This window comes from Trichosurus vulpecula, chromosome 6, assembly GCF_011100635.1.
Source record: "Trichosurus vulpecula isolate mTriVul1 chromosome 6, mTriVul1.pri, whole genome shotgun sequence".
Classification (NCBI taxonomy): domain Eukaryota; kingdom Metazoa; phylum Chordata; class Mammalia; order Diprotodontia; family Phalangeridae; genus Trichosurus; species Trichosurus vulpecula.
The window spans coordinates 80,090,118-80,378,475 of NC_050578.1; the positions used below are offsets into that span (position 1 = coordinate 80,090,118).

The following is a 288,358-nucleotide window of genomic DNA, read 5'->3' on the forward strand; positions in this document are numbered from 1 at the left end:
GAGGTTACAACCAAGGGTAACTTACTCAGCAAAATTAAATGTAATCCTGAATGAAAAAAAATGGATGCTTAATGAACTGAAAGACTTTCAGGTATTTGTGACAAAACCCCCAGAACTTAAGGGAAAATTTGACATATAACATCTAGGAGAAATATAAAGTAAACATTAAAGACAAATTTAAGGGACTCAATAAGGTCAAAGTGTTTATTTCTTATGTGTGAAAATATTATCAGTTCTTTTATGACTGTCATTTATAATTAGGTAGTTTGAAAGAAAGACCTGGGGTGAGCTAAATATGATGAGGTGACTAAGAAAATAAAACTGTAGAGAGAGATAAAAAAGAAGTAATTATCTCATATGAATGAGGTGAAAAAAGGAAAATTTGAAACAGAAGAAACTAATGGGGAGGGGTAAGTAGTGCTGGCACCTTACTCTCAGTGGAAGTGGGTTAAAGAGGGAACAATATATGCATCCAGAAAGTTATAAAAGTCTTTTAAATTCAGAAAGAAATAGGAGGAAAAGGGGGTAGGGTGGGAGGAGAGGATAAGAAGGGATTTTTAGAGTGGTGGGTAGGTTAATGAATGGGGGGCCAAGGTAGTGGGTACAAGTAAAGCAGAGGAGTGAGGAGAGATAGGGTGAATAGGATGAGAAGGATAGTGAGGAAAAATAGGGAGGAAAATACACAAGTAATTGTTGTTTAGAATGTGAATGGGATGAATTTACCCATAAAACATAAATGGATAGCAGATTAAAAATTGGAATTCAACAATATGTTCCTTTCAGGAAACATTATAAAATGAGAGTTATACACAAAAATAAAGTAAAGAGCAGGAGTAGAATTTATCATGTAAAAAAAGCAAGGATAGTAATCATGATCTCAGACAAAGTTAAAGTTAAAACAGATTTAATCAAAAATGAAAAATAGAGAAACCATACTATGTATCAATAATATTATTCAATATAACTTTAGACCATTTAAAATACCTAGATAGTATAGAATGCCTGAGTGTATACTTGTCAAAGCAGACACAGAAACTATATGAACATAAAAATAAAATGCTTTTTATGCAAATAAATTCAAATCTAGACAACTGAAGTAATATTTATTGTTCATAGGTAGGTAAAGCCAATAAAAATGTTTAAATGATAATTTTACCTAACTAATCTATTTATTCAATGTCATCCCAATTGAATTACTGTGTCTGAGATCATGACTACTATCCCTGTCACCTTGCCCTCCCATTCCTTAACCTAGAAAAACATGGAAAGGCCTATGAAAGAAGGTGCTAGCCACCTCCAGAAAAGCAGATGACAGGTGGAAATATGCACTGTATGGTCTTTCATATATGTGTATGAGTGTATATGTGCATGTTTATATATGCATACATGTATCTATATGCATATATGTATGTATGTACATGTATATATTTAATAAACACACATATATGTGTGTGTGTATACTTTATTGTAGCCTTCTTGGAGGAAGAAGGAAGGGGGCAAATAAAGTAAAAAGTGCACAGCAGAAAACAAAAGAAAACCAACAAGGAAGCAAAGAAAAGCCGGGCAGTTTGGAAAACAATGTGTACTATTTATTATATAGGTTTTCTTGAAATAGAAATTTATTTTTTTGAATTGAATCCTCTCCTATGGTTTGCTGTGTACATGGCAATGGTTTTTTTTTTCCTTTTCTCATTTTGTATTTAAGTTTAAAATTGAAAGAATAGTTTTTTTTTTAAAAAGTAGCTTGAAAGTATTCTGAGAAGGAAAGCCACCGGGTGAGGGGAGAGATAAGTATCAAGGAGAAAGTGATCAGTAGTATCAAATGCAACAGAAAGGTCATCAAGAAGGATGAGGACTGAGACAAAAACATTGGACACTGATCAGTAATGACTTTGGATTAAATAATAAAATAATTTTTGAGAAAAAAAATGAAAAAATAACAAAAAAATGACTTTGGAGAGAGTCATTTTAGTTGAGTGGTAAGGTCTGAAGCCATATTATAAGGGGATGAAAGTGAGTAGGAGGAAAGAAAGTGGAGACAACCCAGGCCAGGAAGCTTTTTCTAGGAATACGGCTACAAAGGGAGGAGAAATATAAGACTATAGCTTTTGTTTTAAGAACAACTCTGAGCAATTAAGTAATTTTAACTATTATAAATGCCAAAATTCCCTACAAAGGACATATGGAGGAAGGCTCTGTCTACATCCAGAGAAAGAAACGATAAATAGAAGTACATATAGAATGATTTTACATATTTTATACACACACACGTGCACACACATTGGTGTCAAATATCCATCTCTAGGGTGGGTAAAAGGAAGAAAAAAAGGAAAAAATAAATTTACATGATAACTTTATCATATATTTAAAAAGAATGGCAAGTCATACATAATAGATTTGCAGTTCCATGCACGATCATCTTTCTTATTATACAATATTATAGAAATGCTTGTTTTAGTTCATAAATTAAAAATAAATATGATTTTTCAAAAAGACAATATTTTGGGAAGATGGTACACTCAAGTGAAATTGGTTCCTTGGTGTAAAATGCAAGGTGTATACAAAAGACACAAATTTATATATGCTATGAATGAAGTTCCATCTCTGACTCTAATTGATTGTGTCCATGATCTCAGGCAATTCACTTAATTCTCTAGGTCTCACTTTTTCCATTTGTAAAATAGGAGGCGTGGATCAAGAGAAGTCAGGTCTCCTTCACAGATCTTAAAATCTAAAATTTAAGTTATAGTCTCTAAGTTAAGAAAATATTTATAGACAGATGCAAGATTTGTATGAACTGATGTAGAATGAAATAAGTAGAACCAAAAGAACAATGTACGCAGTAACTACCACAACATAAAGGAAAAAATATCATGGAAAGGAAATTGATTAATTATATCCAAAGTGATGGCATCGGTAAAACAAAACAATGAAAGCCTTAGTGAATGGATAAAATGGCAGAATATTGTATATATTGTCAGAAGCGGTCACTTTATTAGATGTTTTGGATTGTTATTAATTTTTATAAGGGAAATCCAATGGAAGTGGGGAAGAGGACAAAGTTCAAATGACTGTGATGTAAAGACAGAAGTAATGAATAAAATTTATTTTTAAAGGAAAAGAAAATCTTTAGTCTTAGAAGCAAGGACTGAGCAGAAGACCAAGAGTGGTACCACATGCCTGTAATCCCTGATACTTGGGAGGATAAGGGTAGAGAATTATGTGAGTTCAGAGGTTCTGAGCTTCAGTGAATTAAGTCAATTGGATGGCACCAATATGGTGAAACCCTGGGGGCAGGAGGTTCCCAAGCCACTTACGGAGGGTCAAACTGGCCCAGGTTGGAAATCAAGTGGATTAAAACTCTCCTTTCAAACAAAAATGGTGTCCTGCTTATGAGCAGCTGCTACACTTCCAGCCTGGGCTAATTAGGCCCAGGATCAGGGCCCTTAGGAAAGCATATTTCCAAAGTGAAACAAAATAAGATTGAGCAAAGGCACAATATATTAATGCATTGATATTTTTCCTTTCTCTCACTGTAGGCATTAGCTAGAGTTAGAAGGTAGCAAATGCATATTTAACATGTACACACTCATTTTGTACATCTATTTTATCTAACAGTACTAAAAACATAGTGCACATTCAATAAAGGTTTCCATTCATTTAAATGTATCCCCTCTTCTTTACTCATGCTTCCTCCCTCCACCCTATTTCCAGACTTTTTCATCTCTAGTCTATCTACTTAACTGGTCTTCTTGTTTCTAGTGTCTTTCCACTCTATCATTCTTCATATAGCTGCTACATCTCCTTAATTCACAGATTTTGTTGTTGTTTAGTCATTTTTCGGTAGTATCTGACTCTTTGTGACTCCTTTTGGGGTTTTCTTGCCAAAGATACTGGAGTGGCTTACCATTTCCTTCTCCAGCTCACTTTTATAGATGAGGAAACAGACAAACAGGGTGAAGTGACTTGCCCAGGGTCACACAACCAGGGAATGTTTAGGGCCGGATTTTACCCAACGTCTTCCTGATTCCAATCATGGCATTCAAAGCACTGCCCCTTAGTAACTTGTCCTGACAGTTCAATTGGACTACTGATAAATCTAAATTGGCCAATGAATTCTCTCTGCCTTCATAGCAATCTCTTGGCCCTTATCATTACCCTCTATTATCAGAATTGTGAGAGTTTTGTGTCTGAAGATTTCATTAGCGTTACTATCTCATAGGGACTGAGCTTATGCGAACCAAATGTTCTAGAACTAAGGCTTAGCAAGGCTAAAGGAAGGGCTTTGGGCCAGGGGATACCTAGCTCCTCAGAGAATTTAGCAAGGTTTTAAGTATCCCATTAACTTTTTCAACCATTCCTGATAACTGGGGGTGAAAGGTACAATGGATTTCCTTAGGAACTCCCCATAATGGAGTGATTTTTCCTAACAGGATTTCTGTTACTCCAGAGGCTGTGGCAGTATGAGAGAAGAACACTTTCACCCACAGGGAAAACATACAGACCATAACCAAAACATATGTATATGCAAGGGTAGGTAACAATTGATTGAAGTCCCATTCTTCCTGGGACAAATGTCACCTGTAGACAAATGTGACAGATGTCAAAGACAAAGGTTAATGTCAAAGACAAAGTGATTAAAGTCTCTGTAAAATCTTAGTCCTTACCATACTGCCTATTTAAGATCTATCTTTCCAAAATCTACGTCTGACTTTGATTAGTTTTCCTCTCTTCATGATAAATTCTAAGATGGACTGATCACTTCTGCCCAAGGTTCCCATTACATCCATCCTATTGATCTTTTTTTGTTGAGAATTAGTTGAAGAATAAATGGACTCTTGTTGGTTTACTTACTTTTTGAAGAGTGAAACTATCATTAAGGCAAAACAAGAAATTGCTGCTCTGGTTTATATGGAAACAGTTCCAGCATATGTCTGGCTAACTGAAATATCACACCGCTTTTAGATCACATCATGCTGGTCAAGCTTTGATATGTTTCCCAAATCACTTATCTATTTCTTCTTCCTGTTTAAGTGGTCTATAGTATAATCCAGTGACAATAGCACTGCTAGTTCTGCTTCTATTGATCATCACCCCAAGACCATTCTGTAAGCCTATGGTCTATTACATGGAAGGCTGGCCATTTTGATTAGGTTTCTTGGTAAAAACCAGTAGAGTCTACTGTTTCAATTACCACACCCCTAGAAATATGTGATCACATTCCTACCTTGAATCAAAGATGGTGGCTAGAAAGCAGGGTCTTGCTTAAGCTCTCCCCCAAATCCCTCCAAACACCTGAAAAAATGGCTCTGAACAAATTCTAGAGCTGTACAACCCACAAAATAGCAGAGGGAAACAGGTCTCCAGCCCAGGAGAGCCTGGATGGTCGCCAGGAAGGGTCTATCACATGGTGCTGGGAGTGGAGTGCATCCCAGCTTGGGCCAAGCCAGGACAGGCCAAACACCTAGAGTCAGCTGGCCGGAACCAGCCTTAGGGTTATGAATCATTGAGCTGAGGCAGTTACCAGACTTCTCAACCCACAAATGCCAAAGAGCAGGTTAGGGGGAAACTGCTGGATCGAGTTCAGACCTGTCTGGCCACCAGCCCTGGGGGTGATGGAGGTGGTGCAGCCTTGGAGGTGACAGCAGGAGGAAGCTCCTGAGACTGCTTCCTGAGCTCCAGTGTCAGCTGCTTCCCGAATCGCTGGCTCACACAATGGGAGGAATCTAGCAGCAGAGCAGAGCAGGAGTACAAAGGAGGCCTTGTGGGCACAAAGACAGCTTCTTTTGCTGTGCCCTGCTTGGATCTGCATTGCGGTTTTGGTTGGCAGTTCTTGGGGGAGGAGGAGCACTGCTGTGACAGAGCCTGGGGTGACAGTGGAGTAGAAGTAGCTCTGAAAACAGCAGTGCTTGGACCCTAAACAAAGTATTGTCTACTTTATAAGCAGTCATACCCTAACAAAAAGCTCAAGGGTCAAGTAGTTGACTGGGAACATGAACAGGCAGCGAAAATGAACTCAGACTCAAACTCAAACTCTAGATTCCTTTTTTGGTGACAAAGAAGATCAAAACCTACAGCCAGAAGAAGTCAACAAAGTCAAAGAACCTACATCAAAAGCCTCCAAAAAAATATGAATGGGTCTGAGGCCATGGAAGAGCTCAAAAAGGATTTGGAAAAACAAGTTAGAGAAGTAGAGGAAAAATTGGGAACTGAAATGAGAATGATGCAATAAAACCATGAAAAACAAGTCAACAACTTGCTTAAGGAGACCCAAAAAATACTGAAGAAAATAACACCTTAAAGAATATACTAGCTCAAACGTCAAAAGAGCTCCAAAAAGCCAATGAGGAGAAGAATGCCTTGAAAGGCAGAATTAGCCAATTGGAAAAGGAAGTCCAAAAGACCGCTGAAGAAAATACCACCTTAAAAATTAGATTGGGGCAAATGGAAGCTAGTGATTTTATGAGAAATCAAGATACTACAAAACAGAACCAAAGGAATGAAAAAATGAAAGACAATGTGAAATATCTCATTGGAAAAATCATCGACCTGGAGAATGGATCCAAGAGAGATAATTTAAAAATTATTGGACTACCTGAAAGCTATGATCAAAAAAAGAGCCTAGACATCATCTTTCAAGAAATTATCAAGTAAAACTGCCCTGATATTCTAGAACCAGAGGGTAAAATAGAAATTGAAGGAATCCACTAATCGCCTCTTGAAAAAGATCCCCAAAAGAAAACTCCTAGGAATATTGTCACCAAATTCCAGAGTTCCCAGGTCAAGGAGAAAATACTGCAAGCAGCCAGAAAGAAACAATTTGAATATTGTGGAAACACAATCAGAATAACATAAGATCTAGCAGTTTCACCATTAAGGGATAGCAGGGCTTGGAATATGATATTCTGGAGGTCAAAGGAGCTAGGATTAAAACCAAGAATCACCTACCCAGAAAAACTGAGTATAATGCTCCAAGGCAAAATATGGATTTTCAATAAAATAAAGGACTTTCAAGCTTTCTCAGTGAAAAGACCAGAGCTGAATAGAAAAATTGACTTTCAAACATAAGAATCAAGAGAAGCATGAAAAGATAAACAAGAAATAAAATTCATAAGGGACTTACTAAAGTTGAACTGTTTTGTTTACATTCCTACATGGAAAGATGATGTGTGTAATTCAAGAGACCTTTCTCAGTATTAGGGGAGTTGAAGGGAATATGGACAGAGGGCACAGGGTGAGTTGAATATGAAGGGATAATATCTAAAAAATGAAATAAATTTAAGGGGTGAGAGAGGAATATATTGAGAGAAGGAGAAAGGAAGAGATAGAACAAGGTAAATTGTCTCATGTAAAAATGGCAAGAAAAAGCAGTTCTGTTGGAAGGGAAGAGGGGGCAGGTGAGGGGGAATGAATGAATCTTACTCTTATCAGATTCAACTGGAGGAGGGAACAACACACATACTCAATTGGGTATCTTACTCCACAGAAAAATATGGGAAAGGGGATAAAAGGGGGGATGATAGAAGGGAGGGCAGATGGGGGAGGAGGTGATCAAAAGCAAATACTTTTAAAAAGGGGCAGGGTCAAGGGAGAAAATTGAACAAAGGGGGACAGGAAGGAAATATAGTTAGCCTTTCACAACATGAGCATTATGAAAGTATTTTATGTAATGATACATATGCAATCTATGTTGAATTCCTTGCCTTCCTAGGGAGGGTGAGTGGGAAGGGAAGAAGGGAGAGAATTTGGAACTCAGTTTTGAAAGCAGATGCTCAAAATAATTTTTTGCATGTAGCTGGGAAACAAGATATATAGGGAATGGGGCATAGAAATCTATCCTGCCCTACAAGAAATTAAGGGGAAAGGGGATGGGGTGAGGAGTGAGGTGACAGAAGGGAGGGATGACTGGGGAACAAGGCAATCAGAATATATGCAATCTTGGAATGGGGGGGAGGGTAGAAATGGGGAGAAAATTTGTAACTCAAAATCTTGTGGAAATCAATATTGAAAACTAAAATATTAAATAAAATGGTAAAATTAATTTTTTTAAAAAAGAGATTACAAAGAACCCTTTGCTGGCACTGGGTATCCTAAAGCTAATTAGCATCTCTATTATCCATCAGATGTTCTGTGTCCCATTTCTGTGGCAGAGAGGAGGACTATGGGTCAGTCACAAGGGATCAGGGGCCCTGGTCATTGTTTCAAGGCAAAGAAAACACTAATGCTTGAGTTTCCAGGAGACCACAGGCCCTTCCAAGGTAAAGGCTAGAGTGCAGACCAAGAGAGCAATGGTTATACCTCTCCCCAGATCACACTAACTTGAAAGCACTAAAGACATGCAGACTCCCAGAACTAGTCAAGAAATAGCCAGCAAAAAGAACAAACAAAAATAATTTGACCATAAAAAACTACTAGGGTGGCAGGGAGGACCAAAACATAAATCCAGAAGACAACAATGAGAAATCAAGTGCAAGCAAAGCTTGAAAGAAAAATATGCTAGTTGGACCAAAGCCCAAAAAGAATTCAGGGAACAGTTAAAGAAAGAGATGAGTGGTAGAGCAAAAATAGTGAATAGAAATGAGAGTGATGCAAGAAAATTATAAAAATAGAATTAACAGCTTGGTAAAGAGGCACAAAAAAGTGAAGAAAATAACACCTTAAAAACAAAACTCACCTAATGGCAAAACAGGAACAAAAATTCACTGAAGAAAAGAACAGCTTAAAAATCATAACTGGCCAAATGAAAAAAGAGGCACAAAATCTCACCGAAGAAAATCATTCCTTAAAAATTAGAATACAGCAAGTGGAAGCTAATGACTCCATGAGCCATTAAGAAAAACAAAACAAAACAAAACAAAGGCAAAGGAATGAAAAAAAAGAAGGAAATTTGAGATATCCCATTGGAAAAAGAAAATGTGATCAAAGAGAGATAATTTAAAAATTATTGGACTATCTGAAGCCATAATCAAAGAAAGAGGCTAGACATCATCCTTTAAGAAATTATCAAGAATTTTCTTGATATCTTAGATCCAGAGGGTAAAAGAGAAATTGAAAGAATCCACCTATACCTTCCTGAAAGAGTTCCCAAAATGAAAACTTCCAAGGATATTATAGCCAAATTCCAGAGCTCCCAGGTCAAAGACATAGTACTTCAAGTAGCAAGAAATAAACAATTCAATACTGTGGAGCCATAGTCAGGATCACACAAGATTTATCAGCTTCCACACTGAAGGAGGAGAGGTCTTGGACTATGATATTCCAGAAGGCAAAAGAACTAAGATTACAACCAAGAGTAACCTACTTAGAAAAACTAAATATAATCCTTCAAAGTTGGGGGCATGAGCATTTAAAGAAATAGAGGTTTTCAAGCATTCCCGATGAAAAGTCCAGAGGGTGAAGACAAAATTTGACATTCAAACATAAGATTAAAGAGAAATGTAAAAAGGTAAACATGAAAAAGTAATCATAAGGGTATCAATAAAGTTAAAGTGTTTACATTCCTATATGGAAAGATGATACATGTAAATCCTAAGAACTTTATCATTATTCAGATAGTTTAAAAGGTTTATATAGGTGGAAGCATGAATGAGAGTTGATTATGTTCAAATGATCTCCAAAAAAATGAAGGGATGAGGAAAAAGGATGCACTGGGAAAAGGGAAAAGGGAGAGGGAGAATGAAGCAAAATTTCTTGCAGAAAAGAGGTGTACAAGGAGAGCTTTTACAATGGAAAGAAATATGTGGTAAATTGGCAGGTGATGCCTGAACCTCACTCTCACTGGAATTGATTAAAAGAGGGAAAAATATATATGCACACTCAGTTGTGCATAGAAATATAACTTACAGGGCAGCTAGGTGGCACAGTGAGTAGAGCACCGGCCCTGGAGTCAGGAGGAACTGAGTTCAAATCTGACCTCAAGCACTTGACACACTTAGTAGCTGTGTGACCTTGGACAAGTCACATAACCCCTGCCTTCCCCCCTCCAAAAGAAAAGAAAAAAAATGTAACTTACCCAATGGTGAAATAGGCACATAATGGGATAAGAGAAAGGGATGGGCATGATGAAAAGGAATGCAGATTAAAGGAGGCAGTGGCTAGAAGAAAAATAGGCTTTTTAGGAGGGAAAGGATTAAAAAAAGAAGAAAGAAACAGAAGAAAATGAGATGGAGTGAAAAACACAGTAATCAAAACTGTAACTGGAATGGGATGAGGTCACACATAAGATGGAAGTGGATAGCAGAATTTATTAGAAACCAGAATATAAAAATATGTTTTTCACAATAAACACACTTGAAACAGAAAAACAAACAGACACTTAAAATAAAGGGCTGGAGAAGAATCTAATACATTTCAGCTAACGAATAAATAAACAAAAAAGCACAGTAGCAACTATGATTTGGGACAAAGCAAAAACAAAAATAGAACTAATTTAAAAAGATAATACGGGAAACTACTGCTAAAAGGTTCCATAAGACAATGAAGAAAAATAAAAAAAAATCAGGAAGTTTCTTTGATAAAGGTTTCATTTTTCAAATATATACTGAGTATATAACTAAGTCAAATTTATAAAAATAAGAGCCTTTCCTTAATTGATAAATGGGCAAAGGATATAAACTGTCCATTCACAGAAGAAGAAATCAAAGCTATATATAGTCATATTAAAATATTCTGAATAATTACTGGTTAGAGAAAGGCAAATTAAAACAATTCTGAGGTACCACCATATCAGCAATGACAAATGCTGGAGGGAATGAGGGAAAAATAGATATACTAATGAACTGTTGGTAGAATACTGAACTAGTCCAACCATTATGGAGAACAATTTGGAACTATGCCCCAAAACTGTGCATGCTATTTGACCCACTATTAGGCCTTTATCCCAAAGAGATCAAAGGAAAAGGAGATATATTTACAAAAATATTTATAGCAGCTCTTTTTGTGGTGGCAAACAACTGGAAACTGAGGGGATGCCCATCAATTGCAGAATGGCTTAATGAGTTGTGGCATATGATTGTGATAAAGTACTATTGTGCTGTGAGAAATGATGAGGGGGGTGGTTTCAGTAAAAAACAAAACAAAACATGACAAGATCTATATGAAATGAGGCAAAGTGAATTAAGAAGAACTGGGAGATCATTGTGCATAGAAATGTTGTAATGATAATCAACCATGAAAGACCTGGCTACTTTGATTCATGCAATGGTCCAAGACCGTTTTCAAGGACTCATAATAAAAAAAAAATTCTATCTACCTTCAGAGACAGAAATGATGCATTCTGAGTGCAAATTGAAGTATCATTTTCTCACTTTCTTTTTCTTTCATTAAAAATGTCTAATATGGAAATATGTTTTACATTATTTCACACATATAATTGTTATGCTATTACTTGCCTTCTCAGTGCATAGGGGAGTGGTGTGAGGGAAGAAGAGGATTTGAAACTCAAAACTTTAAAAGAAAAGAATGTTAAAAATAAATGAATCATAAAATTTTAAATATTAAAAATACTGAAACAATTGTGTTAAGTAAATTTCATGATTCAAAATAATTTGGTATATTGGTGCCCTTTTCTCATCCATTTTATTACTAGATAAAGTTTCTGTAATTTGAATTAATTTCATTAACCTCATATTCTTAAATTTTTCTCCTTTCAGGTTGTAGTAGCTCCTCAATTGCATTTCATTTTATGTAGTCAAGACTAATGGATGAAGGCCGGTTTCTGGTCAGGGGAGAGGGGATTGTTAATTAGTTGTTAACATATTGCCCTTGAAGGTGGTGGAGTCATAGAATCATAAATTCAGAGCTGGAAGTGACTAAAAACCATCTAGTCCAAGTCTCTCATTTTACAATAGAAGGGACTGAGTAGCCCAGGGGTGTGAAGTGTGCATAGTAATAGAAGTCTGGCAGGGCTGCAGGGGTGTGGGGAAATTTCATCCTAGTTGCTTTGATTCCAGAGCCAGTGATATCTTCTAATGTACTGTGTTATCTCCTTACTTTGGGATTATAGGATTTAGAGGAAGAAGGGACCTTGGATTATTGCCTAATCCAAACTCACCCACTTCTCTGAAGATTTTTATGGAATGGACAGATAGTTTTATTTCTAGAATGGGTTGAATGAAGTCTCACTTAACAGACAGAGGGATAGAGAGGCAGTAGCAGAAAGAATGACGGACTTGGGAATCAGAAGAAACCTGCACTGAGTCATTAGAAGCAATGACACATCCAGCAGAAGGGGGAAGAAGAGAGAGTGGAAGCTATAAAAGCAGATGCTTCTGGAAGGAGAACATAGTTGACAGGAAGCTTTCAGTAACTGTGCTAGGGAGGAAAATGGTTCTCTGCTGCTGTTTGCCTACTACCCTTTGGAACCTCTTAAAAGAGTGCCTGGTCGCTCTGGTGCCCCATTTCTGTTTTGAGTAGGAAAGGCAGAAGAGGAAAAAATAGATTCTTCAGCTTCTTTACTATAATCATAGGCTAAAAGCTGATTAGTGATGCAACATTTTGTTGGGTGAAGAACTGGCTGGGCTTATTTGCATTGAGTAGAAAGTCAACCTGAGGAGTTTGCTAGTTCTATTTTGCTAAGGCAAGATGCTACGACAAGACAGACAGCTGTTGAGTGAAGAGCTTGCTGGGTTTGTCTGCATTGCCCAGAGAGTTACCCTGAGTAGCTTTGAAGTTCTCTGGCTTAAGGCAACTGCTTGTCATTATGATAGCATGACATTTTGTCATAGCCCATTTAAAGGTGACTTTGCATAAAAAGGGCTTGTCACCATTTCACATATTTGAGAGCAAAAGCAAGGTCTTTCAACCAATGATATTCTGTATTTTACTGTGCCTCCTTTGGGAGTCAAACCTATTAGAAGGTCTCAGAAGAAGGGGGCCTGTCAGATCATGAGGAAGATCTGAGGACCACTTCATTAGAAAGGACTGTGAACCCTTTAATAAAGTGTCATTGGCTCAGAGATCTACCTCAGTGGTTTTTTTTTGTAGGTTGGGCAATTATAATCCCCACATTCTTCTTTTATTTGCTTTATGTTAAGAAATGGTAATGTAATTATTATTTGTGCTCTTATTTAGTTATTTAAAATGTATTTAATGTTTTATTTTTCAGAGTTATTGGTATAAAATATTGATAGTAACACTTTCGTGGTAGCAAAGTACTGGAAACAAAGTCGATGTCCACTGATTTAAGAATTGCAGAGGTCCATAAAGGACTTCCCCAACTCTGCAATCACATATACTCTCAATGCTGAATTGACAGTTGGGTTCTTTTCAGTGTCAGATGCAATAAAATATGTGAAGCAAATTTATATGTGTCTCCTCATTTGGTGTATAAATTGATTTCTATTAGAGTATCATTGATCAAACCTATTTATGGTCAAAGGACATGTATGATCTCGATGTTTTTTTCTACCAAATTTTCATATTTCTGACAAGGGCAACATTTCCATTCTCTCTAATTCATAAATTGGTCATAATCTTTAACTTCTCACTTCCCTTAGCCCACATATCCAATCAGTTGACAAGTTTTGATGTTATTGCCTCCCTAAATTTCTTGCATCAAACATCTTTTCCCTATTAACAGTTTCAGACTTCCATCACCCCTCAAATAGCCTATTGTAAAAGCCTTCCAAATGGTATCTTTCCTTAAGCTTTTTCCCGCTCCAGTCCATCCTACACACTGCTGCCAAATTTGTCTTAAGTGAAAGTCTGACCATATCACTCTCCTACTTAATAAATGCCAATGACTCCTTATTACTTTTGCATATAATAAAAAAATCCGGGTTTAGCTTTTAAGGCCTTTCATAACTTCACCCTGATCTATCTTTCCAGCTTCTTTGTGCTTTTCCTTTCTTCCCCAAACCCTGAGATGCAGCCAGACTGCCCTTCTTTCTGTTCCTTACACATGCTACTCCACCTCCTATTTCAGTGCCTTTGTCTGACTATCCTGCATGCCTGGAGTGCCCCCTTCTCTTATGCCTCAGAGAGTCCCTCTCTTCCTCAAGCATAAAGTATAAAGTATTCCTCGAGTGCCCTCTCTTCCAAACTAGCTTGTACTGATTCGCTTTATTTTCATTCTGTGCATACTTATATGTCTACGTGTTGTCTCCCCCATTAGATGCTTGAATATGATGAAATATTAACTGCACCAGAGGAAACAACGAATGTAAAGAATAAAAGGAGGCATGGGAAGACTTATATGAACTGATGCAGAGTGAAGAAAGCAGAACCAGGAGAAAACTAAAACAAAAAATAGTATAAAAACATACATCTTTGAAAGACAAGAACTCTGATCAGCACACAATCCATCTATGATTCCAAAGAACCAATGATAAGGAATTCTACCCACCACCTGACAGAGAGGTGATAGATTCAATATGTAGAATGAGGAATATATTTTGGACATGGCTAATGTTGGAATTTGTCTTACTTTATTATACATTTTTGCTACAAGTATTTTTTTTCTTTTTTTCTTATTCTGGGGGATGAGATGGAGACAAAAATAAATGCCTAGTAATTTAAAAAAAAACAATAATAATTAAAATAGAAGCTCCTTTTGAGTAGAAATTGTTTTGCCCTTGCATTGCACCTCTAATATCCAGCATAGTGCCTGGCATAGAATAGGTGCTTCATAAATACTTATTGGTTGATGGATTGGTCATTGATCAAGGATCTTATGTTGAGAGTAGCAACACTTAAGTTTGTGTTTATAGATGGTCCTCTTTCCCTTTTCCACCACTCTGACAACATCACCACAGGATGGGGAAGAAGTCATACAGAAATAGACATTTTCTTTCATTTCATGGGTAGCCATAGACAAAGAATTCATCATCCAAGCTAGGATAATGAACATCTTTGTACATAACCAGGCTGGCCTTCAGATAGAAGATAGTGCATTGAGAGAATCACCCTTGATACTTTTTAACATCACATATCCTGTGAGGACTGTGTTCTGGCTACATTGTGAACTCAGAATTCTTTCCCTTCCATAAGGAGACATCTGAGTAGACCATTGTTAAAGTTGGATAAATATTACCCAATGTAACATGGAAACTCATTTGTTTAATTTTCATCTGTTTATACTATTTCTTGTACCCAAGAGAAGCAGAAAAGGAAAAAAATCATTTAAAGTGATTCATTTCCTTTGATTTGTTTATGCTAGGCATGAATTCTGCCTTGTTGTGATTTTGGAAGTGGTGTTAATTCTACCCTGCAAACATTACAGTGTGGGTTTTATAAACAGTTGGTTTTCTCTTTAGAAAATAATCTTCCTGCTTACATCAATAGTACAACTTTTTTTCAAAGAATTGTAAATTTTGGCTTTTATTTTGGTCTGCAACATAACCAAGTTTGTAACTCTGACTGTAACTGTTCTGTAACTCAGAACATTTTTTTTCCTTACGTAAGTTTAAATTGGTTTTCAGTTATACATAGCAGCAACAAAATCAGCAATGACCATAGTTTTTAAGCAAAACAAAAATTTATACTCATCTCCAGGTGCTCAAGTCAACTGAAGGACATATGTTAATGTGTGCCGCATTCAAGATTAAAACTCAAGTCTTCTTGAGTCTGGCCAGTCTTCTATCCACTAAACCAGGGGTACTTAACCTAGAGTTCAGAGATCCATGGATATATTTTAGGGAGTCCATGAACTTGCTGTTTTTCTAAAATATTTTGATAACTTTATGTCAACAAAATTGGCTTCCTTTATAATCCCATATATTTTATTTTATTCATTTAAAACAATATTCTCAGAGACCGGCAAAGGGGTGTACCAGACTGCATATCTGTATATAAACACTTCTTTCAGCCCTAGACTAATTAATTACTTAATTTGCTTTTAAAAAGATTGTAGTTTTTGGGAGACTCTACATTAGGTTTTTCCTTCTCATTCCCCTTCCATGACGCTGCCTGTGCATGTAGGGGCTTAATCAATTATTATTAAATAAGTGAAATCATCATTTAACATTTATTAAGCACCTATATATAGATCAGAAGAAAGAATGAATGGATGAATTCGACTGCATATTTCTTCAAATAAAGCTATACTCATTTATAACAGCCAGCTCCATTCACACTGACCAAGTTGACATGTTAAAATGTAGCATCTTAGAAATGGTTGGAAAAAAAATAAATTTCTATTTGGAGGAGATCTTGGAGCTCAGCTAGTCTAATTCTCCCATTTTACAGAACAGCAAAGTTAATCCTACAATATTTGAATCCAGCTCTTTCTGCTTCACCAAATGCTAGTTTTCAACCCTCCTCCTAGGTTTTACAAGCTGGGACCAGTGAGGAAAAAAGTTAACAGTTCCTGGATGAAGAACAAAGGATTAGGGTTCTGTGGCCTTTTTTGACCTTTCCACTGTTTATGGCACTTGCATTTCTGACTTAAGATTGAGTTCACAAATTTCCCATGTCAAAGCTAGAGGAAACCTTAGTGATCAATCGAATAGAGGAGTCTCCAAATGTTTTTGAACACATTTATTAAGCACGTAATTCATGGTGCTTATGTATGTGTGTACATATATACATTTATGTGTGTAGATATAAATGCATATGAGTGTTTGTGTGTGAATAGACTTGTACTGAGATCAATGAAATATAGAGATTAGTATACATGTAACACACAGATATATATATGACACATGACCAAAAATATTTGTTGTAACTGTAACTCACTGGAAGGGCTTAATAAATATATGTTGATTGGTTAATATAGGTGAGAGATCAGAAATGTTTTGGGTCTTCTGGACTAAATTGGTCACCAAAGTTTCCTCCAGCTCTGACATGTGAAAATTGGTTAACTTGACCTTAACTGAGGGATGCAAATGCTGTAAGCAGAACCCACATACATATTATATATTTGTATGCACATGGTTATGAATTCAGTTTAATGAGTTTTAATGTCTTAGTTGAAAAAAATACCTTACAAAGATACATAGATCTAGAAAGAAGTGCAACATTGGCTATTTTCCAACTAACAATTATGTGAAGTTAGATTTTATTTAAAATCAGCTAGCTGGTTTCCATATTTCCCGATGTCAATCATTTATTCTTGCTGGCTAATAGGAAGGTCTTACATCTTTATATTAATAACAAATGCTTTCAAAATCCACTGAAACTTAGATAATTTTAAAAAAGGTTTTAAGAAATTTGGTTCCAAGTTTTTAAGTGTATAGGTGTGAAAGATTTTAACAAGTTTCACATTTACATAATATAGTACCACAAAATCATATAATGGTGAAAACATTTCTGAATATTCATTCTATAAATATTGTCTATTTATCATGAGTTTCTTTCAAAAAGTGGTTCCTTTTTTCAAAACAATGTGTATATATATATATACATATATATATATATATATATAGTTTTTACATTACAAACATTTACAGATTGCTCTCTTGTAAAAAAAGTAAAACATGGAAATAAAAATAATGACCTAGTGACTTCATCTTAAAGTGTGTGCAACAGTTTACATCTGTGTAACACTCTCCATTTTTCTATTTTTTAACAAAAATTTATTTTCTTTCCTTCCCATCACACACTTCATTGAAGAAGAAAAAAAACTTTTTTGTAGCAAAAATGTATAGCCGGACAAAACAAATCCCCTTGATGACTGTATTTTTAAAATATATGTTATTCCTCACCCTAAATCCATCACCTCTGGAATCATGGACGGTTGTTGTATTATTGAACATAGTTCTTACAGCTTTCAGAGTTGTTTGTCTTTACAATATTGTTTTTATTGTATAAATTGTTCTCCTGGTTCTTCTTACTTCTTTCTGTATCACTTCAGACAAGGTTTTTTTTTTTTCCCCATGCCTTTATCAAATTATTTATTTCTTCATTTCTTATAGGCGAGTAGTACTTTATCACAAATACCATACCTTATTCAGCCATTCCTCAGGTGATGGATATCCCCTTAGTTTCTATTTTTTTACTACCCCAAAAAGAACTGTTATAAATATATTTGTACACAAAGACCTTTTCTTCTTTCTTTGTTTTTTTGGCTACAGGCCTAGCAGTGGTATAGCTGGATCAGCGGACATATACCTTTTATATTTTGTGTATTATTCCAAATTGCTTTTCAGAATAGTTGTATTCATGCACAGGTCCACCAACATTGCCTCAATGCGCTTGTTTTCTCACAGCCCCTCCAACATTATCCTTTTTTTTTTGAAATCATTTTTGCCATTCTGATAGATGTGAGGTAGCATTTCAAGAGAAATAATGAGGAGAGGATTCTGGGGAGATGGTGGAGTAGGTCAGAAAATTCCAAGCTCTCCAGATTTCCTCCACAAATAAGACAAAATAGCACCTCAGGGTGAATGTAGACTAGCAAAAATAAACAAGAGTTAGGACAGAACAGTAGTTCTCCTGGGACAACTGGAAAAAACTCAAAGAAAGATCCCAGGACAGAAAGATCTCAGGACAAGTTCACCTGAGTGAAGTATAAACACCTTCAGGCTAGCTCCACTGAAATAGGAAGTGGCAAGCCCTGGAGGCAGCTGGGTTGAGAAGTAGCCTCAACCTTTGCCACAGGAATTTCCATTTCCCAGACATTGTTGGGAGTCAGGCATCTTAGTGGGGGAAGATTGAGGGAGCCTCTGCTGACAAGGGACACCAGTGCCAGCTGTGCTGCAGAGAAGCAGTCCTGGGCAAGAAGAAACCAGCACAGAGCTGGTGAGTACAAAAGCAGTGGGATAGGGATGCTGCTGGCTGTGGGCACTTACAGGAGAGCTGAGTTCTTGGTTTTAGTTCCAGGCCAGAGAGGAGAACTGAAGCCCCCAGAGTGTTTGCGGGGAGCAAGAACATTTCCAGCATATTGTGCTGGAGGGGGGCCTAGTTGTGGCTTAGTTGGGGAAAGGAGTGCAGAGTTTGGGCCCAGGATGAAGCTCAAAAAATAATAGCAAGAAAGACCTGAGGTCAGAGGCACCATTTCCCAGGATTGGAGGTGATTATAATAACAAGCTGGTAATTTTTTCTAAATGAGCAGACAAAAGAGAAAGAACCCAACCATAGACAGTTACTATGGGAATAGAAAAGACTGCAGTTCATCTTCAGAGGAGGGTACTAAAGTGAAAAAAACCTCTCTTACCTCAAAGAATAGTGTCAAATGGTCACCTGCCCAAAAAGAATTCATAGAAGAACTCAAAAAAAGATTTCACAAATCAAATAAGAGAGATTGAGGAAATTTTTTTTAAAAAGTAAGATTTTGGAAAGAAAGTTAACCAACTGGAAAAGGGGGATCCAGAATCTTAAGGAAGAAAATGACTTCTTCAAAATTAGAATTGGGTAAGGGGAAAGCAGAAAAGTTATAAGATACCAAAAAATAATAAAATACAATATAAAGAATGAAAAATAGAAGAAAATGTAAAACATTTTATAAGAAAAACAACTGGTCTGGAGAACAGATCAAGGAGAGAAAACATAAGAATAATTGGATTACCTGAAAGCTATGATAAAAAAAATCTTGATATAATAATGCAAGAAATAGCTAAAGAAGATTGTCCTGAAATGTTAGAACAACAAGGGAAAGTAGAAAGAGAAAAATAAAATACCAATCACCACCTGAAGAGATCATTGGAGGAAACCTACAGGAATATAGGTAAATTCCAAAGCCCCCAGGTTTAGGGAGAAAATATTACAAGCAACAAGAAAAAAAAACAATTCTAATATGGCAGAGCCACAATTAGAGTTACACAAGACCTAGCAGCAACTACACTGGTCTTGGAATACTATACACCAAAGAGCCAAAGAACTGGGGCTATGGACAAAAATACCATACCCAGCAAAGTTAAAGATAATCCTGAGTGGAAAAAAGATATTCAATAAATTAACAGACATGCAGGATTTTATTGTAAAAATATTAGAATTTAATGGAAAATTTGACATACAAGATATGCGAGAAATATAAGGTAAACCTCAAAGACTAATTACAAGGGAATCAATAAGGACAAATTGCTTATTTTTTATATATGGAAATGTAAACTGTATGTCTAGGATTGTCATTAGTAATTAGGTAGTTAGAAAGAAAGAGTGAAGTTGAGCTGAGTATGATGTGATTCTAAAAAAGCAAAATGATTTAGAAAAAGGTGAAGAGAGTAATTATCTCATACAAATGAAGTGTGGGAAGAAGAATTGATATATAAGAATTAGATGAGGCAGGAGTGCAGGTACTTCTGGAACCCTACTCTCATCGGGAATGAGTTAAAGAGGAAATAATGCATGTATCTAGAAGGGTATAAAAGTCTTCTACATTCAGAAGGAAATAAGATGGTAGGGGGATAGGGTGGAGGGAGAGGAAAAGAGATAGATAGGGAATAGGATAAGGGGAGTAGTATAGAAGAGTGTGTAGATGAATGGGAATGGGATAAAACAGGAACAACATATATATTTAGAAGAGTACAAAAATCTAAATTCAGAAAGAAATAAAAGGCTAAGCTGGAGGGAGAGGATAAGGGAGAGATTCTTGGAGGGGGGTAGATTGAGGAATAGGAGGGTAAATTAGCAGGTGAAGTAGAGGAGTGAGGAGGGATAGGAAAGGGTAAGAAGGATAGTGAGGAAAATAGGACAGAGAATAGTATACAAGTAATCATAGTTTAGAATGTGAGTTTACCCATGATGAATTTACCCATAACTGATAGCAGATTAAAATTTTGAATTCAGCAATATGTTGCTTTCAGGAAATGCTATAAAAATGAGGTTTCACAGAACACTTGGTAAATTACCAAGGATGATAAAAGATGAAAAGAGTCAATATTGAAGAAGTTGTGGAAAGTGAAGCATACTAATGCATTGCTGGTAGAGCTGTGAATTCATCCACCCATTCTGGAAAGCAAATTTAAACCATGTTAAGACAATGACTAAAATATTCACATCTTTTGATTCAGAGTCTCTATGGCTAGACATATAACTTAAGGAGGCTAGTGAAAGAAAGACCCTCATATCCATCATAATACCAATAGCATTCTGTGTGTAGTCACGAAGCACTGGATATAAAATCACACCCAAGATTGAGGAATGGCTAAACAGATTGTGGTACATGAATGTGATGGAATATTGCTGAACTAGAGGAAACAATGAATGTGAAAAATACAAGAAGGCATGGAAGAGTTATATGAACTGATGCAAAGTGAAGAAACAAGAGCTAGCAAAATGATATTCACATGACCACAATGTTAGTGGAAAAAATAACAACACAAACAAGATGAAAATTCCATATCTTTTCATTTCAGTGATGAAGACTCAATCAAAAGAAGAGATATGAAGTTACACCTTTTCCCTTCTTTGAAGAGGTAGCGGGACTGTGGACATGGAAACTCTATGTATACTGTTAAACTTATTCTGTTGGTTAATTTTACTGCATTGTTTTTTGTTTCCTCTTTCTTTTTTATTGTTTTAAATAAGGACTAGTTCTTTGTATAGAGGAAGAGAAAAACGAAGGTGTGTGTAAACAAAAGATGCCAATAAATTTTTTAATGATACCTTTACCTGGATGGGACAAATTACATATGTGCATGTTTTAATGTCTCCTGAGTAACACACTACAAATAGCTACTTCTCATTATCAGCAAATCTGGGATTCTTGTGTTTTGATAAAAGGAAAATGCAGAGCATCTCAAAATTCAATAATTCTTTTAAACACTTTTCCAGGAGACAATCAGCAAACATCTGTATGGAAAAAAATGTCATATGCAATCTTTGGAAGTTTGGAAATTTTTTTGGTTTGTATTGGTAGTATTTCCTAAATAAATACTTCATGGTGAAATATGAATACTTGATTCTAAACTGTAGTTTTTAAATATAGTCAATATCCTTTTTTTCAAATATACATCTTGTGTCCTCTCAACACAATTCAAAGGAACTCATCCTATTCTTTTGCTTCCCCTTCCTTAGATTATCTCCTTGATGATTCACTACTGTTTGTCTTAGGGGAAATCTTCCCCCATGGATGTCTACACATAGAAGGCAGTGAGCATATAGACAGCGTCACTCATACATGAACTGTATGCTTCTGATGACTAGAACCATCAGAACCCCTTCACACCTATCTTGGCTTTACTTTCTGCATAGGTGACAACTCAAAGGTAGTTCCAAATTTGGACCTCACACATTGTGTATGTAATATCACCATCTTCATTCATTAATATCTCCCATAGAAGGTCCTAGACTAATATCCAGTTTTACCTTGTTTAAACTATTAGGTCATTTTATTGACTCTATACCTTAAGCACATTATTAATGTGCAGTCCTGCTGACATCCCTACTTGAGATATTCCGATGTCCTCAATGTCTTTTGCATTATGATTAAAAACATTATAAAATCCTCATTCTCCTACTTTGGATCTACTCCCAGTATCAGTCACCACTTAATAACATTAACATTTACAAGGTGACTCCACGTTCTAAGCATCATCCTCCAAGATTTGCCAATTTTACTCTTTAAAGATTTGTTTTCATCAGTGAATTTTTTTTCCATTTTTTCTTTAACCTCTCTAATTTAGTTTTTTAAATCCTCTTTGAGCTCTTCCAGGAATGCTTTTTGGCCTTGAGACCAGTTCACATTCCCTTTTAAGATTTCAGTGTGGGTATAGTGTCCATGCTGTCCTCTTCTGAATTAGTATTTTGATCTTCCCTGTCTCCATAAAAAGAGTCAATAGTCCTTGGTTTCCTAGGGTTCTTCTTTATGTTGGTTAGATTTTTCCTGACTTTAAAGTGGATTTCTGCTTCTGGGGTTGAAGGGGCTCTGTCCCAGGCTTCTTGTTCTTGGAATTGCAGGTGCAGTATTGGCTTTGTGTGTTATGGCCTCTGGTTTTGTGAGGTGTGGGAGAGGGGGGGATTTGGCTGAAGGGGATTTGGCTGAAGGGATTTGGTCTCCTCTTCCCTTAGTGCCGTAGTACAGCCTTTTCTGCACTGAGGTCTGATGTCTGCCACTTCCCCTAGCTGTGCAAAGGCATGTCTGGGGTCCTGGTGTTGATGATTGCTGGTTCTGCCCTCCTAAAGTTCCGGAACTACCACTGTTCTGCTGAGGTGGGGCCTGCTGGGACACCTCTCTTCCTGCACTAGTCTCCTTCCATCACCACGACAAGGGCCCTCTCCCCAACTTCTCAAGCTAAAAGGCTACTGAAACCCCACTTCTGGCTCTTCTATTTCAATGTTTCTCCTGAAGCTGTATTATCTGGGTTAGGGAGGGAGGGAGGGACGAGAGCTAGTTTAGCTGGCCATTACGACTTCCGGAAGTTCAAGAAGGCGCATTTCAAACCATTAGAGTGCTGGTTGCAAGACTCTGGAGTAGTTATTCTCGCATCTTCAGGCCCTGTGCTGCTTCCTCCTGTAGCCCCAACAGACTCCCGTCCTGTGCTGGGAGGCCTGGAGATCAGCACCAGTTTCGTGTGCCCAGTGTTCTCCCAGCCTGGATCACTGGCTGATTTCTGCAGCTGCTTCAGCCTTGGTGTGGTCTGGTGCAGCTTCATGCTGGGCCTCTCCCAGTCTACAAATCTATCCTGTCAACCCTGAGAACTCTCCTGGCTTGGAAATTTGCCATACTCCATCTACTAGTGGCTTCCAATTCTCTCAAACATGCTCAGATTCACTTTTTTAGAGGTATCTGACAGAATTTGTGTGATAGCTCCTGTAAGAAGCTGTTTTCACATGGCCATCTTGGTTCCACCTATATCCATTCTCCGAGATGCATGATCTCAATTCATTATGCCAATATTTAGCCAATCACTAAAAAGCAATTCACTAACCAACTAAACAGTTTAGTGCAGTCATTCAAGTACATACAAAAACAGATATACAATAATAAAATTTATGTCATAGCTGAGGTTTTTCTATTAATAATTATTAATATTCATAAGCAATCAAATAGTATATAGAAGTAAGGTAAATGGAGTTAGGTTTGACAAAATTCAAAAACAAATAAATTCCCCAAACAATTAGAAATCTCAATGCAAAAGAAAAAAATAAAAATAATATGGTATTCATAATAAAAGATAATGAAGTATAAGTAATCCTCCTGGAAATTAGCCATTGGAGCCAGGCATGGTGGTAGATACTTCTAATTCCTTCTACTTGAGAATGGTGGCTTGCATGAGTTCAAAATGTTCTGAGATACAAGTGGGGCTAATGTCAATCAGACACCACACCAACTCCAATACCAATATGGTGATGGTGGTAGTGGTTTGGGGGTGTTGCTTATCAGGCTGATTAAGAAGGAGTAAACCATCCCACATCAGAAATTGAGCAGATCAAAGCTTCTCCAATGATCAGCCGTGGAATTGGGGCCAATAATTCCAGCCTGGGCAAGGTATATTTCTGACCTGGATGAGATAGTGACCCAGTCACACATGCATATACACAAAAGCTATTATTATACTTAATTCAGCTTTAAGTTCAAGCCATAAATATTATATGAATTACTTTTTTAAATTAAAAAAATCAAGATCAGAATTAAAATCCCTGTAGCTTTGGTATAATAAATTCTCGAACAGTTGAACAGTGTTATAAAGACAATACCACTCAAAAGAAGCAAAGAAAGAAATACAATTGAATGATATTAGATTTCCAATGTAGAGAAGTTTTTTTTTTTTTTTAAAAGATGGCCCTAGGCCAAGATTGCCATTTGTAACCTCTAGGTGTCACAACCACCATGAAAGTTAGACTCTTCACCTAGAAAACTGAATGGCTTGGGATTCCTTCTTCATGTTCTGATTTTGCCAGCTTACAATGTTAGAAAGAAATATAAGATGAATGAGTCATGGTACATGGCCCCATGGAGAGAGAATCTTTAAAAGTGGACTAAGGATTGAGATTCCAAGTTTAGACCCAGGAGGTCAAATGTCCTAGTCAGTGTCTTTTTGTATGATTAAAAGTATAATTTTTTTTTGTCATTCATACATATACTGTGAAGAAACTGAAGAAAATGTACATGCTTAGGTCATCCACAGATGTTTATGAGAAGTAAAATTAGTAGCAAGATAAATAAATGAGCTCAGAAATGGATGCCAGTCCTGCCCAACTTTAAACAGGGCAAAAGTGAAGGGAATAAGGTTGGTCAGTTCCTCCACATTCCCCATAATGCCCCTACTTCCACCAGCACTCCAACCATATAGGCAAGTGGATACAATGAGATGTGGTTGTATACCTTGCTATTTCCCTCACACCTCTCCCATCCTTGGCTTTTGATCCTTCACCCCATGAGACTGAGAAGAAGAAATACACCTCAACCCCTATCCTTTGGTGCTGCTATTACAAAAGTGTTTTCTGCCAGTTTTTTTTGTTTCTTCCATTTCCTCTCTTCACTGGCAGAGAATAGAGAAATAATTCCCCTTTCTCCCTCTCAGTCTCTTTTCTTTTTTGTTTCTTTCCTTGGGCCTCTCAAAATCCCATCCCTCAAAAAAACTCTACTAAAAATCCCATCAAAAATATGTGGGGTATATTTTCTTGGGTCAAGAGATGACCAAACCTAAAAATCCCACATGGGTCCAGACTACTCCTCTTACCTGCAGTGGAAGCCAAATCTTCATTTCCACCCCTAATCTTTGAAGAGGGTAATTATATACATTATTCTTCCTATAGCTTGTTTTATGAATTTAGGAATTGAAAAGATCTTGTAAGCTGGTGAAACCAAGCAAATGAATCTCTCAAATACTCAGCTACTCAAATAATTTTATGATTTCAAAGTTCTATCCCCCATCAATCAGCTCAAAAGAATTTATTAACTACACACTATGCATAGTCATCTGTTCAGCACTGGAGATGCAAAAACAGAAATTAAATAATCCCTCAAGTTAAGGACATAGGGGGTTGAGCCAAACATGAATTAATATGGAAAGAATATACCCAAAATGAATATGAGGTACTTTTGGGAGGAAAACACTAGCTGCTGTGGAGGCTAAAAAGGCTTCATTTGACATGTGATGCTTGAACTAAGTCTTGGATGACACAATCATGTACAAAAAGCAGGGGTTTCCTAACTAGCAGTTTTCTATGCCAGTGATCTGATTTTTTTTCTTATTTATTTATTTGTTCATCTATTTATTTATTTATTCATCTATCTATTTATTTATTATTTTTAGTTTTCAGTATTGATTTTTCAAGAGTTTGAATAACAAATTTTCTCCCCATTTCTACCCTCGCCCCACTCCAAGATGGCATATATTCTGGTTGCCCCATTCCCCAGTTAGCCCTCTCTTCTGTCACCCCACTCCCCCCCAATCCCCTTTTCCCTTACTTTCTTGTAGGGCAAGATAAATTTCTATGACCCATTGCCTGTATATCTTATTTCCTAGTTGCATACAAAAACTTTTTTTGAACATCTGTTTTTAAAACTTTGAGTTCCAAATTCTCTCCCATCTTCCCTCCCCACCTAAGAAGGCAAGCAATTCAACATAGGCCACATGCATTTCATTATGTAAAACCCTTCCACAATACTCATGTTGTGAAAGACTAACTATATTTGGCTCCTTCCTAACCTGTCCCCCTTTATTGAATTTTCTCCCTTGACCCTGTCCCCTTTTGAAAATGTTTCTTTTTGATTACCTCCACCCCAATCTTCCCTCACTTCTATCATCCCCCCTTTTTTATCTTCTTCTTCCTCCTTTTTTCCTGTGGGGTAAGCTACCCAATTGAGTATGTATGGTATCACCCTTTATTCAATTTTCTCCCTTGTCCCTTTTTGAAAGTGTTTGTTTTTGATTACCTCCTCCCCCTATCTGCCCTCCCTTCTATCATCCCCTCCTTTTTTATCTCATTCCTCCTTCTTTCCTGTGGGGTAAGATACACAATTCAGTGTGTATGTTATTCCTTCCTCAGGTCAACTCCAATGAAAGCAAGATTTATTCATTCCCCCTGACCTGCCCCTCTTACCTTCCGACAGAACTGCTTTTTCTTGCCACTTTTATGTGAGATAATTTACCCCATTCTATCTCTTCTTTTCTCCCTCTCTCAATATATTCCTCTCTCATCCCTTAATTTGATTTTATTTTTTTAGATACTGTCCCTTCGTATCAAACTCACCCTGTGCCCTCTGTGTGTGTGTATACATATATATGTATATATATATATATATATATATATATATATATATATATATGTATGTATGTATATTTCCTTCAGCTACCCTAATGCTGAGGTCTCATGAATTATACACATCATCTTTCCATGTAGGAATGTAAACAAAACAGTTCAACTTTAGTAAGTCCTTTATGATTTCTCTTTCTTGATTACCTTTTCATGCTTCTCTTGATTTTTGTGTTTGAGAGTCAAATTTTCTATTCAGCTCTGGTCTTTTCACTGAAAAAGCTTGAAAGTCCTCTATTTTATTGAAAATCCATATCTTGCCTTGGAGCATGATACTAAGTTTTGCTGGGTGTAGATGATTCTTGGTTTTAATCCTAGCTCCACTGACCTCTGGAATATCATATTCCAAGCCCTTTGATCCCTTAATGTGGAAGCTGCTAGAGCTTGTGTTATCCTGATTGTGTTTCCACAGTACTCAAATTGTTTCTTTGTGGCTACTTGCAGTATTTTCTCCTTGATCTGGGAGCTCTGGAATTTAGTGACAGTTTTCTTAGGAGTTTTCTTTTTGGGATCTTTTTCAGGAGGTGATCAGTGAATTCTTTCAATTTCTATTTTACCCTCTGGCTCTAGAATATCAGGGCAATTCTCCTTGATAATTTCTTGAAAGATGATATCTAGGCTCCTTTTATGATGATGGCTTTCAGGTAGTCCAATAATTTTTAAATTATCTCTCTGAATCTATTTTCTAGGTCAGTGTTTTTTCCAATGAGATATTTCACATTGTCTTCCATTTTTCATTCCTTTGGTTTTGTTTTATAATATCTTGATTTCTCATAAAGTCACTAGCTTCTACTTGCTCCAATCTAATTTTTAAGGTAGTATTTCCTTCAGTGGTCATTTGGACCTCCTTTTTCAGGTGGCTAATTCTGACTTTCAAGGCATTCTTCTCCTCATTGGCTTTTGGGAGCTCTTTTGCCATTTGAGTTAGTCTATTTTTAGGTGTTATTTTCTTCAGTATATTTTTGGGTCTCCTTTAGCCAGTCATTGACTTTTTTCGTGGTTTTCTCACATCATTCTCATTTCTCTTCCCAATTTTTCCTCTACTTCCTCTACTTTCCTCTACTTTCCTCCAGTTCATGTTTTTCTTGGACGCTTTTGATGTAGGCTCTTTGACTTTGTTGACTTGTTCTGGCTGTATGTTTTGGTCTTCTTTGTCACCAAAGAAAGATTCCAAAGTCTGAGTCTGAATATGAGTCTCTTTTTGCTGCCTGGCCAACTTACTTGACCCTTGTGTTTTTCATGGAGGGTATGACTGCTTGTAGAGTACAGAGTGCTTTGTCCCAAGCTCTAGGGGCTGCACTGTTGTTTTCAGAGCTATTTCTACACATCAAGGTCTGCCACACCAGCTCTACTCTTCCCCCAAGAACCACCATCCTGGATGGGACTCAGATCTAAGCTGGCTCTGCCCTCCCACTCAGATCAGCCACTTAATTCCTCCCACCAGGTGGGCCTGGGGCCAGAAGCAGCTGCAGCTGTAGTTCTGTAAGCAGTCTCAGAGCTGCATCACCTCCACTGCATCACCTCTACTGCCCCCAGAGTGGTGGCTGAAGTGCAAACGTTTTTCACTCTGTCCCAGCAGCTTTTCCCACTAACCTTCTCTGTTGTCTTTGGTGTTTGTGGGTTGAGAAGTCTGGTAACTGCCACAGCTCACTGACTCAGGGCGCTAGGGCCTGTTCCGCCTGGCTCCCAGTCTAGTTCGTGCAGGAGCAGCTCACACTGGGCTCTGCTTCACTCTGCTCCCAGTTCCATTCGATAGACCTTATCACGTGACCATCCAGGCTGTCCTGGGCTGGAGCCCTGCTTCCCTCTGCTATTTCGTGGGTTCTTTAGTTCTAGAATTTGTTCAGAGCCATTTTTAGAGGTGTTTGGAGGGACCTGGGGGAGAGCTCACACAAGTCCCTGCTTTCCAGCTGCCAACTTGGCTCCACCCCGATCTGATTTTTTTAAAGCATGAATAAAATCAATGAATAGATATTTAAAAAGAAGTGATAGAGTAGGAAAAATAACTATGAAATATCACTAAATCTCTGATACAGAAAAAAATATAATTAATTAACACAGATGTATGATTCCAAAAACCATCCTCCAACAGATAAGTGATTACAGAATGTGAATAGATTTCAAAAGATTTGCAAGCTTAAAAAAGTAATGAAAATAATAAAATATGGTAACTATTATATATATGCCATATATCATATACAGGATTACTGTACTTTAAGGTTTTCAAAGTACTCTATTTTCATTATCTCACTTGATCCTTACAACAAATCTATAAAATAAAATTAAAAAAAAAAAAACCTCTGACAGTCCCATTTTACAGACAAGGAAAGAGGTTGAAATAAAGTAAGTGACTTGCCTGAGGTTATACAGCTACTAAGTGTTTGAGGTGGAATTTGAGCTTGTCTTCTTGACTTGAGTCCAAGGATCTTCTTACTCACTGAGCCACCTAGCACATGAAACTATGCTCCATAATTGAAATACATTTTCTCTATAAAATTTTAAATGAAACAATTATTAAATAATTGTTAAGAAAAACCAATTAAGATTACTCCAGTTTTATCTCACTTCATGCAAATCGATAAAGGTGGAAAAAGATGGCTCCATCCTTTTTGTCTTTGAATCAATGTTAGAGGGTCTAAGGGAAGACAGATACTGTGATGTATTGCTTTTAGATTTATGAAGTTTTCCAATCATCCTGGATTTCAATTGGAGATTATACAAGAAAAGTGATTAAAATATACCACATCTTTTGACCCAGAAATCCCTCTATTGGTTATATACCCTGAGGAAATCAAAGACAGAAAAAGATTGCAATATATGAAATATTCACCATAGCTTTCTTTGTGGCATCAACAAACTGAATGAAGTAGGTGCTTATTGATTGAATCATAAATCCTTCTTTAAATATAACTGCCCACATTCACCACTCTCTTTTTTAACTACCTATTGTATACATAGTTTGCACCAATATAATTTAAAGCTTTATTTGGTGACACTTTATTATTTACAGTGACATTTTAATTGTTTCCTAGGTCTAGAATTTCCAAAAACTCAGTATGCAGTTTTAGAGTGGAAACTGCCTCTTATACATATTTAACATCATCCGTGATACCTCTCAAAGTACTAAAAGTATACTGAAAACATAACAAATACTTGTTGATTGGAGTTGGGAAAGTTAATAGACTTTCAAGGTTCTCTGAGATGAATGCTCTTTGGGTTGGGGTTATGGGTCCCTTAATCTAAAATACGTACTAAAATATTTCAGAATGAAAAGTAGTAAAATACCAAGTCAAAAAGTGGTAAGAAAGCTTCTTAGAAAATGCTGCTGGAAGATGGTAGGGATCAAAAATACAGATGAGATTTATCAAAGAGGGTAAAACGTTTGCTTTTCATGAAAAGAAGTTGAAATAGGAAGATATACTCCTTACATTACAGGCTCTTTATTTACTCTAGGCATTTTATGCTTATCAATATGGTAACTGCCACCAGATGGCAGTGATATCTCAGGTAGCCACACTACTAAGGTTGTTCCTTTAGGAGAAAAATTAGTTTTTATTATTTTTCTTAATGAGAGAGAGAGGGGAGGGAAAGTGGGAGGAAAGAAGGAAGAGGCCCTTATAACAAATAAGCATATTAAAAACTGTGTATTTTTTCTGTGCTTTGAGTACCCTTTCATCACAGGTCCTTTGCAGACTTGATAGGTTATTGTTTTTATCAGAGGTCTTAAGCCTTTTTCCTGGGTTTTTTTAGTGTTGTCATTGTATAATTTGATTTCTTGGTTCTGCTCACTTCATTCTGCATCAGTTCATATTCCCAGGATTCTCTGAGATATCCTTCATGATCATTTCTTAGAACAAAATAATATTCCATTACAATCATATACCATAATTTGTTTAGCTATCTCTATGTTGTCTTAGCATCATTGTCTTTTGTTTCTCTTCTACTAAATTTTCCTCCACTTGAGTTTTTCCCCATATTTGATTTCACTTCTTTAAAGAAATTCTCCATCATGGATTCCAGTTTTCCTAAACTGCTAATTGTGTTTTAAAATTCCATTTTGAATGGGATATTTTTATATTAAGTACTAATTATTAGATTCATTCCTAATTTTTCTTTTTATGAGCTTCCTTCATTTCTTTTTTATTTTTGAAGTTTCTTGTATTTTCATGATCAATGGAAGGATCTACAGGATTCTGCTTTTCAACTAACATGTTCTATCTTTCATCCAGTTTACTTTCCTTTGTATTATGTTTGCTAACTGGATTTGGCTTCTCTTTTCAATTTTGCTCACATTTCCTTCTGATTTTTAGGATCTTCTCTTTTGGCTTATCTCTTTGTTTCCTAAGTCTTTGCCCCTTGATTCAGCCTTTTTCACTCAGTCTCTGGACCCTTCCTCTTTACTGCTGCCAAAGTCCCCAGAAGCTAGGTAGGATGATGACTATCTTGGTCACTTGCAATGGATGATATGGGGTTTTCTGGCCTGAATCCCTACCCCAGGTAATGTCCAATTTTGAGATTGATCCCACCTGGGCTTCAGTCCTATTTTCTTCAAAAGCCCCTCCCTGCCTAGTTTCTCCCTTTATTTTTCTCCTTTTCTTCACATGTCTGGACAAGGTCAACATTTGCCTCTTGTTGCAGAATGGAGTAAGTATGGAGGTATATGGGAAGAGACACTGTAGCTAAGGGTGAGTTCATACCTTAGAGTCAGGCCTTGTACAAGCAAGACGGTAAGTTTGTTTTCCTACTTGGACTAATGGAAGCTGGGGAGTAGTATGCTGAGTGTGGGATCTCTAAACATTAAGAATTATCCAGTATTAATTCCTGATAGATTCTATCTTGGAGAGCTTCTGATCTTATGATGTTAATTCAGTTATTACCTTTCTCTTTCAGATGAATAATTCTTTTTAGGGGTAGAAGGATTATGAAGAAGTTTGGAGAAAGTTATTAATCTGTCATCTCGTTAGTCACATTACTCCAACCAAGCCCCATGTAACAAATTCACTTATGCACCAATAATTCCACTACATTGGGGTACTAATATCACAGGACACAATGGTGTTTTAACAATCTAGCTAGCAGATCTCTCCTCTCCTCCCCAGGTTCCTGTCTTCCCGTTAGCCACCGCCACGAGCAGAGAAATGGCGACCGCCGAAGTACTGAAGATTGGTAAGAAGCTCTATGAGGGCAAAACAAAAGAAGTCTATGAATTGTTGGATAGTCCTGGGAAAGTCCTCTTGCAATCTAAAGACCAGATTACAGCAGGCAATGCAGCTAGAAAAAATCACCTGGATGGAAAAGCTGCAATCTCAAACAAAATTACCAGCTGTGTTTTTGAGTTGTTACAGGAAGCAGGTATCAAAACTGCTTTCACCAAAAAATGTGGTGAGACAGCTTTTGTTGCACCTCGGTGTGAAATGATTCCAATTGAATGGGTATGTAGAAGAATTGCAACTGGTTCTTTTCTCAAAAGAAATCCTGGTGTCAAAGAAGGGTACAAGTTCTACCCACCTAAAGTGGAGTTGTTTTTCAAGGATGATGCCAACAATGATCCACAGTGGTCTGAAGAACAGGTTATTGCTGCAAAATGGTGTTTTGCTGGACTTAACATCGATCAGACTGAAGTGGATATCATGAGTCATTCCACACAGGCTATTTTTGAAATACTGGAAAAATCCTGGTTACCTCAGAACTGTACACTGGTTGACATGAAGATTGAATTTGGTGTTGATGTAACTACGAAAGAAATTGTCCTTGATGATGTTATTGATAATGATTCCTGGAGGCTCTGGCCATCTGGTGATAGAACCCAACAGAAAGACAAACAGTCATATCGGGACCTTAAGGAAGTGACTCCTGAAGGCCTCCAGATGGTGAAGAAAAACTTTGAATGGGTTGCAGAAAGAGTGGAGTTGCTTCATAAAGTAGAAAGTCCATGCAGAGTTGTGGTATTAATGGGCTCGACTTCTGACCTTGGTCATTGTGAAAAAATTAAGAAGGCTTGTGGAAACTATGGAATTCCCTGTGAGCTTCGAGTAACATCTGCCCATAAAGGACCAGATGAAACTCTAAAGATTAAAGCAGAGTGTGGAGGAGATGGTGTTCCTACTGTATTTGTGGCAGTGGCTGGCAGAAGCAATGGTTTGGGACCAGTAATGTCTGGTAACACTGCATATCCAGTAGTCAACTGTCCTCCCCTTACACCTGACTGGGGGGCTCAAGATGTATGGTCCTCACTTCGAATGCCCAGTGGTCTTGGCTGTTCAACTATACTTTCACCTGAGGGAGCAGCTCAATTTGCAGCCCAGATATTTGGATTAAATAACCATTTGGTATGGGCTAAACTTCGAGGAAATATATTAAACACATGGGTTTCCCTGAAGCAGGCAGATAAGAAAATCAGAGAATGCAGTTTATAAGAAGAATGCAGCGCATTTTTAAAAGTAGAAGACAAAAAGATTCTAATTTAGCTTCAAAAAGCATTACCAATCAGGCAAGAGAAAAGATCATTCTAAACAAATCATAGAAAAATACTAATAAAATTTCTTACTTGGTTTTATGTTCATAAAAAAAAAAACAATCTAGCTAGCAGCTTCTGTGGGGGCATAAGATCCACCCACAGTCAGCACCCAGGAGGCTGCCGGCATGCCAGGAAAGCACAGGTTCTTTTTATCTGCTTAACCAAGGAAAGCACGGTGAAGGGGGTGACAAGCTTACTTTAATCCAGCATTCAGTTAGTTCAGGGGAGCATACAGGCAGCATTCAGTTAGTTCAGGGGAAAAACAGCCAGTACCCTGAACTTTAGAACATTCATTTAGTTCGGGGGAAGAACAACCAGCACCCCAAACTTCACAACAAAATACAAACAAATTACAAATATCAACAGACAGACCCAATACAATTCATAGTTACCAACATCTAGGTTCAGCCCAGAACAAGGGCTGGCCCAGAGTCATGCTTGCCACTGCTCCCGCTGCTGCTGCAACTGAAAAGGGATCTTCAAGCTGTCTTCTCCCCTCTTATAGAGTTTTTGACATCGTCAAGCGCCACCTGAATGACCAGGGCCGATTGGTCCTTGAGTTGGCCCCTTCCCCTAGGACCCTGGGAGGTTCACATCCACACAGACCAGGTCAACACCCAACGGAGGCGGAGGCAGACCCAAACCCATGTGGTCCAAAAGCCTCTGCTGTCCCTGACATGCAAACCAGGCCCTCCCTGGGCCCCCAAGGGCCCAGCCCCTAGTAAGGCTCAATGAAATAAACGGAGTTATTCAAAGAAAACAAAGGCCATTTTGCTTGCTGACACAAATGGGCTGGATGAGAGAGTAGATATGATACTACAAGGAACAAAAATAGTAGGAAAAGCAAGAGTAGAAAAATATGCTTGGAAAAGGTTCATTCTGGAGGTGACGATTTTGAGAATGATGAAGAATTGATTCTTAAAATATGGAAAGTGTTAAAATGCTTATCGTAGAAGCTAGGTGGTTCAGTGGAGAGAGCATTGGGATAAACTCCAAATCAGGAAGACCTGAGTTCAAATCTAGCCCCAGATACTTACTAACTGTGTGACCCTAGGAAAGGCCTAACCTCTATGTGCCTCAGTTTTCTCATCTGTAAAATGAGGGTAACAATAGTACCTACCCTTGAAAGTCATTGTGAGGATTAAATGAGATTATATTTGAAAATCATTTTTCAAACCTTCACAGGTTGTATAAAAGGTTTGTTGCTGTTCATTCATTTCAGTCATGTCTGATTCTTCATGACCCCATTTGGGGTTTCTTTGGGAAAGATATTGGAGTGGTTTTCCATTTCCTTCTCCAGCTCATTTTCCAGATGAGGAAACCAAGGCAAACAAGGTTAAGTGACTTGCCCAGGGTCACACAGCTAGCAAATATCTGAGGCCAGATTTGAGCTCATCAGGATGAGTTTTCCTGACTCCAGACCTGGTGCTCTAACCACCATCTTACCTAGGTCTGCATATGAAAAGTAGCTATCATCCTTGTTGTCATTACCCCAAATTGTGATTGGATAGATCTCAGTAACCACTGTCCTAGAAGCCTACCTTCCCACTGCTACAAAATCTTTTTGAAAACAATTCATACGTATAGCAAGGATATACCTGGTGAAGTTTTTTTTTCAATTTATTTTATTTTTAATTTTTTGAATAAAATAAGCATTTTCATAACATTGCATAATAAAAAAGATTATTGTAGATAAAACTGCAAATCTACTGTGTACACCTTGCTATTCCTTTTAAATATACAACAAAGTTATCACATAAATTTCTTTTTTCCCCTTTTTTTCTTCCCTTCCCCCACCCCAACCTGGAGAAGAAGGTATGAGAAGGAAACAGCAGACTTTCCCAAATTACATTCTACAGTGGAACACATCTCTACAATAACACAATTTACTGGCCAGTATAAATACTATAAACTGCCACTATGCTCATGGTTTGCTCACTACTTTTAAAGATATTTGATTCAGTAAAGCAAAATTCAGTGCAACTCAACAAACACTTACAAAATGCCTACTGTGTGCTAGGCACTGGGAATTGGCATTGAGAATGGAGATGGAAACAAAACTGGCAACTCTTTGCCCTCAAAGGCCTTATACATCCACAGAAGTCAGTAAAGAGAAGAACATTTGGTTAGGGAGAGAACATGAGTAACTGGGAAAATCCAGAAAGGCCTTGCAGAAGAGGCAGTGTGTGAGCTGAGCTTTGAAGGAAGGCAACCATTTTGAGTGGTGAGGGAAAGGAAGGAAATCATCTTTTCCAGGCACAAGAAAACAGCCTCTGTAAAGGCACAGAGATAAAAGATAGAATGTCAAGTTCAGGCAAGCAGAGCCATTTTGACTGGAATGTAGACTGTGTAAAGGGTAGTTATGGGAAATGAGTCTGAAAGGATAGATTAGGATCAAATTGTTTAGGGTTTTAAATGCCAGACTCTGGAATTTGCCTTTTATCAGAGAGGCAGTAGGGGGCCTTCAAAAATCATTTTGGAATTGGGGAGAAAGGTAATGTGACCTGTGTATTAGTAGCATTAATTTGGCAGGTATATGTGGGATGGCTTGAATAAGGAAGACACTAGACATAGGGAGATGAATCAGGAGACTATTTGGAAGAAGGAGGTGATGAAGGCCTGGGAGAAGGAAACAGATGTTATGAAGGTTCTGGAGCAGGTCTAGAGATAGATTTCAGAGGAAACGGTTGTGAATTTGAGGGAGAAAAAAATACATCTTTATTTTTACTAATGTCTAACTGAAATGTAGCATTCCCTTTAGTTATGACTATAGTATTAGGATCCATAGGCTTCAACAGACTAATTAGTGGGGTCCATGACATTGAAAGGGCTAAGAAACTCTATTCTAGAGAAATCTGATCAGCTTTGGGAGGGGAAGAGGAAGGGGAAGGAAGAATCAAGGACAATGCTGTAACTTTAAGCCTGGGTGAGCAGAAAGATAGAGGTGCCCTCGACACAAATAGTGAAATTTGGGGCAAGGCTATAGGTTCAAATTCAAACTCAATCATCAAGTACCTATATAACCTTTCAAAGGCAGCTAGGTGGCACAGCGGACAGCATGATAGGCCTGGTGTCAAGGAAGACCTGAGTTCAAATTTGAACCTCAGAACCTTCCTATCTGTCTGACTCTGGGCAAGTAATTTAATTCTGTTTGCCTCAATTTCCTCATCTGTAAAATGAACTAGGGAAGGAATTGTCAAACCACTCCAGTACCTTCACCAAGAAAACCCAAATGAGGTCATGAAAAATGAGACATGACTGAAAAAGATGACTGAACAAGTAACTTTACAAAGCTGTTCTCTGAGTCTCAGTTTCCTTGTCTGTGAAATGGAGTCTGAATAGATGGATGACCTCCGAGCTCCTTTCCAAATATAAATTAATGATCCTATAAAATCCTGAAGAAATATTTGTATAGACATTAAGGGTGAAATTATTCAGTTCAGTTCAGTTCAGCTTTCCAAGCCTAGAGAGGATCCTTAAGCATCTGGCTTGTGTTCTAGTAACTCCGAGCACTGCTGTCTTCTAGAGAAGTCGCTACTCAAAATGCCAGCATAGTGCCACAGGAGCAGATAACCAATCTACAGGTCATGCAGCTAGCTGGCGCAGTGGAGAGGGAATCAGGCCTGGGGTCAGGTAGAGTCATCTTCCTGAGTTCAAATTTGGCCTCAGACACTTCCTAGCTGTGTGACCCTGGGCAAGTCATTTAACCTTGTTTCTTGATCTGTAAAATGAGCTGGAGAAAGAAATGGCAAACCATTTCTAGTATCTTTGCCCAGGAAATCCTAAATGGGATTACAAAGCATAGGACATGAATGAAATGACACAACAACAACCACCAACAACGTCATGCCTCGCAAATCCAACCTATTTCACTGATGGCAAATACGAAGGGGTTTTGTTTAGAATTCAAACTACCTATAAATTATATAGTGTTCACTTACCATAAGTAAGGAATAGAGGCAAAGAAATTAATCATCAGGGCGTGGGGGCAGCATTTCCTCATTAGGAAGTGGGCCAATTAGCCTAAAAGAATGTAGTGGTGGAAAAAAACCCAACACTGGACTCACAGGCTTTGAATTCAAATGTTGGTTCTGCCACTTGCTGTGTATATGTGCTAGGAATGTCATTCATTATCAACCTCAATTTTTTCATCTTCAAAATCAGGGACCTTGAAGAGATGTCCTATAAAGTCTCCTAAATTCTAAATATCTCATACTGTGAGGCTAGTAAATAACTTAACCTTCTCAGCCTCAGTTTCTTCATCTGTAAAATTAGGAGGTTGAATGGCTGCTAAGGTGCTGCCCAGTTCTAGATCCTACAGTTAGACAAGTCAATGGGCTGCTTTTTCCACAAAAAAAAAAATTAAAATCGCTGGCATTTAAATAGTACTTTAAGATTTAAAGTAACTTTATGCATATTATCACATCTGACCCTCATAATAACCACTTCTATTATTATTGTCCCCATTTTACAGACAAGGTAACTGAGGTTAAAAAGTTAAGGGATTTTGCAGTGTCACCCAAATAGGAAGGGTCAGATTGGCATTGGAACCCGGGTCCAGCCACACTCCCTCTCGATATTGAGATCAGCACTGTCTGGCTGAATCAAAGGGTACAGATCGCATTACCAGATCTTGCATAAGCCTGTCTTTCAGGCTGGGGTGAGATCAGAACCCTGTGAAAGTATGGAGATGACAGATGAAGTCTGAGTCATATTTGCATGCCAGCACCCATAGATTAGCTGTGCCAGCTTCTTTAGCCTACTCAGGATGTGAGAATGTTTAGTGGACATATTTGCTTAAGCCTCTGAAAGGAAAAACTATCACTCCAAGTCATTCATCAATTTTGTAGTATAATAGTGACCTCTACAGATGTTTCGTTGTTAGATTTAGACATCATTTATTCTAACCTCCTAAGTGAACAGATAAGAAAATAGGGAAGCAGAGAGTTCAGTGGGGTTCAGTTACATGGTTGCATGTAAGAACATGGTGAAGTGGACAGTGTGTTCAGCTAGCAGTCGGGACACCTAGCTTTGAATCCCAACAATGATATTTACTAGCTATGTGGCCATGGTCAAGTTACTTGATCTCTTGTGGTTTATGGGATGTTAAGAGAGGCCTAGCACCCTCTGGTGAGGAGGCTGCTGAGCCCTTTTCAGGGCTGCTCACCCACCTTTGGTGTCCAACCAGTCACCCCATTCTTAACTATGGCTCCAAGAAGCTGTAGCATGTGCAGTGGCCACACCCTAGTAAACTGTCTCAGCAGATGGGCTAAACCAGGTTGAGGGCAACCAACATGCCTCAAACCCATTGTTGAGCTAGGGGCTTGTCTGCCCCAAGCATGTGAAGACTTCCCTACAGTGGAATGGGCGGATGAGAACAATTTGTTTCAATGGCCCTAAAGGTGGCGGACACAGGCACTGTGGAGCACTTAGAGTTTGTTTAGACTTTGAAGATGTCAAGGTCATCCACTACATCCTGGGCCATCACCAGTTTTTCTTACTGTTGTCTTGCCATTGGATTTTGATGATTCTGGAAGAGAGAGTGAGGCTGATGACTTTGTGCAACTCTGCCTCACTTAAATCCAATTAACAAGCAAGTTAAGACATCACCCCATGATGTCACTGGTCCTCTTTGATAACAAACGACAAACAGTAAACAAACAGCAAATCTCTCTTTCCAATCCTATAAAATACTTTCCTGACAGGCTCGTGGAGGGGAAATTCTCTGTAAAACACCATGTCGATGTGAGTAATTATCATGGTTCTTCCAAGTGGCATAATGGTGTAAGTGTTCAAAATACAATCTGTCTCCTTTCTCCTACTTTGCTTCAATTTTCCTGGTACTTCACTATGGCCCCCCAACACTAACTAACTAGGCCAACAATCCCTACAATATCTAGAAAACAAATTCCTTTCAAATCCCATTATTTATGAATCTTGTGCAGCAAAAATGCAATAATCAATACTAATAATATGGTTTTAAAGCAGTCACCCCATAGCTGTAGCCTTCCAGCTCTGAGAGTAAAACCTATAGAATAAATCAAAATACATTTTTTTCAGTTTCTGTTAATAAAATAACAATTATTCCTCTCATTTTATGTTTCTCTGTGTCATTCAGTCAATATGCATTTATTAAGCTCCTGCTATGTACCAGGCACTGTGCCAAGCACTGGGGATACAAAAAGAGGTAAAAGTCCCTGATCTCAAGGACAGGCTAATGGGAGAGATAGCCACATGGAAACAACTATGGCCAACCAGCTAGAAATAGGATAAATTTCTACATCCAAGGCACTCCTTAATTCTCCTAGCTTTTAGGAAAGACGTCAATAAGCCAGAACAGCAGTTCTCAAACATTCTGGTCTCAGGATGTCTTTATATTCTTAAACATTTTTGAACCCCTTCTCCCAAGATTTTTTTTGTTTATATAGGTTATGGTTATTGATATTTATGTATTATAAATTAAAATACCTTAGTGTTATTATGAAAATAGTATTGACCTTGCAAATCTCCTTAAAAGATCTTGGGGACCATCAGGAGCTCCCACATCTCATTTTGAGAACTACTGAGCCAGAAAATATATACAGTGGGGCAACCAGGCAGGTGAAAAGCCCCTTACTCAGATTCCATCAGGATCAAAGGAAAATGGCAGTTTAGGTGGGAGAAGAGAAAAGTTACGTGGATGTGATAGCTGACTTCAAGTATTTACAGGACTGTCAGTGGGGTGGTGGATGGAATACTGGGCCTGGAGTCAGGAAGGCTCATCTTTCTGACTTCAACTCTGGCCTCTGATATGTACTAGCTGTATGATGCTGGGCAAGTCACTTCACCCTGTTTGCCTCAGTTTTTTCATCTGTCAAATGAGCTGGAAAAGGAAATGGCAAACCACTACAGTATCATTGTCAAGAAAACCCCAAATGAGTTCATGAAGAGTTGGACACAATTGAACACAGCAACATGGTAAAGAGGTATTAGACTTGTCCTGCCCCGATCAAACAACAACAACTTTATAAGTGTCTGCTGTGTGCCAGATGCTGTGGATTCAAAGACAAAAATGAAATCTTTCCTGCCTTCATTCTACTATGGGATCAATATGTACATGTAGAAGTGTAGCCTTCCTTCTGTGCTCAGTCTTCCAAGTCCCACTCTCACTATTGGGTCCCCAGAGGGTGGTGGATTACTCTTTCCCTCAAGATTCTAGAGGTAACTCTGATGGTCTGTCATTTCTAATATTGTCACTCATGAACTCCATTTTGACTCAAGATTAGTGCTATGTGACAATGAAAAACCTTCTTATTGGGTTTTGTTTTTACCAGTATTTTATTTTTTCTAATTACATGTAAAGATAAATTTTAACATTCATTTAAAAATTGTGAGTTTCAAGTTCTCTCTTCCTCCTTCACTCCCCCAAGACAGTAAAATATTTGATATGGCTTATATATGTTTAATCATGTAAAACATATTTCCATATTAGTCATGTTGTAAAAGAAGAAACAAACCAAAAAGAAAAAAAAACATGAAAAATAAAGTGACAATAGTATGCTTCAATCTTCATTCAGACTCCATCAGTTCTTTCTCTGGATGGGAATAGCACTTTTTGTCATGAAATCTTTGGAATTGTTTTGGTCACTGTATTGCTAAGAACAGCTAAGTCATTCATAGCTGATAATTGTACAATGTGGTTCTAACTGTGTACAATATTCTCCTTGTTCTGCTCATTTTACTTTGCATCAGTTCATACAAGTCTTTCCAGAATTTTCTGAAATCCTCCTGCTTGTCATTTTTTACAGCCTAATAGTATTCCACTACATTTATATGCCACAACTTGTACAGCTATTCCCCAACTGATGGTCTTTCCCTCATTAATTGGCTTTCATTATGAGATAGACTTGATTAAGCTCAGGCCTTTACTAGTTTAAGTTTGAAGTTACAACAAAATGAGACACTTACAGATCACTCAACAGTTAATACAAGGAGATTTACTGAGTCATACATGGCAGGTGAAATGTATTCAGGAAAGGTGTTCATGGAGAATACTACCAGTTGATTCAGCCGAACAAGGTTCCTCCACCTCTGAATTACCTATTGTGGTCTTCCAGTCAAACCTCAGAGTTAAACTGAAGTCCTTTTGACTGTTTTTCTCAGGCAACTTAGGAGGCAGTCAATAAACATTTATTAAGTGCCTATCATGTATCAGACATTTTGCTAAGTGCTAGGAATAAAAAAGAGCAAAATATAGTCCCTCCTCTCAAGGAGCTTACAGTCTAATAGGGGAGATGACAAGTAAACAAATATGTATGAACAAGCTATATACAGGGAAATTGGAAGGAAAAAGACTTTCTGAAAAAGAAAGGATTTTAGATGTGGCTTAAAGGAAGACTTAAACTACTTGAGCTCTTCATCCCTAAGCTAATTTGGCCCAAAAATAGTCTCAGTGCCTTTTTAAGGGGAAAAAAGTAGCAAAATGTGCTTGAGGAAAGGGGTTAAGACATTGCGCATATTACAGCTTTGGAACTGGAAGGATTGATGACATGAGACAAAGAGTCAGGACTGAATAGACATATATATTTTAAGGAGAAAATCTCTTATTTTCTTCTCTAGAGGCTTTCAAGTCTCCTATGAAGTATCAGGTGGGGAAAAAAGGAAGACTAGTCTCCCCCAACCCTCTCTCAGCTGCCATCTGTCCCTTTGGTGAAAGGATTGTTATAATCTGCCCACCATCAGGCAAGTTAGGCTAGTTTTTACTTTAAAAGTATTGCAACTGTTTTTTAGACTAGATTGGCTCAGGGGACCAAAGGCTCAGTGTCTTGGTACAACTTCCTGGTCATTTGAACATGAAAAAAAACAATACAACTTGCGCTAGAAAATCTCTGAGGCTTGGCTGGAAGAACACAAGGGACAACAGAAGCAGGGGGACTCAACTTGGGATGTTCTCAACATGTACTCTTGCTTAATATCCTTCTGTGACTAAATAAGTATCTTCTTGTTAACTGATGAATGATGTATGAACATCTCATTTCATTATGATATCAAACATAAACTACCATGGGCTTGGTCTGAGTCAGGTCTCTGAGCACATGCTGCCTTTTTCTTTTGTGTTTATTAATGAGTACCAAGAGACAGAATTGACCAAATTATTATCTATGGCCTTCAAAAATTCCAGACGAGTCATCGGAATTCCCCTCAGCAACTGAGTTAGGAGCAGAGATCCACACGAGTCAGCAGAAGCAGGAGCTGAGTCTGGTGAGGAGTCAACCCAGCTGAACAAGGGAGTGACTAGTAATGTTACAACCAGAAGCAAAACTAAAGGGATTCCTCAAAGGGAGAAAAGTACTCTTGGGAGCCAAGGGTCATGAGGTACTTTTTGGCTCTACATGAGTGCCTCACTATCTTTGGATTTCAAGCCCACTCTCTCCAGGGACCTTGTGTGTGGGCAGAGGGGAGAGTACACTTCAGGTTTGGGAGAATGTTTTTCACCAACTACTTTAAACATGATTCCACCCTCCTCGAGGATTTTATATATGGAATAGGACTGTGTGATCCAATCTGTGGGGTGTTTTGTAACTTCTTATTTTACCTTCTTACTAAATTTCCATTTGCTAATTGATGTCACCTGGTCAATTGATAGTGGGGACCATAATGAATGGGGGCTCACAAATAATAGCATTAGAAGCCACAACTCCTCTGGGTTATTCTTATAATCATGAAGAGGGACCCGACTTGCCAGTGAATTGAGATTGGGAGATGAACCTAGAGAAGATAATACATAATATATAAAATATATTAAAAATAAGAAGCAGAAATAGAAGCAGTAAGTCAAAGTTACAACCATTATGTCGATAGAAGGAAATTTTTCCTAATAATTAGAGGCTTCCAAAAGTGGAATGGGCTGCTTCTAGTAGAATTCCCTTCTCTGGAGGGCTTTAAGAAAAGCCTAAGGTGACAACTTAGAGATGATTATCGATCATGAATGAGTTAGACTAGATAACATCAAATCTTTATTCTGTCATTCATCTTTTGCTTTCTGAAATCTTTTTAGAGACATTTTAAAAATTCTTTAATCAAATCTCAAAGGCAGGTGACATTTTCCCTCACTCTCTGTCAATATAGAAGACCCAGACAGAACTCAAAAATCCAGAGAATTTATTCTTCTCCCTCTCTCAGTCTTTAGATCTTAAGGGGTAAGACTTTGGGAGGTAAAAGATTCAGACCTTACAAAACAAGTTCCCTAAAGTTAAGGTCTGATCATTTTACCCCCAAAGTTTTACCCCCTAAGCTCTAATAACTTATCCAATAATAATAATAATCTAACTTGTCTAATAATCACTAAGATTTTGGGGACAGCCTGTATTTGATCTGAGGGGTAATAGGGAGTCACTGGGATTTATTAAGTGGAGAGGCAATGTAAAGTGGTCACGCTTTAATTTTAGGGAACTCATTTTGTGGGCTGTATAGAGGATGTATTGGAGTGGGGAGAGACTTGAGGCAAGGAGACCAATTAGGAGCTATTTTTAATAATCCAGGCAATAAACAATGAGTGTTTGAACTACAGTTTTAGCTGGATGAGGAGAGAGAAGAGAATAGACGAAGGAGATCAAGTTGGGATAGTAACAACAATGTCTGCCAATCATTTAGATTTATACATTAAGTAAGAGTGAGGAGCTGAGGAAAACACCAAGGTTTTGAACCTGATTGACTCAAAGGACGATGATACCCTTAACAGAAACATGGAAGTTCATAAAAATTTTGAATTTTTTCGGGAGGTGAGGGGAGGCTGAGATAACAACATTTATATTGAACATATTGAATTTGAGTTACCTAGAGGACATTCACTTCCAAATGTTCAATACACAATTAGTAATGAAGGACTGTTGCTCAGGGTATGACGGCTGGATATATAGATCTGGAAGTCACAGGCATAGAGATGATTATTGAACGTATGGGAACTGTTAAAGTCATCAAGTGAGTGAATGAATAGGAGACATGGAAGAAGGCCCAAGACAGGCCCTTGAGATATGCTCACAATTAAGGGTCATGGCAAGGATGATAATTCAGTGAAGAAAGGCTGAGAATTGTTCAGACAAGTATGAGAAGAACCAGAAGACAGCAGTGTTACAAAAACCCAAGAAGGAGGAAGCACTCAGGAGAGGGTGGTCAGCGATCTCAAATGCTGCAGAGAAGTCAAGAAGGATTAGAACTGAGAGGAGACTATCAGATTTTCAAATTAAGTATGGAATGTCCCAAAAGTTTTAGTGCAATCTGAAACTATTAGAATTCCTAATTGCATTAAGACTTTTGGGACATCCTATGTAAATTCTTCAGTTGGTGGTTTACAACCTCTTCCGATATTACATGTTTTATAGTACATATGTATTAAGCATTCCTCCTCTCTACACATGCTATGTTCAAGCTACACTGGCCTTCTTGCTTTTCCTCACACACAACAGTCTATCTCCCATCTCTGTGTCTTTAGCGTGGCTATTCCCTCATACTTGTGATGTATGTCCACCTCTTGGAGTAGATGGTTTCCTTCAAGACTCAGCTCAAAGATTCCTTTCTTCATGAGGCCTTTCCAGGTCCCCCCGGTTACCAGCACTTAACGTCTTCCCCTACAAGGGGGGATACCTTGTATTTATTTTGTATGTGTTACATATCCACCTGTATGCAGGGGTAGGCTATAGCCAGCATGGATTGACTCACTGTTCATTTTTAGAACTCAGAAATCAAAGCAAAAAACTATATATAGCAAAAACTATAAATCAAGGTTGGATTTACTGTTTTGTTGATTCTAGACTTTGTTATTCTAGACTTAACAAACTTCATGTTAACATTAACATTTTAATTAACATGAAAGTTAATGTTAAAAACAAGGTTAAATTTTTTAAATGCCTTATATCCACTCTTTTCGATGAACAAGTTGTTAAAATGTTTACCAGCACATCCTTGCTTCTGTGTGCTCTTGCCTGATTGAATGTAAGTGCCTTGATGATAGTCATTCTTTGTTAGACTTTGTCCTTGTGTTCTCAGAAACTGCCACTGTCCTAGGCATTTAGTAAGTAATTAATAAACAGTTGCTGGTTGACCGGTTTTGTTGTCAAATGGTATGATGGTTTCTGCTCATTGTCATTATTTTGATACCTTTTCATTCCATGTAATTTGGAGATTATTTGTATTTAATATGGTGGCACTTATTAACACCCTTAAATTGTTATTATTATTTTTAATTGTCATAGTTATCTCATTCATATCTTTTCAATGGGGTGAAGGTAGAAACAGTCTGAGGAGAAATCACTTTCCTGTTACTATTCTCCTGTATTTATTGTGCCACAGACTATTGCTCAGATATATAAAATGATGGCTTTTTAGTTAATTGTGTGCTGGGATGCAAGCTTATCTTCTTGAGACTCCCTGAAAGCATCTTAGGGACAATTCTAGTAGCAGGCACAACAAAAGAGATTATTTGCACCTTTTCATGTTCCACATGGTTTTAATTTCTTCTGTTACGTCTCTAATATTTTGAAAACTTTTTGCTGATTTTATTTGGAAATGATGAATATTCTGTAGGTGACATTATTTTAAAATTATGTCCTTAACTTTTTTTAAACCATGCTATGTGCAGGCAGTTCTGTGTATAATGATGCCCTGGATGAATTAAGGGTTTGTGTTTGAGGTATGGAGATCTTTTTTAATCTGTTACTTTCTAAAAGACAGTGAGATTCTGCTGGTTAATTCTAGTCTCGCTGTGTCCTTCTAGGCAGATGCTGAATTTTTGAAGTTGTATTTTTTTTTGGGAAGGTAGGTTTTTTTTGGCAGTATTCTACTCCTTTCTGTCCGTAAGCTTCAATTAATGGTCCCAGTATCTTTAAGAGTCTTAGGGTCACAAGATGGCTTCAGTGTCCACTTACCTATATTCTGGCAAGAAACACAGAATAGAAGAGTCTGCCAGAGTCCTAGGCTCGAACTCACTTAATTAAGCTCCCCAAGTCTAGTTGCTACATGAGAACAGTTACATGATGCTAAGATGGAGGGAAGGGAATCAGCCCCACTCCCACCCCTTCAGCAAGAGGATCACTTACTCACTTGTTCTGCTGGCAGAAAGAGAGAGAGGGGGACTGAGGGTGGGTCACTCCCATTTTAAAGGTCCATTGAGTCATCTGCTCTTCCTGTTCAGTGGCCAATAAGGGGGTTGCTTCATCACCCCCAAAGTGCCCAAGTCATTAAGCTCTGAGTCACGGCAAGCTGCCAGGGGCTTTGTTATTCCAGCACAGAGCTAGCATCTAAGGTCAGCTGGAGGCAGCTAGGACAACTTTGTACATGTCATCACACTTAAAATCCCCAATAAGTCATTTGGTCATTCCAGTCATGTCTAACTCTTCATGACCCCATTTGGATTTTTCTTGGCAAAGATACTGGAGTGGTTTATCGTTTCTTTTTCCAGCTTATTTTTACAAATGAGGGAACTGAGGCAAACAGGGTGAAATGGCTTGCCCAGGGTCACACAGCTAGTAGGTGTCTGAGGCCAGATTTGAACTCAGATCTCTCTGACTCCTGACCTTGTGCTCTATCCAATTGATTGGGAGTGCATATTTTGGGACTTGTAGGTGAGAGTCCTTTTGACTAAAAGCAGTATGAAGCCCTTGCCTACAAGTAGTGAGATATATTTCTGATTTTATTATGAAGTAGTACTGGTACATAACAAAATGTGTATTTAGTCCCGAGATAGCCAGGTAGCTCAATGGTGTTGGCTGTTGTGTTTGCCCTTCATTTTCTATGAGGACCGTGGCATCAGGGAAATGATGACTTGACTTGCAGTTGACTTTGATTTGAGTGAGGGAGGGCTGTGCAAGGTCACCAGCAAGGCCAGATGACTAGAGTTCAAATTTGGCCTCAGACACTTTACTAGATGTGTGAACCTTAACAAGTCCCTAAACTTTTGTCTGACTCATTTCCTCATCTGTAAAATGGGAATGATAATAACACTTAGATCCTATGATTGCTGTGCGGATCAAAAGAGGTAATATATTTGAGACTTCAGACACTTTCTGTTGGGCCTTCCCGGGTCTTGTCTTGAGACTGACTGGAGTCCCCCTGTTTGTGCCTGCCCTTTTTCTCTCAATATGGGCCATACTTTGGGATTCAAGGAGGTTATAATCATTATTAATAATATCAACATCATTGTTGTTAAATGAGATGTCATTTAACATGATGATAGCTTGTGAGCAGCAAAGCCAAAACTAGAACCCAGATCATCTGACTCTTTCAGTAACATAAAAGACTGTGTAAATTAGTGGATGGAGATTAGCCCTGAAGCCAAGAAGAACCAGGTTCAAGGCCAAGCTCTGGCACGCAAAGGCTGTATGACCCTGCCTAATTCATTTCCCCTTCCAGTGATCCAGGCAGTTCTCTATCACTATTACTAGCAGAGGAGGTACCCAACTATGATGGTAGAGGGAGTTCCTTACATCAATAAAACCACATATCTAGTTCATATCCTATAAGTAATTTCTTTCTGCTGTCTCCTCACTTCTCCTCAATCCCCCAGGGCTCCTTGCTCCCCAACTGACCGATCACCAGTCTCTTACTTTGTTCCAATTCAATGAACATCTTTGAAGCAGCTATGTCCAAGGTATCAGATAATAGGCTGTGAATACAAAGGCAAAAACCACGAGTCTCTTCTTCCTTCAAGGACTTTACTGTCTAATAGAGTTGAGGACAAAATTACAGTTTAAAGTTAAGAATTTTAGCCTCTTAGCTTGTTGTCCATGAATGTGACTCTTTTCTATATATTGAGAACTACTCTCATTTTCTATTTCTTTTCATGTAGCTGATAGAGTGCTAGTAAACAAATACCATCCATGTGTTGCACTGAGGCCTGTGTGTCTGTCTAAACTTTGTGGCATTAGGAATTGGGCGTCATGAGAAACTTCCATCTGTTGCTGAGGAGAAGAAAAGTGAAAGAAGAGTCAGTAAAAGAGGAGAGCCTAGGAAGGAAGAAAGCAAAGATTTGTTAAGCTCTATATATGTTCCAGATAGGTGCTATTCTCTTTATAAATATCTCATTTAATACTCACAACAACTTTGAGAAGTAAATGCTGTTATTATCCATGTTCTACAGATGAGAAAATTGAGGCAGACAGATTTGGTCACCCAGCTAATAAGTGTCTGAAGTCAGATTTGAACTTAGGTCTTCCTTTCTCCAGGATTGGTGCTCTATCTACTACACCACCTACCTGCCACCTAATTGGGGAAGGAATGGTTCTCCTTTATTAGTAAGGAGGGGGAATTTTTCCCTGTCTCACTCCCATCAGCCAGCCATCCTCATCTCCTCATGCCCAGATGCTGGTCTATTTCGGCTGCGCTGTTCCTTGGATCGGCCCAACCCATTTTCTTCCAGTCCTCCCTTAGGTACTGGCTTGGGATCCACCTTGAAACTGGCATGCAGCCCAACAAAGTTTACAGACATGAAGCCTTTTTTCACTTTTAGATTTCTATGTTTATATTAAAAGAAGGAAAGGAAAAATTGCCTCTCTTTTGGGGAGCTATGAGGTAGGATTCAATTTGCTCATGTTTCTGTCAAAGTTCTTGATACATCTATTGTTATCCTTGGTTTCAAATTATATTATTGCTCCAAGTTTTTGGAGGCAGGACACAGTCACTTTGTGGATCCTTCAATGTGGTTTTAAGGAATCTAGTATAACTAGAAGTGTCTCTGATTCCCTGAGATATAAGACCTAGATCTCCATAAAGATATCCTAAGTCTGTCTTTACTCTCGTCTTTACTGAATTTCAGTCTGGTTGGTTTTGTTCCAAGGTACATGGAAAAATCCAGAGAAGGCATACTTAACCAGCCTCATTTGCTCTCCCTACCACACACTCACATTCCTCAGGTTTATGAGATGCACCTTTGGAAGGCAGTGGGTGTTTCCCAGAACAAGAAACATCCCATGGTTTTTGCAGAGGGAGTGAGGCTTTGGGTTGGCCATATTGGCCTCCTCACAATTTAGCTTTTTGTTCCTTATGAAATCAGGGGTAGGACTTGGGAATTTTAAGCAATATGTGGAGAGGTCAGTTGATTAACTAGGTTTGGAATGAAATAGGGATGATGTGCTCTGGAATGTACTAGTGAGTAGAGCTAGGGAAAAAAAAGTATGGGTGGATGTCTAGATCAGCCATGCTGCTCTGCCAGGACCTAGAGTGTCACATGTGGCCTCGAGGCTGCAGGTTCCCCACCCCTGCGAGATTCTATTATTCTGTGGAGCTGAGTAAAACTGATCTTTTATCTCTTCTAGCTTTGCAAATATTTAAAAATAGCTATCATATGTTTTCTTCTGAAGGATAAGCATCCTTGGTCCTTCCTCTAGATCCTAAAAGGCATGGTTTTGCATGCTCTCACTATACTGGTTGATCTTAGATGTGCTACATGCTTATTGATATGCTTGTGGGCAAAGGCAGATAGTAGTGAGACTATTAATTTCTGTATCCTCTATAGAATAACATAATATATTACTTTGTTTGAAGCCATATCATACGGTTGACTCCTGTTTGACTGCAGCCCACCCAGATCCGGTAGCAGTTTCACAGGAGCCCTGTGGATATCTTGTCTCCCCATGCTATACTCAAGTGTGTGATGTTTTTTCTAATCTAGGTGCAGGAATTTATGTTTACCCCTATTTTATCTTTGATAAGCCATTCAGATTTTCTCCTATATCACTTGAAAAAACAACAAACCAACAACAGGAAGGCAGCAGGACCAAGGCCACAGCCTTGTGAGGTTCCACTATAAACCTCCCTCTGGGTTAGGATGGCCCCACTTCCCACCACTCTTTGGTATCAATTCATTCAATTGGCATTGTAGCCAGCCACATAACTGTACCATCCTCAGTACACATAGGCATTCTAAGGGATTTTATTAAACTCCCCACTGAAATCCTGGCAGATTTCTGGCCAAAATGAGAAACAAGGTTCTTTGGGCATGGTTGTTTCTTCATGAATCCATCCTAGAAATGACTTCTGCCTCCCTTTTTAAATGCTCATTTAACAACACCTTTCATTGAAAATTCTAGAATTTTGATTATACTTGGTTTCAAACTCCCCAGCCTTTTGTCTGAAGAGTCTACTTTCGCCTCTGAAAATTTAGATAGATAGATAGATAGATAGATAGATAGATAGATACTTCATGACTTTCTGTATCTTCTTATTGGCTTGGTAATAGCTTCCCAGAGAGATACTATCATGCCTAAGACTTAGTATTTCCAAGTATTTTTGAGTACTAAATCTCACCTTTTTTTAAGCAATCAGGGTTAAGTGACTTGCCCAGGGTCACACAGCTAGGAAGGATCTGAGGCCAGATTTGAATCAGGTCCTCCTGATTCCAGAACTGGTGCTTTGTTCACTACGCCACCTAGCTGCTGATAGATAGATAGATAGATAGATAGATAGATAGATAGATAGATACATAGATACATACATACATACATACATACATAGATACATAGATACATACATAGATGGATAGATGGATAGATATATAGATAGAGATGGATTGATGTAGGTATAGATGGAGGTTTATATCTGTCTACAATCCTGCAGAATCTCTCCTGATCACTAGAATTTCTTAAAAGTCATCAATCGCTACTCATCTGTCATGTAGACAAGTTCTTTGAGTATTTTGGCTGAGTGTTTTGGAGGGGAAGACATGAACTCATTCAAGGTTATGGGGTCCTTCTCACTTATCTGAGGCTTCAAATCTTATCATCCCATCCACCCCAAGCTGTGATGCTGTTTCTCATCTCCAGCATACATAGTCCTTTTAGTTGTTTTTAACATTTTAGAGGTGGTGCTGATCTGGAATCAGAAAGACTTGAATTCAAATCCAGTTTCAGACACTTAACTAGCTGTGTGACCTTCAGCAAATCACTCAACCTCTGTCTGCTCCTCTGTCAGACAATAGCAGCACCTATCTCAGAGGCCTGTCGTGAGGATACCATAGTATTTGAAGCGCTCTTCAAACCTTAAGGCACACAATACAAATACTCATTTCCATTGAAGTAAAGCTTAAACCAAGTGCTTTAGCCTTTCTAACAATATTATTTCTAAGCTTAGCAACTCATTTGTATTTATCCTTAGTTACCATTTCTTACTTCCACCACACATGCTCCTTTAGCATCTGAATGACTTGATGAGGTAATTGTGTAACTGCACTGGGCTGGAAGAGATTGCAGTCAGAAAGACCTGAGTTCAAATCCCACCAGAGCAAATTACTAGTAGGGCAAGTGCCTTAATATCTCTCAGCCTTGGTTTCCTTATCTGTAAGAAAAAAAGATCATAGTAGCACCTCCATCCATCACAGAGTTGTTATGAGGATCAAATGAAATAACACGGACAGCGTTTGGCCAGTCTTACTATTATTGTTATTGTTTTCGTTGTTGTTGTCATTCTTCTGCCTCTTCTCCTCCTCCTCATCCTCCTTCTTGTTCAGTCATTTCAGTCATGTCTGACTCTTCATGACCCCATTTGGGAGTTTCTTGTCAAAGATACTGGAATGGTTTGTCATTGCCTTCTCCGGCTGATTTTATAGATAAGGAAACTGAGGCAAGCAGTGTCAAGTGACTTGACCTGGGTCACACAGCTAGTAAGTGTCTGAGACTGGATTTGAACTCAGATCTCCCTGACTCTAAACCCAACACTCTACTGTGCTACCTAGCTGCCATTATGATGACGATGATGGTGGTGATGATGATTGATGATGATATGAGATTCTCTGGTCCACCTCACATACTCTAAAGAGAAAAAAAACTTTGGCCTAAAAATAAAAAGTTATTTGCTTAAAGTCACTTGGAGAGTCAATGATAATCAACTTGAACCAAAGTCCTGATCTATTGACTTCTTTTAATGTTTTGTTGCTATATTTTTTTTCCAACTCAACATCTTTTATGTATCTATATAGTTAAGAAATGGTGAAGAAAGGTCCCATACATCATAAGCCAATGAAGAAATGACCTTGCTCACCCTGTCAGTCCAAATTTAAGGGCTAACTCTGGATCATAGACCTATTTAGACATGACTTATTTATTATACTTTTATATTATTATTATACTTTCTTATTGCTGCTACATTGCATGCTTCTTTTTTATCTTATTCACCCAGAGCATGGTATTTTTCCGGATTCCCTTGGAAAATTTCAGTTCAGTTCTGATCCACATCTGCTTCGACCAACATCACACATTTGCTAGCAGAAAGAGACTATGAATCGAGGGGACCAATGTGGTTGGGGAACAATATTTTAGGATCCATCTAGAGAAACAAAGGCTTTGCTCAATTCTTACTCCTTAAGACAGTGGTCACTGGCTTGAGACTCTTATTCCTTCTGAAGATCATTCACCTCCCTTAATAAGCATGTCAGTGATAGGGTAACTTGTTCATAATGTTTCTACAGACCTTTCATTTCTAGAAATAAGAGTTTGCACTTTGATTTCATGCCTGGGCCACTGGAGCCTCAATAACACTGGTTTTGTTTTAATAATAGTTCTCACATTCATTTCCGGTGCCATAAAAGTAGCTTATTTAAAGGGAGCAGGTCCACATTGTGGACAGACAAGAAGCCAAAAGGGGCTGATCCTACTTGCCAGTAGACAACAGGCCTCAGGACCAAGTATGGCTATAGTGCTTTTCCAAACTGTGGCCTAGCACAGGGCCTTCCACATAGTGGGGAAGTTCTGTGAAAATGTCTCTCTTCTCCCATCCATATTCCATGGAACTTTGGTATGACAGATTCTTTGAGCTAGAAGAGATTCCAGAAGCCATGTAGTCCAACCTATAGCTTAAACATGAATCTCCTCTACAGCAAAGAGTGTATTGTATTGAATTGATTGGCTCTTGCAGGAATGACTGCAGTAATCCACACTTGACATACCAGAATAAAAACACCAAGTGCTCTTGTATTGAGACCAATAAAACCAAAAAAAAAATTCAGGGAGGGTCAATTACTCTTGCATCCAAAACTCCCAAGATAGTCTTCATTAGTGCTGTCAAGTCTTGTCAAAATCAAGTTTTTCCATGTATTCCCATGTGTCCACGGGAACTCGGAGTGTAGGTTAGAATATCAAGTCCTTTATCTATTCTTCTTCTTTTTATTTTATTCACCCAGAGCATGGTATTTTGCTGAATTCCCTTGAAAAATTTCAGTTCAGTACTGATCCACATCTGCTTTGACCAATAATATCATGCCCACTTCTCACAGTGGCCTCATCTCTCCAGAGCAGACTTTATAAGGAGGTTTCAGTTTCATGCATCTAAAAGAAAGCATTGAACTCACTGTCAAGTCAACAACTGTAGATAATTACAGAACAAACTAAGACTGATAGAAATTAAGTTAGCAATATAACAAAATCTTATAACAATTGGATTTGAATGGCACAAACAATAGAGATCTTTTACATGCAGTTTCATGCACCTAAAACAAAGTCTTGAATTCAACACCAGTTCAACAACTAAAGATAATTCTAGAATGATGGAAGACTGATATAAATTCAGTTAGCAATATAACAGGGTCTTACATTATCCGATAGTGTATGTATTAAATAGGACAATAATGGTCTTTTACATAATTCTACGACATACATATGTGATGTAAGTATCAAACTTTATCCTTCCTTTCCTTTTACTTCCCTGACTGTGGTCGTCTCATCCACATCCATAAAAGTGAAACAAAACCAGCTCTGTCCTCTCTTCTACTTCTACATCTTCATGTGTGGGCACTGAGCCTGGACCTGTGACTTCATAGATGGAAGGAGCTCCCCAGATAAGGAAACTCTTACTACCCATGAATGTCTGTGCCTTCTTTGTAACTTACATTCTCAAGAATGTGGCTAGACCACTGAAAATTTAAGTGACTTGCCTGGGCTTAGAGAGCAGATATGTGTTAGAGGAAGGATTTATACCCAACTCTTCCTGGTTCCAAGACTAACTCTCTGCTATACCAGTAACAAAAAGAAAGGAATAACATGTGCCTGTGTGTGTGTTTAATGTCTACTAGGTATTGTGTCTATGCAACCTTAGTCAAATCACTTAACTGCCTTGGGCCTCAGTTTCGCCATCTGTAGAATGAGGTTTATATGGCCTCTGAAGTCCTTTCCTCTTATGATCCTATATGTTCTAGCATAGTGCTTGGGGGAGGAGAGTAGGAAGAGTCCTACCAATTTCTCTCACTCGACCCACCAAAAAATACACCCAACACCACCAGAACAGGGTCTTCTTCCAAGAGCTAGAAGGTACTAATCCAAGAAAGAAGACTTTAAAGTGGGGTGGGGGGTGGGGAGGAGAGATGAGGAAGGGAGGGTGTCAAGTAATCATAGATAGTAATAACTAACTTAACACTATCCTGATGACAGGATACTGACAAACTACCTTGTTTATGAGCTCTGACTTTTTGAAAGCTGTCTCCAGAATCCCAAAGTAGGTATCCCACCTTGGGCACTGCTACAAGTCTGTTAATTTTTACCTTTGATGGGACTAAGATAACATGGTAATAAAAGCTGGAATTTGTAGCTATACACTGCCACTGAGGATTCAATTCAAGGAATATTTACTAAATGCGAACTTTGTGCTGGGCAGTAAGGTAGATGTTGGTATGCATTTCCTACTCCTTTCCTTAGGATTCTTGGGGAAAAAGCAAAAACAAAGAAAAAGGTACCAGAACTGCTGTCATGAATGATCCTGCCAGATTTGTAGTCTGCATTTCAATACAATGCTGTCCATGCCACATTCCTTCTCGATCCGTACCTCTTTCTTACATAGCAGTAGATAAGTGCAAGGAAGAGACTTAATAGCAATCCGACACCAATTCCAACTGCAATATATTTTTCATAAGAATCCACAGCATATGAATTTAATGTTAAGTGCTCACATCTTTCTCCAGTATAACCTGTAGTGCATCTAAAATATATATATATTTAAAAATGTTAATGGTAGAGGTACAAAAGAAATTAAAGTTTCAGTGACTAATCAACAAATGCTTGAAATGCAAGAAAAATGCTGTAGAAAAGGAGAAAATCATCTAAATTAGGAAGGCAGGAATTATAGATAGGACATAATCCTCAGTCTGTCAAAGGTATCAAATTAGCTAAACAAGGTCATTGTTATTTTTCTCAAAACGATTTTTATCAAGGTCTCAAATATGATTCCTTTGATCAGAATGAAAACTCGGTGTCTAAATAAAAATCCAGTGTCTGGTCAGTAATTTGACTAGCAAAGGGAATTCTCAGCTGAGGAACCTGCCCTCATCAGTACAGATCTGCAACTTCTCTGAAACTAGTCTTAGAGAATGACCTGAATCATTGGAGAACTACCCAGTCCAACCTCCTCAGTTTACAGCTGAGGAAACTAAGGCCCAGAGAGAAGTGGCTTACTCAGGGTCACACACACCTTACATGAGTCTGAGGTGGGACATTGTACACCTCATAGAATCATAGATTTGGAGCTGGAAAAGACCTCAGAGGTCATTGAGTCCGACCTTCTTATTTGACAATTGAGGAAACTGAGGCCCAGAGAAGGGAGAGATGCCTTTGCTCAAAGCCACCCAAGTAATAAATGGCAGACCCAGATTTTAAATCCAAGTCCTTTGATGGCAAAGCCTAAGTACTATCCACTACACCAAATGTCCCTTCAGATAGAGAGATGAAAACTCAGAAAAAGAAGTAACTTTGTATTTGGACTCATAGAACATGGGCTCAAATCTGGCACTTAATATCTGTGAGACACTAGTGGAGTCATTTCTTTCCCCTCAATTTCACCTCCGTTTCCTAATTTGTAAAGTGAAGTGAGACTTAGTGACTTCTGAGGTTCCTTCTATCTCTTATCTACAATTCTACAATCCCATGAGCTTGCTTAAGCACAGAAACAAGACTAATAGCCAGCTAGGTCTTTTAATTTTCCTCCACTGCTTGTTTTACTATATCAAAGGCAGTTTAGGTCATAGTGTCTTCATCTCTACATTAATAACTATTGCCTGACTACCTTTTGAGAGCTCCCATTGATAGTGTAGTAGCTAGAGAGTTGGCTGTAGCAACATGAAGATCTGTATTTAAGTCCTAGCTTTGTGCCTAATGCTGTTTTCTCCCCCCTTTTGGCTTATATCCCTCCAAGCTAGCTCAATGCCTGGCACATAGCGGGCATTTAATAAATGTCTGTTGAATTGTACAATTGACTTGTGGCAAATCGCTTAAGCTCTTGGTAATTGATGCCAGACAACTCTCCAAGGCAGAAATTAGATATTAAATTGCTAATGTTTCCGCAGGAAAAAATCACAAGTCTGAGTCGTCTCCTCCGCATCCCTAACTCACAGGGGTAATTTGGAAATTGCAGGTTAGCTAAATGCTCTTGGTCATTGGGAAATCATACTGTAGAAATTAAATATAAATCAAATTCCTGATTTCTTCCAAAAAAGTCACTACAAGTCCTCTGCAGACCCTGTGTCTCTTTAAGTTGGTTTGAGTAGATTTGTTTGCCAGTTGATATGAGACCACCAGTTGAGCAAGATGTTATTATGGGGGGAGGTAAGAAGGGGAAGTATGGTTGAGGGTTGTGTTTATTTCCTTTACCTGCAGATGGCTTTTTTGAGCTCATGGTGGAATGCACAGATACCATTGATGCAGTAGCTATGATGGTCTGCAAGGCAAGGGTGAGAAAACTTCAGGGCTATGAGCCCTTCTGTGTATTCAGCTGAGAGAAGGAAACATGAACAATCTATTAGGGTTAAAAGGCCAGAGAGCCAAGGAAGCACCCTCCCTCCCCTTTTAGTTTCCTTTGGCTGCCTCAACTTTGGAACCACTGATCTTGCCACAAGTGTTGCTCAGAGGGTGGAGCTAATTGTATCCAGTCTAGTCTTTAAACAATTACAGGGAGGGATGGACTGATTTTTCTCTCAAGTTCAGAATTCATAATGAGGGGCACTTGAAGTGTATGTGCACAAACTCACCAAAAGATGGCAGCATTGATTCTATTCTCCTAGCACTAACAATTACCACTTTTCTAATCATTTTCTTTTAGGGAAGGGATGAAAATAAACATAATTACTGTTCTTTCTCTTTTCGTTTCCATATATTAAAATTCATCACTCACTATGATGTGAGATATTGAGTTCAATCCTCTCACCTTCTGAGAAAAGGACAATGTGTTCTATACCTACATCAGGAATTCCTCTAGGAGTTGCCTCAGGGGTGAGGACTAACATGCCTTCCTTCTCCTCTCCTTTCCCTTTTTTTCTTTAAACTCTCTCCCTCTCTCTCTCTCCCTCTCTCTCTCTCCCTCCCTCTCTCTCTCTCTCTCTCTCTCTCTCTCTCTCTCTCTCTCTCCCTCCCTCTCTCTCTCTGTCTCTGTCTCTCTCCCCACTCTCTTTCACACACGCGCTTGCGCGTGCGCACCCACACACATACACACACACACCACACACACATGCATACAAATGTAAGACATAACAATAGAAATTGGAGAAATAACTTCTTTTTTTCCATTGGATCCATTATTGTAACCTAAAGAACTAAAATTCATGAACTTATGTGACTATGAAAAGAAGCCCCCAAAAAGTTGGGACTCAAACTTCTACCTAGAATAAACAAGCATGTTGCAATGTATCAAATGCCAAGGCAAATAATGAAGTCCAGTTTTTTCTTTTGAGCCTGGGAGAACTATAACTTTGTATCCCCCAAGAAGGGATTATTTCTGTTCCTTTTGCAATATTTTCCAGCTAACTCCTGGATATGATGAAAAGGGGCCTTTTCTACTTGGGCATATTTGGCACAGTACTCCCAACACCAGCAGTTCACTTACATCATCCAAGGCAAAGCAGAAGGATTCAAATAATCAATGACTTGGTGAACCTACCCAGAAGAATTGTTATGGGAAAGAGCTCATCTCACAGTGACTCTGGGGTCTGAGAATCAGAGTTTCAAGTTTATCCTATCACTCACCACCTCTGTGACTTTTTGACAAATCACTTAACTTCTCTGGGCATCAGTTTCCCTCATGAGCAAAATGAGGGAGTTAGACTAGATGACCTCTAAGGCCCCCTCCAGCTCTGACTCTATAATCATATGTTATAGATCACCATAAATCATAGAGTCATTAGAAGATCTTTGCCTTGGTCCATGCCCCCTTTGAGGGCATAATACTCATTTAAGGACGGGAACCTTATAGTGTTTTCTCTAAGGAACCAAGATCCAGTTCTCTAAGGCTCCACGAGTCCTAAAAAACTCACTCAATATTACCTTGGGGTCCATTCGGTGAACATAAGTGACTTATTAATGAGCTCTTTTTGCAAACCAGTAACTAAGTTGTCTTGGCATATTATTATAAAAGTACATCTTAGTTATTATATGGATGAAGTTTTGCCTTTATTTTATTTTTGTTAGGTTTTTTAATGTTTGACATACTAAATGTGCTAGTAAAGTCTCAAATGTTGTCTCCTGAGGTGGGTGGGGGGGTTGAGAGGAACTGGATCTCAAAAACATAGGTTGTGTGATTGCTCACAGATGCTGATGGGTGTATGCTGAAAATTACCTTTAAAATACTTATCTGTAGTTTTGTGCAATCTGTGCTTCTAATCTAATCTTTTGATTTGATGCTTAAATTTGAGGAAATGAAAACTGTTCTTATAGAAAGAACATTAGGCTTAGAGTTCAAAGCCTGACTCACATTCTTGATCACTGTATGAAGAAGGCCAATTCACTTCATCACTCTGTACTGACTGGATGACTCTCCAGTGCCTTCCAGCGCCATTATTTTGGTAGCAACACAGACTCATCAAGAATAGTAGCTCAAAATTATACCTAGTTCTTGTCTAGGTAATTTGAGAAAGAAAAGGAGAAAATTAAAGAAATGAAGACGTCTCTAGAGCAAAGGTTCTCAAAATATAAGCAAAGAGATTCCACGACCATTTCAAAGGGTCTGCAGTATCAAAATTTGTATAATATTAGTAAGAAACTTTCATTTTGAAAACAGTAAATATCAATAGATGTAATCCATATAAGCAAAGCTCTTTAGGGCGTTCTCAATATTTTTCAGAGTCCAATAAATATGAAAGCTGCTTATCTAGAGAAAGAGCACATATTCAGAAGACAGATTTTTTTTCTTCCTTTTTAAAGGAAGCTAGGCAAAATATTGCCAACTTTTCCTTCACAGATGACACAAAGCATTGTGTTTAAAGAATGATCTGAGATAGGACTGCTACAAAAACATAGAACAGAGGCATGTTGCCGGTAATTTGAGAATTTTAGGTGAAAACCAACATCTGTTTAACCAGAATGGTCTTCATGAGGAAAGATAAAATGCTGCTGCCTACAAATATGGATTTCCTACAAAAATAAGTTACTAATGGTTCTTGTCATGTTTGGATGTTTAAAGGGGAAAAAAAAACCAAAAGCAAAAAGATAGATTAAAAATCAGTTTTTATGGTCTAAAACTATTGGTAGAGTCCATTAGGTGTTTATATTGGGCCATTTATGCATATATATATATATGCATGCACATGCATATATATATATATGTGTATATGCACACATGTTTAACTATGTGTATATATGATTCCATGTGTAATGCACATGTGTATACATAAGAACCCATATAGTTGTGTTTTATGAGTATATGTGTGCATATGCGTGTGTCCTGACATGAAGACATAATTTCATAGGTGGAGGGAGCTCGCAGGAAGGGAGCCAATAAATCAGAGTGATGATTTTTCTACTTCAATAGTATGAATACATATATTCTGAAAGCAAAGATTTAGAATGACCCTCCTCTCCTACTTGCCTGCCAAGCTATGAGGTCAGGATATGGTGTTTCCTTTCTGCTTGATAACATCACTAACCTTCAAAGCAGCATGGGGAATGTGGCTTGCGTGAGAACCATAAAAACTTTTGCTCAGGTCTTGGCAAGTAATGAGCGTTCCAAGTTCACCTCTGAGAGTTCAAACAGGTTTGAAAAAATGCTGATGCTCAGAAGCTGCCAGTAGTTATTGTAATCATAATTAAAAGAAACGCGGAAGGTTGGGTAGTTAGGGAACTCTGCAGACGCCAAGAGAACTTTCTGAAAATGAGGAGAAAGTGGATTCAGTTGCTGACTTTCTTCAGAGTTCCCTTGGCTGAAACATGCTTCGTTCCTTATTAAGCCAGTTACCAAAAATGCTAAAAACGGTTAAGGTCTTTGCTCACCAAGAGAAGACTTGGATACAACCAAGTTTTAAGGGAACTTCTGGGTTCAGATTCTCAGTAGGCAATCGCCGCCAGGTCAGTGATTTAAACTAAAATGTGGTCTTGGCTTTTTCTTTTCTTTCTTTTTTTTTTTAAACATTTCTTGCAACTCTTTGGTCTGAGCAGATTAGAACATTCCCACAAGACCATATCCTGCTAAGCTGCCTGTTGCAGGAGAGTAACCACAAATAATTGACTCTGCTTTCATCAGAATACAGCTTTCTTTAACAGTAATTAAACTATCACTTGAAATACAAATGTACCGAAGAAAATACCTTCTGTTTTGTTAACTGTCCAGTTACTTTGTTGGCTTGTAATTGGTGTAGATACAGTAACAGTTGTCTCTTTACTCAATGATACCATGGCTGTATTAGGAAGAAGAAAAAGGAAATAACCCAGCATGTTAATTTCCCAAATCCACTTATTTCATGTCTATGAAGCACATCTTGGAATTATTCCTATTTGGGGTTCTTTAGAGCTATCAGGAATTCATTTGTAATTGAAGCCAAAAGAATAAAGAAATTGAAATGGCCATATATTTCATTCTTTTATTTTTAACAATGTAAAACTATCGCTCTGGTGACTCACTTATTATGACTACAGGAAATAGAAGAAAAATATTATTTATTAAAAATAAACAGAGAGAAAGTGTGGTATGGTGGAAAGCCTACTCAATTTGAAGTTAGGTTCAAATTCAGCCATTTATAGTACCTAGGTGACTTTGGACAAATCACTGAACCTTTTATTTCTTCACTTTCCTCTTATGTAAAATGAAGGTATTAGAATAAATGAACTCTATCTCAGTTTCTTGCTCTAAATCTAGGCTCATTTATGATATACACACATGTATGTACACATAATACATACATATGGGCAATATACCTTTATGTACTTTACATTTATCTATAAGTAAAGGTATATATGTATGTATACACACATATATCTCTATATAGGCATACATAGATATAGGTATATAAATATGTATAATACATCTATAATATAAAATACACATATGCAGGTTTATATAGATATCTCTATATTCATATGAGTATATATTTCTGAATAGGCATACATACATACATTATATATATTATATATACACCTATGCATATATATATATATATATATTATATCAATTCAGCTAACTGAGCCTAGTTGTATTGGAATTAGTTAAAGGCATTAAATATACTGTAATTGTTTTAAAATAGAACCATCATAGGTTCCAAGAGAAAAGAGTTAAAAGATCTGAAAAACAACATTTATCAAATTTAAACTCAGTCCCAGTATCCCTGTCCTAATCTTTGTCACAAGCAAAAGTAATTGGAACCTAACTTCTTTTTAATGAAAAGAAATTTAATCCCATGCACATTTCAGACAAAGACTAAAGTAGAGAATGCCTACCATTGAGCAGAATGTACAATGGAATTCCAAGTGCCATCTCTTGCTGGTGATTAATAATCTCTTTCCCTTTTTCTTTCCCGACTGACAGGTTGTTCTGTTTATTGGCCTCCCTCTGTCTTTCTTGTTTTTATATTTCATGAAACGTCACCTGGCAATTCTTACCAATCAAAAAAATGTATGTCTGGCAACAACATAAGGCCTTCAGGCACTCAAGCATTATTGAGGAAACCAGCATTATCTAGCTGTGGGATCTAGTTTTCTTTTGAAACATTAGTTTCCTGTTGCCGGGGGGCATCATTGAGAATGTAAAACCATTTTAAAAAATTCTCCATTTTCAAGTGGAATGTAGCATCCTTTGAACCAATTGTTCATGTGGAAGAATACAAAATGAGGTCTTGCTGGTAAATATGGATTTCCTGCAAAGATAAGCTGGTTTGGAAACTGGAGAAGTAGAACAACTTACCCATTAAAATGTCTAAATGAAAAGATAGTAAATTACATTGAGACCCATTAACAACTAGGCACCCTATAGCTCATTCAAATATTTGGGGCAGCACTTGAATATTTGCTGAATTGAATGGAGCTATCCAAAATTGTCAGTGTATTAGGATAGAACAAACCAGAATTTCTTATTTTAATGATTTTTAGCCAATTTATTTTGACAAGGAGAGACTACTTTAAACTCTCTACTCTTCTGGTACAAATATACTCCTATACAAGCAAACTATTTTACCATATAGAGATTTCATAAATGCAGAAACATCTATCTTCGTATTAAAATTTTTCTCTATTGCTTTATGATATGTAAAACTCCTCTCTAGAAGCTTAATTACTCTTTTTTGGAAAAAACAGAACAGGATACTGGAATCAGAGGTTAATAGTGACTAAGTATGCATCACAAATATTGGCATTGAGAGAAGCAATGAATCACTAAAAGAAAAAGATCCCATTAAGACATAATTAATAGTAACATTAGGAGTTCTTGAGTCTGTGAACTTTTTAAAAAATATTTTGATAACTGTATTTCAATAGAATCAGCTTCCTTTATAATCTTCTTTATTTTATGAATTTTAAAGATGTTGTTCTCAGAAGTAGTTCATCAATTTCCCCAGACTGCCAAAGAAAAGTGAAAAAATCCAGATTTGGTGTTTGTTTCCAGAACTCTTCAAATTAACTACATCATTCAGAATATCATTGGTGTCAATCTGGCCAGAATGACTAAAAAATTACTTTTAGTATTCAAATTGCTGATTGAAAAACAAATCTGCCATGGTCTCTTATCATTTTAAGAACTCTCCATCAGTTTTCTTTTAATTCCATCCAATTCAGCAAATGTTTATTAATTAATAAGTATGTTTGTCTGAGTAAGCTATAGAATCCATCCTAAACCTAGGAATAGATTGGTAGTTACACAGTTAAGAGTAATTTTATTTACATTTAAAGATACAGTTGTAAAGTACAGAGCAATGATACAAGCTTATAGTTCTGGTTGTGATGAGTTCTGGCCTTCTATGTCTCTCTTCCCCTCCCCCCCCCCAAAGCTTTACTCCGGTTGGTTGCTTATGTACCTTGTAGAGGGTGAGGATCTTGCCAGGTCTGAGGAGGAAGTGAGAGCCCCCCTCCCCCAAGCTGGGTGCTTTTATATGAGTCCGATGGGTGCTGCCAAGTGCTGTCACCAGTGGAAAGTCTTCCATAATTCTTGAAACAATGAAACCTTTGTGCTCTGGCTGTCTATATGGCAGCGCTTATTATGTAGTAGTATCCATTGGTTCCCACATGCCTTGAAATGCTTTCTTTGCCACAAGATCTGCTCAAACCCAAGTAATGTGTATAGGACTGGCCATCATCTATCTCCTTCCACCTTTTGATTGGAGTTGTGAGTTCCAGTCGTCCCTAGCAATGCAAGACTCAGACCTCCAATCTAGGTTGAAATACAATGTACAAAGACCTGAGTTCAAATTCAGCCTCAGACACTTATTAGTTGTGTGATCCTGGGCAAATCATTTAACATCTATCTGACTCAGTTTTCTCAACTCTAAAATTGGGTGATAATAATACCTACCTTTCAAGGTGGTTGTAAGGATCAATTGAGATAATATTTGTAAAGCACTTAGTGATTGGCACATAGTAGATGCTTAACAAATGCTTGTTTCCTTCCTCTTTTCCTCCTCCCTCCCTCCCTTTTTCTTCCCTCCCTCCCTCTTTCTTTCCTTCCTTCCTTCTTTCCTTCCTTCTTTCCTTCCTTCCTTCCTTCCTTCCTTCCTTCCTTCCAGAGGCAACATTCTAAACAATATTTTAGCTTATTACAAAAATTACTACCACTGCTACAATGAAACCCTGGACCAAAACCTAAGATCTCCCACTCTTCCTCCTGGTCTTGGGGAAGAAACTCCAAGACTCCTTCCGCAGCTGCGTCTCTTTCCTGAAGGTATTCTTTCTTAAGGGAATGAAATTGCATGTTCTTTCTTATGTCTCCTAATCTTTTGTTTCCCTGAGCCTGGAATTTGGATTCCTCCCATCCCTGACTTTTACCCACAATCTGGACACTCCAATGCTTTTGGGCTAACCAATCCCAAGATTCCCCTATGAAATTCCCACCCCTCCCATCCCCAACTGCTGATACAACAACAGATTTATCTCTCTAGTGTAGTCAGGGTTGATGACACCCCCTACCACAACCACTCCCTCCTGATCTGAACTTGATCTGGGGGTGGTGTGACCAAACCATCCAACTGGCAAAGAAATTTTGAAATAGGGTGGTACCATGTGGGTAATTGGGGGGTGGGGTAGGGGGACAAGTTATCTCCTTTGCCTGGGGCACTGCCAGGTCCAATCCAGTGGCTCCCAGGGTGGCAACTGCTAGAATTAAAAAAAAAAGTAAGGTGGTTTATTGGAATTCTATCTCAGTGTACTTCTTCCTCTGCATTCTTCATTTCAGGTACTGCCCTTCAATAACCTTTGGATTAGTGTTCCTCTTTCTCAGGCTACTATCTGTGCTATAGGACAGACATTAGTACCATTCCCTTGGACGTAGGACTCTTAACAAGTTTCAGTTGCTGTTCTGGGCTAGGTCTAGCTCAGTCTAGTCCTATGACTCAGGCTCTGGATTGGAACATGAAGAAGCAATTGTGAAACACATAAAATCCAAATAAAATAATTATTTCACAATAAAAGATTTAAAAAGGATACCATCACATATTGAAATGAATGGTGCTCCCTTCTCCTTTCACACTCACCATGTTGACAATACTGAGTCAGAAAGACATTTTGTACAATAGTGGGAATTATAGCAGCTCTCCATAGAGTTTAGACTTTTAAAAAGTGTCAGGCAAGAAGGACTAACCAATTAAATCCTAAGGATGACTTCCTTGCCTCTTTAATGGGAAAGTGACCAACATAAAACGGATACTATAACCACAACAGCTGCCTAAAATGGACTTTTAGGAACTAAAGGATCATATACAGGCACCTACAAATTCCCAGAAGTGAAAACATAAGTAGGAAATTTGCTGTTTGGTTTGATCTCATTTTCAGTTTTTTTATCCCTATAATTGTGAACTCTGTACACTGATTCATCATAAGACATAAACCATTTGAATGTCTATTGTCCAGATTTGAAGATTTTTCTGTGAAAGTAAGATGAGGGTTATTACTGTAACAGCTAAGAGGCAGTGTTAGGTGGCATAATGGATGGAGTGCTGGACCTGGAGTTAAGAAGACCTGAGTTCACATCTGGTCTCAAATCCTAGCTGTATGACTTTGGGCAAGTCATTTAACTTCTGTTTGCTCTAGTTTCCTCGACTGTAAAATAGGGATTATAGTAGCTCTTTCGTCACCAGCGTTGTTATGAGGATCAAATAAAATGACATTTATAGCACAGTAGCCCAGCACATAGTAGGCGCTATATAAATGCTTATTCTCTTCCTCATTTCCTCTTCCTCAAGGGGCTCCATAGATAGAATGATGTACCTTAAGTCAGAAAGATATGTTCAAATCCAGCATTAGATACTTACTAACTTTGTGACTCTAGACAAATCACTTAATCTGTCTTCCTCAGTTTCCCTTATCTATAAAATAAGAGTAATAAAGCACCTGTCTCCCGGGGTTATTTTGAAAGGAAAAATGAAATAATATTTGTAAAGCACTTTGGAAGTTTTAAGGATTATATAAATACTAGATACTATTGAAATTGTTTTGTCACGCATCCAAACTCTGATTGTTTTCAATGATCTTACATTTAGGCCAATAGCATAAAAGGTAAGAAACTCTTTCTTTTTCAAAAGTAAGGTCATGAGATTTGCCATCACAATGCCACTTATTACCAGCTTTCCCATCAGTCCATATCCACATGGAACTGACTGTAAGTACTTGGAGAGGCTGAGCATCTCCTTTGCATGATGAGTTGTGGCTTCTGCATTACCTGGATTCAGACAAAGACTGAACCAAATTAAAGTTCCAAGGGGTTTCACCTCACATAACAAGTCCCATCACCTATGGCTTAAAGCAGGAGGAAAGTACTTCTTAAGTTACTTTAATACCAACAAGTTTATAGTTGTAGCATAAGACATGAAAATCATTGGAAAAATATACCTATTAAATTTATGTAAGGCCTTTTCTAAAAACCTCCAGCTCTTTTTCTCTCTTCTTCTTAGCTTAACATGTTCTGATACAAACATCAATTTTAAAAATAAAACTGTCACATGCCAAAATTGTAAACAGAAAGTGAAAATGTTAATACAAGTTTTTTTTAATTGGGTTCTACAGCTCCAGGGTTGAAAGTCTCATTGTTTAATAGCAATGCCTGTGGCCTGGGGTCCAATTAAGGTCTTTTCCTAGGAAGCTTCTGGGCCATCACTCTTCTTGATAGTAAGGGAGAGAGATCCTAGGCTTGAGAATCAAAATCTTAACACTTAAAACATCAATATTTTATAGTAACTGAAAACCCTACCCCAAAAGATCTGCTGATAGTCTGTTATTTCCTTAATCCCCCTATTTCTCAATATCATATGACTGGAAAATGTTCAACTAAGAGACTTTAGAATATACAGTTTGGTTTCCAATAACCCTCTTAATGGTCACAGGTTCTCTCACAACCAATAATATATAAGTAATAATAATGTTTATGAACTGAATTGCTTTCAAGCCATGCTTACAATTAAGAGCTAGAGAACTGCCAACTGCTCATATGGGGAGAAAGTAGAGGCTTTTGGCTTATGGTGGGTACCTTAGATCCTCTCTGTGGAAAGGTAAATTGTTCAGATAGATTGCTATTCAAATATACAAATTCAGAAGATCTATGCAGCCCTTCAGGACACAATTCAATCTGAAGCATTTAAAAATCTCCAAGTCAGTGTTTTACTTACTATAAACTGCATTTCTTGGGTTAAAAATTGATGAAGTCCTTCTTGGTCTTGTTTTATTTTTGTTTGTTTGCAAGATGATCATGTTTAAGTTACTTGCCCAGGGTCACACACACAGAGATCACATTTGAACTCAGGTCCTCCTGACTCCAGGGCTGGTGCTCGATCCACTGCACCACCTAACTGCCCCTCCATCGTATACTCTTGCAGAAGATGTGGTGGGTTTTTCCCCCTCTTCCAAAGGGTATAAGGTTCTAAGTTCCCATAGACACTCAGAATCTTTTGTACTTTTGCTAAAACCAAATTAAATCTTAAAACAGTGGAGTGTAAAGATTACACTGTGAACCCTGGAAGACTCCCCAAATACATGGTAGTGGTCTGGGTCTGGGGGGGGTGCTCTGACATAATAAAACAATAAACATTCTTCACTTTGTGGGGCAAGAGTGTGTTTAGGTAAATTTGTACACAATTCCATAGCATTTCTATTTACACATTGTATAAGAGTATATCCAGAGAAATTAACTCCATGAAAATATTTAGCATATAAAGTAGTAAAAATCATCTCCACAAATTTACGAGTCCATAAAATAAATCATGTCTGACTTTTTAAGTTATGAATCCAGTCTCTTCTCAGTGTCCAGTGCAATTTAAATATATCAAGATGGAGCAGGAGGTTGGGATCTGGGTGTGGGAAATGGATTCTTCTCCCTTATTTCCTCTCTTTTTCTACAGACGTGGTTATATTAGAATGCAGAGAAAAGACTCAATCCTGTTTGAGTCTAGAAGCTCTCTACTCAGAATCCCCACTTCTTCTTTCCACTGTTTCTCAGAAGAGAAATTGCCTCTTTTTTCCCCACTCATGGCTGAGCAGACCAAGAGATAAAAAGAATTCTGCCTAAATCAAGTGTTTTTAAACTTTTTGTGCTCCCAATTCCTCTAACAGCCTGTTGACGTCTATGGACCCCTTCACAGAATAATGTCTTCAAATGTGTGAAATGAAATACATCAGATTACAAGGGAAACATTGTATTACAATACAGTTATCAACATAGTTTTTTTAAATTCTCTTGGACCTCAGCTTAAGAACCTATGGCTAGATAATCAAACTCAGGATGCAAAAATAGACATTTCTTAAAAAAATAATTTGTTGAATTTATTCTATTACTTTTTAAAAAATAACATTTTGTTTTTCCCCAATTACATGTAAAAATAACTTTAACTTTTTTTAAAATTTTGAGATTCAAATTATATCCTTTCCTCCTCCCCTTCCTCCTGAGGAAGTAAGCAATCTGATGCGAGTTATACATGTGCCCTCATATAAAACATATTTCCATATTAGTCATTTTGTGGAAGAAAACTAGAACAAATAAAAGTGAAAGAAAGAAGGAAAGTGAAAAATGGTATGACTCAGTTTGTATTCAGACACCATCAGTTCCTTCTCTGGAGTCGGATAGCATGTTTTCATCATAAGTCCTTTGGGATTGTCCTGGATCATTATATTGCCAAGAATAACTAAGTCATTCACAGTTGTTCATCATACAATATTGCTGTTTTTCTGTACAATATTCTCTTGGTTCTGCTCACTTCACTCAGCATCAGTTCATATATGTCTTTCCAGGTTTTTCTGAAACCCAACTGTTTGTCATTTCTTATAGAACAATAGTATTCCATTACATTCATATACTACAACTTGTTCAGCCATTCCCCAATTGATGTGCATCCCTCCAATTTTCAAGTCTTTGCCACCAGAAAAAATCTGCTATAAATATTTTTGTACAAATAGGTCCTTCTCCCACCCACTACCCACTGCCTTTTAAAAAGTCTTTTTGAGATACAGACCTAGTAGTGATATTGCCAGATGAAAAAAATATGCATACTTTTATAGTCCTTTGGACATAGTTCCAAATTGCTCTCCAGAATGTTTGGAGCCTTTCACAACTCCACCAATAGTACATCAAAAACAAACAAACAAACAAACAAACCGAAACAGACATTGCTGACAATACACTCACTCTACATAAGGCAAGGCGAGGCAATAAGTGCTTGCTATATGCCTGGCACTATGCTAAGCCCTAGGAATCCAAATAAAGGGGGGAAGTAGCAATCATTTATTAAACACCCACTATGTGTCAGTCACTAGGCTGATTGTAAATATTATCTCCTTTGATCTTCTCAACAGCCTTGTGAAGTAGCTGCTATCACTTCCATTTTACAGTTGAGGAAACTGAGACATACAAAGGTTAAGTGACTTGATCAGGGCTCCAAGGGTCCTGGGTAAAATCCCAAGGGTAAGGGTCTAAGGCCAGATTTAAAATTAGGGCTGTGTTACCCAACTGGAAAGCTTTTCCCTTTTCTGTAAATCCTCTTATCTGCCCCTTCCTTCACACCCCTCCCCACCCTTTTTCTTCTCTATCTACCATGCCACCTGCTCAGGTTTGTTGGGTCACAAAATCTTCTCACACAAGTGGGACTTGCTCTACTCTGTTCACAGCCCTTTTGGTCCCAGAGGCCATGAGCTAGTACTAGGTCACCCCTGATAAGGTAGGTGGGTGGATATGTAAAGGAGAGGTAGATTCTTGTCCTCTCTATCTCCTTGCTTTAACCAGAAGCCATTTTTGCCACCATAATTGATGTACCAAAAATGTCAGGGGGCCTAAACCCCATGACATAAATGTTTTGCCTTACACAGGTACAAGTGCTTAACTTCTCTTAACAAAATAGAGTTGTCAAACACAAAATACATGCTGATGGTTCCAACGAGCAACCAACCTCCCTTTTCTCCCTTGTCTTTTTATCCACAGAGAACCACTCTGATTGGTAGCTTTTGCCTGAACATAGTGAGGAACCTGATAGGCTTGAGGAAACATGAAGACTCTCATACCACTTCAGGGCCCTGGAGACACAAAGACAAAACCAAAACCGTCTCCATCCTTGAGGGACTTGCACTATCATTAGCAGAGTATCCTTGGGGGAAACAACAGGATTACACACAAACAAGTAAAAAGAAGGTAGATTCAAAGTAAGGCAGGGAAATTTCAAAAGGGAGTAAGAACTCCCTTTTGAGGAAAGGGCCTAGAGGAATCAGGAAAGGCTTCATGGAGGAGGTGGCACTTCAGCTGCCCTTTGAAGAAAGTTAGGGGTTGATTTGACAGGTAGAGGTGAGGACTTGAGTTCCACACATGGGGCCCAGGTCACAAGTAAAAGCAAAGGAAGTAGGAGGTAGGATGTCACATAGGAGCTAGCAGGCCAGTTTAACTAGAATGAAGAGTTGGTGAGTAATATGAAATAAAACTGTAAAAGTAGGTAGAGGCCAGACTGTGGCTCCCATTGGGCCTTTCCTTTTTTGGTGATTTGTACAATCAGTTTTAATGGAACACAGTACCTTTCAACATAGGAATTTAAATTGCTCATATCTCCTGTCTACCTCTGGAACCTGTTCGAATGCAGATAGGTTATCACTGGCATCGTGAATAAACTTGTTAAACCCACTAACACTTGAGCAAGAACATGCTCCAGGAAGTTAAATTCATATAAAATGCTTGCTCATGTTAAGCATTTCTTTTTTTCTGTTAACATTTCCATATTTGGTCTCTGCTTTGTCAGTACATGAAGATCACTTCTAGGATATTTATTCCTGGCAAATACCTTGTTGAACTGTTAGGAAATGACTATAATTGATGAGTTTGAAGTAAAAAATCTTTTGCAAGCACTAAATAGAATCCCATATGCCCTGACAGGACCGGGAAGTAGATAGTGGGGGTTGACATAAGCATCTTCATTTTAAGTTGAAGTAACAGGCCACTTAACCTCTGTATGCCTTAGTTTCCTCAACTGTAAAATGGAAATGATAGAAGCTATTTCACAAAGTTGTTGAGAGGATCAAAGGAGATAATATTTATAATCAGCCTAGTGACTGACACATAGTAGGTGTTTAATAAATGGTTGCTACCTCCCCCCCTTTATTTGGATTCCCAGGGCTTAGCATAGTGCCAGGCATATCGCAAGCACTTAATGCCTTGCCTTACTTTACGTAGAGTGAGTGTGATGGCAGCAATCTCTGTTTTGGCTTTTTTTTTTTTTGATGAACTATTGGTGGGGTTGTGAAATGGTCCAAACATTCTGGAGGGCAATTTGGAACTATGTCTGAAGGACTATAAAAATATACATATTTTTTGATCCGGCAATATCACTACTACAGATCTAGATGCAAAACCCATATATCCCCAAATTCTATCCAGAAAAAAATATGCCATCAGATGAAATGTCTTCAGTTCAGAGATCACTTCATTAGTGGAGGCATTTGTAGCATTGACACAAATGAAAACCCCTTCACACACTAATAGGCAAATTTACTGAGATGCCATGGTAAATGATGATGGTAAGTATGATAACTAAAGAGCCTCTTTGAATTTGCTGAAGTTGGTCCTCGACTGAGAGAATCACAGTAAACTTCTGGACTTGTATGAAAAATCTTTGCAAGCTGGCCTCTAGGGGGTGCAAGGGATAGAGTACTGAATTTTAAATCGGGACAAGCTCAGTTCAAATGTCACCTAAATTGATTACTTAGCCACGCAACCTTGGGCAAGTAATTTAACTTTTCCCAACCTCATCAGGAAAAGGAGGATGATAATAGCATCTACCTGACAAAGTTGTTGGGAGGATCAAATGAGACTAATGTAAAGTGTTTTTGCTAATTTGAAGTGCTATATAAATGCTGGCTATTTTAATCACCATCATTATTGTTTTCAATATGTATTGACTCCAACATAGTGATGTCATTTTGGTCCTCTTTGAGAACGAAAGACAACAAGGAACTAACCATTGTTTCCAGCTTGGCAGAGTCTAAGCCCTACTATCACTGGTTTTGAGAGCCTAATCCATGCCATATTCAGAAGGTATACAATTCAAGGCACCACAAAACTCTAGAGTCTGTCTTGAACCAGACTAAAATTTAATTGGGAAATGTTCAACAAAATAAATAAAAATATAATATAACAGATAATGTTAGTTTGTAGTTTTCTAGATTAGTATGGGGCAGGCTGGGATCCATTTCTATCTGAATGGTGATTGGATGAAAGAACTAAGCATGAGGTAGCTAGGTGGTGCAGTGAGTAGAGCACCAGCCCTGGAGTCAGGAGGATCTGAGTTCAAATCCGGCCTTAGACACTTGACACATGTACTAGCTTGTGACCTTGGGCAAGTCACTTAACACCAATTGCCCTGCCAAAAATAAACAAACAAAAAAAAAAACAAACAGAAAGAACTAAGCATATTTATTTTGGGGAAGAAGAGACTAAGTGGGAAATGATAATTGTCTTCATACATGTAATGTCTGACCTCTGAGATCATGACCTGGAGCAATTCATAGAAATAGAAAAGAGGAAAATGGTGGGCCTGATATCGGGGGGTTTAAAAAAAGTCCTAGCAATTAGAGAGCTGTCCAAAAGGAAAAGGAGCATCCTGATCAATCATGTTACAGAAATCGCTAATATGTTTCCTTTTGGAAACGATGGTGATACTTTTGATGAGATGAAAGCATAGACTTCATTCAAAAAGCCAGGAGAAACCCAAATCTTCAAAAAGTGATCTTCTTCAATGGGGGTCCTTTAGCAGAGACTAGACAATCTTGTATACGACGTAATGATGGTAGTGATTCCTTTCCAGTACAAGGTGCCCTTCCCAACTGTAAAATTTTGTGATTTTAACAGCATTGAAAGGTTAGGAAGTCACAGTTAGAGAAGAATTTCTGAGTTCTGGGATAAGGCGGGTCAAGATTTAGGGAGATAAAACTTCGGTGTTGACCTTGACTTCTTACTCACCCACATACACAATCAATTGTCTAATCTTACTGTTTTTATATCCTCAGCATCCCTTTCTCTCCATTTACACAACTACTACTATAATTCAGGTCTTTATCACATGTTGCCTGAGGTATTACAGTGGCCTCCTAAGTGGTGTCACTACCTCAGTCTCTCTCCACTTCAATCCCTCCCCCACCCAGCTGCCAAAGAGATTTCCTAAAGTGCAAGTCTGACCATGTATCTCTTCAATAAACTCCATGGGCTATTGTAATATCAATTCAGTTGGGACATTTTTACTGTCTTAGAATGATAAATTGATTAAGTCTCTGATTGAACCTTACTAGGTATAAAGCCCCAGGCCCAAACCCCTAAATACTAGGTGCTAAGCCTATGTGGACTTAGCCCTCAGGGTCCTAAGGGGAGTTGCTAAGACCAGAGCCAATAATAGGAGCCTAAGCTCTGGTTGTTCAGATGACATTTGATGATATCCAAAGACTGTATAAAAAGAAAGGACAGAGCTATTCGCTTGGGAGCTCTCACTCTTGGAGGAGTGTTGATGTGGAGTCTCTGGGAAGCTGTAGTTAAGAGCCCTCCAGCTTGTGAACCCAGATGTTGATGCCTTCTTGGTAACTATGAATTGTATTTGGTCTATTTATAATGTATGTTTGTAATTTGTTTGTATTTGCTCTGAAGTTCAGAGTGCTGGCTTTTTCCCCTGCACTAAGTGAATGATATTTGTATATTGAATTGAAATAAGATTGTTAACCCCCTAACATTACTTTCCTTAGTAAAGCAGATCAAAAGAACCTGTGCTGGCAGCATTCTTGTTGTTGGGTTCGTGTTGGTCTTTCACCCCCACAATAGCTGCTAGCTGAATTGTTGCAACAGTTATTACCTCTAAGATCAAATATAAACTCCTTTATTTGGCATATAAATCCCCTCCCAACCTGGCCCCATTCTCCGCTTTAAGCTTTGTTACACATTGCTTTGTTTTATTTTGAACGTACTTTTCTGTGTGCCTGTCCTTGTTCCTAACCCAGTGTATTGAGATACATGAGAGTTGGTGAACTCAGCACTGCAGGAAGTGAGCAGGGAATCATTACTTCTGAGGGGAGCCAGGTTTCTATGAGTGCAAAGTGGAATGGATTTCAGAGGCAGAATTTTGAAAGAAAGGGAAGTTTGTTAATAATAGAACTGGGCTTCCAGAGAGCACGATGGAAGGGGAGAGGAGAGCAAAAGCAGGACCAAGGAGGGGTAGGGCTGAGACAGATAGGCATGAGAACCAGTAATAGGAGAAAGGCATTTTTGCTTAGGGACCCTGTGACTGAATCACAGGAATAAGAAGAGCATACTTAGAAACCTTAGGAACTATATCGTATAATAAATAGAGAGTTGGAGTCAAGAAGACTTTAGTTCAAATCCAGCCTCAGATACTTACTAGCTGTGTGTACTTGAACAAATCACTTAAATTGTGTTTCCTTTATTTTTTCATTTGTAACATGGGGATAACAATAGCCTCTACCTCGGAGGGTTGTTGTGAAAATCAAATGAGATAATATTTGTAAAGCACTTAGCGCAGTGCCTGTCACCATATAAATGCCGACTCTTAAGTACCATTCGATTGGGTCTGTCATCCACAAAGATTCTGAAAAATGATGGAGCATGACATCCATGTCTTCTCTTTCTTTTAAACTTCAGGGATGAAGAGAGCTAGCCATAGGATCTGGGATCATAAAAATTCTACAATCTGGGTGTCAGGGACCACTCTGAACTCCCATTTAGCATTAACCTGTTGCCTCATCTTGATCAGCAGGGGCGGGATGATGCAATCAGAAGGTATTGTGCACTTGTCTCCTCTCTGGGTCTGGTGGCTGAGGTCTTGCTCTTACATCATGTCCATGTGGTAGGCAGCCTTGTTTCTAACTCTCTGATCAGTCCTATCTTGTTACTTTTTTAGAAAATTACCTCTCTGGTGGCTGAGGTTCCTGGTCAGAAGAGTCTTCTATGAAAGTTATGGAAGATTGACTGAAAAAATGAACAGTCAGACATATTCAGAGTAGAACAGGCCTAAAGTGGGTATATAGTCTTCTCTGGGTCTTTCTTTACTTCATCTTATAGAAAGTTTTTCCATTAGAATATTTCTTCTAAAATACATTTTAACCAATATCTTAAAAAATAATATATGGAATATAGGTTCATAGATTTAGAGCTGGAAGAGACCTCCAAAGCCATTTGGAGGCACCGAACAAATATATACATTTTATGGATGAGAAAATTGAGTCCCACAGAAGTGAAGTGACTTACCAAAAATTCTACATCAGATTTCACAGGATTAGAACCATGGTCTTCTGACATGAGAGTTACACTGACTCCATAGGAGATTTCTTGATCAGTCCTACCTCGAATTTAGGGTGAGAAAAATAGGTCATAGGGACAAGATGTTCTTCATCCATTCATTCACTCACTAACTAAATAAGTGTTTGCTGTTGTTGTTCACTCTTTGTTCTTGAAGAGGACCAACGACATCAGGAGGGTGATGTCTTGACTTGTAAGTGAATTAGATTTAAGTGATGCAGAGCTGCGCAAAGTCATCAGCATCTCCTCCAGTCGTTGGAATCCAGGAGGCAAGACAACTGGCAATGGCCCCAATCAATATTTACTGAATTTCTCCAATGTACTCTTTGCTGCTCCTGGTGGTATGGGGGAAGCAAAAGAAGCCTAAGACATGGTGCTTAGTCTCAACTATCTTCAATGAATACTATTAAGCATCCACTAATACAAGGAGCAGGTGGCTAGATGGCACAACAGATAGAGTACGGAGCACAGTCAGGAAGACTTAACTTCCTGAGTTCAAATCAGACCTCAGACACTTACTGGCTGTGTGACCCTGGGCAAGTCACTTAACTCTGCTTCAGTTTCCTTATCTGTAAAATAAGAAGGAGAAGGAAATGACAAACCACTGCAGTATCTTTGCCAAGACAATCCCAAATGGGGTCACAAAGAGTCAGACATGACTGAAATAAGAAAATACAAGGAGCAGGATTAAGTATCAGACAAGATACAAAGGTTACATAAAGACAACCCTTATCTTTATGAAATTTATCCTCTAGTGAAGGACAGATCACGTGTATAGTAAAGCATTGGTGGCACCCACCATTTTTTCTTTTGTTCTGTGAAAGCTGGCACTCATTAATTTTCACTCAGTCTGTATTGGTAAATGAGGCATCAACCAGATTAACAATCTCCCTTCTTGGCCAACATAGGAAAAGCCAGATGACAAAGACTAGATTCTAGTCCCAAATAATTGCCTCCTTGAACACCTCAATTCATAGTGTCTGGTGACAAACACCCTATCAGTCATGCCTACAGCATTGGCATCCCAAATAGCCACTTTAGTCAATACAATTTAAATAAAATTTTAAGTGTCAAACTCATGTTAATTTCTTCCACCTCAAACAATTTACATCCTCTGCTGTGTGCTAGCTTGAAGGTCAAGTTTTGATAGGTCTAAAGTCTTTAATCCAGTGTTTCCTCAGGCTTTCATTTAGCATATATACATATACATATATATGTATATACATATGTACACACACATATATATACATACACACACATATATATATACATACACACACATACACACACACATACACACACACATACACACACATATATATGATCAAGGTGCATATGGTTAAGAAAACACATTGATTTTTTTTGATGTGTTGTAACTTTTCCCTCTTTCCTTGATTTTTTATTCAAGTCTGTAACTGTATTGTTCATCAGAAATATGTATGTGTGTCCCCATTTTTCCACATCTTCTCCAGCATTTATCATGAAATTGAGAAATATATATATACACATATATATGTATATATATAATATGTGTATACATACACACACACACACACATATATATATATATACACATAATATATATATACATATATACATATATACATATAATATATATATGTAGGAAAAAATAAAGCCCATCACAATCTGAATCCTTCTGACCTTTCCAATCTTATATTTCATTCCACATACTCTATGATGCAGCAATACTGGCATTTTTCTTGTTTCTTATATACATCCGCCATTTCCTGACCACCACCCCCCGCCCTTTCACTAGCTGTCCCTCATGCCTAGAATGCTTTTCCTCCTCACCTTTGCCTCCTTACTTCTCTGAAAGCTCTGCTCAAATCCTACCTTCTGCAAAAGGCCTAAATTCCACCTCACCCCAAACTGCAAATGATGGCCAGCTGAGATCACCTCTTATTTAGAATGTATTTATCCATCTATCTAACTATCATCTGTTTATCTATGTATCTGTCTGTCTCCATCCATCTGTCCATCCATCCATCCATCCATCCATCCATCCATCCATCCATCTCTGTTTCTTGTCCATACATACATATCTTTGTATATAGTTTTTAACATGTTGTCTTCTTCATTGAACTGAGAGCTTCATTGAACTGGATGCCAATGCTGTCAAAATCTGTTTTTGCTTTCCTTTGAATCCCCAGAGCTGGCACCTAGTAGGTACTTAATAAATATGTCCTGACAATGAACAAGGTTGTTCTTGTTGTTCAGTCATTTTTCTGTCATGTCTGACTCTCTGTGACTCTATTTTGGGATTTTCTTGGCAAAGATACTAAAGGGGTTTGCCATTTCCTTCTCCAGCTCATTTTACAGATAGGGAACTGAGATAAATGGGGTCAAGTGACTTACCCAGGGTCACACAGCTACCACCTGTCTGAGGCTGTATTTGAACTTATGAAGATGAGACTTCCTGATTCCAAGCCTGGTGCTCTATCTACTGGGCCACCTAGGTGCCCCTACTAAATAAGGACCAAGACTCTTATCAACTAATAAGTCATCATATATTCATATACAATGTAGACTAGCAGGCTTGGGTTCAAATTTCAGCTCTGATACTTTCAAATATTTGGACTTTAGGCAAGTCACATGTTTCTGGTACTCAGTTTCTTCATCTATAAAATGGATGTGATGCTATTTTATCATTCGGTTCACAGGGTTGTTGTGAAGAAATGCTTTGTAAACTTTAGAAATGTAGTTTTTATTATAATCATCTGCCTAACAGGGTTCAGGAAATACAAAACAGAAAGAGATCTAAGGCAGCTAACTAGGTTAGTCTTTGAGGCCAAAGTACCTTTCTCTCTTAGTATTGTGTTTGATACTTCATAGGTATTCGATAAATGTTTATTGACTGATTGAGTTTAACCTGTCCATTCTGACCATGGATCTGACCATTTCACCATGGTAACTGAGAGGCATAACTAGCAATTTGGGCATATCAAGGCAAACTTTGTGATCATAATGACGAAGCAGCAGCAAAAGTTGTGCCCTGAAATCAACAAGAGGTGGTATTGGTGGTGGTGCAGACCATAGGACATCTGTGGTCCTTCCTGGGAATGATGCCCCCTGGGAAAGCACAAGACAGGATGTGGAACTATCTGGTATCAATTTTGCTGCTTTCTACATTTGATAGTTGGCAACCTGGGACACTTTAAGACCGTGCTTGTCTCATCATAGTTTAATTGACTCCTCTTACTTGCCAAATTACTCATCTCTATCCTTGCTAATATTTTTGGTGCCCTCTCTTTATAAGAGTCCCTCCTTTTTGCCTTTCTATTCTCTTTCATGACTCTGAATTCCTTATATACACTTAATTCTTCTCTATTTTTCCCTCTGTCCTCCAACTAGATTGTAATCTCCTCGATGGTGGATCATGTCCTCCCACTGTACCTGGCACAATGAAGGGTATGGATTTGTTAATTTATTTATTCAAACATGTGTGTATCATTTCTTTAAATAAATGTTTATTGATTGAATAAATCAACTTCTTGGGGCAGCTAGATGGTACAGTGAGTAGAGCACCGGCCCTGGACTCAGGAAGACCTGAGTTCAAATCTGCCCTCAGACACTTGACACATGTACTAGCTGTGTGACCTTGGGCAAGTCACTTAACCCCAATTGCCCTGCCAAAAAAAAATCAACTTCTTTAAAAGAATGTTTTTAAAAAGAAATTTTAAATGTTTCTTTAAAAGAAATCCTTTTGTTTGACTGCTGCCTCTTACAGATACCAGTGAATTTCCTTCTTGCTTTTGCTACCAGACTCTTTGAACACTAAATTTTGTTCCATTCCTTCATGAACCCTCTGCAATATGACTCTCTCTCCCTCTTTCTCCCCACTGTGTGGTGAAACTATTCTCTCAAAAGTCAGTCTGATCTCTTTCTGGCTCTATTCGATCTTTCATCAATCTTCATCTTTCTGCAACAATTCACTGTGTTGGTCATAAACCTAGAACGAGCCAGTGCATGTTCACAGCAAACACTGCAAAATGGCTGAGAGAAATGTGGAGGAGAGAGATGTAGGCACCAGTAGACAGTTGCTTGAGGAAGCCACCAGGGGAGAAATTATGATGCATTGACCAAGGTAGATCAGCTAGGGTACACAAAGGGCTTGGGATGCCTGCTTGAGCCACATAGGCCAATGTTCACTTTGATTGCACTACCAGGGGCATTTATATTGGTTCCTGACTTGGGCTGTCCACGTTGGTAAGCTGAAGTCACCAAAGGGGAGGCATAACCTGGTCCCGACAGTACAGCCTTTGGTTCCAAACCTGATGACCCTTGGATAACTGAACTCTTAAAAAAAAGAAGCAGCATATGTGACATATGACAGAGAGGGAGGCTATCTCCTTTGAAGGGGAGGGTGGGGGAAAAAGGAAGCATTTATATAGTGCCTACTATGGTGCCAGGCATTGTGCTAAGTGCTTCACAAATAGTATCTCATTTGATCCTCATAACAGCCCCAAGAGGTTGATATTGTTATTATCCCCAGTTTACAGTTGGGGAAACTGAGGCAGATAGCTGTTAGTAAGTGTCTGAGGCTGAATTATGAACTCATGTTTTCCTGACTTCATGCCTAGTGCTCCATCCACTGGGCCACCCAGCTGCCCTTGATTTTGGGATGCTGTCCCAGTGACCTTGGAAGAGGGACGTGATGGTGGTAGGATCATTGTGGATGACAATTTAGGTCTGACTGAAGAAATGAGGATGTTTATACTGTAGGTGCAGGGGTCATATAATGGAGCACCACAAGGTGCAGTGTTGACAGACCGGAGGACCCTTAAGAAAGAAAACGTGCTCTTCTAAACCTCATTAGCAAAATCCCAATCGCCCCACTCTAGTGGAACCTCTCATTAATCATTCCTTGAATCTGGAAATTCTTCTCTTGTTTTCTGTGTTATCACATTATACTCATTCCCCTCCTTATTCTTCTAATCACCCCTTAACCATGTTCCCTTCTTTACTCTCTTTCTTCTTCAAATACCTAATATAAGAATTATTCAAGTCAGTCCTTAGCTTTTTCTATGCTAATACCTTCAGCACAATCATCCTCCCTCACACATGGAAGCAGTAACCCTGTGGATATAAACTGTTAGACCTACCATCTCTACACTTGACCTCTCATCCACTTCCCAGTCGTGTTGCTGTTCAGCCATTTCAGTCATGTCCAACTCTGTGTGACCTTATTTGGGGTTTTCTTGGCAAAGACACTGGAATGGTTTGCCATTTTCTTCTCCAGCTCATTTTACAGATGAGGAAAGTGAGACAAATAGGGTGAAGTGACTTGATACAGCTAGTAAGTGGGTAGGACCAGATTTGAACTCAGGAAGAGGAGTCTTTGTGACTCCAGGCCCAGCACTCTATCCACTGGACCACGTAAGCTCCTCCTCCACTTCCCAGTACCTATGACTACAGACAGGACTGATATTTTGTCATTCCTTCAAACAACACATTGCTGAACTGGACTCATCATTGAATTTTAGTGATCAAAGAGATATTAGAGATAACGTAATCTGAAACAACCCCAGAGTGGTGAAATTTCTTGCTGAAGCAAATATTAGTTCATTCTTTTTAATATTAGGGGAAGCTAGGTGATACAGTAGATAGAGATCTGGGCCTGGAGTCAGTAAGACTTGAGTTCAAGGCCCTAGACACTTATTAGCTATGTGTCCTTGGGCAAGCCTCAGTTTGACTCAGTTTCTTATTGGTAAGATGGGGATAATAATAGTGTCTACCTCCCAGGGTTGTTGGGAGGATTGAATGAGATAAGACTTGTAAAGCAATTAGTGTAGTGTCTGGCATATAAGAGGTAGCATAAGGTGATGAGGAGGTTTCTCTTTTATTCTTTATTTATTCTATTTATAGGAACACTACTATAGCCCGGGTTCTCACCTCAAGTCAAGATTTTGGCAGCCTCTTAACTGGGTTCCCTGCCTCTACTTTCATTTGCTCTAATCCATCTTGTAAAATGCTTCCTTCTTGTTTTCCTGGAACATCATTTTAATTATATCATTATTCTGCTCAAGACATAGTGAGTGGCTCCTTGAGTTGTCAATGGATTAAAGTTGAAACTGTCTGGCTTCCAGGGCCCTCTGTAATCCAACCACACCCTACCTATCCAATGCTATTTCTCAATAATGCCCATACATCCTCCAATCCAGTCCGTCAGGCTGGTTTTCTCACTGTCCTACAAACATGTCAAGTTCATTCTTGCCTCCACCCCCCCACCCCACCCCCCAGAATGCTCTCCTGCTCTTCATCTGAGATTATCCAAATCCTATCCATTCTTTAGAGCCCAGATCAAATCAGTTCATAGAGATGTGAGAATCAATCTCGCCCATGCAGAGGAGAAGAAAGGTTCCCTACGGGGCTACACTCTTCTAGCTTCTGTACATCCCTAGCCAGGGTAAAACTCACAATGGATTTGTTCTAAATTCTTTCTGGGTTATTGTCAGAAACTAGGTAAAATGACACCATAAGAGCAGTGACCAGCAGTATGGATTTGAGAAACAAATCTAAATACAACCAGAATGACCCAAGGATTGGTCAGTGACCTCCCTGCGAAATCACAAAATCTCATATTAGAAAGGAACCTCAGGAAGGGTCCAACCCACAATGAAACAAATTCCCTTTTACATACATTACGTGGAATAGCAGCAATAACACAGAATTTGGAGTTAAGAAAACCTGAGTTCAAATCCAGCCTCAGAAACTTCCTAGTCATGTGACCCGGGGCAAGTAGCTTAACTCTCTCTGCCTTTGCTTTCCCAGCTGTAAAATGGAATTAATAACAGTATCATCTATCTCTATGTTGTGAGGATCAAATGAGATAATATTTCTAATGCACTTGGCACAATACCTGGCACACAGTGGGTACTTGTTTTTTTTCCTCTTATTCCCTTCTCTTGGCACCTTGGCTTCCTCATCTAGAAAAGCAAGTCTAATTAGATTACCTCTAAAATCACGGTTGATGATACAAACATCATCATTATTTGATTTAAAGACCTCCAGTGAGGAGTGAGTTACCCGTTGAGGCAACTTATTCCATGTTTAGACAGGTGGAGAGGAGGGGTGAAGGGGCAGGGTATAACAGACAGAGGAAGCCCAAGCTACTGCAGCTACAATTTTGAAGGTGTGAAGGGATCAGTTTTTATAATATTTAAAATGCAAAATGATACTAAATGATAAGTGAGAGCTGATAGCCATTCCTGGTCCCCATCCCAAAAAAGTGATCAAGAAAATATCAATAATAACTGACTCATATTCCCTTTTTCCATTTCTAGAAAATCTTTAATTAGTTACACACATTTTGACAGCATCTCCTCTCCAATGGAGGCATGAGAAGGGAACAGTCAGGCTTTCATGAATGATACTCCGAAGAAGACCACATCTTGATAGTTACACGAGAAACAGAAAACAAGATCTTATTATGTTGACTGTTCCTATAAAAGAAAGCATCCGATTCAGTAGAGCAAAACTCTCCCTTGAAGGCTATCTGAGGACTAGGTGTCTCCCATGCACATGGTGAAATATTCAAGATTCCTTTAAGGACATGGCTGTGAATATTCTCAGAAACCTGTCACCTGCTTGTAAGTCCTTTTATTATTTCAGCAACCTGTAGCTTAATCTTTTTAATGAACCAGTGTTATCTACAAGGCAAGAGCAATCACTGCTTTTTTCTTAAAGTAAAATTAAAAGAATAATCCATTAGCAGAGAATGCACAAGATTTTGTGAGCTGCCAAATTGAGAATCATTCCATACATGAAAAATAAATATAATGTAGAAATAAACAGCTTTGTAGTAAAATATAGAGGTTTTGACTCTTGGCTGATAAATAAACCACATGACATCAATCTTATTTTCGTGCCAGGTAGCAGGAGTTGTCTAGTAAATGACCTTCTTGGCTGCCAGAAGGGTATTCCTCAGAAGCATGGCCACAGTCATAGGTCCCACACCACCTGGAACTGGAGTGATAAACTTCGCTTTCTTCTTAACTTCTGATAAAAGAAACAGAGGACAGAACATATGTTATCGTGACACATTATTCAGATCATACTCCATGTCAATATAATAAATGATCCATCAAAGAATGTGGACATCAATACATTGTATATATATATATGTATATATATATATATATATATATATATATATATATATATATATATATGTGTGTGTGTGTGTGTACTTCTGCATGAAACCCCTCTCTGTGTTGAGAGATACAAGAGGGAGGGAGGGAGGGAGGGAGGAGGAGGAGAGGAGAGAGAGAGAGAGAGAGAGAGAGAGAGAGAGAGAGAGAGAGAGAGAGGGAGGGAGAGAGAGAGAGGAGGAGGAGAAGAAGAAGAAGAAGAAGAAGAAGAAGAAGAAGAAGAAGAAGAAGAAGAAGAAGAAGAAGAAGAAGAAGAAGAAGAAGAAGAAGAAGAAGAAGAAGAAGAAGAAGAAGAAGAAGAAGAAGAAGAAGGAAGAGGAGGACGTGGAGGAGAAGGACGAGGAGGAGGAGGAGGAGGGGGAGGAGGAGGTTCAAAGTTACTCTTTGTCCTTCCCCATAGTAATCCCTTGTGTCAAGTAAACACTTGCTCATAATAAAATAAAAATTGGGTTTTTTTAATCTGGAGATAAAACCCATTATAAAGACACAGATAGCAGAACAGGCAAGATTTTAAAGAGACCAAGAAACTCCCAAGGGTAAGTGATTCCAGTTCAGCAGGCAGAGATGAGGCAGAGGAGAGGGGGAAGGGAAGATAGGACTAATGCACCAGGATTTCAGCATGGCACCAAATTGCGGGCAAGAAGATCACTTCCTGAATTATATTTAATTGGGGAAGCTGACTGTTGATGCTAGAGCTCCCCCAAGAACCCCAGGGCTCCAGAGTTCCCTGGCTTCTCCTATAGGAGCGCCACCATCCTTCCATTTACTCAAGTTGGAAACTGCTCAGTCATTCTGTTCTTTTCACACACTCACGCCACACATACAATCAGTTACCAAATCTCAGTGTTTCTATCTCTATAATATCTCTCATATATGTCACCTTTTAATTTAAACAGCCACCACCCTAAGTTCAGTCCCATCTCTCTCTCTCATCTGAATTCTCTCCTATCTCCAAGGCTTTGTTCTCTCTGTTCCCAGTGTTTGGAATGCACCTGTTTCTCATCTCCATTTCTTAAAACCTGATTTTCTTTCAGGACACAGCTCAAATATGATCACCTCCAGCATGAAGTCTTTCCTGATTCCCACTACTGCTAGTACCTCCACCTATCTGATTACCTTGGTTTTCTTTTGTATGTATTTTTATAAACCTATGTTTATAATAGTAGCCTCCTTCTTGAGACTACTTTTTTCTGATCTTTATATCTCTAGCACCTTGCATATGGTTGTTGTTTAGGGATTTTCCAGTTGTATTTGACTCTTTGTGACCCATTTGGGGTTTTCTTGATAAAGATACTGGTTTGCCATTTCCTTCTCCAGCTCATTTTACAGATGGAGAAATTGAGGCAAACAGGGTTAAGTGACTAGCCCAGGGTCACACAGCTAGTAAGTGTCTGAGGCCAGATTTGAACTTGTGAAAATGAATTCAAATGAGACTCCAGGCTTGGCACTCTATCCACTGCTCCACCCAGTTGCCTTGCAATGGTAGGCACTTAATATATATTTGATTGATTTCAGCCTGAAGGAGTAGTTGCTGTAAAGTATTTATAGAAGCCCCCCAGAACATGTCTACATTTAACTTTCTATCAATGCACCAATTTATGAGGAAAACTTAGCAAAAGTCTGAAACTTTGCCTCCATATTTCCCATTGATTTTTAAATTAATATTTTCCCCATAACAAACACCTTTCAGCAAATCCCCCTGAACCCTCCTCCTGCAACCACAAAGTGGATTTTCTGATGTTAATTTGTTGTTAACAACAAAGGATACCATTGAGTTTCCAGCCTTAAAAAGATGGAAGGAAAAATAATTAAGACTGTATCATTGTCACTCAAGGAAGTAAAATGTTACCAAGGACTACACTAACCTCGGAATTTTCTTCTTCCAAAATTAGGGAAGGATTCTTGGAGGAAGAGTGATTAGACAGAATGCGGAGGGAGAGGAAAGCATCAGAGGAAAGCACTGAGAATAAAAATATCGCCTCTAGAATCAAAGTATTTAAGTTAAAATCCCAGTTTTCAACTTGGTCATTGTATGATGTTGGGAAAATCATTTTGACTCTCTCTGATTTTGTCAAATGACAAATGGAAGAGATCATCCCTAAAGTAGCTTCTGGCTCTAAATCAATATGATGATATGTAGAAGAGTGAAAAAGTGACCCCTAAACCAAGTTAATTTCCCTAAAGTGTCAGGAGGTACCTCTAACAACAAAATAAAGAAACAAAGGCAATGATGAGATTTAAAATATCACATCAGAACCAAAATGCTTTTTGTATTCCCATGCTGTCTAGGAGTCCTTTCTCACTCATCAAAAGGCAGGTTGGTGAAGTGGAAACAGCACAGAATTCAGAGGGACATGAATTCAAATCCAGGATTTAACATGCACTACCTGTGTGCCCTTGGAGATATCATTTAGTCTCTCTTGGCTAACTTCCCCATTTTGAAAAATGAGTCATAGAGTGGTGGTGTATAGTCAAAATGGCGAATAAAAGCACTCTTTTTTCCTTAGCTCTCCCAATACAACCACTCCACAATAACCTAGAAAATACTCCAGACCAAATTCTGATGGGAAAAGTTAAGGAAAAGTCAGTTTTCCATCCCAGGGCAGCTTGGGCAGATGAACAGGCTTATGCAGATAATGTAGTGGGAGTTGACCAGGAGCATATCATGGCAGCAGGTGGAAGCAGCACTTGGCTGTGGTGGCAGCAGAATTGGGTAGCAGCCCAGAGACCAAGGACAGTAAAGGAACTAAACACTCAGGCAGAAAAAGATGCCAGGGGACTCCTGTCCTAGCACTAGGCATAGGAAAGTATGCCATTTATGAACTCTGTTGCCCATTACCCAGTTCTATGTCATAGTTTCATGGCCAAGAGGAATAGTCTCAGACATGATGGCACAGGGGCCCTACCTGCATAAGCAGAAAGAAAAAAGTTCTAGAACTATAGCTATGTGGCTCTGAGTCCAAGAATGAAATAAAACTCAGTTCTAACTTTTAATCCCTCACATAGGTCTACAGTGGAATAAACCAAATCAGGGAACCAAAACCCAGGAGCAACTGGCAGTTCAGTTGCTCTGAATTTTCTGCACTTCTCTGTAGGCTGTGATTAAGTCCAACAGTAGTCTAGAGAAGCTCAACCATGCATAAGTCAAAAGCCCCAAACCAGGTTAGAAATTTGTAGAACATAGACCAGGTAGGCAGTGAACAGGTCTCTTCCCAGATCACATTACTTTGGAATGACCAAAAATTTACAGGGCCCCAGATGGAGTTGTGAAAGCAGAAGAATAACAAAAAGACAGAAGCTCAGGCCAGACATTCCCCAAAGGTGAGTAGAACACAATTCTGATATAAAGTTCAAAGTCAAGAAATAGGCTGGAAAAATGAGAACAAGAATGGCTCTTACCATAAAAACTCCTCTGGAGGAGGGGAAGTTCAAGACACCAATACAGAGGAACATAATTACTTGAAAATACCAAAAAGCAAAGCTTCCAAGAAAATAGCTTAGACAGAAGCCAAAAAGAACCCCTAAGAGATTAAAGAACAAAACATTGAGAAAATAAATGAGAACAATGCAAGAAAATTGTGAAAGAAGAATTAACAGCTTGGTCAAATCAGTACAAAAAATGATTAAGAAAATAAAATTGCAGTTGCCTAGTGGAAACTAATGACTCCGTGAGACATCAAGAAACAATAAAACAAACTCAAAAGACTGAAAGAAAGAAAGAAAATGTGAAATATCTCATAGAAAAAAGTGACATGGAAAACTGATCAAGGAGAGATAGTTTAAGAATCATTGGACTACCTGAAAGACATGAATAAAAAAAATCTAGACATCATATTTCAAGAAATTATGAAGCAAAACTGCTCAGATATATAAGCACCAAAGGGCAGACCCAGCAACATCACTACTGTAACCTAATCCCAAAAAAGATCAAAGAAAAAGAAAAAGCACCCAAATGTATATTAAAAAATTTTTACAGCTCTTTTTTATGTTGGCCAAGAATTGGAAAATGGAGCCATCAACTGGGGAATGGATGAAAAAGTCATGGCATTTGAAAGTGACGGAATAATATTGTACTGTTAGAAATGATGCAGAGTGTAAAACCTATGTTGAATTGCTTGCCTTCTCAAAGACTAAGGAGGGGAGGGACAGAGAGAATTTGGAATTCAAAATTTTTGAAATGGATGTTAAAAAATTATTTTACATGAAATTGAGGAAAAATAAAATATTAAATTAAAAAAAGAAAAATAAATATATAAAATATTTAAATAATAATATGATACAGGGGATGGTTTCAGAAAGAGCTGGGAAGACTTACATGAACTGATAGACCTCTAAGGCGAGTACTGATGGACTTAGCATACAGATGGAAGCTTATTTTTTTAATCTCTTTTTCTTTCTTTGGCTAATGTTAAAATTTGTCTTGCATGACTTTATATATGTGATGAATTCTGTATTTCTTGCCTTCTCAATGGGCAGGGGAGCAGATGGGGAGAGGGATACAATCTGGAATGGGAAATAGAATAAAATTGAATTTTAAAAAATCATAACCCTGAATGACAATGGAATAAACTCAGTAATAAAACAGAAGATTGCAGAATGGATTAGAAAGAAGAGTTAGAACTATGTTGCTTAAAAGTAATATTCTTAAAATGTAAAGATTCACTTTGGACAACAGTAACAAAAAACAACCCAGAATACTGAAGGGGTTAGACTAGATAACGTCTAAAGTTCCTTCCAGCTCTAGATCTATCATATTTTTCCCTTCTATTATGACCTCTACTTAGTGTTTCACAGCTAGTCTAATCACATAGCACTCTTCTTCATGTCAGGACAGATCAATGATCATTACTTCAGAAAGTTTGAGTTGTAGCCATATAATGGCTACCCAGACATGCTGGTGAGTTAAACAAGGCATCTGAGAAAGCAAGATTGTGTGACAATAAACTGGAGCTGCACTTATGAATATAAAGAGAGTTAAACATTAGAAAAAAATCATAAATAAAACAAATTGTATGAATAACAAAATGAAAGACAGTAACAAGGAGAGGCAAAGTAAATTATATTTCTCATTAGACTCACTGCCTCTCATTCATCCAGTATTTATCATTTTCCTTGGCAATGTACTTTCTTTCCAAATGCAACCAATTTGAAAATCATCTAAGTAAGCAGAGATTTTCACAGATGAAATTTAAACATTTGCCTAGTGTGTGATTTAATGAGCTCAGTCAATATTAGTAAATGCTTTTGAATTTGTCAAAGGGGCTCCAGCATAGGTGGTGATAATGCCAGTAACTCATCATATAACTTAAATCAATGAAAAAGAAAGTACAAGATAATATCAAGACAACAAATGTTTATTAAACACTTAAGTGTGCCAGGTACTGTGCTCAACATTTGGGATACAAAGATAGGCAAAAACATAGTCTCAGTTCTCAAGCAATCTAATGGGGAAGACAACCTGAAATCAACAAAATGAAACAAATCACACACAGGAAAAATTGGAGATAATTAACAGAGGAAACACATTAGAATTAAGGGAGACCAGGAGAAGCTTCTTGTAAAAAGTAGGATTTTAGTTGGAACTTCAAGGAAGCAGGTAGGTAGAGATGAGGAGGCAAAGAATTCCAGGCACAGGAGACAGCCAATGAAAATGTATAGCGTCATCTTGTGTAAGGAAGGGAAAGGAGGTCAATGTCACTGAATCATAGAGTACATGGAGGCGTGTAAAGTCTAATAAGTGTAGACATGTAAGGAAATAAGGGTACAAGTTTTAAAGACTTTTGAATGCCAAACAAAGGGCTTTATATTTAATCCTGGAGGTGATAGGGAGCCACTGAAGTTTATTTGTGGGGGAAGGAGAGAAAGAAAGAAAGAAAGAAAGAAAGAAAGAAAGAAAGAAAGAAAGAAAGAAAGAAAGAAAAAAAGGAAAGGAGGAAGGAAGGAAGAAAGAAAGGAAGGAAGGAAGGAAGAAAGAAAGAAAGAAGAGGAAGGAAGGAAGAAAGAAAGGAAGGAAGGAAGGAAGAAAGAAAGAAAGAAAGAAAAAAAGGAAGAAAGGAAGAAAGAAAGAAAGAAAGAAAGAAAGGGAGGAAGGAAGGAAGGAAGGAAGGAAGGAAGGAAGGAAGGAAGGAAGGAAGGAAGAAGGAAGAAGGAAGGAAGGAAGGAAGGAAGGAAGTAAAGAAAGAAGGAAGGAAAGAGAAAGAAAGAAAGAGAGACAGAGAGAGAGAGAGAGAGAGAGAGAGAGAGAGAGAGAAAGAGAGAGAGAAAGCAAGAAAGCAAGCAAGCAAGCAGTAAAGAAAGAAAGAAAGACAGAAAGGAAAGATATGACTTATCTTATAAAAATATGGTAATAATATAATTCATTTGGGGCACTATCAGTGGAGAAAGGGGCACTTGGCACTACCAGATCTCAAACTATACTACCGAATGTTAAAGACTAAAAAAAAAAAAAAGTAAAGCATAATTTACATATAAACGAGAACAATCATGTAATGTGTGATAATCCCATGAATACAAATAAATGGGGATGGGACCTTGTCTTTGACTGGAACTACTGCTACTATTTCAGTGTTGTTCTAACAAATGTGTTTATAAAATACCAGCGCTAACTCTGAACTGTGATTAATCAAGTGAGAAAACTGATTTCACTTCAGGCTGCTACTAAGGAAAACAACAGACACTTTCTCTTCCTCAATACAGTAACTTCACAAATATTCCATTGTGAGAATTCATTTTTATTGGCCAGTCTTTCCCTGAGGGTAGACTGAGGCTTCTACCTGCTTGGGTTTAGGCATAGCATGTCATTTTTCTAAGGATCAACTGAAGTACAACGAGTTTCATGATTACTAGGCTGGCCATTTGGTCAGGATTTTTGGGGGGAGAGGGAGGGATGACAGCCCATATGTAATGAACCCATTGGTCTCCATTACCCAATAAATAAAGAAGTTCAAAATACCTGAGTCATTTTGTTGGAATGAAACCAGTGGTAACAGCCCAAAGGCCTTTTCCTAGCATTAGGGAATTTGAATATTAGCTAGATACCATTTTCCCAGAAGTCTTCTCCTCAAAACCTGACACCTTCTCCACTCCACCCACCCATCATGAATCAGCACCCATCTCCAGGTCCAGGTTCCTCATTCCATCCCTCCAGTGCCTGGTCCTGCTTACTTCAGATAAGTACTCTATAAAAACCCACCAGACTTTACTGATTTTGTTGCCCAATCTATCTAGGGCCTCCAGCAAAGTGCTAAATTCCACCAAAGATCCAAGTAATCCTCACCTGCTTCCATCATCCCCTCTGCCTCCCATTCCTTACTATACACATATCTCCTGGATATAGCTGGTTTACTATATTTTTTTCTGTACTCCATGTCTCCTTGTACTGAACCATTGATAAACCAATTTACTGCCCATGAATTGAGATGCCATGAAACAAAGAAAATATTAAATGTCCTTCAGTACAGAGTGGCCCCCTTTTACTTTTGAAAGTAACAAGAGAGCAAGGGAAAGTTGGCAGAGGATGCTAAGAATCATACAGAGTGCCAATAAACTTTAGCTGGGCTATTTGTAATCAAAATCTCAGCTCCTTATCCAATGACTAATTCATGAACATATTGATGGAAGAAGTGAATCATATTAATCTTGACATTTTTGCCATAAGCTAAATCAAAAGAAAGAAGCAAATTTCAGCTAAATCACAGATTCTCCTTGGAGAGCCAAAGAGAGGAGTTAGGAAAGTGTTTTATGGGAACTCTCAAAGGCAATAAGAAAGATTATTTTGTGAGATTTTGGTCATTACACACTAACTAATAATACTTACAAAAAGACCACCATTAAATAATTGTAGTTTAATACTAATATCAATGTCTGAGGATGAAGAAGTTGAGAAATTCAATGAAGAACTTGATAAGATCCAATATATATTATGATAGTAACTGACTTCACTGGCAAAGGTGGGGGAAATTGAGAATTGTGAGAAATATACATAAAAGTATGATTCAGGAAGAAGTGATGAAAGAAACCAAAGACTTGTAAATAATACAAAAGCCTCATACCTTTATATAATTAACAATTTTCTAGGAAAAGAATTTGTAGGATTTGGATATAGTTAGCACCAAATAACATTACAAGAAAATGAGAGATTATATTTTAACAGACAAGAAAAGATTTGATATTGGTGTGGGATTTATCATTTCCTCTCTCTACAGCCAATTGGCTTATCAAAGCTAAGATTAGAATAAATTTTCAAGTCAAGTGATGAAGATGATGGTGAAAAAAGGATTTGTACACAATTAAAACACCTAAATTTTAAACTATTTAAATGAGTAATCAAAAGCGGAAAATGGATAGCAGAAAGGACATTGATACCAATTATAACAACTGTATGTAGATGTTTATCCATAGTGAATGAATTGTAATAACAAGGAGACCAAAAGAGCCCCAAAAGTACCTTAGTTAGCAAATATGGAACCTAATTTCCAAAGATAGAGAGATAGCTTCCAAGGGCAATACTCCATTAGAAAATAAACTCATTTGTAAAATCTAACAAAGAAGGATGATAGGCATATGTGAAGAGTACCACCTTATAATGCAGACTGAAGCAGTAGAGGATAAAACTACTTTAAAGACAACTCAGCAAAGACACTCAATTAACCAAGGTATTTAAGGATGAAAACAGATGGAAGAATATTTTCTGGGCTGAACCAGATTCAGGCTGGACTCATGGTAGTTTAGGCTTGATATTAGAACAAAATGGGACATCAATTAACAATGAATGGAGCACATTTTTTTTTACCATTTTGCACTTGACTGAAAAGATATAGAGGACATAGATCCCACTGTCCTTATTGTTAGCTGATGACGAAAAATAATGCAAGTCAGTTGAGGAAAATATTTTCTCATAGGATCTTTTTTAAATGAGGTGTCTCTAATCCATTTGTCAAAATCATTCAAGATGACTTAAAAGATAGAACAACAGAAATTAACTGTTCAGTGATCTTTTTTACTCCTTTTTTTAAGAGGGGGGAAGGCAGGGCAATTGGAGTTAAGTGACTTGCCCAAGGTCACACAGCTAGTAAGTGTGACAAGTGTCTGAGGCTGGATTTGAACTCAGGTCCTCCTGACTCTAGGAACAAGCCCTAGTGCCCTGAATCAGTGAGCTGTGGCAGCTACTAGACTTCTCAACCCACAAACACCAAAGACAACAGAGAAGGTTAGTGGGAAAAACTTCGGGGGACAGAGTGAAAGGAGTTTGAGGTTTAGCCACTGCCCAGGGGGCAGCGGAGGAGGCGCAGCTACACAACTACAGTTGCTTCCAGCCCCAGGCCCACCTGCTGGGAGGAATTAAGTGGCTGACCTGAGCCGGAGTGCAGAGCCAGCTTAGATCTGAGTCCTGGGGGCAGAGCCAAGATGGCGGCTGAAAAGCAGGGACTAGTGTGAGCTCCCCGCCAAGTCCCTCCAAAAACCCATAAAAAATAGCTCTGAACCAATTCTAGAACTGCAGAACCCACAAAACAGCAGAGGGAAGCAGGGCTCCAGCCCAGGACAGCCTGGATGGTCTCTGCGTGTGGTCTATCCCACACCGAGCTGGGAGCAGAGTGGAGCAGAGCCCAGTGTGAGTGGTGCAGACCAACCAGACCAGGAGCCAGGCAGAGCATACCCTAGCACCCTGAATCAGTGAGCTGCAGCGGTTATCAGACTTCTCAAACCACAAACACCAAAGACAACAGAGAAGGTTAGTGGGAAAAGCTGCGGGAGTGGAAGGAGTTTGTGGTTTGGCTATGGCCCCAGGGGCAGCAGAGGTAGGGCAGCTACAGAAGGACAGCTGCAGTTGCTTCCAGCCCCAGGCCCACCTGGTGGGAGGAATTAAGTGGCGGATCAGAGCAGGAGTGCACAGCCTGCTGAAGATCTAAGCCCAGTCCAGGTTGGGGGTTCTTGGGGAAGCAGGAGTGCAGGTGTGGCAGAGCTGGCGCATCCCCCCAAGCGTGGAACATAGAACTCTTTAGTCTACAAGCAGTCATACCCCGCTGAAAAACTCAAGGGTCAAGTTAGTTGGTTGGGAATGTGGCCAGGCAGCGAAAATGCACCCAGATTCAGTCTCAGACTCTGGAATCCTTCTTTGGTGACAAAGAAGACCAAAACATACAGCCTAAAGAAGTCAACAAAGTGCAAGAGCCTACACCAAAAGCCTCCAAGAAAAACATGAACTGGTCTCAGGACACGGAAGAGCTCAAAAATGATTTGGAAAAGCAAGTTAGAGAAGTAGAGGAAAAATTAGCAAGAGAAATGAGAAGGATGTGAGAAAACCATGAAAAACAAGTCAATGACTTCCTAAAGGAGACCCAAAAAATGCTGAAAAATACACTGAAGAAAGCATACCTTAAAAAATAGACTAACTCAAATGGTAAAAGAGCACCAAAAAGCCAATGAGGAGAAGAGTGCCTTGAAAGGCAGAATTAGCCAAATGGAAAAGGAGGTCCAAAAGAGCACTGGAGAAAATAATACCTTAAAAATTAGATTGGAGCAAGTGGAAGCTAGTGACTTTATGAGAAATCAAGATATTATAAAACAGAACCAAAGGAATGAAAAAATGGAAGACAATGTGAACTATCTCATTGGAAAAACCACTGACCTGGAAAATGGATCCAGGAGAGATAATTTAAAAATTATTGGACTACCTGAAAGCCATGATCAAAAAAAGAGCTTAGATACCATCTTTCAAGACATTATCAAGGAGAACTGCCCTGATATTCTAGAGCCATAGGGCAAAATAGAAATGGAAAGAATCCACAGATCGCTTCCTCAAATAGATCCCAAAAAGAAATCTCCTAGGAATATTGTTGCCAAATTCCAGAACTTCCAGATCAAGGAGAAAATACTGCAAGCAGCCAGAAAGAAACCATTTGAGTACTGTGGAAACATAATCAGAATAATCCAAGACCTAGCAGCTTCTACATTAAGAGATCGAAGGGCTTGGAATAAGATATTCTGGAGGTCAATGGAGCTAGGATTAAAACCAAGAATCACCTACTCAGCAAAACTGAGTATCATGCTCCAAGGCAAAATATGGATTTTCAATAAAATAGAGGACTTTCAAGCTTTCTCAATGAAAAGACCAGAGCTGAGTAGAAAATTTGACTTTCAAACACAAGAATCAAGAGAAGCATGAAAAGGTAATCAAGAAACGGAAATTGCAAGGGACTTACTAAAGTTGAACTGTTTTGTTTACATTCCTACATGGAAAGATGATGTGTATGATTCATGAGACCTCAGCATTAGGGTAGCTGAAGGAATATTCATATATATATACATATATATATAATATATATTTATGTTTATGTATATATATATGTATATGTGAGTGTGTATGTATGTATATATGTATGTGTGTGTATGTATATATATATACATATATATATATATATATAGAGAGAGAGAGAGAGAGAGAGAGAGAGAGAGAGAGAGAGACGGCACAGGGTGAGCTGAAGATGAAGGGAAGATTTCTAAAAGAAATAAGATAAAATTAATGGATGAGAGAAGAATATACTGAGAGAGGGAGATAGGGAGAGATAAAATGGGGTAAATTATCTTGCATAAAAGTGGCAAGAAAAAGCAGTTTTGTAGGAAGGGAAGAGAAGTCAGTTGAGGGGGAATGAGTGAATCTTGCTCTCATCAGATTTGACCTGAGGAGGGAATACCATACATACTCAATTGGGTAGCTTACCCCACAGGAAAAAAGGAGGAAGAAGAAGATAAAAAGGGGGGATGATAGAAGTGAGGGAAGATTGGGGTGGAGATAATCAAAAAGAAACATTTTCAAAAGGGGACAGGGTCAAGGGAGAAAATTAAATAAAGGGGGATAGGTTAGGAAGGAGCAAAATATAGTGAGTCTTTCACAACATGAGTATTGTGGAAGGGTTATACATAATGATATGCATGTAGCCTATGTTGAATTGCTTGACTTCTTAGGGAGGGTGGGTGGGAAGGGAAGAGGGGAGAGAATTTGGAACTCAAAGTTTTAAAAACAGATGTTCAAAAACAAACAAAAAAAAAAGTTTTGGCATGCAACTACAAAATAAGATACACAGGCAATGGGGCATAGAAATTTATCTTGCCCTACAAGAAAGAAAGGGAAAAGGGGATGGGAGGGGAGTGGGGTGACAGAAGGGAGGGCTGACTAGGTAACAGGGCAACCAGAATACAAGCCATCTTGGAGTGGGGGACAGGGTAGAAATGGGGAGAAAATGTGTAATTCAAACTCTTGTGAAAATCAATGCTGAAAACTAAATACATTCAATAAAAAAATAATATAAAAAAAATCTGAGTCCCGGTCCGGGTTGGCAGTTCTTGGCGGAGGAGTAGTGCTGGTGTGGCAGACCTTGCTGGGTAGCTCTGAAAACAACAGTGCAGCCACTCAAGCTTGGAACAAAGTACTCCATACTCTACAAGCAGTCATAGACCCCTCGAAAAACTCAGGGGTCAAGTAGGTTGGCTGGAAATATGGCCAGGCAGGAAAAACGGGCTCATATTCAGACTCAGACATTGGAATTTTTCTTTGGTGACAAAGAAGACCAAAACATGCAGCCAGAAGAGGTCAAAAAGTCAAAGAGCCTACAACAAAATCCTCCAAGAAAAATATGAACTGGTTTCAGGCCATAGAAGAGCTCAAAAAGGATTTGGAAAAGCAAGTTAGAGAAGTGGAGGAAAAATTGGGAAGAGAAATGAGAGTGGTGTGAGAAAACCATGACAAATAAGTCAAGGACTGACTAAAGGAGACCCAAAAAAATACTGAAGAAAATAACACCTTAAAATAGACTAACTCAATTGGCAAAAGAGCTCCAAAAAGCCAATGAGGAGAAGAATGCCTTGAAAGGCAGAATTAGCTACATGGAAAAGGAGGTCCAAAGCCCACTGAAGAAAATACTACCTTAAAAATTAGATTGGAGCAAATGGAAGCTAGTGACTTTATGAGAAATCAAGATATTATAAAACAGAACCAAAGGAATGAAAAAATGGAAGACATGTGAACTATCTCATTGGAAAAACCACTGACCTGGAAAATAGATCCAGGAGAGATAATTTAAAAATTATTGGACTACCTAAAAGCCATGATCAGAAAAAAAAAAAGCCTAGACATCATCTTTCAAGACATTATCAAGGCGAACTGCCCTGATATTCTAGAGCCAGGGGGTAAAATAGAAATTGAAAGAATCCACTGATCGCCTCTTGAAAACAATCCCCAAAAGAAAACTTCTAGGAATGTTGTTGCCAAGTTCCAGAGCTCCCAGATCAAGGAGAAAATACTGTAAGCAGCCAGAAAGAAACAATGTGAGTATTGTGTAAATACAAGCAGGGTAACACAAAATCTAGCAGCTTCAACATTAAGGGATTGAAGGCCTTGGAATATGATATTCCAGAGGTCAATGGAGCTAGGATTAAAACCAAGAATCACCTACCCAGCAAAACTGAGTATCATACTCCAAGGAAAAATATGGATTTTCAATAAAATAGAGAACTTTCAAGCTTTCTCAGTGAAAAGACCAGAACTGAATAGAAAATTTGATTTTCAATCCCAAGAATCAAGAGAAGCATGAAAAAGTAAAACAAGAAAGAGAAATCATAATGGACTTACTAAAGTGGAACTGTTTTGTTTACATTCCTACATGGAAAGATGATGTGTATAATTCATGAGACCTCAGTGTTAGGGTAGCTGAAGGGAATATACATAGAGAGAAAGAGAGTACAGGGTGAGTTGAATATGAAGGGATGATATCTGAAAAAAATAAATCAAATTAAGGGATGAGAGAAGAACATATTGAGAGAGGGGGAAAGGGAGAGATAGAATGGGGTAAATTATTGTGCATAAAAGTGGCAAGAAAAGCAGTTCTGTAGGAAGGGAAGAGGGGGCCGGTGAGGGGGAATGAGTGAATCTTGCTCTCATTGGAATTGACCTGAGGAGGGAATAACATACACACTCAATTGGGTATCTTACGCCATTGGAAAGAAAGAGGCAGGAGATAAAAAATGGGGGACGATAGAAAGAAGGGCAGATAGGGAGAGGAGGTAATCAAAAACAAACACTTTCATAAAGGGAGAGGGTCAAGGGAGAAAATTGAATAAAGGGGGATAGGATAGGAAGGAGAAAAATATAGTTAGTCTTTCACATTATGAGTATTGTGGAAGGGTTTTGCATAATGATACGCATGTGGCCTATGTGGAATTGCTTGCCTCCTTAGGTAGGGTTGGTGGGGAGGGGAGAGGGGAGAGAATTTTGAACTCAAAAGTTTTAAAAGCAGATGTTCAAAAAAAAGTTTTTGCATGCAACTAGGAAATAAGATATACAGGCAATAGGGCATGGAAATGTATCTTGCCCTACAAGAAAGTAAGGGAAAAGGGGATGGGGTGGAGTGGAATGAAAGAAGGGAGGGCTGACTGCGGAATGGGGCAACCAGAATATATGCCATTTTGGAGTGAGGGGGAGGGTAGAAATGGGGAGAAATTTTGTAATTCAAACTCTTGTGAAAATCAATGCTGAAAACTAAAAATAACGAATAAATAAAAAAATTTTAAACAATTTTTAAAAATTGAATGCTTTAAGTCAATACAAATTGTCTGATGCAAATATGATATTTCATTAAATACAATATTGAACACTTCAAACACATACAAGAAATTTCCTGATCTAGGAATAGACAGTGACATAGGATGAAAATCTGGTCTGTTATGTTTCTGTTTTGTCCCTATACTAGTGGGTTGGATACGCTTTTAAACTCCTAACTGGAAGAACTAGGTCAGACAGGTTCTAGAAGCACATCATATAAATCATTTTCCTTCTAAAGGGATAAGAGAGCAGATATGACATTGGAAGTCAATTCATGCTCAAACCATCAGATGATTGGAATGATGGGAGAACAAAGAGCTCTAAAATGACATCAGTGCCTAAATTAAATAAAATTCCAGAGGTCACATGCAGTCACAGGATGTGGCTAAATTACTCATGAAGGATACTAATAGCAACATAAGGAACAAAGGAACATGCACATATCCTTCTAACAGTCCCATTGAGAACACAAGAAAATGCATGTGATCATCAATTTTTTGGCATCACTCCCTATGCCTCATGACAGGGTGTCTATGGCTCAGGTATCATGATCTGTTCTGGGAACCTTACGCTGCCACCTATATTTACCCTGATCTTTTAATCAGCCAAAGTAAGTTACTTACTCCCTTAGCAAGTTGCTTTGATTCTTAGGGGATGGCATGGGGTATAATGTTGTTAGAGGGTGAAACTTGGAGTCAGGAAGTCATTCCCTCCCTATACCTCCTCTGTTCCTCAAACTTCTAACAGGACCTCCCACCCTTTCCCTATCTAGTAGCCATTCAGCAGCCTCACCACCCTCTCTTAGGAGCTCACTCTTCTCCACTGTCCCTTAAACACTTCTTTTATATCAATCTTCCCTCCTAAGTATTGCTAGTCTAGAGGAAATGAGAAATGCTCCAAGCTATAGCCAAAGGCTTGGTTCCCTTCCCATTAAATGCTAGACAAAGACATCAAAAATATTGAATAGTGAATAAATCCATATCTCCAAGCCATTAGCAACCTGAAATTAAAGAAATTATATACAGTAGGATATAGCATAATATTTTGTGTGAATGAGCTCTCCCAGTGAGAATGTGGCAGAAATCTCAGATAAACTGAGAAAGAGTCCCCAATCTCACCCAATGGGAAATTTTCCAAAATCTCTAATGTGGCAAGCTGTAAATATAGACCTACTCAAGGTGTCAGTTCCTCTACATGTCAGCTGCTTCCCATCATATTTTTCTCCCTCTGAGAGTTTCCAGAAGACAGCCTGGAACCACACAGGTGTGTCCTCTTTAAAAGCTTCAAACCAAAAGAACTCTCCTATCTCAGGCTCTTGCCAATTCCATCCCACATACAGGTCTGAAACCTCGAGTAACCATTCTTTCCACCAACGAAGAGAGTCTTATGAAAATACCTATAGCTAAAATAAACTAATTATATTAAAATATAGTTACCAAAATATTTTTTAAAAGTTTATGGGGACAGATTAAGAATCTCTATACTCAAGTTGGGATACACAGATTCACAGATAAGTATATACAATACACAAAATAAATACTCTAGGTACTAACAACTCAGCATCAGAAAAGGAATCTTGAAGTAGGTGACATTTGATCCGAAACTTGAAGGGAACTACTGGCTCCAAGAAGCAGAGGTGAGGAGGGAGAGCATTCTATGAATGAGGGACAGCCCCTGAAAAGACAGGTAAGCAGAAGATAGAATGTCACACATGAGGAACAGTGGGGTATGTTTGGGGAGTATGGAGTCTGTGAGGAAAAATAACATGTAATCAGGCTAGAAAGATAGGATGGGTACTTTTCATAGTAGCAAAGAACTTGACACAAAGTACATGTCCATCAAAGGCAGACTGACTAAATGAATTGTGATACATAGTTGTAATATGATATTACTGTGCCATAAAATTTAAATTTAAAAAAAGAGGAGTATAAGAAATTTCAAGAAGTGTGGGATGACAAATGAATTGATGCGGAATGATGTAAGCAGAATGAGAAAAACAATTTACATGATGTTTACGACAGTACAAATGGAAAGAATGTCTTTTTTTTTAATTAGAACACTGTGAAATTATAATGAAGTGGCATCCTTGACCCCTCCTTCTCTCTCACTCCATATATCCATCCAGTCACTTGTCAAGTCTCACAGATTCCCCTTTCACAATATTTCTCAAATCTATTCCATTCTGTTCATTCACATAAGCACCACTTCCATTGATTATAGCCTCCTAATTGGTCTTCCAGCTTTGAGGCTCTCCCTTTTTCCAATTTATTCTCTATGTAGCTGCCAAATTGATTTTTCCTAAAGTATACCTCTGATCACATCGTTTCCTTTCTTAATAAATTCTAGTGGTTCTCTATTACCTCAAGGATCACATATGAACTCTTTCATTTGTCATTTCAAGCCTGTCACAATCTAATTCCAACCTACCTTTCCAGGCTTACTATACATTACTCCCCTTCACACACTTTAGTCTAGCCAAACCAACCTCTTTGCTGTTTCTCTGACATGACATTCTATCCCATCTCTTGCATTGGCTATACTATCTGCCTAGAATGCACTTGCTCCTCCCTTCCACCTCTTAAAATCCCTATTTTTCTCCAAAGGTTATCAAAGTTCATTATCATATCTGTGCTGACATCTCTACCTAAGTATCCCATCAACATCTCAAACTCAACATGTACAAAGCAGAATTCACATTTCCCCCGCCCCCAGTCCATCCTTTTTGAACACTTCTCTATTTCTCTTGAGGGCACCACCATTCCTCTAGTTAATGGTTGAAAATCTTGGATTCATTCTTAACCTTTCTCACTCCCCCATTCCCTATATCTAATCAGCTGTCAAATTTTGTTCTTCCATAATTCTACCTCCTTAATACTTCTCACATTTATCCCCTTCCCTACACTCACATAGTCTCTGTCTTAGTTCAGGCCCTCAGTACTTTTGGATGGGATTATTTCAACAGATTCCTGATTGATTAGTAACCCCTCCCATTTCTAATATTAGATGTAGGTGCCAAATTGATATTATAAAACCATGCCACTCCATTACTAAAAAAATAAATAAATAAATAAACTTCAGTGGCACCATGTTACCACCACCACCACCACCATCACCACTACTACTACTGCTACTACTACTACTACTACTACTACTACTACTACTACTACTACTACTACTGTACTACTGATGCTGCTGCTGCTGCTACTGCTGCTGTTGCTGATGGCAAATCATTTAACTTTTGTCTGCCTCAGTGTCCTCAACTGTAAAATCGAGATTATAACAGCACTAACTTCACAGCATTGTTGAAAGGATCACATGAGATAATATTTATAAAGTAAAAGTAAAGCACAGTGCCTGGCACATAGTAGATGCTTAATAAATGCTTCTTCCTTTCTCCTTCTCTCCCCTTTCCCATATGTTATACACATTGCAAAGTCTTTTTATGAATGTAACCATGTTTGTTACTTCTCTTGATGCAATTCATATATTGTCATTCTGTAGAAGTACCATAGCAGAATGTTGCTCCAAGACAGAGGTCCCTAACTTTTTTTTTGGTATAATAGACCTCTTTGGCCATCCAGCGAAGTCTATGGTCTCTTTCTAAAAATAATATGTTAAAATAATTTAAAGAAATGTTAAATTTCAGTTAGAGGTCAGTGAAGATAAAGATGCAATTTTTTCCCCATCCACATTCACAGACCCCCTGAGATTTCTCCAGGGACCCCAGGTTAAGAATTCCTGTTCTAAGGACTTGATAATGATGGAGGGAAAATATAGTGTATAATGAACTGAAATGCTTTATCCAATAGTGTTACCAAGTTTACATGATATTATCAGAACCCTGGCCACTTCCTGAGACGCCAAGAGTGGGCATGACTTCCTCACGGTAGAAACCCAGATCACGTGACTGGACTTCCTCTTCATATAGCATATAGAATGAAAGCTGAATTCCTGGTAAATCCTGAACGAGTCTTGTATTTGTTTTGGGTGAGTGTGGTATCCTTGTGTACTCCTGAAAAACCAGGATGACTGCCAATGACTTTCCTAAGCTTCTCTTTTGCATTTCAGGCCCTTAGGCTGACCACTTGCCAAGCCAGACCCTAGGGTGAAAGGGAAGGGCCCTTGGCACTATGAGGTGAAATTTGGTGACTGGACTTATTTGTCATAGCATTGAAAGGCAAATTCCAAGTTAATTTCCCACGGGAGAAGTCATACTCTTGGTTTAAATATAGACCATACTTTTTTCTAAAGTGTGGCTTAACTCCTGAACATGGTCTGTAATTATTATTTTTCATTCATATATTCTTTCTTTCAAAGGAGTTTCATTCCAGCCTACATGCTAGGGTATGTATATTCAGACCAATATGGTCTAATTTTCATCGAAAATGAAGCAGGTGACACTATGCCAATCCATAGGTGCCAACTCAAATAATGTGTGAACTGCCCTCATTTCTCCAATATTGTGTATTGGAGTCTTCATATATAATTTCTATGTGTATCTAAAGTTTTAACTCTTTAAGGCTAAGAGAAATAAGTATAGGGTACATCACAAGAATCTAAACCACATTTCCTATTTTTCCTTTTTGTTTCAGAAAAAAACCCAACAACTTTATAATGGACATAGAACCATAATAGAATTAGAGCTGGAAAGTATCTCAGATATTATCAGTTTGACACCATCATATATGACAAATGAGTAAACTGAGGCCCAGTTCAAGTTGGATGTTGGGATGAAATGAAACACTCACAAGTCATTGAACAGTTAACAAAGGGAAGCTTACTTTCCCCAAATACAAGAATGATGTGAAATAAGAATATAGTGACAGTTTTTATGGATGTGGTCCCCTTCTTCTCTATATGGAAACAAGTGTGGTTGTCAGGGCAGGGTAATGTTACTCACACTGGCTTCAGAAATCCCCCAAGTCCTCTTATTATAAATGGGGAAATTAAGTCTCAGGCAAAAGTAATTTATCTAGTCTAATACTCCCATATATTTTAGAAGACAAAACTAAGGACTAAGAAGGGAAAGTGACTTTTTTTCAGGTCAGATGTGGGATTTGAACCCTCATGCTCGGACTTCTGAGCTAGTGTTCTCTCCCTTATAGCATAAGGCCTCCATTGTTGATTTTCCCCCATGAATAGACACTTTCTAACTTTATGGTTTGCTTCTGTCATCCCCATGGTGGATCAATGAAAGGGAATTGTATGTACTTTTCTTGCCTGCCTCTTCTGGATACTGGAAAGCATACACTATCTGTTGATAGCCAGGCCTCTGTGTTCCCTGTGGGCAGTGTCATTTCAGTGCCCAGGCAATAATTTTGTGCCTGTGCACTGATCTCTCCTCATATGACCTCTGAGGCATTACCTTCAACCCCACAGCACTGTACTCTTGCTTTCTGTACAGCATCTGAAATATTAAGTCAGGCTTAAAGCATTTGCTAATTACTAACTCCTCCCTTCCAGGTTGGTAGAAGCTTCCTATCTATGAAGTAATTTATTGGCTCAGACCTTTTCTCATAGTCCAACCTTGAACTCTTCTCCCTCCCTCTTCTTCCACACCCCCAAATTAAAGATCTGAGAGCTTGTGGAAGTTGCCATGATTTCTACATCTTCATTGAAAGATCTCCAGTTGTAAATTCAATTCTAGTAATATGCCCTATTAGTGGAAGGTAGGGACATCTGTTTACTACCATTATCTACTTCATATACTTGAAAATTGTGTTTTCCATATGGAATCACCACAAATTTTTTTATTTTCTTCCCTTGTTTCCTGAAATGTTAACAAATTAGCCCTGTGACTTTGGGCCAATCACTTTACACCTCTGGGCTTCAGTTTTGAGTTTTTTCATTTATAAATATGGTGAAAGTAGCAGGGAGGAGATAAACAGAAATAATCAATGATTCCCAACATTTTTATCCCATGAACACCTTTCAATAATAAAAAAGGTGTTTTAATATGCTACTCATTATATTCTTCACAATTATTTACTGCTCGATGCACCATTAAAGAATTTTTAGTGCCAACCTCTTGGACTGCTACTGTGAATCGCCAAGAGGATCACCAGCCACTAAATAGGAACCAATGGTTTCCAGGGGTGGGGAACCTGCAGCCTCGAGGCCTCATGTGGCCCTCTAGGTCCTCAAATGTAGTCAAAAGGCCTTCTAAAGTCTCTTCTAGGTCTATTGGACCTTTTCAAAGTTCTCTATATTTATCTGATGTTGCAGATCCTTATTCTAGATTCTTACAGCCCCGACTACTGATTAGACCTCTGATTGGCTCTAAAGAGCTGAACTGGGAGCAACAGGTGAAAATACTGCCTTACAATTAGAGCTATATATAAAGTAGAAGGGACTGCTTCAGAAGATAATGGGCTCCTTGGCACTGAAGGTCAACTAATCAATCCACAAACATTTATTAAGCACCTGCTACATGCCAAGAATTGTGCTATGTACCAGGGTACAAAGACAAAAACTAAACAGTCCTTGCCTTCGAGGAGATTTTGGGGGAGACATGTTTTTAAGAATGTGCAAAATATATATGATCAATTCAAGGTAATTTGAGGAAAAAGGAACTAGCCACTGGCATGGGCCAAGAAAGGCATTATGTGGAAGGTGAACTCAAGTCAAGTCAACAAGCGCAAATAAAACACCTACTATGTGCCAAGCACTGGTTGGTGCTTGACCTGAGTTTTGAAGGAAACTAAGTCTTATAGAAAGACTGACCACTCTTCACTTCTGTTGTTGTGTATATATATATATATATATATATATATATATATATATATATATATATATAGTGTCAATCAGGTGTGCCTTGGGCTAGATGTGTTCTCAGGTCCCTTCTGACTTTAAAATGTGATCCTTTCATTGATTAATTAATGAACCTAAGAATTCTCTTATTCTGCACTCCTATTCATTTGTGTTGGTACATTTTCTTTTGTAACAGCACTATTCAGTAATTTGTTGTTGTGTTGCTTCAGTCACGTCTGACTCTTCATGACCCCATTTAGGGTTTTCTTGGCAAAAATACTGGAGTGGTTTGCCATTTCCTTCTCCAGTTCATTTTTGATATGAGGAAACTGAGGGAAACAGGGTAAAGTGACTTGCCCAGGGTCACACAGCTAGTGAGTATCTGAGGCCAGATTTGAGCTCAGAAAGATAAATTTTCCTGACTCCAGGCCTGGCACTCTATCCACTGTAGGACCCCCTAGCTGCTACTACTCAGTTATTTACTTATATTTAATTCTGCTAAGGCACCGTGTTCTACATCAGAGGTGTTAAGTACACATCCCATAGTCTATGCAATACCCCTCTGGCTTCTCATTCTGGTGGCAGAGAAGGCACAGCTCAGTAGGATCATCATAGTGCCCCAAAATCCATCTGTGAATGTAATATCCACTTCTTTCCCCAAGACCCTCCCTGGGAATTGTCCAACTTTTTCCAGATAATCACAGACATAAAAGAAATTTCACCCTTAACAAGGTGTACTTCAGACCCTCTGCAACTCATCTCAGCTGAGTTGTTAGGCCTACTACAGTGCTGCATGCCTATTCCGTTACTCCTTCTCATACAGATGTGTTCTTTGACACTTATTCTGAGAGTCTGAATGAATAGCTTTAAACTTGAAATCAGCTGACCTGAAGACTAACTTAACCTTGACTACAAAATCACAGATTTAGAGCTAGAAAGGAACTTTCATATCATCTGGTCCAATACACAAAGAACTGATGACTGTGAAGGTGGATTGACTTGCCCCAGGTCATACAGAACCCTGATTTGAACCCAAGACTTCTGCTTCCAAATCTAGCACTCTTTTCCCTATATTACCCAGCCTCTGTACTTTCGGTTGTGGTTTTTTTTTTTTCTCTTCTAGCCCTTCCTTACTTCAATATCTCAAAAACACACTATGTCATCAGTGTGGGGTAGTCTCTCCCCTAACTCCCCACAGGCACCGACTGGGAACCCTTCACCATTTGGTGATGGCCTTCATGAATTTCTGTGGCCAAAACAAATCTTCAAGTGATTGACAATTTGGGGGGGAGGGCAATTTAGCTAGGTCACTCCTTAGAAGATAGTCCATACCTGGGCCTGTACCTTAAGGATTTTTAGCTTAAATCATCCCAAAACAAAAGTATTATCTTTATGCCTAAATGTGTTCCTTCTTCTGACTTCATTATTTCTGTCTATGTAAGCACCATGTTACACTTGGTCTCCTATGTTAATAATCTTGAATTTATCTCTCTTCTCTTTTCTCCTCTTCTCCTCTTCCTCCTTCTTGTCTCGTCTCTCCTCTCCTCTCCTCCTCCTCCTCCTCCTCCTCCTCCTCCTCCTCCTCCTCCTCCTCCTCCTCCTCCTCCTCCTCCTCCTCCTCCTCCTCCTCCTCCTCCTCTTCTTCTTCTTCTTCTTCTTCTTCTTCTTCTTCTTCTTCTTCTTCTTCTTCTTCTTCTTCTTCTTCTTCTTCTTCTTCTTCTTCTTCTTCTTCCTCTTCTCCTCTCCATCTGTCCCTGTCTCTGTCTTTCTCTCTCTCTCTCTCTCTCTCTCTCTCTCTCTCTCTCTCTCTCTCTCTCTCTCCCTCTCCCTCTCTCTCTTTTTCCTCCCCTTTCTCCCTTCCTTTCTCCCCCTCCCCTCCCTCCTTCTTCTCCTCCCTCTCTCCCTGTCCCTCCCTCCCCCCTCCCTCTTCCTCCCCCCCTCTCTCTGTCTATCTGTCTCTCTCCCCTCTCTCTCCCTTTCTCTCTCTTCCCTATCAGGTTACTAAATCCCAGCCATGACACATCCTGATTATCTCTTGCATCTGTTCTTTCCTCTTTATTTCCATTACCACCATCCTAGCTTTTTTCCTTCATTATCTGCTGACAGTCACAATCCAAACCTAATAACTCACTTTTGTTAAATGTTAGTCTCATTTTATTGAAATCATGAACCTAAACTACCAGATGGGTCTCAATCAGGCCTGGCCCAGAAATAGGCTAGGCAAACTGAGGCTGAGAGGTCAAATGCTTTGAATAGAGTCATCTGGTTAGCAAATGTCAATGCTAGGACTCAAGTCCAGGTCCTCTAGTGCTGGGATTGGTGGCATTTGTACTCAACCATATCTCTTCTTTATTTCTTTTAAGGAAAAATAGAATGACATATATCCTCATTCCATCATTTTATTAGAACTATTAATTAGGCAAAGTCATATTTACCTCAGTAATAAATGTATGTTAACTTTAAAAACATTTAAAAATATGTATATATGGTGTTTTCCTTCTCCAATCAGAGAAGAATTTTTGGCTGATGTTTTCATTCAATAAAGCTCTATTTAAATTTATTATCAATAGTACAAAGCAAAACCTTTACTATCCCTACCATGCAAGAGAGATTTATTTTGCTTATTACCTTCAAAGTCCACATCACCTACTAATTTTGTCCTTCCTGTTACAGGGTCGCGGATATGGTTGATCCCCACATCAATGACAGCAGCACCTTCTTTTACCATATCTGAGGTAATCATCTTTGGAATGCCTGAAAACAAAAAATACGCAGTTGCAAAAATAAAGCTAATTTAGGCTTTGTTTTCAGTTAAAATAGCAGTGCTTTTAAGGTATTTTTTTTAATTCACAGGATATGATGCTTTAAATAACTTCCAAACATGGAAATTTAATGTATAGGTTACTTTTCATGGTAGGAAATTGAACTGGTAAAGTAAATTTTAATGGGAAAACTTTAATATCCAAAGTGATAGCATGACACTCTAAAGCATGAACACAAAATATAATTTATGACATAGAATGGAGAGTCTTTATGGTGTAGTCTTTGTATGGAGGCTTGCCCCTCTTTTTAGAATTGGGGCATTCATGAAAGGCTGACTACAAAGAAAACTATGCTCTCACTGATTTCTATCAAAGTTTTGTCCCTGAACTCAAGTGTTTTATAAAACAGTACAATTTCCCATATACTTCTCTAACTTAATTATGGGGAATACTAGCAGCATTCGACAGAAGAATATAATTTCCCATATATTTTTCTAAACTCATGCAGAGAATGGCAGTGGTATAAACCATTGTTTTCCATGATGGCTTGGCAGATAAGCTGGGATGAGAAGGTAGCAGGTATGGCTGTTGCTTAAACTAGTAGGTGATCACTTTTCTACATCCTAAAAAGGTCATTATTTACCAAAGATTACCAAAAATGTAAAGCACTGGCCTTTTCCACTATTCCATAAAGTCAGTGGATGGAACAGAAGTCATTATAGAGAGAATCAGCTTTACTTACATTATTCCACTTTGGGCACCAAGTAAACCTTCCAGTGCAAATAACTATAATATAGTAACACACACACACACGGCATTTTATTTTCTTATTGTCAAATGGGACCAATAATCAGAGTATCTTGGACCCTGGAGGTCATTGAATTCAATCCCTACATTCCCCATTTTACAGATAAGGAAACTGAGACTCAAAGATGTAAAGTGACTTGCTTAGGGCCATAGAGCTGATAAATGAAATGTGAGGGATGGCATTGGAACCTAGTCATTCCTGCTCTGCTGCACTACCTCCTATACCTGTCTCACAGAGCTTTTGTGAGGAAAATGCTTTGTAAACCTAACCTTAATCCTAATTCCATTTCTAACTCTAACCCAAAGCCTAAAATGGAGCTGTCGAATGGGATGGTGGAGCAGCTGCCTGCTGGATGGTGTCTCACTGTCCACATGTGCCAATGAGTGAGTGAGTAAAGACTCATCTAACGATGCTTCACATCCCCCAGGAAACCAGTGTCTACCCATCAAACACCTGCCCTCCAGCAGCACAAATGACCTCTCCTGCCACTTTTTACCTCCTGTTCCTGCTCCAGGGACAGTAATCAAATCAATACTTCCTTTGTTATGGGAAAGAACATAAGAGGACTCCTGCCAAGATGGACGACAATAACAATTAACAACAATTAAAATATTAATAAGAAATTCTGTATCATTTATGGTTTGCAAAGTGACTTACAAATATTATCTCATTTTATCCTCACAACAATCTTGGGAGGTAGATACTGTTGTTATCCTCACTTTACAGATGAGGAAACTGAGGCAAATAAAGGTTAAATGCCTTGCTCAACAACACACACATCTAGTAAATGAATGAAGAGGGATCTGAACTCAGGGCTTCCTGAATCCAAGTTAAGCATTCTTATCTGCTATATCACCTAGCTACTTCTGTAATAGGGGATAAATCTCCCTGTTCCCACATACCTACAACAGCAAGACTCTGAAGTTCACATGAGACCAAATAATGATCAAGAAATCCAATGAGAAACTGTGACTTCTTCCATCCTCAAACTGCACAAAATGTCAGCTGGAGACCCTGCCAGCAAAGCTAGCGCCAGTACGGAGTAGCCTACCAGCATGGCCAGATATGGTCAGGGATGTATCTCACAACATTCTGTGTCTGGAGGCATCTAGAGTGAAGAAAATCCCAAGTGGAGAACCTTGGAAGCAGTAGTCAATGGCAGTAACCAGCAAATGGCCCACACGTTGCCAATTAGTGTGGGGCCAGTGCCACAGTGTTCAAACGAGGTCAACCAAGGCCTAGAAGATCAACATAACATCCTTTATTTGGCTTTTAAAGCCCTGGTCTTTCCTACCTTTCCAGTCTTCTTTCACCTCACTCTCCTCTGTGCACTCTGAGATCCAAGGACACTGGCCTCCTTGCTGTTCCTTAAACAAGACAGTATCTCCTGACTCCAAGCATTTTTACTGCCCCCCCCCCCAAACCTGCAATGTTCTTCCTCCTCAACTCCACCTCCCAGCTTCTCTGGCTTCCTTTATGTCTCAACTACAGTCCCACCTTCTGCAAATAAGCCTTTCTCAATCCTCCTTAATTTTAGTGCCTTCCTTGTGAGGTCATCTGCAATTCATCTTGCATACAGCTCATTTTTCTGTAGGCTGCACTCCAGACTTTCTCTACCATGGCCTTGCACCCTTTCTGTTGTCTTCCCATATTTGAATGTAAGTTCCTTGAAGGTAGAGATTTTCTTTCTTCAGTATGTGTATTCCTAGTGCTTAGCACAGAGCCTGGCACAGAGTAAGGGCTTAATACATGATTGCCAACTGACTGACTACAACTAGGTCAAGATTAAATCGAGTTTGAACAATGCAAAATTTTATTTAGTGGAAATCATAAAATGATACTAAGTTGCATCAAATGCTAGCCAAAATCCAATTGGTGAGACACTTGTGAACTAGTTGAAGGTGAGTCCACACTTTCCTATTGTTACATGTGGATGTGATGTACTGCTGCTGCTTTTGTTGTGGTTTGTCCTTTTGTTCTTCAAGAGGACCAGACATCAGGAAGGTGATGTCATGACTTGCAAGTAAATTAATTGGATTTAAGTGAGGCAGGGCTGTGCAAAGTCCCCAGCCTTGCTGTCTCCTCCAGAGCCATCTGGATCCAGTGGCAAGATATAGATCAGGACAACCGGAAATGGCCCCGGATGCAGTGGGAGACCTCAGCCTTTTTAAGGCAAGATTTTACCTAAGTCTCAGTTAGTCTGAGGCTATGATCAATGATCATACAATGATCAAAGCTAGGTAAGAAATGAGGCAAAGAATGGCCTCTTTTACCTAGACAAAAAAAAATCAGTCTGGAAGAAGAAGATCCTCAGGGTTTCTGGCTAAAGCAGAAACAATTGCCATTTACAGTCCCTCTGAGCCACCAGAGAACGCACAATGACCACATGAGGCTTGGCATGGGACCTATGGTTGACCAACCAATGAGAGCCATAATGATTTGGGTTTAAGGCCTGGCATGGTCCTTAAAAAAGAAATCTAGCCAGTAAACCCCAACATACCCTGCAAGGTTTCAGTGATCAAAATCTATATTCCTTTCGGCAGAGTATCCTTAAGTTAGGGCATGATTCCCTATGTGGACAAAGGTAAGGTAGTGTGGGAAACAAAAAAAGGAATTCTGTTTTCACAGAATTAAAACTCCTCCCAGCTTTGAGAGATAACAGGATGTAAGTCAGAGGTAACTGGTTCTAATCAGAGCTGTGACCTAGCAGAACCAGGTCAGAAGCTTGTATGCATGCTTAATGAACTGTTTGAGGAGGAACATATCAAGTAAGATAACATGAAATGAGAGGTTCAGGAAGTTGCATCTAGCCAATGAAGAGCAGGTGGGGGGGCAGGATTTAAATTGGGAACAGCATAAAATGCCTTGCATTTGTCTGAGCAAGCATATTCCCTTCGGGAATTAGCCATTTACTAGGAATGAAAAATAAATGTAAAATAAATGTCACCTGGAGACCCTGCCAGCAAAGCTAGTGCCAGTACAGGGTAGCCTACCACCATGGCCAGAGATGGTCAGGGATGTATTTCACAATGTTCTGTGTAAAATAAGGTGAGAACTTTCCTGGCTTCACAACGAGTATTATTCTTTCTAGAGTGAGTACTTTTCTCACAGTAGGTAGAAAAAGAATAGTATAAAATAAGGCGGGAAAGAGGTGTGTCAGAAAGTCATGCTGAAGACCTACATACCATCATAAAAGAACCCTTAATGAAATGAACAAAATGAACAATGCTTCATATGGAAGTATTGCCAGCTCAAAAATGTAGAGGCTGCTCATTACATTAGTACAAAGGTTATGCTGTAATTGAACAGCATTAACATGGTCATAGTAACTCTAATATAAGATGAGCTGTCAGAAGGCCTGAAGCTATTACATAGAACATTATGAAAGAAATAAAACATACATACATACATGCATACATATATATATATATGTGTATATATATATATATATATATATATATATATATATATATTCCCCTTAGTAGGGCAGGCATTGAGACCAAATCTTCAAGTTTATTTATTTAAGGCAATGAAAGGTGAAGTAGATGGTGAAGAATCTTTTGCTGAAAGAGCTCCTGGGTTGGATAACTTTAAAATTGAGTTCACTTGCATAATGTTGAAAATTTTGGAGAGCTAAATATCTCAATGCTTAAAGTGAATATGCTAACCAACAAATTTTAATGGAGATGAAACAAGTTTATTCCAGGATAGGATGGATTCCAAAATTTACATTTCCAAGGGAAAAAAAACTTAACTAGGGTTTAAAGTGTTTAAGGATCATGTAACACTTTTATTGGGGATACTAAAAGGGATTTTAAATTTACAAATCAATGTTTGTTTATCAGTCCTGAAAATCTTATGCTCTAAGGAGCTAGAACAATTATTTCCAGGTCTTTGGTGGTCACATTAGAAAGCATGGGGTGACTAAAGGTATTTTCAAAGATTGGTTTTCAATCTGTTTTAGCTCAGCTATTGAAAAATGTTTCAAGGCTCGACAATATCACATTTAAATTGTTTATGATTTTAGACAATTCCCCAGGTTATCTAACTATAGTTGGTTCATTATGTGAGCATGTGAATTTGCCAGTAAGTAGATAAAGCTTTCTGCACCTATCAGTGGATATACAAAGATTTAAAGAAAAAAGAGACAATTCAGTATATTCTGCTAAAATATTTTAAACAATAACAGCATTTTCATCATATCATCAATGTATTCTTATTTTTATTGCAGTATTGAGTCTTTTAAATATTTTGTTTTATATAAATATTCTATTACTTTGTAAGAAACTTGAATCAGAAATAGACTTTTCTTATCCTTTGCTATAACATTACATGTTAAAACAAATATAAACTTAAAAAAATTTTTTATTGTATATTCCATTGGGCTGGAACTAGTTACTATTTTTCATATGTAACTATAATTAATGTTTCTTGTTGTCTATTGGAGTTAGTGAGTTCAGTTTGTTCTATTTTTTTCCCGGGAACTCCACAATTTGATTCATGTTTTCTACCTTCTGTTCTAGCTATTTATCCTCCTTTCCATCATTTCATCTAAACTCTAATATTATTCATCTGTTTCCTTATTTCTCCCAGGTTTTCCTTCATCTCTGTCTTGATAGGGAAAAACTGAGATCTGGCTTCAAATCTCTCATTATTGGTGTTCAAGCTGGCTCCTGACCCCACTGTGGGCAGGGTCAGTTGGCTTCAGGTCTATTTGTAGGATCTTAAATTGACTTCCTATGGTTTGTCAAATCTCCCTTCTTCTACCAATGTTTGTCCTTTTACATGAGTTTGCCCTAGATTTCCTGGTGCAACCCCTCTACTAACCTGATTTTTCAAGAGGTTGTCCACACAAAGGCATATTACAGTCTAGAGAACAGAAATTCTACATACTCTTGATTTGTTTTCTTCTGTGTATAGTTAAGCTAAATTCTTTAGATTGTGGTTTTCACTTAGAACTCTGACAAACAGGAGACTCCAAAGCTTGACACAAATAGTGCAAATACAGACAAGAGCATCTAGAAAACCTCACTTTTGATCTCTCTTGTATTTGTACGATGATTTTCTCATCTCCCATGATGGTAAAATCATATAATTCTAGGTCATAGATTTAGAGCTGCAGGGGGCCGTAAAGTCTATTTACTATAATCTTTTCATTTTACATTAAGCCTCACTTGACATTGATGTTCAAAGGATGGTTGAGCTATAATATCTTTCAAGGAATCTTGCATGATTCCAACACCTTGTTGGCGTGCTTAAGGTATCATTTTACTGAGTCAAATATGTGTGTGTGTGTGTGTGTGTGTGTGTGTGTGCGCGTGTGCTGTGTGTAACAGTCAACAAAAATAAAAACTAAGGGAACGACTTCGTATTTTCCATACCCTGGAGTCAAATATGCCAACATAAAGATTTGGTGTATTGCGGAGTAGCACAGTGGAAAGCGCACTGGTCAGAGGATGAGTTTGAATCTGGGATACGATATTTTATATCTATGTGACTTTTGGCAAGTCAGTAACCTTTCCAGGACTCAGTGAATCATCTTCAAAATGAAGATGTGTTGTACAAGATGACCTTTAACTCTAAATATATGATCCCATGTGGTCTATTTCAGAATATCATTTGCCAATGTTTGCCTTTTCTCTTTTATATATTCATCAATGATTCTGTAAAGGCAATCAGTCAATGAGAAGATCTTTCCTGCCTATTTGAATGGGGGGGGGGGGAGAGGCTCTCAGGGTCCTGGGGGAGTGGCTAAGACTGGAGCCAATAGTAGGTGCCTGAGTTCTAGTCACTCAGATGATGTTCTAGTTGACAGGATGACATCTGATGACTATATAAAAGGAGAGAACACAGCTTGGAGATTGAGACATAGAGGAGGCAGGAGAAGGAGAAGCGGTGGTGGTGGCAGCAGTGGACGTGGCAGTGGTGGCAGCAGTGGAAGCGGTGGTGGCAGCAGTGGAAGCGCAGTGGTGGCAGCAGCAGGTGCTACTGAAACAGGACTGACCCTTATGCAGACCCGAGAGTGCTGAGCAAGTGCTTGAGGCCAGTGGGTAATCTTCTTACCGGAATGCCCTAGCATTGGTGGGGTGGAGGGCAGGGAGAAGAACCAGTATGGTTTGGCTTGCTGCCATAATATTTTTCTGTAACCTCCTGGTCACTATTTTGAGATGGGCATATTGATTTTGGAAGGTTCTTGCCAGGATATCTAATTGGGGACACTGGTCCTTGCGTCTGCTACTGTGGAGCTTTAATAAATGCTTTAACTCCTCTACCTTCTACTTAGAGAATTCCTTATATCCTGTGATTCTGGACCATTCAAGCATATTCATGATTTTCTTTGAAATCATGAATTCTGCCTTAATGATACATCTGGCGATGAGGATGGGATTGCTAGGTATAGGATCTCTACTTAGAAGCAGAAGAACTTGCAAGAAAGAGATGAATATCCCAGGGTGGGAGGATCCCTTTTATTCCTCCGTATCAAAGGAATGGGCTAAAAGAGCCAGACTCTGTGAAAACTGGGAACCAAGGCTACAGAGAGGAGATCCCAGGGATTTGGAAAGATGTTTACAAGAGGTTAGAATTCAGTCAGGGGCACCACTATCTAGGCAAAGCTGGATAGTGTTATCAGCCTACCAGCTAGTGTATAAAAGATTGAGATTAAGTGAAAGAAATGGGGGCACTCCCATGCCATGGCAAGATGGGGACTCTTGAACAGCAGGAAAACAAATTGTTGCTCAAGAGTCTACTGACTCAAATGAGAATTTTTCCGTTAATGTGCCTAGGAGTAACAGGGGGCCAAATAGGCCAAGAGTGCATTTGGACTCAGCCCAGGTTGAGCCTGAATGCCTGCTTTGTCTTTGCCAAGGTGGCAGGGGAAGGGAGTAGAGAGAAAATGAGACAATGTTAGGGGCTGAGGCACAAAACACTACTAGAGTTCAGGATGTCCTTCACATAGAGAATGAGAGATGGTCAAATACTCAGACAGATGTTTGTCCCATACAAAGGAGGAGGACAGAAACCCAAGGTGACAATTCAGTTACAAGAGAAATTCAGAAAGATTTTTCACTGCAAGAGATCACAGACATTTTGAGTAGATTCACCCAAAGAATGGGAGAACTGTTAATATCTTGGATGGTAAGACTCAGTGATCAAGGGGCTGGTGGAATATCAGTAGATAGGGTGGATTTTATGAGATTCATAGGTATCAGCCAGGATCCTGTAGTTCAGCAAGAAATTAGGGAAGATCATCAGCAAGAAGATGGTGATAGTAGGACTAATCTGTTGGTGTTAGCTGCTGAGGGATGTAATAAGAAATATGCTACTGATTCTATGAGGCCCACTGGGAATAGACCTTGGTATTCACTTAGAGATTGTATTATAAAACTAAAGGAGGAGGTAATGAAGACTGCTATTGTGACAGGAACTGCAAATACATATTACGATGATCCCTTGGGAGTCCCTCTTAGGAATTCAATAGTCAGGACAGCTCCTCTCTGTTACTTGGGGAAATAGGCAGCCATCTTTCAGTAGTGATAGATAAGATGTCATAGTTAAGAAACTTAGGAGACTGGGGAAGGAATAGGTCTCCCTGAGAGAGGAGAGTGAATAGCCAGCAAATTTGGTGCCAAAATAGAGTAACAGGAAAGAAATGTTCACTGCTCTATGGAGAGCAGGGGTAGACTTTGAAATGATAGATGGCATTCCAACCAATGAACTGCACAGAACGTACCAAGATAAAGGACTTGATAACAGATGAAATAGAGAAATAAGAACTGCTCCTGTAGACGCTACAGACCCTGAACCCTCATACCCAAGTAAGTCGCATGTTAGTGAATACTAGGAAACAGGCCAAGCCCCAGTCCAAATTAAGGAAAAACACAGGCTGGATTGCAGACCCCATATTAACTTGACCATATATTTGAAAAATGGGTCAAGTAGGGTAACTAGGGCATTAATAGATACTGGGGCAGAGGCCACCTTTATCTATGGAAATCCAGACAAGTTTATTCATGGAACTCCTATTACCATCACAGAATTAGGAGGGGCTGAAATATCAGCCAGACAAGTTAAATTGATGATGAAAATTGGACAATTGCCCAAGAAAGAATATACTGTGGTTGTTGTGCCAATTCCCGAATACATCATTGGAATAGAAATATTGAAGGGTGTGACCTCGAATTTACCTGAAGGGAAATACCAATTTGCTGTGAGGAAAATAGGCATTGGTGCAGTTTTTGTGAGGAAAATAAAGATGGATCCAATCCCTTTGCCCAAACCTTCTGAAGTAATTACTTTGAGGCAATATTGTGTGCCAGGTAGCTTACAGACAGCTGAACAAACTGACTCCTCCCCTGTATGCTGCTGTTCCAGACACTGTTACTTTAATAGAGAGAATACAGAAACACAAAGGGACTTGGTATGAAGTTGTTGATTTGGCCAGTGCCTTTTTTACAATCCCAATAGACCCCAAGCAATAGGACCAGTTTGCTTTTACTTGGCAAGGCCAACAGTATACATTTACATGCCTGCCACAAGGATATCTTCATAGCCCAACTATTTGACACAGGATTGTAGCTGCACATTTAGATGAATTAAAGTTACCTGGTGTACAGATTACCCACCACATAGATGACATCATGATACAGGGAGAAAATATAAAAGAAGTGGAGAAGAGTTTGACACTATTAATTGACCATATGAAAAGCAAAGGATGGAAAATTAACCCTGCAAAAGTCAAGGGCCAGCTCAAACTGTAAAATTTTGGGGGATACAGTGGAACAAAGGACTGTGAGAAATTATTCCACAAGCTTAACAAAAAATCCAGAATTTTCCCACCCCTACTAATAAGAAAGAGGCCCAAAAGTTCATAGGGCTATTTGGTTATTGGAGACACCACATCCCACACTTGGGACAGATTTTGAAACCCTTGTATAAAGTCACCAGGAAGAAATACAAATTTGATTGGGGTCTTGAACAAAGTAGAGCTTTTGAGGAAGCAAAGGCTGCTATACAATTAGCCCTGGATTTATGGCCTATGCAAAATGGGCCAGTCGAATTACAAGTGACTGTGCAAGATGACTATGTGAATTGGAGTTTATGGCATAAACAAAAAAGCCAAAGTGTACCTTTAGGATTTTGGTCAAGGAAACTACCTTCATCTGGAATGCAATATACACCTTTTGAGAAGCAGCTGTTAGCTGCATATTGGGCTTTGGTAGAAACTGAGCAACTGATTCTGGGTCATGAAGTGGTATTAAGGCCTGGAATTCCAATTATGACTTGGGTAATGAGTACCCCAGCTTCCCACAGAATTGGACATGCACAAGAGGCAAGCATAATCAAATGGAAGTGGTATACTCAGAATAGGTCAAGAGCAGGCAAAAGTGGAGTTTCTGCTCTACATGTATCTGTGGCGAACATTGACACTGAGGGGAATGAAAAACCCCCTGAACCTAAGCAACAGTTGGTACTATCCTTAGTGAAATGAAATAATGGATATGATGGACTAACTGAGGAACAGAAGAAACATGCTTGGTTTACTGATGGGAAGCAAAATATTTGGGACACAAGAGACATTGGAAAGCAGTAGCCTATAACCCCTGTACTAGGTGAACTCTGGAAAGTTCTGGGATAGGTGGAAGTAGCCAATATGCTGAACTGATGGCAGTACAGCAAGTCATAAAGACAGAGGAAGGAGGACAGTGTCATATACTTACTGACTCATGGGCAGTAGCTAATGGGTTAGCTATGTGGATGCCTATATGGAAGAATTGGAATTGGGAGATTCATGGCAAACAAGTTTGAGGTAAAGAGTTATGAGAAGATATATGGGATATGTCTCTGGTTACGAATTTGTCAGTTTTTCATATTAATGCTCACGTGACCTTAACCACACTAGAACGTGACTACAATGCACATGTGGATCAGCTAGCAAAGATTGCTACTGAATGTATTGTCCCTACTCCGACCTCAACTGATGACCCAACCTTAGCAAAATGGGTCCACCAGATAGCCGGCCATTTAGGGGTCCAGGCCACCTATCAATGGGCACAGGATTGAGGTATTAGTATCTCTCATGCATTGTCAAAACAAATAACAGAGGAGTGTTGTATATGCCAATTAGAAAAAGAACGAACTGTTTCTAGGATACTAACTGGAGAAATAGCAAGCGGAAAAGTTCCAGCCCAGATTTGGCAGATAGATAATATTGGACCACTACCCCAAGAAAAGGGATGTAAATATATATGTACGTGTGTTGACACCTATTCAGGTGTACTAGTGGCTTGTCCTTATAAGGAGGCAACTCAGAAAAACACCTGTAAAACCCTAGATATTGTAAGTTTATACTATGGAACCCCAATGCAGATTCAAAGTGACAATGGTCACATTTCAAGGGCAATGAAATGAAAAGATATTGTGTATTGAATAATATAGAGTGGATATATCATATTCCATATTACCCACAAGCATCTGGGCTAATTGAAAGAATGAATGTATTGTTGAAAGAACAGCTAAGAAAATTAAGCTCTAATAATTCATATTGACATTGGAAGGATAATTTGTCTATTGCCTTATGTAATTTGAATAATAGGCCCTTAGGGGGTAGTACACTTCTAGCCAAAATGATGACCCCAAACCTACAGATTAGAGAACAGCAAACACGTGAGATCCAAAATTGAATTTTGGACTGTGAGGGAAGATGTCCCACTGCCGCGCCCAGGAACATCTGGTTCGGCAGGATATGATTTACATTGTATAGAGAATTTTAGGTTAAATAGGAAAGAGGTAAGAAAAACCTCTACTGGGGTATGTATGAGAATCCCCAGGAATTATTTTGGACAGATATTACCTAAACCTGGATTAGTAGCTCAAGGAGTACATGTATTGGCTGGAGTGATAGATTCTAATTACCAAAGAGAAATCGTTGTGACACTCCAGAATTTGGGTAAAAAACCTGTACAATTTTGCAGAAATGATAGTATAGTCCAAGTGATTGTTTATCTCCTGTGAAAAAATACTCTTTGTGAAAACTGAACCTCCTTCCAAAATAACTCTCAGAGGAAAGGAAGGTTTTCGTTCTACTAATGAAATAAAATTAGGAGCTAAAATATGGGTAAAACAGAAGCCAGATGATCTTCCAAAGGCTGCAGAAGTCACAGCCCGTGGGAAGGACAATACTGTAACAGTTGTCTATTCAGGGGAAGATAATTACCAAATTGCACCCCTGAACGATATATTTTACCATGAATAGGGCTATAATAATAGATTCATGGACTCCAGAAGTATGGCTGATGCTGATAAATGCCACAAGCCACTCGGAGGGAAGGTGATCTTGTGTGATTAACAGATGAAAGTTTGTATCTGGGGAAAAGGCCCTGAGGGTAATCCTACTCTTCATCTAGGATGGGACCCTTCCAGCTTAGTTTCCTTATTGTGTTCCCTTTGAAAAGAAACATTTCCTACCTGAGTTAGGCTATGAGATCGAAATTTTGCATAATTAGAATCTCAACCAGAATGGGGATGATTTTATTTGAAGGGTAATAGCCCATACTTGCCTACTCTTTTGTTCTTTGTTTTGGTTAACCTTGTTGATAGTTCTGTCTCCTTTAGGTTTAAGTACCCTAAGTACCCTCCACTTTCAGATGACTGCCTAAGCACCCAGCATTCCTGGAATTCCTACCAGCTTGCTAAAGAACTGACCTCCAGAATGGGACTGTTGGTCTCTTGGGGCACGGACAGCTCTACGTCCAATTTCAGAAAGAAGAAGCTATGGAAAATGAGACCTTCACCCCTTACCCCAAGATATTGATCCCCATTCATTCAAGGGGGGAATGATGATATTGTTCTGTGTACTTATTTTGTATTATCCTTCTTGTATTGTTTTATTGTTATGGTATTATTGACACCAGTTTCCCATTGACCTATGTAATGGATACAGAGATCTAGGGGCTGATGAGTGAGCCATGTGGCCACTCTGATGATGAGATGTTATGTTAAGTATTTTGCAAATGTGATGTGTTCATTCTGAGGGGATTCTATTGTAATTGAGGGGAAAAAAGGAGAAAAAAGAAGAGTTTGTACCTATTTAGACACAAGTTGCCTGTGTAATGGACATGAAATATCTTGGGGGCTGAATTTAAAGGCAATCAGTAAATGAGAAGATCTTTCCCACCCATTTGAATAGGCTTGGGGGGTGGGGGGCTTTCAGGGTCCTAGGGGGAGTGGCTAAGACCTGATGGTCTTGCTTACCAGTATGGCTTGGCTTGCTGCCATAATATTTTTCTGTAACCTCCTGGTCACAGGAGCGCATATTGGTTTTGGAAGGTTTTTCCAGGATATCGAATTGGGCCACTGGTCTGTGGTTCTGCTACTGTGGAGCTTCAATAAATGCTGTAACTCCTCTGCCTTCTACTTAGAGAATTCCTTATATTCTGCAATTCTGGACCATTCAAGCATATTCATGATTTTCTTTGAAATCACGAGTTCTGCCTTAATGATATAATTCCCTCAATAGTTGTGTTAATACTTCTGAATATTTTGTATAGATAGGAAAGTAGGCATATGCATTGATAACTGTTGGTCCTCCTCTCTTTCAGAAGAACTGAAAATCTATCTCCCAATATCTTTAAAATTGTGTGACTTTCAGCACAGTACTCCTCTGTGTAAACTTTATATAGTTGGGCTACTATTTCATCTTTTGGGTTTTTTTATTTCTATTTCATCAATGGTACATGAAAAAATGTAATCTTATTATGTTGCATCTACTGTTATAAAGTTTGTAATGGATATTCTTATGGATCCTTTCCATTTTTAGTATTCATTGTTCTCCTTACAGCATTATCCTTAAATGCATTCAGGAAGATCTAACGAAGTTAGGTTTTTTGCCAAGCTTTCTGTAAAATTATTTTTCCCTCCATTTGGACACAATTAGCATGATTTATTTTATGAGGACAATACTCTTTTAATATTCTATACTGTGAGATTTCACAAGAATTTTTATTACAAATCAGTACTGCCCTTAGCTGCCAAACATGTCTGCTTGGAAAGAAAATCAGGTGTTTGCTGACTAATGTTGTTTCTAGATCTTTTTCATCTCCATGTTGTGATTACTAATTTATAATTTTTTGGCAAATTTTTAAAATGTACCTCTTCCTCCTCCTCTATTTTGCAAGCCAGTCCTTGTAATAATTTTATTTAAAATGTGAGTGATTTATAGTCATTAAACTTCCTCAAGAAATACCAAGTCTGTGCCAATGTCTGTTATTTTATCCATTTCTCATTTCTTATGCCAATAGTCAGTTTGAAGTTCCCTTAATTGTCAGGCTTATTCTTTTTTTTTTCTAATTTGGGATTCATTTCAACCTTTATCTAACAATTCAATAGTCTAATGGCATCCAGAAAACTGATTTAGAAATGGTCCCACACTACTTAGTCACTTCTTGTCTATCAGAATGCAACCAACTTAATTTTTGGTGATACTGAGTGATTTCCAACTCCTCAGTGAAAAAAGTAATCAGAATGGATAGGTTTAAAGCATTTATATAATTTATAAATCATTGGCATCCATCAGTCAGCCATTTAACATTAGCATTTATTAAGCACCTGTTATGTACCCCATTTCTTTCCCTAGAACCATGTTTTCTAACACACTTTAAACTCCACAAATCTAGCTTTGTGCTGAAGTCTTTGAGTATTCACACATATGATAGTTTAATTTGGGGGATTATTAAGAGCTTCCTGTCATTTTGCTCATTTATCCTCTCTTACTGAAGTCACTACATAAGCTGCAAGTATGTTTTTTAAAGATAAATGATGATCATAAGCACCACAATATAAGGTAACCAACTGTCCTGAACAATAATATTTCATTTATATTCTAATACCTCATCATGGATTATAGGTGGCCCTGGGTTCTTGAAGGTCACACCAGGAAAGCAAAATTCTCATAAAGCTCCATCATATTGGAAAGGTAACAGAATGATTCTCTTTTCAAGAACCATCTTAGATAATCACAGAGAAGCACATCAACAGTAGGCAGGCCACTTTGTGATGAAACTCTTCTGGCCATGGCAACCCATGGAAAAAGGAAAAATAAGAAATGGCTCTTAGTCTTCTGTTACTCCCTCTGCCTCTGCAGTGATGTCAGCAGAATATTTGGAAAAGAAACAGAGGATGTTAAGAAGCATAGAGTTTTTTTATTATCTACAAACATTGACTATTGGCACTCTAAATGTTGGATCCTCCAGTGACTAATGAGTACACATATTGTCAGAGAAGCAGAATCATATCAAAGCTGACCTTCTTTCTGTAAATGAAACAGAAGGAAGAAGGAAATTACAGGTAAGTGGAAAGATAACTCCCAGGCACTGCATAAAGAAGCAAAGAAAAGAACTGGGAAGGTGAATCTTTATCTCTTTTACCCAGAAGGTAAAAGACATTATTTCATGAGACATTTGGCTATCATATGTATTACAGTACTAATGTTATATATTTGTGGAAAGGACACCATGAAAATAATTGTGCACCAGCATTAGCGGTTGATGACTAAGTAGTAGAAAAATTCTGTGAAGCAAGACCATCCAAATCATATGGCATACATTCTGACACTTGGGGACTTTGATGCAAAGGTGGCAAAATGTGAGGACAGGGAGAAATATATAGGAAAATATGGCCCAGGAGAAAGAAATGAGTGGTGAGACTTATATTTTATATAGAAGTCTTGTGTCTCTGTATCATGAATATTTTATTTTTTTTAATGGTAGAGGTTGCCTGTGGTGAGCACCAAACATTGCAAAGAAGAAGAAGAAGAAGGAAAATGAAGAGGAGGAGGAGGTGGAGAAGAAGAAGAAGAGGAAGAAGAAGAAGAAGAAGAAGAAGAAGAAGAAGAAGAAGAAGAAGAAGAAGAAGAAGAAGAAGAAGAAGAAGAAGAAATCAACTGCATTTTAACAGACAGGAAAATACTTACTATAAGTGAAGGACTTACCCCATAGTTTGTCATCTATGCACAATCAGACCACTAATTCATTGAAACAAAGACCTGAATTTGTAATCATGAAGAGAAATAGTAATGGAAAAATATGGCCTACAATTAGAGACAACTAGGTGGTATAGTGGTGGACTTGGAGCAAGGAAGACCTGAGATCAAACACAGCCCCAGATGCTAGCTCTGTGACCTTGGGCAAGTGATTTACTTTCTCTGTACCTCAGTTTCATCATCTGTAAATGGATAGTAATAGAACCTACCTTACAGTGTTGTTGAGAGTATGAAATGAGATATTTAAAAGTTTCTTATTATTCTTATTAATTATTATTATTAAGCTTTAGCCTTGAATTATTTAAACAAACCATTGAAAATAAAAAATGGGAAATGAACAATATAAATAACATCAATACCTAAGAAAATTTCATCTAGAAGTTAAACTAGTATAAGTTAATTGCTGCAACAAGGAGACCGAAAGAGTTCAGAAATTGCCTTATTCAGGAAGCATTTTATTTAACTACCAAAAGGATAGAGATGACAGCCAAAGGTAACATTATGGTCCCTGAGGCACTTACAGAGGAAATAGAAAAGGCACTACAGAGAACAAAGGTGGGAAAAGTTACTAGATTTGACCAAGCCTATTTAAAGAAGATCCAGGTTGGAAGTGATACAATTTTGAGGACAGAGAGGGACTAATTTATAAATTATTTAGAAGAGGGAAAGGCACTAGAGGTATGGAAAAAAAATCTTGACCCTTTTTGATTTAAGAAGGGAGGCAGGAAGGAGAAAACATTAATAGCTACTCACCTACCTGGCTTCTCCCTCATCTATACAAAAATGTTTAAGAGAATCATGAATAAAGCTTGTACTCCCTAAAAGTACTAATAGGGAACAAGCAGGCTTTTGCAAATGTTATTCAGCAACAGGCCATATCTTTACCTTCTCACAATTGAATGAAATATGGAGAAAATAAGAGAAATCATTGGGCTTATTGTTTGTTGATCACAAAAAAAAAGATTTTAGCTTTATAGAACAAGACATGACCTTATAGATGCTTTCACAACATGGCATCATGACCATCCACATATCATGGCCACTTAGGATTCTGGAAGATATATCAATAGAAATAATCTAATTTATTGACCCTTTGGTAATAAACATCAGGCAAGGGATAGAGTAGAAAGACATATGCTTGCCAAAAGTATGGGCAAGATTCAGCTAAGAATCCAGGTTGAAGAGGATTCCCTTTGGCTGGTGGGTCCTCAAGATGGCATTGTGCTGATCTAGCTCCAAAACATTGCAGAGCCTCCTGGAATAGGTCTATAATCATTCAAAGGAGTGTGATCCATTCACTCATGCCAAAAAAAAAAAGATCAAGTGAAGGAAGAACATTTGCTGCCCAGATTTCAACATGCATCAAATGCACCTCCAGTAGAGCTTGTTCAGTAGTACATATATGGTTAGTTTTCAACATTGCTGATTTAACTTTTGTGACTTCAAGCATTCACATCATTTTATTAGTACCCTCATTCACTTTTGCATTGGCAACTACACACATTCATGACGATGCTCAGTAGAGAAAAAAAGAGAGAGAGAGGAGTGATGCACATATGTTCATGGAACAGCTGGCATCCTACTAGGCAATTATTTCATGATCTTGTTCACCCTACCATTGTAAAGAGCTCTCCATATGTTTATCGTTTGCCTTTGAAATTCAAATTTTGTGTTGCAATTATATCCCTAAGGCATAGTGCAAGTCCTTTGGGCTCTGTCAAGACCTTGTCAGTTTCAGTGTCCTCCAACAGCAGCAACTTAAGTCCCAGTAACTTCAGAGGATGATGAAGGTAGAAAGGTCTGTAGCAGTATAGACGCCATCTGACACAGTGGAAGGTAAGATTCAGGTAAAAAATGTTTTCATTTTGATAATTTTATTATCTGTACAGTATTTATGGTACTGTAGATTTCATGTGTTGTGAAAAGTGTCTGAAATCGATGATTTTTGTTGTTGTCATTGAGTTGTTAGCACAAAAGGTCATAGAGTTCTAGGGAATTACTAATGAGAAAAATGTTTTCATGTTACCAATTTTATTTTGTGTGTTTCATTTTATGGGCTCTTTCAGTTACTATGCTCAGAAAAGTACATATCATCAGAATTAATGTCTCGTTGTAAAGCACTATATGCAGAAAAGTATATCTTCAGCAATCTCTACTTGTTCCTTACAGCCACTCTGTGGTGTATAGTATATCTACTAGGATGATCACCTCAGTTTTTGTAGATGAAGAAACAGATCCAGAGTGAACATTCAAACCCAGGCCTTCTTGACATCAACTCCAAAACTATTCTCTGTTGATGCAGTTTAAATTGTAAATATTTGATCTCTACTGGAATGTAGTCAACTTTAGTCCTTTCTGCTCCCATCATCTCAATATTAGGTCTTATGTCTTGAGAGGCAGTGGTGTGGCCAGGGGTGGGGGAAGGCGGGGGGAGATGCTATAGGGAACAAATGAGGGATTATATACGAAGTGTTTTGCAAACCTTACAAGCCACATGAATATCCACTGTTATTATATACACTTTTGCACCATGAAGCACCATGAAAGGCACACCCACAACCCTACCTATCTCCTTAATGGAGGTAGTTATCTTTCTTATTTATAGGGATCTACAGATAGATAGGCCAAGAAGTTTCAGAGGTCATAAATCAGGCTCCTAATTTGACATTAATAGCATTTCAAAGCAGTTTGCATTTGCACAGGGCCACAAACAGATTCCCAGAATGCTTAGCAAGAGAAAAGAATTCCAAGTCTGGTTCCTCAGCTATTTAATCTTCCCATAACCAATGACTGTTGTCTCCAGAAAACTACTTCTTTAATGTCTAGCCATCTGAACCCATCCCATGGCAATCATTTCCATTTCTAAGAAAAAATAATGCAGTGTTGATTCTGGGCCTGTTCACATGGTGAATTGGTTACAATGAGCATTTGGTAACATCTGCATTGAAGTCATGCATACCTTTAATATTATAATTGAAAAAAGTCTCACATTACTAATATAATTATATGGCAAAGCCCAAGGCAGTTTTATGTAGGAAGGTTTGTTTCTTTTTTTCCCCAAGCCAATTAATTCATCTATGAATTTATTTCTGGCAGAGGCAAAAGGTCTATTAATTTAGAATTTCAAAAGTAATTGTGGTAATTATTGTTGGGCGGCATCTTTTCATTGGGGAAACCCAATAGGAAGATGCCTATAGTAGCCAAAGATTTCTCTGCATGAATGAGGTAGCTGGTGAGGACGTCTCTGATTACTGGATAGACTCACCAATGGAAATGCTCCTCTGAATCATAATCCTTTAAAGGTAAATGCCTCTCTATTAGAAAAGTGAATACTTGGGAGTGTTACAGCAGCCTCATATACTAAAAGAGAAACATAGGTTGTTATCCAGGCTCAACAAATCAGAACGTGAAACACAATGGCTTCTATCTCTCACTCTGGGTATTAACTAAGCGCCTCTCCCTGAGAAAGGGGAGAGAGCCTTAATATGCTTTGGGGTTCATGTGCAGAGCTATCTTTTCCTTGATTAATCAGGGTCCAAACTGGGCATCTTTCATGTTACCATTCAGCAGGTACAGAATGCTGAATTAATGAACTTAATCTGCAAGAAAAGACTGTCCCTGTGGGATCTCGTAACAAGGCCACCTTTGCTGCCACCAAGTGGCTCAGTTGATGACTTCTTGATAACAGGAAGCCCAGTATTTACATAGCACTTTAATTAGCGAAGCTCAGAGTTGTGCAGGCATTATCTAATTAACCTCCACAATAACTCAGTGAGGTAAGGGGAAGATTACCTATTATCCTCATTTCAGAGAAGGGAATTTTAAGGAGCTGAGAGGATGGGTGGTTTCTTGAGCTCACAGGATGATTCAGAGGTGAAACAAAGAGTAGGATCCAGGACTCTTATTCAGGTGATAAAAGCTGCATCTTGACTTCCCATAATGGCTCACAGTGGTGAGATGATCCCAGGGCATGAGGATTAAAAGCAATGGAAAGTAGATAGATTATAGAGATCCCAGTTGGAGGATCTGCTTTCTGTATTTGCCCAATGTGTTGCTCCAAAGCATTTTAGAAATAGAAGGAACCATAAAGATCATCTAATCCAATCCCCCTCACTTAACACAGAAGGAGACTAAAGCCCAGAGAGGACACATAACCTGCACAGGCTTTTGTACTAGCATGTCACTAGCATGAAACTGACTTGTAGTTTCTTCTTGTCTTATATGTTATAATATATATTTACATACAGTGAGCTCTTCCAATGCCTAGAATATTGCCTGGCACACAGTGGGCACTTAAAATATTTAGTGACTGAGAAAGGCAGCATGGCACTATGGTATAATGGACACAGAGCTGGCCTTGGAGTCAGGAAGAACTTGGTTCTTTCACTGACTGACTCATTTCAGAGATCTAGGCATAGATCTAAGACTGTAAGCTTCAAAGAAGCTGGCAGCCTTCGTTGGTAGAGGGAGTTTTCTCATCCAAGAATTCCATATACCAATGAAAGCATGGGTCCAGTACACACACATCTAAACATATATTTGTAGATGTTGTATGATACACACACAGACAGACAGATATGAGAGAGAGAGAGAGAGAGCAGGGCGGGGGGGGAGATGTTAGATGATATGGTGGATAGAGTGATAAACCTGGAGTCAGGAAGACTTGAGTTAAAATCGATCTCCAAATACCTATTAGTTGTGTGACCCTGGACAAGTCACTTAATATCTGTTTGCCTCAGTTTTCTTTCCTATAAAATGGGAAAAATAATGGTACCTATCTCTCAGAGTTTTTGTGAAGATTAAATGAGATATTTGTAAAGTGTTTTACAAACACTAAAGTGTTATATACATGAGTTATTTTATTAATTATTAGAATCTGGAGGTACAACATGGTATAGTGGAAAGAACATGGCTCTGTAGTGAGAGGAACTGGATTCAAATGTTGCATCTAATGCTTACTTCTTATGACTTTTTACAAGTCTTTTAACTCCCTGGCCTCATTTCCTCTCCTGTAAAATCAGTAAATTGAACTAGATGTCTTCTAAGGTCCCTTCCAGCCCTTAATCTATGATCCTATGGCCCCATGACTATCTATACGGAATCCCTCTTTTATTTGAACCTTATTCAAGACATCCTCCATGAAACTCCCTTTTTAAGGCCTTGATTGACATTACTAAGCAGAAGACTATTGAAAGAATTATCTCTTCAGTTGTATTCATCAAGAAATAGTTGTATCATCTGTAAGGGAGATAATTTGTTGAAGGATCCTCGTTAAGTCTGAATTTTGTTCTGCCAAATCAAATGGCATTTTGTAATCAATAAGCAAAGATCACAATGTTATCCTGTATTCTCTGCATTTTTTCAGACAGCTGTGCTTGTTGTTCAAACTTATTTGCATTATGTTGCCTATTTCTACCTCATAAGATACCTTAGATATCATTTTTATAAAGTTAAGAAAGAAGACGTGAACTATCAACTTTTGCAACCCTCTTTATTATCCTTCCGGGTAATGTTATCTGGTATTTTGTCTATTCTTTTGATATTTTTCTCTCCTTGAGATATCTCCTAAAACGCACCTACAATGCTGTGGCCAGAGTGGCCTTTGTTTTCTTTGAGTTACTCAGTTTATCTCATTGAGCCTTGCTGAGCCATGCCTGGGAGCAAAGAACTTCCTGTGTGACCTCTTCTGGGGCAGGAAGCCCAGAGACTCATGCCTGTGAGCAGAGAATTTCCTGTGTGATGAGTCATGGGGCTGGCTGAGGGGAGGTGTTGACTCCAGAGCCATGCCCTATTGGGTGTTAACCTAAGGGAAGGGGCCAACTCAAGAATCAATCGCCCCGGTCATTCAGGCGGTGCTTGATGATGTCAAAAACTCTATAAGAGGGGAGAAGCCGGCTTGAAGACTCCTTTTCCTTTTCAGGTTGGAGCCAGAGACGCCTACAGCTGCAGCTGACGCAGGAGCTGCCGGTAGCAGAGCTGACCCGTGTGCGGAGCGAGGAGTGCTGAGCAAGGACTTGTGACCAGTGGGTAATCTTCTTTCCGTAGAGGGGAAGCATGTACATGATTTTGCTTTATACCATCATGTTTCTCTGTGGCCTCCTGGTTACTCTTGTGAGGCAGACTTATTGGGCCTGGAAGCTTTTGATTAAAATATCAAAATGGGGATGCTGGTTTGTGGGACTGTTACTGTGGAGTTTAAATACATGCTTTAGTTCTTCTGCCTTCTACCTAGAGAATTCCTTATATCCTGCGGTTCCGAACCTTTCAGACATATATGAGATTCTCTTTGAAATCATAAATTCTGCCTTCATAATACATTTGGCGACGAGAATGGGATCGCTAGGTATAAGATCTCTATTTAGAAGCAGAAGAACTTCAGAGGAAGAGATGAATATCCCAGGGTGGGAGGATCCATTTTATTCCTCCCTAGCAAAGGAATTGGCAAAAAAAGCCGGACCCTGTGAAAACTGGGAACCAAGGCTACAGGGAGGAGATCGTAAGGATTTGGAAAGGTGTTTACAAGAGGTTGGGATTCAGTCAGGGGCATCACTATCTAGGCAAAGCTGGATAGTGTTATCAGCCTACTGGCTAGTATATGAAAGATTGAGATTAAGTGAAAGAGATGGGGGCACTCCTACCCCACGGCAAGAAGGGGAATCTCAGGTAGCAGGAGAACAAACTGCTGCTCAAGAACGTACTGACTCAGATGAGGACTTTTCTATTAATTTGGCTAGGAGCAACAGAAGGCCAAATAAGCCAAGAGTGCATCCCAACTCAGCCCAGACCAAGCCTGACTGCTTGCTTTGTCCTTGCCATGGTGGCAGGGGAAGCAAGTGGGGGTAAAATGAGGCAATGTTAGGAGCTGAGACAGAAAACACTACTAGGGTTCAGGACATCCCTCACACAGAGAATGGGAGATGGTTGAATACTCAGACAAGCGTTTGTCCTGTAGAAAGGATGAGAGAAATCTGAGGTGGCAATTTAGTTACAAGGGAAATTCGGGAAGATTTCTCACAGCAAGAGGTCACAGATATTTTGAGTAGATTCAGCCAAAGAGTAGGAGAACCATTAATATCTTGGATGGTAAGACTCAGTGATCAAGGGGCCGGTGGAATATTAGTAGATAAGACAGACTGTATGAGATTCATAGGTATCAGCCACAATCCTCTAGTTCAGCAAGCTTTTAGCGAACATCATCAGCAAAGAGATGATGCTAGCAGGACTACTCTGTTGGTGTTAGCCACTGTGGGATGCAATAAGAGATATACTACTGATTCTATGTGGCCCACTGAGCACAGACCCTGGTATTCACTTAAAGATTGTATCACGAGACTAAAGCAGGAGGTAATGAAGACTGCTATCATGACAGGAACTGCAGACAAATATTACAATGATCCCATGGGAATTCCTCATAGGAATTTAATAATTAGGACAGATTCCCCTGCTTATAAACAACTAATTTTGAATCTGTTACTTGGGGAAGTAGGGAGCCGTCTTACAGAGGTGATAAATAAGATTTTACAGTTACATGACTTAGGAGACTGGGGAAGGGATAGATCTACTCGAGAGAGAAGGGTAAATAGCCAGCAAACTTGGCACCAAAATGGAGTGACAAGGAAAGAAATGTTCACTGCTCTATTGAGAGCAGGGGTAGGTTTTGAAATAATAGATGGCATTCCAACCAATGAATTGTACAGAATGTGCCGAGATAAAGGACTCGATAACAGGAGAGATAGGGAAATAAGAACTACTCCTGCAAATGCTACAGATGTTGAACCTTCATACTCAAGTGAATCACATGTTAGGGAGTACTAGGAAACAGGCCAAGCCCCAGCCCAAATTAAGGAAATACACAAGCTGGATTGCACACCTCACATTAACTTGATCACATATTGGAAAAATGGGTCAAGTAGGGTAACTAGGGCATTAATATATACTGGGGCTGAGGCCACCCTTATCTATGGAAATCCAGACAAGTTCAGCCATGGAACTTCTATTACCATCACAGGACAAGGAGGGACTGAAATATCAGCCAGACAAGTTAAATTGATGATGAAAATTGGACAATTGCCCAAGAAAGAATATAGTGTGATTATTGTGTCTATTCCTGAATACATCATTGGAACAGACGTTTTGAAGGGTATGACCTTAAATTTGCCTGAAGGGAAATACCAATTTGCTGTGAGGAAAATAGGCATTAATGCAGTCTTAGTGGGGAAAATCAAGATGGATCCAATCACTTTGCCCGAACCTTCTGAAGTAATTACTTTGAGGCAATATCGTGTGCCAGGTGGGCAAGATGAAATTGCCAACACTATAAGAGAATGTGTTGAAGCAGGAGTGTTAGTCCCTACAACTACTCAATGGAACAACCCTGTCTGGCCAGTCCAAAAGTCAGATGGGACATTGAGGATGGCAGTAGATTATAGACAGCTGAACAAAGTGACTCCTCCCTTGTATGCTGCTGTTCCAGACATGGTTACTTTAATAGAGAGAATACAAAAACATGAAGGGACTTGGTATGCAGTTATTGATTTGACCAATGCCTTCTTTATGATCCCAATAGACCCCAAGCAATGGAACCAGTTTGCTTTTACTTGGCAAGGCTGACAGTATACATTTACACGCCTGCCACAAGGATATATTCATAGCCCAACTATTTGCCACAGGATTGTAGCTGAGCATTTGGATGAATTAAAGCTACCTGGTGTACAGCTTACACATTACATAGATGACATCATGATACAGGGAAAGAATATAAAAGAAGTGGAGGACAGTTCAGCATTATTAATTGACCACATGAAAAGCAAAGGATGGGAAATCAACCCCTCAAAGGTTCAAGGGCCAGCTCAAACTGTAAAATTCTTGGGGATATAGTGGAATAGAAGACTGTGAGAAATTCTCCCACAAGCTTGACAAAAAATCCAGGATTTTCCCACCCCTACTAATAAGAAAGAGGCCCAAAAGTTCATAGGGCTATTTGGGTATTGGAGGCACCACATCGCACATTTGGGACAGATTTTAAAACCCTTGTATAAAGTCACCAGAAAGAAATATGAATTTGACTGGGGCCTTGAACAAAGTAGAGCTTTTGAGGAAGCAAAGGCTGCTATACAATTAGCTCTGGACTTATGGCCTATGCAAAATGGGCCAGTGGAGTTACAAGTGACTGTACAAGATGACTATGCAAATTGGAGTCTGTGGCAAAAACAACAGAGCCGAAGTGTACCTTTAGGCTTTTGGTCAAGGAAACTGCCCTCATCTGGAGCGCAGTATACACCTTTTGAGAAGCAGCTGTTAGCTGCATATTGGGCTTTGGTAGAAACTGAGCAACTAACCCTGAGTCATGAAGTGATATTAAGGTCTGGAATTCCAATTATGACTTGGGTAATGAGTACCCCAGCTTCTCACAGAATTGCACATGCACAAGAGGCAAGCATAATCAAATGGAAGTGGTATATTCAGAATAGGTCCAGAGCAGGCAAAAGTGGAGTTTCTGCTTTACATGAATCTGTGGCAAACATTGGCACTGAGAGAAATGAAAAACCCCTTGAATCTAAGCAACGGATGGTGCCATCCTTAGTGAAATGGAATAATGGGTATGATGGAGTAAATGTAGAGCAGAAGAAACATGCTTGGTTTACTGAAGGGACAGCAAAATATTTAGGACAGAAGAGACATTGGAAAGCAGTAGCCTATAACCCCTGTACTAGGCAAACTCTGGAAAGTTCTGGGATGGGGGAAGTAGCCAATATGCTGAACTGATGGCAGTGCATCAGGCCATCGGAAAGGAGAAGGGAGGACAGTGTCATATATTTACTGACTCATGGGCGGTAACTAATGGATTAGCTACTTGGATGCCTATATGGAGGGATCAGAATTGGGAGATTCATGGCAAACAAGTTTGGGGTAAAGAGTTATGGGAAAATATATGGGACATGTCTTTGGTTACGGATTTGTCAGTTTTTCATGTTGATGCTCACGCGACCCTGACCACACCAGAACGTGAGTACAATGCACACACGGATCGACTAGCAAAGATTGCTACTGAATCTATTGTCCCTACTCCAACTCCAACTGATGACCCAGTCTTAGCAAGATGGGTCCACCAAACCGCTGGCCATTTAGGGGTCCAGGCCACCCACCAATGGGCACAGGATCGAGGTATCAGTATCTCTCATGCATTGTTAAAACAAATAACAGAGGGGTGTTGTATACGCCAATTAGAAAAAGAACAAACTCTTCCTAGGATAGTAACTGGAGAAATAGCGAGGGGAAAAGTTCCAGCCCAAATTTGGCAGATAGATTATATTGGCCCACTACCCCAGGATAAAGGATGTAAATATGTATGTACGTGTGTTCACACCTATTCAGGTGTACTAGTGGTTTGTCCTTATAAGGAGGCAACTCAGAAAAACACCTGTAAAACCCTAGATATTGTAAGTTTATACTATGGAACCCCAATGCAGATTCAAAGTGACAATGGGTCACATTTCAAGGGCAAAGAAGTGAAAAGATATTGTGTGTTGAATAATATAAAATGGATATATCATATTCCATATTACCCACAAGCATCTGGGCTAATTGAAAGAATGAATGGATTGCTGAAAGAACAACTGAGAAAATTAAGCTCTAATAATTCATATCGACATTGGAAGGATAATTTGTCTATTGCCTTACGTAATTTGAATAATAGGCCCTTAGGGGGGAGTACACCTCTAGCCAGAATGATGACACCAAATCTGCAGATTAGAGAACAGCAAACAGGTGAGATCCAAAATATTGAATTTTGGACTGTGAGGGAAGATGTCCCACTACCATGTCCAGGAACACCTCATTCGGCAGGATATTATTTACATTGTATAGAGAATTTTAGGTTGAATAGGAAAGAGGTAAGAAAAACCCCTACTGGAGTATTTATGAGAATCCCCAAGAATCATTTTGGACAGATATTACCTAAACCACGATTAGCAGCTCAAGGAGTACATGTATTGGCTGGAGTGATAGATTCGAATTATCAAAAAGAAATTGTTGTGACACTCCAGAATTTGGGTGAAAAACCTGTACAATTTTGTAGGAATGACAGGATAGTTCAAGTGATTATTATCCCCTGTGAAAAAATACCCTTCGTGAAAACTGACCCTCCTCCCAAAATAACTACTAGAGGGGCAAAAGGGGCTTGCTGCACTGATAGAATAAAGTTGGGAGCTAAGGTATGGATAAAACGGAAGCCAGATGATATTCCAAAGGCTGCAGAAGTCATAGCCCATGGGAAGGACAATACTGTAACAGTTGTCTATTCAGGGGAAGATAATTACCAAATCGTACCCCTGAACCATATATTTTACTGTGAATAGGACTATAATAATAGATTCATGGACCCTACAGGTTTGGCTGATGCTGGTAATTGCCACAAGCCACTTGGAGGGAAGGTGACCTTGTGTGATTAACGGATGAAAGGTTGTACATCTGGGGAAAGGCTGGGAGGAAAATCCTAGCTTCTATCTAGGATGGTATCCTCTTGGTTTCCCTTGTGCATCTGGGGAAAGGCTGGGAGGACAATCTTAGTCTCTATCCAGGATGGGATCCTCTTGGCTTAGTTTCCTCATTGTGTTCCGTTTGAAAAGAAACATTTCCCCTCTGAGTTTGGCTCTGATATTGGATCTTTGCATAACTGAAATCTCAAACAAACTGGAGATGATTTTATTTGAAGGATAATACCCCATACTTGCCTACTCTTTTTGTTCTTTCTTTTGGCTAACCTTGTTGCTAGTTCTGTCTCCTTTAGGCTTAAGTATCCTGCACTTTCCTATGACTGCCTAAGCACATAGCATTCTTGGAATTCCTGGAACCTCGCTAAAGAACTGATCTCTGGAATAGGACTCTTTGGGGCAGGGACACCTCTACATCCAATTTCAGCAAGAAAAAGCTATAGAAAATGAGACCTTCACCCCTTACCCCAAGATTTTGAGCCCCAATCGTTCGAGGTGGGGGTGGGGAATGATGATAGTGTTCTGTGTACTTATTTTGTGTTATCTTTGCTATATTGTTTTATTGTTATGATATTATTGATCCTATGTAATGGATACAAAGATCTAGGGGTGGACATTTGAATTATTAATAATTATTTTGGAGATGATTGATTGAAGAAATTATCTTGCTGGGACCTAGGGGTGGATCACATTTGAATCGTAAACCAATATTTGGGAATGTCATTGAATGATATGTTTTACTTTATTGTGAATGATATGTTTTAGTTTCCTGCATAATTGGATCACAGTGTTCTAGGATATACAATTTAATTTAAATTATGATTGGATTGTGCATCCTAGAACACTGTGAGGGGCAGAGTGTGGCCAGAGTGGCCTTTGTTTTCTTTGAGTGACTTAGTTTATCTCATTGAGCCTTGCTGGGCCATGCCTGGGAGCAGAGAACTTCCTGTGTGACCTCTTCCGGGGCAGGAATCCCAGAGACTCATGCCAGTGAGCAGAGAACTTCCTGTCTGATGAGTCATGGGGCTGGCTGAGGGGAGGTGTTGACTCCAGAGCCAAGCGCTATTGGGTGTTAACCTAGGGGAAGGGACCAAATCAACAACCAATCGCCCCGGTCATTCAGGCGGTGCTTGATGATGTCAAAAACTCTATAAGAGGGGAGAAGCCGGCTTGAAGACTCCTTTACCTTTTCCGGTTGGAGCCAGAGACGCCTACAGCCGAAGCTGAGCTGCCGGTAGGAGAGCTGCCTGGAGTGCTGAGCAAGGACTGGAGGCCAGTGGGTAATCTTCTTATCGTAGAGGGGAAGCATGTACACGATTTTGCTTTATACCATCATGTTTCCCTGTGGCCTTCTGGTTACTCTTGTGAGGCGGACTTATTGGGCCTTGAAGCTTTTGATCAAAATATCAAAATAGGGATGCTGGTTTGTGGGACTGTTACTGTGGAGTTTAAATACATGCTTTAGTTCTTCTGCCTTCTACCTAGAGAATTCCTTATATCCTGCGGTTCCGAACCTTTCAGACATATATGAGATTCTCTTTGAAATCATAAATTCTGCCTTCATAATACAAATGCTTTCAAAATTTATCTTCCAATCGAGACTTTGTTGGTGTATATTTGGTCCAGTCTAGTTATTCTTACTGAATTCGTCTTAAGTGACATTTTGGGGCCTAAGGTACTAAAATCCAAATGTGGTGATTCCAATGACAGTGATAATGAAAAGAGATACTTAGAGACATAGTAACAAATCTGTTCCAATTTGCACCTATGTGTTGTCTTCTCCCAATTTTGTCTTTGAATGCTTTTGGGACAGTTTGGCTTGGTTGAGTCGCATGCTGAGTTTTACATAAATTTATTCTCATTTTTAACACTTCTGTTCACTATCATCCATCATCTTCCTCTGTAGCTTTTTACAAATGAATTTGTATTCTCATCTGCTGTCACCTTCAGTTGTTATATCTCTCCTCTTTGCAAAAAGTCATACATTTGCTGACAAAGGAAGATTCTGGGTTCTTATAATTCCTTCATGTTGACCACTTTATACCAGAGATAATCAAAGCCAACAGATTTGCCTTTTTCCATTTTTCAACTTTCAGCACTGATGACTCATTTGAATGAGTCATGTTTAAGCTGTTGTAATTATAGGATGTCATTTCATCTTTATCCAGTCTTCTAATTTGATGTTGATTATTAGCTTTGTTCTAGGCAGTTAATTGTCTCATGGCACAAACAATTGAGAGGTATGATTTTAACCAATGATGTTCTATCTGTTAATAAATGGTCAATTTAATTTTGGTTTTGTGGAGTAGTTTGGTGATCACCATGTGTAAGCACCATATCCAAGCATCTTCTGGAAGAAAATATCAATGGTATGTAGACATGAGCCTTTTGAGAAATCTACAGTTTTCTTTTCTCAGATCTGAGATATATTTTCCAATACCCTATCTGTCATCCTTCCCTGTGGAACCTTCTTGATGAAGTCACCAAGTGTTGATGTATATGCTGACTTAATTTTAAGTATCTTGTCAGGTGTTTCATTGACTTTTTTTGCTTCATTGATTTTGAATGAATTGATAAATGAAAAACCATTTATAGCACTATGTTATTTATATGTATATACATAGGAAAAGTGGGACAATCCTGTGAGATCAATCTAATTTAGTAAGATAATACATAAAATAAATTTCAGCTTCAGGGCAGATAGAAGGGCCCAGAAGTCTTAGGTATTCAGTAGTGGGGTATATTGCAGTGTACCTCAGTAGATGACTGTGGCTGGGGCAGGGTCTGGAGTTGTAGAAGAAGATAAGATGTTAAGGACTTGAGGATAGTAGGATATAGTAGCAGAGTTAACAGTAAAACCTAGTGATCCTTCACCTTACTGCAAAGATTATTGTTAGTGATTCTCATTTCATCTAATTAGTATTAGCAGTGATGGTACCTCATGTGCTGATCCATGGGGTCTGGATTTCTGGGAGCCCATTAAGTAGGCCAGCCAGCCTCTGAGATCTGGGCTGCCCCAGGGTCAAGAGAGACAGTAAAAGGAAGGGAAATAGGGAAGTTGTCCCCATGGCAGATTTCCCAACATTTTTCATTTCCTTTTGGGTGCACGATGAAATCATCTCCTTGGTTTGCCTATTAAATAAGAACCTCTGAGGCAACCTGGTTTCCTTTTCTCACCTAAGAAAGACATTGCAGTTGAAAACATTGGATCCTAATGGATTTAATTACTGAAATGACATCTAAATCCATAGGATAACATTTACAATTTAGTAAAATATAATTTCTTGAAGGTCAATAACTATTTCACTTCAACATTTTATCTTTAGTGCATTGAACATTTTATTTCATTTGATTTGATTTGCTTTGTACTAAACCCATGTTTCTCCAGTGGGGAAATGCCTTTCTCCGATCTAGATCAGGAACAATTCTGCAACTTCTATCTTTAGAGACTTGAAGATTAGGAAATAGCCACATCCTCATTGCTGTTAATGCTAAGTGTCCTATGTGGAACTTGGAAAAAATTCCTCAACCACAAACAAACAAGTGGTAGTCCAGTCTTTGCTTGAAGATTTTCCAATTCAGGACATCAAAGAATGGTCTGTGCCTGAGGTAGTTCATTGTGTTTCTAGTTATCCCTGACTGTGAAGCAGCTTTTATTTACATCAAACTAAATTCCTTTCCTTGTAACTTTCCCATACTCCATACTGTTCCAGGTTCATGCCAAACAAAACAAGTCTATTTTCTCTTCAGTGAGGCAGCCCATCAAATACCTGAAGACAGCTACTATGTACCCACTCTTCTCCATGCTAAACATCACCAGTTCTTTCAAATGAATCTCATGTGCCATGAATCCAAGGTCCTTTATAATGCTAGCTGCCCACTTTTAGCTACTTTCCAGCTTATCAACTTCTTTCTTAAAATGTGTTATCCAGAAGTGGACACAAAATTCTATGTGTGGCCTAGCCAGGAGAGAATAAAGAGAAACTATTATATTACCCTTCTGGTCCTGGACATGAAGCTTCCCATTAATGCAGATTAAGATTTCATTAGCTTTCTGGGCTGATGTGTAATCATAATCTATCTTTGTTTCTTTCTTTCTTTCTTTCTTTCTTTCTTTCTTTCTTTCTTTCTTTCTTTCCTTCTTTCCTTCCTTCCTTCCTTCCTTCCTTTCTTTCTTTCTTTCTTTCTTTCTTTCTTTCTTTCTTTCTTTCTTTCTTTCTTTCCTTCCATCCTTCCTTCCTTCCTTCCTTCCTTTCTTTCTTTCTTTCTTTCTTTCTTTCTTTCTTTCTTTCTTTCTTTCTTTCTTTCTTTCTTTCTTTCTTCCTTCCTTCCTCCCTTCCTTCCTTCCTTTCTTTCTTTCTCTACCTTTAATTTATGGAATAAAACAAGCTTTTCCATAACAGAGTATAATAAAAAAGATTAATTATAAAGAAGAGGAAAGATACCATCTGCATCCAGAGAAAGAACTGATAAATAGAAATATAGAGAGAATAATTTTACACACACACATATATAATATGTGTGTATACATGTATGTATTTATACATGTATGTCTATGCATGTATATGTGTGTATCTATAAACACACACATATTTGCGTCTAATGGTAATCATGCTCTTGATTCACATTGAGTTGTTCATCCACTAAAAATCCCCATTCTCTTTCTAAGCCAAACTGCTATCTAGCCATACTTCCTGTATCTTCTACTTGTGGAACTGAGTTTTTGAAATCAAGACAGCCCATGGTTCTAGCCTGGGAGGAACTTTTGGAATCCTCCTTCTATCATGCAATGTGTCAGCCATTCCTGGCCACTTCCTGCCATTGGCAAATTGGATAAGTATGTTATCTAGACCTCTATCCAAGGCATTGATTAAAATGTTAAACAACACAAGGCTAAAGCACAGACCCATAGGGCACTCTTCCTTCCAAGTTGATATCAAATCATTAATGACTTCTTTTGGAGTCTACCCAATCAGCCGGCTCTAAATTTGTCTAGTTGTATCATTGTCTAGCCTACATTCCTTAATTCTTTGGTAAAAAAATCGTAAGAGATCTCACCAAATGCTTTCTTAAAATCTAGGTAACTACTCCCCTAACCTACTGACCCTGGGGTGACCAAACTGTGGCCTGGGGGCCAAATTTTTTTTAATATGGTCCAACCGTTAGCACCACTCATACTTGACTATTAACCCAGTGAAGAAAGAAAATGAGCCTCACCTGACATGACCTGCTATTGATAAAGCCATGTCTTGGTTCTCTGTGACCATTGCTTCCTTTTCTAGATGTTTTCTAATTATCCTTAAGTGATACATTCTAGAATGTTCCAGAAAGCTACCACCAGCCCAAGAAACACTCCTCAGCCCTTGCCCCTTTGAACACTGAAGCTTGGTTAAATAACTGAATGACAACAAACAAGAGATGATTGAAAATCAAGCAAGTGGAAACACATCTTGAGAATTCAAATCAGACTCAATCAGAGAAACTCCAAGCTTCTTCTGGGAACAGTTTGTTCCCAAAGGAGGAAAAAACACCCCAGAAAACATCATTTGAATTGTTCTTCAGTTCCAAATGAGTTGGCTGGCATTAGAGCATGGTGGAAAAAGGGACAGGCAGGGCCTGTCTTAAGCAGCAGGTGAAATGCCTGGGACTCTCACAGAACTAGGGAGTGGTGTCCCAGGGTGGGGTAGCAGTTGGAGGGGAGAAAAAGAAAAAAAAAACCAATGAGCAGACATTATGAACAAGGTGGACTTGGTTTTCCTTATCTGCAAGATGAGTCCATTTGACTAAATTTCTAAAGTCCCTTCCAGTTTGGAAAGCATGTCCTTTTACAATTTGCTGAGTCTATAATGTTCTAAATTATCAAAATCACAGAAAAATGGTATAGCTAGCATGTGTAATACTGAGAGCAGAGATTGGTTTGGATGCATTTTTCTAGCCCCTTCCAGATCACACCTGTTTACACCAGCTGAAGTAGCACAGTAGAGTGCTGGGCTTTAACTGAAGACTGGGTTCAAATCCAGCCTCAGTCACTTACTAGATGTGTGACACTGGGCAAGTCATTAATTTCTGCCTGCCTCAGTTTCCTCCATTATAAAATGGAGATAATAATAGCACCACAGGATTGTTATGAGGATCAGATGAGATAATATTTATGAAGCACTTAACACAGTGCCTGGCATATAGATAAATGATCATTTCCTTCCTTTCCCCTTTCTTTGTTTGCATAGGTTGTTTCAGGGTTACATACCTTGAACCTTCTTTTTGGTCAGAAAAGGGGAAGAAAGGGAATAAGCATTTGTATAGTACCTACTATTTGTCAGGCATCATGCTAAGCACTTTACAAATATTATCTCATTTGATTCCCCCCAACCTTGCCTAGTCAACTCCCTCTTCCCCTTCCCCACCCATTGGGGGCTAGAGGATTTGCTTAAAGTACCAGCGTTCAAAGTGAGCTCACCGTCTAGGGGTAATGACCCTCAGTTCCAAGTGGATGCCTTTATCTGCTCTTTGGAGCAGGTGAAAAATTATGCACATTATTAACAAAATCAAAATCATAACATCCTCTCATAGACACTTAAGTCATCAAGACTCCAGATCATAAATTAAGTCTGATTGCCAGAGCAGGTTTGGATTTCCTGCCATATCTTAGTTTTAAGTAACCAGGCTCTCCACTAAAATCCTTCCATTTGTTCTTCTTTTATGCAATTAAACATACACATGACTCAAAGACATCTGACATGGATCCTATCTTTATCCGGAGAAAGCCAATCTTAAAGCATTATTGAAAATAGAAAATAAACAGCTTAAAAAGAACTAGATTTAGACCTCTAGCTTTTCAAGGGAAAGGAAGAAGAGAAAGATAAATCCCAAAAGTCATTTGGATTCTCAGGGTAAAATAGTCTTATTATGCCTCAGAGAATTCCTTCAATGTGCAGAGAGGTGAGCCAAGAGTGGCCCCAGTCATTCACACAACTCAGCATCAGCCACCATTGAGAGCTTCTCACACAACCATTGCTGCTTCTGGTGCCACTCTCAAAGCTCCTCCACAGAATCCCCATCTGGGTGTCTCCCTTGCTCTTTTTCAACTCACAGAGGAATTAAAAAAACATCAACTTTGGTGAAAACTCTGCCCTCTAGCTCAGAGTTTTTAATGAATAGTTTAGTCTCTGCTCGGGTTGGGAAGACTATAAATCCTAGGAGTCCATTCAGCTGTTGTAAAATCTCCCTCTCTGACATGCAGGAATCAATTTTAAATACGTAGTGGCATCTTCTGCACTGAAAGGATTTCCTAGGTTTGGCATATGTATATATCTAAACATATATACCACTGAGCCATATAGACAGTGGAAAAATTTATCTTACCAAACCTAGGAAATCCATTTGGTGGAATCTTAAAGGCACAAGGCTTACTCATTCCCATTCAATTATATCTTTACATTGAGTCATGAATAGCTAATGCTTGGTGGTTAAATCATGATAACTTCCTCTTCTTTCATAAATATTATGATATTATGATATTATGGAGGAAAGCAAGTAGTCTTCCTTAGAGCATCAATAAATCTTTTTTTTTCTTTTTAGTTTGACCTATTTTTGCACATCTCACAGTGGGTAAGAATCTCCTGGGGCTCTCATGGAACCTAAGCTGGGAAATTCCCACAGTGAAATATTGTCTAGTCCAGTGGCATCAACCCGAATAGGAATGAAGGCCATTAAATCATGTGTTCAGCAGATAAAATTACTAAATCATATGTGTTTACCTATTTCTCCTTATTAATAAACACATTAAAATTAGATAGGAACTACATTTTAACCTGATTCTGTTTGTACTTGAGACTACTGTGGACCACATTGTATGTACTGACATCTCTGGTATATTCAACGTATAGGCTGCTGGACTTGGAGAAAGGAATACCTATGTTCAAATCCTACTTTAGACACTTTTTTGTTGTTGAATCATTACAGTCATTCCTGACCCTTCATGACCCCATTTGGGGTTTTTCTTGGCAAAATTGCTGGAGTGGTTTGCCATTTCTGTCTCCAGCTCATTTTACGGATGAAGAAACTGAGGTAAACTGGATTAGGAAACTTGACAAATGTCCCAGAGCTAGTGTTGAGCTAGATTGGAACTCAGGAAGATGAGTCTTCCTGACTCCAGGCTCAGTACTCTCTCCCCTGCACTATCTAACTGCTTCTGAGTGAAATTGAGTGAGACATTTAACCCCTTTGTGCCTCAGTTTCTTCATATGTAAAGGGATCAGACTTGATACCCTCAAAGGCCCTTACCAGCTCCAAATCTATCATATTATGATCTTATTCTTCCACATGCAAGTTTTCTACAGTAACAGAACTGAAATTTCTCATTGTTAACTTTAGTACTTCCTTCCCCTTGGCAAGGGATCCCATTTATCTTATTGAGTGTGACAGTAGGAAGTCAGTACAACCCTCATACCTAATGTTCAAAGGACCAAGTATAATGAACTAAAATTGCCCTTCATCCTAATAGCCCCAGAAAGTCCATTGTTATCTGACCATGGCCTCTAGCGAATTCCCGGGGAGCCCATTGTCAGAATCAGTGAATCATTCTTTTCTCCCATACATAAAATGTTCTCATTTACATAATTACCCCCTGGATTAGGAGTGTACCAACTAGTTTTCATCTAGAGTCCACACTTCAGACTCCCTAAGGGAAAGGAGGTGAAATGAGATTGTGAGAAAATCGTTTATGAATATGCAATAATAAAGGGCAGGTACGAAGATTTAGATTTGATCTGCAAATTAATTCCTGGCCATCAAAGTCATATAACAAATGTCCCAAGAGTCTGGGTCTGTTCCAAAGAGCCAGTTGAACTACATATTTGGCTAGAAACACACTGGGACTCAGGCAGAAAGTTGTGGAGATGAAGGTATAATTTCTTCTCCTTTAGATGAATTATTATTTCTTCTGCATGGCTTAGTGAGAGCAGGCTTTTCATGCTCAACACACATTACAAGAAGAAAAATTCAACAGAGTGGACTTGATGGGATGGGGAAGAGGAGGGAGGGAATAAGCATTTATGTAATGTTGACTATGTGCCAGGAGCTGTGCTAAGCATTTTCTACAAATATCATCTCATTTCATCCTCACATCAGCCTTGCGAGGTAGGTGCCTTTATAATCTACATTTTATAGATGAGGAAACTGAGGCAAACAGAAGTTCCATGACTTGCCCAGGGTCATACAGCTAATGTTTGAGGCCAGATTTGAACTCTTCTTTACTCTAGACCAAGCACTCTATCCACTGTATCACCAGCTGCCTGTCTGCGTCAATTTTTTGCAATTGGTCCGACTCTTAATGACCCCATGGAACATAACATGCCAGGCCCCTCTATCCTCCACTATCTCTCAAAGTCTGTCTGAGTTCATTTTCATCATTTCCATGATACTATCTATCCATCTCTGCCATCCACTTTTCCTTTTGACTTCAATCTTTCCCAACATCAGGATCTTTTCCAATGAGTCCCATCTTCTCATTAAGTTGCCAAAGTATTTAAGCTTCATCTTCAGTATTTGACCTTTCAGGTGAGTGTAAAAACACGCACATTGAGCCATGGGCAAATATTAATGTTTTTGTTGTTTTTTAGATTGGTTGATTTTATTTTGTTGTGGGTTTGTTTGTTTTATTTTTGTTTTTGACATTTGATCAACAATGGATTTTTATGGGAGTCCATGCTAAATGGAATTTAGCTTTTCAAAGCATTAATCACATTTATTGCTCACAATAACACTGAAATAGGTGCAATTTTTACTCCTATTTTACAGATGAGGAAACAGAGGCTGAAAGAGGCTAAGTGCTTTGTTCAGGGACCCATGGCTAACAAGTATCTAAGGCAAGATGTGAACTCAGGTCTTCCTGACTCCAAGACTACATTTGGTCCCAGCTACAGATATCTTTAAATAAAACAATATGCATCTTCTTCTCACCTCTTTCCTCTTCTCTCTTAATTCTAGAATTCTTAAGAATATCAAAATTTATTCTTTATGGACAATAGGCCATGAGACTAGAAACTATGCCCACGTAAACACACTTTACCCCTTCAATTCTTCCTTTTCTTCCCAAGATGGAAAAAGGAAGCCTTAAACCAGTTGGTGCCAATGAAAACACATGCCCCTTCCAAAAGTCATGACAGCAATAGCCAAAACCTGGGTGGACTACTCTGAGCAGTCACTGGAAATTAGACTCATCATCTCTCCTGTGAGAGGCCTGAACTTGATCTCTGCCATTGCCTTCCAAACTGAAAATTATATGATCCAATTAGTAAGGAGAAGTGACACCTTGTCTTCTTCATTTCCAAGATGATTCTAATTCCTTTTCTTCTCTCTCAAAGAACTTAACAAGTATCAACAACAATCAACATTGATTCTGAAAAAAAAAATTAACCAACACTTTGAAGGTGGAGAAAGAACAGGTGACATGTTTAGAAGGCTTGGAGGAAGTCCTTGCTCTGTGTTCAGCTAGGTATGTGACCTTGAGTAAGTCAATTTATGGCTCCTTGCCTCAGTTTCCCCTATCCAACAAGTGACTAATAATGTTTGGAATAACTGTCTTACAAGGTTGTTGTGAGGAGGGCATATCAGGCCAAGGGAAAAAAATACCTAGACAAAGCTATAAAAGCTTAGAAGACATATAGGGAAGGAAAGAAGGGATATGCTTTCATGTTTCTTCACAAGCACCATTTCAGTTTCTTAATTTAGGTACACTTATAAGCAATGGTTCTCAAAGTGGGGTCCAAGAGGCTCCCTGGAGTTCCCTGACATTTTCAGAGGGTCTATACAGTCAAAACTACTTTTGTTATAATGATGATGATAATAATAATAATAGATTATTTACTAATTAAAATACTCCATCCTTCTCCAAATACATATTTCCGTGAGGCTGGATTTATTCATATACTTAAAATAACATATCACAGTAGTCTGAATGCAAAAGCAGATAGAAAAATCCAATCGAGCCAAAAAAATTTGCCAAAATATGTAAAACAGTGGCACTTTTTTCAGTATTTTTGAAGGGGAATATAAGTATTTTTCATTAAATTGTTATTTATGTTAACTTGCAATGGGTGTATTATTTTACTTTTAATGAATTTAAAAAGTAAAAGCAAAATTAAATAAATAAATACAAAAGTAAATTTTTAAATAATTAGTATTGGATATATCTGATACATAATAATGAACTGATACATTAAATGCATAATGTAGTAAATTAATAATATACTGATAGACATTAGGTGTATCAGTAAGCATTAAAAGTATTGAATGTAACAGTAAACATTGATAGATGTAACCCATAAACAAAAGGTTTTTGCGGTCCTCAATAGTTTTCAAAAGAGTAAATGAGTCCTGGGACTCAAAAAGTTTGAGAAGCACTAGCAAATCACAACAGATCAGGGAGAGATTCCAAGATAGCTGTGGCAGAGAAGAGAGAGACCAGGTCTCCAGTCCTGCCCCTGGCACAGTCTGGCTGTGGGACACTGAACAAGCCATTTCCAAAATTCTAGACAGCTCTATAAGAACTCTGTCTACATATACATATATACATACACACACAGAGATACATACACTACACATACATGTATTTCTCTATCTACTTATTTTGTACCCCTGACAAATTATATATTAAAGTATCCTGAGGTGGTTGGTGTAATTTGTCAGGAGTGCATAAATTTATATATACCCCCCACATGCATATGTAGATATAGATATTAAACTTTATAAACAGGTGTGCATGTATGTATATTATTATATACATGCTGTATGTATATGTGTACACACACACACACACACACACTTCTGACAAATTCTATAGCGGCGTGCCCTGAAGTGGAAGGGAGGATGTTTTTAGGTAGGTGAGGGAGGAGAAAAGCATTTCCATGGTGAGGAAATTGAGATGCCAAGCAGTGAGTCATGTGGTGTGGAAGACTGGCAGATGTCAGGCTTTAACCTATGACAGGTAGAAAGCCTCCCTCTGTCCTCCGCCTGCTCTCCACTCATGTTCTGTATTGAGAAGCAGGTGCCTCTTTTTCCATTTTTCCCCTTCTCATTTTTCGTGTTTTTTTAACAGCCAGAGCTACTTTCTGATTTCCATAAAGGATGACTTTGAAGATAACTAACTGGCTTCCAAAAGGGTCCTCAGAGGGTGTGTTGTGAGGGCCAGAAGCCTCTCTGTGAACCGTGGACCGGCCCATGGATGAATGATTCATTAAGTAGTGACTGTGTGCAGGGCACTGTACTACTGTGCTGCTGCGGACGTCAGAAGAAAAGTCAGAAGTCTCAGTTCTCCAGGGGCTCACATGTTCACACGGGGGGAGACACATATGAAAGCACTCTGTAAACCTTAAAATACCACACAAATGCTAGCTATTGCTACAAATAAAAGAAATGTTTTGCTACCTCCAGTCAAGTGTTTCCAAAAATCCTGAGGGGAAACAGAAAGAGCGTATACTCATAGTTATAGAAAAAGAAATTGTACTCACTGGTATTTTAAAATCTATTTACTTTCTATATTATGTTGGCAAGCTGTATTCACCTCTATTTGGTAGTAATGGAGAAAAAAAAAGGAGAACATAAAATTCTCAACTATTTCCCTCATTTTCTCTCAATCAATGAACACTAGTCTCTGTTGGGCATTTAAAAAAAACAACCTAATTTTCTGAACTTAATAAATGTTGATTGATTGACTGAACATTAAGGGGCATGAACAAATTTTCAAAGCTTCTAACATCTTCAAGAACTAGCGTTTTTTTTTTTTATTTTTAGTTTACAACACACGGTTCTACATAATTTTGAGTTCCAGATTTTCTCCCCTCCCTCCCCCCTCCCTCCCCAAGACGGCATGGAATCTCATATAACTACCACATATAACTTCACATTAAATTAATTTATACACTAGTCAAGTTGTGGAGAAGAATTATGACCAATGGAATGAATCATGAGAAAGAAGAAACAGAACCTCCCCCCCCAAAAAAACCCCAAAAACAAAAACGAAAGAGAAGAAAAAAAAGGCGAGCATGAGGTGTGCCTCAATCTGCATTCAAACTTCATAGCATTTTCTTTTTCCTCTGAGAGATGTGGATCCTTATTTTAAAACAACAGCAGCAGTAACAACAAGGCTCTCAACAGCAATCCAGGTAAGGTCATCTGACACAGAAGCAATCCCCCTTCCCCCCCCCCCGATACTTTTTGATTATATGTAATGTAAGTATGTTTATGAATTAAAGTGGGAAAATGGAAAAATTATTTGGACACCCACATCATTTTTATGGGATCAACATCCTGACACTGACATTAATCTGTACCATGATTTAAGGGGAAATGTTTTGGAAGACCCCAAGACTGAATGGTTGGTGATCTTCATGAAAAATAAAAGGAGGCACCAAAAATTGGTGTAGTGTAGTGAGTTAAGGGCTGACCTTGAAGCCATGGAGACCTGAGCTCAAGTCCCTATCTCTTTCATATAACTGACTGTGTATGTCTGGGTAAACTACCACATTTTAGTGCTCCAGGCAACTCCCTAAGACTATTTGCTTCAGAGAAAGTGCTAATGTGCATTTTAGCACTCCATAAGTCTCTAAGACTATCTGCTTCAGGAAAATGCTAATCTGCATTTTAGCCCTCCAGGCAAGTCTCTAAAACTACTGTTTCAGGGAAAGTGCTAATCTGCATTGATGGGAGGAATTTCTCATTTGGGATTTCCCAGTAGTCGTGAAATTACAGGTCTTCTTTAGGGTATTCCTGTTGAGATGATTTTCCATCTACTCTGTCTATACCTTGTAAGTGTATGGTTGTTTGAAGATTCATCTCTCTCCGTGAGCTCCTCCTTCAGTCCAGTGACCGTGTACTTGCCTTTCTTTGTGTCCCAAAATTTAGCACAGTGCCTCAGATTTAATAGGTGCTTAATAAATGCTTCTTTATTAGAGGCTACTAGGTGACTTGGTGAATAGAGTGTTAGACTTGGAATCAAGAAGCTCTCAAGTTCAAATTCTCCCTCAAACACATAATCGCTGGGTAACCCTGGTCATATCACCTAATCTCTTTCAGTCTCGGTTTCAGTCTTCTGTAGAATGAGGATAATAGTACCGAATCATTGTGGGGATTAAATGGGACATTTGTAGAATCCTTTGTAAGCCTGAAAGTGTTACAGAAATACTTGGTATTGATGTTGTTGATCACCGCACTGACTACCCCCATCCCCATTTGTATAAAGAAGCCAGAGATGCTTAGTCTTCTCAATGAAGGCAAATTCTAAAATTAAGAGACACTAACTCACACAGAACAGAAACTGTAGGAGAGGCTGCAGGGGGAATTTTAAAGGTCAGTTAGAAAGCACTCACAGGCTGCCAAAGGTGGTAAAAACAAGGATTTTTTTTTTCTTAGAGAATTATCTAAGTTGATGGAGAGATGGCATCCCAGCCTGGCTCCTCAAATCCAGTCAACTTCATGAATTTCCTCCAGGCATAAGAGGCCCATATAAAGTTGTCATTAAACAACCATATACCATGAGATTTCCACATCCTACACCAAAGTTGTTCCTTTCAATCAGCTGCCTATGGATTTTCCTACGGGATATTCTAAAGCCAGAACTCAAATACTTTTCCAAAAAAATATGGCAGCTGGTACCAAACCTGTGGCTCAGAGGAGTGAATGGTGCTCAGAAGCCTCAACCCATTGATGACTGATCATAGGCCTGATGAAGTCATTTCACTGTCAGCTAGTTATTACATGTTAAGAAGTTCCATTCAACACTACACAATTTGAATATATCACAAGGAGTACAACCATTCTTATGGAAGGGTCCCTACCCACACTAAAAAGCACAGTGACACTCTCTTCCATTTCAGGCATTGCAAGACAGTCACCACCCATGAATTATGTCTCTGTACCCCTAACCTGCAGGTGCAGGCACTGAGTCACCAAGCTTGATCTCATGCCATATTAAGCCTTGGTGAGAAGACACAAACAAGGTATTCTGGGCTCCCAAAGAATCCAAAGACTGAGTGTGCCCTAGAGAAGGCTTCTGGATAATCTGCCCTTCTTCTTCACCTTCTGGCAAGACCTTGTGAGGGAATGAACTCCCCATCAATTGAGGAGAGGTGTGGAATGACCACCTGTTGGAATGACCACTTAATGAGGGAAGATTTTTCTTGGTTTTTCAAGCATGTGGGAGTAGGAAGATCAGGGATCAATGGGAAAAGGTGCAGAGAAGCTAGAAAGAGCTTCTAGAAAATAATAAATCAGTAGGCCTTTAGAACAGTCACAACAAAAATAATCATGCCAGGTGAGCAGCTATAGATGATGCAACATGAGATAATTCACAAATCCCAAAAATAAAGGAATATTTAATTTTTCCCCACATGTTTTCATTTACACCATTCTAAAACAATGGGCTGGCTATTAAAAATTTAAATCAACAAATTCAACAAGTACGTAATAATACTTGCTATATGGAAGATACTATGCTGGGTGCTAGGCAAACACAGAAAAAGAAAGCCATCCCTGCCTTCAGAGAACATCCAGTTTACAGGACGAAAGATACAGTTCCAGTAACCACTGGAGAATATGGAAACAGCTCCCTTATAACAAGGCTGATACACCAGTCCCTTTATAAAAGGCTTTCAATAACAGAAAAAATACAGGTGCATATATAAATATGTTTATATGTATGTATGTCCATATTTGTGTATGTGTGTGTATATGTACTCAGGCAGAGACACAGAGAAAGACAGAGGGAATAGATTACTCCAAGAATTTACTGAGATGGGGGTAAAGGGTGAGACATGGTCAGACTTGTGCTTCAAGAAAATCATTTTGGCAGCTGAATGGAAGATAGAGAAAAGACTTGAGGCAGAGAGACCATTTGTTGCTGTTCAGTCATTTCAGTTGTGTCCTACTCTTCATGACCCTATTTGGGGTTTTCTTGGCAGAGGTACTGGAGTAGTCTGCCATTTCCTTCTCCAGCTCATTTTACAAATGAAGAAATGGAGGCAAACAGGGTTAAGTGACTTGCCCAGGGTCACACAGTTAGCAAGTATCTGAGGCCAGAATTGAAAACAGGAAGATGAATCTCCCTGACTCCAGGCCCAGCGCTCTATCCACTGCACCACCCAGCTGCTCTGGTTCCATGAAACTTGACGTTTTTCTTCCTGGTTTCTTGAGGAAGCTTTTCTTTAACCTAGAACTTGTGAGTTGAAGTTTTCGGCATTTCTGAGGTTATGTAATTTGAGGTTTATTCAGGAGGTGACCACTAACTTGTCCCTCACCCTTAGCTGTTTATTCTTTTCCCAAATACTCTAATTTTGTTCTTTTTCCCTTATTTCACTTCTTCCGTCTTTTTCCATCCACTCTTGGAGCTCTCCTAGTCAATCTCTTCATCATTCTGGGGTTTGACTTGTAATCATTGCATTGTTACCTTAACCTTCTGACATTTTATTTTGGGAGTTTTCTTCAGCCCTAATTCTTGTTCTGGAACTTAGTGAGGGGCAGGCTGTGACACCTTGTACACACAAGAATGACGTGGCTATGCCCAGACCCTATTTCCCACCTACAGGTCTAGGATGCAGCGTTGTTGTAGGGATTAAGTATTTCATTTCTCAAATCTTCTCATATAATAGGAACTTTTGAATATTTGTGGAGTGAAAGCCTGAAACAGAAGAAGTAGGACAGTATATGTTGGGCTAATTTTGGCCTGTAGCCTCGAGACTACATGTGGCCCTCTAGGTCCTCAAGTGTTGCCCTTTGACTGAATCCAAACTGCACAGAACAAATCCCCTTAAGGGTCCACACTTGAGGACCTAGAGGGCCACATATGGCCTCGAGGTCGCAGGTGACCCACCCTGGAAGGTGAAAGGCCACAAGTGCCATGGATTAAAGAGAAAACATCCTAAATAGTTTTATTGCTCTTCAGTGGAATCACTTCAGACTAGTTTAGAGTTTAAGGAATTGCTTATTTCAACCAACAATTATGCAACTTAGAGGAGGTAGAAGCATTTATAACATAGGCACTTTTAGATAAAACTCTAATATGATGATACCTGATAGCATGGTATAGAGCACCATGACCAGAATCAAGGAAGCCTGAGTTCATCATACCCAGCCTTAGACACTACTTGTGCAAGCCTGGAGAAGTTGCTTAACAACTGTCTGCCTCAGTTTCTTCATATAAAAATGGGAGAAAAATAGTACCTTCCCTCTTTCCTGAGAATTGTTGTGAAGATAAATAAGATTAATTTTGCAACAGGGTTTGTAAATGTTAAAGTACTATATAGATGCTTTATTGTTGGTGGTGTCTATGGTGGTGGTGGAAGTCGTGGTTTCTGTTGTTGTTGGAAAAGGAAGGAAAGAATAAGCATTTATGAAGTGTCTACTATGGGCCATTTCACTTGATTTTCACAACAACCCTAGGAGGTAAGTGCTATCATGATCTCCATTTATGTCTGAGGCAGACATGGGTTAAGCAACTTCCCCAGAGTTACAAAGCTAGTAAGGGTCTGATGTTATATTTAAATCTTAGACCTCCTGCCTATGGGGCCTTGGAAGAGTGGGTCGGGCTTCTATGTCTTAGCTGAGTTTACCTGGAATCTATTATTTTTTCCTTCAAACTTTAGATACGAGTCTTTAGCCCGAACATAAATTAGTACCAACACAATCCTTCAGCTCATCTTACTTTAGGTTATTAGGGCCCTTTAACTGTCCAAAACTTTCAATATTACAAAAATCAAAGTAGTACAGTCATTCGATTGTACACCAAAATAGTTGAGTGACTATTAGCTTAACAATTAAATATAATTTTTCAATTTTATTAAATTATTGATGAAAATAATAAGAGATGGGCACTAGACCTATGGATTTACTGGTGTCAGGGGACCTTTCTCACCAACGCATTGTGATACCTTCTCTGCCACTTATATTCTTGGGGGGTTATCCAGAGCAGTGGTGTCAAACACAAATATAAATAAGGGTCATTAAAGCATACTTGAGAATCTCTGAAGGCTGCATATTAATTTAATTTTAAAATGCAATATTTGTTGTTACTATTTGGTCATTTTAGTCATATCTGACCCTTTGTGACCCTGTTTGGGGTTTCCTTGGCAAAGACGTTGTAGTGGTTTGCCATTTCCTATTCCAGCTTATTTTGCAGATGATGAAACTGAGGCAAACAGAATTATGGGACTTGCCTAGAGCCACATAGCTAGTAAGCATCTGAGGCTGGGTTTGAACTCAAGAAGGTGAGTCTTCCTGATTCCAGGATCATCACTCTACCCACTGAGCCACCCAGCCATCCTAAAATGTAATATTATCTATGTTTTATAATCTTTTTGTTTATTTTTTTTAATTTTTCCAATTACACATTAATCTTTTTCAGGCACAGGAGTGCTGTGTCCATGTGTTTTGACTCCTGTGGTCTAGAGATTGAAAAGTTAAGTGCCACTCAGGAACAAGCAATCAGTGTAGGTTTGGCAGATGTGAGGCTTGAGCCTAGGTTTTCCCATTGCTGAGACTGGTATTTTGTCCATTACACCGCATTACCTTGCATTGATAATGATAATAATAATTATTATTAAGCCTTCTTCATATATTTGATTTCTCCTGATCAACTAGCTAGGTTGATTTACTTTAAGTTGGTTATGGATCTCATTTAGGACATTATTATTTCATTTAGAAAGTTATCATCATCAAATAAGGCATAAGACATGGAGGCCTGCACTCGCTAAGTCATTTGCTATTGTCATGGAGAATTTCCAACACATAAGACAAACAGAAAAGGGAGTCCCTAGAGAGGGTGAGGTCTTCTAGAACGATTCTCCTGTTTATAGATGGCATTGTGCTGATTGCATCAATCACCTGGAAAATTTCACAGCCTCCTAAATGTGATTCATAATCATTTAGCATCTTAACCTTACTATCTGACTCAAAGAAACCAAGTATGTGGAGACTGGCCAGTTGTCTAGACTATGATATGCAAAAGAATTGACCCATCAGCATGTATATCTTATACAGACACTATGGTTAGGACAATATAAATTATGCCAGAATCAGTGAGAAGGAAAAGAGTGGGTTGGATTTCATTTAAGAAAGTAACACAATACTGACAGAAAATGCTATTCACATCCAAAGAAAGAACTATGGAGTCTGAATGAAGATTAAAGTGTATTATTTTAGCTTTTTTGTTGGTTTTTTACTGGCTTTTTCCATTTGTTCTGTTTCTCCTTTCACAACATGACTAACATGGAAATATGTTTTCTTGATTTCATATGTATAACTTATATGGCTTGCTGCCTTGGGAAGGGGGGAGGGAAAGGAAGAAAGGAGGGAGAAAAATTAGGAACTCAAAATCTTATAAAAATGAATGTTGAAAACTATCTTTAAATGTAGTTGCAAAAAATAAGATACTATTTACAAAAAAAAATTACAATACTTTTAATGGCTTCAAGCTTTTTCTTAAACAAAGGGCCATATTTTTAACATCAATATTCTTTTGGTGATGTCATATGCTTATAAGTCATGGAATAATACCATTATCTCCAAAGAATTAAAATTTCAGATCACCCAAAGGGAATGGTGAGATGAATTAAAGATGTTAATAGGCGGTAACATATAACCAACAAAGAATTGCACAGAAGAAATGATGTAAATTATTTCCTCAAAGAGATGCACAGCTAGATTAGGAGGTGAATTAGTCATGCAGAAAGAATGAGGGATAATTAATGATCAATTAATATTCCTGAAATGTCAAACTACCTAGAAGAAGATCACTAGATTGTGGAGTCAATCCTTTGGATGATTTAGAAAACGGATATGAACAAAAGCTGAACAGGAGAGGAGCCTTGGCAGGGTTACAGTCAACTGCATTGGAGAGAGTAGTCATCTAGATTAGTTCAAGGATCTTTTGAAGTACCAAGATACTAAATTATTGCTAGGCTATCAGACAGGTTTTATGAAAGGGGAAGGAAGGATTTGAGAATGAGAGTTTTTAAAGAGGGAGCAAGTACAAGCAGAAAAGCTAGGGATAGAAAAAAGTGGGGACAAATCAGGGAGGAATATAAATGTTGTAGAAAGATAGTTGGATTAAATGACATTTGAAGCCCTTTTCCATTCTAGGGATCTGTTACTAGGTGTCTAAGGCTGCAGGCCAACATCTAACCCAAAGTAGCTATAAATTGTACCCGCTAGGCTAGGCCTTTTTAACCTTGTATGCTTGAGCCTGTGTCTTCCCAGTGGACTGACATCTCAAGTATCAACTTGCCTGTTCCAAAGAGTTAGTATAAAACAATGACAGAGTGAAAACTTTATTGGATACAGCGGTCCCTTTGAAGGAAGTTTCTCAAGTTGATTATGATAATAATGTTGGGAAAAGAAGCAGAAAGCTTTGGATTAGTCATTGGGTACTGTGTAATGGAGTTAGTAAGAATATTCTACAACTGTGCTTCACTGAATCACCCATTTTCTTTGCTTCATGCAGCAGTGTACCTCATTAAAGGGGTGGCCCTAGAGATGCTATGGTCATGATCATGAAGCTACATTTGTAGCCATCAACTTCCAGATGACTGCTCAGACTATGTACCCCTTGAACTGGACCCATCAAGGCAGGGACAGCTCTATATGCCTTGCCAGCAAGAAGCAATTTCAGAAGCTGAGACCTTTGCCCTTTAACCCAAAGGAATTTGTGTCCCATTTGTTTGACGAGAAAATGGTGGAGTTTAGGCTGTGGGAATCCCTTGAATTCCCCTTGAATGGTCCCACTTGATCAGGCATTTGCCTGAAGCCATAAGCCTTGCATTATCACTAGGCCCAAATCTCTAGGTTACTCTTACCCCAGCCTAACCCTCCATTGTCAGGCTACTTCCTCCCTTTAATCCTATTCTCTTGGTTCCTAGAGTCAGACCTCACCCCAGTCCCATCAAGATCATCCTCAGACTCCTCCTCAAGACTCTTCCTAAACCCCTCCTCCCCAGGCCTACCCTAGATCTCTCCCACAATCTTTCTATATATACGTTCCATCTTGCTTCCCTGAAAGTACTCAGATTTCAATCTAGCTCAGTAGATTGAATCTGGCCTGCTTGTGAAAACAAGCATCACAAATAATGAGATTTCTTAAGATTACCCATTATGGTGAATCTGTAAAAAACTTTTTCTTTGGCAGAAAAAAATGAAGCTACATTTGTTAAGCTGGAAAGGACAAGGACTAACCAGCTATCTTTGAACACTGTGAGAATGAAGTGAATCTTACACTTCCCAACTAAGATGAGGCAGAAAGCCTTTGGGAGAAGGTATAGAGATGATATTTGGAGGAGGCAGAGAGATTTCATCTTCTGGATCCTGAAGATTGGTAGCACTCTCCACTTGATTAAAGACCTTGCCCAATTTCATAGAAATAAAAATAATATGAAAGAAACAAAGTTTAAAGCATATCTTACATACTGTCTAGTTTCCTGTTATTTAGGTTTCACCAAATTCAACATTTGTAGCAAAAATCATCAATAAAGAACTGATATCCAAAATATGTGCAGAATTGTTACAAACATATAAGAACAAGGGACATTTCCCAAAAGACAAGTGGTCAAAAGATATGAACAAGCAAATTTTCAAAGAAAAATATGCAATTTATCAACAGTCACATGAAACAAAAATTCTCTGAATCATTAATACTAAGAGAAATGTACATTAATACAACTCTGAAGTTTTATCTCACATTCATCAGACTGGTTAAGTCACAAAAGAGGACAACAGTAAGTGTCAGAGGGACTATGGGAAGGCAGGAATATTAAAGCATTGTTGGTGAAACTGTGGATTAGCCTCAATTATTCTGAAAAATTATTTGGAATTATATTTTAAAAGTCAATAAACTATATATGTCCTTTGACCCAACAATGACCCTCCTAGCCATATGCTTTAAAAGGTCAAAGACAGAAAGAAAGGTCTCAGATATACGTAAATATTTTATTGCTTTTTAATACATAAATTAATGTATTTATTTTTGGTTTTCAACATTCACTTCCATAAGTTTTAAATTTTATATGTAAATATTTTAGCACCTTTTTGGGGAGTGGGGTAATAGCAAAGAGCTGGAAGGAAAGTGGGTGCCTGTTCATTGGAAAGTGGCTGAACATAATATGGTATATGACTATAAAGGAATATTACTATGACACGTGAAATGATGAATGTGAAAAATGTAAAGAAACAGTTTATATGATGACCACAATAATGTAAAGGAAACAACATTGATAAAATTCCCAACTTGGATTCATGCAGTAACTGATCCTGACTTCTGAAAATGATAATGATGTATCATCTCCTGCCCCTCAGACAGAGGTGATGGAGATGTGTGTAGAAAAAGGAATGCACTTTGACTGGTATTGTTGACTGTGGTTATTTGTTACGAGGGAGAGGCCTGTTTGGGGTGGCTGGCACTGGGAAGTGACAGTATGTAACAATAAGAAAGGAGCAACTAGAAAACATTTTTTAAAAAGTTAAGTATTACTTTGGCAGCTATGTGGAAGATGGACTGGCGAGCTTAAAGACTAGAGGCATGAAGAGCAATTGGAGAACCATAACCATCTATTTAGATGACAATCCATCCCAAAGAATCAACATTTCTGTTTGTTTCTAGCAAAACGAAGCAGGAGGAGATAGAGAAATTCCATTTAAAATAGATACTGACAGTATAAAGACTTGGAAATCTACTTGCCAAGCTATACCCAGTAACTATAGTAACATAATTATGAAACATTCTTTAAAAAACCAAGAGCCAGCATTATCCATAGTGGGGATAATAATAATGCCTTTCCAATAAGATCAGGAGTAAATCAATTACCACTCTCACTATTCAGTAACTATATAGTGCTATAAATGCTAGTTACAGCAATAACAAAAAAAAAGAAATTGAAGGAATAATAATAAAATGCCTTTCCAATAAGATCAGGAGTAAAGCAAGGGTGTTCATTATTACTATTACTATTCAGTAACTATAGAGTGCTAGAAATGCTACCTATAGCAATGACAAGAAAAAGAAATTGAAGGAAGAATAATAATAAATAATGCCTTTCCAATAAAATTAGGAGTAAAGCAAGCATGTTCATTATCACTATAACTATTCAGTAATTATACAGTGCTAGAAATGCTACCTATAGTAATGACAAGAAAAATAAATTGAAGGAATAAGCATAGGCAAAGAAGAAACAAAACTGTTACTTTTTGAAGATGGTAGGATGGTTTACTTAGAGAACCCTAGTGAATCAACTAAAACACTAACTACAACAACATGAGCAAAGGTGCAGGATACAAAGTAAACCCCCACACATTAGAATTATTCTACCATGAATCTAAAGTCTGACATGTTCTCTCCTACTCATGATGCCTCCTTTACCTATTATCTCCATATTCTGTGATATGGAGGAGCTTCAGATTTCCATATCAAATGTTCTTACAGATGGGACTGGGGACAAGACTTGTGATTTCACAAATATAAGGCATTCCCCATTGAGAAAGCCCCCTTGACCAATGCAATAGTGTCCATAAATGCAATAGTCTATATACATAGACTTTATAGTCTTAGATATTTTCATAAAGCACTGAAAAGTTTGACTTGTCCGGGGTCAAATAGATAGCACATGTCAGAGGCAAGACTTGAATCCAAATCTTAGTGGCTTTGTTGCTGGTTCTCTATCTACTTCACAATACTGCCTCTCAAGTCCACTTAATAACATCATAGGATCAGGCCTTCTTATCCAGATGAGAATACTAAGAGGTGAAGCTGTTCATTCAAGTTTATACAGGTAGTGCCAAGATTTGAAAACATCTTTCCTAATTCCATGCTCTTTACCCTATACTCCCCTGAAATCTTCTTAAACATTAGTTGAAGTCATTTCAAAGAAAACAATAGATAGTTAATTTCATGATGGTAACCCTGGAAGAACTTGAGTACTTTAAAGAATGATTTTCACATTTTTATGATGCTCTGGTGGTCTTCAGTACATGATCACAACTGGTCGCCTTGTACTCTCCCTCCCTTTCAGTATAATAAGCCAATTCAAAAACTGCTTCATCATGTTCTTCATCGTCATCTCCCAGGTATTTTATCAACTCTCTGAAACATCATGTTACTCCTCCTCCCATTCTCCCTCATTTCTCCTAGATGGGATTGCTTCCACATATGCTGACAGTCAAGTTAAGACAATGATCCAACCCTGGCTGTTTCAATTACGTTATCTGAGATTATTATCTCCTTCTCTGATACCCATCCCTAAATCCATTTGTTTATTTCTCACATATTAACATGATGACTTATTTTGGGGGAAGATATAGCCTTGTGGTCACAGACCCACCAAAGTGACAGTTCTCCTAATCCCTCACCCCCATCCCCATCTCCATCCCCATCCGTGCTACCCAGGGAAACTTAATCTACTCAGCATTCAATTAAGCCCAGGGCTGTGCTGGCCAGCTGATGATTGAAGATGTATACCAGCCTCACCCCTCTATAACCAGCCAAAGACTGATCCTTCCCTGCCTTTGGCTCTCAGGCAGGGCCAGGGACTGCCGATATACCCAAGAATCCCCCACCCTCTACTTCCAGTTCGGGGACTGCAAATTAAATCAGCAGCACCATTGCTACTATGAAGGACGTAACAAGTCCCACACCTCCTCCCAGAATTCTCTTGTTTGATTCCCAGGCTTCCCAAGGAAGCTCCATTCTCTTCAGGCTACCACTCCCAACTTCCTCACATCCTTCCATGTCAGTCGCTCCCTACTGTGTGTCGCTATCGAACTCTGTCCATCCTTTCCCTTTACCACCATTTCTCAGCAATCTCTCTCCTCCTTTGAGGTTCACTTCAGTCAGATATATTACTCAATCCAGATCTTGAATTCTGTTCTCTACTGTCCCCTACATTATTCTCCTTCCATTCTCAAGCAATTCATCTACTGGCTCATAGTCTTCTTATCCTCCTGCAACTCCCATCCTCCTTCTTAGGCACTTCAATTTACATGTGGTTTTCTCTTCAAACTCCATTGCTTCCGTAGGTGATCAACATCCTCAACTCCCATGAGCTGCACCTTACTCCACTATAGCTCTACCACATAGGTATGGTAATTCAGGAGTATGCTGGAGCCAGCTTATAACTGGCTGATTGTTAAACTTTCAGTGTGAGCATTTATACCCCAGAAATTGGCAAATGCTACCAAATAGAGCTTGACTTATTATTTGATTGATTGTCTAGGCTTAAGAAATGAATGGAAAAAATATTAATTCATATTAAACTTAAAAGCGTTTTGTGGATTTGGGGTTTGCTTGGGTTTTTGTTTGTTTTGGTTTGGTTTGGAGAGCCTGTTCTTAAACATTTTACCAGAATAGCGCTGAGCACAACCTGGTTCTCACTATCACCCACTATCACTCCACGATCTCCAATGCTGAAGTTCCTCTAACCATAACCTTCTACTCTAAAGCTTATTCCTCACAAACCTATTACCTGCCCTCAAAGCAGCCTCCAGTCACCACCCCTCCCTGCTTTCCCAGGCAGAACTCCTCTTCTGAACTTAACTTTCCTCCCTTCAAAAACTTAAATATAGTACTCAGCAGTTCAACCTTTCACTGCCCTCTATGCCCCCACTGATCCTAGTGACACTCAGGTCTTTGCAAATTCTACCTACACATTGCAACTACCATCTGCCTTCTCCACTGCCTAAAAGTGGGTGGAGGATGTCTCACAACTCAGTTGACCCAACTCTAGGTTGTAGGTTGCTTTATTTAATATTAACTGGATCCTCCCTTCCTGCATCATATCAATCCTTTTGATTCTTCTCATATTGATTCTCCAGCCCATTCCCCTAAATAAATGTTCCAAGTCTTCTCTCTTCATTCAAATTACATGACCTCTACTTCCTCTCTCTTGGCAGAGGACCTCATAAACTATGTATTCCAGATCTTCTCATAATCATCCCTGGCTGTTACCTCCTTTGTTCTGTTTCAGACAAAGGTTGGGGGGGGGTGTCCTTCTTGCAAGCACACCAATCCTCTATGCCCCCAGTCTCATCTTCTCCCTTCTCCTCCAGTATGTTGCCCCTTTAATTCCCCCACCTGTCCCTAATTTTCAATCTTTTCTTATTTCCTGGCTCCTTCTCTACCATTTACAAATCTATCCTGATCAACATCCATCAACAAGATCTCAAAAAGAAAAAGGCTACTTGATCTTATCATTCTCTGAAGTTATAATTCTATGTATCTAATCCCTTTCATGGTTCAGCACTTGGACAAAGCTTCTACACTCACTGGTTCCACTTGGTCACTTCCCACTTATTTCTCAACCCTTTGCAAGCTGCCTTCCAACCTCATCATTCAGATGTTGCTGCTATCTCTCAGGCTCCTAGTGATGATTTGTTGGCCACATCTGATGTTCTTTTCTCAGGCATTATCCTTATTAACTGCTCGGAAGCACTTGGCAATGTCGACCACTCCCTCCTCCTAGCTGCTCTCTCCTGGTTATTCTCTTACTGTCTGACTTCTCCCAAAACACCGGCTTGATTAGTTTTGCTTATGTTGTCCATTTTTCTTTCTTTAATCAACAGCTTTTGTTTTCCAACATCTTCATTTCCAAATATATTCCTCCCTCTTTTCCCTACCCAGTGAAACATCCTTAGAAACAAGGATTTAAAAGAAAGAGAAAAATGCGATCTGCTTAATCCTATTTCCCCCATGTTTTCTCACAGAGAGAGAAAACTAGAAATGACAGAACAAAAAAAAAAGGCTAAATGAGAGTTGATAACCAATGAACAAAAAAATATTATTGAGTATTTACTATGTGCCACATTCTGGGCATACAAACAGAAAAAACCAAGACTATGCATATACATATACGTGCACACATTATATATGTGTTACATATGTATATATTTAGTATATATGCTCTTACATGTAGTATACACAGTGTATATTATATAATGTTAAATGTAATATAATATTAAATATAGACACAATATTTTTGTGTGTATGTATAATACAAACACATGCATACATTATTTGAATATGCATATAATATATCACACACATATTTTATTGCATTTAATTATAAACATGTTATATATGTATAACATGTATACTATGTATACATGTTATTTATATGGAAACATAATGGCAAACCACTGTAGTACCTTTGTCAAGAAAACTCCAAATGGGCTCACAAAGTTGGGCATGACTGAAATGACTGAACAACAAAAATATTATATATATATGTATATATATACATATATATATATCTCCACATGTGTGATATATGTATATTATTTGTGTGTGCATATAGACATGTATAAACAATATGTGATACATGTTTAAAAATACTCAAAAAAACAAAGTAATGGTGGAAATATTCTAATACTTAGAGGAATCGGGAAAGGTTTCAAGTAGGACATATAATTTGAGCTGAATTTGATCTAAGCTTTGAAAGAAGCTAAGATGCAGAAGTGAAGAGGGAATACATTCCAAGCATGGGGAAAAGCCAGGGCAAAGATAGGGAGACAGGAGGAACAGCAAGAAGACCAGTTTGGCCAGAATATGCAGTAAGAAAAAGGGAGGGACATACAATAAGATGGGAAAGATTGGTTGGGACCAGTTGTGAAGGCCTTTGAATGCCAAACAGAAGATTTTGTCAGGCTTTTGCATTAAGCCAAATCCACTATAATAAAATTCATTAGGGATAAATGTAGTCCCACTCTTGGATTCAAATAATCAGCAAGTACAAGTACAAGTACAAGTACAAGATGGTGGAGGCCTAGTCGGTGAGAAGTTTGTCTGAAAAATGTTTTCAGGATTAATAGGAGCCAGTGGGATGTGGAAGCCAAAAAAGCTGCCTCTGGCAACCTATGGACCCTCTGCCTGCCTGGTTTTGTATGACCCTGGAGCTAAGTAGTTTTTAAGTGTAAAAACAGGTGGTAAGAGGAATTTGACCCTTGGAGATATATAACATATGTATGTATGTGTATTTATGTACATATACACACATATGTACATATATGAGTATATGTTTGTATGTACATACTATATCTATACCTATCCATCTATACTGAAAGTGAATTTAAAAATCCCCTAGACCAGCCTTCCATCAGCTGGCAATTCTAGTGTCAAACTTTCTAATCAGTGTTTGTAGCAAAAGAACACTGAGAAAGGTGACTTGAAACAATCCACTTATTTTGTTGGATTTCTCGAATTTTCTTTGTGAATGGTCTTTTCCTTCATTGGTGGAATGTATTAGATTGCTCTTTTTCAATGTTCTGTCTTTTTTTATCCTTAATCATAGTCTTTGTTTAGGGACATAAGGGGCAGCTAGGATGGCAAAGTGGATAGAACACTGGCCCTGGAGTCAGGAGACCTAAGTTCAAATGCGGCCTCAGATACTTGAAACTAGCTGTGTGACCCTGGGTAAGTCACCTAACCCCAATTGCCTCCCCAAAATTCACTTCACTGAATGCGTGTTACCTCACTCAAAGTGAGAACCTGAAAAGACCTTAGCCTGAAAGAGCCAGGGTCTCCTAATGCATCCTAGGCCATCTCCAGTCATCCTGATGAGTACCAGACCACTGGACCCAGATGGCTCTGGAAGAGAAAGTGAGGCTGTTGACCTTGCACAGCCCTCCTTCACTCAAGTCAATGTCAACTACAAGTCATGTCATCATTTCCCTGATGTCATGGTCCTCTTCGAGAAGGAAGGACACACACACACACACACACACACACACACACACACACACACACACGATGAGAGATATAAGAAAAAGAGCTGCAATTAGATTCTATTGTCTTCTTACAAAATATCTTCTGGACAAGATTAAGATAAAGGTGTGTGGCTAATATTCTACACACCTAATTGCTGCCCTCTGGTGGTAGGAATATGTCAAGGTGCGTAACTCAAAGCATCCTGTATCTTCGATCAGAGTTGTTTTCACAGAGGGTATTGATCTGGGCTCATAGACTTTTCATAGTTAAAAAGGACCTTAGTGATCAATTTCTGCCATTGTTACCCTAGAGTCCATGGAGACATTTAATAAGTATTCCAGGAGCACAGTTTCTCATATTTGTTAAGCTGTGTGATTATTTTATTATTTTATTTAACTGTACTCATTATGAATACAGGCCATTGCCAGAAGACTATACTTGAGCTTCAATTCTAAAATGGGAAGATAAAATTTGTTGTAGTATTACAGAAGAACCACAAGGATAATTAAAGTGTTGAAAATCAGATGTGGGATTGAAAGTGCTATTTTAGCTGATTTCTCCTTTTCTTGATATCCATGCTGCAACTACTAGATTCAAGTTTTTCTATTCTGTCAATTATTTTCTGTGAAGGATATAAATTATGCTTTCATAATTTTTGATTCTCTTTTAAAGCATTTAGGAACATCCTACTGTGGTTCCATGCTCTTCTGAGCATCTACGGGGTCTTATCTCTTATCAGATGCCGATTCATTTTCCTTTGTCTTGCAATACTTACTTATAGCTGCCTGAACTCTTTCCCCTAATCTAGAGGTCATAGTTACTTCTGCAATTAATATCTTCCCTATTGATTTATCTGCTTATGTTCAAGATAGTTAATTGAGTTTTCTTCCTACTGAGATCTTTGGTAATTTTTGTCTTTCCCTTACCTTATTTTCTCCTATTGCCCACTTTCTGACTCCCTCCCTTTGATGGCTATTTGATAGTCTCAAAGTGTCTTAGCCTCTCCCACCCTGAGCAATTTATGGTTCACCAGCTTTAATCTCTGCCCCATGTGACTTTGGGGAGAAAATAACTAACTCCAACTGGTTGCTGGACACTTTCCCTCAGCCCTAGTAGAGTGCCCTCTCCCCAACACACACACACACACACACACACACACACACATACACACACACACACACACACACACACATACACACACACATATACTTTCTTCCCCAATTCCTTCTGTTCCTCAGTTCTCTGGCTAAGTGCCAGAGTATGCTGCCATACTGCTATCACAGCCTGAACAAGTTTCTGCTATTTGTAGTTTGGATCTCTGTAACACTAGATGCGGGTGGTGATGGGAGTGGTGAGTTTTGTTGTAATAGCAGACACATGTCTTGAACTCTCCCCACTCTCCATTCTCACTGTTCCTTTATTCTCTGCTGAGGTCCATTGTAGCAGAGTGTTGCTACAATTGCTCACTATTGTAGAGGTCCTCATTGACATCTCACTATGAGTAAATTCCTACTGTTTGGCACTTGGATCTCCTCAACTCTGCGAATGTAAGTATGAAGGGAGGGAAAGGGCTGGTGACAGCGTGTTGAGTTGAGTTCTCTCATAAGCGTTTTGGTTTGCTAATGCAGCCCTGCTCTTGGGAGGGTGCCAGATAATGGTGCAGAGATGCTGAGTTAGGGGTTGGGAATTAGTCTTCTCTACAGTTTGAGGATTTGTTTGTTTGTTTTTTTAACCTTATTTTGGTTCTTAATGTCCAAGACCATGGAAATAGCTGAATTGCTTTATCTCTGTCCAATAGTTTATATTTTAGAGAGGTTTGAAAGGTTATAAAGATTTAAGAAAATGTCTAGTTCTCGTAGGTTGCATAAACCAGAAGTCTGTATAATCTTCCCAACGCCCATTTCATACGAGGTCATAAATGGCATCAGTCATAATCTACTAAATCATAAGCCCAAGCCCCTAATACTCAACCGTCAATTAGTCATATACTTATGTGATTCCTAGGATACTGCTTTTCCTAATTCATAAGTTTTTAGGACTGAAATTATTCCATCGATGACATCCTAATAAAAAGGATTAAAGACTGTGAAAGTACACTAAACTCCCCCATCACCACACCTCTCCAACCTCTTTAGGCTATATTGGGATTTTAGGCTAAAGTCCTTGGTCCAACTTGAACTGAAAAACACTTATCTGTCTTTCTTTAGGATCAATTCCAAAGGCTTTGCACTAAATCAGAGGTCAGCCAACTACAACACATAGGCCAATCTGGCTTGCCACCTGTTTCTGCACAGCCTGCAATGATTTTTCCATTTTTTAAAGTGTTGAAAAAATATCAAAAGAAGGATAATATTCTGCTGATGCCTGAAAAATTATATGAAATTCACAGTTCAGTGTCTATATGTAAAGTTTCATAGGCACGCAACAATGATCATTCATTTATGTATTGTTTGTGATGTTTCCCCCCCAATGGCAAGACTGAGTATTTGCAACAGGGACTGTATATAACACTTACATCCTTTCCCACTGCTGCTAAGCACACTACAAATTGCAGTGACACAGTTATAATGACAATCATTTTCAATGCCATGTGTCACCTTGCCATGACATTTTATTTATTTATTTTTGTTACCAAAGCATACCCTCCATGTCAAAACAAGAAAAGAAGAAGAAAAAATGACTTGTCTCTAAATGGGAAGAACCAATTTCAACCACTACAATAGAACAGTGAATGGCTTTGGAAATTAGCTTTTCCTTCAGGTTTCATGTTTCTTAATGAATTCAACTTAAAGCTGCTAGGCAAAATGGCATTTATATGTAAAAGTTATACTGAAGTTAAATTAATCCAATGAATATTAATGTTTGAATCCTATATCAAGCTGCTTTATATGCTTCTGGTAATATCAAGAGGTAAAACAAAAGGCAATGTCTCCATTCCCAGACAAATTTTCAGGAGATATATTTTTTTAGCTCAAACTACAGTTCCAGAAATGGTTTTTGGATGTTGATGCAAATACAAAAAAATGTCCACATTTCACAATTCATTTAGCTATGCAATTGGGAAGCTTTTGCTTAGCCATCAACTAGAAGTGATTAATGTGTAATATAATAACATGCTAAAAGCAAATATCAAGAGAAGAACTCTATAAATGCCTCCTAAGCAATGAATATGTACAATTAAAATCATATGCTCACGGACTGATAGCAGTATTTTGGCAGTACTTATCAGTGTGAAAAGACAGTTTCAGATATGAACTATAGAGGCAGCTAAGTAGTGCAATGGCCAGAGCAGCTGGACCTGGGTCAGAAAGACCTGAGTTCAAATCCAACTTCAGATACTTACTAGCTGTTGGGCCCTGGGCAAGTCATTTAACCTCTTTGCTTCAGTTTCCTCATCTATAAAATGGGGATAATAATAACACCTACCTTGCAGAGTTGTTGTTAGGATCAAATGAGATAATATTTGCCACAGTGCTTCAACATAGTAAGTGCTATATAAATGAGAGCTATTATTGTTATTACATAAAATCTCATCACAGATCAATTAACAGATAAATATTGACAATTTATTTTGATGATAGTGAACACTAACTTTGAGCCCCATTTAAGTGAAATGTTCTATCTCCCCCACCAAAATTCTATTCTTCTCATTAATAGACCTCTGTTATTAAAAATTGCACTCAATTATTATTATATTTTGAGTTTCACCAATATTTTATTTATATATAATTTTATTTATTCCATCAATAAAAATTTTGTGAAAATTCATTTTCTATTGTCATACCTATATAATAACCTTTGATTTTGCCTCTTGACCAGCAAAACTAAAATATTTACTCTCTGGCTATTTACCAAAAAGTTTGTTGACTCGTTCATTGTTATGTCCCTCCTCCCCTCCCCACTAAAGGTCTAACCAGTTTTTTTTAGCAAATTTTCCCTGAGGGTACATTTAGGAACAGTGATTAGATATAATCCAGAGGCCAATTGGTAGATGCACTTAGGAGCAGTCTCTTCTATTTCTAGTCCTTGAGTGGCTCAGATTAAGGGAAGGGAGAAGACTTTGATGACTTCTGGAAATGGTCAAAACTCTTAGGTTCACATTGTGCCACATGAAAAGGAATATCCTTGGAGAGAGTGATCAAGAATAAACTTTTTGGGAATGATTCTCCAAGGTACATTAACATTTTAAGTAATTATTATTTTTCTGAGACCATTACCCAAACTCTGAACCCTTGCTCAATCTTGACAAGGGAATCATGTCTACAGTTTAAGAATATTTTAAATTGTAATTCCAAAATGACTTGAGAGAAATTTTGGAAAGTAGGATGAATATTTATCTCCTTGGATTCTTTCCCCATCTAAGCAGAAGAACCTTAGAATTAGTTTAACTTAAATTAATAGAATGGTTTCAACCAAGCTCATGCTCCAAATTCAAGAGTACAGAATTTTCTTTCATTGGACTCACCTGCAGCTACTATGATAATATCAGCCAATTGTGTATGGATCTTCAGCTGCTCTTCTGGAGTATATCTATGAGTTATTGTCACTGTGGCATCACCTGAAACAAGTGTATAATAACTCCCATTAATATTTACCGAATTGTGGTCATTTCATTCTACATACAAGCAGGGAAGCTACTTCCATTCAAGACATTCCTTAGCAATGAACAGACATTTTTCAGGCTGCTAAGATAACATTTCTTTCATGAAGTTCATCCTCATTTGAAGACTCTTGGCAGCATAGATCACAGAATCCAATATTTAGAGCATGAAATGGACATTTAATCCAAACCTCTTACTTTGGAAGAGAAGGAAGAGGGTCAGAAAATTGCTTAAGGTCACATAGGTAGTAAATAGCAGGATTTGAACACAGGTGTGATAACTCCAAATCCAGAAGCATCCTGCCTACACTAATTCAGTGAGACCCTTGAACTGTCTAGATGTGACCCTAAATTCTAAGGCTACAATGATGGAACATAATCTCTCATAGATATGACTAAGGTAGAAAAAAGGCTTGTGGAAACTGTACCTTTCATCCTAAGTCCAGCCTAACTAGGCTTGAACAAGTTCTTTACCAAACAGATTTCATGGTGATGACTATTTTGACTATAGCAACACCTGGCAAGTATCTACTAAGCCAAGAAGACCTGCAGTATCAGTAGTCTTCAAGGTGGCTAACACCTCTCTAGTTGAAATATTAAGAGAATGAAGCAAGATGCTTACTTTTTAGTAAATTGCATCTCCAATAAGGGAATGGCATTTTAATGGATTTAAAAACCCAATATGTCCAAATGTTCAATCTATTGCCAGAGTAGAACAAACTATGGCAGGGTATGTCTACACATAGCAAAAGTATGCTTTTTTCATTGATAGCTTTTGTTACTTCCTCATTTCTCCACTCTGGGAGCCATCCCCAATAACAAAAATGGAGGAAGGGGAAGCAATTCAGTGAACCAATCAATACATCATTGGAAGCTGACAGTATCTTCAAGGTTCCATACCCAGATTCACCCACCTCTTCAAAGAAGGTAAGAAGGTACATTTTTCATCTCTATTGTAATGTACAAATTTTAGTCAATACAAGAAGGTGATGGCCACACAAATCTAACTTCTTTAAATTTATACTTTTCTTCTGAAGGCTCCTTGGATAATGACACAGGACAGGTCCGCGTCTTCATCCATTACAAACCTATCATCAATGACATTGCAATTCACCTCTAGCAACAATCCAATTATATCCCCCATTCATTGGCTTTAGGTTAACTCACTAATTTCAGCTCTCTCTACTCTCTCCAAGGTTTAATCACACCCTTAAGGTCAAAGGCTAGGGCAGATTACAATGGAAGCCAATTATATTAAAACACAGTTAAAAAAAAAAAGTTCAGGAGCCCAAAGTTTAGAACCATGTTCCTACAGGAATTAAAATCTACAAATGTCTCCCTAGGTAATTTATAATAATAAAATATTTGCTATTTTAATATATTTGGCAACTCAATCATCAAATCTGGCTTTTCCCCCCACTTTTTCTATGTAGCTCTGAACAGGAGGATGATACTGATCCCTGAGGTTGCACTCAACTTTAAAATTCTGTGATTCCAGGGTCTAAATTCTATGCTAACCCCTTCTTTATAATCAGAATCTACTCCTTTAATAAGCGAAATCAGAAGTGGAAAGACTAGCCATACAATAAGGAGAACCAGGTACTTCTCTAAATCTATTTCCTCCTTCGACCAAGGACAAGAATTGTAATACCTACTTCAACAGAGTTGTTATAAGAAAAGTGCTACAGATTTAACTCCATAAAAGCTGAATAATTATTATTAGAGTGGGTGTCCTCCCTTGTGATCAAGAGCAGCTGTACGTGTTGGGTGGGAGGAGGGGGAGAGGAAAGAACATAAGGATAATCACTACAAGGAAACACCTTTAAAGCATAAAGAAAAATCAGAGTTAAAACTGAGAGAGTGGAATAAAATACAAATCTGGAATAAAATAAAATCTTCAGGCAATTCTGAAAAAGGAATTGTAACTATGTTTTCAGATAAGGCAATACCAAAATTGATATTGGCAAGAGAGACAAAGAGTAATATGCTTTTATTTATGTGGGTTGGGCGAGTTGGTGGATAGATACAGAGATGCAGAAAAAAGGACATAGAAAATAGCTTTAATGAAACATTCAAACACAGAAGAAAGTAGAAGAAAGTTCCAAGAGGGGCAGAGACATGCAGACTAAATTTAATATACACCTTTAAAACGTTATGGTACAGAAGTTCACAGTTTGATATAAAATTGTTGTTATTCAACTATTTCAGTTATATCTGACTCTTCATGACCCCATTTGTGTTTTTCTTGGAAAAGACATTGGAATGGTTTGCCATTTTTTCCAGCTCATTTTACAAATAAGGAAACTGAGATAAACAGTGACTTGCCCAGTGGCACATAGCTAGTAAGTGTCTAAGGCCAGATTTGAACTCAGAAAGATGAGTCTTCCTGACTCTAGGCCTAGTGCTCTATCCACTGTGCCACCTAGATGCCCATTTCATGTAAAATCCTTTTTAATTATTCTTCATGTATCAAAATATTCATGTCATTCAAGATTGTTCTTTTCATAATTTTTTTTAATAAAAGAAGAAGAAAAATGAGCAAAAAAAGATTGAAACCTCTGAGGTTAGAAAACATGAGATACTTGGTCAATCATGAGATACTTGAATATCTACCACGTATCTACCCTGAAGAGCATAGCTGAATGAAAATGGAGATACAGAACTTTATTACTTCCCCAGGGTGCACTGCGCTAAGCATTATCTTTCTTTCAGACATTTTGTGAGACAAGATCCATGCCTTGAGAGGTACAGGAGTGGGGTGATAAGATATGATTTGACAGGTGCACATACCAACTCAGTGGCAATTAAATTCAGAAATTTAAATGCTATACCTCAAGGCAAATATTATGAAAACATTACCTTGTCCTTTATTCATTTTAACACTACAATAAATTTAAATGGGGATGCAGAGCTTTCTCAAATGAGCTACAAGCTCTTAGCATAGCAGGCACTTTACAGACATTTATCTCCTTATTTATATGTGAGAACCAAAAAGTCTTTGGAAGGCTTGGAACCTATCCACCTACAAGGAGGACTGTACTAAAGCACATTTGAAAAAAAGTTGTCTGCCCTTTAAATCCACTCTGAGAAAAAGTCCATTATTAATTTTGATAGGAAGTTTCATCATTAATGTGAATTCAACAAGAATGTATTTTTCTAAGCTAACCTATAGCTTGTCTTACTAAAATGAGAAACTGTGTATCAGGGACAAACATAAATATAGTGATCGTGGTACACGTGTATACATATATATGCACAGTGTGTTTACAAACATACATGCATATAGTCAACGCTCAGCATTCAAGTATTTAACTTTCCAACTTCAAGCATTTCTGTGATTTCATTAGTAATCCAATTTTAACTTTTATGTTAGCAACCATGTATATTCACAGCTATGTGCAGTAGAGAAAAAAATGGAAGGCACCATGCATGCAAGTTTGTGGAGTGGCTGGTGTCTTAGCAGGTGCTTCACTGGTCTTGTTCATCCCACTGTTGTAAAGAACTCCCAGAGCATTCATTGTATATTTTCGTTGTTTGCCAAGTTTTGTGTTGCAATTATACCCCCAAAGCATAGTACAAGACATTTTGGCTCTAAGCCCAAGTGTGCAAAGTCAGTGATGGTAGATTAATAAGAAAATAAAGGTGTTAGATAAACTTTGTGCCAGAGTGTCTGCAGTTGCTGTCAGAAACTAGTTTGGTGTTAACCAATTGACAATTCATTGCATAGTACAATGGCCTCACACTGCCACAATCTGATATAGTGGAAGGTAAGAATAAGTTTAAAAAATACTAAAGTTTTAGTTTTAAGAATTTTCTTTGCTGTAAATTATTTATGGTACCCTAGATTTCGTATGTTATGAGAAGTGAAATCAATGTTTGCCTATTTTTTAAAATTGAGTTGTTAGCACAAAAGGTCACAGAATTCTGAGGAATTTCTAGTGAGAAAAATGTTTTGCATATTACCAATTTTATTTTGTGGACTGCATTTTAAATATTATTTCATGGTTACTGTTTAAGAGAAGCACAAATTATCCGAATTGAGGTTTTGTTATAAAGATATATGCCCCCAAAAGCATATTTTCAGCAATCTCCAGCAAAAGGGTACGGTTTTTGGTGGTTCTGGATACTTAACCCCTTATTTCCCATAGGTTCAATGTATCAACATTCCCATTTTTTACTTTTATCTTATTTTCTCGGGATGTTACCTTCATGAAAGTTGAGGATTGGTTGTACATACATTTATATTTTTATATTGTTTTCCTCCAATATCAATTATAACCACATTTTCAATCCTTTTGGAGAGAGGCAGCATAGCTTAGGGGATTGGAGGTAGGACTTGTAGTGAGGAAAAGCCGCTTTCATATCCAGGCACTTAGCAGGTGTGTGACCCTAGGTAAATCAATTGACTTCTCTATGCCTCAGTTTCCTCACATGTAAAATGAGGCAGTTGGACTCAGTGGCCTTTGAAGTTTCTTCAAGCTCTAAATCTATGACCCTATGACTACAGGAAAATAAAAGGTAGAGTGTCATAGTGATAGAGTGCTTTGCTTAGAATCAGGAAGACCTGGGTTTAAATCCCAAGTCTCACACTTATTAGCTGTATGACCATTGACAAGTTATTTAATTCCTCCTACCCTCAGTTTCCTCATCTATTTTATTGTTCAGTCATTTTCTCAGTGATATCTGACTCTTCATGACCCCATTTGGGGCTTCCTTGGCAAGATACTGGAGCAATTTGCCATTTCCTTCTCCAGATTGTTTTCCAGATGAGGAAACCACGGCAAACAGTGCCTTGCCCAATCACTTGTCTGTGACTTACACAGATGATAAGTTTCTGAAGTCAAATTTAAACTCAGGTCTTCCAGACTCTAGGAGCAGCTCTCTATTCACTGCACCACCTAGCTGCCCATTTCCTCATCTATAAAAGGGGAATAAAGATGTTTGTAATAGACACTTCATAGACTCACTACGAGGCTGAAATGAGACAGAGAATATAAAGTACTTTTCAAAGTGCAAAATGTTTTATTACTTTACTATATTTTAAATACATATAATCTAATTCAGTCAATAATGACTGATTTTATATATATACACATACACATATATACATACGTGTGTGTACATATACGCATACACACGTATACATATACATACACACATATACATATACATATACATACACACACACATATAGCTACTCAGCCCCAAGCCAAGAGGGGCTATCTAGTTATCATTTTGGAAGAAGAAATGTAATCGGGTATTTGCTATAAGAAAACAAGAACCAGCAAGCAATGAACTCCCTAATATGGGTGTGTTCACATACACGGAGGCACACTATAACCAGCAAAACCATAGCAAGGGATGAAAGAGGGTGTGAAATGGGAGACACTTTTCTGCTGATGATCTGTGTTAGTGTTAAATAGTTGCTAATAAAGGAGAAGATGGTGCATTCTATGCATATATATATGTGTGTATGTGTAACATATGTGCATATACATGCGTATACATGTGGTGTGAGTATATGTATGTGTATATGTGTGTACATAAATCGATGTGGATGTATATGTGTGTATATATATGCATGAGTGTGCGTGTGTGTGTATATATGTATGTGTATATATATATATGTATGTGTATATATGTGTGTGTATTGTATATGTATGCATATGCATGTGTATATATATTATACACACATAGGGGGTGGAGACTTTTAACTTCTGCCTCTGAATTGATTATATGTATGCAGAGGCATCTAGAGGCAGCTCAGTGGCACAATCCATTGCATGCTGGGCCTGGAGTCAGGAAGACCTGAATTCAAATGTGCCTCAGACACTCACTAGCTGTATGTCCTTGGGCAAATGACTTAAACTCTGCATGCCTCAGTTTCCTCAATTGTAAAATATGAATAATAATAGCACTTCCATCCCAGGGTTGTTGTGAGGATCAAATGAGATAATACTTGTAAAGCACTTTGCAAACCTTAAGGTGCTACATAAATGCTTGTTACTGTTGTTATTATGATTATTAGTGCATTAAATTATGTCTTTTTCTGTCTTGTTGACCCACTTCTACACTCCACAAGGCAGGGATTGTGCCTCACAAAATCTCTTAAAGATTCATAATGCTTAGTAAGATGAACTTGGGAAATTGGATGCATTTTTGGTGTTGCTGCTGATCATGGTGCACACGCATAGAAGCAAAATGGGATACATTTACATAGGACATTAAGGTTCATAAACTCTATGACATAGGAGGTATAAGAATGATGATTCCATTTTACAAGCATTTGCTAAGTCTGTACTATGTGTCAGGCATCCTACTAAGTGCTGGTGATACAAAGGTAAAAGACAGTCCCTACCCTCAAAGAGCTCACAGTCTAATGAGGGAAACAACTAGCAAGCAACTCTATGCAAACAAGATAGAGAAAAAATAAATGGGAGATAATCCACAGAGGGTTGGCACTAATATTGAAGGGGATTAAGAAACACAGTTTGCAGAGGTGGAAGCTCCCTTCTCTGGGCCTCAGTTTCTCATCTGTGACAGCAGAGCAATGGTGGTTAGACATCCCTCCCGGTACAAAATCCTTTTGTCCCCAGTGAGAAGGAACCTGTGCCCTATCCTGCTCTGCCCTAAGACATTATCATGGGAAATCTTCCTACATCAGCTCAGGGATTTTATTGTCAGAACCCAACCCCAAGTCCTGCTTGTTCCAAGAGTTTCAGGGAGTGAAAATAACTCTCCTTACCAAAAAAGGAAGGGGACCTAGCCCTAAATCACTTGCACCTTCAGCTATCTAAGAAAAAAGGCTTTTCTTTGGCTAGAAGGCAAAAACTGGAATAGCCCTAAGTTAAATCATGATGTCTGGAGGTTTTTCTTACAAAGAAAAACTTCCTCCCATGCTGACTATCCTGAGCAGGCTAGACTTTGCTAATGTCATTTCACTATGTTCCACATTGCTCAAAGTTAATCCAACTTCAAGGACTCTATTAGTAATGAATGAATATTTACTACATCTAATTACCGCTCAGGCAGAGCTGAAACGCCTGAGCAGGAGCAGGTCAGCAGCTGTCAGCAATTCATTCTGTTAATAGTGCACTCTACCACCCTCCAAGGAGCTCGGGCAAAGCCAAAATCCCTCGGTGTACTTCATTTGGAAAGTGATGCTTTTGTTTCTAGCAACAGAAATTCTATTGGGCTCCCTCTAACAGCCTTTTTAATATAGAAGAGCATTTCTCATTCCCCTGACAATGTAATCATAGTGGCCTATTTGTACTGCTACAATAAAGACAGGTTCCATTTTCCCAGACTAATAGGTATCAAAAATGGTATTTATTTCCTTTGTTTAATAGGTCATCACCATGGAACTAGATGAGAACATTTAAAAAATTTAGGGAAAGAAAGGAAGGAAGGAAAGAAGGAAGGAAGGAAGGAAGGAAGAAAGGAAGGAGGGAAGAAAGGGAGGAAGGAAGGAAGGAAGGAAGGAAGGAAGGAAGGAAGGAAGGAGGGAAGGAAGGAAGGAAATTTATTAAAGCACTGTGCTGAATGGGATTTACAAATACAATCAACAAAGACCATCCCTCTGTGCTCAAAGAGATAACATTCTACTAGGAGAACACAATGGAGGAGGAGCTGGAAGGCAGTGAGGAGGTGTGTACCTGTGAAGGAAAAAACTGGGGTGTTCTACTTCCAGGTAAATTAAGGTAAAACACTCACCTATCAGTGCTGGGGGGTCTAGGGATGGAGAGCTATCCAAGCATGGATTGGGATGCTTTGGGAGGAACATCTCATCACAAAGATCTTTAGGCAATCACTAGATGTTTGAGGATATTACAATTCATTTATAGATTAAACTACATAGTCTCTGAGGATTCATCTGAGATTCTGTGAATTCCATCTTTTACACACTCATTTGTTACATGACCATAGGCAAATCGTTAAACTAAACCCCACTTTCCTCGTCTATAAAACAAGGATAATAGCATCTGTAGTATCTACCATAGACAATTGTGAGTATTAAATATGGAGACAGATAGATAGATAGATAGACAGATAGACAGACAGACAGACAGATAGGTAGATTGATAGATAGACAGAGATATATCTTAAAGTAAATATACAAATGTCATATCATTATTAAGTGAAGAAAATAAAGTATCGAGTGTGGGAAAATTGATTTCGATATTCACATGCTCCTAGATGGGTGACTCACCATTCCACCCACATCTGCCATGTACCTCTGGCCTTAGCTCACATTATTCCCTCTACTGAGAATGCCCTCTTTCCATTCCCATTTCTGCCTTTTGATACTTTATGCACAGTTTAAGTCCAGCTTATGAAGCCATGTGTGTCTATCTAAAAACTGTTTTTTATCATCCCTGATAGATTATAAACTATTTGAGGGGAGGAACTGTATCTAATTTATCTTTGTAGCTCCCCACTGCTTAGCAAAGTGAATGTACTTCGAGCTTGATAAATGTTTGTGGGATGAATGGAGGAATGAAATTTTCCCATTTGAAATATATTTTAGCAATATGAATAGAGAATTATCATTATTTCTTTTTTAAATTTTTTTTGTAGAGAATTATAAATGGGGGATTGAAGAGAAATACTTTTATAGGCTTAGAGTAAATAACCATCCACTTATATACAGGGTGTCCCAAAAGTCTTAGTACAAAAATGTTAAGAGCTTAAAACTGCACTAAAAGTTTTGGGAGGCCTCATGTAAATTAGTCAGTCTTCATTATACTCTGTGAGGTATAGAGCATTAGTATACACTAGAGTTAGGCAGTGAAATCCAGAATAAAATCTTGGAGACAAACCATCAGAATGAATCTTTCAAAAAGCCCTCTTCTTCCAGTGACTTTTCTAAGGATCCCCTTTCGTTGTAACTTAATGTAGGTTTTTAAATTATCACTGACAAACACACATACACACATGTGTATACATGTATATGTCTATTACATATAATTTATATGCACATATATGCACATGAATACTCATATATACACTTATATATTTGTGCACATATGGCATATAGGGTGTTATATATAATTTATGTGACAAATATATCTGCATTGTGCATTATTTATACACACATATATACAGACACATATTCGCATATATGCACATATATATAGATGTATATGTATGTGTATATGTATTATGATATTCACATATATGCACATGTATGTGGGTATGTGCATATAGGTACATGTAAGTATGGGTGTATATGCACATGCAGGTAGGTGTATACGTGTTTGTGTGTATATATGCACAATGTGCATATGTAGGTGTAGATGTATATATATACACAAATATATGCATCTAAGTACTCATAGATAGATAGATCTATAGATATAGATATATGCATGTGTATGTAAGCATGTATGTATATTTAGTGTCAAGATTCAAACTCTGAAGCCCAAACTCAGAAAATAGGCCTGGATTTGGACACTGGAGACCTGCACTTGAATCCAGCTGAACTGTCGGGCTTGTGTGGGACTGGACAAGTCATTTAATTTCTCTGTGATATCATTTCCTCTTCACTAAACTGCGCCTAATAAGAGCTGCCCTAGAGAAATGGCAGAAACATCGGCCATATTGCTATCATCACAAGACATTCATTCTGTCTTCTGCCTTTGTACCCAAGCATTGAATGCCCTGTCTAGAATACCCTACCCCCACCTCTGGCTCTTGTCAGCTCTTGCTTCTTTTCAAGCTCAGCTCAGGCACCATCTCCTCCATGAGGCCTTTCCTGACACTCCCCCACTCCCCAAGTGTTCGTGTTCTCCCCATTCACCTTGAAGTAATTTCATATTTATTTTGAATAAATGATAAAGCAAAATATCATCATAAATGGTTAGACACCATTCTTAGGCATCTACTATGGGTCAGACACTATGCTAGGTGCTGGAAATAGGAATATGAAACTGAGACAGTCCTTTCCTAGAAGATTAGATTTTAATAGAGAGAGACAACACACAGACTTAGAAGCAGATCTGAGGTTCAAGTCTGGATGTATTGCCAACTAGCTGTATAACCCTCAAACATCAATTTAACTCTCTAAACCTCAATTTTCATATCTGTAAAATGGATGATAACTGTTCTACCAACCTGATAAGGTTATGAGGGTCAATAAGGCATATAAAGTGGTTTGTAACTGCACTGTTGTTGTTCAGTCATATCGGTTGTGTCTGACCCTTTACGATCTCATTCCAGGTTTTCTTGGTAAAGATACTGGAGTGGTTTGCCATTTCCTTCAGCAGCTCATTTTACAGAGGAGGAAACTGAGGCAAGCAGGGTTAAATGACTTGCCCAGGATCACATAGGTAGTAAGTGCTTGAGGCCAGATTTGAACTGAGGAAGATGAGTCCTCCTAACTCCAGGTCCAGTGCTCTGTGCACTGCATCACCTAGCTGGGATTTTCAACTGTAAAATATCCTATTAACAGATCTTCTTATTCATCCTACATTTGAATATGTCTACAACCCCAGCAAAAAAAGGAAATAAAATAAATCATTAAGATAAGGAAAAAAGAAGGCAATTTTGCTTTCTTTTTTTAATATGTCAAGTATGTATGGCTATTTTGAAAAATAGTAATATTGGTTGAATAGAATATGTGGGCACTTACCTCCAGGTCTTTCATGCTCCCCATCAGTGTGCAAAAGCATCGTAATAGGCATCCCTACATTCTTGGATCTTCCAACCACAACCACGTTTTTCCCAAATGTTTCAATTCCTTAAAATACAGAGTTTGATTTGAATGTAGAAAGACTAATGGGGATCAATTTAAACATATAAAAGGTCAACTGAAATAGTTCCCCAAAACATAAATTATTACTCTATGATATAAGGACATATATTAAATAAATCTTCTCTGACACACTGATAATGTGACATATTATGTTTCTCACTTTGCTTCAAATAACCATCCAGGTTATTTTTAATCATTTTGATTTACTTGGAGAACTGTGCTGCACAAGTTAGAATAACACCCTGCTATCAGGTTTCCAATGACCTCAATCTTATTGGACTCCAACCTCTGTAAACAGGGGAGAAACAGAAGTCCTTAGGGGAATATCTAATACAAAGCCCAAGCATTTAAGCTCCTGGCTTTTAATAATCCTGATTATCTGTGTGACCTAACTTTTCTGACCCTCACTTTCCTCAAGTCTACAATATGGAGGTTGGGCAACACCATCTCTAAAGTATTTTTCAACTCTAAAATTCTAAGAATGTATGACTTTTTCCAGGAAACTTTTGGTTATTCTTATATCATAGAATAGCATATTAGGAGGAGGCTAGATCCCATCAGAAGCTAGAACAGTGAGAAATGACAAAAGGGAGAAAAAAATATCAAGAAAATCCCCAAAGCACTCTAGGGCCACTTAGAACAGAGGAAGACAAACTGTTTTACATATTAAAATCAATAATGGAATTAAAGCAAAGAGTATTAGTTGACATTCATAATAATAAATTTGAGTTATCAAAACCTATTAGAATTTTGTTTCTAAGCAGTCAAGGACATATGTAACACACTTTGTGGGGGGAGTAGCTAATATTTTTAATGACTTTAGTTATCTGGAAAATTTGTGTGGAGAGCCTCATTCTTTCAATGATATGATCAGCAGCTTGGTGATACAGTAGATAGGGAATTGGACTTGGGAGTCAGAAAGTCCTGAGTTCAAATACAGCCTTACACTAGTTGTGTGACCCTGGGTGAGTCACTTAAACATTTTGTGCCTCACTTTCCTCACCTATAGAATAAAGTTAATAATAGCACCTACCTCTCCAACTTGTCATGAGGATTAAATGAGATATTGCTTGTAAAGTGCTTTACAAATTTAAAGAACTATATAAACGTTAGTTGTTACTATAGGAGATCATAGGATTTACAGCCGGAAGGGACCCCTAGAGTTTCTTTAGCCCATTCTCCTCCTTTAAGAGATGAGGGAATCAATATTCATAAATATTAAGCTCCTAAGACTATAGAAAGTAAATAATAAAAGCAAGAATTCAAATCCAGGTCTTGTCTCCACCCTAGTCTTCTCTCCACTATACAAAGAAACAAGGGAGGAGAGTACAAAAGTAAAGAACAACAGTCCATCTGGCCTACAGCCTCCATGTCTTCTTTATAGCTTTCTTTCTATATATCTTCTATTATCTCATTATATTTTATAGTCATTATGATAAACATTTGAAAAAAAGAACACTGGCAAGATAATTACAGCTTATATACCAGCATCTGTCACAGAGGATGAGGGAGATAAATTCTCTAAGAATGGAATAAGATTCTACAAATTAAATTAGCATATAATTTACTAACTGCTAACTTCAAAGCAAAGGTAAGCATGGAGAAGTATGAGGAAAACTTCTTGGAAAATGTGATTCAAGATATATATGTATATAGATAAATAGACAATAGACAGACAGATAGATAATACATGGATAGATAGGATAGATAGAGTAGATAGATAAGATTATAGATAGATTAGATAGATAAAATGATAGATTAGATAGATAGGTAGATTAGATAGATAGATTAGATAGATGATAGATAGATAATATAGACATACAGATAGATAGATAGATAGATAGATAGATAGATAGATAGATGGCCAAAGAGTTGTAGGTTTTATAGAAGTCTGACGTCCATGTAACACAAATAGTTTCAAAAAGAAATTCAGACTTTGGACATGGTAAATATCTAAATAATGTGAGAAAAATTAAGTTCGTTAGTGAAAAAATGACCCATTATTGATGTGAGAATCATTTACATATTTGTTATCTGTGTACAGTCAGACCATCAACTTATTGAGAAAAGATTAAAATAATCTCAGAATAGAAGACAACAAAAGGGATGATGTGGCATTTAATTAAAACTACTCCTACTTGACCTAATTAAATATATTATTTATTGATGCTGGAAAATTGGAAATCACTATTCATAAGGAAATGAATGATAAATAAATGAGGTGATCAAAAGAGCCTAGAAATTGCCTCATCCAACAAACACTTGATTTTTTTAACAAATGAAAAGACATGGCAGCCAAGAGCAATACTGTTGTATATATAGTTATATTAGTAAAATGTTTTATAAGAGGATGGCAAAAGATTATGAGTAGTATTGCATCATGAGTTTATGGAAATGTTGGTAAAAGCCAATTAACCTGGATCAGCCTGAAGACACTGAAGTCTGTAACTGGGATAAGGACAAACAGATGAAATATGGAGAGGATCCATCAAGATTTCTATAACAAACTATTCCTCTATCAATGGCATTTGAATTATGGCATTTATACTCTAACAGTGCCTGCAAGAGGAAGTGGAAATGGCACTAAAAATAAGAAATGGGGAAAGAACATTTGGGCTAGAAAAGGCATATACAGAGAATTCTGGTCAATAGAGGAAAAATCTTTGAGGGGCTGAAGGATCTATCTCTTGATATCTGAAAGAGAAGAAGATACTGAACACCTGGAAAAATCATGCATTGAAAATATAACAAACAAAATGTCAATAATTGCCAATCCATATGCCTACTTTCCTATCTCTACAAAATCTTCATAAGAATAACTGGCATGTGTATGGAAAAATTAATTCAGTAGTTCATAACCTTTTTTGTGAGCCTTGGGCTCTATGAAAGTCTGGAGAAATCTATGAACTCCTTCTCAAAATAATGTTTTTAAATGCATAAAATGAAATACAAGTGAATAAAAATATATTGAAATAGTTGTCAAAATATTTTTTGAAAGAAGCAAGCAAGTTCATGGAACCCAGGTTAAGAATTCCTGCCTTTGGTGATAGAGAGAAGAAACCAGGAAGGCTTTTATAGTCCATAGACTCTACTTATGCCCACAAAATGTCAATAAATTTAGAATAAGGTTTCTAACACATGATGTGATACAGTACAATGGTGGGATGTGGACGAGAGTCAAACAGGATGAGAAGATGTGGATAGAAGCATCCATATTGATAGGGTCACCAATTCATGAGAGTATTTCAAATATCCTTCAGATTTGCACTCTTTATACCTTCCCATTTCTCAGGATTATGACCTTAATGAGTCCGAAGGCTAGCAGCAAAACATCTGTCAATCATATGTTAATAGAACTTACCCATTCCCTCAGTCAATATCTACTGAGTATCTACCATGTGAATGGAATATAAAAGAAGTAATCAATTAATGAACAACTTAGTATTTTGTACTCACCCTCCTCAGATTATTTCTTACCTACCTGTTCTTTTTATTATTTCCCAGACAGCACAGGCAGTGGCTGGTATCATAGAATGCTGATCCAGACATAGTCGTCCAACATTGACAATATGAAACCCATCTACATCTTTTCCAGGTGCAATTCCGTTACAGACTGTCCGTTCATCTATGTGGTCTGAAAGATATTCAAAATCGGCTCATTCATTTAGGAATCCTGGGAATCAAATTGTAAAGAATCATGTCAAGCTCACTCATTTAGGATCCTGGGGTTTTATGAATAATTTCATTGTTTTGTCACTCTCTTGACATCACAAACAGTAATGACAAAATATTCTTTAATCAAAATTCACCTAGTATATACAGTGTTAAGGACAGATCTCTTCATCTTTCTGGAGTTCAGTTTCATTATCTGTAGGATTAAAAGTTGGAACTAAATCATCTCTAGGGTCCCTGTCAGCTCTAAATTCTATGATGCTATGAAAGTCCAATGCCAGCAGAGGTCGATCAGACCAAAAAGAAGTCTTGGTCAATAACACAATATTAATCTGCCTTGAAAGAAACAGCATAATTGATCTGGGCCTCAATTTTACTCATAATAGTTATAATAAAAGCATTTTCTACTTCAGAGGATTATCATGAATTTCGATTAACAAGTATCTGAGTATCTGGTAAGGTGCTCTGAGAGCCCAAGGGGAAAAAGATTGACAGATATTAAGGAAGTCTTTGCATCATTTTAAGTGTCTACTCATGCCAACAAATTGCTTGAAGAATTTATATTCATAAATCATTAGCATAATGTAACCCCAAATATATTTACTCATTACTAAAATAATTAATTATGGGAGGAGACCAATATAATCAAAGTCATGAATGAACAGAAGTGATCACACATAGGCTACCTGCGGTATCACTGTCTAAATGAATAACAGGGGCACAAAGATAGATCATCATTTTATGTGACCTTATTACTCTGCATTAAGTAATTTATGTTATTAATAGCCTAACTCTTAACCTATTAACAAAATATCAGATCTGAAAAGGCCAAAATGAAGTTGTATCTATTATATTAAAATTCCTTTGCTAATTATATATTCTACACTAGTCAATCAAGTTCTGCTTTTGACATATATTGGCTGTGTTAACCTTGACAAGCTCCTTAACCTCTCTGTGCCTCAGGCAATTCTCCAAAACTACAAGTTGATGAGAAGGTGCCAACCTGCACTAGTGAAGAGAGTTTCCTTATCTGAGAGTTCCATATACTAATGAAATCATAAGTTTGAACAAATGATTTTTTTCAAGATACCACAGCTTGAGTCTATCTAATTTGGCCCTTCTAGCTTTTAGATAAATAAAACGCATTTATTATAATGCAATTAGTAAAGCACGTAATTTCCCCCATAGGCAAATTAAATTTATTTGTATTAGACTGCTAAGATTTCAACAATATGCAAAAATTAGTAGCTTAAATTCTATTGTTTAAAGTAGTATTTATGGAAGAGAAACCATACATTTCTAAATTCAACATTTTGCACTTCTTTCCATAAACTAATTTCATTTAGTGGGTTGTTAAGCAGCTAGGTGGCCCAGAAGATGGAGTATTGGACCTGGAGTCAAGAAGACCTGAGTTCAAATGTGACCTCAAAAACTTACTAGTTCTAAGACCCTGGGAAAATCACTTAAACCTGTTTGCCTCAGTTTCTGTTAAATGAGGACAATGAAAGTAGCTACCTCCCCAGTTGTTATGAAGATACAATGAAATGGCATTTGTAAGTTCTTTACAAAACTTAAAGCACTATATAAATGCTGGCTATCATTATCAGGTACTTGGATTCCTTTTGTTGTTGTTCTGTCATTTCCATCACATTCAATTCTTCATGACCGCATTTGGGGTTTTCTTGGCAAAGATACTGGAGTGGTTTGCCCTTTTCTTCTCCAGCTCATTTTATAGATGAGGAAACTGAGGCAAATAGGCGTAAGTGACTTGCCCAGGCTCACCCAACTAGAGTGTCTGAGGTCAAATTTGAACTCGGGTCTTTCTGCATCCAAGCCCAGTGTGCCACCTAGCTGCCCCATGAATTCTTTAGCCTGATTTAATTAGCTTTGAAAATAATCTGTACCCATAAGGGACCATATCATGTTAAGATCAATGATCTTCCTTTAAAATGATAAATCATTTTAATCCAAATTTCATTGTGACATTAAAAGCAGTATTATCAGTCCCTAAATTCAAACCACAAAGGTTTCATGACCATTTGTTTTTCATTCAATAACTTCACAACCAGTTCACAAATTAGGGGCTGCCTGTTTACTCATTTGTGTCATACTTGGAGCATGTGATTTATCCCCACAACTAAAATACAAGCAACTCAGTAGCAAGGCACGTACCTCAGTGCCTCATACAAGACTAGGAAAATGATATTGCTTAAAAGTTGCTGAATTTGATTGATGAGATAATTTCTAAGGTCAGTTTTAAAATTATGCAAATCTGTCATGGGACTCTGTCACATGTCCAGACCATGTCAGATGGCTAGTCTCCATGAGGAAGATGCTAAAAAGTTGCTTTTGGGAGAATAAGGAAAGTACCTTGGAGATACTGGATCACAAGTGGACATTAGGTAATTGGTTCTGATCAGCTAGGCGTGTGATGAACATGAGGCTTTTTTATTTGCATTCTTAGTTAATGTCTTCTTTGCTTCATTTGCTTTTGGGGGATCTCAATGACTCACTCAGGGAGTCCAGTGAAGGGAGTGGAATCTCCACCCTTAGGAATTTTGAAAGGTTGGGTGAAGAATCCAGGAGTCAAAGTAGAAGTTGAGTGTCTCAGCCTTGAGGCCCCAGGGAGCAAGATGTGATTTTCAGAAGTGACTTTTAGGAATTCAGCCCAGTAGAATGATTTATCCAGTAGTCGTGCCACATCTGGGTATGAACTGGTGGAACAAATGTTATATAGAATGGAGCTAAGTTTTGAACCTAATACACCCAGAGGACAAGGTGGTGCAAAGGAGGGTATGCCCCAGAAGTGTTAAGAAAAGTATTTGTACATTTGTTCTTTCTAGATCTCTGATGTAAATATCCCTTTTGGTTAAAAAAATAAACCAATCAACTTTTAGTGGTTAAATGGACCTCGGTACTACTCAGTGGCCCCCTAAGAATGGGTAGGGGAAGGAAACACAAGTGAGAGTTCCAGCTAATGGCAGTAGAGAAAAAGTTACCCCAAGTCTCCTACCCTGCTCAGAGCACCCTGGAAACCTGAAGGGTGTTGCCTGTGCCTGGCTTTGAGAGAGGGAGCCAGAGAATTCCACCATAGATCAGCTACAAAGCCTAGTTGATTCTGATCACAAATGGAACAACATTGCCATCTAGAGGCTTAATACAGATTTTAAAAATCACCTGAAACAAGTTGGAACTTTATTTGAACGCTTTCTACATGAATAAACGTATTTTTTAAAGGAAAAAAAATCTAGTATGATATTTCTAAAATTATGACCAGAATAATTTATTTCAAATAAATTTCAATTCGTATCTTTTGTTTTTATATCACTTTCCCATTTCCCAATATATTTCTCTTCTTCCTTCCTGCCAGGAATACCTACTTTACAACAAAGAATTTTAGAAGTCTTACTTGTTTGATATGTTGGCATTTTGATGAACTGTTTTCCTCTCTTTTTGCAGTAATATTCAGTGTTCCACAACTTCAAACCCAATTCCTTTGCAAAGAAATGGGTAGGGTGCCTTCTTATATCTCTTCTTTGGGACCAAGTTCGGTCACTATAATTTTATAGCAGTGTTGATTGTTTTGTTGTGATTTTTCTTTTCATTTACATTGTTGTAATCACTGTGCATCAGTTTAGATAAAATTTTCCATTCTTCTTATGTATTCATCAGAGTAATCTTTTATTAGCCGTAATATTCCATTACATTCAAGTAAAACAATTTGTTTAGCCATTCTCTAAATGATAGGCATCTTCTTTGTTTCCAGTTCTTTTCTACAATTAATATTTTTCACAAAAATATTTTGGTGCATATATATATATATATATAGGGTTTTTAAATTTTCTTTTTTCACTGACCTCTTTGCTAGCAGTAATATTTCTAACAAAAGGGTAGAGTCAATTTTAATGTTAATTATATAATTTAAGGACCTCCAAAATATGATGTGGTCTCATCATGACATGGCAGTGACCCTGTGTTCCTAAAGGCTACACCAGCAGAGCACATGCTCTACATGCTCTATCTTGTCCTCCCAAAGCAGGAAGACTTTAAGTATGAATCCAGGAAGAAAGAAAACAAATGATTTTTAAGTACCTACTATGTGCCTGGCACTGTGCTAAACACTTTACTCACTATTATCTCATGTGATTCTCACAATAACCCTGTGAGTTTACAGGTGAGGAAACTGAGGTAAACAGCTTATATGACTTACCCAGTGTCATACAGCTAGAAAACGTCTAAAACAGAATTTGAATTTCTTGTTCAAATTCTTGTTCAAGTCTTCCTGACTCCAGGCTCAGTTCTGTATCCACTGAGCCACTTAGCTGCCAGAAATTCCAAGAGGGAAAGAGTGCTAAATTCCAAAGATAAATTCTATACCTATCCCTGGAATAAAAATATAGTTAATCTGGTGATAACTATATGGAAAAAGGGAACAAGACTCTTACTTAGGTGCTCATAGGCTCATTGATTTAGGGCTGGAGGTGACTTCAGAGGTCATCTAAGGCAATCCTGCATTTTACAAATGAGAAAACTAAGACCCAGACAAGTTAAATGAATTGCCCAAGGTCATACAGATAAAAGGATGAGGATTTGAACTCAGGGCCTCTGACTCCAAATCCCATATGATTTCTACTATAAGGAAGAGTCTAAGTTTAGGAATGTTTGGCAACCAGTCAATCAGCCTGGTTATTTTATGATGCTTCCCCAAGGACAGATGGTATGTTTTCTCTACAGGGACTAGTCTACTGAATTGCAGGGAGCAGGGTTGTCTACAACCTTATTGTGGAGGTAATTATTTTTTAAATTAATTTTTCAACCATAGAAACTAATGAAACATGGAGGGTGTAGTTTATATTTGTAGAGGGAGGAGTCACACCAGTAAAAATAACTATTCTTTCAAAGTACAAAAGTGTTATATAGTGTGGTATGTTTTTTTCTTGTTTTGTTTTTGCTTTGAAAGAGGTTTACATATTGAAGACAGCAGAAGGGGAATATTTGTATCATCAATTTGTAAATTGATCAATAGACACTAGGGGGATCTACTCTGTAATTTACAACTAGTCTGAGAAATGCTAACCATAAAGCTGAGCCAGAAATTCTTTTACCCCTAACCAGTTAATTGTCTAGGTTAAATTTGTAGCGTTCTCAGCAAAATTTCACACTAAGAGAAAAGCTTTAGTCAGTTACATGATTTTCTTTCAAAACAAAATGACTGTACTACATCCAATAGAAAATAAATTAAAACTCTTATGACAAATTCTATAACTAACTAGTCATGGCAGTCAGTCTAGATCTTAGTTTCTTCTTCCGTAAAATGAGAAGGTTGGAATTAATGATTTGTTGTTGTTCAGTCATTTCAATAATGTCCAATTCTTCATGATGCCATTTGGGGTTTTCTTGGCAAAGATAGTAATTTGCCATTTCCTTCTCCAGTTCATTTTACAGAAAAGGAAATTAAGGCAAACAGGGTTAAGTCACTTGCCCAGGGTCACATGGATAGCAAGTATCTGAGGCTGGATCTGAACTCAAGCCCTCCTAATGCCAGGCCCAGCACTCTATTCAATGTGCCACCTAGTTGTCCACTGGACTTAATGATATCTTAAGTCATTTCTAGGGCCTGTATTCCATAACTCTATAATGCAGTGGCATTGCTTATAACATTTTTACAAATAATTATAGCTACTACCATGTTTTGCAGATAGTACGGGGAAAAAGAGAAATGTTAACTTGTATTCTTGATGAAAACAAGTGAATGCTTTAGTATCAATATTGTTAAATTACACATTAACACTATAACAATAATAATAACTAACACCTATATAGAGCTTTAAGGTTTACAGAGATCTCTCTCTCTCTGTCTCTGTGTGTGTATGTGCGTGTGTCATTAGATATGTGCGTATGTGTTTGTAATAATTTTTAAGCCTTACAAACATGATCACAAATTATCTTCCCAGCAACCCTAGAAGATAAGTATTATTATTATCAACATCTTACAGATCAGAAAACTTACACAGTGATTAAGTGACTTGCCCATTGGTTAGGCGCCTGAGGGTGGATTTGAACTCATATCTTCCAGACTCCAGATCTGAGGTTCTATCTACTGCACCATCTAGCTGCCCGATAAAACAATTAGCCAAGTCTGCCACTCTATCCAGTGCATCATCTAGCTGCTTATATTAGATTGGTCAAATTGTGGGATAGGATTACATATATTTTCATGACTATAAATAGGCATATATATATATGTATGTATATACATATATATATGTATATATCTTTTCTCCTCGAACATAACAAACACTTAGTAAATACTTGAGCCCAACAAGCTATGTAGCCAATGACCAAAACTAACAGAAGAAGCTCTTCCAAAGCTGTGTAATATTGTATCTTCACTTATACTGTGATTTATCTTTCTACTTTGTGGCATTTTAATCTAATTCATTGAAAATAAAGCTACGGAATAAAGGAATTTCAAAACCTTTGAGCGTTTTCATGCTAGAATAAACACATCTTTATGCTAGTCTCTTTTCCAATATTTTAAAAATGAGATGCAATACTCTGATGATAACTGCAGAACATACCACTTTTTTCTTAGAATTACACCCAAGGTGTACCATAAAATTACATTACCTGGCAAAGGCAGTTGAACTAATATGCCACTAACTCTTGAGTCCATGTTCAGCTGCTCAGTTATGTCCAAAAGTTCTTCCTGACAAACATCTTTAGGTTTCAGAATGACCTCACTACCAATGCCTAGAAGAAAACATACAGGAGTCAGACAATAACGATTTGGGTATTTATTAGATGTGGCTGGGAAAATGGGTCAATTTCAGCTGCTCTCATTTTTTAAACCACACATCTGTTTTCTTGGCTAAAAAGATCTTCCATTAGAAAACTCTCTCTACTGATGTATGTCAACAACCTTCCTTTAACTTACATTCTTAGTATATTCTGGGGAGACTAGGAGGTTAATTGACTTGCCCAGTGTCACATAGTGCATGGCAGAGGTGGCTTTCTGACCATTTTGAGGCCATCTTTACCCATTACACCTTTCTGCCTCTCCTTTTACTATCAAAAATACCATTGATACATGCATAGATTGTTTTCATAAAGATTGGAAGAAAATCTATACTTCCAAAAGAACTCTAATAAACTCATAATAATGATTTTTGTCACAAGATTTACATTCTTTTTAAAGCTAAATTTTAATTTCAAATGAAGATCTGTCTTCTCTCCTTCCTTATTCATTGAGAAAGAGAGAAAAATAAAGCCAGATACAAACAATTATAGTCAAGCCAAACAAATTCCTGCATGGGCCATGTCCAAAAATGTATCTGCCAATCTACACAGAGTCCATCCCATCTCTATCAGGAGGCAGGTTGCATGTTTCATTAGGAGTCATCTGAAATCATGGCTGATCAAATCAGAGCTCTTAGGTGTTCTAAGCTATTTGTCTTTACAATATGATTGCTATTGTATAAGTTGTTTCCCTGGTTCTGCTCACTTCATTCTGAATCACTTCATACATATCTTCCCATCTTCCCAAATGTCATCATTTCTTACACCACAGCAACATTCCATCAATTCATGTACCATAATTTATCTAGGCATTTTCCAATTGATGAACACCTCCTCAGTTTCCAATTCTTTGCCATCACAAAAAAATAGCTGCTATAAATATTTTTGTGCCTATAGATCCTTTTCTTCTTTCTTCGGTCTCACACGCACAATGAATATTTTTTAAAAAATTAGGAAGAAAGTAGCATTATGTCTCAAAAAAACCTGACCTTTTACATTGTTTTGGAACCTTCACCAGTTTAAGGAAACTTGAAAATTATGTAAATGGCTTTAAAGCTATATTGCCTTATTTGTGGAATTCCTCTCCATGTATTTGGTCAGGCCCATACTTTCCAAATTTATTTTCTATTTTTTCATATACCACATCAGGGAATGAGATTTCAGAGAGTCAAAATGTGGCAGTTCCACTGTCCCTGATGATAAAAAAAATCACTCTAGAAACAATGGCAGATTTGTATCACTTTATAGTTATTTGTTTCCCTTCAAATTTCATCTATAAATGGTCTTGAACTTAGTTGAATCAAGTTTTCTGCAGGCTATTTATCCACTCTCCTGCTTGTTGATGATTTGTGATTACTGATTACATTCTTTAAGTCAACAAGTCAGGTCAACAATCAGTTATTAAGTACTTACTATGCACCAAGCACTGGGGATTCAAAGACAAAAACAGTCCCTCTGTCAAGAAGCTCATAGTCTAATGAGGGAGACAATATGGAAAAGACTATATACAATGAAGATATAGACTGAAGATAATTATCGGAGGGAAGATACTAGCCTTAATGGAAATCAAGAAAGGCTTCCTGCAGAAGGTGAGATTTTAGCTGATATTTGAAGGAAGCCAGGCAAACCAGCAGGCATCCTCTTCAACAATGGTTTAAAATAAACATTTATTCTAGGTACCATCTAGACAAAGGAGACATTCTTTTCTACTTGGAAAAGAAAATAAATGTTTTCTGCCAGAAGAGGTTTCTAAACTCTTTTGACCTCCTCATTGTGGTGATTGCTTTTCATCAGTTAAATCTATCTTGAGAAATAGTAATTGATAATCACTTAATATCATTACTTTTTTCTCATTTCCCACTTTTTAGCTTGAATAGCTTTCTTAAATAGGTAAAGTTAGAGCTGCTGTGAATGCATTCAACACCTTCTCACCTTTATCCTTTTTTTTAATTTGTGTTAATTTTTTTACCTGTGTTCTAACAAGATGAAGAGCTCAATGTCAGTCAATAATTGAGCTAAGTGTTAGGGATTTAAAGAAAGGCAAAAACCCAGTCCTTGACTTCAAAGAGCTCACAGTTTAATGAGGGAAGACAGCATACACAACTAAGTATATAAAAGATACACATGTTGTAAATTAGAATGATCAAGTGACAATTGGTTCTGAAATAACTCCTGTGACAGTCACCATTCATTTCCTGTTCATAGGGTCTTTTTTTTCTTTCTTGTCCTTCTGATTCTCTTCTTGAAATCTTAATGATATACAGGCATAATGTTTATGGACGTTTGTCTCCTTCATTTTTTTCTTTCTTTGAAATTGAGTCTCCCTATCTCACCCAGGTTGAAAGAACAATGGCCACTCACTATCCCAATCCTACTACTGACTGGCAGGTGAGTTTTGACTCACACCATTTCAAATCTGGGGTGGTTTGTCCCTTCTAGGTAGCTTTTTGGCCTTCTGCTCCATATGTCTCACTACACTGGTACCAGATATGTTATGGACATCCAATCATCTTAAGACTTTATAGCTCAGAACTCCCAAGATCAAGCAATCCATTAACCTCAGACTCCCTGGTAGCAGAAATTATAGACATGAGCCACCATGCCTGCCATGCTTCACTGTTTAATCCTAAATATTTTCCATCATCACCTGAGCCCTCATTTAGTTGAAATGACTAAACACCAAGGCATAGGTTTGACTTGATTTAGAGACTCTTATGAAGGTCATCATAGAATCTCACTCCGTTTTCATCTTCTGAAATAGTCGGTAACGTGTAGACTGCAACTACCTTAATTATGGTCTATTTCCTTGTAGCCATCTTGAGCATGCTAAGGAAAGATAATCAAATTTCCTACAAAATTATGTCTCTTATTGCCCTTGGATCCCAATGAAACCAATTCTGCCAACTTCTTTATTTCCAACTTACCAGACACCCTTCAATTTATTTATGCCTCCTGAACTCATTTTCCTTTTTATTTGCCTCAGAGGAAAGTGAATTTCTCTCTGATTAGAAACAGTCAAGCTGGATTTAAATGACCACTCATTAGTGATACAGCAGGTGGTATTCATGATTTAGGGAAGTGTTCTAGATAATTCTTGCTGTTCTAGGTCCCTAGATACATAACTAGAGACATCTATCCAACAGAATGTGTCAGTCACAAAAAGCACACTAGGCTATGCTTTTTAATCAAAGAAAATTATTAATTAAAAAAACTAATAATGAAAAAAGAAAAAAAAACTTGATTTTTTTTCTGATTTATCTTCTCTCTTACACTCTCTTCCAACAATGAGGTACCAAGTCATATATTAATAACTATGATTTTTAATAGCAGAGTATCCTTTAATAATTAAATCTGTAAGAAGGCCCTGCATGTGGAGAATGCATGTGAAATACTCAATAGATATACATGCTCTCATAAAGTGCTTACTTACCTACAGCTGTAGCAGCTTTGATCTTATTCCTTACATAGGTATGGCTTGCTGGGTTGTCTCCTACTAAAATAATACTGAGATGAGGGTTCCTGTTCCCAAGGGACACCCATGATTCTACCTCATGGCATATTTCTTTACAGATTTGTCTGGCCATTTCAGTTCCTGAGATAATAGTGGCTTCACGTCTATAAAAACAGGCAAGCAAATAAAAAATGGGCAATTAGAAAGACAATATTGATTGATCAATCAAAAAGCACGTATTAAGTACCTACTATATGATGAACAAAGTCTACAAAGTAAAGGGATCAAGGGCATGGCTAACACATGTGAATGGTTAGACAAATTACAGAAGAGAAGGACATGAGTATAGATATGGAATAGGAAAGGGTCAGGTCCAGAAAGCATCTATTTCAATCTACTCATTGTACAGATAAGTAAACAGAGGCCCAGAGAACCGAAGTGATTGTTACAAGTTCATGCAAGCAGCCAATGACAGAGCCAGGCATGGGACCCAGGTCTCCTGTCTCAAAAACCCAATATTCTTTGAGTGCTATGATAATAAACTTGGGAAGAAGAGTTGAGGCCTGAATTGGGAGAAGAATGAGCACAAGAAGATGGCTGGGCCAAGTTGATACCACAGTATCTGCAGAGCCCTCATTTATTGGAGCAAAGAGTTAGGTTGTGAAGTCTATACTAGGAGAGGAAATAATGCACAAATTGGCCTTGTAATTCTCAAGCCACCATTTCTGGGTGATCAACTACTACCAAAATGCCATTCATCCTACTCCTGTCCTCAAGAAAATCTGTGATGAAATCTAATGTTAACACCACTGAGCTAGATACATCCAACTAATTGTTCCATCATAGCTATGTCCACCCATAGTCATGGATGACCAGGTGTAGTCCTGAACAAGCTCCTGGTCTACTTTAGGGCTGAAATGGTAGAAATACATCATTTTCCATCAAGCCTTCCCAGGAGGAATGTAGTGTGGTCCTTCCCTTGGAAATAGTCATTATTGGGAGTATCGACAACTGAACCCAGTATAGATGTCCCAAATTTGCTGCTGGTAGCTTAACTCTAATATTTCTTGTTGATGTTTAATGGCTACAAACATTATGGTCTATGAAAGGGCTAGCTTAGCAGTATTTCAAACTGTATTACAAACTGGTAATCATGAAAACAATCTGGTTTTGGCTAAGAAATAGAGTGGTGTTCGATCAGTAGAATAAATTAGGTATACTATACACAATAGTAAATGACCACAGTAATCTAGTGTTTGATAAAACCAAAGATCCAAGTTTTGGGGGCAAAAACTCACTACTTAAAACAAATTGCTGGGAAAATGGAAAGCAGTTTGGCAGAAGCTAGGCATAGGCCAACATCTCACAGTGTACAACAAGATAAGGTCAAAATGGATATATGGTTTAGACATAAAGGGTGATATAATAAGCAAATTAGGGGGAGCAAGGACAATTGTACTTGACAGCTCTATGGATAAGGAAAGAGTCTATGACCAAAGAAGAGATAGAGAGTATCATGGGAGATAAAATGAGTAATTTTGATTACATAAAATTAAAGTTTTTGCACAAACAGAACCAATGTAGTCAAAATTAGAAGGAAAGCAGGAAACACTGGGGGGGGGAGTAGATTTTTAAAGCACGTGTCTCTGATAAAGTCTTTATTTCTCAAATATATAGGGAATGGAGTCAAATTTATAAAAATAAGAGCTATTCCACAATTGATAAATTGTCAAAGGATATATATATATATATATATATATATATATATATATATATATGAACAATTTACAGAAGAAATCAAAGCCACCAAGTTGTATGAAAAATATTCTAAATCAGTCATAACTAGAGAAATGCAAATTAAAACAACTCTGAAGTCCCCTTTACCCACATCAGATTGATTAACATGACAGAAAAGGAAAATGACAAATGCTGGAGGGGACATAGAAAAATTGGGACACTAACATACTGTTAGTGAATTAGTTGTGAACTGATCCAACCATTCTGAAGAATAATTCAGAATGATGGCCAAAAAGTAATAAAACTGTGCATACCCTTTGACCCAGCAATATCCCTACCAGGTCTGCATCCCAAAGAGATCAAAAGAAAAAGGAAAAGGACCTAAATGTACAAAAATATTTATACCAGTTCTTTTTGTGGTGGCAAAGAATAGGAAATTGAGGGGGTGCTCATCAACTGAAGAATGGCCAAACAAATTGTGATTGTGATGTAATACTATTGTGTAAGAAATGATGAGAAGGATGGTTTCAGAAAAACCTGGGAAGACATAGGAACTGAAGCAAAGTGAAGTCAGCAAATACGTAGACAACATTTACTGTGTACCAAGTACTATGCTAATATTATGCTATCAGGATACAAAGAAAGGCAAAAATGGTCTTTGAACTCCAGGAGCTCACACAGGGAGTGACTTCAGAGGAATACACTGGAGAGTGTGGGTTAGAATCTGGGAAAGGAAGGTCCCTTGTAAAAGGTGTCATTTTTGGGATATTTTAATGATTAAAATTAATTATCTGTAAATGATTACAAATCTTGATGGTTGTATTAGTTTTCAGAATTTTAATGAAATAGTTAATTAAAATACATTCATCAAGTACCTATGTCTATATTATACTAGTGGGCTGAGTCTTAAAGGAAACCAGAGAAGCCAGTGGGCAGAGATGAGGAAAGAAAGAATTCTAGGAACGGGTGATATACAGAAAGTCTAAGAAGACTAGAAAGGTAGGAAAAGGCTAGATTCTAAAAGGTCTTTAAAAGATAGAGGATTTTATATTTGATCCAGGAGGCAATAGCCACTGGAATTTATTGTGTAGGAAGGTTCTAATAGAACCAGAGCACTCCCAACCCTGTTCCCCAGCAACAAGTATTAGTTTTTCATAAAAAGTGACAAAGATGTTTGAAGACTACTCAAATCACCATACTCTGTCCAACAGATACATTTCCATATGGTGACAAGGGTAGGTGGATGAGGAGCAGTGAATCTATAGAAGCCAATTCTTCTTACATGTCCTTATCATAATTTGGGTAAGTAAACCTTTTGTTAACTGTTTAATGACTTGCAAGCTCATTGTTTCATCCACCAAGCCTGAAATAACAGGATTCCTACATCTAGCCTGCCCCTAAAAGGAAGTAACATGGTCAGTCCCGAGTTTTAGGAAGATCACTTTGGCAGCCAAGTGGAGGATGGATTGGAGCGGGGAGAGACTTGAGACAGAGAGAACCAGAAGCACGCTATTGGAAGAGTCTAGGCATGAATAGATGAAAACCTACGCCAGAATGGCAGCTATATTAGTGTAGAGAAGGGGAAGTATGAGAGATATTGTGAAGGTAAAAAAATAAGACTTGGCAAAAGATGGGAATATGAGGGGTGAGTGAGAGTGAGGAATCCAGGATAATACCTCACAAGATTGTGAGCTTTTATGAGTAGGAGGATGAACATACCCTCAACAGAAATAGGGAAGGTGGGAAAAATGAAAAGTTTTGAGGTAAAGATAACCTGAACATGTTGATTTGGAGATGTCTATTGGAAATCAAGTTCAAGATGTCCAATAGGCAGTTGGAGATGTGAGACTAGAGGTCAGCAGAAGTTAAGACTGAATAAATAGATCTGAGAATTGTCTGCATAGAGATGATCATTGAACCCACTGGAGATGACGATTTGTTTTTCTGAAGGGAAGGAACTCATGGAAGGGTGGTATGAAAGAGTAGCACTAGAAGGTAGCAGGGCAGTAACAAGATCAGATGGATGCTTTAGCACTATCAGCTCTGTAGCTGTGGAGAGGATGGATTGAATACATGAGAGAATGGATACCAATTAGGGAGCCCAAATAAGAATCTATTCTAAGAGACCAGGTAAGAAGTGATGAGAGCCTGAACTAACTTGTTCACCTGTCCTAGATCATTGCAATAGCCAGCTTCCTACTTAGCCTCCTTGCCTCAAGTCTCTCCTCTCTCCAATCCATTCTCCTATCTTACTGTTGCAAAAGTAATTTTTGTTAAGTGTAAATATCACCATGTGACTCCTCTACTCAAAAAACTCTAGTAGCTTCCAATTAACTCTTGACTCAAATATACTTTGCTTAGATATTAAAGCCCTTTACAAACTAACCCTAACCTCTTCTATACTCACTGGACATTGCTCCCTTTCCCATACTCTGGATTCCTGCCAAACTGTTCTTCTCTCTGTTCTTCATGCATAACACTCCATCTTCCATCTCAGTGTCTTTGCACCTGTCTGCCCCACAAGCCCAGAATCCAGCCCCTTCCCCTTCCCTCACAGAGTCCCTCTCTACCTTTAAGACTCAGTTCAAACACCACCTTTTTTCTGCATGAAGCCTTTCTGGATTCCCAACCTTGGTTTAACTATTTTTCACATATTTCTAATCATTAAATTTATATTTTTGTTGTTTGTATTTTGTATGCACTTGCCTGCCATATTAGAATGTAAACTGCTATGCAACAAGCCCAGTGCTAAGCACAGGGGATACAAAGATGGGACAAAACACATGCACATACAAACACATACACATATATAGGTATACATGAACACACAAACATACGCATACACACATATACACATACACATTCACATGCACACAACCACATATACACATGTTCCTTTTTCTCAGGGTGCTCACCAGCAATTAGTTATGGAAAGCTAAATAAAGATAAATTTAAAAACCCAATATAAAGGTTGCACCAGATTTCTACAACTGTTCCTTATCTCCTTGGTATAGACTTGGGAATCTATTCTCAGGTCTAGGAAAATTATTCAAAATCAGTCCTCTCTTTTTGTATTCAGGTCATCATTGTAATCTGTATGACATAGACTGTTTTTAAGTTGGTGTGCAGTCTGGCTGTTCACTTTTATACACAGCCAAGGCATCCCACTGGTCCTTCTCAATAAGTGATGTTAGATCTCAGCCAGCTGGCACATCTAAGATCTATACCTTTCTATGAGGTTTCCTCGCTTGTCATTTTGGCACTAACTGTGCAAAGAATGACAAAAAGTCAAGACTGAAAAGCATTTTAATTAACTTTGAACTTAAGTGATTCCATCTTGGTTTTAATAAATCACAGGATTGATGTAGTGTGCTGAGCATTCTGTTTGAACAGATGTTTCTTTCTATAGTTAATTGCCTCTGGGATCCATGAAAATAAGAGATGTGCATGTGGGGGTACGTTTTGACCTTTTGTTGTATCCCTAGTGCTTATATTTTTGGCATGTCTGTGTGTATGTATGTGTGTGTGTGTGTGTGTGTGTGTGTGTGCAGGCCTGCACATGAGGGGGGCTTCTTTGTATTTGCATTGCTTAGCACTGTATCTGGCACAGAGTAGGTATGTAATAAGTCCTTATTCACTTGCCTTGCCTATTATCAACTATATCCTGTTTTCATTGTTTGTATCATGTGACCTATGTCCTGTTTTGTCTGCACCTCTATCTTCTTAAAGCAGATGTTTCTTAACTAGTATGTTGTTTTTCCATACTATCATGCATTCCTGTAACTAGTGTGGCCAATTATAGTTGAGTAAGCATTTCCTTTATTACTTTTCTATATAAAAGAAACCATATGAAAAATTGAGTCTGTATTCAAAGATAGCACCTTCATACATCTCCTTTGCATCACAAGTAAAAGAAAAATTGTTCACTAACAATGACAAAAGAATTTAAGTGTCATGCAAGAAGGGATTGATTCTTCCTTTCTACCTGTTTCCTAGAACCTAGCACAATGCCTGACACATAGTAGGTCTATCATAAATATTTACTGATTGATTAAAGATAAAACATATGATACTTTTTCCATGTGTATCCTCATAACCAGCAAGGTGACTGCTATATAGCTCTTAGTAAATGCTCATTGGCTCTTAACACTTGCTACTTGATCAGCTGAAATCAATTGCTGCAGGGGTAAACAGAAAAATGAAAACACTTATTTATATGCAATGTTCTTTCATCTAAAAGGATCTGCTCAGAAAGCTAGCTGGTCTGTTTTTAAGCAGGCTGTGAGGTTGATGCCTAGCACAGAATCAGATGCTAGTAGGCAGACACTGAGGGATTGTCATCAGCATCAGGGAAGTCCGGATGATGACGTCAAGCTAGAAAGAAGGACTTGGCTCTGGGGGTTATTTCCCGACGAGATCAACATGAACAGATCACATCAGGGTCTCCCTGAGCTATTGGCAATCCTGTTTCTGTTTCTTTCATTTACGTGCTTGGCCTTTAAGCAAATAAAATTATATCAACATAATCAGAAATTAAGTGTGCAAAAAAATATGAATAGTTGCTCTATTTTCTTTCCAATCATTTACTTTTTTTCGAGCAAATCAAAAATTGGTCCCCTAAAATTACTTCAAAACGAATGCAAAGGGTCTTTGTTCACTAATAATTTCCTGGACCACTGATCCTCACGTAACTCACTTTTATGCATATTTGAATGGTAAATGTTCTACAATTAAATTTATTTTATGACTTTATGACCAATACAAGGTAAAAAAGTCACTACACTCACTGACAGCTTTCTGGAGGCCCTATTTATGCAGTGTTTAATGCTTTGCAGTCTCAGGCAAATCCAAATATTTTGAACTTAATCTACCATTGGCAATATAATGTGCAAGCTCAGCATTGCTCAATTTCAAATAAAATGAATCATTTATGCCCTTGTGAGAGGCAATATTTTGCAGCTGTTGTTTAATTTAAAAATTTACTGACTTAAAGCAGTTTTTTAATGCATGACCACTGAATGGTCTAAAGAGGATCTTAGTGATTTCACCAGAGACACAATTACGATTAGCTAGATTCCTGCAGGTTGTAAGACTCTTTCTTCACACAAGGCAGAAAGCGAAATGTATCTTTTCAGACTCCAAAGGTAAAACATAGTAACCTTCAAAATAGCAACAGCTCTGGTTGGTAAGAAATAAGGCTGACTTATGCTTGAGGAGAATGAATGAAAAAGCATTTATTAAGTGATTTTAATAATAATTAATTGGAGCAGCGAGATGGCCTGGACTCAGGAAGTTATTAGCAAACAAAGATACTTTGCATTTGTTTATTAGTGCATTTTGGGGGACTTATTTTTGTTTTGCTAGGGGAAAAAAATAAAGTGATTAGCTAGAAAATAAAGCCACTCCACTCTACTTCATGAGTTCAAATTTGGCCTCAGACACTAGCCATGCGACCCCGTGCAAGTCACTTAACCCTGTTTGCTTCAGTTTCTTCATCTGTAAAATGAGCTGGAGAAGGAAATGGCAAACCCCTCCAGGATCTTTGCCAAGAAAAACCCCGAATGAGGTCAAGAAGAGTTGGACATGACTGAAGTGACTGAACAACATGTGCCAATCACCATACTAGACACTGAAGTGATAAATAGCAAAGCAAGACAGCCAGCTCTCACAGAATTCACATTCTAATAGCGGAAAACAACATAGATGAGGGCACAGCTGCAGGGCAGATAGAAAGGGCCAGTGGTCCTCCTAGTATAGAAACAGGGTAGATGTTAATGTATCTTCTTCAATGTCATTCCCATATTCATTTCTTACATTGAACCACTTGAGAGTGAGTGCCAAGAACTATATTTTCAAAGTCTTCAGTAGCTAGAGCTGCTGCTGGGCTTCTACAAGAGTCGTCATTAACGTCAGGGAAGCCTGGATGATGCCTTCAAGGGACAAGCTAGAAAGAGGAACTTGAGTCTGGGGGTTGTTGCTTTTTCTGAGGGTCTTAGACTCCGGGTCCTGAGCCATGTCCCCCGAGGTTTGAGTGGAGGTGGTAGTGGTTTTGAATGGCCTGGCCCCAGCCATATTCTGTCTTTTCTTCTAGGTATCTTGCTTGCCCTAGTGGTGGTGATTAGTCAGCAGATAATGGTAGTGATGGTGGAGATGGAAGACTAGTCCATAGGGGTTGCTCCCTCAAGTAATGGCAGCAGAGACTGGTTTGAAAGCAATGTTAGTAGACCTGTAGGCACTGGAGAGGGTAGTTAGGTGGTGCAATGGATAGAGCAGGGGCATGAAATCAGGAAGATTCATCTTCACGAGTTCAAATCTGGCCTCAAACACTTACTAGACATGTAACCCTGGGCAGGTCACTTTACTCTCTTTGCCTCAGTTTCCTCATCTGTTAAATGAGCTGGAGAAGGAAACAGAGAACTGCTCCAGTATCTTTGCCAAGAAAACCCCGAATGGGATCACAAGGAGTCAGACAGGACTGAAATGACTCAACAGCAGCAATGATGGATATTGCAGAGGAGCTTAGAAAACAAACACTGACTCAGTTATAAAGAAATTAACATTTGATTCCCAAGGAAGCTTTTTTATAAATCACAGAGACCATTCACCTGAGAATCAAGACACCTTTTTTCAAACCCAGGCTCTGCTACTAACTAGCTGGGAAACCCTGGACCACTCACAAATGCTCTGCTATTCAATTATTTTTTTTCATCTGGGAAAAATGAGATTAAATTAAAGGATCTCTGAGGTTTCTTCCAGCTAAAAGGTTCTAAGGTCTGATAACAGTGTCTTAATAAAGAAAAGGAATAGCAATTTGATACAAAACTCAGCAATTTGTTTTTGTCTGCCTGGCAAGAGGATTGTGAAAACTTACTTTAAAAATAAATGGTATGATGTGCCAGCTGTGGAGCAATTACAGCTGAATGCACCGGAGACAGAGAGGGAGGGAGGGAGAGAGAGAGAGAGAGAGAGAGAGAGAGAGAGAGAGAGAGAGAGAGAGAGACAGAGATATAGGAAGGAGGGAGGGAGGGAGGGAGGGAGGGAGAGAGAGAGGGAGGGCGGGAGGGAGGGAGAGAGAGAGAGAGAGGGAGGAAGGGAGGGAGGGAGAGGGAGGGAGGGAGGGAGGGAGGGAGAGAGAGAGAGAGAGAGAGAGAGAGAGAGAGAGAGAGAGAGAGAGAGAGAGAGTAAAATCTTCGTGAATTAACAAAAGAAAACATGAATCTTTAAAGTGCTTTAAAGTGCCCCTCCCAGACCAGCCTCAACAGAGTCTGCTGCAGAAATAAAAGCTGACCAATAGGCTTGAGTCTGGGAATAATCTTCTCATGTCATTATTCCCCTTCAAGGACTCTACCCTGGCTCAACAACTTCAAACTGAGAAAAGAGGGAAGGGATGAAATGTGTTACTTTCTAAGAGCTTCAAGGATGTGCCCAGAAGACTCTCCCTGCACTCCAGCCACCCTGCAAAAAAGCAGCAGATGCTGATTTGGATCCAAAGGAGAAAAGGAAGAGAGCTACTAGAGAAAGTGGCATGGTGGGTCATTGTGCTCAGAAATACTAGTCCTGAATGAAATAGGATTGAAACCCAGCTGGGATGAATGAGCTCTGTCCTCCCAGAAGGTACTCAAGTTGGGGACACAGGCCAGGGAGCTCTATGACTCCTAATGGTAAGGAGGCTGAGACAGCCTCACATCCAATCCTCTGGTGTGTACATGCATCACGTCATAGGATTAGCATTTTAGAATCAGTAGAACCTTAGAGACCATCCAGTCTCACTCCCTTATTTTACATATAAGGAAATTGAAGTTTAATGACTTGCCCAAGGTAATACTAGATAAGGACAAATCAGAAACAATTCAATAACCAAGTGTTTGATAAAGTCAAGGACACAAATAACATAGTGAAAAAGCCTATATTTGATAAGAAGTGTTGGAAAATTTAGAAAGCAATTTGGCAGTAATGAGGTTTAAACCAAGATCTTACACAATCTACAATGAGATCAAAATGGATAGATGAGACCTGAATATTAAGAGGTCACACCACAATCATCACAGGCCATCTTTTTGTGGGGTGGAAGCCTGGCTTCTTCTATTTATAAATCATGCTTAAATAGAATTGTCACTACGTATAATGATAAATTATTTATTTCTTATTTTCCCTGCTTTATTCTGAAAGCAGGCAGAGGCATATATGTGTAAATTTGGAGCATATATGTGTTGTAACAGTACATACATATGTAGGTAATAATAATAATAATAATAATATACATGTAATCGTATATTATAGGCAGGGAGTATATATGTATATATGTGTGCATACATATAGGTATATACATTTATACATACATGTGTATATATTAGAAATCACATGCAATGTGTATATAATACATGCTTGTGTGCATATATGTTATGCGTATAATAGCATGTGTGTACATTATTATACATATATACACTATAATATTTTATTATAAGCAGGTGGTATACATGAGTGTGTATGTATATATGCATATATGCATGTGTGTTTATATGTGTATTGAAATTTATGGCATATATGTATGCCTCCTATAATATACTGTTATATATCATACACATGTATGTTATGTATGCACACATTATATACATGTGTGTGCACATATTTTATATACATATATCCCTATGCATATATATGTATGCCTCTTGCCTGTTATCTATTTATCTATATCTATCTCTCACACACAGGTATGTGTCTATGCATATTTATGTAGCCGTGTCCACAACAACTGAGAAGTTTCTCCAGCCTCTCTATTCCATGTGGCACCAGAGACAAAATGAACCCAGATTCTAGGGTTAAGATGATGTTCCAGACCCACTTCACTAGCACAAGCACTTTCTGGTAGTGGTACAGTATCAATGCAAAGCTACCATGTTCTGTTTGTGATTAATGCTATTCATTTTGAAGGAACTGGCTGGAATTACAATAGCTAACATTTCCATACTATTTTAAAATTTGCAAAGCATCCTACAAGTGTTATGTCACTTGATCCTCACAGCAACCTTGGGAGGGAATCTTATTATTATCTCAACTTTAAGGATGAGGAGCCTGAGGGTGAAAAAGGGTAAGTGACTTGCCCAGGGTCACACAGTGAGTGTTTCAAGGCCAGATGTGAACTCAGGAAGTGTCTTCCAGATTCTAAGCCCAGTATTCCATGCACTATGGCAACATCTAGTTGCCCCTAGAAAATTGTACACTAATGATAAATAATTCATAATTATTTGAATATTTGCCATGTCACTACCCCACCCCCAGGTCTAAATTATTCATGGAAAAAACATTTCTTAAGTGCCTACCAAATGAAGATCATTATAAAAAGACCAGAGGGAGATTCGTAAGGGACAATTCTGGTGCTTGTAGACTCCAAAACTTAGATGGAATAACAATATAAACAGCCATATCACTGCTAATTAAGGAATAAAACATGTGATGTGTCCTCATAAGATGTACATGCTAAACAACTGAGCTAACCAAACCCATAACCTCTGAGTTCCATGAGAAATGCTTATTGATGGCTTGAAAATGTGTGGTGATGATGATGGCAGACACAGACTCAAGTGTCTGCCTTTCTGCTCTGTCATCTCCTTAAAGCACTTCAACCTCATATCCCAGGTTAAGAATTGATCAAGCATTAACACAATAGGGTCACACTTGTATGAGACACCTACTCCTTATTCTCTGTCCCAGGAAGAAACAGAAATCCAGATTTTTAATGGGAATATCAAAACAACCCAAGGCTCAAGATTGATATGACATTCACTGTTTGTTCAAGATACCGTACTTACCAATCATATCTTTGAGAGTGTCTTTTCTTCCTGGCTTACTTAATTAGTAACTTAATCATAAGTTTTATAATACTAGCTTATTTCTAGCTATTTTCTCTTTTAAGCAGGGAAAATATATATTTTTGAGATCTTGAAAGAAGCACACCATCTCTCTATAACTTATTTCAAGATTGCAGAAATTAAACATGGAGAGTAATTTGGAGGATTATCTTAAATACTTAAAAAATGACAATAAGAAAACAGAAGTATAACCAGGTAATATGACACTTGATAAATCTCAGAAGCAAGAGATAGTCTCTAGGAAAACTGAAAGAATAGTGTTTGCCTCTAAGGAAAGAAAGAGATACAATTTAAGAAAATGGGCTTGGAAAACCTTCATCTATGAGGAAGGTAACAGGGAACAAGCGTTTAAATACCTACAAAATTCCAGGCACTGTGCTAAGCTCTTTAAGAATATTATTTCAACTGATTCTCACATCTACCCAGTGAGGTATGTGTTATTATAATCCCCATTTTACAGTTGAGGAAACTGAGGCAGACAAGGACTAATAAGCATCTGAGGCTGGATTTGCGGTCTCTCACTCTAGGCTGTACAAGTTGGTATCTGTGTTGAAACTGGCCTCTCTGTACATCCAATTAGAACAACGATCTAAATGTTCTAAATGGAGTAATGATCTCAGACCAAGAGACTGTTGTAACTACCAGGGTCCTTAGAGATCACCTAGTTTCAAATGGGGCTAGCAAAACCAAGATCAAGGTATCAGAATGTTGCCTAAAAATAGATAGGAAACAGCAGGTGACAAATACTTTGCTTACTAGAGTATCATTCCTATAAGAAAAATCAAATGAAGTATGTCAATGCATTTTTTGGCCCCAGAGAAGAGATGAGAAAACACACCTCTCTCCCTTCTTTGCAGAGGTGGAAATCTGTGGATGTGAAATGTCGTATACATAATGGGCGTGTTGGTTAGTTTTGTTTCTTGGGTTTTTTTTTTCTTTTTCTTTTTTTTTTCTTTTATCCTTTGTTATGAGGTTAGTTCACTAAGTAGGGGAATAGGGAAGGACATTCTAAAATGAAGGTGATATAGAAAAAAGATATTGATCAAAAATAGATAAGAGAGATGATGTAGAGATAGAGAGATAAACGTTGCTGGCTCCTGAAATATGGATTCTCCTACTAGTAGTTTGATAGAAAAAGATCATTGCCAATGCAAATTAAGCAAAGGTAGCTAAAAAAAAAGAGAGATTTAAATAATTTTTGAAAAGTTATAGACAGGTTGACAAAATTGAGGCAAATAACAGGAAAAAATGAACATTTAAGACAGAATTACATGTTAGAGAAGTAATCTTTCCCTGAGGACTGTCTTTTGCCTCCTTTTGTATCATAAGCACTTACTTAGTACAATGCCTGACACATAGTAAGTGTTTAATAAATGTTTATTGATTGAGTGATAATCTCATAAGCCTGCTTAAACTATGAAAGTTATTTGACTATTCTAGCCCTACAGTTTAGATCCTCACAACAACACTGTAAGAGCTAGTAAGTGTCTGACACAGGATTCTACCTTATGCTTTCCTGACTCCAAGTCCAACGATCGGTCTGCTATATAGATATAAAAGCTTGATTTATTTCTTGAATATTAAATGTCCCAATTTCTTGAAGACATAACAAAAATCTCATTTTCCCATAATAATGGTTAATAGGAATTATCAGTATAACTCTGAATTTAAGGATGATGCCACTTATAAAAATAAATGGCACCATCAAGGATTTGGACCTCACATTTATGTTTTTAAAATTATTACAACTGATTGATAGTTCATAAAAGAATTGTTTTAACATGTTGCATGATCATAGTGTTCTATAAGCTCCTCAAAAGTCAGAAAACAAATCTAGGAAGACACTTTATTTTTTTTGGAGGGGGGAAGACAAGGCAATTGGGGTTAAGTGACTTGCCCAAGGTCACACAGCTAGTAAATGTGTCAAGTGTGTGAGGCTGGATTTGAACTCAGGTCCTCCTGACTCCAGAGCTGGTGCTGTACTCACTACACCACCTAGCTGTCCCTGACACTTTATTTTAAGGCTTTAAATAGAAAATTTTTGATGGCTGTTTGGTTTTTGTTTCTGTGCTGTTCAAAGAGAATCAGAATTGAGGAGTGTGGTGAAATTTATCAGATGTAGCCAAGGTCACTTTTCAGGAGATAAAATAACATTTTAATTTATATTTCAGGACAATTAAACAGAGAGTTAGACTTTACATTCATAGTAGTCTATCAGGAAACATTAAATTCCTGACAGTATTATTCTATTACTTAAAAAGAAACAAATAACAAAAACACAAAGTTAGGGACCAGTGGGAAGGGAGGAAGACAGTGGTGGACTCTGGAAGGTGGGATCTCTTCTCTCTGCTGCTCCTACAAGAGAAAAGAGAAACCAATGAGCATCAACACACTGTCTTGTGCCCTTCCCACCTAAGACCCACAATTCCACTTCCTGTCTTTTGTTTTGGCCACCTTAATCAATGGATAGGGTACTCAGTGCCCACCCATCAAAAATAGAAGACTGATTATTCAGCCTTTAAAAAAGAGACACACAAAATGATTCAGCAGGAAAATTAATTTTATGTGAATCACAGGGAAAGGATGTTATCCTAGGAAGTACCATCAGCCATACTACTTGGATATATAGGGTGAGTGTAAGTGGGGAGGGGAGAATGATACTCAGCTTGTGAACCTGAGTGACCGGAAGGATGGTGATGCCTTTGGCAGAAATAAGAAAATTCAGAAAAGGAGTCTGTTTGGAGAAAAAGGTAATGAAGTTAGAGGATCAATCTGCTACAACCTTGTATTGGTAAGCCAAATGGGCTCTTAGCACTTAGTTCAACCAAATGCCCTTGAAGAGTTTGGGTTTTGTTTCCTTTGAGTAATTCAGTGTATTTCATTGAGTCTTACTAGGTGCTAAGCCCCAGGCCCAAACCCCTATTAGGTGCTAAGCCGATGTGGGTGTGAAGCTCCCACGGTCCTAAGGGGAGGGGCTAAAACCAGAGCCAATCATGGGAGCCCAAGTTCTGGTCATTCAGATGATGTTTGATGATGTCTGAAATGCTTTAAGAAGAGAGGACAGAGCCATTTGCACAGGGCTCTCACTCTTGGTGGTGCGGTGATATGGGGACTCTGGCACCTGTAGCTAAGAGCCCTCCAGCTTGTAACCTGGATGCTGAGACTTTGTTAAACTCTGGTAACTGTGTATTGGGATTTGAATCAGACAAGGTTTGTCTGTCGATGTTTGTACTTTGTTTGTGTTTTGATCTGAAGTTCAGGGTGCTGGTCTTTTCCCCTGAACTAAGTGAATGATATTTGTATGCTGAATTAAAGTAAGCTTGTCAACCCCTTAACATTGCTTTCCTTACTAAAGCAGATCAAAAGAACCCTGTGCTTTTGCAGTGTGCTGGTTGCGTTCTTGTTGTTGGGCTTGTGTTGGTCTTTCACCCGCACAACAGCTGCTAGCCGGATTGTTGAAACAAACCCATCCATCCTGATCCTGTGAGATTCACTCTTTCCTACTCAAAATGAAAATAAGGCAGTGGGGGTGGAATGGGAGGGGAATAGAAGAGCTCTTATTGACCACTATTTCCAAGCCTTGAGTCCACCTCCAAAGTATGTCTACCACAGCTGAAAAGTGAGTGAGGTCTGAGACAATATTTTTTTCACTGATACCTGGGCTGCCAAGTCAGGTTTACCCAAGTAGTGATTAGGTTATAATTTCCCTGAGGGGCTAACACCCTTCTTAGGAAGAGGAAAAGCTGGTGGGCTTGTATAGCTTTAGGGGGATAATGCATGAAGGATTAGGTCACTTGGGTGTTTATGTTGGAGACAGGCCTTGTGGCCACTTTCTTACTAGTATATCACACATCAGCCTTCTTGCTGTTCCCCAACCTTGAAACTACAACTCCCAAGTCCCTAAATTTTCATTGCCTCATTTGACAGCCTCATGCCTGGAACTCTCTCCCTCCTCAACTTCTGCCTCCTGACTTCCTTTTAAGGCTCAGCTAAAATCCCACCTTTTACAAGAGAACTTTCCTGGACCCCTTAATGTTAGTGCCTTCTGTAAGGACTTCAGTAGCCTCCTCAACACCTTAGTAATCTTGTGCCTGTAATAACTTCAAAAAGCCCTACTCCCCACCCCTCCCACCAATCAGTCCTGAACCTTGACCTTACAGCACTGAACCCTACCCCCAGTGCCTGGTCCTGATTAATCCAGATAAGAGCCCTATAAAACTCTACCCTCTTTCACAGTTTGGGACTCCTAATTCTACTCAGGATCCCAACAGGTCTGTCCTGTGTCTATTCACCTTCAATACCCTCAATAATACACTTTCTCTCTACAATCCATTCTTATCATCTGGGGGTTTTGTTTGTTTATTTTGTGTTGTCTTGTGGGACTCCACCTCCCCAGCCATGCCAACTTTCTCCTCAGAAGAATCAGCTGTTGTCTCTACCTTCCAAACCTCAACATAAAGAACAAAGGCTGGACTGTAAGCTCCATACTCCATGGTAGGCTCTCCTTGCTTTTCCCTGACATCAGGGCTATGACTACCTCTTCTCTCCCAGTCATTTGCCCCTAAGGCTTTTGTCCTGACCACATAAGTGCCATATAAGGAAAATTCTTGCCTTTCCCTTTACTGATCTTTGGAATCTCAAACCTCACTCAAACTACGATGAAAACACTTTCCTTCTGTGATTATGTCTAATTTACATGGTACATGTAGCATTTGTAAATAGAGTTGTTTGTATGTTGTCTCCCCCAACAGACTGTGAGTTCTTCAAGGGCAAGGGTCTGTTTTTGCCTTTTTTTTGTATCCCCAGCACAGTGGGGATAGCACAGTGCCTGACACATAGTAAATAAATGCTTGTTGACTTGACTCTTGGGGTCCTGCCTCAGATCTATCTATCCAGCCAATGTCTCTCCTGAGTTTCCATCCCATACAATCAACTGTCTGATGGCCCTTCCAGCTGGATATCCCACAGATTATCTCACACATTCAAGTACATACAAAATAGAACTCATTACCTTTCCCCCAGACCAACCCCTCCTCCAAATTTCCTATTTCTATGAGGATACCACTATCTTTCTAGTCATCCAGGTTCTCAGCCTAGGAGTTAACTCTTACTCCTCCCTCACCCCAAAATGAATTGTTTGGGTGGTTAATTTTTGCCTTTTCCACCACCGCAACATCTCTCACACTATTCTCTTCACCACCCAACCTCATCACCACCACCACCAATGTTATAGACTCTTCACTGTTCTCTCCACACAGTTGCAAGGGTGAAATTCCTGAATCAAGCATCTGATCACACCACTCCTCTGTTCAATGAGATCCAGTGGTTTCCTATCATCTCAAGGATCAAATACAAACTTCTCAGTCTAGTATTTAGGCCCTTTCACAACACAGCTCCAATGTACCTTCCTATTCCTTGAGACTTCCTGAAAAGCAATTTTTCATTTTGTTATGACAACTTTGTGTTCACAAAAAAGACAATTAGCTATTAGTCAGAGGAAGTAAATGCTAAATAAGTGATTCAATTACCAGTATCCCCCTTGTTTCAGTCTGGGGTCTAGTGGAGCAGGTTCTCTTGCTGTATACACCTCACACACAACACTCCATCTGCCATCTCTGTCTCCCTCATCCCTGAGATTTACTCTCTCATCTCCATATAGAATCTCTAGCTTCCTTTAAAAAGATGCTCATATCCTATATGAGACTTCATTCCCCCAGCAGCTAATAGCTCATACTTTCTGTTAATTTTTGTACAAACTTGTGTGCAAAGGTTGTTCCCCCAGATGGAATGTTAAGTCCTTGAAGGCAGAGACAGTTTCATTTTTTCTATCCCTAGTGCCCAACACTAGGGCCCAGTATACAGCAGGTGATAAATAAATGCTTGTTGATTCAACTCTGGCATTCTGATTCTGTATCTGACTCACCAGCAATTATGTGCCAGCATACCATTTTCTTCTAAAAAAATTAGACAGATAAGCAGTACTTTTATAGGACTTTGCTATGGGTACTTTAGGAAGCTCTCTCAAAGTCACCAGAATACAAAATTGTTCTGTAATGGAAGCTACTTGCAATAAGCCTTTTATATCATGTATCCATATGATCAATCAGAAAGTGGGAAGATTTTTATCTCCAAACTACCCAGAGTTAACTACATTATGTGGAAAGAGCAAAGTGCCTGGATTCAGAAAGACCTGAGTTTTTAATCTGACCTCAGACACTTACTAGCTGTGTGACTCTCAGCAAGCCACTTAACTTCTGTTTACCTCAGTTTCCTCAACTGTAAAATGGTGATGATAAAAATAGGACCTGCCTGCCAATGTTGTTGTAAAGATCAAACCAGTGCTTAGCACAGTGCCTGGCACATAGTAGGCACTACATAAACATTATTATTACCACCATCATTGAACACTCTACCCCCATCACTCTGTGTAAGCTTCCAACCTTTCTCTTCCTGAGCCACACTGGCTGATAACAGGGCACCCACAGCAGCTGCAGCATAGTTATCATTGGGAAAATCTCTCCCAGATACACTTACCCAGAGGCCCTAGATCACCTGATGGCTGCCACAGGCTCACTTTAGAGGAAAGAATCTGGATTCCAGAGCAGTAACTGGTGATTGAGACTCTAGCCCTTTCCTTTATGGGTGGCACAAAGTGAGACAGGTGGAGCAGAGGAGGACGGATTATAATGCAAATGTAGATTTCATTACACTGTCTTTCCCCACATCCTCCTGCTGGCTCCTTCCAGACTTTCCTATTACTCTGAAGGGCACCACCATCTTTCCACTCACCCAGGATCATCTTAGACTCATCCAACCTAGGACATTAGTTGCCAAATCATGTTGTTTCTACCAACAGATCTCTTAAAACTGTCCTCTTCTCCCTGTTCACATAGCCACCACTCTAGCTCAGGTACTCCCCCCTGGATTGTTGTAATTACTCCAATTTGGTCTCCCTGATTCATCTGTCTTTGATCTCTAATCCACAGTCCACTCTGCTGTCAAAGCTCAAAGCACAGGACTCAGGGTATTTCTCTATCCAAGAGATACTAGTAGTTTTCTAAAGACTCAAGAATCAAATATTTCATTTTTACCTTGTTTTAATTTCCATTTTGTGTGCATTTTAAAATGTACATAATTATTATTTCAGGAAAGCTAGGTGGCACAGTGGTTAGAGTGCCTGTCCTGGAGACAGGAAAACTCAGCTTCCTGAGTTCAAATATGGCTTCAGTGACTTACTAGCTCTTTAACCCTGGGCAAGTCACTTATAACCCTGTTTGCCTCAGTTTCCTCATCTGTAAAATGAGTCAGAGAAGGAAATGGGAAACCATTCCAGTATCTTTGCCAAAACCTCAAAACGGAGGGGTCAAGAAGAGGCATGCACAACTGAAAACAACTGAACAACAAGAAAACAAAAATTACTGCTTCAGTCATACATGTTTTAATATTTATAAATGGCAGCAAGTGTGGATGTGGGGCTGGACTTGGGAGTCAGAAAGATCTGTTTTAATCCTACCTTGGGTACTTATTAGCGAACAGATGACAAGTTACTTAATCTCTCTCTGTCTCCATCTGCTGTCTGTCTGGCTGTCTCTCTTTCTCTCATTTTCATTTAGCAAGTTTACTTTCTTTCCCTCAGACCTCCCTCATTGAAAAAAAAATAAACCCTTTTAACAAATCAATTTATCTCTTTTGCCCTCAGTTTCCTCATTTGTAAAATGGGTGGGTGGGAGGGGGTAGTAATAATACTTATCTTTACTGGGTTCTTGTGAGCCAGAATACTAGGTGTCAGTGAATAGAGAAAGCAGTGGGGTCAGAAAAACCCCAATTCAAATTTGACCTGACATTTTAAGTGTGTGACTCTGGGCAAGTCACTTAACCTCTATTTGCCTTGATTTCTTCATCTGCAAAATGAGGTGGTGATGGAAATGGAAAACCACTCTAGTATCTTCGCCATGAAAACCCCAAATGGGGTCACAAAGAGTGAGACATAACTGAACAAAAACAACAAAAAGTCTACATCATAGACATAAATATGTCTATATATAGATATAAACCTATAACAAAACAGCAAAAAGTCTATCATAGATATGAATATCAGTCTATATCTAGATATAAACCTATATAATATTTAGTAAATGCATATTATAGCTACGTCTTAAAACATGCTTAAACTTTTTTTTTTCATCGATGGGGTTTGGGGTAAAAAATGCTTGGAGTCCTTCGCCCTATCAATCAATCAATATTTATTAAGCGCCCACTATGTGCCAGGCACTGTGCTAAGCTCTGGTAGGTAGTAAGGTAGTAAGAAGAAACCCAAGCCAAGCGCAGAGACTTTCATTAGCCAAGGAACTAACTCCGAGAGGCGTGGGTTTGAAGGTCTTGAAAGGGATACATTTCCACACAGGAACTTTAGGTGGACGTGACTCGGGGAAGCGCAGATTCAGACTTAGCTAGCGCCCTCTCACAAAGCCCAACATCCTTCTCTCTCTCTCCTTCCAACGTGACCGTAACAGAGACCGTGGTCGGAGGCAGGCAGCAGCGCAGCGGCGGAGCAGATGGAATGCGCGGTAACCGGGGCTCCCACCACACTAGAAATTGTAACAATCATCGAGGTCTGAACGTTCCATTTTCTCCAGCCGGCTGTCGCTACCTGTCTGCGGACACGCTCACGGTCATGGTCACGGTCACGTTAGCCACCACGCCGCCTCTGCCACCCTACAGGCCCGGCCTCTAGTTCTGACCCCACCTTCCTTCCCGCTCCTCCTCCCTATGCAGGAACACTCCGAAGGGTGCTGCTGTGCAATACGGGGCGCGGGGGCCGCTCTCTTACCTGACGGCGCTGCTGCGGAAGCTCCGGGACATCGAGCCGGCCCCTACTCGCCAGACCGAGAGGGAGAGGCCCCGGAGCAGAGCCCGGCCGCCCGCAGCGCCCGGCGCCGCCATAGCCTTGGCCTTGGGCCACCCAAGCTCCGCCTCCTACTCTTTCTCTTCGGCCTAGGCTAGCCCGAGCTCCGCCCCGCTGGGTGGCTGTGCCCTGGGTATCTGCCAGCCAGCCTCAGAATGACCCGAGCCAGAGGAGGAAAAAGCTGCTCTCTCAAGAGCGGGGAGAAAATGAAGGAAGGCTTGCTTCTTCCGAGCTTCTGCAGGGATTATTACCCTGGCCGACCCGCATCTCTTTGTGTTCAGTGCTGAGATCAGGGGCGGGGAGGTTGGGGAAGGGCTGTCGCTTCCCTCTCTTTGGACCCTTTCATCTGGCTTCAGGCCCCACCGAACCGGAGGTTGCCAGTGATCTCCTAATGGCCAACCTTTTCTCTATTCCCCATCTTCTTGGTCTCTCCGTGACACTGGACACGGTTGACATTTGCTGTATTTTGTGACATGGCTCTCCCTCTATCCTGGCCCTCTTAAAAGTCTGCTGAATCTCTCACCTCCTCCTTTCTCTTCCTTTCCCTTGCGTATATATGGTGACTTTCCTGATTGTCTTTGTATCAGTATTTGGCACATTGTAGCTGCTTAATAAATGTTGATTGCTTAATTGGTTAAATACATCCTGATTGACCTACCTGCTTATTGTAAGCTTGGGTAGTTTTTAACATGACTCAGTCCCTAGTAGCCCGCTAAAACTCAGATTATAGATAGCAGTAGCCTTCGTGGTTCAAGTTATTATTTTCAAGTGTTCTAAATTAGAGATCACTCTCTTGATCTATTTTTCAACCTTAAAATCCAAAACACAAAGAGTACTTGGCTTGGGGAGGGGGGCGCGGAGGAGAGGGTAGTAACCTGGGGTGTGTTTTCAAGTTTCTCAAACTGAATCCCTTAACACCACCTCCAGTTCTAACCGTGCTCTGTGTAAAATTTCCCTAAAGTCTTAACCTCAACCAGTACAAAAGAGCAGCTGACTTGGCTGCTACATTCAGCCACATGTCAGACTGTGACAAAAATTTATCGAATATTTATGGTCTGCAGAGAGCCCCGTGAGAAGAACTGATCAGTACTAGTGATACAACAGAAACACACGGAGCATCCTTGGGAGGAGGGAGAGCTTCAGTGTCTGTAGCCAAGAGTAACCAAGAGAGATTTTGCCATCAAGTAGAAACCAGTAAGCAATAATCAACAACTATTTGACAAGGTCCAGCTACATGACAGAAAATGGAAGACACTAGAGATACAAAAGTAAAGAATGAAAAAATTCCCACTTGCAAGAAACTTACATTCTAATTAAGGAGAAAACAAAGAAGTATGTATGGATATAAACATATACTTAAAATGTATATATGCATATATTTACATATATATGTAAATACAGAATAAATATAATGCAATAAATGCAAAGTAGCTTGAGAGAGAGGGAACTAACGTTGAGCAGACCAGGAAGGATTTCATGCAGAAAGTGTAGTTTCTGAGGCAGAGGTGGGGAGGAGGTACATTCTAGGGATGGGGATCAACCAGTGAAAGGCTTGAATATGGGAGATTGAGCATTATGTGTGAGGATCAGAGAAAAGGCCGATTTGGCTAGATTATAAAGTACAGGAAGAATAATGTACAATAGGGCTGGAAAAACATTGGGCCAAGGTTGTGAAGGGTTTTAAAAGCCAGACAAGGAATTTGTATGTAAATCTAGAGGCCATAGGGAGCCAGAGGAGTTTTTTGAGCAAGGGATTGATGTGGACTTTATGGAAATCACTTTGACTGCACTTGTTACATTTTCCCAGTCTGATTGAGATGCCATCCCATTTTGCTTGTTTTATTTTATTTTTCTTTTTCTGATAAATCATGAAGTTAAATATACAAAAACTATCCTATAACTTACAAACCAAAGATATTCAATAAATGGGGTCTGGAATGTGAGTAGAGTGAAAGAAAATTCTTTACATCAAAGGGGAAATTATAGCAGAGAGCTAGAAGGTTCTGACAGCTAACGTTGAATTATTTTTCCCATACCAGGGTGTCTTAATCTGGACACTATCAACTTGCTTTTTAATGTTTTGATAACTCTATTTCAATATACAGCTGAATGATTTCCTTTGGAATCCTATGCATTTTATTAATTTAAAAACATAATTCCTAAAAAGGTCCATCACACACACACACACACACACACACACACACACTGTCTTCCCCACTAACATATAAAAGCAATTTTGAAGATTCATTTTTTAAATTTTTGCGTTCCTAACTCTCTCCTTTTCCCTATTACTCCCCATCCCCCCTCATTGACAAGCCAAGCAATTTGATATAGCTTATACATATGCAGTCATGCAAAACATATTTCCGTATTACTCATGTTGTGAAAGAAAACACAGACTCTCCCCCCAAATAAAAGAAAAGTAAACTGCTTTTTTTTAAAGTATGTTTTGATCTGCATTCAGACTCCACCAGTTCTTTCACTGAAAAAGGGTAACATTTTTTCATCATAAGTCGTTCAGAATTTTCTTGGATCATTGTATTGCTGAGAATAGCTAAATCATTCACAATTAATCATTGTATGATATTGCTATTACTGTATCATCCTGACTGTGGTTCCATGATATTTAAATTGTTACTTTCTGGCAATATTATCTCTTCTCAATTTCCCATCCCAATCAAACTCCCAAAAATTGTTTCATAGATCTAGAAAAAAATATTCATCCGGAAAAACAAAAGTACCAGAGTATGAAGAGAATCAATAGAAAAAAGTGAAAGTGATCTAGCAGTACCAGATTTTAAATTGTATTACAGAGTGGTAATCATCAAAACAATCTGGTGCTGGCTAAGGAACAAAAGTGGTGGATCAATTGAATAGATTAGGTACACAATACACAGAAGTAAATATTTAGTATTTGATAAATGAAAAGACTGAAGCTCTTTGGGACAAGAACTCACAATTTGAAAAATATTGCTGGGAAAACTGGAAAGCAGTTTTTCAGAAACTAAGTATAGAGCAACATCTCACACCATACACCAAGATCAGGTCAAAATGAGTAGGTGATAATAGACATAAAGGGTGATATCATGAACAAATTATAAGAGCATGGAAAATTTTACCTGTCGGATCTATTGATAAGGGAAGAATTTGTGACCAAATGAGATAGAAAGCATTATGAGATATAAAATGAATGATTTTGGTTACATTGCATTAAAAAGTTTTGCATGAACAAAGCCAAATGCAGCCAAGATTAGAAAGCAAGACACTAGGGAAAAATTTCTACAGCAAGTTTCTCTGCTAATGTCCTCTTTTCTCAAATATATAGAGAATTGAGTCAAATCTATCAAATCATTTCCCAATTGATAAGTGGTCAAAAGATATGAACAGGCAGTTTTCAGGTGAAGAAATCAAAGCTATCTATAGTCATATAAAATGTTCTAAATCACTATTTATTAGAGAAATGAAAATTAGAACGACTTTGAGGTACCACCTCATACCTATCAGATTGTCAAATATGAGAGAAAAGGAAAACAGCAAATATTGGAGGGGATGTGAAAAAAAATTAGGACACTAATACACTGTTGGTGAGGTTGTGAATGGATTCAACCGTTCTGGAGGGCAATTTGGGACTATGCCCAAAGGGCTATAAAACTGTGCATACTATTTGATCCAGAAATAGCACTACTAGGTCTATACCCCAAAGAGATTTTAAAAAGAGAAAGAAAAGGACCTATATGTACAAAAATATTTGTAATAGCATTTTCTGTGGTGGCAAAGAGCAGGAAATTGAAAGGATAATCCTAAATTGGGGATTGGCTGAACAAAATGTGGTATACGATTGTCATGGAATACTATCGAGTTATACGAAATGATGAGCGGAGTGATTTCAGAAAAACCTGAGATTTATAGGAACTGATGCAAAGCAAAGTGAATAGAACTAGGAGAAAGTTGTACACATTAACAGCAATATTGTATGATGATCAACTGTAAATGACATAGCTATTCTGAACAATACAATGATCCAAGATATTTCCAAAAGACTTATGGAGAAAACATGCTAACCAACTCAAGAGAAAGAACTACTGGAGTCTGAGTACAGATTAAAGCATACTTTTTTATTTTATTTTATTTTATTTTATTATTTTTAGTTTGCAACACATGGTTCTACATAATTTTGAGTTCCAGATTTTCTTCCTTCCCTCCCCCCCTCCCTCCCCAAGACGGCATGGAATCCCATATAACTTCCACGTATAACTTGGCATTGAATTAATTTACACACTAGTCAAGTTGTGGAGAAGAACCACGACCAATGGAATGAATCATGAGGAAGAAGAAACAGAACCCCCCCCCCCAAAAAAAACACAACCCAATAACAAATACAAAAGACAGGAAAAAATAAAAGCGAGGGGGGAGAAAAAGGCGAGCATGAAGTGTGCCTCGATCTGCATTCATACTTCATAGTTCTTTCTCTGGATGTAGATAGCATTCCGCATCGTGAGTCCTTTGGAGCTGTCTCTGCATATTGTGTTGCTGAGAAGAGCAAAGTCTGTCAGGGTTAGTCCTCACAGAATCCACATATCTGTGGCTGTGTATAATGTTCTCCTGGCTCTGCTCCGCTCACTCAGCATTATGTCGTGTAGGTTTTTCCAGGTTGTTATGAAGTCCATATCATCCCCATTTCTTATTGCACAACAGTATTCCATTACCTTCATATACCACAGCTTGTTCAGCCATTCCCCAATTGATGGGCATCCCTTTGATTTCCAATTCTTAGCTACCACAAAAAGAGCCGCTATAAATATTTTTGTACATATGGGTCCTTTTCTCACTTGTGTGATCTCTTTGGGATACAGCCCTAGCAGTGGTATTGCTGGGTCAAAGGGTATGAACAATTTTATAGCCCTTTGGGCATAGTTCCAAATTGCTCTCCAAAATGGCTGGATCAGTTCACAACTCCACCAGCAATGTAACAATGTTCCAATTTTCCCACAACCTCTCCAGCATTTATCGTTTTCTTGTTTTGTTATTTTAGCCAATCTGACAGGAGAGAGATGGTATCTAAGAGTTGTTTTGATTTGCATTTCTCTAATCAATAGTGATTTCGAGCATTTTTTCATATGTCTATAGATATCTTTAATTTCTTCCTCTGAAAACTGTCTGTTCATATCCTTTGACCACCTCTCAATGGGGGAATGACTTGTATTCCTATATATTTGGTTCAGTTCCCTGTATATTTTGGAAATGAGGCCTTTATCAGTGACACTAGTTATAAAGATTTTCTCCCAATTTTCTGCCTCCCTCCTAATCTTTGTTGCATTGGCTTTTTTGTACAAAAACATTTCAATTTAACATAATTAAAATTATCCATTTTGCATTTTGTAATGCTCTCTATCTCTTGCTGGGTCATGAATTCTTTTCTTTTCCATAAATCTGATAGGTAAACTATTCCTTGCTCTCCCAAATTGCTTATAGTTTCAGCCTTTATTCCTAAACCATGAACCTATTTTGACTTTATTTTTGTATATGGTGTAAGATATTGGTCTATGCCCAGTTTCTGCCCTACCGTTTTCCAATTTTCCCAGCAGTTTTTGTGAAATAGTGAATTCTTAGCCCAGAAGCTGGCCTCTTTGGGTTTATCAAAGAGGAGATTGCTATAGTCGTTGACTTCTCCGTCTTGTGTACCTATCCTATTCCACTGATCCACACCTCTGTTTCTTAGCCAGTACCAGGTAGTTTTGATGACTGCTGCTCTATAGTACAGTTTAATATCTGGTATGGCTATACCTTCTCTAGCATTTCTTTTCATTAATACCCTAGATGTTCTAGACCTCTTGTTCTTCCAGATGAATTTTGTTATTATTTTATCCAGCTCTGTAAAATAATTTTTTGGTAGTTCAATTGGTATGACACTGAATAGATAGATTAATTTAGGTAAAATTGTCATGTTTATTATATTAGCTTGGCCTAACCATGAGCAACTGATACTATTCCATTTATTTAGATCTGACTTTATTCGTGTGGAGAGTGTTTCATAATTATGTTCATATAGGCCGTGGGTTTGTCTTGGCAGATAAACTCCCAAATATTTTATAGTGTCTACAGTAACTTTGAATGGAATTTCTCTTTCTATCTCTTGCTGTTGGGCTTTGTTAGTAATGTATAGGAATGCTGAGGATTTATGTGGGATTATTTTATATCGTGCAACTTTGCTAAAGTTGTTTATTATTTCAAGTAGTTTTTTACTTGATTCTCTAGGATTCTCTAAGTAAATCATCATATCATCTGCAAAAAGTGATAATTTAGCTTCTTCTTTGCCTATTCTAATTCCTTTGATTTCTTTTTCTTCTCTTATTGCTACAGCTAACGTTTCTAGTACCAAATTGAATAGTAGGGGTGATAATGGACATCCTTGTTTCACCCCTGATCTTTTTGGGAATGCATCTAGCTTATCTCCATTACAAATAATGCTTGTTGATGGTTTTAAATAGATGCTATTTATAATTTTAAGGAAGGCTCCATTTATTCCTATGCTTTCTAGTGTTTTTAATAGGAATGGGTGTTATATTTTGTCAAAGGCTTTTTCTGCATCTATTGAGATGATCATATGGTTTCTGCTACTTTTGTTGTTGATATGGTCAATTATGCTAATAGTTTTCCTAATATTGAACCAGCCTTGCATTCCTGGAATAAATCCTACCTGGTCATAGTGTATTATTCTCGTGATAAGTTGCTGCAGTCTTTTTGCTAATGTTTTATTTAAAATTTTTGCATCAATATTCATCAGAGAAATTGGTCTAAAATTTTCTTTCTCTGTTTTGACTCTACCTGGTTTGGGTATTAGTACCATATTTGTGTCATAAAAAGAATTTGATAGGACTCCTTCTTCACCTATTTTCCCAAATAGTCTACAAAGTATAGAAATTAATTGTTCTTTAAATGTTTGATAGAATTCACATGTAAAACCATCTATCCCTGGCGATTTTTTCCTAGGGAGTTCATTGATGGCTTGCTCAATTTCTTTTTCTGAGATGGGGTTATTTAGAAATTTCACTTCCTTTTCTGTTAACCTGGGCAGTTTATGTTTTTGTAGATATTCATCCATATCTCTAAGGTTGTCAAATTTATGGGCATACAATTGGGCAAAATAATTCCTAATTATTGTTTTGATTTCCTCTTCATTAGAGGTGAACTCACCCTTTTCATTTTTGATACAGGCAATTTGATTTTCTTCTTTCTTTTTTAATCAAATTGATCAAAGGTTTATCAATTTTATTGTTTTTTTCATAAAACCAGCTCTTTGTTTTATTTATTAATTCAATTGTTTTCTTGATTTCAATTTTATTAATCTCTCCTTTGATTTTCAGTATTTCTAATTTGGTATTTAATTGGGGATTTTCAATTTGTTCTTTTTTCTAGCTTTTTCAGTTGTATGCCCAAATCATTGATCTCCTTTTTCCTTATTTCATTCATGTAAGCATTTAGAGATATAAAACTTCCGCTAAGAACTGCTTTTGCTGCATCCCATAAGTTTTGGTATGTTGTCTCATTATTGTCATTCTCTTGAATGAAGTTATTAATTGTTTCTCTGATTTGTTCTTTGGCTCACTCATTTTTTAGAATTAGATTATTTAGTTTCCAATTAATTTTTAGCTTATTTTTCCATGGTTCTTTGTTACAAATAATTCTTATTGCATCATGATCTGAAAAGTATGCTTTGACTACTTCTGCCTTTCTGCACTGTATTGTGAGGTTTTTATGCCCTAGTACATGGTCAATTTTTGAGTATGTGCCATGTACCGCTGAGAAGAAAGTATATTCCTTTTTATCTCCATTTAGTTTTCTCCAGAGGTCTATCATATTTGCCTTTTCTAAAATTCTGTTCACTTCCATAACTTCTTTCTTATTTATTTTGAGGTTAGATTTATCAAGTTCAGAAAGGGGAAGGTTGAGGTCTCCCAATATTATAGTTTTGCTGTCTATTTCTTCCTGTAACTCCCTTAACCTCTCCTCTAAGAATCTGCATGCCATACCACTTGGTGCATAAATGTTAAACAATGATATTGCTTCATTGTTTATGGTGCCTTTTAGCAGGATGTAGTGTCCTTCCTTATCTCTTTTAATTAAATCTATCTTTACTTTTGCTTTGTCTGAGATTAGGATTGCTACACCTGCTTTTTTTTTACTTTAACTGAGGCACAATCCATTTTACTCCAGCCTTTTACCTTTACCCTGTGTGTATCCCCCTGTTTCAAATGTGTTTCTTGTAAACAGCATATTGTAGGATTATGGTTTTTAATTCATTCTGCTATCTGCTTCCATTTTATGGGAGAGTTCATCCCATTCACACTCACAGTTATGATTTCTATTTGTGTCTTTTTCTCCATCCTATTTCTCCCTGTTTATGCTTTTATTTCTCCCTTTCCCCTTCCACCCCTCAACAAAGTTTTGCTTTTGACTGCCACCTTCCTCAGTTTACTCTCCCTCTTTATTCCCCTCCCTTATCTTACCATTTCCCACTTGCTACTTTTCCCCTCCCTTCTGACCACCCCCCTCCCTTTTATCCCCCTTTCCCCTCCTACTTCCTGGAGGACAAGTTAGATTTCTATACTTATCAAGGTATGTTATTCCCTTCTTGAACCAGATCAGATGACAGTAAAGATCAAATACTGCTCTTCTCCCTCCCTTCTTTCCCTCTACTACAATGTGTTTTTGTGCCTTCTCATTTGGTGTAATTTACTCTTGTCTACTACCTCCTTACCTCCTCTCTCAAAGCCCTCCCTTTACATCTCTTAATTATGTTTTTTATCCTTATATCAGTTATTTTATACAGACATTCACAGTCTATGTGTATCCCCTTCAATTGTCATAATAGCTGTACTATTCTCAAGATTGACATATATATATATATATATATATATATATATATATATATATGTATACATATAAAACATACATAAGATGATGTAATTCTATATAAAGATGCAAATAATTTGCCCTTATTGATTAATAAGGTTTGTGAGGGTTTTCCCCCCTGTTTACCTTTTTATGTCTCTCTTGAGTTTTGTATTTGGAAATCAAATTTTCCATTGAGTTCTGGCCTTTTCATCAGGAAGGTCTGGAATTCCCTTATTTCATTGAATGTCCATCTCCTTCCCTGAAAAATTATGCTTAATTTTGCTGGGTTGTTGACCCTCGGTTGTAGTCCCAGCTCCTTTGCCCTTCGGAATATCATATTCCAGTTCCTCCTATCTTTTAAAGTGGAAGCTGAAAGATCCTGTGTGATCCTGACTGTAGTTCCACGATATTTGAATTGTTTCTTTTTGGCTGCTTGCTGTATTTTCTCCTTAATTTCATAATTCTGAAATTTGGCTATAATATTTCTTGGAGTTTGGGATCTCTTTGAGGGGGTGATCAGTGAATTCTTTCAATGACTATTTTGCCCTCTGGTTCTAGGACCTCTGGGCAGTTGTCTTTGATAATTTCTTCGAAGATACTGTCAAGGCTCTTTTTTTCATTGTGGATTTCTGGTAGGCCAATAACTCTTAAATTGTCTCTCTTGGATCTATTTTCCAGATCAGTTGTTTTCCCAATTAGCTTCCACTTGCTCAACTCTAATTTTTAATGAGTTACTGTCTTCATTTTGCTTTTGAGTTTCCTTTTCCAATTGGTTGATTTTACCTCTCAGGGTGTCATTTTCTCTATTTAGATTCTGAATCTCCATAGCCATTTTGCCAATCTTATTCTTTAGGGACTTGATTTCGTCAGTGGATTTTTTTTTCCATTTTTTTCCATTTTTTCCATTTTTTCTTTTACCTCCCTAATTTGGTTTTTAAAATCCTCCTTTAGCTCTTCCATTAATGCTTTTTGGGCTGGAGACCAGTTCACATTACCTTTTGAGGTATCAGATGTGGATATAGTGTCATTGTTATCCTCTTCCAAATTGGTATTTTTATCCTGCCTGTCTCCATAAAAAGAATCAGTGGTCCTCGGTTTTTTTGTGTTCTTCACGTTGGTTAGCCTTTTCCTGGCTTTACCATAAATTTCTGCTTTTGGGGCTCAGGGCTCTCTGTCCCAGCTTTCTTATTCTGGGGATTGTGAGTCTCGTTGTTGGCTTTGTGAATTATAGCCTTCAGTTTCCTGTGGTGTGGGAGAGGGGGTCTGGCTGCCCGAAATCTCCTCTTCCCCTGGGGTTGTTCTCCAGCACTGTTGCTCTTCAGCAATGGTCTCAGCTCTTTGTTGTTCGAACTGGGTTTCTGGCACTTCCTCTGGGGGAGCAAGAGTATGTCTGGGCTCCTGGTGTTGACCCCTGCTGGCTCTGCCCCTCTGGGACTCAGGTACTCCCACTACTCGGCCACTGAAGCCCCACTTCTGTCTCCTCTAATCCAGCGTTTTTGGCTGTTTTTTTTTTTTTTTTCCGAGGAAATCTCTGGGTGGGGAGGGGAGGGATTAGAGCTGTTTACCTGGCCAGTATGTCTCCCAGAAGTTCACCAAGCGCTTCAAACCTTTGGGCTGCAAGACTCAGGAGTAGTCGGCGGCCTTGCGCTGCCTCTCTTTGCTTCCACAGAGTGCTGTCCTGTGTTGGGAGGCCTGGGGATCTCCGCTGGTTTTGGCGCCTGGCTTTCTCCCAGCCTGTCTCCCACGTGGGTTTCCCGTCCAGCCACTTCTGCTTTGGTCCCATCTGGAGCAGCTCCCCACACTGAGCACTCTCCTAGCCCACAGATTCGTTCCTTCGGCTTTTCAGACTCTCCTGGCTGGGAAATTTGCCCCACTCAGACTTATTGAAGTTTCTAACTCTCTCAGATCTGCTCAAATTCACTTTTTGTAGGAATCTGACAGAACTTGTGAGAGACCTCCAGTAAGAGGCTGTTTTCATGTGGCCATCTTGGCTCCGCCCCCCAAAGCTTACTTTTTAAAAAAATTTCTTCATTTTCTTTCTTTTTTTGTCAGTGTTTTCTTTTGCAACATGGCTAATATGTTTTGCCTGACTTCACATATGTAACTGTCATCAAATTGCTTGCTTTCTCAAGGAAAGGGGAGGGAACAAAAGAGATGGTTTAAAACTCAAAATTTTATTTAAATGAATGTTGCATTTTTAAACATGTAATAGAGAAAAATAAAATAGGAAAGATTTTTAAAGAATAGAAGCATGCTAGAATACATGATTTAGAATTATTTATGGACATGACCTGAACCTTATGAGGTATGTTTGCAAAGGGTCAGGGTTCCTGCTGACTATGCTCACTCACAGAAGAGTGGAGTCTTTGGTTTTAGTTCCAGAGAAGATGAGTGAATTGATGCTTGTATCCACCTGAGAGATCTCAAAAAGCAAGAGTGTTTTCAGGGGCAGTGTTTTGGGGGGACCTGTTCTCAGCTCAAAGGTAAAGAGGAGTATCTGAGGTATCATAGACCAAGGCATGAGCCAGAGAAGTAGTGATGACACCAGGCCTCAGATTATAGCATATTGGAAGAACCAAGAAGTAAGAGATAATCCTTGGGAAAAAAATACAATGAAAAACCTGAAGCCTGAGACATTATCTCCCACACCCCAGGAGCAGCACTTGACCCTGGCATAAAGTTAACAGCCAAGATATAGGCCATTAAAAATGAGTAAAAAAACAGAGAAGGAACCCAGCCATAGATAGCTACTATGTTGCTAGAGAAGATCAGGGTTTAAACTCAGAAAAATACAATATAGCTTCTTGTAAAGCTTCAACAAAAAAATGTAAAATGGCCAGGAACCCAAAAAGAGTTCTTGGAAGGGATTAAAAAGGACTTTAAAAATCAAATAAGAGAGGTTGAGGAAAAATTGGGGGAGGATGAGTAATGTGAGAAAAACAAGAAAATTATTAAAAGTCAACCAACTGAAGAAAGAAATCCAAAACCCAAAGAAAATACTTCCTTCAAAATCAGAATTGAGCAAGGGGAAGCTAATGACTTCATAGGCTATAAGAAATAATCAAACAAAATCAAAAGAATGAACAAATAGAAAGAAGATGAAGCATTTCATTAAAAAAAATAACTGACTTGGAAAACAGATTGATGAGAGATAGTATAAGAATTGTCAGACCACCTGAAAGTCATGATGGAAAAAAAAAAGAAGTCTAGACACTATGCTTCAAGAAATTATTAAGGAAAATTCTAGAACTAGAGAGTAAAATAGAAATTGAAAAAAATTCACCAATCACTACCTGAAAAAAGATTCCAAAATGAAAATTCACAGGAACATTATAGCTAAGTTTAAAATCTCCCAGGTCAAGGAAAAAAAAAATATAAGCAACCAGAAAGAAGCAATTTGTATGAAATGAGGCATGTATTCTCCACCAGGGGCCACAGTTCGGTAGATATTAGAAGGGAAAATAGGGAGGAAGACAGAAATCCCCAGCCATGTTTACCCTGGTGGTGGAAATGCTTTGGAGACCTAAGAAAAAGAAAGGATGAAATATAATGACTTAGAATCCGATCATCTCTGGATCATCAAGGAACTGTATTTCTTAAGAGAGAAATCAGTATCAGGATACATTACTGGAAGGCTGTAGTTCAAAATCATTTTCATAATTGGCCAGCAGATGGCAGCAGGAGATAAGAAATTCTAGGGTATAATTGCTAGGGTATAAATGATTAGTATAGTTTTAAGATGACTATGGTAGTGATACAATTCCCATGGGCCTCAATCCACTTAACTTTGGAACCATTGCCTAGGGGATCATATTATCCTGATTGATAGGTCATCCAGCATAAATACACATGGACCTACTGTCTAGCAGTCCCAGACCCCAGACCCTACTTCACATTCCAGCTTACCATCAATCCTGTTTAGCTGGTTTGCACTGTAGGAGAAGGGGAATAACATCCAATGAGGCTATAAAGACCCCTTAGGGCAAGATACTGAAGGACTTTAGAACCTAAACATTTTGTTGTTCAAGTTGTATGCTGGTTGTACGCATCTATATGTCAGTTGAGCAGAGACCTGGTCAGATCTGTGGTCAAGGAAAATTACTTTAGAAGCAGCATTTAGAGGTGGATTGAGCTGGTGAGAGACTTAAAATAGGGAGACCAATTATGCTGTTGCAATGATCTAGGCGAGAAATGATGAAGGTCTAAACTAAGGTGGTGTATTAGTGGAGTGTGGAGAGAAAGGATTGGATATAAGAGATATCGTGAAGGTAAAAAGATTAAGGTTTGTAAACAAAGGCATACACAAAACAATGTGGGGGATGGAACAAAATTTATTATGCATTAGGTAAAACTTTTAAAATCAGAAGGTCAGAAAAGCATGGAAATATCTACATGAATTGATGCAGAATGAAGATATACACATAAACACATACACATGTTTATAGAGACATATGTATTTATGCACAAATGTGTATTATATATAGACATGTATGTATGCATATGTGTATCCACACATATGTGTGTGTGTATATATATATATGATTACTATCAAAAAGTGAATGGAAAGAACCACGAAAAAATCCCAAAGTTAATGTTGCACAATTATAAAGATATATATAGCCTGAAAGAAGAAATATGAGAAGACATCCACACTCCAACTCTTTTCAGAGTTAGGATGTACACAAGTGCAGCACATTGTGTATATTTTCAAATTTTTTGATATTTTGATCAGTAATTAATTATTTCCTCTCATTTTTCTTGTCTAAAAAAACATGACTTATATGGAATGACTCTCTGGGAGGGGAAGGGGGAGAAATACTGGGTAAAATTATGGTGACATGAAGAAACCATAAACATCAACGAAAGCATTTTTGAATGTTTTTAAAGAACAAGTAAGATTTGACAGTTGATTGGTCAAAGGGAGTGAGGGAGAGTGAGGAGTTGAGAATGATCCAAAGGTTATGAACTGGGAGACTGCAAAGATGGTGGTTCCTCCAATGGAAATAGGAAAGTTTGGAAGAAAGTAGGGCTTAAGATGAAGGATAATGAGCTCCATTTTGGACATGTTGAGTTGAGATGTTTTAGGACATAAGGTTTGCTATGTCCCATAAACAATGCATGATTCAGGACTGAACCTCAGCATAAAGACTTAGGCTGGATCCAGAGATTCTGGAGTCATCTGCATTGAGACCGTACTTAAATCCATGGGAGCTGATGGCATTGCCCCAAGTTAGGGGCATGATATGGATGGGGATCCAGTAAAGAATACTGATGTAGAGGTAGGTGGTGAAGCAGAAGAGAATTTTGTCACTAAAGCCCAAGGAGAAGAGATTATCCAGGAGTAGAGAGTGGTCAATGATGTCAAATGATGGTTTGAGTAGATCAAGAAGTATTAAGATCGAGCAAAGATCCTCAGATTCAGCAACTAAGAGTTCATTGGTTGTTTTGGAGAAGGCAATTCCAGTTGATTAATGAGCTCAAAAGCCAGACTAAAAGGAGTTGAGGTGGGAATAAGAGGAGAAGAATTGGAGTACTCAAAGAATTTGGCTGAGAAAAAGAAGACAGATATAGAACAAAACTTTGAGAAGATAGTAGAGTCTGCTTAAAATTTTTATTTTTTTTTGTTTGTTTTTAAAGGATTAGGGAGACTTGGGAATGTTTGAAGGAAGTAGGAAAGAAACTAGTTGATATGGGGAGATTGAAAGAGGGGAAAAGATGATGATTGAAAATGCAGTCTGCAGTCAACTGAGAAGACAGGGGGGAATTGATCAAGTGCAGATACTGAGAGAAAAAAAAAGGAAGGTGGGAGCGTATGGCAAGGTGATGTCATCTCAAAGAGATGATGAGAATTGGAGGAAGTTAGTGCTTAACACATGCTTTTCATTTAGCCATTCGTGAGCAATATAATTTCCCTGAGCCTGAAGCCCCTTCAGTTAGAGTGGGAGCAAGAAACCTCACCCAGGTTTCTACCTACAAAAAAGTTTCATGTAGCCCAGTAACCATAGGAATACTTACTAGATGTGATTAGCAAAGAGGGTCCTAATCAGTTGCCTCCCAACTGAGAGCATGGTTGCCACATACACCTCCTTTCTGGGACATCAGCACTGTATAGATTAATTTCTGCTATAAATGAGAAAGAAGGGCTAGCCCTGTGGCCACCCATTTAAGAAATAGAAAGTTGAGGTTAATCCACCCATCTTTAGTGATAGTAAGGGCATTCCTCCCTCTTGTCACTAAGAAAGAGGAACTATGACCTTGTGCCCCTTGGGATTACGGTGAAGAGGGACATTGTGGTTTAGTGATCTTCCTTCACCCCATGATATGCCAATTCCTAACATTATTTGTCTCTACCAAGGATTATGATGGAGGATAGAAGACCATCTGTCTTTATTGCAATTCATTGTTGTTATTGTTCAGACACACGTGCATACATATATATGTATCAGCACCTACTTTGTAACTTCCAGTCATAGAGATATGCCTGGATCATTAATTTTTCCTCACTCTTAAAAGAACAAGAGGCTGTGTGGCTTAATAGTGTTGATACCTTGGCACTTTCACTCATCTTTTTCAAGGACAGAAGAGAAGGATTACTCAAGTTTGGCTGTCATGAGTGAAGCAGAGAAGGAAAACATAAGAGTTCTCAATCATCTTGGGACCGAAGCAAAGGAAATTCAGGGGAATTCAAGGGGAAATTCAGGGAAATTCAAGGGGAAATTCACTGCTGTTCAATGGAACAGCAATGAAGACACAGTGGTGTTCAGGAGGGAGAGGGTCTGCTCTAGACACGATCACAGCTCTCCTTTATGAGAGTGTGATACCTTTGGCCCAGGGTTCAGGCAAGAAGCAAAAGGTGAGGCAAGAGAGTTTGTGCCATAATAATGATAAACATTTATATAAGCTAACCATTTTATAATTATTATATCCTTATAACAACTTTGGAAGATAGGAGCTATTATTATCCCCATTGTACGGATGAGGAAACTGAGGCAAATGGGGTTTGGGTCACATAGCTAGTTAATATCTGAGGTCAGCACACTATCTGCTATTCTACCTAGATGCCCCAGGATCTTAGCTTGGGCAGATCCCCTGGCAAGAGAAAATGCCACAGGAGCTTCTGTGTGAACATAAGGCTCTCCAGAGTTCATGTCTCTGTTGGATCCAGGAGTTGGATCTAGCTCTGGAATTCCTGAGTTTCATCTAATGTCTAACCTTGTGGTTCCCACAAGTTGAATGTTAGTTGGCAACTGTGTTCATTTCATTTATACTTTTGCTCACTTCTGTGAAGATTAACCAGGGAACTAAACAAAGTGAATTTTATTTCACTTGCTGCCAGAGATGGGAAGTGACTGAAAGAGCAGCTAGATCCTATAACTCCAGGATTTGGGGATTTTTGTTCTAACCTGGTTAAAGCTTATTTAAATCTGGGAGAAATGATAGGCATATGGTAGATGTACTATGAGGTTTTCTTGTATTGATTCTATGACAAAGACTGAGAAGTTTGTTTGTTTTCGAGGGGAGGGTTCTCATTTTGTTTGGTTTCCTGCAGGGAATTACCTCCTAAACCAAACTGCTATATATCATATTTACTTGAATTTATGTTAACATTAGGTCCATTGTTGTAACTCCATATTTTGCTTTAATTTACATTACTTGATTTTGTCTTGAATTTGTGCTAATTTATGCTAATGCTGTAATATGCTACAGCTACATAGCATGGCTATTAGTTTGCATTGTTGCATGGTATGCTGAATTTATGTTAATATGTAAGTTCATTTCTAATTTATACTAGAGCTATACGATTTTCTAATTTCTCACTTCAGTACTAAGGGTTGGGTGTTATTTGGGTGCACTTCAACCCAAAATGAGCAGTATGGATTTAAAACATTTAGATAGCTGATTTGGGGATTTGAATTGAGCCCATAGAAATGACTTTTGATACTAGTTGTGGCCAATTGTGCTGAAAAGAAAGTATATAAAATTTTTTTAATAGAAATGTGAGTGTTGAGTTTCAGAAAGTCCTTGAACTGTATTGAAATATAATAAGATTTCCTTTATAATTCTATGCCTTTTGCTTTATGCATTTAAAAATATGATCAGGAGAAGGGATATAGAAGCTTTACCAAACTTCTAAAGGAATTTATGCCTTATCCCCCAAAAAGATTAGGGAAATATGAAAGACTTACTAAATGTTACAGGAAGGCAGATAGGTCTATCCTTTTTGAGTTTCCTGAAGAAGTGGTACATTTTAACTTCCCTAGAAAGACTAGCTAGGGAGAATACCTAGAAATTAATCACTGATCTCTTAATGGAAGAAGGAAGAAACAAAACCCAAGATTTTCCTATAAAGGGAAGGACTGTCTGAAGATTCTGTCCAACACATGTTGGGGGCAGGGGAGGAGAAATTCACTTCTGGTGGGAGAAGATGAGTTGTGTATACTATAAAGTAGGGACTTCATTTCAGCAAATTAAGATTCTTTTCAGGAGAGTTGCCATATTAAAATGGTGAGAAATCATTTGAGTCCTGGATAAGACATATCATAGTGAAATTACTGCAGTTGCAAGTTATCAAAGTGGAGAAATAGAGGAGATTATTACAAGATTTTCTCTTCTTTATATTGCTAGCAGTATAATTTCAATTGGTTGTAGTTTGTTTATTTGTTTTCTATTTTATTTGAATGGTCTGGAATTTGGCTATGGCATTCCTGGGTATTTTCCATATTATGTTGCTTTCAGGAAAAAAAAATCATATATATATATATATATATATATACACATATATATATATACACATATGTATGTATGTACGTATGTATGTATGTATATTTCCTATTTTCCCTTTGCACTCATGTCTTCAAAATATGGTATCTTCATTTTGTTTAGTGATGGTTTTCATTATTCTTAGATTACTTCTCCTTGACATGTTTTCTAGGTCAACTGCATTTGATAGTAGATATTTCATGCGTTCCAATTCATCAGTCTTTTGACTTGTAACAGTGTTCTCTTATTCTCAAGGAAACGTTGAGTTCTGTTTACTCCATTCCAATTTTCAGAGTCCCCTACTTAAATAAAGTGAAATAGTCCAAAGGAACATTAGATTCAGGGCGTGGGAGGAATAATCACTCTCAAACTACAGTAGTATTAATTATAGTTTTATTAAGAATTATCAAAGGATACAAATAATGTTTTTTGCTTTGACAGAGGGACAATCTCTCCTCTAACCCCATCTACCATAATTTCTGAGAAGTAAATGGCAAGTCCCTCTGGTATCTTTGCCAAGAAAACACCCAAAAGGGGTCATGAAGAATCAGATATGACTGAAATAGAAACACACCAACATAACATTGAGTACTTTTGAGGTTAACTCGTATTAGGGGAGACCTCAGATATAAGCCATGCCGAAGCTTTGTTTTAGCTATCTTTGTGAAGGGTTCCAGGTCGAGGCATTAATGTCCCAAAAAGAACCTGAGCCTGTTGAAGGTGAATGCTTCCTGGAATGGACCTGCATTTGTGCAAGCCCAGAGTTCCTTGTGGGAACCACATGCTGTGGATGACATTTATTTTATTTTTTCAGAGAAAGAATGTTTTCTATGCTATCTTTAAGGCAATAGAGAATCACTTTTCAGTGATTCATGAACAGGAGAGTAACACAGTTGGTCTTGTGCTTTAGAAATATTAATTTGTCAGCTTGTAGAAGTGGATCAGAGGGGAAGCCAAGTAGGAGACTATGTGGTACTATGGAATGAGAGATGGTTTGGGGGTTAGATGGGCTGGTATTGAATCCTTAATATCTGGGTAACTGTGGGCAAGATGCTTCACTTCTCTGGGACTTATTTTCATCATCTGTGACATGAAAAGATGGGAAGGCATAACTTCTAATATTCCTTCCAGCTCTAAATCTATGATCCTATCTCATATGGTCTTTTTGAAAGGAAGTGATTTATTTATTTATTTTTTAGTTTACAACATTCAATTCCACTATAATGGAAAGAGCACTGGATTAAGAGTTAGAAGTTCTGGCTTCAGATTCTGGTTCTTCTATTTTCTTCTTGTGTCATCTCGAACAAGTCACTGTACTTTTCTCGGGTAAGTTTCCTAAACTGAGAAATGAGAGGTTCAGACTAGATTCTGATGGCTAAAATCTCTTTCATCTCCCTCAATCTATAAAAAAAAAATGTGAACGTAATCATATGCATTTTAGCATTATCTGACACACTCAGTGTTATAGAGGTATAAGGATGGGGCTAGGTCAACATCTTGTCAAATGTTTTTATTTTATGGATAAGAAAACTGAAGCCCAAAGATGTGACCTATCAATCATTCATTGATGTTTGTACAGAAAAAGACAATCTTGAAGATAGTTAATTGCACTCAAGCAATTAATTACTAGTTGAATTGATTGATTTACTTTAACTTCATCTTTCCTCAACTCTACTTGCATATTTGGGCAGCTAGGTAGCACAGTGGATAGAGAACTGGGTCTGGAGTCAGGAAGACCTCAATCAAAATCTGGTCTTAGATACTTACTAGCTGTGTGACCTTGGGTAAGTCACTACATTCTGCTTGTCTCAGTTTCCTCATCTGTAAAATGAGCTGGAGAAGGAAAGAGCAAACCACTCTAGTATCTCTGCCAAGAAAACCTCAAATAGGGGCATGAAGAGTCAGAATGACTGGGTACCAACAATAACATTTGCAGATTTATTGTTTTTTTTTTGTTTTGGAAGGGCAACTGGGGTTAAGTGACTTGCCCAAGGTCACACAGCTAGTACATGTGTCAAGTGTCTGAGGCTGGATTTGAACTCAGGTCCTCCTGACTCCAGGGCTGGTGCTCTACTCACTGCACCACCTAGCTGCCTCCAGATTTCTTCTTAAGTATAATCAGGATCAAAATTGAAAATAGGGTGCCATCACAATACAAAGACAGCAATAACGTATTTTTTAAAAAGTAAAAACATAGCTGATTTACATAGACAAATCATTTTTCTTCTTTTGGTCTCAGTTTCCTTAATTGTTAAATGTGGATAATGCTAAGACTACTTACCTCATAGGGTTAGAGTAAGTGCCAAGAGCTTTGTGAATCTTATAGTACAATTATTTTGCAGTTGAATATATAAGTGCAAAATATCATTGCCAAGGCAAGCAAGTGATGCTGTTTCTTGTATCTTGTATTTTTACATAAACATCTCAAAAATGTGCTTTTGCAGTCATTGAATTAATATAGTCCTTCAATTATAATTCCCAGATGTTTTCAATTTTCTAACAAGGTTTAATTTCTAGTAATAAAATTTAGATTTAAAAATGATCTCATGACCTTAAGTCATTCTATAAGCCTTTATATACATAAATTATTTAGCAGAATGTTCTGTTAGCTACATTGCCACCTCTCAAGGCAGCCCTTTTTTTGGACAGCTCTTTTTCCTAACAGCAGACCTATTTTTTTTTCTCATTGAAGCTTCCACATATCACTCATTTTTCTGCCGCCAGAGATCAACTCTTATTTTGCATCATGGTTCTTCTGATATTGGGGCATAATCTCTTCTTTCAAAGTTAATCATTCCCAGTTCTCTCAATTAATCTTTAGATGACATGGATTCAAGGTCATTCATTATCCCAGCTGCCCTCTTCTGAATGCTCTCCAGGTTGTCAATGACTTTTTCAAATAGTGGTGTCCAGAGTCAAACACATTGCTCCCAATAAGTTCTGAGAAGGACAGAGCATAGTGGGACTATCCCCACCATATTGCTGGGATGTATCCCAAGATTACGTAATGAATGATGGGCAAATTATTGAGACAAGAAACTACTTTGATATGCTTTCATTTCAGGACAACAGTGGTCTTGAGTATTTTTCTTTTAAAAAAATATTTTTTAGTTTACAACATTCAGTTCCACAAGCTTTTGAATTCCAAATTTTCTTCCCCTTCCCCTTCTGCCCCCTCCCTAAGACAACACATAATCTGATATAGGCTCTACGTGTACATTCACATTAAACATATTTTCACATTAGTCATGTTGCAAAGAAGAATTATAACCAATGGAATGAACCAAAAGAAAGAAGAAACAAAACAATAGAGAGAGAGAGGGAGAGGGAGAGAGAGAGAGAGAGAGCAAGCAAATAATATGCTTTAATCTTCATTCAGACTCCATAATTCTTTCTCTGGACATGGATAGCATTTTCCATCATGAGCCATTTGGAGTTGTCTTAGAACCTTGCATTTTTTTTTGCTGTAAAGGATTTTATTTATAATAGAATCCTATGTGCTACAAATGCTACAATGTAGAAAAAAAGACAGGTACAGTTTTAAATGGAATTTAAAAAATAAGCTAATACCAATTTCAGAAACAATTATAGATTTGAATGATATACACTATTAAAATCTCTTAAATTAAATCAAATAAGTGATATCTAATAATTCTGGGTATACAAGAATACAATGATTGAAAATGCCTAATGTAAAAATAAAAACCATGAACTGAGGAATTTAATGCTTTTGAAAATAAGGCCAAGACTACATATACAATACATAATATTTCATATTCCTTAGTAAATATTTTCTCACTTATCATGCAGTACCACTTTTGAAATATGTAATCTCTCCTTATCTGAATTCTAGCCATACTAAACTATAGACATCAATTTTAGTATTTTATGATGTGTTCAAATGTAGTCATGAGTTAAAAAGATAATCTTGCATTTCTGAGAAGTGCCAAGTCTATCAAAGCTGGTCATCGCACAATGTGGCTATAATTCTGTACAATGTTCTCCTGGTTCTGCTCCACTGGTCTTGTGTATTTTTCTACTGGAAGTAGGCTGACTCAGAACATCTGAACTTCACCAAAAACAGATGGAGATAGTTTTCTTTCCTTTAGTTAGTTCTCTGCCAATTGAGTATTAGATTTCTTGACATACATATGTGTTTCATAGTTCTATTTTGTTGTGTTTTTAATTCTGTGGTTTTTAAAAATGGGTATCATTCCAAGGATCGGGAGAAGGCAATTTTAACAGATGAAACTGACTTTTTCTTTCAAGATTATTTCCAAACCATTTTCAGAAGGAGTACAAATGAGCTTGTAAGATCTGAGAATCTTTATCAGATTGCAAAATGTCAGCACCACAAAAGTGTTTGGGGTTCTTTTATTTAACTTCCAGTGGACCTGGTAGTTTTGTCCTCATTGAAGATATGATGAACTCCCATAAATATTTCGATGTACTAAGAAACAGAATTGTCTAAAAAATAGAGAAAATCCCAAAAGTTACAAGGCAACTCTGTACCTTACTACATATCACAAAATATTAATACATATATTAAAGAGATGTAGACAAACATGCTTGAATTGCATAGGAATCTACCAGATTTAAGCCTCACTGAAAATCCATGGGTTATAATCAAGACTTGACTTGGAAAATGGACTATTCATCAATGATACACTTAACGTAATGGGTGGCTTCATTAAAGATTATGTGTCAAAAATCTTTTGAACTTTTCATGATTACCAAATCATGAAAAAACAAATGATTACAGCAAAAGGAGGATAAAGTTCATGTTGAAAGTTTTTCTAAAGATGGAGGAAGTAGTAAGGTTTGTTGTATGTCTGATAAATTTAATTATTTTACTTTTCCCCAGTTAGTTTGCCCACCACCACATATAGTATTATAAGCTTTCATTTCCAAATAATTTCTTTTTGTTGAAAGAATTTAGATGGATTGCAAAATAATCACTGTCTTCATGTATCCAAAGACTTATTCTGTGGCCATGTGACTCAGTGGATAGAGAGCTGGTCCTGGAGACTGGAAGAGCTGAGTTCAAGTCTGGTCTCAGAAATTTTTTAATTGTGTGACCTTGGGCAATTCACTTGCCTTAGTTTCCTCATCTGTAAAAAAAAAAAGGATGATAATATTGCCTACCTCCCAGGGTTGTTATGAGGACCAAATGACACATCTGTAAAGCTCTTTGCAAACCCTAAAGCACTATGTAAATGCTAGTTAATATTGTTGTTGATGTTGTTATCATTCCAAAGGGCAGAACTAGGAATAAAATATGGAAGTTGTAGGAAGGTGGGTGTTTGTTTAAAGAAAAATCTTTTAAACCACTTCATCCATAAAAAAATGGAATGAAACCCTTTAGAAGGTAGTGCGGCTCCTCGTTCTTTGAAGGTCTTTCAGGAGGATGGTAGATAGCCACTTGTTGTGGATGCTGTAGAGTCTTGTAGGACACTCTTCTTAAGATAAAAAGTAAACTAGATGATATTTAGCTCACCTGCAACTCTGAGATCAATGATTTAAACATTGAGATTAGCTGTAGTTCTGCTTGAAAAATGTTGTCCAGTTGAAGAAGCAGACTGGTCACGCTAACAGTCAGTGGAAAGTCTTAAGACAGTTTCAGCCATATGTGTGTATCACATAATCACAGTGATTAAGAGTAGGAAGGCACCTCAGTAGCCCAACCTCTACTCCAAAAGAATCTCCATTCCAACTTATCAGACAAGTTGTCATTCACTCTTGACAACTACTCCGGGCATTTTCTCTGTCTGTCCATCACACATGGAATGTTCTCCCTTTTTCATCTCTTCCTGCTGGCTCCACCTCAAGTCCCAGTTAAAATTAATCTCTTTACAGGAAACCTTTCCTGATCCCCCTTAATGCTATTGCCTTCTCTCTGCTGCTTATCTCCAATTTAACCTGTTCAGCTTGTTAGCACTTGGTTTTTTCCCTGATTGTTTCCTACAATAGACTGTGAGTTCATTGAGAGCAAAGACTGTCTTTTACCTTTCTTTGTATCCCCAGCACTTAGTACAGTGTTTAGCACATTAATAAATGTTTATTCATGAATAATTAATTGATCTTTGCTAATAAATAATGAATGTTTGTTAATGAATATAAATGTTTGTCAATCAATAATAAATATGTATTGATTTATATCAATCAATCAATAAATAAATAAATGTCAAAGGTAGTTTAGTGCTGGACTTGGAGTCAGGAAAGCCTGAGTTCAAATCTGGTCTCAAACACTTATTAGCTTTGTGACCTTGATTAAGCAATTTAACCTCTGTTTGCCTCAATTTATTCATCTGTAAAATAAAGATAATATTAAAATTAACATCCATATCAATGTCCAGGGCTGTCCAAAGTGTGGCCCACAGGCTGCATGCAACCCACAGTGCGATTTTATGTGGCCCACCTGTGTTTCTTATGGGCATGGAAATTGACATAAATGCTTTAAGTAAAGCACAGGGCACATCAGGGCACACAGCCTGTGTTTTGGACAGCCCTGACCATCATCTCTACATCTTCTCTACAAAAAGAGTATCAAATGCTTTATCAAAAGCTTTTCTAAAATCTAGATAAAATCCTGATCTACCAATTTAGTGTCTCTATCATAACAGCAAATCTGTAGATAGGAACAGTATTACCAGTGACACAAGTGACAGCAATGTTAATTGATTTCTTTTTGTAGAGCCACTTACAGTAATTAGGAAAAAATAAAAATAGGGGCATCTAGGTGGCACAGTGAGTAGAGCACTGGCCCTGGAGTCAGGATGACTTGAGTTCAAACCTGGCCTCAGACGCTTGACACACTTACTAGCTGTGTGACCTTGGGCAAGTCACTTAACCCCAGTTGCCCTGCCTTCCCCTGTGCAAAAAAAAAAGAAAAAAGAAAAATCCCAGGGGAATGATGAGGTTTCTTAACCTAAATATTACATTTTCTGTGGTTAAAAATGTTACATGTGCCATAATGACCACAAACCAAAATGATGTAGACTTAGATATTCTTATTGAAAGAACCACAGAACAGATATTCATGACTCATTTGACAATTTTGTCTGTGGGCTAATTTTTAACATCTGTTCTAGAGTGAGTTACTTTCCATAAAAAATGTTTAGAACTAATTCAATCCCTAAGGATGTGTTTTCTAAACTTCTAAAGAAAATCCAGCTTTGTAAGAAGAAGAAATGCTCTAAGTGGGGTTTTTTTTGCAATAGTTTGGTCAACCACTAATTTTATAGTCAAAACTTTCATCTATTAATGTCTCCTCAATGTTGGTTTCTTAATAATGTGAAGTTCTTCAAATTAGTGCCATTTCCTCTTAAGAATAATGAATCCAACTACTTCTGGTCATATCATCTGGGACATTCTTCATGAGTGAGTTACCAAACAAGCCACTCCATGTTTGAGGGACTCTATGGATTAGTATCCATTAAAAACTATAGCTAATGAGCCCCTATCATGCTTTTACCTTTACCAACCAGCCTGAGAGCATATTAATTCAAAACAAAAACATTTAGCAGAACCACATAGAAAACAAAAAGACAAGAAAGGTTTCCCCATGCATATATGATATACGCATTCCTGAAGGTTACCACCTGTCCAATGAGGGAGAAAGCATATTCAAAGAACGTCTCACCATGTAACATCATTAACAACGCATATTTAAGGCATATACATGTCCAGAGAACATGCATAAAGAGACATATGCCAGTAACTTTTGTGTCCAGGACATACATACGGGGGCCAGAGCATGTATGTGAGCAAGGTAAATAATGCCTCTAATCTTGCAGGACTGCCAATGTCTGTTTTTGGTTTTTGAGGCAGCTTGGTGGCTCAATGGAAAGAGTGCTGGTCCTGGAGTCAGGAAAACCTGGATTCAAATCTAGCCTCAAACATTTATTTATTAGCTATGTGACCTTGAGCAAACCACTTAAGCTCCGTTTGCCTTAGTTTCCTCATCTGTAAAATGGGAATAATATTAACAACTATATCAGAGTGAAAGGATGAAATGAAATAATATTTTTAAAGTGTTTAGTACAGTGCCTGGCCCAGAGTAGATGCTTAATAAATACTTATTCTCCCCTCCTCTCTGATGGACATCTTCACTAGTGTTATTGTCACTGAATTTATTTACTATCATTATCTGGGCTTTATCCCTCCAGGACCATCTAACAGGTTCTCAACTCTTCATGATTAGAAAAGATAAGGGCTGGCTGACAGCTCTTTTAGCCTATAGCCAAGACTGTGATCTATTACACTTAGCTAAGGGCAACCGACAAAGGCCAGCCAGAGTATCCTGAGGCTAACAGTAAGGCTATTCTTTTCACCACCTAAGTCAGGTGCTGATGTGGATGGAACTCATGGCCCCAGACAACCACCTAACTCAGTATTGGGAAATCCCTTGTGATTTCTTTTATCCCACATCCCGCATCACAGATTATATATAGATGTCAGTGTAGATAGATGTAGATAGTAGTCAGATCGATGGAAAGATAGATTACAAGGCCGATAGACAGACAAATGTTATTTGAATAGAGATGGTAGTTAAACCTATTAGAGCTGATGCCAACAAATTTTACATATATCTGTATATACATACATATATCTATATAACAAATTTTATACATATCTATATATATACATATACATATATGTATATGTATCTATATATATATAGAGAGAGAGAGAGAGATAGAGAGATATCTATATATATATCTATATATATAGATATACATATCTATATATATATCTATATATATATGAGAGAGAGAGAGAGAGATGAGAAAAGGTCATAGAATAGAAGCTTGGGGAACACCCACAGTCAGGCGGCATGATGCAGATGATGACAGCAGGGATGACTTAGATTGAGTGGTCAGATTGGTAAAAGGAGAAACAGAAGAGAGTGTTGTCACAGAAACTCATAGAGAAAAGATGATTTAGGGGAGGGTGATCAATCATGTCAAAAGCAAGAGATAAGTCAAGAAGGTCGAAGAATGATAAAAGATTTCCATCTCCATGGCACTAGGCAGAGAATTCTAGTACATTATTACTACTTCCATCACCTCCTAAAACTTATTGTTTGTTTGTTCTATTAGAAGCCCAATTTGGACTAGATTGTTCTTCATTCTGAAATACCATGCAAGCTCCTTAAGGACGGGGAACAAGTTTTGGGTTTTTTTTTTTTGGTTTTTGTTTTGTTTTGTCTTTTTATCTCTTTCTAAAGCTAATTGAATTTTATAATAGAAAACATGGAGTAGTAGGTTGTTTTTATGCAGCAGCCAAATCTACCCAAATTAAAGACACTGTTAGACTAGATTGCCTCTGAGGTCCCTTCTAACTCTGAAATTTTGTGATTCTGATTTGGAGCTTATGTTATATGGCACAATATCCCAATGTAGTGATGCCATTTGGGTCCTCTTTGAGAATAAAAAACAACAACCAATCAACCAATATGGCATAGCACTGTGAAAGGTACTTTAAGGGATACAAAAGAAAGAAGATGTAATTTTTCGCTTGGAAAAACTTAAAATCCAATAAAAGAGAAAAAAAACCCTACATATGAAATAATTTGCAAATGATTGTGAACGAGTGCAAAACTTCATGATAAAACAACATATCTATGTTCCCCCATTAAGAACATGACTCATGAATTTGTGTACTCATAAAGTCAGAGAATTTTTAGCCCTAAGGGACCTTGGGAAATGTATGGTCAAATACCCAGCTGAGCAAGAAACCCTGCTCTAGAATCTGAAAACTATGTAGGGAAATAGTCTCTCCCACTTTTAGAAAGCTTGAAGTGTGAGGAATGCCAGTAACATCATTGCAGCTGGATGCCTCCTGAATTGCAAAGAGCAATAAAAATAATTAACTGAATCTTAAGATCATGGTAATTAGAGCTGGAAAGAGTATCACTGACCATCTAGTCCTATAATAGAGACTTCCTTTATTGCTAGTAGGTTTACTTGTTCTCAAAGTAGAAATGGCAAAATTGAGTCATGTCATTAAGAACCCAGTAAATAGATCTTTAGGGCTGTATGTTAAGGACTAAAGTTCCCATCTGTATACTTGATAATTTGGAGACAATATTTTACTTCTTTGAGCACCTGTGATTTTACTACTGTGAGTGCTCCTCCACTAATTCAGATTGTAACTTTTGTGATTTACTAAATGGTGCTCAAGAGTTATCATATCCCCAACATCCATCACCCAGAAGCCAACTTGGCAATAGTAACAATGAGCATTTTATAGGGAGCTACAAGATTGGCAGGAATGCCATCACGTTTGATCCTCACAACAACCCTGTAAGGTAGGTGCTATCCTCACTTCCATTTTACAAAGGAAGACACTAACAATGAGTGTTTGTGTCAAATCATCAGGCCCCAGAAAAGAATTCATTATTTTTTTTCTCCTAAACAAGCTCCTACTTCTAATTTCCTTGCTTCTTTTGAGGCTACCACAATCTTTCCAATCTTCTGGGTTTTCAACTTTGAATGCAATCAGTTAATAAATATCTATTAAGTGCCTGTTGCAGGCTGCTGGGTGGCTTATTGGATAGAATGCAGAGTTTGAAGACCTGAGTTCAAATCCAACCCCAGATACATGCTAGCTGTGTGACCCTGGTCAAGTCTCTTTAGCCCTGTTTGCCTCAGTTTCTTCATCTGTAAAGTGAGCTAGAGAAAGAAATGGCAAATCACTCTAGGATTTTTGCCAAGAAAACCCCAAATGGGGTCACAAAGAGTTGGACACAACTGAAATGACTGAATAACAACAAACTATGCACCAAGCACTGTGTTTAGAGCTGGGGATAAAAAGAAAGGCAAAAGATGGTCCCTGCTCTCAATGAGCTCACAGTCTAATTAGGAAAACAACACGTAAATAAGGTATGTCCAGGAAAAACAAGACATATAGATTCAGAAATATAAGTGACTTGCCCAAGGTCACATTGCCAACAATTTCTGAGATGGAATTTTGCTAGGTGGGTCCTTAGACAATAAATGTACAGGCCATTGTTATGTTCATATTCAAAATTTTCTTATCCTGGTAGAACTTGGCAGAGTTTGCATTCTATCTAGATTCCACAGTGGGCATTACCTTAAGACCATGAAAGCTGAGACAACTACAACATAAAGAAACACAGCATTGCAATTTTCCTTAGCCTAAATCTCCATTTTTTAGCATTCATGTATTAACAGTCTCCTAACTTAACAAGTGGAGTGTGTATCAAAAGTATGTCTGTATATCAGTTGTTTGGAATGGAGAATTCATTATTCCCTCATAAACAAAGTAATAAATTGTGAGTAAATTCTTAGGATAACCACAAACATGTGTTGAATCCATCAGAAAATGAATTGTTACTTTATAGTCAGTCATATCACATGTTAGATTGAATTTTGTAAGGCATTCTGGGAACCTATCTACAAATCATAACATAGTTTCTTTGGGGAAATGAACTCAGCTCCAAATAACCAATTTACGGACATTTAGTGAACATACTCCAAGTCCTCCTGGCTTCAAAGCCTGCACTCTATGTTGGTTTGATACCAACTATTGTTGTTCACCCTTCATTTTGTTAAACGGATCAATGACATCATGGGGCAACTTGACTTATGTGTGAATTGGATTTGAGGTCATCAGCCTCACTCTGTCTTCCAGAGTCATCAAAGTCCAATGGCAGGACAAAAGTCAAGATGACTGGAGATCACCCAGGGTGTAGTGGGTGACCTTAGTGTCTTTGGTTTCTGACCAAGCTCTAAGCATTCCATAGCACTTGCTTGAGCCACCTTCATGACCACTGGAACAAATTGTTCTCATCTGCCCATTCCACCAGGGAGTCTTTACATGCTTGTGGTAGATACACCACTAACTTACTGAAGGGTTTGAGGCCTGTCACTTAACTTCAACTTGGTTTAGCCTGTATGCTGAGGCACTGGTACAAGGATTTGACTGCTGTACATATTTCTTGGAGCCACAGGTAAGAGTCAGGTGACAGGTGGACACCAAAAGTGGGAGAGTAGCCCTGAAAAGGGCCAAGCAAGCCCTCACACTAGAGATGCTAGTCCTCTCTAAACACAAGGCTGGAGATTAAAGAAGCCATATTGAGGACATAGGATCTGAGTGGCCTTGGAAAGGAGGGGGCTCACTATATATCAAGAGATGCCAGGTAATCTGCCAAGAAAACTGCCCAACTGGAGTTAGCTGACTATACATAACTGATTATACATAAATGTTAAGAGGTAGGGTTTGTGTCCCACAAATGGCAATATTATATATTATATTCCTGACTTCAGACTGCCAAGCATTCAGATTTGGACTTTGATCTTTGAATCTGTGGCCTTTTCCACACTTGCTCTGCCTTCATCCAGAATCTGGAAACACATGGATTAGGCTTGATCATGGAGAACCCAAGAGGATCAGTCTCTCCTTCTAGTTCATCGTCCCCTACTTGGAGTAGCTCAAAGAAAATTACCCAATGTTCTTATAACATAGTTCAAGTCACCCCTCACTTTTCCCAAATATGGACAAAAGAGAAAAGAGGCCCCTAGCTCCCAAATAAGCATTATAGTTTCTAGGGGCCTTTATTGAACTATGTTGAAAATATACTAGATGCAAAAAGTCACAGGAACCCATGGACAAAGAAGATTTAGAAGACAAGGTCCTCAAGTAGGAAATTATCTTTCCCAAGAAGGAAATTTAATTTAGAGTTGCCATAAGAACAATTGTAATGTTCCAATGGGCCTCTGGGTAGCACAATGGATAATATCCACTATCTTTGCCAAGAAAACCCCAAATGGGGTCATGAAAAGTTGGTCACAACACAACAGAACAATTTTCCAAAAAGTTGCTTTTTCCCACAGAATGATACGTGGTCCTCTCAAAATCATATTATCACATTGCAATTTAGATTATCTACTTTCCCTCTGTCCCTACGTAAGCCTATTTTGAACTCCATTGAGAAAACAATCCTATTCCTATGATATCTGCAATGAGCAACATACTAACTTAACTTTTCATGTAAGATGCTATGCAGAACATATGTGGATTGACTTCTCCTTCCTCTGTAGAACACATTACACCAAGAAAACATCCCCTTCTAAAAGGTCTGTGACCAAACAGTCAAAATCAGGAACTCTCAAACCCATGAGGACACACCAAAAGTTTGTTCCCAAGAAGACTTTCTCTGGCCAGAAAATTAGATCCCATGATTATGCTGACTAGGAAATTTGAGATTAAAAATCCTACCTCCTGTACATAGGCATTAAAGTTCATAAAGATGGTTTATGATCTTTCTTCTCTGGCAAAGTAGAAATGCCCACATTCATCACTTCTATGTGTGTCTGTATGTCCTCCATCATTGGCCTGGCTACTGCCATGTGTTGAACTGAGGAAATTCAGCAAAGGATCTCAAGAGTCTGCCTTGTTTTCAGGAAGGGAATCAGAAAGGCACAAAGTAGCCAGGAGCTTGAGGCCTGTCTGGGAACTCCTCTCTCAGGGTAACTGGACAAACATATCTAGCTCATCATCTGCTTCTGTTGAAGCTGCCATTAAACTATCCCTGGAAGAAGGAAAAAAACACTAGTATTTTACACAGAGGGGAAAGGAGAGAAGGAGAGAGGTGGGGGAAAGGAAAAGGGGATGGGAGAAGAGGAGAGAATGGGGGAAGAGAGAGAGGGAAGGAGAGAGACAGAGAAAGAGGAAGGGAAAGAAAGGGAAGGAAATGAGAGAGTGATAGAGGCAGAGAAAGAAACAGAGAGGGATAGATACAAAAAGATAAAAAGAGAGTGAAATAATTCAGACAGGGTGTGAGAAAGAAACACAGTGAGACAGCAACAGAGAAGAGTGAGAAAAAGAGATACAGCAAGACAGAAAAAGAGAGACTCTAGTTAGCTTACTTTTATAGACCAGAGAAAGGACAGCTCATCTCAGAAGAGACCTTCTTCCTGTTGCCCAGCTAATCAACAATATTGAGTTCCCTCTGTCCTCTCAGCTAGTTTTCAGTGGGAATGCCTACAATTTTAAGGGGAAGTGTCCCTTAGATACTTACAGGAAAAACTCCACGTCTTGTGATCTCATGAAGAATGTTAAGGAAACCATACAATTGAGCAGACTGTCCTGAGTAATCCTCTTAGATGTGGAACTAAGGAATAATATGATATTCCTGAAATTATTTACTTGATTTAATTTTTATATCTGTAGTGTGAGAATAATCCAATATGGCAGAATTCTTTGAAATAAGGTCCTATCTAATTCCAAGTCATAGGATGTATTAAAATGTTTTATACATATAATATTTTATATTTGTCAAAGGGCATTCACATATATTATTTCATTAAAGAATAGATCAAAATTAAATTTGTCTTATAACCTTCAATTCTATCTCAATAAACTTTTCTTTAAACCAAAACATGTTTTGCACATGTGTTACATATTCTTGCTTTTTTCTTTTCAGAGGAATATTTCCTGTCCAGCTATATTTATCTCAACAGTTATCCACTCTTCTTGTACTTTTGTGCTTTTACCCCCAAATCACTGCCCTCCACCACCATGATCCTTGCCCCATTAATTACCCTTCAACTTAGGCCTTTTTTTCTTTGAAATTAACTGAATATTTTACACAGACCAAGAGAATTGTTGCACAATACTGACTTTTCCCTTTCTCCTCTGAACAAAGATTTCATTATCTTGTGGTTTTGAGATCTCTGCCCTACCCCCACATATACACACCTCTGGAATGTCAGAATTTCATTTTTCTCATAATGGTTGAACCACTATCAGAATTTCTATCATGTTCTTAATAGGTAGAAGCAGGGTCGATAGTGGCCAGTTGTCCTAATAAGAAAAATGAAGACTGCAGAGAAAAGAGAGTTTAGGAAAAATAGATTGTGCTAAAAAGGGAACTCAATTAAACAAGCATTTATTAATCATCAACTGTGGTCAAGGCAGGGTATTTTTCCTATTTAATTATTTTAACATAATTTTTAAAAATTCTAATTTCCAAATTATCTCCCTCTCTCTCACCCTTCCACATTCCTTGAGAAGGCAAACAATATGATTTCAGTTATACATGTGAAGTCATGCAAAGCATATTTTCGTACTATGTCATGAAAAAAAACAAGAAAAAACAAGAAACTTAAAAAGTGAAAAAAAGTATGCTACAATCTGCAGTCAGAGTTCATCAGTTCCCTGGAGGTGGATGGCATTTTTATCATGAGTACTTTGGAATTGTTGTGGATCATTGTATTGCTGAAAATAACTAAGTCATTCACAGTTGTTATACGGTATGGCTCTTACTATGTACAATGTTCTTCTAGTTCTGCTCATTTCCCTTTGTATCAATTCACATAAGTCTCCTCAGTTTTTCTGAAACTGTTCTGCTCATCATTTCTTATAAAACAATACTATTCCATCAAAATCATGTACCACATCTTGTTCAGCCATTGCTCAATTGATGAGTATCCCCTCAATTTCCAATTCTTTGACACCAGATAAAATAAATATCTCTTTTCTCTTTTCTCTGATCCCTTTGGAATACAGACCTAATAGTGGCATTGCTGGGTCAAAGTGTATCCACAGTTTAATAGCTCTTTGTGTGATAATTCCAAATTGTTCTACAAATGGTTGGGCCAGTTCACAATTCAACCAATAGTGCATTAATATAACTATTTCTCCACATCCCCTCCAGAATTTGTCATTTTTCTTTTCTCTCAAATTAACCAATCTGATAGATAATTTGCATTTCTCTAATCAATAGTGATTTAGAGCATTTTTATGTGACTATTGATAGCTTTGATTTCTTTTGTGAATTACCTGTTCATATCCTTTGACCATTTATCAATAGGGGAATGGCTCTTATTTGGGCAAGGAATTTTTCTATGTGATGGGATACAAAAATGGATTAACTTTGTGGTCAAGGAGTTCATTTTCTATTGGGAGGCTATGGACTAATTCAGATGAATAAATATAAACTATACAAGAAACAAAACACAGAGCAATTTTGAGGCCATGAATCCATTAGCAACTCAAGGAAGGATAAAGAAAAGCTCAGATTGTACCTGATGTGATCCTTTGAAAGGAGTTAGGAATTCAAAGAGGTAAAGGTAAGGAGGGAGAGCAATCCAGATATGGAAATGAATTTGTGCAAAAGGATGGAGTTGGAAGATGAAAAATGGTATATAGAGAAAAATAGGTCAATTAGAATGGAATAGAGTATGTGATGGGGTGTAATATTAAAGAGTGTAATATAAAATTAGTTTAGAAGGATAGACTGGAGCCAGACGGTGGAGACCTTTAAACACCAAATAACCACTTTTGTTTTTGATCCTACACCCAATATGGTCAGACTGGTGCTTTAAAAATATTCATTTGGTGGGTATATGGAGGATGAATTGATGACCAGAACTTCTTTAGGTCAATAAAAGAATGGACAAAAAGGGACAGATGAGAGAAATGTGGTAAAAACAGAATTAACAAGATTTGGCAACTGATTAGATATGAGAGGTGATGGTGAATATAATTTCCTTGAATGCAGATTCTGTTACTTTTATATTTATATTCCCAAAACAGTGTTTGGCAAATAGAATTTAATAAATGCTTATTAACTGATTAACTTTCAAGGTTATAAACATGGAAGCCTGGAAAGATTTGGTAGCCTCAAAGGAAGTAAGGAAAGTTAGCTCATCCAGCTAAACATGATGAATTCCATTTTTGATATGTTGAATTTGAGATGCTTATGGAACATCCAAGTAGAAATGTCCACAGCAAGTTGGTAATACAGAACCAGACCTCAGGAGAGATGATGACTAGATAATTTGACTTAGGAGTTCTCTGTTGATAATAATTGAGTCCATGGATGCTGATAAGAGGGAGGATGTGTAGAGAGAAGAAGGCTCAGGATGGAACTCTGAGGAAACATGCTCATACATTAGGGGTGAGGTATATAGAATAAATAATCCAACAAAGGAGACTGAGAAGGAGAAAACATACTATTAGGAGGAAAATTTGGAGAAAGTAGCATCATTAGAACCCTAGGAAGAAATAGAAGCTGGAGAGACTGTATATTCAGTAGAGTCAAAGCTACAGGAGAACAAAAAGTAAGGGGAATGGGATAAGGCCATTGGATTTGGCAATTAACGGATTAACCTTGGAGAGAGTAGTTTCATTCAAGTGGTCCAATTGGAAACCAAATTGCAAAGCACTGAGAAGTAGATAAGGAGTGGAGGAAGTGGGGGCAATAAATCTAGATAGCTTTTCCCAGTTTGGCTATGAAAGATAGGGGAGATTTAGCTTAAGAAAATAGCTGGGTCAAGGTTTTTCAAGGTTTTCTCATCATGGTTTTCTGGAAAAGGAAAGGAGTCAATATTTGAAAAGAGATTAAAAATTAGGAAGATAGAAAGGACATGAAGCACACTCCTGGACTATATGTGATTGGCTCACAGTCCCAAGTAGAGGAGGGTGACATCATCAGTGGGAAGCTGCTTTTTCATCAAAGTAAAGTGAAGAAGAGAATGGGAGTTGATACTGAAGGAATTTCAGATGTCGCATTGAGAAGAGTGTTTTCATAATGATAGTCTTTATTTTCTCCTTAAAACATGAGGCAAGCAAGGAGCTCTACTTAGAGTGAAGAATCGATGTAGGTTGTAGAAGAGGGGAGGAGAGGAGAGCGGAGAGGAGAGGAGAGGAGAGGAGAGGACAGAGGAGGGAAGGGGAGGGGAGGGGAGGGGAGGGGAGGGGAGGGGAGGGGAGGGGGAGAAGGGAAAAGAAGGGAGGGGAGGGAATAAGTACAAAGATGAAAAGGATGTTTATTTTGCATTGTGATTATATTCCTTCTTCCTTTAATTGAACTGAATTTTTGTCTAACAAAGTATAGTAGAAGGTAAATTTTCTAATAAAGATGAAACTGCTTGTATAAAGAGAAATGTAGAACTATACAACTCTCTGTTTCAGTTTAAAAGCAGCATGCTTGCATGAATATTCATATAATTAATGGCAAAGTGTTGTTTATTATTGAATGATACAGTTACATCAATTCTCCACTTAGCCTCATTTTGTTAACCACGTATGTATGCACTTATATTCCCTTTGCTTCTTTCCCTGAGATCTTAAAAAAATGAACATATTGTCCCAAGAAAAACCGATGGTGGATCAAAGTCACACCAAATGGACTTTGTTGAAAGGGGAATGAACTGTTAACATTTGCTCTGCTTTATGTAAACATCACTTAAGTGGAATGTGTGGGAATAAATGTGGGTAAAAAAATTCAAATTAAGAAACTTGGGAAATAACCTTAGTAATAGTCTACCCTCATTGTACAATCCATTTCTTAAGTAACTCTTTTATAGAAATATTTGCTATGGTTTGTTCTTCCTGCTCCTTCGACTCTTACACTATTTCTCCATCCTTCTCCACCCTCAACCTCCTCAAAAACAAAGATCATCCATCACCAAAGTAAAATCTACTGGCTTATTGCAGATTAAAATATCAAGACCAAATGAGACTGTGTTCTTATGTCAAAGTGGTGCCTTTAGCTCTCACTTCATATCTTTCTTTGTTTAAAGGCAGACTGATATGATAAAAAAATATGTTTATAAAATTAATCTAGTAATGGAATAGGATAGAAGATTAGAATACTAGTAAAAAAGCAATATTAACACTACTTGGTAAATGATTACCTAAGATAGAGTAAGGAAGCAGAGTGAGTCAAAAATGACTTCTTCATACCTTAAAATATATCTTTAATATCTCAATTATTTCCTCCTTTTTCATGTCTGCCTTCTGCCTTAAAGAAAATACCTTCCTTTATAATGCTGGCAGTATACTCCACCTACTTGGAATACTGGCCCCCATACCTCACTCTTCAAGACAGAAATTGGCTTTTAAAAGCCTACTAGTAACTTCCCGCAAGCATTTATTAAGTGCCTACTATTTATTAGGCACTGTGCTCAATCCTGAGAATACAAAAAGGGGAAAAAGACAGTCCCTGCCCTCAAGGAATTCACAGTCTAATGGGGGAGGCAATGAGCAAACAAACATGTACAAACAAGCTATATATGTGATGAACAGGAAATAATCAACAGAGAAGGCACTAAAATCAAGAGGGGCTGGGAAAGGTGGAATATAGGAGCCATATTTAAACCCTGTTCTCCTGCATCATATTGACACACAAAACAAAGTAAAAGAACAAGATAAGAAGGAGGAGGAAATCTTGCAAGCAACTAAAAGGAGGCCCTTCAAATAAAGGACAGTCTCCATGTAACTATTCCTCATCTATAAGGAGTGAAAGGAAGGATGACAATGTTCTTTCTTACAATAAAATGGAAATTGACCTATACATCCAAAGTTACACTTTCCAGCAAAGTTAGACTTAACAACAAATGTAAAAAGATAGATTTTCATTGAAAGAGAATTCAAATCTATTGTAGAATCCAGATTTGAACAAGGTATTTAACATGAAAATTTATCAAATAAAAGAAACTTAAGAAAACTAAAGAAGTTTTATATAGCATAAAAAGATCAAGATTATAAACCAATGTTTAGCATCCTTCAAAGATAAAAAATATTGTTTTTAGAATTCTCAGAGCCCTGGAGGGAACAGAGAGAGAACATTTAGTAGGAAAACTCATCAGGGATAGACAAACAAAGATAAGTAAATGGAGGGAAGGAGTGTGGAAGAGAAAAGTTGAATTAGTAATTCTTGCAGTGGGGCATCATTTTGAGGGTTAATAGAAGAAAGAGAAGAAAAATAAGAAGAAAGTAGAAGAGATTAAATGTTATATTCATATCTGGGTTAAGTGAAGGAGAAAAATGTCTACCTTGTCTATGGAACATTAAGAGAATTAAGAGAGAATATTATTGGACAAAACTATGAGCATTAAAAACTATAGCATGAATTATTCTAGAAATGGAATTAAGGCATGTGTGTGGGAAAGGATGCTAGATGGCATAGTGGATAGAGTGCCAGGCCTGAAGTCAGGAAGACTCCTTTTCCTGAGTCAAAATTTGGCCTCAGACACTACCTTTGTGACCCTGGGCAAGTCACTTAACCCTATTTTCTTCAGTTTTCTTGTATGTAAAATGAGCTGGGGAAGGAAATGGCGAACCACTCCAGTATCTTTGCCAAGAAAACCCCAAATAGAGTCACACAGAATCAGACATGACTGAACAAAAACAGCAACATGTCTGTGGGAATAATTAATAGGTTCATCAAATTTGAATGGGAAAAACTCTTGAAGATTGTTTTCAGGTTCTTAACATGGGGTTAGTGAACTTTAAAAAAAATACTTTATAACTACTTCAATATAATTGTTTCCTTTGTAATTCAATGTATTTCATTATATGAATATATCTTATTATATGAATATATATGAATTTAATAACATTATTTCATACATGGGGTAACACTGTAATAGGCTGTGGGTCAGGGGGCCAGAAGGCTGGTGTAACTATATTCACTTCCTTTCATCCCAAGTGAGCAAGTTGGGGTGAGCAAATGAAATAGCATGGTAAATGGAAATAGTCCTGGCTCTGAAGTCAGAGAAATTGGATTCAAATGCTTGTTATTTAAATTTCTTGGGCCTCAGTTTCCTTATTTGTATGGGAGTTGTACTGGATGGACCCTGAGGGTCCTTTCAGCTATAGACCTAGGTTCCTCACATTTCATGGGTATTAGCGATTGTAGTGCAGGAGTTGTGTGACAGAGAATCTTCAAAGGAGGAGGCGGATCCTCCTAAATTTTACTCTTTCCCCCTAAATTTCAGTCTCTTTTCACTTTTTCAGCTCTAGAAAGGGATGCAATAGAAAAATGCCAATTAAACCAAGAGGACGGATTTTGAAAAGGGCCACATGGAACGACTGTGAATTGAAATCTTACATAGATAGGGCAAAGGAAAGAGAGAGAATAACAACAACAGAGAAACTCTATAGAACTAAAGAATATACATGATAGATCATGGGGTAAGCAGGAAGAGAATAGGATTGATAATGGCTAAGCAGAAAGAATCCATCAGATCTCTCCCATACTGGCTTAAGAGACAAGTTGTTGCTCAATCATTCAGTCATGTCTGATTCTTCATGACCCCATGGATGATAGTACATCAGGCCCTTCTATCCTCCACTATCTCCCAAAGTCTGTCCAAGCTCGTGTTCATTTTTCCAAACACTATGTGTCCATCTTATCCCCCTCCATTCCCTTCTCCTTTTGCCTTCAATCTTTCCAAACATGAGGTCTTTTCCAACGAATCCTTTCCTTTCATCATGTGGTCACAGTACTTAAGTTTCAGTATCTGACCTTTCAGTGAATAGTCTGAATTAATTTTTCTAAGTCTTATCTGATTTGACCTCTTTGCTGCTGTCCAAGGGACTCTTGAAAGTCTTCTCCAGCACACAATTCAAAATTGCCAATTCTCTGCTGCTCAGCTATCCTTATAGACCAACTTCCACAGCCATATATTGCTGCTGGAAAAGCCATAGCTTTGACTATATGGACCTTTATCAGCAAGATGATACCTCTGCTTTTTAGTATGTTGTCAAGGTTTGCAATAAGCTTGCTACGAAAGAGCAAGTGTATTTTACTTTCATGGCTGCAGTCACCATCTGCAGTGATCTTTGAGCCCAAGACTATAAAATCTGACATTACTTCCATTTCTTCTCCCTCTATTTATCAGAAAGTGATGGGACCAGTTGCCAAAATCTTAGTGTTTTTTTATGTTAGCTTCTCAAGGAGCTTTTACAGTCTCCTCTTTGACCCTCATCAAAAAGCTTCTTAATTTTTCTTTACTTTCTGCCATCAGAGTGATACTGGCTGCATATCTGAAATTGGTGATATTTCTCCTGGTGACCTTAATTCTGGCTTTTGATTCATCCAGCCTGGCATTTCACATGATGTACTCTGCACATAAGTTAAATAAATATGGTGGCAATATGCAGGTTTGTCATACTCCTTTACCAATCTTAAACCAACCAGTTGCTTCATGTTTGGTTCTAATTGTTGCTTCTTGGCCCACATAGAGGTTCCTCAGGAGATAAGTAAGATGATGTAGTAACACCATCTTTTAAGAACTTGCCCTATTTTCTTGTGATCCACCCAGTCAGAGGCTTTAGTGTGATCAATGAAGCAGAAGTAGATGTTTCTTTTTTTCTGGAACTCCCTTGTTTTCTCCATAATCCAGCAAATGTTGGCAATTTGGTCTCTAGTTCCTCTGTCTTCTTGAAAACCAGCTTGTTCCAGTAATTCTCAGTTCATATATTGCTGAAGCCTAGCTTGCAGAATCTTAAACATAACCTTGCTGGTGTGTGAAATGAGTGCAGTTGTTCAATAATTTAAACATTCTTTGGCATTGCTCTCCTTTCTAATTGGAAAATAAACTGCTCTTTTCCATTCCAGTGGCCACTGTTGGGTTTTCCAATTTTGCTGTTATATTGAGTGGAGCATTTCAACAGCACCTTCTTTTAATATTTTAAATTGCTCAGCTGGAATTCTGTGACCTTTACTATTAGCAGTGATTCCTAAGACCCACTTGACTTCATTCTCAAGGATGTCTGGCTGTAGATCTGTAACCACACCATTGTAATTCTTGGTAATGTTAAGGAATTTCTTGTACAGTTGCTTTGTGCATTCTTGCCACCTATCTTAATCTCTTCTGTTTCTGTTAAGTCCTTATCATTTTTATCTTTTATCATGTCCACTTTGTGCATGAAACATTCCCTTAAGATATTAATTTTCTTGAAGAAATCTCTTATCTTTCCCATTCTATTGTTTTCTTCTATTTCTTTGCATTGTTCAAGAAAACCTTCATGTTTCTCCTTGCTATTCTCTAGAATTCTGCATTCAGTTGGATATATCTTTCCCCTTCTCCTTTCCCTATCCCTTTCCTTCTTTCATCAACCAATTATAGAGCCTTATCACATAGCCATTTGGCTTCCTTGTTTTTCTTTTTCTTTAGAAGGCTTTTGTTGTGGCCTCCTATACAGTATCATAAATCTCTGCACGTAGTATGTTAGGCACTCTATCTACCAGATCTAATCCCTTACATTTATTCATCACTCCTACTTCATATTGACAAGGGATGTTATTTAGGTCATACCTATGTTGTCTGATGGTTTTCCTTACTTTCTTCAATTTAAGTCTGAATTTTGCAGTAAGAGGCTCAAGATCTAAGCTACAGTCAGGTCCAGATCTTGTTTTAACTGACTATAGAGAATCTCCACTTTTGGCTGCAAAGTATATAATCAATCTGATTTCAATATTGAAAACTGGTAATGTCCATGTGTATCATCACCTTTCAGGTTGTTGAAAAAGAGTGTTTGCTATGACCATTGAGTTATCTTGACAAAACTCTATTAGTCTCTGCCCTGCTTCATTTTGTACCCCAAAGCCAACTTACCCATTATTCCAATTATCTTTTGATTTCCTACTTTAGCATTCCTATTTCCTATGATGAATGTGACATCTTTTTTATGTTATTTGTAGAAGATGTTGTAGATCTTTGTAGAACTTATTGGCCTCTTTTGCATTAGTGGTTGGAGCATAGACTTTTATTACTGTAATGCTGACCAGTTTGCCTTGGATTCAAACAGATATCATTCTGTCATTTTTAAGATTCTACCCAAGTATTGTTTTTCTCACTCTTTTATTGACTATGAAGGCTACTCCATTTCTTCTAAGGGATTCTTGCCCACAGTAGTATATCTAATGATTCCACAAATTACAGTCATCCAGTCTTGTCCATTTAAGTTCTCCGACACCCAAGATGTTGATGTCTAATCTTTCCATCTCTTATTTGACCACATCAAGCTTACCTTGGTTCATAGATCTTACATCCCAAGTTCCTATGCAATATTGATCTTTACAGCAACAGACTTTCCTTTCAACACCAGACACATCTGCAGTTGAACTGGGCTTTGGCCAAGTTGCTTCATTAGTACTGAATCTTGTGCTCTGCTCTTCCCCAGTCACGTGTTGTACACCTTGCAACATGAGGGGCTGATATTCCAGTGTCATATCTTTTATCATTTTAACACTGTCCCTGGAGTTTTCTTGGCAAAGATACTGGAGTGGTTTGCCATTTCTTTCTCCAGAAGATCACTTTTTGTCAGAACTCTCTACTACAACCTGTTCATCTTGGGTAACCCTGTATGGCATAGCTCATACTTTCATTGTTATTCAATCCCCTCTGCCATTTGGTGATCCAGGAGAGGAAGAGATAAGTAAGAAGATGCTAAGAGAACATTTAGCTACCCCTGAAGTATGACTCAAGTCAGTTGATCCAGATGAACCCTCAGACCCTGAAAAAAGTGGCAGATGTGATTATGGAGCCATGGTCAGTGATATTTGAAAGATGATGGAAAATTGGAGAGATACCCAAAGAAGGGCAAAGTCCTGATTTTACAAAAAGAGAAGAATTCAGAGGTTGTAAACCATAGGCCATTGAGCTTGGCTTTAATTCCTAAGAAAATTCTTGAAAAGAAAAGCAATGCTTAAAAAGAACCAGATGGCTTCATTAGGAGCAAGTCATGCCAGACTATTCTCATTTCCTTTCTTGATAAAAGTAGTAAACTAGAAGACATGGGGAATGATAAGAATATAGTTTACCTAAATTTTAGCAAAGCTTTTCATAAAGTACATCATATTATTCTTATGGGGAGATGGAGCAATATACACTAGACCCTAATACAATTAGATGGATGCAAAACTGCTTAGATGGCCATACTTAATGGTTTCTAATGATTCAGTGTCAACATGGCAGGAGGTCTCCCCTGAGACACTCAGAAGTCTGTGTTGTCTAGTATTTTTAACAACATCTTAGATAAAGTTATAGATGAAGTACATCAAATTTACAGATAATAAAGCAGGAAGGAATAGCAAAACATATCCATTATTAGAGTTGAGATCCAAAAGGATCTTGACCACCTAGAACACTGGATTGAATCTAGTAAGATAAAATATTATAGGGATAAATGTAAAGTCTTGTGCTTGAGTACAAAAAATAAACTCCATAAATATATGATGGGGGAAGGATAGATCATCAGCATCTGCCATTGTATATGTGATGGAGTAGTGGTCAATCAAGTCCCAGTCCTTAGAACATGTGAAATATTATTAAACATGAAAGTAAGATAACCCAATATCAGAAAGAAAATTTGAGCAAATTATGTCTCAGATAATCTAAACAAGTAATAATCATACCACCAATGGGGAAAGGGGAGTACAAGCAATTCCTAAACACCATTTAAGGAGTATATGACTATTCCTTATGCTGCATAAATTATTATTAAAATAGAGAAAATAAAAATTATTAAAATAGTCACTCTACAATGTTCCTTTATGGGCAAATATAAACCTAATGTACAAATGAGAGATAGAGGGGAGACAGAGACAGAGATAGAGACAGACAGAGAGACAGAGAGGAAAAAATCAGAAAAAAAGAGAACTATAGGCCAAATTCATTAATTGATATTGATTCAAAAATTTAAATAAAATTTTAGCAAAGAGATTACAACAATGTATCCAAAAAATTTCAGTAATATTGAGTTAGATTTTTACCAAAGATATAAGGGTGGGTAAGCAAGTAGCACAATAAATCATAAATAGCTGAAGCAACCAAAATCACATAATTGCATTAATAGATGGAAAGAAAACTCTTTGTTTTGCTTTTTGGCAGGGCAATTGGAGTTAAATGACTTGCCCAAGGTCACACAGCTAGTACATGTGTCAAGTGTCTGAGGTTGGATTTGAGCTCAGGTCCTCTTAACTAGAGGACCAGTGCTCTATCCACTGCACCACCTAGCTGCCCCTGGAAAGAAAACTTTTGACAAAATATGGCAGCAGGTATGTTTTTTTTTAAATATATAAAGGCAGGGGCAGCTAGATGGCGCAGTGGATAGAGCACTGGTCCTCTAGTTAAGAGGACCTGAGTTCAACTCTAGCCTCAGACACTTGACACTTATTTGCAGTATGATCTGGAGCAAGTTACAACATTGATTGCCTCTATATGTGTGTGTATATATAGTATACCTACATACATATACACACATATATACATGTATATGTATATATGCCCACACACATACACATATATGCATATATACCCACACACATATACATATACACAAAGATAAGAAAGAACCCTACTTTAAAATGATCAAAACAACTTGAAAAAACCAAGAGCTAGCATTATTTTTAATGGCAAAAAAAATATATTTTAGGAGATGAAGTAAAGGTTTGTTTTTTCTCTCCACTAAAATGCTAGATGGGGCAATATAACAAGAATTTTTAATAAATATATATGTATATGCATGTATATATAAATATAATGACAAAAATCTTTATAGATATAGAAGACCAAAAGAATTCAATAGTATTTTATCTTATTAGATTCAACCCAATGCTCTAGCCTGTCAAGATCCTTTTGGATCTCAACTCCAACAATGAATATGCTTTGCTATTTTCCCTGCTTTACCATTTGTAAAGTTTGAAAGTTTGTGGTGGACTAAACCTACATTTTTTAAATGACTATGCCACTTAAATTAATCTCCATATTTAGCAATATACTTATCATACTACCAAGAGAATACTTCGATTAGATGGGCAAAATATTTATAAACTTCATATGAAGGGGAAATGGCAACAATTTCAAGGCAAAGAATGAGAAAACATAGAAATCAAGGGGGCAGATCTCAAATTATATTATAAAAGAGAAAATCCCACTTTCAATAGGAAGTTTTCCCCAACTCCTCCTAATTCCAGTTCTTTCTCTCTTTTAATTATTTCCTATTTATCCTGTTTATAGCTTCCCTTGTATAGATTTGTTTGCTTGTTGTCTTCCCCATTAGATTATAAACTCTTTGAGGGCAGGGACTGCCCTCCTTGTATCCCCAGCACTTAGCACAGTGCCTGATACTTAATAGGTGTTTAATAAATGTTTATTGAATTAAAATTGAGATAGAGACATGAAATGTTCCAGCCAAACTCAGCTCTCTGGAGAGCCACGTAAGGAATAATGACAAGAAGTAAATGAAAGAAAGATTCAACAATCCTAAGGAAAAATGTCATTGAATTACTCCTCATCAGGATTGCACCAGAAGACAAGGCCTAAAACCTACAGAATCCTCACTTGAGGGTGTGTTTGGAAATTGGGCTGAAGCCAGGAACCTCCTGGCTGGGGGATGTGCCATAGGACAAACCCCAAAGTCATGGACTTCCTGTTCAGGAACTGCACCAAGAGGCTAGGTCTGAGGCCAACAGGATCTCCCAGCTGGGACAGCATCTGGGGCTGAGGTTGGTGTGACTCCCTTACTGGGGACTATGGCAGGTCACAGCTTCCTGGAGTTCCAGCTCTGGATCTTGATCCCAGGTTAGAGCTCCAGTTTCAGAATATGGAAAGAGGCAGTTTCCTAGGCAAGTATTATAGCAGGAGAGTGGGAGGACAAAGGTGCAGACACCCCGTCCAGCGCTAAGGCAGGGCAGTGTCAACCTGACTACAATAGGTTCACTACAGGTACATTGCAACAGGTTCCATTACAGATCTGCATACCTCTTCTCCTGTGCCCTTTGAAATACCCATTCCATAACTAGCTGATTTCCTTTCATTTTAGACTTCTTCCTCTTTTGGCCCATACCTTTTCTGACACTCACTGAGGCATGGCTCCCCACCCAACTACTTGGATGACACTGTATCCTTGGTTGTCCTTTCCAGATTCTCTCATATCCTCAAACTTATTCATCCTGGTAGAGGAGTCAGAGTACTGCTCGCTCCCCATAGACAATTTCAAAATTTTCCTTCCAGTGACATCACTCAGCAACCTTTCCTCCTTTGAGTTTACTCTAACCAAATTTATCATCCAATCTAGATCCTGATTCCTCAGGACATTCTCCTTCTTTTCTCAATGAATTCTCTGCCTAACCCACAATCTCAGCATCTACCCAAGCTTATTCTAATAGATATACTAAACACTCTAATTTCCCAGTTCCTCTATTTATGCACTTCTTAGGATCTATTCTTATATTCAATCAATTAACAAGTATTTAATAAGCCCTTACTATGTGCCAAGCACTGTGCTAATCACTGGGGCTACAAAGAAAAACCAGAAACATCCCTTGCCCTCAAGGAGTTTTACATTCTATTGATGAAGACAAAATGCACAAAATACATAGAATTGACATTTCAGAACTAGCATCTGGGGGTGGGGGAGGAGGAACCAGGAAAGACATTCTGAAGAAAGTGATATTCCAGCTGAGTCTTAAAGGAAGCTGGGAATTCTAAAAGGCAAAGGTGATGAGGGAGACAATTTTAGGCATATGGGACAGACAGGACAAAAATTCTCATTAGAGAGATGGAGCATTCTGTGTGAACAATTTCAAGTAGGCCAGTAAAACTCGAACATAGAATCTCAGTATGAAAGAAATATGGAAGAACTCTTGGAAAATAGAAGGGACTATGTTACAACAAAATTATCACTAAATACCAAACAGAGGAGTTTCTATTTGATCCTAGAGGTAATAGGAAGTACCGAAATCTCATTGAGCAGAAAAGGAGGTGGTATGTTCAAATCTGAGTTTTAGGAAAATTAATATGACAGCTGTGTAGAGAATGTATTAGAGTGAGGAGAGACTTGAGGAAGAGAGGCCAATTTAGAAGCTATAGTGATAATCCAGAGAAGAGGTGATGAGAACCAAAAGTGGGGTACAGGATATGGGAATGGGAGTATGGAGTTACATCTGAGAGATGTTGAAAAAATCAAATGGCAATATTTTTCAGTTAATTAGATCTATGGGATAAGTGACAGTATGTAGTTGAAGATGACAATGAGGTTGGAACCTGGGCAACTGGAAGGATGGTGGTACCCTCAACAGTGAAGGATGTATTTAGGAAGAATATAATGAGCTTCTTTAGGACATGCTGAGTTTGAGATGCCCACAAGAAATCTAGTTCAAAATACCTGATAGGCAGTTGATAAAATGCCAGAGCTCCCTAGTGACTAGAGCTGGATTATATATTGATCAGGAAATCACATTTCATGAGATGATAGAGATGATAATGATGATAATGGAAAACATAGGAACTGATGAGATCACCAATGAAAACTATGGAGAAAAGAGAAAAGAGTGAGAGTCTAGCATGAATGGTCCTTGTAGTCCAGCAAAGGAGGCAGACAAGGAGTAATTAGAAAGGCAGGAAGAGAACTAAGAAAGAAAAGTATAACTAAATCCCTCAGAGGAGAGAGAACCTGAGGTAGTCTACTATGCCATATGCTTCAAAGAGAACAAGAAGGATACGGATTAGTAAAAGACTGTTAAAACTGGTAATTAAAAGACAGTGACTTTGGAGAGAGTAAAGCAATTAAAAAGCATTTATTGTTGACTATGTGCCAAGAACTGTGTTAAGCACCGGAGATAAACATGCAGAAATTAAAAATCTCAAATACCAAGGAGCTTCTGACAAATGGTAAACACATATATGGGAGGGGAGGAATGTTTTGGCTTGGAAAATTACTAGAATGATGAGTAGACCCATAGAGGGGTAGATTGACTCATTCTTTCCAGATGCAATGACAGAACTGATTTGATTCTGGGTCACAAGCTGGGGAAATGGGTGGGGCAGAGGGTATATGTGTGTCAACATGGCAGCTGTTGAGAAGATGACCAAAGACTAAAGTGAATCTGGGTCCAAGACAAGATTCAGTAAATTTCTGAGTTGGCAGTGTTAGACTTTTCAGAAGTGATAGGACTAATTCCTCTGGGCCATGATTTCTAGCCCCAATGACAAGGAACTGCAGAGAGTGAAGAGTAATGATGTTAAAAGTCAAAATGAAGAGTGTTAAGACAAGAGTAAGAGGAAAGGGAAGTGAAGGCCCTCAATACATATGGCTTTCTCAGGGAATTTAGGGTGAAAAGGAAGTTATAGGATGATAGTTTTGACAATAAGGTCTAGTTCAAGGATGGGGAAGATGTAGGAATGTTGGAGATGATAGGGCAAGATTGAAAATGAGAGGAAAAAGAGAGGGAGAGAAAGAGAGAGAGGGAGGGAGGGAGGGAGAATTGGGCTCAAGTGTAGTAGTAGAGGGATTAGCTTTGACAAGGAAAAGTACCACAGCTCCTATTTTTTTAATGAAGTATGACACAGGGTCTTCAGCTGATGCAACGGGGTAAATAATGATGCTCTTGAGGTTTGAGGAGCAAAGAAAGGGTCCAGAATAGCTATTGCGGTAGGATAGAAAATTAAATGAGGAGGAGCTAAAGGATTGCCTTTCCCCATTTTGGGCCCAATTGAAATTGTTCAACATTTCTATGTAGCGTACCCACATGCCAGTCACATGACTTATTCCAGCACCACTTAGCAGTGACAAGTAGGAGTAGAGGAGACAGATAATGAGAATATTCTAGCGTTATGGTTTGGCAAGCTGTAAGTCATGATTGGATAAAAGAGAAAAGAACTTGAGAGGAGAAGATAATGTAGAATTGAATTATTTTACTAAAAGTTCAAGGTGGGGAAGAGAGGAAAGTGTAGCCACAACAGGGGGATGACCTTGAGAAGAACTGAGTCTGGGAGGTATTTTCAGGGTAGAGATGAAAAATAAATGTAAGAATAATAAGGAACAGGGAGAGATGGAATTATAGGAAGGTATGATGAGATAAAGGAAGTTCATTATTCTTAGTCATGAAAGTGTAACATGTGAGTGATTGCATGATCAAGCCTATGATCACCACCGTGTGTAGCTGAGGGAGAATGGAGGAACACAGAAGCTGAGTGCAATGAGGAACTGGCATGTTTCTGTGTTTGAGGGAATTTGAGGGAATTTCATCTATGTCGTAGTCTCCTTGGAGCAGCTTGGAGAAGGTGGTGAAGTAGATAGAGCACTGGGCTTGGAATCAAGAAGACTCATCTTTGTGACTTCAAATCTGGACTGGCTGTAAAACCTGGAATAGGCTCAGAATCCCAGAATCTGGAGGCTTGCTTTCCTGGCATTTGAAACTCACAAGGTCAGTCAAAAAAATTGAAGCATGTTCTCACAGGGCCACACATTAACCTCAGAAGAAAAAAGATGCAAATCCTCTTCTTTTATATAATTTTTTTTTCGCCAGACACCATTTGTAATGGTGTCAGAGTGGAGTAAAGAGAAAAAGAGCTGAAACCTTAGTCTGGTCCAGCCAATCTCAAAGTCTGCTATTTATTATATGCTCAGCTAACTGGATCCAGCTATCACATATCTCAGCACACTTCGGTGACTCTCCAAGTCACTTCCATTTCACATCACATGACTTTCCCAAAAGTAGGTGCCCCAGACTCTTCATGTGGGGAGATGTTATCAGAGGTCCTCTGTGCAGTGTGAAGAAACCAACTCAAACATGTTCTTATGAGCTGTGTTAAATTTTCAGGGTGAGCATTTTCATTTCAGAAATAAGAAAATACTACAAATTAGAGCTTGATTTGTTGTTAGGTTGATTGTCTAGACTTAAAAAAGTGATGAAGAAAATATTAATAATGCTGATTAAACTAAAAAGTGTGTCATGTGTACTTTTTTCCCCCTGGAAAACTAGTTGTTAAAAATTTACCAGAATTTTCCATTTTCTGTGCACATGCTAGTTCTTATTCAATAATACTGTAATTATTGTACCATCATTACAAAATACATCAATTACTGTAATATAATTAAGTTGTATACAATCATCTCTTTTTTCTTTTAATATTGAAATATTTGTGCTTGCTGATGATTGGAAGTTTATAATAAAAAAGAAAATTAAAATATTATAAATCAGCAATTATAAAAACTATTTGTTACTGAAAAATAGAAAAGACTAGTGCAATAGATGAGATGAGAAAGACCTAGAGACAAATAAGTATGACAGCTCAGTGCTTGATAAACACAAAAGCACGAACTCCTAGAGGATGGTCTTGCTACTAGATATGAACTTTTGTAAAAACTGGAAAGCATTTAATTGAAAGCAAATTGAGATAAACATTTCAAACAATATACCACAACAGTTTTCTAATGGTTAAGCAATCTAAATATGATAGACTTCGAATGAGGAAGGCATGTTCTCAAAGTTTACCTCTAACATTTACTAACTTTGACACAATGGACTTAGCCTTCCTGAGTTTCTGTTTGCTCTCCTGCAAAATGATGATACTATTACCAATAGGTAGTGCCACAGCTTAGTCAGAAGGCTTAAATTATATAATGTTGGTTAAGCCCTTTGCAAACTTTAAAGTATTTTATCAAGGTCAGTTATTATGAGTGGCATGTAAGCTAGAAGAGAATGAAAGGTCCTATCTTTCAAGATGGATTAGAAAGAAATGCTATATTACCCGACAAGGGACAGAGAATGTGATAAAGGACAAAATTGATTATTTTTATTATAGAAAACTAGAAAGTATTTGCAAAAAGAAAAACAATATAGGTAGAAATTTTTTTAAAAGTTATGGATTGGTAAAAAATACTAAATATCTCTGATAAAAATATGACATCCAACTCTATAGAGAATTGACACAATTTATAAGACAAAGAATAATTCCCCAAATGATAATTGGTTAAAAGACATGAACAAACAGGTTTTTTTAATGTAAAGCATCGTCAATTATGTGAAAATTGCTCCAAATTCATTGTAATAATAGAAAATAGAACAAAATGGAACAATATTGAGGTTCAAACTCATTGTCATCAAGTTGACAAGGAAGACAAAAGATTAAAATAGTCAGTGTTTGAGAGTCAATGGGAAATGGATGCACAAATACTGGAGCTATGAAATAATCTAGCCATCCTGGGAAAAAATTTTGAATTGTGTGAGAAAGGTTACTAAATTGACCATAATGTTTGATCTAGTTAGCCCATTATTAAGTTCGCATTCCAAGGAAGTCAATTACAGAAACCTTCCCCCAAATAATCATATCAACACTATCTAAATTGCAAATATACGGAAACAAAATTTATTGGGGTAATACCTGAATTAATTTTAGTATGTAAATTTAATGGAATATAGAATGCGAAGAAAATGGAGATACATGAGAAGATTTAGATGAATTAATTCAAAGTGACCCAGTAAAAATAGCAACAGCAAAAACACCATATAAACAATGACCACAATAACAAGATAAATAAAGACACCACCAAAAGACAGAATAATTCGGGGCAAATTCAGAGTTAATGTTGTTTATGATTAACTGATGTAGGAACATACTTTTTCCTCTTTGCTAAGAAACAGCAAACTATAATAGTGGATTTATATGTAATACCCTTAGATATTTTTCTGAACTAGATTTTAAGGGAAACTACTATGGGTGTGCATTGATTAAATTGGATTTTAAGGAAAACTAGTATGGATATGCATTGATTAAAAAAGAACAAAGGGAAAATAATTTAGTAAAGGAACAGTACAAGGTGACATCAACTAACAACATAATGCTAATAGCTTTTAATTTATAATACTTTGTTAACTTTTTTTTTAAAGGAATGCCTTCTTGGGATATAATCACTAAATTAAACTCCATCATGTCAATAACCTTCCCAAGGGTTTAAAATGGCTCCCACTTGCCTACCACATTATCAAAATGACTTTGCCTAGCTTCCAAGGCTTTCTGTATTGTGGCCCCATCCAATGTTATGTGCCTAATTTACCTCCTAATGTTATCTAGCATATATTTATTCTTTCTTGATCTTAGGTAAATGAATATCCCAAAAGAGAGTGCGTGGGAGACTGAGAGACCAATTAGAGATCCCATCGACAACGAAAATCAGTCTCAGAGTCCACCAGAGTGGTAATGTGCAAAGAAGAGGCATCACTGGTAGACATATGTGTAAAACAGTCCCCAAGGATGGCCACACCTCCAAGGATAATGACCCTTGTTAATGAAAAGAAATTCTGGTTATGGATTCCAGAAACGTCCCAATGTTCAGAGCCCATCAGAAAGTTATACCTAGGGGGAACCTCATGAGAACTCCATGAAAGGAGAAAAAGACTTCCAGGGCCAGAAGCTCAAATGGACAGACCCCTTAGCCATTTATAAGCATTTATTTCTCACAACCATTGTACTTTATTTCTGAGCCCAATCTCTCCTTGTGTGGGCAAAGAGAGAGTTTGGGGGAAATGTTTTTTTTTCTTTTCTATAAATCCCTTTTCCAAAAAACATGAAAGTTTAAAATCATTTTTATTAGTAGTAGGGATTCCACTGGCTGAGGGCTCATAAGCAACAGTACTAGAATCCTTTGGGGATTACTCTTAGAATCCTGAGGGGAGCATTAGTCATGGTCCTCCAAGGACCCAATCATGGTCAAAAGGGGCAAGGGGAACTTCAGGATGTTCCAGTCAGGCTTTCTGAAAACCATAATTGGGACATCTTGTGGTTGCTGAAGGAACAAACTGTTGCTAGCATGAAGTCACTTACTTTAAGCTCTGGTTCTACAGAAACTTGAGCTAGGGCTGTTGAGTAGTGAGGTCAGAAGCAAGGTTGCAAAGGGTTGAAAAGGAACAAGATGACAGGAATAACATAGACAGTAATAAATAAAGCAGCAAGTATAGACAGTTTTTTCCTTAGAGTCTGACCACAAAAAGGAACAAAAATACAGAATGTCCCAAAAGTCTTAGTGCATTCTAAGCTACTGAAGTTTAATAGCTTATTCGGCTAGGATAATGTGTCTTCTAATAGAGAAAGAACTAGGAATACAGATCCACTTACCTCCCATTGTCTTGCATACAAGTGGAATTCTCAGGAAATGTTTATCGATGAATTAAATAATCCTTTGTAAAATTATAATGATAATAATAGTTTGGAGTTGAAAGGGATCTTAGAAGCTATCTAGTTCAACACCTTTCATTGTGCAAATGAGAAAACTGAGGCACAGAGAGGGTAAAGGATTTACACTAAAATCACATTAGGTAGGGGCAGAACCAAGATTCAAATAACAGTCCTTGGACTCCAAAGTTTTCTTTTTTTTCTTTTTTCATGATTCCATATTGCCTCTAGATATTGTTGCTGTTGCTTAAGTCATTTTCAGTTGTGTCTGATTCTTTGTGACCTCTTTTGGGGTTTACTTGGCAGAGATACTGAAGTAGTTTGCCATTTCCTTCTCCAGTGCATTTTACAGATGAGGAAACTAAGACAAATAGACTTAAGTGATTTGCCCAAGGTCACAAAGCTAAATATCTGAGGCTGGATTTGAACTCAGGTCTTTCTGACTCCAAGCCTTGGTGCTATATTCATCATACCACCTAGCTATCCTTATCCTAAATATTGGCCAAAGTCAATAGTGGAGGGGGAAGGTAATGCTTAGGTAAAATTCGCATCCCTCCCTTGATCTTATTGTAGGTAACATAGTTATGGAAAAACATTTATTAGGACACATGAACTTCACATTTATCTGACCAATGATGAAAAACACCAAGATATGCTGCTCACCATTCCTAATTCATTTATTCCTATCTCATGTGGCACGGTTTCAACTGCCTTAAATATGATGATCCAGCTTACATCTCTTTTTACCTCTTTTTCCCTTTTCTTGTGCTGGAGTGTTTGATATTTTTCCCCCTCATCTTCACCTCTGAATTTCCTTGACTTTTTTTAAAGACTCAACTCAAATCCCATCTTCTTCAGGAGCTGCCCACCCCACCCCCACCCCTCAATGTTAGTGTCTTTTCCTTTCATTTTACCTTTATCTGCTCTGTACATATCACAGGGACACATATTATTTACAGACTTTCACCTTAGAATGTGAACTACTTGAAGGCAGGGACCATGTTTTTTGTTTTGGTTTGGTTTTCCCCTTTCTTTCCATCCTCAATGCTTACTACGGTATTTGGCATATAATTGTGCTTAAAAATTCTGTTGACTGACTGACTGACTGTCTGGACAACCTCTTCTTCCTGAAATATAATACCTAGAATTGAACAAAATACTCCTGAAGTCATCTGACCAGGACAGAGTCCAATGGAACCATTTCCTTATACTGTTACTATAGTAACGTTTTGCCTAATATCTGACTTTGAACAGTAACTCTTTCACACTGTTGCTTTTCTTCCTTCTAAATAAACCTCCAAATTTCTTTTCACCAAAAAGTGATGTTCCTCCCCATCTAACCCATTAAGTAGGTATGTAATTAATTTTTTAAGTGTAGGAATTTATATTTATATTCATCATGTTTCCTTAGCATCAGATTTGGCCCATTATTTCATCCTCCCAAGATGCTTTGAGATCCTCCTTCCATCATGTAATGAATTATATTAGCTAGCTCTTCCAGTTTTGTAGCAATTAGATATTTGATAAAAAAAAAAAAACCTATTGGTTGTCTTCATTGAAATGTAACCTCTGGGTCCAAGCTACCCAAGTAGAATCTTGTGCCAGAGATAACTGGGCCATGAACAGCCTATATTCCTTTGGCAATGATGTCACACTCTTGGCTCAGGCCCCTGCCTAGAAACCTGGGAGAGTCTCTCTTAAGCAGGAAGAACAGTACAACAATCCCCCATTGGCAAGCACCCAGCTATTTCTTCTTCTTACTTGTTCAGTGCAGATTGATTTACATTCACAGATCTGAGAGGCTTTAGAGCTGGCAGGTACCTTACTGATCATGCAGACCAACCCCTAAGTGAGGAGCATGACGAAGAGGTAAGGAAACATAACCAAACAGTAACATCCCTGAAAATCATACCTAAGAGGGAGGTTCATTCTGTTCTTGAGGGGAAGGAGGAATAAGGACGAGTCAGGTAGGGACATGATGAAACAGTTCCATGAAGAAGGCCTGGTAAGCTTCTTCCAGTTAATTAACAAAGAGAACAGAGCAACCCAGACAATTAACAAAGGACACAGAATGAATAAAGGAAAAAAAGCTGGTGGGGCTAAAGCTGGTGGTGGGAGTTGAGGTGGAGGAGGAGATAGAGAAAGATTAGCCAGGTGGCATTTCCCTGTACCAAGGCCTCTGCAGCTACTAGCTCATACATAACCTCGAGGCTTTCTTGTAATGACCTATGCATGTCCTGGAGCCAGTTTGTGATTCTTTGAAATTAGAGTAAGGAAAAGTTGGAGTTTAGAGGCTTCTTCCAGACTTATTAGAAGTAAATCCTTTTTTAAAAGTATGGAACAGAATAATGGAGAGGACAGAAGTGCAGGAGGCCTGCCTTCTCCTTGGCACTGATTCTTGAGGTCTGGTAGTTTAATACTAGCAGGTAATAGTTTCTCCATGACATACCTATTCTATGCCCCCTTGTCTCCTCTGAGACTGTCACTACTCTGGTGCAGGCTCTAATCATCTCATACTTGGACTGTGAAAATAGCCTTTTGCTTTGTCTCTCTACTTCAAATTTCTCCCTACTTCAATCCATTCTCCCCTCACCTGTCAAAGTGATTTTCCTAAATCATCTCCCCCCACCCTTGACTCAGTTAACTTCAGTGCCTTCCTATCTTTCTGAGATCAAACATAAAATTTCCCATTTGGCATTCAAAGTCCTTTATAACTTGCCTTTTCTCCCTCCTTACTGGCCTTCTTCCACATTTTGGAATCCAACAACACTGGCCTTTTTGTTACTTCTCCTACAAAATACTCCATCTCCCAACTTTGGGCGTTTCCATTGGCTGGCCTCCATTCCTAGAATTCTCTCTCATCTCCACTTCCAGGCTTCCTTGACTTTCTTCAAGGCCCAGTTGAAATCCTCATCTACAAGAAGCCTTTCCCAAGCTCTCTTAATTATGCTGCTTTCCCTCTGTTGGTCTTCTCCCATTGATCTTCTATATATCTTATGTTTACTTGGTTGTTCACATGTTGTCTCTCCTATTAGACTGAGCTCCTTGAGAGCAGGGACAGTTGGGCAGCTAGGTGGTGCAGTGTATAGAGCACTGGGCCTGGAGTTAGAAAGACCTGAATTCAAATCATGCCTCAGACACTTACTAGATGCAGGACCCTGGGTGAAATACAACATTTTTCTGCCTCATTTTTCTTGACTGTAAAATGCCAATAATAACAGCAGCTACTATACAGGGCTTTTGTGAGGATCAAATGAGAAAACATTTGGAAGTAGTACCTGGCACATTATAGGTGCTTAATAAATGCTTGTTGTCTCTCCCCTCCCTCTTAAGAGCAAGGACTATCTTCTGCCTTTGTTTGTATTCCTCCCACTTAGCAGAGTACCTTACCCATAGTAGGCACTTAATTAATGTTTAGTAACTAATAATAGCTAGGATTTGCATATGATTTTAAGGTGTGTAAAGTGCTTTACAAATATAATCTTTTCTTATCCTTACAATAACCCTGTAAGGTAGGTACTATTATCTATCATTCCTAATACATTTGAGGCTAAGGAAGATTAAGAGACTAGGGTTAGCGCGGTAAGGCATCTGAGGCTGGATTTGAACTCAGGGCTTCCTAACTCCAGATCCAGTATGCTATCCACCATGCCACCTTGTTGAACCAGTTCCCAATCCATAACTGTGGTATCATTCAGGCAATATTTCTTCATCTTGTCTATAAGATTAAATGTCAGAGAAATTGTCAAATGCCTTGCTAAGACCCAGAAGTTAATTTCTTCAACATTCCTAAGGTCCATCGATTACTTTCCCCTGCCCCCTTTTGGTAGTTTTGACAATGATTTCATAAACATATGGAATTTATTAGAATGGAAATTCCATCTCTCGGTACCTCAGCAGCTCTTCTGAATCTGAGAGTCTTATAGAGTTGGTTGGGGCTTTGAGACAGTGTAACTTACTAGTTAGAGGTAAGGCACCATCAGAGACCCTAAATGAACCCAGGTCTTCTTGAATCAAAGAGTAGTCCTCTATCCAATCTATCACATTGCCTCTTTGAACTATGCCAAACTAATAACTACCATATCAGTCTATCAGCCCCTCTGGGTCATTTCCCCCAACCTGCACTCATATTCTCAGGTTGAAATTCCCAGAGGATTAGTTGGCTATTCACATTCAGGGTTCTAGAGAGAACTCTAAATGATTGTTTTTCAAGTATCACCACATACAAGCCCCCACTGGCATGTTCCCATTGACTATCAGCCAGCAGTATTAATTAACTATTAAAAAGGTACTTATTACTAAGGTAGTATAATAAGAAGAGTTTCTATAAATCATTGTTCCTGAAAGTTTTAGAAATACTAGCAATAGCAATAAAAGAAAAAATAGAAGGATTGTAAAATAGAGCATTGTAAAATTTTTAAAAATGTTATTTTTTCACAAATCATATCATGATTTCCTTAGAGAATCCTAGAGACTAAACACTAATTAAAATAAGTAAAAACATCAATAATATATCAGGTATAAAGTAAAGCAATAAAATTACTAAGAATTGTAGTTTTCCCCTCATTAAAAGTATTTAAGTAAAGACTAAATTATTTGACAGGATTGTCATAGAAGGGATTTTTTCAGGTCCTTATGAAACTAAATGGTCTCTAAGACCCGTTCCAACTCTGAGATCCTGTGATTCTAGATGTTCTCTTTGATAGAGAACACAGAAGCAAAATAGAAATAAAGTAATTCCATTTTTCTCTTTATCTTCTATTAATATCAGTCCCAAAGAATAGCCCCACCTCTTCCTTGTTCCTTTGTTGTTTCTTGTTCCATCAATGCAGTTGTGTTCAACTCTTCATGACCCCATTTGGGGTTTTCATAGCAAATATACTAGAGTGGTTTGTCATTTCCTCCTCCAGCTCATTTGACAGATGAGAAAACTGAGACAAACAGGGTTAAGTGACTTTCCCAGGGTCAAACAACTAGTGTCTGAGACCTAAATTGAATTTATGAAGATGAGTCTTCTAGAGTCCAAGCCCAGTGCTCTATCCACCGCATCATCTAGCTGCCCCTTTTCCTTCTAGTCCTCAGCACATGTCTGCCCTTGGTGGTTATTTTGGGTCCTAGAATCTTTTGCCAGGCTCCCATTTATTTGGGGTCTTATCTTTCCTGAAACTATAATTGTTTTTCCAGGCCTGATCCGTTGCAAAAAGCATCCTGAGAGCAGTATCAAACAAGGAACAATCCAATATTCAGCTGGTTGCTTATTGCATGGTCCTTATGACAGTAGAAAAACTGTGAAAGATTCACTGGCACTATGCACAAGACAAATAAACATAATCTCCATATGTATCTCCATTTCATTAGCTATGAGATAGGGTGTTTAGTTGTTCTGAATAACCCAGTTCCCAGATTCCATGGTTACAGTAGCAATGTAAAAATTCTAGAGATAAGATAAAGAGGCATTTAAGGGATCCAAAATAAAGCAATAGTTCTGAGCTTAAGTTACAGGGACGTCCTGATTAGTCTATCACCTTCTAATCTCTTTATTCTCCATGTGATCCTCCCTACAGCAGCCAAAATAATCCCTCCTAGGCATGTATCTGATGATATCACTGCCCTGATCAGGAAACTTCAGAAAACTCCCTAGGATAACAATGCACCCATTATAACTGGATTCTGCACTCCATCTCAACCCTATCACAGGTGCTGTCCTCTATGCCTGGAATGAATTACCTCCTCATCTCTACATCTCAAAATCCTCTGAAGTTGATTTTTATTTCTTACTACTATTCCCTCATCAACTTTACCTTCCCCCTTAGACCCAGTCCCCTCCTCTCTTGGACTCCATCTGTTTTCCTGTTTAATTTAGCATATTTCTAGACCAAACTCTTTTCATGCATGTATGCAATCTTCCTTTGTCTGATTATATAAGAATAAGATTCATGAGATATCTGTTCTCCCATTTTCTTTTTGTATACTTTTCTCAGTCACCTCAATTAAGAGAAATAGCGATTTTCTGCTTTCTTCCTTATTTCTTCCTGGTTATATTCTTTCCCCTTCTCTTTTCTTTATCTCCTTAAAACCAACAAAATGGAACAAAACCATACTCAACCCCAAACTGTTTTGCCTTTCTTTCTTTCTTTTCTTTCTTTCTCTCTTCCTTCCTTCCTTTCTTGACAGTCTTGAAGACAGTGGAATTTTGAAGGAAATGTTTTTTTTTTTCATTTCCTATTAGACTAACTCACTTTTATTAGACTATCAGTATTCCAAATAAACCTTTCCAATTGCTTAAATATATTTCCCTTTCCAGGTTCTTGTTGTCTCTCATGTTTGCATTTCAAAGATCCCACCCATCTCTGGTCATGTCATCAGGAATTTCTGAAAGTCCTTTATTCTATTAAAGGTTAAATTTCGACAACATTGGAATATCCTCAGTCTTGTAGCTGAAGTTATTCTTCATTGTAATACATTATCTTTTGCTTTGGAGATACTGTATTCCAAGATTTCCTCATTACAGTGATTGCAGAATAGTCTTATATGATCCTAAATGTACTTCCTCTCTTTCTGGTTGTTTCAAGTAATTTTTTTTTCTTTTATGTCTAAGTTCTAGATTTTGGCTGTGAAATTCCCGAATATTTCTCCCTCCCTCCCTCTCTCTCTCTCTCTCTCTCTCTCTCTCTCTCTCTCCCTCTGCGTGTATGTGTGTGTGTGTCTTTATCTCTGTGTCTTTCCCTAGTCTATGTCTCTGCCTCTCTGTGTCTCTCTCTGTCTCTCTCTGTCTCTCTGTCTCTGTCTTTCTGTCTGTTTCTGTCTGTCGGTCTATCTGTGTCTGTCTCTGTGTTTCTGTCTGTCTCTCTGCCTCTGTCCCTGTCTGTCTGTCTCTGTCTCTGTCTCTCTCTCTCTGTCTCTCTCTCTGTCTCTCTCTCTCTCTCTCTCTCTCTCTGTGTGTGTGTGTGTGTATGGGTCTTTCTCTCTGTGTCTCTCTCTATTCTATATCTCTGTCTCTCTATGTCTCTGCTTCTGTCTGTCTATCCTTGTCTCTCTGTGTGTCTCTGTCTCTGTCTCTCTCTGTCTCTTTGTCTCTCTCTGTCTCTGTCTGTCTGTCTATCCATTCCTTCCCACTCCCCGCCCCGTAACCAATGTATTCTTTCTAAATTCATTTGCCTCTCTGTTTACTTCAGATCTGTGGAGTTTTCTTTCAGGATTTCTTAAAATAAGATGTCCAGAGTTTTTGTTTGGTCATTGTTTTTGAGAGAGCAAGAGCAGCAGTTCTTATTTCCACTCAATCTGTTTCCCAGGTTGCGTGCTATTAGCAGTAGAGAGCCACATATTCTTCTAGTTTTTCAGTCTGTTGATTTTGTGGTCTTTAAAAAAATCTTTGAGTTTTGTTCATTTCATTCTATTTTTATTGGATACCACTACTTTGATAGATTTTCTACTTACCTTCCAAAACATTTATTCTCCTTTTATTTTTCCCCTCAAGAGCTCTGATTTCATTTCTTCTGGCTAATCTTGGAGTCCTTGTCGGCCAACCTATTTTTTTTTCTCTCTGAGGCTCTATGTTGTTGTTCATCTTTTGTTTTTGAAGCCCAGTGACATGGAGTCAAGTACAATGTGTTCAGCTGTGGCTGATCAGACCAATAGGAGTTCAGAAGGCACTACCCTAGGTAGGGCACAAGTGGTCTTTTAGAACATTTAGAGTGGAAGCAGCTCTGGATTTGTGCAGCTCACATTTCCTTGGTGCTTCTATGATTCAGCTTTGCTGGTAGAGTACAGCACCTTCTTTGATATGGGTACAGCATGCTGGACAAACCTGTGCCTCTATTTCCCCTGTGTCACAGTCAATACTAAAATTCTTCAGAGATACCTTGAGAGTGTCCTTATATCATTTCTCCTGAACACAATATGAGTATTTACTATGTGTGAATTCTCTGTAAAATAGTCTTTTGTGTAAGGATGCATTTGACATTTGAATCATGTAGTCAGCCCGTATGACTTGAGCTCTCATCAGCACAGTTTGATTGCTTGGTAATTCGGCTCTGTAGAGGACCTCACTGCTTATATAATCTTCTGGATCTTCCTGAGACAATTGAAGTGGAAGTGATTCAATTTTCTGGCATGGAGCTCATATACTGTCCAGATTTCCTGGCCTCCAGCAGCGTACTCAGCACAACAACTCTGTAGACCTTCAGTTTAGTAGGCAGCCTGATACCTCTTCTCTCCCACACTTTCTTTTTGGAGCCTCCCAACTGCCGAGCTAGCTCTTGACAATATGTGCACCAACCTCATCATCTGTGTGTACAGCCCTGAAGAGTGTGCTGCCAAAGTAAGTGAAGTTATCCAGAGTATTTAAACTTTCTCCTTTTACTGTTACCAATGGTTCCATGTATGTATGGTTCAGTGCTGGCTGATGGAGGACTTGACCAGGACCTTTGATAATGTCAGTCATGAGGGCCTGTGGGAGATGATGGCAAAACTAGGTTGCCCAGAGAAGTTCATCAGCCTTGTATGTCAGTTTCATGATGGCACACTCACAAGGGTTTTGGATGAAGGACAATGCTCTCATGCTTTTCTAGTCACCAAAATGGTTCTATGTATACTTATTGTAAAGTGACTTCTTCCTTTCACTCTTATCTTAATCCATTGTATTCCACTGGATTTTAATATTTATTTTGTTTACTCACATTCCTATCCTTAGTTTCTAGATTTGTAGTTTGTGCTAAGACTAGGCTCTTCTCTTTCTTGAACTCTTGGAAGAGGTGATCAGACCCTGCTTGGTCCTGTCCCTTCTGAAGTCAGGATGCCACTAAAGAAAAATTCTGGTTGAGGGGTACGTGGGATTAAGTTTTACTCTCTACCATAATTCTTGGGTCCTCTGGTAGCCCAACACAAGTACTGTCCTTGATACTTCTCCGTCTCTTTCTCATTGCATAACACCTAACTGGGAGTTAGCTCTGTCATCTGCTGTGGCTCTGACAGCTCCAGTCAGATGTTGCAGACCATCTTGCTCTTCAGTCTCTTTGAAGGTCCCTCAGGTAAGTGCTGCCTGAGTACCACCCTGATACCCTAATTCTACTGTGGAAGAAACATCGACTTCAGGTCTCTTTGAGTCTCCTATGTCTTATCTCCCTGCATCATGACTCTGGCCCCTGCTGCTGTTTTGAAAGACTTTGGCCTAGGTTCTACTAACTTTAGCCCCATTCAAAGGAGCTTGTCCTCTCATCTGAACTCAGCTCCTCCTCAGTCCTAGGCACAAAAGCCACAACATGACTCATTTGATCCCCACAGCAATCCTGGGAGGTAGGAACAATAATTACTCCCATTTTACAGATGAGGAACCTGAGGCTAACAGAGTTTAAGTGACTTACCCATGGTCACACAGCTTGTAAGAGTGAAGTTACATATGAATTTAGGTCTTCCTGACTCCAGACCCATTATTCTATCCAGTGCACCAACTTACTGTTTCATTAGAATATTAGTTAATGTAGTTAATTAGCTAACATAGTTAAAACTATATTGAACAAATGAATGGTGCCAAAAGTGTCAAACATAAGAAAGAACAATAAGGAAATAATTAAAAATGAATGGATAAGGCACATATTTGACGTTTTAGTGTGAACACAACACTGTGCTAAGCAATGAGGGTCCTACTGGCAAAATTAGACAGTTCTTCCCCTCAAGTAGCTCACATTCTAATGAGGGAGACCATGCACATGGATAGTTCCAACTGTAAGTCAGGTGGAAAGGTCCCACAATCCTTAAGGCTCAGCAGCCAAGCAGGAAGTCATGGCTCATCTTTAATGTCATGATTCCCAAGGCTTTTGAGTTTGAGGTTCTGAACTGTCCCCATCAGAGGGGAGATAGTAGTCAAGGCAGTGGTGATGGTTACACTTACCCAACACAGGCTGCCTCTCTTCTCTCCCTCAGGGTGCCTTGCTAACTGAAACTAGGCTGGCTTGCCTGCCCTATGAGTGGCAGTTGGCTGAACAGTGGATGTGGATGGATGGCCCCTCACCATTTGACTTCCTCAGATGATGGCTGTGATAACTAGGTTGAAAGCAGTGACTCAAAGGGCTTCTTTGCCTCTCTGCCTCTTGGTGGCAGGTAAAGGTGATCAGGAAGATGAGCTCTTTCTCTGCAATGATTTCTCCCCTCAATGCAATTAAAAAAAAAAGAAATAATGCTGTTCTCATTTTGCATTTGCCTGGCAAATCAGTCAAGTCATAATCAGTGAAGAATATGAAGAATAAGGCAAGAAGCTGCTAGAATTAATGGAAAGCAACACCTGCAGAGAACCATGCAATAATCAATAACCGTACAATGTCCACCAGCCCTTGGTCTGTGAACAGACAAGGAAATGTGAAGTAAGTCAGTAATATGTGCAAATGTGTAGAACTTATCATTAGCCCATATTTTAATGCATCATCAATCGATGGAAGTCAAAAGCATAATGCATTTGTAATCTTATGAAGTATAGTGGATCACAAAAGAAAGAAACTCCCATAGGCAAAGAAATAAAATATCTCGGGAATCTGAGCAGGTGAAAAACAACATAAAGTAGAGAAAAAGCATAAAGTATTTTTGGACCAGTATATAAGAGTCTTTAACAAATATCATCTCTACTGCCTGTGGGTAAACTAAAGTGGATGAACAAGGAAAGATTTCAATTTATTTATTCATTTTAGTTTTCAACATTCACTTCCACAAGATTTTGAGTTCCAAATTTTCTCCCCATCTCTCTCCTCCCCCCATGAGGGCATGCGTTCTGATTATGCCTTCCCTCAATCTGCCCTCCCTTCTATCACCATTCCCTTCCCTTATCCCCTTCTCCTTCTATTTCCCTGTAGGGCAAAATGGATTTCCATATCCCATTGCTTATATAGCATACTTCTCAAGGAAACATTTCAAACTTGAAATCAGGAACAACAATTTCCCAAAATAATCTACCAGGAAAATGAGTAAAATAAAACTCAGAATTGTCTAAAAACAAATGCAAGGTGAGTAACCTGCTCAGAAGCAAAATTAAAATAAGAAGAGAAAAGAGAAAGGGAGAGAAGGACAGGAATGAGGAGAGGAGAGGAGAAAAGATGGGAGAGGAATAAAGGAGAGAGAATGAAAAGAAAAGAGAAAGAAAAGGGGGAGATGAAAAAATCACCCAGAAGAGAAGCCACATGAGGCAGTGCTACAGGCTATCCATGTGCAGGGATGTCCCATCTTCAACAGTGGTCTTCACTTTGTCCATATCTGGTTTCTGCAACCTTACAGAGATGCAGTCCATTATCACTCAATCAGCAAAGACATGTGATATCATTTTAACCCTAGATGGCGCTAAACTCTAGCCACCAGCCAATTAATTTCCTCAGGAGTTTAAACACTGTGGCTCATAGAATTGTTTCTCAAAAGGTTGCAAAATTCCTGCCATTCACCAGAACCAGGCTGTCTACATACTTCCAGCTCACCTCTCTCTGGTTGTTTGAGTTTACACTCAGGCAATACTGCTTAGAATGTCTTGGTGAAAATGTTTCCTCTGGAAGTCCTCAGGGCCCTTTTTTCTCCTAAAGAATTGAAAAGTACCACAGACCCCAGTATCCAAGAATAATAACATCTTATGATAGCTGTCTCTTTTTCAAAGCTATATTTAATTTTCATTTTAACTTGGCTTCATATGGATAATCATATTTGTATGAGGAAAATAGGAAAGAAACACAGAGTGGGGTTTAAGGCAGCACAACCTAGGGAAGATTTTAAGCTCCAAAACCACCACCACTACCCCCCAACCCCATGCACACACATTGATGATTCCAGTCTTTCCTCCTGTACAGTAAGTCATTCAAGAACATTGGGATAGTAGTAAGATCCTGGGAGAGAAAACTGGAGGCCTGATTTCTAGTCTCAAGTCTTCAGTGATCAGCTATGTGATTCAAACGCATAATTTAGTGTCTCTGGGATTGAATTATGTTCTTTTGAGTGTTTTATGATTATTTTTGTTGGTCATTTGTTAAAAACCCTTTAAGGACCTGGCATGGTGGAGCATGCTTGTACTTCTTGCTATGGGAAAGGCTGAGTGAGGTATCGGGGGTGACTGACTGAGCTCAAGAATTTTGAGCCTGGTGATCCTCCATCCTTGGAAATTCACCATTTAGGACCTGGACTTTGTGAAGATACCCATTTGACTTTATAGTCCCTCATGAAGTCAAGCACCTAAATGGTGAGTTTCCAAGGATGGAGGGCCACCAGGTTGCCTAAGGAGAGGAAAACTGACTCAGGTTGGAAAAATGAAACCTGTTAAAGATGGTTAAAGCCAATTAGAATCCGGATCAGCCTGTGAATGGCTATTGCATCCCCAGACTTGGTGAGAGAGACAGACTTAGTCTGAAGAACAAAACCTATAAGGGAGATTGAAATAATATTGCAAATTCAGTGGCAGAGCCAGGGACAGGCCTTCAGAATGAAAAGTATCATGTAATATGTACTATAATAAAATGTAAATTATCCAATGCTCCTATGTAGGAGAAAAAGAGCCTAGACGCATTGTCAAAAAAACTTGTGGTCAAGTTTCAATTCTTTCTCTCACCTGTAGGACTCTCGACAAGCTATTTACCTTCTTGGAATCAGCTCTTAAGTAGAAAGTAGAACAAAGTGACCTCCAAGGTCCTTTCCCATTTTTTCTTTTTCTTTTTAAATTTTATTTATCTTATTTTTAGTTTATGGAATAAAACAAGCATTTCCATAAAATAATACAACAACAACGAAGATGATGGCACATGAAACTGCAAATCCATTATGTACAACTTGCTCTTCCTTAATGTGCATGCATATGTGTGTGTGTGTATGTATACTTCCCCATTTTTATAATCTACGATTACATAAGTCTATTTTTTTCTAGGGAACATCAGTGAAATGGTCCTCAACAAGGACTGAATACTTTTTCAAGCAAATAAAGGGAGCAGCTACTTAGGAAATTTCATTTTTTCTGAATAAACTTTGCGTCAAGTCCACCACCACGTCAAGGGAAAGGTGTGTTTCCAGAGTAGTTCTGCCACTCCTTCCCTGGGGTAAAGAAAAGATCCGAGAAGAGGTGGAGATCAAGAGAACTGGGCTCTAGTCCCAAATGCCATTCACTGCATATGACCCAAGGCAAATCATTTCTATATTCTGAGATTCAGTTTCCACATGATGAAATAAAGGTTTGGACTATGTCATCTCTAAGATTCCTCCCACCACTATTACTCTATGATGCTAGAACGTTTAGCAGTCCATTTATCTTTTCTTCACTTCAGTTCCCTCCTTTGTAAAATCAAAGAATTAGGTTAGAAAATGCCTGAAGTCCTTTCTGGCTCTAAAGTTTAATGAGTCAAGTGATGGATGGTGTATCATCTTTTCTCTATGAAAACACTGCTCCTGATTCACAGCAGATGAAGTGTTTTGCTTATTTTTTGTGGAGATAATGATTGGTATGGGCACCATAACATCTTTTGGCAAGATGGATGACTGGGCTTAGCACAAGAGGACAGAGAAAAATTGACAGATGGTCTTTCCCTATCTTTCTGGTCTTCTAATACCTTATTCTACTCCATATGTTCTGAGATACAGTGACAACGGCCTCTTTGCTGCTACTCCTTAGATTTCTGTATTCTAGACATTTTCACTGGTTGTCTTCAATGCCTGGAACTTTTCCTTCCTTGTCTCTACCTTTCGACTTCCTTTAAGTCCCAGTTAAAATCGACTTTTTACAGGAAGCCTTTTCTAATCCCCTTTAAATCTTGTGTCTTCCCTTTGTCAATTATTTCAAATTTCTCCTGCCTATAGTCTGTACATGGTTGTTTGCCTCTTGCCCTCCCCTGACCCATTAAACAGTGAGCTTCTTGAGGGCAGGGACTGTTTTGTTTTGTTTTGTTTCCCTTTTTTATATCCTTATCACTTAGCACAGTGCTTAGCACATAGTAAGCACTTAATGAATAAATGCTTGTTGCCTCGATCAAAAGGGAAACTATAATCTTGAATTCAGAAGCTAATTGTTCCAACCAAGAGAACTAACCAGGCTGGGTCGTTTTGTTACATCCCAGAGCATCAAGGGAAGGAAGAGGTCAGAGACAGGGAGAATTTCCTTTGATATGCCGGAAAATGTAAAGGAAACTAGTATAAGGAGAAGGATTTGGATTTACCTTTCTCTGATGGGACAAAAGTATCTTCTCTCATCTCTTCATGTAACAAGATTGTGTTGTATGGCTAGCCATGGGGTAAGTTTTGAGAGTAAGAGTTAGGCTTCATCTGTGGAAGGGTTCCCTCTGCTTCTCATTGGAAAGGAAGAATTTGTAAAGTGTCTCTTGGTTTGGGGATCCAACCATTGGGAATTGGCCACTTATAAGAGAGGCCAAATGCTATCATTGGGAAGAAGAAGAAGAAGAAGAAGAAGAAGAAGAAGAAGAAGAAGAAGAAGAAGAAGAAGAAGAAGAAGAAGAAGAAGAAGAAGAAGAAGAAGAAGAAGAAGAAAAAGAAGAAGAAGAAGAAGAAGAAGAAGAAGAAGAAAAAGAAGAAGAAGAAGACGACGACGACTAGACTAGATACTAGATAAAGACTGGAAATGAGAAAATCAAGGGTTTAGACCTATGTGGGGTTAGACAAAATAGACCAGTTTCTTCATCTGTAAAATGTGCCTCACTTTCCTTATCTGTAACATAACACTATTGGACTAGGTTATCTGTCATTCCCTTCAGTTCTAAGGTGTCTTAGCACTCACTGTATTTATACACATTTCTACTGCTTTCTCCTTTTGGAGGTTGGGGTTGTTTCTTCCCATTTTGACTCATAACATTGACTTCTATTGCTTAAATTGAGTGAACTTGTACAATTGGAAGCTGTGTCGTAGAGATAAATCCCTAGAGTACACTCATGATTTGAAGAAAAGTTAATGCATTCAGTAAATCTGCATGACCAATTATCATTCCTGATATGTGCTGTGATTTCATAAATTCAGGAATAGTTCTCTACGAATAAAGGTGAGTCTTTCTTAATTAGATCTTACCAGAGTTGATTCTGGGCATATTCTTCATTTCTTTCTTCATTGATGGAAGAAGCCATATGGTCTGGCTAGAGATGCAATTTGAAAATATTTGTTCAGAATATGCCTTTGACTTATTAGCTAAGTGACAATGAACAAGTCACTGCATCTGACCTAACTCTCTCAGATGGAAAATTATGTGAATTAGCATGGGAAATTCCAAACTAAAAACAAATAAAACACAGTTCAAGCCTCTGTATTTGGTCTACTTTATTCAACCTTGATGTATAATGTTAGGTGTCAAATATTGTATTTAAAGTACTCATGACCTGGATTCAAGTGAAAATTTTGCTTTACTCTCATTTGATTTCCTATTAAATAAGTGGAATGAGTCATGCCAGTATTTCAACCCCTCTCCCAGTTAGCGAAAGCAATTCAATCTGATCGACACTTGCAGAATGTGAACAGAAAAATGGTATCATAAAAAAGTTTTCCCCCTTTAAATCATAAAAACCACTCTTTTGGGATGCACTCTCCCCCTTTCCAATAAAAGAAACATAAACAAAGAAGGGACTTTCTCAAAATGGTTTATTTCATGGACTTTGTAGTTATTTATTAGCAATAAATATTTAAATCTTATTTTAGGACATAAATAGAATTAAAAACATTGTGTATTTTTACACTAAACATGACAGTATGCCATACAAAGAAGACATTAAATGTCTATGGGGTAAATAGAACATTACAGTTCTCAATACTTCATCATAAATACATAGTTAACAAACAATATCAAATAGTTCTCATAAATAATGTTCCTTCTTAAGCAAATCACAACCCACTTTAAATAGGTTCGAAATAAGTGATTCTGAAAAAAAGTTGAAAATCTCACATTTAAGTGAAATACATTAAAGAGAAACTGAAATAACTGGTTTTGTAAAGTGAAGAGAAGACTTCAATGTAAATTTAACGACTAGTTTTGATCACACTTTTAAAAACCATCAAATAAAATAAATAAAAGCATTGCAATAAAGAATTCCCAGACAAATCGCAGATCCTTGGCGAAGTACCGGGACTCTTCTGGCTCTGGAGACTCATGTTCTCAAAATGGAGTTATTTAGGCGTTGCAAGAGACTATCTACTCTTTTGAAGTTACTAGTTGGAGCTGTTACAAAGAAAAAGAAATTGACATTTAATTAACAATCTATAACTAGAGACATTTCCTGAGATTTTGAAGTAAACTAGGATTCTCTGGATATGGGCATAAATCCAACCTGGCTATAGCTTGGTCTACAACCTTATAGTAAAGCAAAGAAAATCCATCAAATAACCTATTTGGTTTTGTATGTATTCATTAGCTCAGGCTCCCCGCCCTCTCCCAAGAGACGTGTTTTAGATCTTAGAAAATTTAGGTTTTTAAAGGGCGGATGGATTTTTAAAAGACACTTGTCAATTGCATTTCACCTGTTGACAAGGAGGCAGCCTGGCATAGTGGACAGAAAGCTAAACTTGAAGCCAGGAAAGCTTGAGTTCGGGTCCCTCCTGTGGCATGTGCTGGCTCTGTGACCCTTGGAGAGTTACTTGACCCCTCAAGAACTCCAGACTATCTTCTGAAATCTTAAGCTCAAGAGGTGCCCACCTTCATTGGTAAAGGGAGTTTCCTCCCCTGGCAGTTTCCTCCCCTGAAATAGGTCTAATGCCAATCACTATGGTATCAAATATAATGATAATATTAATCTGAATTTGAGGGTGACGTTGTGAAAAGAAAGAGCGCATTAAGTTCAATGGAAACTACGGATTTAGACACTTTTCCAGTCCTTAAGGTAAAATCCTACCTTCACCTCTTTTAAAGGGAGTGGGGTGAGAGGAGACAGTTTGGGCACCTATCTACGTAGAGCAAACTGATAGTTACCTTTTCAGCACTTTCTCCACTACTTTCTTAATTTGGGGAGCCGCGGGGTTAAGGCAAAGTTCATTTCCATTCTTCAGAGTGGCTCTGCAAAGAAGAAGTAGAAACCATGAGAAACTGATTTCTAGGACCACAAAGGGCTGAAACATTGAGGAAAGAGAGGGACTGGCTGCAGCAGTTGGCTAAGCCAAACTTACATGACTTCGAGGTTGGCGCAGTGGGGACCAGCTGGGATCACCTTTAGGTTGGCGATGCTCTTGTAGGAAATCCCCTGTACGGTCTGTAGACATTGGCAACGTAGTTCATTGGTGACGGGGGCTCCTGATGCAGAGAAAAGGGACATAACTGTTACGGATCGCAAGTATGCGCCAAGCGCTGCACCCCACAGACATTTGGCGCTATCGCCTCGAGTCACAGCTGCGTTCCTAGCTCCAGCTTTGCACCGGCGCACCAGGTCCCCATTCCCACCTCCGCTGGGGCACAGCTGGGACAGCAGCCTCAGCTGCAAAGTCAACTCCCCTCCAGCTCTTGCCCTAGGCTTCCCTCCCTCTCTTACCGCTGGCTAGCCGGACGGACGGCGTCAGGAGCCCGGACAGCAGACACAGCAGGAAGAGACAAGAAATCTGGCGGAGACTGCGGCTCATGATGGAGGAGTTTGGTGCTTGGAGCTCGCAAGAGTAGAGAGTGAGGTCTAGCTGTTCCAAGACTCCTTGGTGCTGTGTGGCTCCTCATGCTCCACCGACTGCTTTTATCCACTGGAGTCCAGGTCCGGAAGCGGGAAACCTAGTGTCCGGGAAATTCCCGGTCCCCTGTGCCATGTCCTGACTCAGGAAAGACGGCACAGAGCCCGCCTCCCAAGAAGGGGGAGCCTGGCTGCCTGCCAGCCCTCCGGGCTCAGGCTCGCGCTCCTAGGAGAGCGAGGCGCGTCGGAGTCTAACGCAAGGTAGAAGGAGAATGTAGCCGTCTGAATGTCTTCTCTTGGCCGGGAAAGAGAGCCAAAGGTGTGGGGGTCTTGGGGATGACATGTGGGAGCTGGGATGCTTCATTGAGCTCAGGGGCGGTAGCCTGGCTTGTCCACTTCCCCGGGGAAGTGTATTTGTATTTGCTCGCAAATTTGTAGACGGACAGCAAGAATAGGAGGCAAGCACGCAATTCTCTGGGGGACAGGAGCACTCCGCGGCTAGTTGGTGCTGCAGGGCTCTGTGCCAGTTTGTCTGGGTATTTTGTAGAGGTCTTCGTGTGGACTAAATTTAGGTTAATAATCCATATAGTGCTGCCTAGAATTATAGGTAGAAAATCGGGCTTTGGACTTATACTGTATGTGCAAAAAAATCCATCTGACCCATATGGCATATATCAACCAACAAACCACAGAAAAGGGGAGAGGGGACAAACGTTTATTAAACGCCCACTATGTCCCAGGCACTTTACAAAGTGCCTTACAAATATCTCATTGGGTCCTCACAATAAGCCCAGGAAAAAGGTGCTATTATTACCCTCATTTTACTGTTGAAGGAACTGAGTCACAGAGGTTAAGGGACTTGTCCAGGGTCATACAGATAGTAATTGTTTGAGGCTGGATTTGAATTAAGTCTTCATGACTCCAGGCTCAGGTGCTGTATCCACTATTAAGTACTTACTATAATCCAGTACACAAAGATAAAAATGACAGTCCCTGCTCCCGAGGAGATTTGTGATTGAGTCTTTCAGGGGGAATCTAAAATTAGATAGCATTTTTAGGTCCCTATCAATGTAAGGCTTCTAGGGGTCTAAAGTTATAAGAAAGTTGGTATTTTTACATGTATAAACAAGGAGTTTACATAGATATGGCCTGACATGGTTCATATGTTTCTCTCAATGGCTTCTCCTTATTACTTTGTCTGACTCTCTTTCTGTGTCCCTCTTCTCTCCCTCCCTCCCTCTCTCTCTCTCTCTCTCTCTCTCTCTGTCTCTGTCTCGGTCTGTTTCTCTCTCTCTCCACACACACACACACACACACACACACACACACACACACACATATCTATATGATTTGTCTCTTCTCTGTCTTCCTTTGTCTCTGTCCTCAGTCTCTCTATCTCTATGTCTCAGTCTCTATTCTCTGTCCCTCTTTGTCTCTGTCTCTCTGTCTCCCTCTCTGACACTATCTCTCTGTCTTTCTCTCTTTCTATCTCTATGTCTCTATGTCTGTCTGTCTCTTTCTATCTCACTCTTTATTTCTTTTTGTCTCTGTCCCTTCTCCTCTGTCTCTAATTCCCTCTCTTCTCTCTCTGTCACTATCTCTCTGGCTCTCTCTCTCTCTCTCTCTCTCTCTCTCTCTCTCTCTCTCTCTGGCTCCCTGAGTAAGAAAAGGAAGGGGGATATATTCAAAATGAAGATGAGATAGAAAGAAATTAAATATACATACTTTTATACATATAGGGATCAAAGACAGCACTTATCCACTTAGAAATCCTATAGCACGTGGTGGTGGTGCTGAGTTCATTGTTTATTTTAAGATTAATGTTGTAATATGATCTCTTTGCTGCAGAGCTTCCTCTCTGAAAAAGTGGAATTTCCAGTACAGGACCTGGGGCCAAAGTTGTCTTAGGAATGTACAGAAGGATGGAGTTGGTATTTTACATTGATTACAAATCTTCTGACTTTAAAACTAGAAGCAGCATATTTCAGTAAATAGGATTATATGAAGTATATTGATATGCTGTCACATACTTCATTAGTTGTTAATTAGGTGGAAAGAACCTGTTACTGGAATTGGGTTTAAATCCTGCCTGCCAATGATACCTAGGTTACCTTGGCGAATGAGTTAACCCATCTGGTCTTCAGTTTGTTGTTGTTCAGTCATGTCTGATTCTTCATGAATCCCAGCTTCAGTTTTCTTGGTGGAGATAATGGAGTAGTTTGCCATTTCCTTCTCCAGCTCATTTTACAGATGAGGAAACTGAGGCAAACAGGGTCAGGTGACTTGCCCAGGGTCACACAGCTAGTAAGTATCTGAGGCCACATTTGAACTCAGGTCCTCCTAACTCTGGGCACTGTGTTCTATCCGCTGTGCTACCTAGCTGCCTTGGTTTCAGTTTACTCATTTGTAAAATAAGATGCTTGGACTAGCTGGCCTCTGAGATTCCTTCCCACTCTGGATCTATGATTACATTCCTAGATGACTTGAGGCTGTATTTTATAATTAACCTGTTCAGTATTTTTTGTTCTTCTCTTATTAGAAATAAATGTTAGAATACCTTAATTCACTGAGTGAGCTGTGTTTTCTCAAGAATGCAATGCATAGAATAGAAACAAACATTTCCAAGCCCATTGAGGTAAAAGAGATATCATTCATCCTCTATTAAAAGGGCCAGCAGCAATTCTCCCTGTACCAGGGAGTTAGAACCATGGTGAGGACATTAGAGCCAGGATTACAGGCCACTAGTGCAGCCAGCTACCCTGCTTGGAGACCCTGAGAAGCCAAGGCGCCTGGGCTCCAGCCCCAGGAGGCTTTTGGACTAGCAGCTGGTACATATGTTAACCTGTGAAGCTAAGCCCCTTCTCCACAGACACAAAGGTGATAAAAGGGGAGGGGAGAGGAGGATTTTGTCTCGTGTTGTGGGAGTAAATTCGTATATTTGTGACTATACTTTTTGAGGTAAATATTTCTTGTGAAAATTTTTTTAAAAGAATGCTTTATATGGGGCAGCTGGGTGGCACAGTGGATAGAGCACTGGCCCTGGAGTTGGGAGGACCTGAGTTCAAATTTGACCTGAGACACTTGACACTTACTAGCTGTGTGACCCTGGGCATACCATTTAACCCCAGCTGCCTTGAAAAACAAGCAAAGAATGCACCAGACAGTATTTATGCCACAAGGCAGCTAGGAGGCACCATTCAGAGAGCACAGGGCCTAGAGTAAGAAAGATTCAAGTTCAAATAAGACCATTTGTTATGTGGCCCTGGACAAGTCAGTTAACCTATCTGTCTCAGTCCAGTCAACAAGCGTTTATTAAGCCCTGTACCAGGGATACAAAGGCAAAAATATGATCCCAGCCCTCAAGCAGAAGAAGAAATATACAAATAGCTATGAAGAAACAAGAAATGTACAGGATAAATGGAAGATAATCTCAGAAGGATATCACTAAGATTAAGGAGAATGGGTAAAGAATGTACAATGCACTAAGTTTTGTGACTCTGAGACTTTCAGAAGAAATCTGGTGTTATATGCTGTTTTTGGAGTAATAACAATGGAAGGTTTCTATGGGTCTATGGTTATAGATAAGTGCTTTGTAAACTCTGAAATGCCATGTGTTGTTGTTATTCAATCATTTTCAGTCATATGCAACTCTCCACGGTCTTATTAGGATTTTGGGGCGGACTTGGGGGGCAAAGATCCTGGAGTGGTTTGCCATTTCCTTCTCCAGTTCATTTTACAGATGAGGAAACTGAGGCAAACAGGGTGAAGCAACTTGCCTAGGGTCACGCAGTAAGTGTCTGAGGCCAAATTTGAACTCAAGAAGATGAGTCTTTCTGACTCCAGACCTTGCACTCTATGCACTGCAGCACCACCTAGCTGCCCAAAGTGCCATATAAGTATGAATTATAATGAATATTATTATCATTGTCATCATGTTCTCAACCATATGGACAGGCATCAGATAGAAATGGTCAAGTTGCTGTCCTGTTAATTCTATTGTCAAGGTGGATAAAATGCTTTTCTGTGACTGGATAAGAATATTAGGATATATTCTACAGGAAGGAAATAAGCATTTATTTCTTTAAGTATTTAAGTGTCTGAAGCTTAAATTTGAATTCAGGTCTTCCCAACCTAGGGGCAGCTAGATGAAGTAGTAGATACAGTGGTGGGACTAGAGTCAGGAAGACTCATCTTAGTAAGTTCCAAATCTGGCTTCAGACACTTACTAGTTTTGTGATCCTAGGCTGTTTGCCTCAGTTTCCTCATCTGTAAAATGAGCTGGAGAAGGAAATGGAAAACCACTCCAGTATCTTTGCCAAGAATACCCCAAATGGGTCATAAAGAGTCAAACATGACTAAAAACACCTGAACTTCCTGACTTTGGCTTGTAGCTCTATCAACTGGGCCATGAGCTGCTTATATAGATCCAATGGAAAGTAGTCTTGAGATGTCTCTTGCAGCAGAGATAATCTGCACATTATTCTGTTCCAAATAGTCCCAGTTTTTTTCCCG

General features: G+C 38.3%; 4 protein-coding genes and 1 long non-coding RNA gene across 10 annotated transcripts in view; 2 read left to right on the top strand and 3 right to left on the bottom strand.

Moving 5' to 3' along the window:
• The first annotated feature begins 32,168 nt into the window (after window positions 1–32,168).
• On the top strand, window positions 32,169–33,637 carry LOC118852716 (multifunctional protein ADE2-like). Its single transcript, XM_036762401.1, has one exon. The coding sequence runs from the start codon at window positions 32,220–32,222 to the stop codon at window positions 33,495–33,497; it is 1,278 nt and encodes a 425-aa protein (XP_036618296.1). The 5' UTR covers window positions 32,169–32,219; the 3' UTR covers window positions 33,498–33,637.
• Window positions 33,638–53,828: 20,191 nt separating this feature from the next.
• On the bottom strand, window positions 53,829–62,275 carry EPGN (epithelial mitogen). 5 transcript variants are annotated; one of them, XM_036765435.1, is made up of 5 exons: window positions 62,239–62,275; window positions 61,140–61,202; window positions 57,193–57,313; window positions 55,496–55,528; window positions 53,829–53,886 (listed from the first exon to the last, which is right to left on the bottom strand). In XM_036765435.1, exons 1-5 carry the CDS (start codon window positions 62,273–62,275, stop codon window positions 53,829–53,831), a joined length of 312 nt encoding a protein of 103 aa, XP_036621330.1. The 5 variants fall into 5 exon arrangements, with proteins under 5 accessions (XP_036621330.1, XP_036621329.1, XP_036621328.1 ...); XM_036765434.1 differs by having other exon boundaries at window positions 61,113–61,202; XM_036765433.1 differs by having other exon boundaries at window positions 55,376–55,528; window positions 61,113–61,202.
• Window positions 62,276–83,082: 20,807 nt separating this feature from the next.
• MTHFD2L (methylenetetrahydrofolate dehydrogenase (NADP+ dependent) 2 like) lies at window positions 83,083–213,925 on the bottom strand. 2 transcript variants are annotated; one of them, XM_036763935.1, is made up of 9 exons: window positions 213,810–213,898; window positions 207,272–207,334; window positions 193,353–193,537; window positions 189,755–189,877; window positions 182,934–183,086; window positions 179,330–179,437; window positions 168,565–168,657; window positions 107,900–108,025; window positions 83,083–83,773 (listed from the first exon to the last, which is right to left on the bottom strand). In XM_036763935.1, the coding sequence occupies exons 3-9, from the start codon at window positions 193,504–193,506 to the stop codon at window positions 83,661–83,663; spliced, it is 870 nt and encodes a 289-aa protein (XP_036619830.1). In that variant the 5' UTR covers window positions 193,507–193,537; window positions 207,272–207,334; window positions 213,810–213,898; the 3' UTR covers window positions 83,083–83,660. The 2 variants fall into 2 exon arrangements, with proteins under 2 accessions (XP_036619830.1, XP_036619829.1); XM_036763934.1 differs by lacking the exon at window positions 207,272–207,334 and having other exon boundaries at window positions 213,810–213,925.
• A 67,903-nt stretch (window positions 213,926–281,828) lies between these two features.
• LOC118854661 (growth-regulated alpha protein-like) lies at window positions 281,829–283,982 on the bottom strand. The gene is given in 6 exon segments (XM_036764973.1): window positions 281,829–282,420; window positions 283,168–283,251; window positions 283,362–283,485; window positions 283,721–283,856; window positions 283,859–283,880; window positions 283,948–283,982. Coding segments are annotated over 6 exon segments (411 nt in total). The 3' UTR covers window positions 281,829–282,410.
• Window positions 283,983–284,063: 81 nt separating this feature from the next.
• The window catches only part of LOC118854374, an 18,304-nt gene continuing 14,009 nt past the window's right edge, over window positions 284,064–288,358 (top strand). The window contains exon 1 of the long non-coding RNA XR_005010714.1: window positions 284,064–284,165. This is a non-coding gene — a long non-coding RNA (uncharacterized LOC118854374). The remainder of the gene's footprint in view (window positions 284,166–288,358) is intronic.

Excerpts from the sequence above, each read along its gene's own strand:
- MTHFD2L (XM_036763934.1), bottom strand. The coding sequence starts at position 213,922 with ATGGCGGCGCCGGGCGCTGCGGGCGGCCGGGCTCTGCTCCGGGGCCTC. Across the intron at positions 193,538-213,809 it reads TTCCGCAGCAGCGCCGTCAG|ACGTGAAGCCACTATTATCT; the intron begins GTAAGAGAGCGG and ends CTGTTTTTATAG. Across the intron at positions 168,658-179,329 it reads GGAGCATGAAAGACCTGGAG|GTGATGCCACAGTGACAATA; the intron begins GTAAGTGCCCAC and ends CACTTGTTTCAG.
- EPGN (XM_036765433.1), bottom strand. The coding sequence starts at position 62,275 with ATGGCACTTGGAATTCCATTGTACATTCTGCTCAATG. Across the intron at positions 61,203-62,238 it reads ATTGTACATTCTGCTCAATG|CCATGGTATCATTGAGTAAA; the intron begins GTAGGCATTCTC and ends TTCCTAATACAG. Across the intron at positions 55,529-57,192 it reads CTCAAAAAAGCCATCTGCAG|ATGCACTACAGGTTATACTG; the intron begins GTAAAGGAAATA and ends TATATATTTTAG.
- LOC118852716 (XM_036762401.1), top strand. The coding sequence starts at position 32,220 with ATGGCGACCGCCGAAGTACTGAAGATTGGTAAGAAGCTCTATGAGGGC.